This window comes from Ischnura elegans, chromosome 1 (genome assembly GCF_921293095.1).
Source record: "Ischnura elegans chromosome 1, ioIscEleg1.1, whole genome shotgun sequence".
In the NCBI taxonomy this organism is placed as follows: domain Eukaryota; kingdom Metazoa; phylum Arthropoda; class Insecta; order Odonata; family Coenagrionidae; genus Ischnura; species Ischnura elegans.
The window spans coordinates 139038625-139326982 of NC_060246.1; the positions used below are offsets into that span (position 1 = coordinate 139038625).

Here is a 288358-nt window from a genome sequence, read left to right on the forward strand (position 1 = left end):
TGGTTCAGATTTATTATCATAAATATTACAAAGATGAAAATAAAGATAAATGCCTCGTGAGCAAAATGTTCATCAGGGATGTTACCCCAAGTTCACATGAAATATTTAAACTGATATATTCCTCAAACATGTTTACACATAGTCAAATAATATAAAAACCATACCACTTTATGATTTTGAGACATAATCTAGTCACGAAATAATGTAAAAAGTCAATAATTACCGACATGAAGATGTTCACCAAAAATGTTAACCCAAACGTTCTGAAACCAAAATACCTCCCAGTGCTTAGGTTTGCATCAAACAAGCGTTCTACTTGCGATATAACAAGAAATGTTAACCTGCTTATTATTCAAAATTGAATTTTTTCCCTACAATGTTGAAAATCTAGATGACTGCCTTGTAAGGTTGGTTCAACAGAAATGTTACCCCAAGTTCACATAAAATATTTACACTGACATATTCCTCAAACATGTTTACACATAGTTAGGTAATATAAAAAACAAACCACTGTATGATTTAGAGACACATTCTATTCACGAAATAATGTAAAAGGTCAAAAATACCGGCATGAAGATGTTCATCAAAAATGTTAACCTAAACTTTCTGAAACCAAAATAACTCCCATTGCTTTAATTTGCATCAAATAAGCGTTCTAGTTGTATAATAACACGATATGTTTACCTATTTATTATTCACTATTGAATTTTTACTCCACAACGATGAAATTAAGGATAAATGCCGCATGAAAAAATTGTTCATCAGAAATGTTACCCCAAGTTCACATCGAATATTTACACTGAGAAGTTGCTCAAATATGTTTGCCCATAGTTAGATGACATCAAAACCAAACCACGTTATCATTTTCGTACATATTCTAGTCATTAAATGATGTCAAATGCCAATAAATACCGACATGAGGATGTACACCAAAAATGTTAACCCAAACTTTATGAAACCAAAATAACTGCCATTGCTTTAATTTACATCAAATCAGCGTTCTAGTTGAAATGTAACAAGAAATGTTTACGTATTTATTATTCACTATTGAATTTTTACCCCACAATGATGAAAATAGAGATAAATGCCTCGTAAGCAAAATGTTCATCAGAAATGTTACCCTAAGTTCTCATCAAATATTTATGCTGATATATTCCTCAATCATGTTTACACATCGTTAGATGACATCAAAACTAAGCCACTTTATCATTACGAGACACATTCTAGCCATTTAATGATGTAAAATGCCAATAAATACCAACATGAGGATGTACACCAAAAATGTTAACCCAAACTTTCTGAAACCAAAATAACTGCCATTGCTTTAATTTACATCAAATCAGCGTTCTAGTTGAAATGTAACAAGAAATGTTTACGTATTTATTATTCACTATTGAATTTTTACCCCACAATGATGAAAATAGAGATAAATGCCTCGTAAGCAAAATGTTCATCAGAAATGTTACCCCAAGTTCTCATCAAATATTTACGCTGATATATTCCTCAATCATGTTTACACATCGTTAGATGACATCAAAACTAAGCCACTTTATCATTACGAGACACATTCTAGCCATTTAATGATGTAAAATGCCAATAAATACCGACATGAGGATGTACACCAAAAATGTTAACCCAAACTTTCTGAAACCAAAATAACTCCCATTGCTTTAATTTGCATCAAATAAGCGTTCTAGTTGTATAATAACACGACATGTTCACCTATTTATTATTCACTATTGAATTTTTACTCCACAACGATGAAAATAAGGATAAATGCCGCACAAGAAAATTGTTCATCGGAAATGTTACCCCAAGTACACATCGAATATTTACACTGATACATTACTCAAACATGATTGCCAATAGTTAGATGACATCAAAACAAAACGACTTAATGATTTAGAGACACATTCTATTCACGAAATAATTTAAAAGGTCAAAAAGCTTTTATTTGCATCAAATAAGCGTTCTAGGTGCATAATAACACGACATGTTTACCTACTTATTATTCACTATTGAATTTTTACTCCACAACGATGAAATTAAGGATAAATGCTGCATGAGAAAATTGTTCATCAGAAATGTTACCCCAAGTTCACATCGAATATTTACACTGATATATTCCTCAAACATGATTGCCCATAGATATATGACATCAAAACAAAACCACGTTATCATTTTCGTACATATTCTAGTCATTAAATGGAATTGCATAATAACACGACATGTTTACCTACTTATTATTCACTATTGAATTTTTACTCCACAACGATGAAATTAAGGATAAATGCTGCATGAGAAAATTGTTCATCAGAAATGTTACCCCAAGTTCACATCGAATATTTACACTGATATATTCCTCAAACATGATTGCCCATAGATATATGACATCAAAACAAAACCACGTTATCATTTTCGTACATATTCTAGTCATTAAATGGAATTGCATAATAACACGACATGTTTACCTACTTATTATTCACTATTGAATTTTTACTCCACAACGATGAAATTAAGGATAAATGCTGCATGAGAAAATTGTTCATCAGAAATGTTACCCCAAGTTCACATCGAATATTTACACTGATATATTCCTCAAACATGATTGCCCATAGATATATGACATCAAAACAAAACCACGTTATCATTTTCGTACATATTCTAGTCATTAAATGATGTCAAATGCCAATAAATACCGACATGAGGATGTACACCAAAAATGTTAACCCAAACTTTCTTACCGCTTGTAGTTACTCATTTGTTTTTTGATTCCAAATATCAGCATAGGGGCGGTGTCTCCGATGTACGTGAAAAATGTATACCATACCTCCGTTCTCTAAAATTCTAAACACTGACGAATGCTCCAACTGAATTGACAATAGGTAATAAAATCAAACAGAACTTAGAAGCGAACAAACGAATGAAAATTAATATACTTTCGATGTATCCTCTAAGTACAACTAGCTCAAATATGAAACATATCCTTCGCAATAGTTAGATACCTTAGATCGAAATGTATAGGGTTGATTGAACCAGCATGGAAGAAATAAATAATTTCGTCGAAGATGTTACATTCACAACACACTTCACTTGTCGCTTCACTCTTTACTTCATCGTCTATATGCAATCAATTCACTCAGGGGTACATTAAGGGCACAAATTTTGTTCACTTGCACTAGCGGCAAAATGAAAGTTCACTGCACGTAGGTAGTTTCCTTGCAAATGCAGCTATACAAAACTTTCAATTCCTGTCAACAATTACACTACATACGTTGCCTGCCTAACTTGAAGAATGGATTTTATGTCGCCTTGATCCATCCGGAAGCTTCATGCACAACATAGGCCATTTCAAAATAAGGAATAACCTTGGCAAATGTCCAGTCGGCATGCAGAGTGCTCAGGTTGCTCAGCTTGGCATCGAGAGTACAGGGAGTACAGGCCAGCCGTACAGGCTTGTTTCGTCATCACCTCTATTTCAAGATGGCCGACCGTTTTTGGCGGCGTTTAAAATTGTTCGAATTTTGATTGCTAATAATTCCATCATTACTTTTTCAACGCATCTGTCATTCATCCCAATCAAAATAAAATTACATCAGAAGTGATATACATTCGTTTTTTTAGACAGTTTTGATAGGCTTGAACAACCCTATTGGGATGGCAGTCACACATGAGACCAGCGCCCTGATTATGTAACTGTGAGAAGGGTGAGAGCGATGTCGTTGCCAGGGGCAACGCGATTCCCACGACGGAAGGTGATAGCAGCGATTATGAAACCGTGATCGCTCTCTTTATCACGCTGCGAGCGTCATCGGCCTATCACGTTCGAAACCCATGGTGACAAGCATATGCTGACATAAAAACGAGCACGAAATGCATATGTTAGCAAACAATTATTGTTTATTTAATTTAAAAATGCCCTATAACCGATTAAAAACCAATATAATTCTTAATTATTTCAACTGGAGTGCTCTGTTGACTTTATAGTTGCCCACGTTGTTCAATTGTTATATGCGCACGGTAGTGAATTCGATAGAGCTGCTTTATTTCCACACAGCAAATTGGAAAGTACTGCTAATTGAAGTACATCCGTGATTTAAACGTCAATTACTTTATATCGAAGTTTAATTATCAACATTTGCCAAGTACGTTCTCCAACATATCAACATCGTTAAACTCAACTGATTTGGGCGTTACCTGTTGGGACGATGAAATGTTCATGATGAAGCAAAACTCAGAACTATTCCACAAACTTTTATTTTAACAGACAGGTTAGTCTTGATAATGACGGTATAAACGTCGAAACTAGTAGACTGTTACAATAAAAGTTTGTGGAATAGTACTGAGTTTTGTTTCACCATGAACATCGTTAAACTCCTTTTCCATTTTTTAATCATCATAAATCAACTATATAACGAACAAAATATATGGAACAAGTAAAGAGAGATGTGAAAGAGAAGAAATACGTAGGAGTGAAAAGATTAGCTGCTAGGAGAACTGAGTGGAGAGCTGCGTCAAACCAATCCTAGGATTGTTGACCAGTGATGATGATGAAATCAACTATTAACTACTTGTATTCAAATCGCTAGCGCGATTACACTTCCATTATCATTTCAACATTAATTAGTTTCAATCCAAGATCACGACTTTTTGGCCATTCTCTACGATATAGTAAATATAATGACTGCAGCATCTCCCGGCGAGCATTAGCATAATGGATTACGTTATCACACATCGGAAAGTAATACAACACTTTCCCCATAACTTTACCATAATACGAGTACTTTATTATAATATTATCTATTGGCGAAGCGAAGTACTTAGCTTTGAACTGCATCCATTTTATGTTTTCGTTGTTTGTTATTGTTATTTCAAATACTCCGCAGACGACGCAATCTTGGACAGAGATGTGTCGAAGGATTTCATTGGCTCTTCAGATTTCTCAATGATACCAACCTCACGCGCTCGTACCTGTATGATACGCGCGATGACGGTGGCTTACATGATCGCGTGATACATCGGAACGTGATAGGAGAACGTGATGGTCATCTCTCGCCGTCGTCGCTGTCACATTTACATAATCAGGGCGCAGGAGATTCATGATGACATGCCTAAAGAGCAAAAATGGGCCCCTGTCAATGAGAAGTTCAGCATGTTAGCCATTGTGGTCCTTTTCGAATATCTATGGGACTGGCCCATTTGTGCAAGTTCAGAATTTTTGCAGCAGGTGGTGGGAATTTCGTCACTGAGGATGCGAGATGGGGAAAAAGATAGGTGTGCATCGGAATGTTTTCTTAAAAGACTTAGTGAATGGAGACAGAATAGTGTCTCAAAAACCCTCCTTCCACCAACCACCACGTGGCTCATTAGGAAGGGTGGGAAGCTCAGCTAGCTACACTTCAAACACATTCTTTTTTCCTTTCCATTCCTGACAATTTTCAATGATGACCAAGCTTAGAAAATCATTGATTTCCATTTAGATTCAAAATGGAAAGCCGTCCTATTCCTTCCCTGTCACCTTTTCTATCTGGTATTCTACACATGTGCAGAATACATCTCCGGATATTCATATTTATATATGAACTTCTGTCAGTAACAAAAATTTTTGACTCCGAAATGCCTCTGAGTTATGTGCAATTTAACAATTGACCTAATGGTATATGAGCCCTATGTTATCCTACTTGCTCTGCTGGAAAATTTCCTCACAACTATACATGGGAAGGAAAAAGGAATGGGTGAATACATAGAATTATGAAGCATGTGTGGTCACAACCCAGAGACAAACTCCACAAAGCCAAATTATCTGTAAAAGACTAGAGGTACTTCCTTAGGATAATTAAGGAATCAATAGAGATCATCAAAGCAAACAATTTTAAAAGAGAGGATAGTTATCACCTGTCAGGACCATTCAAGAGGATATATGGACCAAAATTTGGGCCAAACACAGTTTTAGGGGGAGAATAGACTCATGAAAACACTGCAGACACTTGAAGATTCTTGGAGGATACCCATAGAAACTGTTGTCCTCATACCACCATATATGCAGATGGAACCCAAAGGATGGTCAATCCTTCAATCAAGCTCAATGGAGGCCTATGCCACAAAATCATTGACTTTCATGGCCCCTACACATGAAATACATCGGTAAGAGGAACACATGATATGAATAGGTAGATGTGATCCCAATAACTGCTAAAACCTCCATCAATAAAATACATATGTATACACCTTCACTGTAAGGCTCTCATTTCAAGATTGGTGAAATATTGGCCCAAAATAACTAAGCATGTATGTACTTCAAAATCAAGATCTAATGAATATGATGCAGCTGGATCTCCATATCTTACAGTGAAACCAGATAGAATTAATTGGAAACTGCAAAGAGGGCAGAGAAAAACAGAATTTGTTAGTCTTCTTGTTTGATGTTAAATGGCAGTAATTTAAACCAACTAAAAATTGAATACTTCATGAGGCAACAAAAATTATTAGGCTAAGTAACAGTTGATACCTCCAAATTATTATCTCTTGGGTTAATGTGCAATAGGAAATGAAGATGAATTTTATTAGAAAAATATCCATTTGATCCAAACTGCTTGTACATGGAAGATAAAAAAACACGCATCATTGAAAAATAAACTGATAGCAAAATATGCAGGTACAGCATCATGAGTACAGTTAAAATCCACTTCACTGCATCTTTTACAAAAAAAATATAGATTAAATTCACACTCAAAATGACTCATGTAGCCAAAATGGAGAATTATAAATTAAGCATAGACAATATTTTGGCTAATAAGCTCAGTAGCTTCATAAAATTACTATATGAATAAATTTTTAAAGAAAAGATTAACAGAGCAGGGTGGTCATATGTAACTGCATTGCAAATGTAGTCCCCATCGCAGCACCATTGCAATCTACTGCGGCTCAAAAAGAACTATTAAAAAAAAACAAGTGTATTTTTGTGCAGAATTATAAATATTTTGACTGAGTGAATGCAGCAGCATGCATCAATGACTGTATATGCAATATGGCTTCAGTTTAACTAATGATTGGTCATTATGTACATTTATGGTATAAGAAACCAATTAATTGCAATACTATATTGTCAATCAACATTGGCAAGCATCACTCTAAGTGCTCCACTGGTGCTCAAGATTCATTTCTTGTAACCTGTAGTTTGTACATTAGCGCAATTATTTGAAAGATACTAAGGGACTAGATGCTGAACAATGTGAATTAATTGTAAGCCATTTTCAATGAGAAATATCACAAATGGAAAGTGTTACTTTTCCCCCTCTCTTTCTTGGGAACTGAAAAACAATACGTTTCCACAAGTTTAGAAGAATGGTTTTTCATTGAGTGATTATTTGTAAGAAAAAGCTGATTCTCTTTCACAAGTACAAAAATAAAACAAGTGAGATGGAAAACAACAATACTCAATAGCTAATGCATTACAAAATCCACAAGATATAAATTACTAACATAATAAATTGTATATTACAAGAATATCATTTTCAAGAGATGTGATTCCATTCTGCTCATATGCAGAGAGCCAAGTGACCAATAATGAAACCTTAAAAAACGTAAATGCAACTGATACATCCTTATCAAACACAGCATGCAGAAAATTATACCTTGGCATTGTTTATAACTGTTGAAGATTTTTAAAAAAGCAAAGTATAAACAGAGGGGCAGATACGTAAAAAAATTTAATTTTTCCACACTAAAGTGTAACTTCTGCTCCATCTTTAAACTATGATTTGCATTCTCATTTGCATCATTTTTAAAGCATACACAACTTTAAAACATTTCAAATTGTTTCTTCTGAAATAAGGATATTAAAAAAAGAGGTATTTCTTTAAGTGTACATGCCCATCAACATTAGCTTCACATGCCTTTGGTATGTAAAGACTTGTCAAATGAATTTTAACACTCATATCTTGAGCTGCTATCAGAAAAATGATTACTAAGAAAATTCACTTTTTACGCATGAAAGGGTGCATATGAAATAATTTTGCAGTCACCTCTCTCTTCACTGGTTGAACAAAATTTCCTTATGATTGTACACAAACTGTAGCTTTGCATGTCTCAAGTAATGAAGATCATGGTTGAGTTAGGAAAAGCAAAACTGGGTTACGAAATAGAGCACAGAATGCATGAGAGGCAGCATGAAGGCACGTGTGCACTACTGCCCTTATTCCATGCGTTCACTCTCACTGCCCTCTTGATAACAACGCATAACGAGGGAGGGAAGAGGGGAGGGAACTCTAAGGAGGATAACAGGGATGAGGGAAACTGGCAACACCGCTGCGCCACTTCCACAGGAACACATTCTTTCCGGATGAAATGTTCAAAGGCACAAGTTTCGCACCTGATAAGTTTTTTTGTTATTTACAAGTGAAAATGTATAAAAACAACTCAAACATTCAAATTTAAGGTGGTACCTAATTTTTTAGTGAATGACTCATTTTTTAAAAACTGGTAGAAAAATTGTCTAATAATGGTGATGCTCAATCAATTGGCTTCACCTGAGCCATCACTTTTCCTTCCCACAAAGGCAAAATTTCATTATCATCCATTATTTCCTCTTGAATCACTTTCATATCAAGGTCCTCACATTCCGTCTTGAAGAAATACCTGTAATTACAAAAAAGTACAGCTAGTAAAAATCTCATAGCCTTGAAGCATCTCAGCCAAACTGAAATGCTTAAAAAATAATGCTCTTCTTGCACACATAATGCATTAAAACTATGGTTTTTCTAAATAAATTCATTCAATTTTAAACAAAACCTAACAATTTCAAGGTATTTAGACCAATAGCAAATTTTTACAACCTTTATCCTTATAACCTCACTTACACCTAATTTCATCCTTAATCAGATGATGATGATGATATCAACCATATTGAAACTGATCGGTGATAAATTATTTTTGTGGGCATTTTCAAGTCTCTTGCATTAATATTTACCTACCTGATTTCAATAAATTTTGAACTTTATTTGGTCTAATTGCTATAATCTAAGATTTGAAACTGAATTTTTATGCCAATGCCATTTCTCCAAATTTGATTAAGGGGCATGTGACAATTTCACTGTACCAATAGTCATGCACTTTTTCCAAACTGTTCTTTGGCACCAGCTCTTAGTTACAGTGCGATTCATAGATGGCACTTTAGGCTAAAGTATACTTTAGCTGGGCAAAAGTCTGCTTTTTCCATTTCATAAACGCCACTTTAGAAGAAAAATGGCCGAATCGTCACTTTACTGTAAAGTGCCCAACGGGAGCTCACTTTATGGCTAAAGTGTCCTTAACGGATGAATAAATATGGCCGCAGCGGCCATTATTGAAGATGAAATATGAAGATATTTGGGTTACAGAAATGAATAGGAACTATTTTTTTTGAGAGAACACAGCAGCAGACTGGCACGTTTCAAGAAATAACCAGACATGTAATATATGTATTTTCCCTGAAAATATATCGAGTCGGTATTGATGGAGATGACCCACTACATACTTATATTTTGCTGTTGAACTCTATTGTTCGTTATACTACCTAGGAAATTTTTATGATTATGTGATAATTACAACACAGTAAGTGGTTGAACAAGTTGGCATAATTTATGTTGATTTTGAATAAAAGCTAATTTTTAAGTTCTTAGGTTATTTACGTGTTTATATTCTAGAATTTCCCTTGTTTACATTGGCGTCAATGGTCTTCGTCAGCAAACACTTGATTTTCATGTCGTTTGGCCAGCCAAATGCTAGTTTCTGTACGTTGCATTGCATTTCAAGCGTTTTCATTCCATAATTGCTTTCAGTACTCTTTCCGCATGCCTCCATATCACGTTTAACATGTTTCTGTCATTTTGAAACTAGAGAGTTTTTGTTTCGTTTTTCGACTACGCATTTGAATGTTAACAATGATGATATAGGATCTCGTCATGAAGTACAGCAATAAAAAAATAAAACATACTTTCCTTCGTAGTCATATTATCTGCAGCAAAGCAATATTTTCTCGAGGATGTAGGATTGATATGAAATTTTCCTTACACAGCATCATGGACTTCATTGAACTGTTTTACAACAAAATTCGTGAATGGATACTTGGTGTTAGGTATTCACAAAGGAATCATTTGGAGTAGACACAGGGATATTTATTGATATAAATCCATTCTCAAATTCAAAATGTTTCATTGCGTAGTCATGCACTCATTCGTTTGGTAATTCTAGAGAGTCCATTTCTTTTGTATACACAGCCCTGCACGTCAACATTTCAAGAATTAAAATATTGGTAAGCACAAAAGAATTCTTCTAAAATGCAATTGTTCCAATGTAACTATTCTCAGGTAAATCTTCAAATTAATTGGAACAGTTTCAAGTTAACGCGAGAGAATTTCACTATTTCACCCACCTTCAATGAACGTATACCATCAAACTTCGACTAGCATGTAGTCCAAACAACCGTATGCAGTTAAAAATACAAGATGATCGTAAAATGACATAAAAATATCAGCGTTTGAATCTTTACTCCGCTGGAAACATCGAACAGCATTTCCAATGCACGGAGCTAATTAAAAGTGAGCTTTTATTCAGCCAACTCAGTAATGAACACAGAAAAAAGTTAGTGGGGAAAAGCTTTCAATCATGCAGTATTCATTTACATTTGCACACAAAATGAGAGAACGAGAAAATGCATCTTGATAAAATCTTTGCACAATACAACATGGAAACCCGGTCACCAGAAACATGTAAACAAGTACGCAATTAATATCGTGTGTCAACTTTTTCTTCACTTTTTCGCAGCGTTCATTGCCAACACTCAAAATTTCAATGCCAGATCGAGACATTAGCAGCTAAAGGGCCACTTTATAAAGTGAGATCCTTGAAACGACTCTGCAACACACATTTGCTTAAGTCTCACTTTACTGTAAAGAGAGACTTTGTAAAGTGAGCGATTTCAATGTCGTCTATGAATCGCACCCTTAGCCAACCTTCTCTACTTTGAATTTTCCATCCCACAGCTTTCTTCAACAATTCTAAGAGACATTTTAGTTACAGATAAGATAGTAGGCTCTATTAACCATTATTCTATGATCAATGAATTAGAGGTCTCCAACTTGCTGAAATCTGAAGGAGAAATACTTGTGCTGTGTATGATTAATGCAAGAATTTTTGCAACCCCTTGGCATTAGTCATCAAACTTTTCCTGTGTAAATAAGAAAGAGCCTATTGAAATTTTCCATACATACGAAATATCAAAACTCCACTCCTCCCCATGAACCATTACCAAGTTTGGGGGAAGAGAGGATCTCTGAAAAATCTATGATACGTAACGAGGGGTAGGGTTCACTCAAAGTAATTTAGCTCTGGCAACTGGCATTGGCATTTATTTGGATAAGTTGACAGTACTGTTTGCAAATCAAAATTAAAATGAATGTTTTAACATATCGTTGGCTACTTTTGGACTGAAAACACAATGTTTTATAGTTATTTTAACAACAAATTGAACTTCAACTGATAGGTAAGCATACATATTTTTTCATTTAACCTTTTATGAGGGGTCTTAGATTGTCCAAAACTAATTAATTCCCTATACGTTCAATATTCTCCGATTCAAATTTTAACAATTTCTAACTGCTCGTGTGAAAATGCAACTAAATCCCTCAGTACAAAATCTTCTTTTTCTGGCCTCGTCAAATTCATAATGTGACAATTTCATTGTACCAACAGTCGTGTACTTTCTCCAAACTGTTCTTTGGCACAAACTCTTACTTAGCCAACCTTCTCTACTTTGAATTTGTCTCTCCACCAGCTGCTGCGATCACAAAGCAAAGGGAACACCATTGGGAGATAGAGAGAGCACTGGATAATTTTAAATGAAATTAAGGGATGTAGTTTGGTGAAAAAGAAATTAAGAGAAGTCTTACTTGGATCAAAATGAAGACATATAAAGGTATGAAAAAAAAATGCGGTGATTGCAGATAGAGGAATGAAGGGCATGCACATTGTGGTATTCATTGGAAAATTACTAAAAACAAGAATAACTCTCACCTATAGCTGCCCTTCTTTGGAAGGTACTCCTTGAAGTGCTTCAGAGTCAACTGCCGGCCAGGGATTTTTGTTCGGTAAGGAAATTGCTCATCACAAAATGAGAACACAACGGTGGTAAATTCTGGCCCAGCACTACCTTCTCCTGATGGTGGTGGGGGACCAACCCCTACTCCCGAGCCTCGACTTGTATTACGGCCTTTTCTTAAAGTAGATGGGTTGGAAACTGATGTAAGAGCTGTGCCAGCAGCACTTCCCATTACACCCTCAACATGACATCCTTTCCCAGACAAACTGAACCTGAAAAAAAAAAGAAAATATTTGTACACAATGTGTAAAACACACACCATTCATCAAAAATTTATATTCTAGGTGTACTTTGGTAATTTACTTATATGTTTAATTATTAATAAAATGCTTGATAAACCCTTTTCATAATGATTAGTGATTCTCAAAGCTGGGATTCCTTGCATTTCATTATTAATTAATAATAAAGCATCTAAAAGAGCATCTACAACAAAAATAAAATATTGACAATACAAAGTAATCCTGTACGTTGAACATTGATAATGTTTTAAAAAAATTATGAAAACCGATAGTTAACTTGTAAAACTAACTAACTAATGTAGAAAATGTGATTGGCATTTGTCAACAGCAAAACAATTTAAAATAATATCTATAACTGGAAGCTCAGTTTTCTAGGGACTTTACCCCTCTCTTTACTCAACAACAAAGAGTTCATTATGTCTTCTGACATTTTATACTAAAAGAGATCAGATGAAACAAGGTAGATTAATCTAGTCAGGTCAAAAGGCAACTATTCTTCATGTTTTTTAAACTTTGTGTGACAAAATTTAATGAAGTCTATTTTCAAAATATAATGTGTTACTATGTTGTTGTTAAAATTTAGGAGGTAACCATCTACTGTGTCAGCATAGGTATTATCGTTCATCTTCATAACACTTTTAGCCCTGACAATGAAACGAATTACGTTCCACATTGTTGACAAAAAGCTGATTTATGATTACCAATGGTACTTTAGAACATCCCTACTCCAATGCCCAATGACCAGAATATAAGCCATATTTTTCAAAAATTCAAACCAAATTTTGTTTCAGCCATATTTTTCTTGGATTGGATTTTCATTATGTGTATCTAACACTTTATCAAAGAGGGATAGATAAGAATTAAATAAAGCAGATAATATTTTACTGTAACAAAAAACATCTTCTGATAGCTCACCTCTGTCTCGTCAGTTGAACTTGAGAGGCAGAATTATTTCCACCAACACTGTTTCGAGGCCTAAAATCATCCTCCAGCCGCCTCCTTGCTTCTTCCAGCTGAGTGGGTGTGTGCGGAAGGGGTAGAGGAGGCATACAAGGATCTGCTACAAATGGTTGAGCAGGGCTGTGACCTCCACCCCATCCTCCACCTGAGACTCCTGATGAACAAATGCCTGCATTTTGGGTGCCAGTCCCACTTGCCCTCTCTAGCGAACCTGAGCGAGACGATGAATTGTACACAACCACTGACTTCTTCCCCCTCCTATAAAAAAAATTAAATATGATTTTTAATTAGCAGGAAAATGTTTAATTCAAAATTATCAATCCTAGAATAACTGAAAACAATGCCTTGGTCACATGAAATACTGACGTAACAGGAATACATGAGAGGGATATGCAGGTGTGATCCCAATAACTTCTGAGCCCTGCATTAGCAAAATGTAATGCCATTTAGACTGAAATTTATTTTTTAAATGATACTCATCCATTTAATCAACATCTCCGGGGAACACCATATACACTTCCTCTTCTGATATTCTAAACAAACATGAAAATTCAGGAATCAAATTATTTAAAAATTTGATTGAAATTATTAATAAAATTTATCTGTGTATGTCAACTAGTGCCGATCACCGATGATTGCCAGCTGGCCTTGGCTCCACCGCCGGGAAAAACCGGCCTGTGCACCAGGCCCTGCACACCTAAAAGGCACCAAGCTGGATGGAGAAGGGTAACCTCATAAAGTTTTGTTCAGGACATCCAATTTACGGCACTGACTTAATTGATGATTTTTTGAATAAAATGTTGTCACATGTAACAATTATTGTTGACAATGTGAAATAAACGGAAAGGTAGTATTGTAAAAAAAATAGTGCCATTAAGTTGTGTGTGCCCTCTCTCTCGATGTTTCGCTCTAATTACTTATTTATTGTGTTCATAAAGTGTGGGTAATTTGATTTGTGAAGTTACATTATGTGTTGTTGCTCTCGATTTTCTTCGTGTGTACTTTTCCTGGACAAATTTACTTGTAAAGTGTGTTAATTTGGTTTGTTGAATTGAAAGTGAACATTACACACCTCTTGACATTAATAAAGAAAAGTTTGTGCACTCATTACTTGTGATGCTAGTTATTGCTGAATAATCCTTTGCATCACCAGCGCAATCCGTCATTGTGGGTGACAAATATACTCGTACAACAGTTGATCGTATTTGTGTAGTTGCATATATATATATTAGAAATTACCGTAATATAATAAATATGTATTGTATTTTAACACCCAAAGATGTACGCGACATTCATTATGAGATCAAAATCACGAGTTATTTTAAATGGACGGAGAAGTAATATGCCAGTTCTATTGACCTTTGAGACATTCCCTTAAACTTTTACTCAACATTTTAGTAACAGCATAAGTTTTCACGTAATTTAACATAGTTTTCAATGGCTTGGAACTGCCATTACTTACACTAGCAGTAACTGAGTATGGATGTAGTTGACTGGAAGATGGCTTTGTTGTTTTGAGTTTTATTACGCAAATTCTGGATTTCACAGGCACAAAGCCGGTGATTACAAATTTATTAGGGCACTTGTATGTAAATATTAATGGTTTTCAAGGCAAGCCACGGTCAATACCAAAGTTAATAGTTGTTAGAATAGCAAAGCTGAAGCGGTTTCAGCATAGTAGTGTTGACAGTAGTTATTTTACGTAAAAAAAGTTTTTACGTAAGTACACAAGCATGGAAGCAATACATTACTACATCCCCAATTTGTTTTTCTTTAATTATAAGTGGTTTTCAAGGCATGACAGAACCCGTTCAGAAGTTAAAAGCAATTAAAACGGTGAAGCCAAAAAGGTTTCATCACGGTATTGTTGACAGTAATTATTGGTACTTATGTTACGTAAAATATTTACTCATTAGCATCAAATCTGGTTATTGAAGCATTCCTGTTTTTATATAATAAGAAATGGTCATCATGAGCTTATAGCCCTTTAATCATGAATAATTATTAATTATAAATGTAAGATGATAAGCAGACAAAATTGTCAGGCCATATTACTTGTAGCAAGTAGCATGGTATGGACCTCACAAGACTTTGCAGCAGGTGATCATAGCAGAGCTCGGCCGCTATAGCAGCTACGTCACCATCTGATCATGTATCCAGCAGTAGTGTGGTTTCTGGATACGGCCCTTAGACTCATTTTTAGCAATGAACACCATATTTAATACCAAACTCCCAATTAAATCATAAAATGGAGGATTCATTGACTTGCATCAACACAGCTCTCATGATGTAGCAGGTCATTATTAAGAATTTCACAACAGGTTACGCATATACACTTAGAGAATAATGCTTAATCATTAGTCCTAAGGCACTGATACGATAAACCTTTGGTTTTCAGCCACTGCCTCATTTCATTCAAATAAATTCCATGGGTAAAGCTAAGTTTTAAGCATTTAAACACAACTTTATACAAGAGAAGGTGATAAATAACGTCTCCAATGTATACCTTGATGATATTGGTGAAGTGGCGCATGTTGATGAGCGCATTCGATGCTTTGAGGAAGAATCTCTATCACTAACATGTGAGTGACTGCCCCCACCCCCTCCACTGCCCCCACAGCTGGATTGCTTCTCACTCTCCAGGAGCCAAGATAAAACCCTGATAAGTAAACATAAAAGACAATTGAATATATTTTCGCGAGGGATGAGAACCACAACTCACGCAATTTACACCAGTAATCAGAACCTTATCTAATTGTGTATGGTGCAATCACCTTACCTTTCTTTACTGTGTGCGCTTGTGCTAGGAGCATGTAATGTTGAGGTTGGTGTGTCAGAAACCACACTCACTCCACTATCCGTTAGTTCTGTCAAGGTCTTCTTACTACTGCTAGATCGCCGCCGATCAACTTCTTTTCCAGGTCTAGCGAACCTTCCATCATGCACACCTAAGATTAAATAATTTTATTAGATATTATAATTATATTATAATAAATATGCACAAACATGTGAAACCACTTTCAAAAGGTGACTCTGATAATATAAAAAAAAAGCTCCTTTCATGTCCTTGAAAATGTATCTTTACAACAATTCGCATTCCTTTCTTCAAGTCCTGATAATTTTCTAAGCCTTTTTAATGCAATCTTTCCAAAACACTTACCCTCATTCACAGTTACCACAATTTTTTAATGCTCTGCCACTCATAACACATAAATATAGAGAATACTGCACACTGAGTATTTATGTTAGTGAGACCATGGATTTTGGTTATTTTAGTATCAACAAGTCAGCCAATCGGTGAAGACCTTAGACGCCAGCTGGATTGGTGTTTGGTACAACAGGGACCCCATACTAAACAAACGTGGCATCTTCTGTTTACATCAGGTGATTGGTTCAACATTGATAACTTTTCTTTGACATATTGAGATTTTGTCAATATTTTGTTGATACATTCACCGAATTGCAGAGGATATCAACTTTGCGTAGTGCTGCTACCTTGACATGACAACTTTTAAATTTCGATTAACATCTACCACTGACACTAGCCTTTAGAAAGGGATTTCTATTCGCTCTCATGATTATTAAAAATAATTTTTTCACTTTATCCAGTGTGGTTGTTCTTTTATTAAAAATAAATATTGCTTGCTGTAACATGAATATCCTTTGCACTTGGATTTTCAATGCACTCACTTCCAATGAAATGAATATTATCATTAGTAGTCTCATCTAATAAGATTACGTATTCAATAGTTTTTGTAGACTTCATACAAATTATATTACACAATAATTTTTTAATAATAATAACATACAATTTTAATAACTGCATAGCACCATTGTGCAACCAGGGTGACACAGCATAGAAAATGTATACGTTGAAAACGGAAATTGTGCTTCATAGAAGAGATTTAAGTCGAAATAAAACAATACCTACATTGCTAATGTATTCTTCATAATATAGAAAATTTTATTTAATATATAAAAAATCAGTAACCATATTTCTGCGGTAAATAACCACTCATCAGAATTCATAAGTATCAGCAGTAGTACAAGCCTCTCATGATTGTTGTTAAAGATGATAACTCCCAACTAAGCATTTAATCATCATGCATTTTTCAGTGATAAATATTTTACAGAGAGTACAATTTACTGTACTGATTGTATTTTAGTTTTCAGTTATATTTTGTCCCTTTAACAGCTACAGGGCCAGGTGATGGGGGGTGCTCATCACAAAACTTTAATTGACAACAGTAATGAATACCATACTTTAAATAATATATTCAAAGAGCATGAAGTTACTAATGTACAAAATAAATGTACCTAAGTTTTTCAAAATCTGGTCTCACGATAATTCTAGCTTTCCAATCTGGGTGACAATGACTGTGAAGAATGATGCAATCAGGAAACAGAAAAAAAATTAGAAATACCTCACGAGATGTGCACAAATTCATTAAGAATATAATTTTAAATGTAGAATTCAGATAAGCTATAATGTAAATAAGATCTTTGCATTATTAACTAGCAGCTGAACATCCGAAAGACGTCACCCATAATTAAAGTGGGACTTTTTTAATGCGGTGCAGAAACAATTTTTTTTCCTAACTCAGCTGAAAATAAACCTTTTACTCTACCTCTCTTGGATCATTTGGCCTCGACTACAAAAGATGAGATGTTACAGTGGTGCCACCTTAACACGTTCCGTGCTCATGACGTAGCGTCTACGTCATGGCAGCCACTACCGAGTGGCTGATGACGTAGACGCTACGTCATGATTCCCTTTCGCGTTATATTCCGCCCTGAGCACCAGCCACCGGTGTTAGGGTATGGGAGAGGGTCAGTCACCACTCTTCGCCTGTTTGCCGTGCGGAAAGCTCCAAAAAATTTTTTTTCGATTTTTATCTGTGTTTTTCTATTTTACTCGGTTTTGCTCTGCAAGGACATCTTTGGGGGTGGGTTTTTACAATCTATTTCATTATTACTTTCATTTTATAATGCAGAAAACAGTAATATATTCTCAGAATTGTTCTTATACCTTAAAAAAAAACTTACAAATATTCAAAGCAAAATAAAAAAAAGATCCTTTTGCAGTTGACGAGGATAGGTAAGATACTATATTACAAGGTATTTTATCTTTATTTATGACTTTTCACGCAATGATTAAATTCTGCTTATTTAATTGGTTTTTACAAGAAGGAATACAAATATTTTTCCCTTGTTGTTATTTTTAATTTTTAGCGTCAATTAACGCTATCGTGGTAAATTGCTTAGCTGGTTGCCTAATTTCCGATTTACTCCAGGTATGTGTATTTTAATCCTTACGATAAATAATAAATCGTTCTTATAACTTTAAAGTTTCCGAGTGAATTTTATTTGCCATGATATCATCATGGCAAAATTTTTTGTTATCCCTATGTTTATTTGCTGCTACGCTTGAAATAATAACCATATTTGCAAAAAATTTTACAATAACTTCAGTGAAGTCCTGGTTCCACATTGCAATTTATTTTTACTATTTACATTTCATGCACAATATCTAGACTTCCCCATCCTTATGTTCACTATCATTTGAATTAGAGACTCATTACTTGATTTTTTCCATAATATTCTAAATACTTACAAGCATTTTATTTGGCATCCTCCCCAACAAAAAAATGCCTAAGAGAACAATTTACACTAACCCAGTCACATGCCGCCGAACTCGGAGAAACTGATCCGGTCCGAGGATATATACATCCGAGGATATAAAATGGGCAATGCGTGTCCTGAAGGAAATTTACTAGATGGAAATATTTAACCATAGAAGAATTTCCCCACTTTTTGGCCTTATTTTTCATGCAAGAATTATCAAAATTTCCCATACCTCCAATTATTGAAAAGCTCAATCTTAAATGACTCGCATTGCTTCAGGAGAGAGAAGTCACTTGATCAATTCATGTCAATTCTCCAAGCCCTTCAAATCAACGAGAACCTATCTACGTTCTCTGACACTAACACTCCTCTGACCGACTGATTATTCAAAATTAGCACCATATAGATGCATTCAAGGAAACAATGGACAAAGTAGTGACCCGCTCATGTAACCTATGTTTGGAAGAGTCTATGGTTCCATGGAGAGCTAGGCTGGGATATAGTTAATATATGAGGGGAAAGCGCTACAGGTACGCAATAAAGTTGTATATGTTGATGGAAGCAAAGGGTTTGGTACTGCAGGTCCTCCAACTCAGAAGTGTCTGGAAAAGGGCAAAAGAAAGGTGAGGTGGTGGAGGCCTTTCATGAGGATAAAATCTGTATCCTAAGGTGGAAGGATAAGAGGGAAGTACGGATGATCAGCGGTGGTTGAATATAGCATTTACAATTGTGGCATCGATCATTGGAATCAAATGATGTCCGACTTTCCCATTGAAAGGAAACCCATCAAATGGTACTAAAATTGGGAATCCACCTACTGAAATTACTGTTGCTGAACTGTCACTTTGTATTCAAAGAAAATTTTTGGAAAATTCCTCTCATCGACTTTCTAATTCCAATGATAGAATCTCTTATGACAATATCTGTACCTTCGACCCCTTTGAGGAGATAGTCATCCTAGCCCACCTCAACAAAACCAAGGGCTTATTAGGACATTTCCCCGATTATATGAAAAACAAGAAAGACAGAAAAGACGAAAAAAGAAGAGATGTAGGCAGTGCTTCAAGAAGTATGTCCGCCAGAACACATCATATTATAGCCCCACCTGCCTAGCTGATCCTCGATTGTGTCTTGACTGCTTCCAGAATTATCACAATAATTTGTGATGCAGAGAATTATTTACCCAACGGGAAAAACATATTTTTTAATGCATACCTTTTATATTTTCTATTTCAATGTTTATTTAAAAAAATTATATTATTTTATGCATAGTATTTAGTAACTGAAAAATTATTCTAATTATGCTGGTCAATGTCTGATTTGTAAAACAATATGTTTCATTACAAAAATTCTTCGTTTATACAAATTTTCCTTTTCATTTATAAACCAATCTATATCATTATAAAATCTTATCCAGAGGATATCATATCGTTCAGTATAATTTTTCCATCATAGGGAGCAACACTTTTGCTGGAAATATTGGTAATACTCGCAATATTTTCTTTAGAGCAATAAAACATTTAAAATCGTATTTAAATGTATCATTTCCAGATTAAAAAAATTATGTTAGCTGCATTACTATTTCCATTAGTTTTTTCCAGAAAGTTATAAAGTCTGAACGGGTTTTTGCTACAGTACTGACAAAGAGCAAAGAAATATGGGAAACATGTAGGTGTGTTGCGGGAAGGTATCACAAGTTTGACAGGATACTTAAAAATTTTAATTTCAAATTTTTAGCAAATGAAGGGTTATTTTTGGAAAAAAAGTGTGAAAACATGTACCAGGCATCACAAATCATAAGATCACGTCGTTAAAATAATAATAAAAAATACAAATTTTTGCCAAAAAGTCGGCCATAGGGCATTTTCTTCAAAAAACGGTCAGCACGGAATGTGTTAACAGAATGGTTCTGAACGAGGCTAAAACCACTTGTATTCTCTTTCACAACAAGTTCTCTCATGAGATTCCTACTCTGCCTCCTCATTCGGATTTCTCCACCTCTTCCACTGTGAAATTATTAGGTCTACAGCTTGATGACACTCTTGACTGATCAACTCATATTTTTGAAATTAATAAGAAACTTTCAGTAGGTATTTATATGATAAGGAAACTCTCTCCTCTTGTTTATATATACGTTCTAAAAGCTGTGTACTTTGCCAAAGTACACTCACTATTTTCATATGGTATCATGTTTTGGGGTAACTCCCCTACTGCAGCTAAAGCCTTCTCTTTACAGAAACAAGCCATTAAGGCCATCTGTAAAGTTCCAATCCAAACAAGTGGTCGGCCACTGTTTGTGCCCCTCAGGATCCTCACACTTCCATGTATTTACATTCTCTCATACGTGCCATGTTTGTGAAGTGTTATCCTTATTACTTTCGAGTTAATTCTGACTTTAACAGTCACAACACTAGATCAAAAAGTGACATTCACAGTTATGTGTATTCATTTAGCCAATGTCAGAAGGGACCATATCACTCTATTGCTGCAATCTACAATAGGCTACCCTCTGATTTGAAATCCCTTACCTCATCAAAGGTTTTTAAGAATAGATTGAGAAGCTTGCTATATAGCAAAGGTTATTATAGTGTTCAAGAATTTTTTAATGATAATTTTGTAAATGTTATTAGTGTTCAAGAAATTTTTAATGATATTTTGTAAATGTTATTATAGTGTTCAAGAATTTTTTTAAATTATACTTTGTAATCTGTGTTTTGTGATTCTTCTATGTCTCTCTGTATCTTGACGAAACCCATGGATAATTGTATCCCTACGGTATTAATAAAATATTATTATTATTAACAAAGAGTTAAAATTTCAAGAAAAACTCACCCTGTGCTGGTGAATATAAGAGATCCTGCCCTTTCTGTGCATCTCCATAATCTGGCATTGATTTTGACTTAGGCAGATAATGGTGGGGCTGAATAGAAGACTGCTGTTGTTGTCGCCCTATACCGGGCAATCCCAATGATAATTCACTTGGAGGGCCTATTGCACCAAGACTACCCCCTCCACCAGCATCCGAGGGAAAGTCATGGACATTACCAGAATCCGAAGAGAAAGTTGAAAAAACATCCTGAAAACATATATAAATAATTAATACACAAATATATACAGCTACAAATCAAAATATGTATAAATGTATGTGAATGTCACCTATTGTTACATTGTGTTCAATTGTTTAGTGTTACATCTAGTGTTCAGTATGTTACATTTTTATGATTCATTTAACATTCATGACGTGTCCTATATCTATGTTATGTGGCTCACTGTAATATATGATCTTCTGGACAAATAAGATTAATAAATAAAATAAAATACACTCACAGTAAAAGATTGAAAATACAGAATGGGCAGGATCCGGAACATGCAAGACCTACATTATTTCCTGTGCTTAGATTACTTTTCCTCCAGTGAACGATTTAACTAACCACTAAATGGCTGCATTTCCTAAGTGATAAATGGGCAAATATACCTTAAAACCTAAAATAGTCTCTCTGAATTTTGGCACATCTAGAAAGAACAACTTTTGTGAAACTGAAGCAAGAGTCAAATGAATGTACCATTTCAGGCTTTTTCACATAATTTAAATTTTTTAACAATGTAGGTGAAAATGCAGGCATTTTTAGTAGACATCCCACTGCTTTATATATGTAGGTTTAAAAATTATTTTTATCGGCCTTATGTTAGGCATGCCAACACCTGAATATAACAGTTTATAATTTCCAAAATAGACCTAAACTATTAAGGACAAAAATGCAGTTTTCCTCAGTCTTGATTGTACTTTTGATTATCACTACGGTGAGGATTGTTTCCTAGACAGTCGGGGATATATTGAATGGTGTAACTCCAAACTGAACCAAAATTAAGATTAATACCAACGAAACAACCATAAATAGAAAAAAGCATAGGAGAATTCTTTGGAATGGCATGGAGCATTATTTACTCATGTGCATTATAAAGCATTTAATTTAATTTTTTCCCGTTATTTGATTGCCAATCAGATCCATGCACCTTGAATCAATGTGAAGCCGAGCCTGTAAATTATGCAATGTAAAGCAAAGAATTCAATGTATAAACAGTCAAAAACATTAAATGCGATGCTTCTTCAATGTTTATCAAAAATATAGTGATATGAGATTTATAAAGTTATTTCTTTATTTTGTCCTGAGAATTTCATGTCAATTCTTCTCTTCTACGGCTAAGAAGAAATCCCAGCATTAGCTTTCAGCAACCTATTGCACTAGGGACATTCTTCGTCATAATTGAAAAACGTATGTCTCTCCTGACCGATCAGTCTTTTTGGGCAAAATTTTTAATAGTATAAATTAAACAAACAAAGTAACACCGATAATTAGTAGACTTAAATTTGAACTGCTATTTTGAGCTACAACATGATTCATACCTTATCTTTCCGAGAATGTCTAGGACAATATGATGGCCGAGCTTGATATGGATGTGGTGGAAGCAATGACCCACTGTTTGCAGGCAAATTGGTCACTGCAGCTGCACTACTATGAGACGAAACTGCAGCAGTGCCTAACAATGACCCTGGCATAGCACTCACTGTGCCTCTTTTCCTTCCACTGCCGTCAGGTGATCTTGGCCTTGGAGATGACAGGGCACCAGGTGATCTGGAGGGTGTGAGGTCTGACCACACTCTTGAGACATGTTGGTCTACAAGGGCCACGAAATAATAAATCATGAGATTAGAAAAGCATCTTCTCAATTCAACCACAACTCAAGACTCAGGAGGTCGTGGCAGATACCTACATTTTTACTTTAATTTTCAATTTACAGAAGATTAATTATTATTTACATGCAGGACCAGGAACATTCTGGATTTACCATGTTTTGCAGCACTTAAGATGCACATTGATTTTTTAGGTTAGATTCTATGGACCCAGGTATTGGAATAGCTTTTAACCAGTAATAATCTCTCCTCTTCACTTATAGGCATATAGTAAGAACATTTTTTTCAATTGTTTCATTTGTAGAATGAATGTACCAAATTATAGTTGTTTCCAATTGGATGGGCTACAAAATTCACCCGAATGAGGGGCCAAATAAGTATTGTGTGAATCAGCCGAGGAATTTGGTTATGATTAGGTGAGCGAGTGCTTTTTTGACAGTTTCCTTTCTTTCCCCCATCCCTCATTTCCCTCCCCACTGTTTAGACATGCTCTTTCCCCGTGGTGATACAAAGTGCTGGCAAAGAAACATGGTGATGTGTTCCCGAACTCACTCCTTCAAAACGATTCCCCAGTGAAGGAATTCGAGATAATTGTATCTAATGTTGAAATTTGAAGTTTTCTTTCCAATTTAGTTTTATTCAGTAAAAAAGCCGCATTTAATATTTAATGACCGCACATTGTTTTTTGTCTTATGTTTGATAGATGCTCAGCAAACGTTCAAAATATCATCTCATCAACATTAAACTGTACCCTATTTATTGGGATTGTTTTGTGTCACGATTGTTACGACCTCACACCATGGCCATGCCATTGTAACTTTCTTTCGTGAAGATCATGTGCTCGCACATCACTGTCAACCATCCATATCTGTCATATCCCAATCCTGTAAGTATCAAACTCATTGCTGATCGGAGCAACCCTTTCCCCAACTTTCCCCCTCCTTTTCAAGCACCATCTTTCGAGGCAAAAGACAACAGGCCTGGTGCTCAACAACCTATCCCCCAATTGTCCCTTCAAAGTGACTTCTTCTCCTCCCCTCCATTAAGGAAGGCAAAAGGGTTCCAATATACTTAGTGCCTCTTCATCGACATAATTCTTTGAATACAATGCATTGACTTTACATTCAGTCAGCAGCTTTATCTTCTTGCATTGGCTCTATCCCCATCTTGATCCCAACACTTATGTACAAATTCACTCAGGTACCATATCATTCATATATAAGATGAGACTATCCTCCTCATTCTCTTTGCTTGAATTTCACTTGAAAGCTGGCACAAGGTCTTCTTTGAGGGCAACTACTCTGATTGTTTGCTGAAGAGCCATAGATGACTAATACGCCGTAGTATTACCAACCCTCTATGGGCACTCTGTTGTTAGCCCAATATGTACTGAGTCCTCGACCTGCCATTTAAAAAAGGGAAAGGCCAATATTAATAGTGCGGTTCACTCCAAGGTTCTTTCTTTCATCTATTCAAAGGCAAGTCCAGGAAGAGGAACGCTGGAAGAGCTGGGTTAGCATTTCTTTCAAGATTTATTTAACCAGTGAATGAGTGTATTCTTTTGCTGAAGAACAACAAAAGTGACAGACGCTATGATGTATTTATTGTGAATTGCTACATCATGAAAATGATAGCTGTGATTTCGACAACTTAAATAATGTTCAGGAGACAATTCTTCCACTCAAGATGGAAAAAAACATTATCTTTTCATTTCCTTCTCAAGATGAAATAGATGAGTGTGGAGAACATTGAAAGTAGGACAGGTATGGACCAAATTTTACCAACAACTACCCACTACTTTGCTTGAGAAGACGTTTTCCTCTCATTAGAATTTAGATGATAGCCATAAAAGTTCCCTCACTATTTCATTTCACCAAAGATTCAATGAGACAGTTTGTAAGTTAGTACTGTTCAGACCACTGTGTGAACAATGCATGAGGGCTCAGGGGAGCCCTTCGAGGATACAACACACCGGGGCCGGGAACCAAGCCCATGGCTTATACGCCCGATCACCCGAGGAGGGGCTGGAGAGGAAGGGAAAAGGAAAGAGGCGCCGCCGCGATAGGAGCCCGTCGACGCCTCTGGGAAAGGAAAGGGAAGGAAGGGACGGGACGAGGGAAAGACACCTCAATGCTATAGAAGCGAAGATCCACTGTGTGAACAATGAAATTTCCTACATTTGCCAATCACAGAAATGGGGTAAGTTCATGGAATAATACAATGCTCACTATAGCAGCCACCATATTGAGCCACTAGCTAATTAATTTGCAAAAGAAATAAGACAGTCTCCTCTGGATGACTAAATAAGTCAAATGGTGAGAAGCGTAGGCCATGAGAGTTGGTAGAACTGCTCATATGACTATCATTTAGCTGGAATAGAAAAATAATCAAGCTGAAAAAATTCTAGAAATTCTTCCATCAAATTTCCTCCAAAAACATTCAGTTACCAGAGTTTTATTTTCCACAATAATAATTTATAGTTTTGTATGGTGCTAGTGTACATACGGAGACATTATACCATTGAGTAAGGTGCATAGGAAAGGTTCAGATTGGGAAGTTCAAAGGGCAAGATGAGGAGATGCATGAAAAGGATCACATAGAAATTATTATCCTTTACCAACTCCCTCATCATTACTATGACACAAAGTCAAATAAATGTTTTAAGATAGACCTAAATGATACCTATTACATTCTTGTAGGATTCAATTGATAAATAAAAGCTTACCTAATATTGCCTGATCACTATCATCTGTCGTAAGCTGCAACTTTTCCCTTATGGCATCAGCTAAAGTTCGAGGGCTAGCTACAGCCATTGTTCCACCACCAAAACTACTGATGCAAGCCATACCCTCCATGACTCCACAGGAGTCTTCAGCACCAGATGCACCTTCACCCTATGTAGCAAAAATTAGCTTTGTGAATAAAACTGCTCACAGTGATGAGTATCTCATTTGTGAAATCCATAAACATTTTTTGTTATACTCATCAACACACAAAATACAGTAGAGCTTGTAATTAACCAAGCCAAATTTGCTTTGTAATCAGAACATATTCAAATGGAAAGTAACCTTATTGTGCAGAGGGTTGCAAGCATGTGTACAGTTACAAGTAGGAGCTATTATCTTCAAAAATATTGCCCTACTCACTGTATATAGCCATTATTTTATTACAAACAAACATGGCCATTATTTGAAAAAGAAAAATCAGATTAAATTCTAACACACAGTGACAATTTTGCTCATAGAATGATAAATATTTCATATGTTGAAATGCAATATGCCCAATGAAACTTTTGCCACACTTTTCGTGACAGTCCAATGGGGCAGCTTTCTCCACTGTCTTTGACAACTGGAAAATTATTGGAATTGGTAAAATAGGATGAGGAAATATTCATAGAAACTGGCTGTGGATTTAGTCAATCAATAAATTATTGAATGAGCATAAAGAAGGTTTTTACATAGTTTGCCCACAAGGCACAATCGGTGTTGGGAGAATGGTTTGTAAGTTGATGTCCATTCAAAATGATGAGTTTCATAAATCAGACTCTACTTTATACAGAACATTAATTCATACATGGAATCCAAAATTAAAACAAACCTCCTGAAGTTTCCTATCAAGTTTTTCCTGAGCTTCCTGTTTTCTCTTCACAGATTCAAGTTTTTCAATTAATATTGCAGCAAACTCTTCAGGCTTCATGGGATGAACCTGAAATAAGGAAACTTGTTCATGTATGCAGAAAATCACAATTTTAGAAAGAGAAGGCTGAAATATTCAAAGAACCATGATGGCCATGCAGATGAAATAAATCAGTATGAAGGAATCACAGAGAAGTTACAATAATCCTGGTAAAATGATACAAACAACATATGGATGTGAACAACTTCAACACAATTTTAAATGAAATTATGTCTTATCAGTTATTTCTAGACAGCAAAACAACAAAATTAAATGATTCAAATATTACTGATCACATTTTAAGTACCTGCTCTTTCTGAATGCGTTGTGTACGAGGTATAACAGTGTGGTGCATGCAAGGATCACGGTTTAGGTTGGCACTCTCCTTTATTTGCTTACAGTGACGAATGTATTGCTTCTTAGACAGGCGATAGTGACCTCCTCCAATGGACATACCATCGCTATAAAAATACAAGAGAACATGTAACCATGAAAATACCAGTATAAAAAATATTTCATCATTTTTATGGCTTCAACATCCTGATTAAACAACAACTTTATATAGCCAGGACGAATATCAATAAATATCAAAACGTATGAAGAATTTTTGGTCTTAAAAATGAAAATAGGTAGACAATAAACTCAAATTACACCTAATATATTTATAACTATCATTTCATCTCAAATCAATAAACATTTGTCCCATAAGATCTCAGATTGCGATGAAAATATCTGTTAAGGTCCATATCCACCTCAAACTAAAAACCCCAAGACTAATTTGTAAATAATTGTGAGTTTCATGAGCATTTCAATTCTTTGCAATTTTGCAAAAAAAAAGCGTCTCAAATAATATACAGTTGACCCTCTTTAATACGAACAACCTTATTATGAAGTCCTCGTTATTATGAAGTAAATTGTTGGTCCCGACGAAAAGGCCTATCCAATCTACAGTACAAGAAACGTTATTACGAACCTCAGTTTCGGTCCCGGGGGTTACAAAGTGAACTTTATTACGAAGCTCCACGGATAAGCAACGGCATTTTATAAGACACAAATGGCATTTTTATACACTACGCAACGTCAAAATCATTGAGCTATTTTTAAGTTTTCCTCGTGCACTGTGCCCAAGAGCGTCAATTATAGTTCTTACCTCTGTCGGAGATACTTCGGTATCCAAGCAACATCATATCGTAAGTATCATTCCTGTGGAATGATGGTGACCCACTCATTACTGCTCGTAAATTGGACGTACAGTGAGTCCTCTTTCTACACACATTCAATTTACTAACTTTCAGAGATACGAAGATTCAAAAAATTCAAGTATGCCCGAAATTTCAAATTTGGCTCCTTTCGAGTTGGCCGATTCGACGCCGTGTGGCATTGAGGAACTTGCACTTAGGGCATAATCTGAACAAAGCATCATTGAATCCAGTATGTAGTCAGGAACTATTCAGCGTTTCGCTCACTATTCCTTCCCGTGCACAATGATTTTTATTGGTTCCGGCTGCGTCGCACGTCCAGCTAGATCAATTAGTCAAAATCACGAGTTAATGCACAATTGTCTTAAGCAGTATGACTTAATTTTCATGTATGCTCATGAACTATATAAAATCAAGGCCAAGTATAACTACAACAATGAAAAACTAAACATGATTACGTCCGAGTTGGTAGATGCATGAAAAATGTTGTTTTATAGTAGAAGAATGGAACTTTGAATTTTTCTGTTTCTTTTTCACCTTAAAAATATATCATACTTCAATCAATCCTGATGTACAATAATTTTGTGAAGTTTAAGACGCTTTGCAACTGAAACCTATATAATCAAAACCTAATATTAGAAAGGAAAAGGTTTCTGAAGAAATTGTAACCTATACTAAAAATTCTCACAACCCAGAGGCAAATGAAGAAATTCAAGATTCGAGAAGAAGAAAGAAAGATGTCAAGTATGTAATAAAGTCCATCAATATCTGATATCCTCTTATCATTTTTAAATGAAAGGAACGAAAAAAATTTATCTTATGAAAACTGAACGCATCCTTGCATACCCTTTGGGAACTCATGAATGAGGATTTCGATACGTAATACAGGAGCATCAAATGCTGCTTAGGGTAAGATTATATTCACAAAATTTATAAAATACGGTGGTTTCCTATTATTATTTAATTGCCTAAATTGAAAGATTACACAGGTCTGCGATATAAAAATAGTTTCAAATTTAATAAGTGATTTTTATAGTGTTTTCAACGCTGATTTCGGGAAAAATAAGGAAAAAATTCCATCACGCACAGTTAATTCACAAACTGCATTTCTGGTTTTAGCGGTTTTTGATATTTTTATAAATATTTCAGCACTCTCGTGAGTTTGAATTTCGGTTTTTAGGATTGCCACTAACTTTTATTTAGCAGTTTTCATACTAGATATACGTAAAATAAAGAGTTATTAGGAGAAACCAGCAGTATTTTCATGTCAGCACTTGTCCTTGCCGCCCCCCTGCCCCATGTACTTCCTGGCTCCCTTGCTGAAAAAGTAAACTTCGCCTACTTTGGTATAAAGTTAGGTGATCAAAATAACCCTTGGGCCCCACACAAATTTTGTGCAGTGAGTGTTGAAGAACTGGGACAGTGATTTCAACGTAAAAAGCGGTCCTTACGTTTTGGAATACCAATGGTTTGTAGGGAGCCCAAAAACCATAGCGAGGACTGCTATTTTAGTTCTCGCACGGTACTAAGTTTCAATTTGAAAAACAAAAAGGGTATTTCTTATCCTAACATTCAATCAGCCATTCGCCCTGTTCCTCATGGACCTGAGGTATCAATACCCTCTCCACTAGATTTTTTGGATGATATGCATGATGGTGACGAGCTATTGGCTGAGCTAGGTTACAGTGAAGAAGACATTGATTGCTAAGATCCTAGCACAACCGATCCCATTTCATTCTCACAATTTGAACTGAACGACTTAGTTAGAGAACCGGACTTATGACACGTTTCAAAATAGAATATGCTTCTGATGAGTGGAGACTTTATATTGATTCTTCGAAAAAAGCCTTTAAGCAGTACTTCTACACTATGGTAATATGTATGCTTCTATACCAGTTGGACACTTGGTTCACTTAAAAGAATGTTACGAAAACCTTGAACTGGTTTTAAGCAAACTCTGCTACTCAAACCACAAATGGGCACTATATGGTGATTTAAAAGTGATTTCAATGCTGCTTGGTCAACAAAGTGACCATACAAAGTTCCCTTGCTTTCTCTGTGAGTGGGACAGTAGAGACAAAAAGCAATGCCAAATACAAAAAGCTTGGCCCTTCCTTGAGAAAAAGGTTACAGGTATGGTTTGACAATATTGATATTAGAAAATATATATTAGAAAACTTAAGACAGATACCAACTTTGTGAACAAAGTGGAAAAAAAAGAAAAGGCAGCAGGGACATCTTTTAAATTAGTTGTTACAGATTTCCTAGGAAACAAGAGAGATTCAAGCTACAAGACAATCATTGCAGACATGCTCGACAACTTTAAGAAGCTGAGCTGGAACATGAGCATTAAAGTTCATTTTCTCTACTCACATCTTGGCTACTTCCCTGCAAACCTTGGTGATGTACATGGAGAGCAGGGCGTAAGATTCATCGAGATGTCAAAGAAATGGATAGAAGATATCAAGGAAGATTCAAAGTCACCATGAAAGCGGACTACTGCTGGATGATAAAAAGAGATGATCCTCAACTAATCCTCAACCTGACAAGAGGTAAAAGAAGTTTCGACAGGGAGCAAAAGAACTTTTATAAGGACTTATGAGGTTAAAGAAAAATTGAAGTGTAGTTTATAACATTATTTATAAATAAAATAGAATTTTATAGCTTTGGAAAAAATGTGAAAAATTGCCATATTTTGTTACTATACCCAAACATACTTCCTAATTTGTGAGAAAACCTGACGTGATAGACAAAAATGGATTAGATTTTTAAATTCAGCGCTGAAAAGTACATAAAAATCAGTTATCAAATTTCAAACAACTTTCAAAAAGTATTTTTTTGCAGGCCTGTGTTATTACTCCTGGAGTACGCATTTCATGCTTTTAGATTTTTAAATGAGGATATCTATTTTTTGCGATTAAATGAAAAGTGAAAATTTCCAAGAGCGCGAAAAGGTGATGGCTAAGTATGAATGCTAGGAAAAGCCAATGTGACATCATTCTGGTTCCCGCTGCTGCCGAGTGAGGCCAGCTTGGTGTGAGGCTATGAGCACCACTACCCCACTACGATGTAGGCTACTAGCAGGTAGCCCTTAGCTTAAATAAGGATTATTAATACCCTATTAAATGAAGGAAACTTTCCGATCATATTAAATTTTAATAAGTGATTATTAAGAGATGTATCCCTGAGCTCTGTGGCAAACTGTGAGCTCTCATCTAAACTGGGATTTCTAAAACCAAATAATTTGTCTAATTATGAATACTAATTTGTCTAATGATGGGCAATGAATCGCAATCAATGCCTTTCGTTTTCTTTGATGAAGGAAACTACCCTATTATTGGAAGCTATGGTAACTAGCAATATGATTACATATTTATCAGATAAGAAATTTTTTTGGGTCATTCCTTTTAAGAAAGTAGAATAACTTCCCTAAATCCAATGAAGTTCTAGATGGCTTTGAGTGGAAATTAAATCAAATTAATAATATAAATCCAACATGCAAAGTTTGATTGAAGCATTGACAAATACATTACTGGAAACTAAAGATTGGTTGGTTCTGGCACTTGGTTCTCAGTACTGCCAGTTCTTGGCCTGAGGAACAGGTATCAAAATCTGATCGCATAAAGTCAGTATTTTGGAACTGGCTCAGAACGGTGGCGTGGATTTGAATTTGGCACCCAAAACCGAAATGGCCAGCAGCATACTCAAAGCCAAATAATGAAAAAAATGCATGTATTAACTTTCGATTGCATAGCGTCCACGTATTTTTTTTCTTTTGAGAGTTGCTCGCTAACACATGCATTTAAGGGTTTGTCAGTTTGTCGCTCTTGCCAACATTGTAACATTTCCGTAGCTGCGCCCACTTAAGGCCCATTTCACATGGATGCAGACGGTCTGTACTAAGCACATGGATAAGGTTCCATTGACGTTAATGGAAGCATACACATGAGTGCCTACCGTCTTCATGGGGAGGAGCCATCCGTGTGGCCCCTCCGCCCTGCATATCATCAGCGCGCATACGGGCCAGAGAGACAGGTTTGCGCTTACACATGAGAGCCGATGACTAATGTGGACCAATCAGATTTGTCAGTAGAAATAGAGTGAGCCAGGATATAACAGTGCAAGTGCATCATTTCACCATGGATAGTGAATTTGACACCAAGAAAATAATTGAAAAAATTAGTTCATCAGCGCGTGGCTCAGTAAATATGGTCACTAAAGTGCCTTTTAATGTTCTTCGTACCACAATAGGGTGCACCCAAAACCTCCTTTAACGGGCATTTTTCTTCCGTTTTCTAACCTGGTATACAGCAATTACTTGAATTGCACTTGGCAGTATGTCGTTCTTCTACCTTGGCAAGCTACACACAGCTGACATTGCACAGGATGCGGACAGATTTCATCCGCCCCTATGTGAACAACGGTGGCAACTCTCTATGCCCCGCTTACGTAGCGCAGAACATCTGCATCCATGTTAAACGAGCACTTTCAAACGAGCTGACTTTTCGCCTGCCGACGTCCACGGTACTGTTCTTTCAACTTACCATATGCACAGTCTAAACATAACATAACATAACACAAACATGTTTACCCGTTTTACCCGTTGATGTGCGAAAAGCCCATCTAAGGCATGAAATACAGACAATGTTACATTGAGACTACTTTCAGACCAAATTTATTTTCGCCAGCCATCGTTCATGGGAAATTCACGCAGCTTTCAGATGAGACGAGAGACGATGAGATTTCTCTGCAACTCCGTGTGTGCCGAGAACGGAGGCCGACGGAAAATAGTTTCCTCTGAAAGTGGTCTTACGATTGAATCATGTACATATACAGTGATTCTTCGGCATACAAGCAATATACGTTCCGAAAAGTTGTTTGTAAGTTGATTAACCTATGTAAAGCATCGAAAAGTATGGTATCCTGCAAACTGCAACACTGCATTACATTTTTGCATTAGCTCACGGCCCCTGAGTTTATCCAAGGTGTTGCTGTACTGGCGTGTTGAGCAGTTTATTGTTAAGGCTATTTGAACTGTGACAGAGAACCATGCAAAGTTATCAATTAAAGTAACAATTTAAGCTACATTTCAGAATGCAGAACATATTTTGAACTGACTCACAAGTTACAACAAATTAACAGATGATGTCCTCAGATGTTGGGGGAGTTTCCCTATTAATACTGATGCTATGCAGTATGTAAACTGTGCTCCAAGCATAATTCGTACAACCCTTCAAAATCAACATCGACCACTACTGTTTTCAGTGAACGCCAGTTTAGTACTGCAGGCAATATTTCCGGCAAAAAAAGAACAGATTAGACCCACATAGGGTAAAAATGTTGAATTTAAAAAATCAAAACCTGGAGAAAGAACCTGACTGATGTAATGCAATCCATGCAAAGACGATCATGCATTCTTTAACAACATGTTATTTAAACTTTTTTGCTTAGAAAATAAAATTGTGGACACGATCTTAAGTTTTTTAAAAGAGGTTTCCTGCTAATTTACATCTTTAGTGAAATTATTTTCATTCAATCCTTGTCGTTAATCATTTAAATTTGCCATTAATTCAGAGTTCATTCTTGGAGCCGAAAATCAAGAACCAAGAACCGATGGGGGAGAACTAGACAGGTGCCGAGAACCGAAAAAAAGAATCAATTCATCCCTACTAGAAACCCTTGTCGAGATATATTCTGAACATGTATTATTTTTCCATTATATTCTTATTTTACTCACATTAATCAACCACAATTGATGATAAAATAATACGCCCCCTAAACTATTACTACATCTGCAAGATTTCAATACCCCCACAGAAAGAAATATAGTCCTCAATTCATGGTCGCTTATTTCTTCTCCAGTAATGAAGATTTCTCGGCGTGGAGTTGAGTAGCCGCAAAATTGAAATCTATATATATAAAAGAAAGTCGAAAATCGTGTTAGTTAGAACACTTATAACTCGAGAACGGCTGAACCGATTTTAGTGACATTAGGCTCTTTGGATTCGTCTCAGCCCCGGATAACATATACGGCATTAAAAAATAGGAAAAGTTCACAAAAAAAATTCAACTTTATCTTAGAGATATGTTTTTAGAAGTTGATTGTTATGACGGTCAAAAAAATAAGATTTTTTTCGTTTTTACTAATGTATTGACTGATCTTTTATAAAAATATTTTTAAAAATTTAAATGTTCTAACATGTTATAAATATTAAAGTAATATTAAAATAGTATTAAAATAATTGAATTAGAGGTAAGCTCAGCTCGAATTGAGTTGTCAACAAACACATAACTACTGTGTGTGTGAATAAATCTCCAAGCAATTGTTGATTATCAGTAATGTCCGTGTACTCTGCATGAATAAAATCTTTTAACTTTGTAATAAACGAAGATGAAGTCACCAACTATATATCTGAATATTTAAAGTCCTTGGACGCACCTGAATATATCTGAATATTTAAAGTCCTGGCTTACCACGGCACGATTTACAGCTAAAGGTAGGCTCTGTGTTCATGATCTTTCGAAACCTAAACCAACCAAAACTTTCCAACGGAACGTGTTTGGTTATTTAAAAAAAACTGATAATGAAAGTGATTCACGCCACTATACTCAAAGGAAAATTCAAAGATGAGGAAGTTCTCAATCCGAAGATTCCATAATCCCAACTTATATGCCCTTTTGAGCTTAAACGTATTCAATTTCCAATTCGTGTTGCATTCGTGATAACGATTAACAAATCGCATGGTCAGTCTTTCAGTTTATGTGATGTTTGTTCTCATGTGTCAGTGAAAACCCATGATTTTCTCATGGCAAACAATATGTGGTATTTTTACGAGTCGGTAAACCATCCGCTGTATTTCTTCCTTCGCTCCAAGGGTGCAGCTAGGAATTAAGGATAGGCGCAGCTAATACTGGCGGGTCTGTAGGGTATAGAAAACACGCCAAGGTAAGCGAGAGGTGTGGGGGCCCACCCCAGACATTTTTTAGGATAAAAGGTTCAAAATGGTAGGTTTTGCGGCTGTGTGAACAGTTAAATATTTTGTGACTCATCCGTCCCCCTAATATTAATAACCAAATGTTTTATAAAAAGATTCTCTGAGCTCTCGGAGGGGGGGGAGTTTAACCCCCAAAAACCCCCTTCGCTGCCTCCCTGCTTCGCTTCGCTAATTTTATTTAATTCGCTTTATTTTGCGCCTCATAAAAAAACAAAAACTGTTGTTTATCAGAGGGCGCTTGATGCAAGACATTAAACCCGAATGTGTAGGGCACACCGTGGTGCGTTTACGTAGTGCATTTTTTCCAAACAGAGATACTATAACTGGCGCGCCAGTCTTATGATACGAATGCTGCTTCATAGGGGCTTTTCTTACAATATTTTGAGCATCAGTCAAGCGTCGGTCTAGCGTTGCGTTAACCTGCCCCGTGAACGAGCCAAGTGTACGCTACGGACTTAGACCTAAAAACATTTTTTTACGGTTAATAACACAATTAGCCAACAACTGAATGTGTATAATTTTTATTTCATCAATATTTTCTCATTTAATTAATAATAAATCAAATATGATTAAAACCATACTGCCGCTCTTTATTTATAAATGGTGCAACTAAACTGTAAGTTCATTGAATGTTAGGCGGTACGAAGTTCGCCGGGTCAGCTAGTCTAACATAAATTAACAACCTCATCCGCTAGCACTCTAAAGCTTGGTTTGTATCTCATTTAACTTCTGTAATTTACACATTGCTTTATATGTGTACTTAGTCTAACATAAATTAACAACCTCATCCGCTAGCACTCTAAAGCTTGGTTTGTATCTCATTTAACTTCTGTAATTTACACATTGCTTTATATGTGTACTTAGGGCAATATTGGAATATGTGAAGTTAACGTTTAGGAGAAATACAACGGATCATATTTGATGCCGATTTACTTAGCATTCCTAAAGTCTGGAAGAGAGACATATGGTGATTGAGCAGTTGGATAGGTTCAACTGTTAATAAATTTGACCGTTTGCACTGTTGGGGCTAAGGTGACACCAGAACGAAGTATACTGTGGAAATCACCGTAGATATGGAGGATGAAAAAGTAATAAGAGTTGCAGAAAAGTTTCTCGGGTTTTCCACCGGCTGATGTCGTCCATGTCTCCCGACGTTTCGATCCGCGACTTGCTGATCATCCTCAGAAGATCCCCTGAGGATGATCAGCAAGTCGCGAATCGAAACGTCGGGAGACATGGACGACATCAGCCGGTGGAAAACCCGAGAAACTTTTCTGCAACTGATATGCTGGGAAAACCTAAGATCATACGTAATAAGAGCTATTTGTCAAGACAGTGCTGCATTTTCCAGTATGCATACATTCTTTAAACCTGTCAATTATTCAGGATAAATATTCAGGAGAAAGGAGTGCAGTAAATGGAACGAGAGTTTGTTGGATCCAACCTGGTCTAACCTCAGACAACGATAAAGTAAGATCGCAACTATCACCCCCCCAAAGCCCCCTCTTGTCTCCTGCCAAGTGTTAAGACAGACAGTCACGGAATGCACCCGTTACTCAGTGAAAGTGAAATTAATCAACAAAGTAAAATTAACATTCGCACCAAAATTAACATTCGTTGGGATGGACTTTCATTTACCTCCCCAGTCAAGAAATAATTGTAAGTGTATCATTATTTACGTGTTCACAACCGAACTTTATTTTGTTGTTATCATTTGCTATTCCGATTTTCATCTTGAAAATCAAGTTATATTGTTGTTTTTTTTTATCATTGATGTTTCATAAATTGCTCTCACCAATTCATACTTCATTAGTGTATAAGAGGGTTTCTTTTGTTTTTGTCATATGCAACCTTATTTGTTTGAATTATATTTTGTTTAGCTGAAAGTGTTGAGTAAGTGTTTTGTTTTAATTCCTTCATGGGTTATCTTAAGGAAAAATATCCCTCGCCCTTCCTTTCGTCCAGTTCGTTTTTCTTTCCGTGAATGCGTTGTGGAAGAGTGCATAAGTGCCCGAACTTCACCCATCAGGTTGAATCGGGAACCCCCCACCCGCAATTATTTCCAAAGAAGGGGAATATTTTTAATTTATGTGAATTGCACGAAGAGAGTGGCATAGTTTTGTCCCGTAGGTCCCATGCGGGAGGGATCCACGCGGATTTATATATTTTCTTTTGTTTTTGAGCGACATCTCCCCCCCGGTTCTATTTTGGTATCCGGGCGAGCCAGGGGTGGGATGCCACAATATAAAACAATTTTTTTCACAAAAATGTTTCAGGTTATTTTTTTATCATAATGTACATAACTAATAAAAATATTTTTATTAGTGTGGAGGAGGATATACGACCTGTACAGAAATTTCTATCGAAATCAGAGAACCTAAGGGACAAGAGAGTGTGGAATTAAAGGTGGAATGACCCATACGCAACTATCCAGGGATTAAACTGCTTTTATATTTTTGACAATTTTCACTCAATTTAAAGTTCAAATATTAATAAAAATATTACATATTTGGAAAAAAATCTACTGCCAATAACTTGCTCAATTATATAAGTAGATAGTTAATCAATGAAATTGCATTCAAATTCACACCCAAGCACAAATGATTTCTGTAATGTTAGTTAGATCAAATAACTCCTAGTCACAAGAGCCTAAGGTAGCACCCAATTGCTTAATATTAAAAAAATCTAAAACTGTCCTGAAAAACAAAATAACATCATAATATTTAATATTAAATATTTGCAGAGATAGCTTTTTTTCACGTGTAGAGACAAGAAAATTTAATACGTCCATGAATACGTAAAGTTCACAAATATCTCAAAACTTGTAAATCTTATCTGTTAAAATTATAATGAAGAAAAAATAACTAAGAAATAAGTTTAATGATGTCTTCTGTACTTACATTCAACAAGAAGGTAAAAATAAGGTGCACTAGTATTCTAAAAGCACCTTATAATATTTTGTTCAAGGTTTAACATACCATTTCATATTATAAAAACAATTTTGAGAGACAATGATTTTTTTGAAGATGAGTTTTTCTTCAACCTAAGCTAGAGGAGGAGAATTAATATTTTAGGAAATAAAGTTATGGGATTTGGGAAGATGAGGGGTCACTTGAGAATGGTTTACTTGATTATTCAGTTAATTTTCTTCCCTTCCGATATTGTTACAAGGACAGTAAGACAAACAAGTTTTAAGTAAACTGAAGACAGCTGATGAACAAAATTAATAGGTTTTCCTCTAAAATTGAAAGTAACATGGTGAATTCTTCCCCTTAAAATTCATTAATACAAACCTTTCTAGGCCAAAGAACTTATAATATTCCTTTAAGATCACTCTCAATCAGTAGTAATATACACAAATATGAATTCAGGGATCTTGAAAAAACAATGTACTACCAAGCCATCAATCAATTATTAGAAATGACATATATATTGAATTTATTTTCACTTTTCCTTTCCCCGTGATGTGATTCATTAGGGTTTCTGCTACTCTCCATTTAAATGAAGAGGTTGGGTCAATTGCATAACAGAACCACGCAACATCACACGGCCACCAGTTTATGTGCACTGGCCTGAATGCAACGACAATCAACTTGACCTGAGGATGTCTCCAAGACGGGACGAAACTGTTTGCACAAAAAGTCAAATGACTTGACATATACCTGGAAGATGGACGCTGACACATGGGGATAGTTGAATGACCTCTACAAGAAATCAACAAATGTGCATTTGCTCGGATTTTTCGAGTCCCCACTCTTGGCTCCACCCATGAATACAGTAAATTCCGGTTATTACGCGCCTCACTTTACCGCGGTTTCGGATATACCGCGGGTCTCACCATGTCCCCCGAGATGATTACATTGACCTTTTTTTTGAGGTAGGTAACTTTGTGGCGAATTTTATCTCGGCGTGACTACCGACGCGTCGCAACTTCAAGCGACTGTATTAACGCGGTTGGCGACGTATTCCATACATTGTTTCGTAGCCATAAAAAAAACTCGGTAATGCCTGATCGGTCATTGTGTCTTGCGAACTCGAGCTGAAAAGTGTGTTGCACGGCTGTAATAATTTTCGAGATTCTGGGAGATTGAGATAATTCTCATTCGTACGTTCGCACCGCGGCGCTCAAACCAAGGTAGGTACTCAATGCTCACAGGCTTCGAGCATTTAATAATGAAGGGGCTGTTTTACCTTTGTCTTAATATGAATATGAAAATTACTTTTTTACGAAAATTTTCATTGATTTTAGGGTTAAAACGATGTCTGCCAAAAGGAAAACTTACACAATAAAAGAAAAGTTGGGCATAATCGACAGAGTGAAACGCGGTGATTCAAAATCAAGTTTATTCAGGGAGTTTGGTGTTCCTGAAGGAACTATTCGTGGTTGGATGAAAGAAGAAGTTAAATTACGATCATTCGTTGATCAAGTGGATGACGAAATAGGACTTGATAGAAAAAAGGCCAGATTGAGTGCTGCTGGTGATGTGGATGAATGTTTGTTCACTTGGTTTGTTCAGAAGCGCAGTGAAGGTGTTCCATTATCTGGTCCACTTTTACAAGCACAGGCAATTAAATTAAATAAACAAATAGGTGGTGCTCATGATTTTGTTGCTTCTGCTGGCTGGCTATCGAGGTGGAAAATTCGCCACGGGGTAGCGCAAGTTAACATGCAAGGAGAATCTCGTTCCAGTGACAGTGAAACAGCTAGAGAATTCTGTGGGACTTTACGCAAGATGATTGATGAGGGTGAGTACACTGAAGAGCAATTGTATAACTGCGATGAAACCGCTCTCTACTACAGATTGCTTCCAACAAAATCACTTGATATTAAGAAGTCGGCAAATAAATCCGGAATAAAAATGAGCAAAGAAAGAGTGACTTTATTACTGTGCGCGAACAAATCAGGAAGTCACAAATTAAAACCTTTGTGTATTGGTAAAAATCGAAGTCCTCGGTGCTTCAAGCACGTTAATATGACAGCACTACCCATAAATTACAAAAACAGTCAGAATGCCTGGATGACTCGAGACATTTTTTTATCTTGGTTCAATGAAGATTTTGTTCCATCGGTTAAGAGCCACTTAAGATCAAAAAAGTTAGAAGAGAAGGCTCTACTTCTGTTAGATAACTGTCCGGCCCATCCGTCTTCTGAGCTCTTAATATCGAGGGATGGCAAAATAGTGGCTTCGTTTTTACCAAAAAATACGACAGCTCTTATTCAGCCCATGGATCAAGGGATAATTAGAGCATTTAAAGCCCATTATCGGCGGGAATTGCTCACTAGTGTCATAAATTCAGAACTGCAGGTACAAGAATATCTGAAAACAGTCACCCTGAAGAATATGGCTTATAATATTGGATTGGTATGGAAGAAAATAACTTCAGCTACAATCCTAAATTGCTGGTCAAAGTGCGAGTATACAGCGGGCGATAGCATGGAAGACGAAGACGAGTTTTTGGGTTTCACGGAAGAGGACGCACGTGAAGCTTCAGATGTTCTTTCTAATAAACTATTTGTGAGTGATCTCGAGGCCTGGGTTCGCGAAGACGAGGAAACTCCTGTATCTGCTTATAAGAGTGACGAAGAAATTGTGGCTGCAGTCCAGAGCCGCGCAAAAACAGCTGCATCATCGGAAGATGAGAGCGAGAATGAAGAAGACGAATGTGAGGTCGAGATGCCAAAAATTGGCCATTTATTACATAATATTAGTGAATTGATGAATTGGTTGGAGGGACAAAGTGATTGCGATAGTATTCATCTGTTGCACTTGCAAAGCATAAAAAATTACGTGACAAAGAAAAGCCATCAACTATCGCGGCAAAAGAAAATATCCGAGTATTTTAGTAACTCCCGTTAAAGTAGAGCGTCTAAATCATAAAATAAATATTTTAATAATGTATTACGCAAATAAATTGGCTATAAAAATTACCTTTAAGGGTTTTTTTATTGCTTCCCACGTATTTCCCGTTATAACGCGGTTGTCCGATAACGCGGGTGTAAACTATGTCCCCCTAGACCCGCGTTATAACCGAATTTTACTGTATTGCTTAAATGCAATTATGAAATTACAATGTCAGAGTGGTCACTAATTTTGAGATAGATGACAGCATTATCAGCAAATAAACAAATTTCACTGCTAGTTCCAGAGCAATGGTCATTTATGAATATATTGAACAAAAGGGGGCTGGTTACGCTTCCTTTTGGTTCTCCAGATGTCACTTTAACATCATCAGAGCTAATTCCGCCAAGAACTACTGTTAGCTTAGTATCCCTCAGAAAGTCAGGTATCCAGTTTACTACTGTTTCATTTAACCCCCATGATTTTAATTTGTATAATTTTTGTATTAACACGTACTTTAATATACCATCATATACAGTCGGATCCGGATTTAAGGTCTTCGCATTTAACGTTTTTCCGCATTTAGCGTTTATTTTTTGGGGTCCCGATTCATTCCCTATTAGGGCAATGTAAAAATTATCGGTATTTTGTGTTTCCGCATTTTGCGTTTTTCTGCGTTTTGTGGTCGTAAAAATTTTTCCTGCACAAGACTTTTTTGCCCGATTTAACGTTTTTTCATGACGGCTCATGCAAATGATTATCCAAATCTTCGAATTTCTGCTCATCAACAGCAAGAGTCTCATGAAAGTTTACCAAGAGTCAATAGAATCTACCGGGGAACGCTTCTTCAACTGCTTTTTTCCGAAAATGCAGCGCTGGGACCTTCAACTCGCAAGCTGGGTGATTTGTCCTCTCGTAATACTTCGCTCCCCTTCTGATCAAAACACCAGACACTTTTTGTATCAGATCCGATCTAATGGAGCTAAGTCATACCTTGATAACCTCTTAACTACCTTATCCTTCACTAAGTGAACTTCGACGATACGTGACGACGGATGACACGAGTTATACTCCGAGGGCCGCTACAATGATGGTTTCCTCGTAATGTTTTCAATTGACAGCTTATGCCCCTTTCAACTTTACTCTCTACGGGTAGTTCATTGTTAGCCCAATATTTTTCCAGTCTGCTACTTTCTCTTTTCAAAAGTGGCCCAATATCATTTGCGCAGTTCACTAGAAGATTCTTTCTATGATCCATTCCAAGGTCAGTTTCCACGGAGGAACAGCGAAAGAACCGAGGAAGTGTTTCCCTGTCATGATCGTGAGTGAAAGCATTCTTTCCTAACGGAACAACATTATTTTACATCGTGATTTAGATATCCCGGAGCCCATATACCGACATGCGGCTGGTTGACATCGCTGTCACTGTCGATTCAAAGATCTCGTGATATTTTATGTCAAAAGAGAATGACAATCAGAGTTTTGACGAACTATCACGGTCCATGACTCTAAATAAATCGCTCATGCTGCAAAAAAATCACCGCATAATCTCGGTAAAATAGATGGGCGCGGAAAAATATGAAATCTAGCAGGAATCCCTTGGTGGTTGACTGCGACATCATAACTCGGACGAAATTGCCAAACTCCAGAGGCACTGACAATTTTTCAGATGAAATCCAGTTCTATTGAAGATGAAACCTTTTCACTTAACAGAGTTTAGCTAATCATTATTCAAGGTCCAACCAAATTTTATTAAAAGCTGCCGAGAAACATGGTGAGTCGGAGTAAAGGTGATCAGCGCACCGCGTAAGTAACTTCTCCCGGCTCCATTCGACCTGCATGAGGCCGCGGATATACGACAGCGAATCTGGTGTTATCATCGAGTTGAATCACCATCGATTTGTAAGTATACTAGAAAAAAGATTTCCTTTTTTGGATGACCTCGAAATCCAAAATGTGCGCACAGGAGGCTCATAAATCGCTCGTTTCACCGAGGCAACAGAAAACGTTAAATTGGCAAAATTCCAGAAAACCTCCCTTTTCCTAGATATTCGGTAGTTTAGAATTCGGGATTAGCGATCTTCTGCTGTCCCTTCATTTCACTCATCTTTATTGATGCAATGACGTTTTTCGAGTACCTACTTACACCTTTTTTTATAATATTAGAAATGCTATAGTCACCTACATGGCACTTTTACAGAAAAAAATTTAAATTTTCTTCGAGGCAACTGAAAAATGCGTTAAATGGAATCACAAATTTCCATAATAATATTCCGTGTGGGAATGCTTTTAAGTTGATGAATATTATAATTATCTTAAAATATTTCATTAAAACAATTGTCATCCTCTCATTACTTATTTTTACTACCCATTTTTTTAGTTGATTCCTGAAAAGTATTATCCAACCTTAATTGGGCAAAGAACATTTAATCAATGAATTTGTTGCTGCATGCAGCACCTTTTAGTTACTTAAAATAATATTTTTTATTCATAAAAAGCCATTCCAATCATTACAGACCCTAAAAACTGAAAAAAATGGCAGGTCCTAATTAAGTGTTTTTCCGCATTTAGTGTTTTAAATTTTGTCCCCGCTGAAAAACCTTATATCAGGATTCTACTGTATTTGTGATAATTTGTACAGTAGTGTTCTTAAATTGCAGTGCCTAGGTTACTAAGGTCTAACTTAAATAATTTATCTTGGTGAAATAATAATAATAAACATTTTTTTATTTTAAAAGTATTAAAAAAAATAAATTGACAAGTTCCCTCCTCTTCATATTTATCACATCTTCAGAAAAACACCTACACACAGATATAGGATTATATTTTACCTTTTTCACATATAATTTATCCACAACAAGAGCTATGGTATCTAAACTATCTAGAGTTGTTTTACTCATTTGTTTCCCAAATAAATAGGGTACTGAAATTAGTCGAGCCTAGGGCAGAAATCAATTAGTTATCTTTCAAATAAGACTGACTGTTACACAAGTATTTTTTGGTAGACAGCCAGAGTATTAAAATGCTTTTAGAAAGATGAAAGGCAGTTAAATTTCTCACGTCGCTTGTCCACCACAGATAAGTGGTGCTCCAATGAATTTTCTGATGACAAGTAAAAATTTGTGTAACTTCAAAAAGCTCATTTCCTTAATACCCCAATTCTGGAAACGATCAAGAAATTACAACACTACATTTCTAATTGTGAAGGATGCACAGTTGGTAACATAATTGTGTCTATGTAAATAACAAATATTTAAGACAGCTTTGGGAGTATGAATTGAAATGGCACTTTTATATTAATACAAACACCTTTACAGCCAGCAGCCCACAGGTTCCGATTTATTCATATTCAGATATACCCTGGTCCCTCATTTGATGATAGTGACTTTTTAAAATTAAAAGCTGTATTTATCCCTATATCCAAAGCTGAAGTGCCATAGATTTATGAAGGTAAGGAGAATAAGGGGTGCATGTCTCCCTAAGTCTTGGATGTGATTGATTTAAAGTCTTCACTGAATTATTTATATGAACTTGCTGATGAAATAGCCAAAAAGTAGGGTGATATAAATCAACAGGAATTTTAATCTATAATTTCTGGTATACAAGAGCCCAGTAGGCCATGGATGACACAATAAATTAAAAAAAATTATTTAAACAAAAACTGAGACTAATTCAGCATGCCTACAGTATAGTAAATCTACCAAAATTTCTAACACGAAAATAGGATAAGTCAATCCATGGATGCTAGCTCAGGATGAATTTACTTGAACTGCCCGAAAAGCGAACAATTTTTAATCCAGTTTCCAAACATTAAACATCCACAGTGAATATTACTATCATTTATATAAAATTGCCCACAAATAATTTTCCAAACAGGTGAAAGAAAGAAATAAATATTTTTGACTGTTGTGACAAAAAAATCACTAGTCTATTTTACGCAAACCAATTAAAATCAAGCTTTATATAATATGATAATGATGCATTGAATTATATCCAATAATAACAAAATAATGGAGGTAATAAGTCAACATTCAACTAGCGCCACGACTAAATAAGCACACAATGACTGACATTTCAACTGCTCTACAAGAATGCAGTGAAAATTATACATAAATGACCATACCATAATATGAGAAGATTACCAGTGGTCCTGAAAATTTTTAGTCTGATTACAAAATATAAAATGGAAGCAATTCAAATAAAATGAAAAAAAAAAAATATATATGCACAGAGAGTTGAAGCAGAAACTTACACTGAGCTGTCAGTAAGTGACATGGTGTCATCTGTATGCGCATCAGATGAGAGGCTCTGCAGCTCGCTGTCCTGGCGTGACACTGGATTGTATGAGGAGTATTGGAGGTGGGGATGTGGGGTTGAGGATTGCAGCAGATGGGCAGGAATATGTGAAGCATGAGGATGGAGTCGGTGATGTCGGGAGTGATGTGATGGGGTGGGAGAGGGTGAAGCCAGATTCAGGTGATAGTAAGGACTGGGCAGCATGCCTTGCTGGCGCAAATACAACCTAGTTTCCGTGCATCACCGCCAACAAAACAAAAATGGAAAAAAAGGAAGCAAATAAATGACAACGTAATACTAGAAATAAAATCAAAGCAAATGACAAAATCTCAACATTTCATGATATTAGGTCTGGAGAAACTTCCTATCCACTCACCTTAATTTAAAAAACCACTGGACAAGCTGGATTAAACAGTCTCAATACCATCACCTAGTAAATGCCTTTGCTCAATGTTTTTCTTACAATTTTTTTGACACACATGCACACATACAATGAAAAGAAACTAGTTAGTCAAACAAGTAGATAGCACCATTTAGATGAGATGTTTTAGTGTCTTTTCTGATAATTAGTACAATTAGGCAATAGATTTAGCAAGATACTGCCTAAGAAAAAATACATGAATGCAATAAAACAATGCTTGGAATATTTTTATCCAGATAATGAGAAGAAAGTACCATGTCACAAAACTTGACTATTATTGCAATTTTATTGTAAACTGTTAATTCATTATTAACCAGAAATAGAGCTTGGAAAATAATATTTACTCAACACTACACTACATTCAAGTTAATGACATCAGACAAGACAGAAACAGCAGCTTTCCACAAAAAAAGCACTTTAACGGCTACATAGCTATCGCCTTAATCATCATTTTCACGTAACAGACTCTACATCTCAAAAATCACATATAAACGGAAAGAGGATAGTATATTAATAACTGTCAACAAAGACAACTTGACGAGCAAAAACAAATGGGTGCAAATGATACAAGATGCAAACTACTTTTCCAATATGTAAGGAAACTGTCAGGTTTCTCAACTAAGGAGGGCGATAGATGCAATAGATTTTTAAAAGATGGTGATAATACACTGATGGCCAAGAAAAACTCATGAAAATAGACTACAAATACGGTATTTATCTGAGAGAATCACAAATATAAATGAGGGATATGAATCTGAAAGTGAGATTTCTCAATTCAAGCTTCTGAACTCACTACAAAAAAAATTGTAACAAATGAAGACCTAAAATTTCCAACGTTCCGTAGTTAATGCTGGATAGTATTCAATATATAAGTCATGGTATGAACTGTCCATTGACTGCTTTCCTTACACCAAGTTTAAATAAAAATTCAAGTAGTATTAATTTTGCCTTTTCTCTAAATCCCAAATGAATGCCGCATGACCCTCACTTTATCCAAGGTAGCCACTAAAGACGTTTGGTCACTGCTGAATTGCTGAGATAACCAGGTCAAAATTAAAAAAAGTATCAATTGAATATTTCACCAATTTTACGAGCCTGAGATACCAATATCAATCTAATTTACAGAAAAAAAAGTTCATCAGGCATATGATTCATAACTGACCTCAAACAAAGACTTAGGGTGAGTTTAACTGAACGTGCTTTGCAAACCATATTGTGTGTAGCTTAGTGCTAACCATTGCACCATGTAAATCCTACTCGACGTTATTACTGTAGCTGTCCACACCAGGGGCTGTTTTTTGTGCATGGAGCCTCGTGATAGGATTAGCAAAGAAGCAGCAAACGAGCGGTATTTGTTTATCGCCTCACATGAAGGGACGCACATCATGGAGGATGCAGTCATTAATACAGTTATAGCTAGAGCAGAGATTTGGAATTACTTCTATTCCTACTAATTTCCCATCATACTCTAGGAATCTGCTCTGCAGAGGCACTAAATGAAGCACTAAACATAGTGAAAGCACAGCACATGACACAATGTGTGGAGCTCGCTTGGTGAGAATGAACCCTTCACCCAGTCTCCTTAGCTCATACAGGAGATTCACTCAAAATTAAATAGGCTCTTCACAGATCTTCATGGTTAAATAAAAAAAAAAAAAAAACACAGTACTATTCCACAACCTTATATTTTTGTAGTCAACAAAAATATAAGGTTGTGGAATAGTACTGTGTTTTTTATTTAACCATGAATATCTCATCGTTCCACCAAGTAACGCCTAAATCTGTTGATTATATTCTTCACAGACCATTTCCATATAACCTTCTCCCATCTTTTTTATTCACACAATGCTTAACGCATCAAAGAGATTGAAAATTGTTTTTGGCAGATATTGTGAAATAACTACGTGCAAAAATGCAACTCAAATTTTTCACTTTTTCCTTTTCACAGGTCATTAAATACATTGACTAGATTTTTCCCTTGATACAAATAAAAGGTTATTTAGTAGTTCCATGAGTTCTATCAATCCCAAATCCCAACTGCATACATTTCAACAATGAATTGTTGAATCTAATGCATAAAAAACATATTCATGCCACTAGGTCTCCTAATTATAAGCAATTTCACACAAATGAAATTATTTGGTTTTCTTGTGGAAACCACAAAAACTAGTGAAAGCATTCAGTGAGAGTCTGCAATAATGCAAAAATATGTGAATCTTACCTCATGCAACTTTAGTTAAATGACTTAATGGATGAAAAACCAACCACAAATGTACATTAACTTCAGAAGATGTTAAAGTCACATGAAAGAAAGGACTGAAATAAATGAATAAAAAAGATACTACTCTACTGTTTTCAATTAAAAGCATTTCATACAATAGTAAAAAGCCTCCATAAAGTCACAAAAATACCATAAGCACAAATAGCTCCAACATCATCATAAAAAAAGCAAAGACAAAAAATACATATGCCAGACTTAAGACTTGCATATAAGGCTATTAGCATGGTGAATGCAAACTTTGTCAATGCAGCAAATGGTATTATCTACACTAAAATATATGAACCGTCAACATTACAATGTGATTATTAACTTAGTTTCAAAAAGGTCAACTAGTATTTTCAGCACCTTCCAATTTTTCATTTTAAATTCACTAGAACACTATGTAAAAGAGCATCTCATCAAAATAGTTCTGATAAGCAATGTATAAGTTTGCTACAGAAAATAAAACTACAAACATGATAGAAAAGACCAAAACCAAAGGGCAGGGTCATGCACAAAATTATCCTGAAGCAATCACAAGCACCATCAAATACACCTACCCAGCATAGGCTTCTGGTTTAGGTCTGAGCTCCATTGCACGACTATTTTGAGTGACTAGTAACATGTCTCTAGTCAAAGGCAGCAGGGGATCAAGCTGCGATGATGGAGCTCCACCAGGAGCTGAACACTGCACACTGTCACCTCCAGTGACCAATTCTGAGTCTTCGTGCACTGTGGGAAGAGGTCCTGTGACAAGGGGCCCCCCGAGGGCACCCTCCTCACCGCCCCCGCAGCTGCCCCCACTACTGCTCCCACTGCCCCCACCACCCCCACCAGGTATAGTCCCTCCTGGGCCACCACTCCCAACCCCACTTTGCATGCACTGGACGTGGTTGAGATAAAGCTCAGACCGAAGGAAGTTTGGGTAAGTAGTCTCGTTGATATGGCGTTCAACCTCTCTCTGGACGGAGTCAAATACGTGACAATCTGGCCGATTGCTGGGGAGTGGGGCAAGAGGTGGGGTAACAACAGCTGCTGAGTCATCTGGGGGGGTTAATGGTGATGTGGCTAATGTGGCTGGAGCAGTGGCCGGAGTGGTGGATTCCCGAACACGCCTCGCCACTTCCCGCCTCATTTCTTCGGGCACGGCCAAAACAGCCCGGGGAAAAAACTTGCGGTGGATCAACTACAAAAAGGAATATATTTTTAAGTCATATTAGAATGATATACTTATTTAAGTGAAATGACTACCAATGAAAGTTACAAATGAGTTAATTCATTCCTTGCAATCATTAATAGTTCAATGTCTTCATTTCGGATACTTCTGTCCCAAGACATTTGACATGTTCTTTGAAGACCCAAGCATGAACACACTACGGATATGCTATCAATTTTTATCAAAGTCAATATATAAAAAGCAGAGACATTCAAAGACTATCTCAAAGTGACTTAGCTTTAGTGAATCTTAAAGAAACTAGTAATCTCTAACAAGTATGAATAAAAAAGGTAATTAGATAAGAAAGTTATCATTTAAAAATTTTAAAACGTGAAAAAATTAAATTTTCCCTCAGCATTAAAAAGCTACAATGATAACATTATCCTGAACATAGAGGTATTATTCTGAGGATTATATTGGAGGACTTTACAGAATTCAAAAATGCCCTACATAAATGCCATTATTCTCTCTGAAACTCACAAAAAAATAAATAATCCAGGTAGTTTGAAAGGAAAATAATACTTAAGAAATTAATGCCTTCACCATGAATGGAGTCGAAATTTTCATAAGGATAAATTAATATTCTGACACAATCTTGGTCTAGTTGACAATGATTCCTGCAAATTGTTAAATCCTGAATCACACCATCATATTTTTTTCAATCCCTTCGGAGAGAAAGCTCGGCAATGGCAAAAGAATTGACTTTTCATCATGATCATCTTCGCACTGATTAACAAGATGGGCTTAACCTGTCAACACCCATAGGTGCCATATGGCACCCAGTGCAGTGCCGAGGATATACTCCTGCAATGCATATAATACAGTGGAACTTGGTTAGTACGTTCCTCCTTAGTACGTTTTCCTCCTTAGTACGGCAATTTCCCTCGGTCCCGGTACCATCCGAACAAAATACAGGTAAAAGAATTTGGTTAGTACGTTTGAAAAAATTGCGCTTTCCTGGTTAGTACGCTCAATTGCTTGCCGTGACGCAACCCGCAATTCGTTCTTAAGTGTCTTCTTAAGGGTCGCAAACGTCTGAATTCATGATTTAATTTATTATTATTATTAGACATTAACATTCTTCCATTCATTCCACATCTCTTTCTTCTACCGTAATTTATCCAAATGCATTTCTGAATTCTTGTGACGTGCTGAATTATAAAATGCGGCCATTTTTCGGGAATGTCTGACTATGAAAAACTACAGCCAATAAGAAGCCCCAATTTTCCCCACCCCGAGCTCCTCACCTTCTGTTGCCTTTGGAGCGCTTGGGAGTGCCCACTGCTGCGCACAAAGTTCGTGAGTGGGCAATTGTTGCTATTGCACGAGTTATCATGATGAAGAAATGAGTCTTAACGGTATTAGACAATTCCCTCATTATCTAAAGCAGTACTGCTCCATAAACTCGACGTCGTGCGTATTTACTTGACTACTGTTGCGGGAGCAGACGATCCTCTGGATCTCCACGCGAAGCTTAGCTTAAAAATACTTGATCTCGGAACGAAAGCAGACGACATTAGACAAATTTTGAAAGTAAATTTCAACTGTTTAATATAAAATTTTCTTGTAATTACGTCGTAATCTAATAATCTTGCGTGTCATCAGTCGATATATCGATCGATTTTACAATGGAAATGGTATCATTCCAGAAGCGAATGTCTACGGCTGTTGCCGTAATTTGAAAGTCAATATAATTTTGCCCAATTTTTATGATGTTTAAAAAACCAGTTGACTTACTCCGGGTTGTTGTTATATTCTCCGAGTACGCTGTGAGAAAGAAAAATGACTTGTCTTCGCTTGTCTGAGCTTCACTCGTCCTCGTTCTGTAAATATATATAGGATAAATCACGGGAGATAGACGCCGTAATCATGAAATCGTCTCCGGGATGTCCATGAAAAATTGCGATTTTTATTCACATGGTATTGTTTTTCATGGTAGCGCTCATTTTCTTGATTTTAAATGTGAAAAGAGTTCAGGAAGGCGATCCTATGAGAACTACCGATAGTAATTGTAATTATGACGACTTTTTCACTGATTGCAATAACCCCGCCTGCTATTATTTACTTTCCTCGTTAGTACGTTTTCCTGGTTAGTACGTTCATTTTTCGTGGTCCCTTCAGAAACGTACTAACCAAGTTCCACTGTATGTGAATTTTAGCATACATTTCAGTGCACATACTTAGTTGAAGGTTTCCTCTATTATTCAGTCAGTTTGATTTGTGTTGTATTGTTGAACTCATGTATATCATATTTTATAAAAATGAAAGATGTGTGATTTCAAAAAAAACTTTGGGTGCTGACAGGTTAACATCCCTTTTCTTATCACTCAGCCCATCCCTTTTACTGCAGCTGAAACCATGGCACTGTCCTTCAACAAATAAAAATGCAAGGCCAACAGAGATTGTAACACCCAACTTGGCATTTGACTGAATGACAGTCGTAAAAAAGGACGGGGGAATAACCATGAGATTCAGCAAATATGGGTTGAGCTATCACTCTTTTGGTTCCTGAAAACCTATTGCTGGAGCAATGGCCCTGAGGGATGGAAAAAATGTATATGTGATTCAGGCTTAAGAATGCAGTTTACATAGTCTCATTGACAATCAGCAGAAGGTATGCACAGACATGCACTATTTAGGTTTATAATGTTTTACGAGTGGTTCAGAGAGAGGAGAAAGACATTTTTTACCAGGTCTTCGACAGTTTTAATGCATTGAATCTTAAGTATGAATATTCAAATTACATAAAATTCTTTGCATTTTGTTCACTGGGAGAACCTGGAGCTTGCCTCTAGGTAAAGTACATTTTTAGAGATCCTAATAGATATTTATCCTAAAAATTAGCAGTGAATTCATTATGTGAAATAGTAAAAATTGTATGCTAATATTCATATCTTAGAGAATGTGATAGCAGAATTTAAGGTAATTGCACTAACCATTAAAAAAACATTAGTCATTCCTCCGATTTTAAAAAATACCTAGGCATAATTCTTGGCATAAGTAAAAACAGTGAGTGAAATTTACCAACTGTATTTATTTGATTGTTCAGGTCAAAATATTTAACAGCAATCATTAAAGAAAGAAAGTAAGAATAACACATCAAAAATAGGAGACACTTACTTTAATTAATTGTGCTAAACGACCTGGATCATCATTAGGCTGTTTCTTCAGGCCTTCACAGGCAAACCAGAAGTTGAGCGTATCTGCACACCGCTCCCCTTCCAGGTACCTCCGAAACAGCTCAACTCCATCAGGATCTTCAAGTAAAGAGCGAAGATTTCGAGCCCATCGCAAGTAGGGTGGGGTTCCACTTGAGTCAGGCAAAGAATTTGAAGAGGAGGAGGCCGACCTGGGCCCACTGTTCTCAGGATCCAATGCCTGAGATGTCTCTGTAATCATAATGTAGATAACATTTCAGTTCCACAAGTTCCACCTAACATGGTATCATAAGGAAATAAAATTGATGGTTTGAGGCATAACTTAGTGAATTATGAAAAATGAAAAAGAAGAAACTTGATGATGACATCTTACGTTGAAACCATGGTCGTGTAAATGTGTGAATAAATATTTCATATGAAAGCACAAAGTTTCTTCTTTTTCATTTTTCATAAGGAACTAAGATAAACCATACTAAACAATAGCTTAATAGCTTTGGAATGGTCTATCCACTAAATCAAATCAACTTAACATGATTTGGGACTAATTATAGTAGGAACTGTTAATCATACACAGCAGTAAGTCCAACAGTTCAACAACGATACAAAAATAAAAACTTCCAAAAAGATGCCATAAAATTCAACGAGCAATAAGTGGTTAAGCAGAATGTATTCTTACTAGTGAACTTACAGTACATCCATGAATATTGGCTCAAATATTCACCAAAACATAAGAATTAGAAAAACCAATACCAGCATTCAACATCATTTCACCATATGCAGAAGGTTTTACCAAGGAGATAGTCAGGGTGCTTCACATTTACAACGAGGCGATGAGAAACAATTTAGCTGCCAAAATTCCTGCACTGCTATACTAACATAAGGACTGTCAACCCAAGGGCTAACAGCGTCACCATGGGATATAATGTATGTACAAAGTTCAATATAGGAAAAATAATTTCACTAATAAATGCTGCATAGTTAAAGACAAGACCATCAAACCAGTCTGCTATCACAGAGTTTGTGTGAAGCACGTCCTCCCAAAACTTTGATCTGGATGAGGCAAAAATAATTACTGAATAACGAGGAAAGCCATAGAAATGGTACAACCCAGGAAAACATCCAGGAGTATGAGGGTACTAATCAATGATTCATGGGTGAACAGCCAACTCCTGAACCACACCATTCTGAATGTTGCACCATATTAGTTGCCAATACATAAGATAATTGCATAAGAACTGAATGGGAGACTGGAAAATTCATGAAACTTGATTATTGATTGATCCTCAAGATTAACCAAAAGGGGAACAACACCTGAAAATCATGAGGGGCCCTTTGTTTCCCACACAATAGGGTGGTTTCCTATTATTTATTTATTGACTAAATCGAAAGATTATTACTCCTGGAGTACGTATTTCACGCTTTTAGATTTTTAAATGACGATATCTATTTTTTGCGATTAAATGAAAAGTGGAAATTTTCAAGTGCGCGAAAACGCGAAGGCTAAGTATGAATGCCAGGAAAATGCCGTGTGACGTCGTTCTGGTTCCCACTGCCACAAGTGAGGTGACCTTGGGGCGAGGTTCTGAGCACTGATATGACGCAAGATGCTAGCAGGTAGCAGAGTACCATGCTAGCTGGTAGCGCTTGGCTTAAACAAGGATTATTAATACCTTATCGAACGAAGTAAAATTTCCGACCTTAGGCAGTTTTAATAGGTGATTATTAAGAGACGTTTCCCTGAGCTCTGTGCCTCATGCATGCATTGGTAATCTCAGACGATGTAAAACTCCTATCTACTCGTATAGAAACTAGGTCCCTGTGACGTCACGTGGAGTGGCATCGCATGGGCGCCAATCTAGCCTTTTTTAAATGAGGATAAAATTGACCCTTGCCATTCGTCTAAACCGGTATTTCTAAAACCAAATAATTTGTATATTATTAATACACTAATGGTGGGTAACGAATCGCAATCAATGTCTTTCATTTTCTTTGATGAAGGAAACTACCCTATTGATGGGTGTTGCAGAGTGTTTCTTACATGAAGACAACAAACATACCATCATGATGAGTGGTAGAAGAATCGGTGGCAGCAGCTGCCAAGCGATGGGTGGGCATAAATGGAGATGAGGAAGATGCAAGGTGGCAGGGAGTGTGGCATGGGGAGCCAATTGCCAATCCACGACTGGACTTGGTATGCCTCGAAGCCCAATCTTTGGATGTTGGAGATTCATATCCCTCTCCAATGTCAATTGACTCCATCCCCAAGCACCTCGATTCATTTTCTTCACCTGAAATACAAATAACGTCATCTTGAATTTATAACACAAAATGTTACACATGACTTTAACCAACATGCCTTATTTAATAAAAGGAAGGGATAAAAAATTAAATTTAGACCTAATAGAGGACTTAAGATGAAGTTATGTAATGAAAAGCCAAAAAATATTCTAACTCCTTTTCCAAGAGAAAAACGTACATTGTAAATGGTCAATGAATCTTTTCAAAGTAATGAAACAATTTGTTATGTTATTGATGAGTTTTGCTTTATCCACATAATGAAGCTCAAGCATATCTTATTGGTGTTGCTAACCATTGTGCAATACGTCACATTGCTACAAATTACTTGTGCATTCCCGCTACCGCAGAAGAAAAAACAGAATTCATGGAATATTGAACAATTAAATTACTTCTGCATGCAGCAGAAGTGGTCCTAAGAAGTAAAATAGGGGCCACTTAGGTGATCACAGGTATAAAGGAACCTCAGAAGTATCACCAGTACGTGTTTGTTGCAATGAGGAATTAAAACAGAAAAAGCATTACATACATAGTAGGAGAGAACCCTTTTTTATATCATAAGATGGCATTGTCTAATATATATCGATACCTCCACTGCAAAATCACTCAAAAATGGCCAACCAAATCAAATCCGCTCATCTAGTAGCCCAACAATACGAATCCGCTCAGCTAGCAGTGTCCGGAGCATGAACACTCATCTCCTATTCTCCAAGCTTGGAGGTGAGCGTTTATGCTACAGACACTGACAGCTGAGCAGATTTGTATTGCTGGGCTACTAGATGAGCAGATTTGATTCGGTGGGCAATTGTTGAGCGCTTTAGCAGTGGAGGTATCGCTGTGTATAATCAGTTTAAATAAAACGTTCTTAACCTTTAAATGTGACTTAATTATTATTTTTTTTATTATGATAAAAGTTAAGGTGGCTCAATATATATCTTTTGCACCCCCCACCTCCGAGTTTTTTCTGTATCCGCCACTTTTATCACCCCCACCTCACTCTCACCACAGTTGTTCGTCAAAATAGACTTGGCCAGTCTCAGTATTTGCACTGGTTTCAGTAAATTGTGACAGAGAGGTCTTTAATGCATCATCAAAACCATTGGTAATCAATGAATTACAAAAAAATGCATCTTTGCAATGGTCCCATCAAAACATTGACAAACCTGGCACTGGAGGACGAGGTGAATTTCTGTGGAAGGTCTCATCATCTGCGTGTGCCACCATCCTTGTTCCATGCTCATCTCTATCTCTGAATTCAATGCTGCTGCTGCCACCTGTGCATGGTTCTCTTGGGGAGCGGATGTTGCTCATCCTGTAACCTTCTCCACTGCCTTGCTCTTATGCGCAAGACCACCACCTGCTTGATACTGATGCCGACTCCACTGTAGCTGCCGGTGCCACAAGCAACTGCCTAAACAATGCTCCCACAAGGGCCGAGACCCAGGAGGGAAGCTCATGGTGTGCAATGTTTAATACCTGAAGAAATATAACAGTGATAATGTTTTATTAGAAGTAGTAAAAATTTTCATTTCAAACAACTTTATCTCTAGGTTATTGCTTTCGTTATTTAACCCTTTCGCTATAACAGCAGTTGCAGTTTTTAATCCAAGAAAGAACAAGCCCAATCAAAAACGCATCAGGCTTTCTTGAATTTAGTGTTCTATAAAAAACTTGATTTTTATATACAATGCAGTAGAATAAATACCATTTCATCAGGAGTGATAAATATTTATATAATCTCCAGTATAAACGTGAAGCTCAAAATATTTTAAACAAAAATTTTTATTACACGCAGGATTAAACATGGGGCTGACAATTCCACACCTTCAGCATTTTAAAGTGAAAAACGATTCTAAATCTAATTTATCGGCAACTTGCGCATCTAAGAGTTAAACAATCCAGTCCCTGATGATGGGAAAATGAGTAGGCCAGCAAATTGAATCAAAATAAACAACTGAAATATATAATTTCATTTCAGTCGACACAAACTATTTCATGTAATTATTGCTGTTGGACTGACATTAAAATGGACATAATGGCCCCCATCACTCCCTAATTTCCATCTATACATTCTAACTTGCCCCTTCTTTCCATTGAGTTTGATTGAATGGGTTACATTGTGTTTCCAAGAAGATTAAATCACCGCTTCCCTCATTCTTCCATTCAAAGAGTAGAGGGTTCTCAAATGTGCCATATATTAAACTTTTGAGCCGACTATCCCTTGCCCACCCTCAGAAGAATCCTTCCTGGAGTGGCACAAGCCCACTCATCTGTGCGGCTGCCTGCGAAGGGAGCAAGCACCCTCCCTCCACCACTATTCATCATTGGACTTTAATGGCAACATCCCCCGATTTGAGGTCCCAAGTTCAAATTCCAGGATGATGATACGCTGTATCGAAACCGGTTGCAAATATATTTTATTTTGTTAAACAGCGAAGTCTTTTTCTTAACCTTTGTGCATCATGAAGGAGTTTCACCATGTTACGCCAACCACCATCGCATTTTCCAGGTGAAGCCTTTGGACACCCCAAATAAAAATCCCTGAAGTGCAAGGTAACTCATGGAAAGGAATTGGTCTGAATGTGGGAAATTCACTTGCCTATGACTTAGTATGGTATGTGGTATTGGAGGAGGCGACCGACAGCTTAGGTCATTTTCACCATGGGGGATAGGGTAGGTAAGGAAGGGTGGAGAGAAACCCGGCGTCGGCATTAGCCTGCTCTTAACGAAAGGCGCCAACGGGACCACGGCTTAACGTCCCATCCGATGGACATAGTGTTGCCCTTGAAATGTCCTCCACACAACATTCAAGCAAGGATCGGGCAGTCTCTGAAAATCTCTGCCACCGCCAGGATTTGAACCCGAGTCTGTCGGGGGGGAAGCCACCACACCAACCCGATACCCCTATGACTTAGTTTTTGGGTGAGCTCAAGCCTCACCTACCCGAACCAACCTTGGGGTTGAATCACTGAGTGAGTAGGAAAACGGCGGTTACAACAAAAATGAATATGAAAATTAAGTTACCAGCAAATTTTTAAATTTTTATTTTAATACCTATGATTCACACCTGTGATTAAGTTCACAAAGCTGAGTGTTAGAATTGATATTGATTGCCTGTGAGTAATATGCTCCCAAAAAATCATTTCTTTCACAGAAGTGCCCCATTTGACAAAAGAAAATGTAATAAGGCATGGTGTAAGTCTATCTGCTTAGCTTCTGAAAGTTGTGAATTTGGTCTCTTAAGTACCCCCACAGTAATTAGATTTTAATGATGGCTTTGATTATCTGTAAAATTACAATAACAATTACCTTTTGTTCCTCAAAATTTCTTTACATATTAGTGATATCTCACTAAATAAATTTTTGGCCTGTATAGCAAATTGGTCACATACCCCTCCATCCACTGAAATTGGACACATTCAATCAGGAGCATAGGCATTGATGTTCCTGTCAATCCTTAATCATTTGGTTTAATGTTTTTGCCACCTCTGTCAGGGACTCTTCATGGATTTTACAGAAATTTGGGAAGCAATTTGTCCAAGTAAGGAAAGAGCCTCACCTTAACTTAGTATGCTTGCATGGCCTCATAATTTTTTTTATAGCTATGTGAATATATAAGATTAAATATAGTAAGCAAAAGCATGATAGAGTTTGATTAACTAATAGAGAAATGAAATCCGGCTACTATTGGATTTCCAGCAAAAATTGCCAAATTCCTTTGAAAACTTCAACAGAGTATTTAAATTTGGAATAAAATTTATTATATAAAAATATTTCTTTTGACAATGGCTGTGTCAGTTAAACTTTTTTATCACTTCCAATTCTAGTTCAGATTCGGTAACTGTTTCTTAGGCCTAAGTTCTCGCTTTCCTTTTCTATTCGAGCCTTTTATTTTCATTGCTTGGTGTTCAAACTCTAACAATGACTTTTGTTTCGGTGTTATGAAAACTATCTAAAATAAATAATCAAGTCATCTGACTGGTGTCTGCATCCATTCCACTACTATATTTAAAATATATAACATACACATTTTGCAAACGAAAACTCTTAAAATTGGGTTTTGCCGAAACCTTCATCAATTAAAGTAGTATCATTCTGAATGTAATGCATATCAGCTACTCCCAGGGCAATTAGAATAACCATAAATACAACTAGACAGCAATCTATAGTACTGCACTGAACATCCAACTTTTTTAAAAGGCCCTCATAAGAACAAGAATTCCAGAAAAACAGAGAAACAGTTAATAATTATATATTTGGTAATACAAAACTTATCGGCAAAATGCTTATTTCCTGACTTGTAAAAGTTTATAAGAAACCATTGCACACAGTGACTATTTGATTTCTCCTTAAAGTATGACTCACAAGTGGAGCACTATGAGATGTTGATATTAAAATACATTAATTCACTCAGACTACATTCCAACTGTCACACACAATCTTTACAGCAATAGACATAATTTTAACTTAATTGATCTCTGACCTAGCATAATGTAGCTTCAACTTCACCAAATACCTATAACCAGTTATCTATGAACATTATCCATCAAATAAAATAAGATTCACCAATTAAGATATTCCTATAAATTTATTAAAAATATATTAATAATTAATACAAGGTCATGGAATAAAGTAAAATGGAGCATATTAAAAACTTTACAGAAACAAAAAAGATATCCTTAGTTTAACATTCTTTCCACAAGTGACTAACTATATTGCACAAGTAATGCAATAAAAATTCCATACATCAGGTGATTAAGCAACTGTAATTAGAACAATTAAGAACTTGGTTAATTTTTTTACATTTTTAAAAACTTTGTATTGATGAATAATATCATTATCTTCTTTAACAGTCATTAAAATTATTCAAACTTCAAAAAATTAATTAGAATATTCAATATTCTTAAAAAGAATTTCACATGGTATCCTGTAATAATTCTACCAAAAGTCCTAAATTATAATTCAATTGTCTAAAATCAAATGCTCTTGAAAGCCAAGACATTTATTCATTGTTATTTTCTTCTAAGTTATACTACTATAAACGAATCCTTTATCATAGCAAACTTCCTACACAAATAGATGCTCATAATTAATCTTTTAGTTATCCTGTAGCAAAACATTAAAATGAAGTTGAATGCAAACTTCAATTCATCCTCCAAATTTGCCTATTCTTGACAACCATATTCATCATAAATAAGAAAGATCCTATTCATATTCCAGATATACATATATATAAATATAATTTAATGTAGAAGAAGCCTTCCTCAAATCAATTTATAAACACACAAAAACAACTACGTACAAGGCTTCAGTGTCACCATGTGGAAATCAAAACTATAAGCTCTGCCATTCAACCACAGCGTCCTCCCCCTCCTCACCCCTTATCCCTCTCCCGACCAAACCGATCAATATTGGGCTTGGCTTGATCTAAACACTACGATACAATTCAAATAGAAGGGCAGTATATTTGATTTATATACTTGTCAAGCACACAAAAAGGATATGTAAAAATACTTCCTCTTGAAATAACATGTTATTCGACCCAAGATGTCACACACACACGCACATACTCACACAAACATACATATAAATCAACACATCGCTCTTGTTAGTCACACATTACAACAAAAGATGCCTCAGCGGCACTCACATCCCATGCAACCAGTGTTTTCAACCACACAACATAGCTGTCACCATTGGAGGAAATGCCAGAGGGGCCGTCTTCAGTTACCAAATCATATTGATATGACGAGGGGTCTTGAGTAAACCCAATAAAATTGGAATGAAATGAGGGATAATATGTCATTGTTTACTTTATCATTAGAAGGCCGCAAATAATAGCTGTCCTGACAGCATCACAAGAGGGACGCATACATACCGAGCCTGCTCATTGTGGTTTGTCGGAGGAAGGATGATCCCTTGCCCAAGAGGAGGGTTGGGCAGGACAGGTGAGAGACAGCTGGCTAGAGCTAGGTAGACGGGTGGTTTCACTCAAACTCACAGAGAGAGGAAGAAGTCAAAACTTTTCCACATTTAAGCCAGGCTTCTCGATCACAACTCTTGGCGTCACATTGAACTATTGACCAAGCTGGGGTAGTCTACAGCCGTGCGCAAAGAACATCAAAGACGACTGCGCAGTTGAGTTGCATTTGTGTCCGCTGACACTGCCCATGGCGTCGCTGCTCTTTCACTAATCGATCCCGTTCCAATCGCCATAATCGTAGGATGAATCACTCATATCCTTTGCATTGAAAGCAAGTCAAGCATAGAACACTCCTTGGATTATATGAGAGCAGCTCAGAAATACTATCCATTCATACTTCCCCCATAAAAAACCTGAACAAAGACCCGACCCTCAAATTCTATAGAAATATGAATATGGCCAGATTTCAGACTCCAAGGGTTTCCTACCTACCCCTAGCTTTGATTGACAGCTGAATACTTCATAAGGGCTCCATAAACAGGTATATGGGTTAGTTATTTGTTCACTGAGGATGAGTTCTCCTAATTTTTTTAACATGGCTTCAGAAGGAAACTAACCATCAAAATGGCAAAAAAATGAAACAAAAAAAGCATAAAATTGCAAAACTATGGTTTATTGAAAATTGTTTCAACAATAGATCAGTCAAACCACATATAAAAAATTTTCTTCTGCAATAAAAAAAGGTAAAAAATTTAAAAATTTCTGTTTAGAAAATGCAGAATAATGATCGAAATTTAAACTATAGCATCAAGAAAAGTGTTACTTCAGTTGCATAAGTTCAGACAAATAAAAGAGAATAAAAATTCAGACTTCACTAATGCAATCAATATCAGCAAATACAAAGAATCACGTTTACTAATTAGCCATAAAACATTAAACTGTAAATTGAGAAATATTTTAAGCCTGAGTCAATCATTTCTTCCGTCCCTCAGAGTTATTACTCCAGCGATAGCCTTTCAGGGACCAAAAAAATTATCGCTCAAACAGTCATTTTCTGAATCACACGGTATTTCCGCTATCCCTTATTCCTGAGCTTATTTAAAACAGCAATTCCATGAAAATCCGAACGCGATGTAACAATCGCTGTTAGCGGCCGTTTGTTCTGATTGGCTGAAAGACGGTACCAGCGATGGTTACATCGACGGTAAAAAGGACGTGCCTAATGATGACTTCCCATTCCTGAAAAATGATAGCGTGAATCGGTCATTTTTCCGTCATTATTGCAGCTATCGCTCGAAAGGGACGGAAATGTTTTTCGTGCCATTCAGGCTTAAGTAATTTGACTTTAACTAATTTATCAAACGTCAAATGAATTATTTCGCTTGTTTTCATTGCAACTGAGCAAAAATCCGTGAAAAAAGGTTTTACAGAGAGGATTAGAAAAACATGGGAGTAGATAATGACTCATACCAGGAGTACCAAAATTACTTGTTCACGTTTACCGTTGCATCAATAATGCTTTACTTATTATTAATTTGTAATGGGGACAACTGCAGATCCCAACGAGCGATTCGGCTCTATATACATAACGCCTACTGCTTCAAAACGGCTACCACTATAAGTTTAAGTCTCCCTTTCTTACCAACTGCACTGCATATTTTCGCGTGGATTTCAAGACAGAAGCTGCATATGTAGCCCACATGTCTGGCCTATTGTCATAGTCGTGTTTTTACCCATCCTGAACTAACAAGCGCTGTTGAAATCCATCTTGAAAACCCTCTTCAGTAATACTAGAATAGGGTCCTAAAATTTTACCGAGGATAATGTTAGCCGCGAGCCACAACAAGGCGGAAAAACGGGAACCTTCTGTCCTTTCGTGAGGGAACCAACTGCGCCCTGAAGAGGGTAAGCGGCCTTCCTCTGCTCACTTACGCATCGCAGGAGGTTCAGTATTAGCCTAGGGTGGTCATCGATTTCCAACATGAGATTTTACGAAATTCTCTTCGACGAGCAGGGTTACTCATCCAGATGGGAGTCACGTTTACAATGATGCCTGGAACCGCCGAGCGTATATACTTGATCGAAAAGCTGAAGGGTAAGGGGCTCAAATTTGCAGGAAGATTACGGTAATGATTTAGGAATACAAAGTTAATATGAAATTTGGGGGAAACATTACCAATTAAAATTGAGATGCAAAAGTAAAACTGCTAGTTTATACGCTTAAAAAGTTATTTGTCGATGTGATTGTTAATCCACGAGATCTATTGATCTATTCTTCCGCCATACGATATAAACAGTCGCCACGCAAAGGGATACCTTGATTCCTTTCACAGATATTCCTCTCTTACTTGCGATAGCAAATTCGGAAATTTCTGGTCGCAATCTAACCCTTCTCCTCTGTTCTCCGTTTTTCATGGGGACTTCTCTCACACTCGAAACACAATGTTACGCATTCGTGCTCTTCGATGAGTGATTAAATACCCGACTTGAAAGGCAACGCACCGCATTTTCAAAGGGGTGGGATAAAAAAATAGAAAAAAGTACACGCAAAAATGTAAGGGTAAATGTTATTGGCGCATGCCTAAATGCGAAAATGAAATAAAAAACACAAAATCGAGAACTCACATTTTAAAAAGCCTAAAAGGAAATAGAAAACATGATTAAGACGAAGACACAATTCACTTGAAAAAGAAAAAAAAACAGAGCATAAGAGGGAATGAAATATGACCTCGAGAAAAAGTATTCATGTTTATATCACAATAGAAACACGTTGAAATATTGCAATTCCTCAATATTAAACATATATTTCTTTTCCATTAACATGAGCCACTAACATCCACTAAACACGAGCACAAGAAATGGAATTCAGGATTACGCGAATAATGGTAACGTTATGCTGCTATACCCCCTTGGTATAAATCACGACTTGTATAAAGTTAATTTCCCAAGGCAAAACAATAAATTAGTAACTTTAGTGTAGATCTAGACTAAAGTTACTAATCATTGAAACTCGAGTTTCAATGATTCTAAGCCAAACCTCGGTAAAGACGAATTGTCATTCTTATTACTTTTACAGCATACTTAAAAGACAGAGCAGATTGAACTAAAAGCACAAGGAGCACAAATATTCGATGTAAATTAGTTTCCACAAGGCCTACGCTTTATTTCCAGATTTTCCGAGCCCAGAAATCATTTCGCTCACAACCTCCTCGACATTTTAACCTTCCATTGATATCTTTCGCGGGCACAAAAATTGCAATGACCCTATGATTTTCCCCAGGATACCAAACTCTAAAAAAGAAACAATCTCCGCGGACTCAAATGTGGAGGAGGGATGAAGGGAAGAAAAAAATGCTCGGGCCACCGCATTTTATTGGAGCGGCCCTCGCAATGATGCCTATTTCTGTAACTACACTATATACCACAAAACATACATGCGGTGCAAGGATTTTTCTCGCGTAAATTTTAAAATATTAAAAAAAAAAATAAGTATGATGAGTCATGTGGGAATGGTGAATATCCCCCTCGACCAAAGTAAATGTGGACGTTTGCAGGGGCATCAAAATATATTGGGGGACACCCGGATTCTATAATTTCAGTAGAATTTCGTACTTACTGTACTAACAAATATTTGACAACTAGAACTAATGAAGAGCAACCATCCTGCTATCATACGATTGTCTCCATCAACTGACATAAAAAAACAGGATGCCTCAGCAAAGACTTCTCCATCGACTGACTAGTAACCTATACCAATATGACCAGTAAGGAGAAACTACATCGGGTGGGCTAGTCGGTGGGTCTCATGATTTGGGGAGTTTATAACCGCCGAGTTTAAGTCCACTTAATGATCTTTTATTACATATTCCCCAGCATAATCACGGAACTTTATATTCATACATGAAACTAATTTACTACGGTAAAAATTACAACCACCGACGAAGAGATTTGGTGGTAGTAATGAGCCACCCGGTTACCAACAATGCAACACTTTGTAATAGCATTTTTTCTGCGTTAAAAAACACTAAATAATACAGAAAAATTGCATGAAAGTTAAAACTTGAGAACAGTGAATTAATGGCTCTGAGAAAAAACGTTAACTATTCGATCAACCAACGATTACTCGGATCAGAGCACTATGCATGACGCCGTTCGTGTATGGGGCTAGGGCTCCAACTGCAAAGACGATCGAGTAGGGACCTTTGAAATAAGCGGCTCCTTAAGAGCAATGCTGAAAGCTTTACCTCCAGTAATTTTTCAACGCTTGTTTGCCTAGGTTGGAGAAACTGACCAGGAAACTTCATTGGGGATGAAACTTCCTACTAGATGGCTAATGACTAAACGACAACAACACAGGAAGCGGCGATATCCATGTGGTATTTCAAGATCAATAGGGACAGTCTGGGTTGGCCGAAGATCATCAAGGGTCGATGAATAGAGAGCACTTGGAGGAAACACCAAGATGGTACCCAAAAGCCAGCTAGGCTCCATTCTCTAACAAAATAATTTTTGTCCAGCCGACGGACCTCGATAATGCCGGGCGGCATTTACCAGGAGTTCCAGGAAACTCTGACACTGTTTTACCGAGAGTGACAGGCCAACTGATAGATGAATAAGTCAACTTGCTTTAGTAGTACTCGCAATAACGAACGATCTACCCAATTAACGACATTATTTCCGTCAACACCAGTGGAGAATTATGAGCTACCCACGCTAATATATATCCTCACTCACATATAACAATACACCCACGCTAATGGTTTAAATCTTCATCTTAAAAATCTTAATGAATGAAGAAATGATGACTATGTAAAAGCCACTTGTCTAAGATCATCAGACGCTTTGTCGCTGAGAGGTACTGCATACAACCAAGGCGCCTCCGAAAGTAATGAACTATGGAAAGTGAAGAAACCCCCCCACTCACGCCCCGAAAAAAAACAACCTTAATCCGCTAGTATTCAACAAAGCCAATCATCATCTATAATACAAGACGAAACAGGTAAATTAAAAGCAGATAGCCACGGCCGGAGCAAGAAATTTTTTTCGAGGGTGGGTTCACTTGAGGAGATTGTACAATTATGGGAGGAGGCCCTTTTGGTCGGGATATAGGCGGTGTAACATATATTTCGAGGGTCAAATATAAAAAAGGTGTCCAAATGACACGTCAGGATATGAACCCGCGGCCCTACGTCTTACAGCTAAGCGCTCGCCCCACTAGGCTACGTCCAACCCACCCAAACATATTACCAATATTAGGATGATATAACGCATTAAGTCGCTGCTTCCATAATGGAGTAAATTTTTAAATAAACAATTTATGTAAAAAATTGGGAAAATTAAATTCGCCTCTTTTCGCCGTATGGCTAAACCTGCAACGATAACTGACAAAAAATGTGATTACATTTCTATGAATCATTACATACCACGGGATTTCAGATATTTTTAATATATAAACATCACTTTGTAAACATAGGCATGCATGTACTGAATATGACACGCAATGTGCTCAGAAAATCAATTTCTACTCATATAAAATCGTAAAATTCGTATTTTAAATTATATATGCTACGTGTAAACTTTCACGTAGAGAGAAAAGCTGATTTTAATTACCAAGTGAACTTATATCCACTTCCATAAACCAAATAGCGCGATTTGTAATCAACGCTTCAGGCATGTGAGTACGAAAGCTTTTAGACACCAGTGAAAGAGTACTTCCAACTTGAATATATATTTACGTATCGAGGGTGACAACAGCTGATAAATGTCCGAGACAACATGTACTCAATGACGAGTCTCCAAATTAATTCTCCTCGATGTGAATGAAAAGGTAACACAACCCCGACAGTATGGGTAATACTTTTGAAGTAAGCTTCCCCGGAGATTATGACGATAGAAGTGGACCTGAGGAAGCCAACTGGAACGATGGCGAAATATTGTCCAGTAATATGGATAAACGCGGAAGGAAACCCGGAAGAATCGCTGCCTGTGGGTAATACTTTATCGCTTGGGGCTTCCTTAACTGTACACCACCCAACAGAATACCGAAAAGTTATGGGCAGCAGAGAGGCTTGGCACATCAGAGAAGACTTCCACATAACTGAAAAGCTACGAAACTCCAGCAAAGTGCGAACATGACATATCATAATGACGCCTAGATGGTATTATAAATAAAAAAACTATCAACGATATTTGCCACCTCAACCTTAAAATAAAAACCAGGAATTCAATACTGACTTGAATAAGGCACGGCAGGAGTTGAACTAGATAGAGGCTTATTGGACAGAGGATTTAAAGCATTATGCAATTGGTTGTCTGTACGAGGAGCTCGCGACTAAATTGGTAGAAAAAATGTTTTCAGATATAAGGAATTGAAATAACAAAATTTCTTTGTATTATGGCAAACAATTTTCAAGCAAAAACTGTAAGTTGCAGTAGGTGATAGCAACAACATTAATGAAAAAGTGGTGATAGATACATACATAGGGATTAACCACTCCACGACATGAAACTTCCGCAAAAAGTAAATATTGGAGCATTAAATAAAACGAACACAATGTTCCGCACTTGCTCATGTGCCCGACATGAATTCCGTACGCCACCTCTGACTCCGACTGAAAACAACGAAGGGCATTTGACATGAATCGAAAGTGACATTGAGGGAAAAAAAACAATGCACATAAATTGTAAGGCCCATACGACTATGATAATGTGCACCGAGATGACCAAAATATAAACAAAAAAGGGATAAGAGAATGAAGTAACACGGGGAGCGCTCAAATATACTAGTGCATAGAGCAATAAAATGCACGAACGACTTCTCCGGCCGTCATCTCGATTACAGTGATATTAAAAATTTAAAAAATTCTTCCTCTAATATCATTTAAGAAGTCATCAATAACATTAACATTCAGGAATTCGAGAAGCGCTTCTTCACATTCAAGAGTACCCCAACTTACGGATAGTTAACGTGAATCCAAGTTTTCGAAATTCCATTAGAAAATTATACTCCAAAAATAATCACACACGTTGGATAAATGGTATTTTAATCAATTGCTTAATTGATATACGCATAGCATCTAAGGAATACATAGCGGCTGAGCGAGGATAAAGAGACTAAAACATAGTAAACGTCGAAGTACCGCTGATTGTAACACGATTAACGCCGCCTCTTTAGGTTAATAATTAGAAGTAATAATATTGTGTGTAAAAAGGTAACATTTTTAAAAGTTAAAATATAAACATCAAAGGAATAATATCGGGCAAGGATGCACGACATCATTCAAAGAGTTAAGTGAAAGAAATTCACTGGAGTAAAATGTCAAAATACGGGTCGATTAACTATTCGATTGTCATTGCACGAAAGATGAAAAAAAGATATTTCATGGCCGTTCTTCATCAAGAATTCTAACAATACTAACACATCGTTACCAAAGGGGTTGCAAAGTTGTCTGGGCAGTCTTTTCAGGTCGCCCTACGAAATCCACAAAGAAAAAATTATTACTCTACGTTACATACCTAGGAATCGTTTGGACGGAACGTTACACACACCATTATAAGTTGTACACAAAGGGATTTAAAAATACGTTATGCAGACATTGTGATTATGAGGGCTAAAATAACCATTTCAGTCGCAACGTATATGCGAGGTTATTGTCAATCCTCATCCCACAGAAATAGAAATAGAAGCATGGTACGAAGCACATAGGAACTTGATCTAATCCTCAATTTCTCAACGCAGGGAGACAATACGAGAAAAGACGCATCATATAAAAGTACTAGGCTACTTTTTTCGTAATCGATGCCGAAAGTGATGGTCTAGGTGAACATAATACATAATTTAAGACACTTTATAACCTACCTTACGAATGCCTTTGATGTTGATTCCTGAGGTCTCGTAAAACAAATCACGGTAACAACAAATCCAACAGTGGCACATTATTATAAAACTAATCCATCACGCGTGCGACCTTAACAACGTAATAAAGGCAAAATTCACGTTTAATTCTAACAAAATAGTACTGTCAACACTAACAAAAAGAAACTACTTGACGTACTTTCACGGATGGACATTTAACGAGTCCCTCTACCGGTGGTAATTAGTAACTAATTTGAAATACCCGTTCGTCAGGTCTTAATATTACGAAAAACAGGGAAAATATAGGAATTGATAGAAAAATATTTTGTATCAAACTGTAATTAGAATTTTTCTCATCATCTACATATAAAATATCATGTAGTACATCTAGATGTATTTGCCACATGAAATTGTTTGTTTATGCACAACAGATGAGAAGCGGTAACATGGGTATTTGGATGCTGTGGCGCGTGAATTAATTGGATTTCTAGGTAAATCACAACATAGCTCGATGACACGGCAGAATCGAATGGAAACTATTGTGCCATTTTCGAAACTCTTAAATAGCATTTATGAATATGCACTGTTAAGAAATCTTATTTGAAATTGCGTTCGTTTGGTGAGTTCTGAGCAGTCATGACGTCACGGGCGAATCAGGTGTACGTACACGTGAGGCAAGTGGATTAAAAAAATACGGCATTCCGATCAATAATTCATCGAAGACAGATGTATTTTCGATTTTATTGATGTCTGGAGTTGCATGCCCTTTCAAATTGTTAGTCTCGGTTGTATACTATTATTATGGTCCCTATTGCGGGTGAACAATAAAATATTTTGTCGAGGGATTGCAGTAGGCGGAAGATTGAAATGTCAGAGTTAGATTTTCCAAAGAAAACGGAGAGAGGATCAGCTTTAATATGGTTTCGACATGGTTTACGTTTGCATGACAACCCGGCGTTGCATGAGGCATTGAAAGATTGCTCTCAGTTTTATGCTGTATTCATATTCGATGGAGAGAGTGCAGGTAGTGATTGTTTTAGTGTGAAGTTATGTCATATATGTGTCAAATATTTTTTACTATGGAGCCTCTCTGGTGTCAGAGACACATGATTGTATACCACTAATCGTGATATTTGCGCAGGCACGAAACTAGTGGGATACAACAGAATGAAATTTTTGCTCGAGTCACTGGCAGACCTTAATGATCAGCTGGAACGTCGCGGTGGGAAACTGTACTTATTAAAGGGTACACCGTCCACTATTTTTAAGAGACTTCATGAAGAAGTGGGTCTAGCCAAAATTTGTTTCGAACAAGTATGTATGTTGAAGGTTATATCCGTCAATCATAATTTGTAACGCTTTGTGTCTTATGGTCTCATGTATGGATATTTATGGACGTTGTATTCTTTCTTATGTTCAGGATTGTGAACCTATCTGGAAAGAGCGAGACAATTCTGTTAAAACAACTTGCGAAGAACTTGGAATGAAATGTGTTGAGAAAGTGTCTCATACATTGTGGGACCCTAAGGAGATCATTCAGACAAATGGAGGCAAACCACCGTTGACATATCAGTTGTTCATTGTTAGTATCTCATGTATGCTATATTATACTGGTACAATTTTATGTGTAAGGGGTGTATATGTCCGTTGTTTACTTTGACTCATTATTAGTAGTGTCTTTGTTTAATTTTCTCACCCTGAAGGCCAGCTGTTATATGGTATATAAACCTGTACAAGTTAAAGTTTTAAATTTATAAATGCAAAAGTGCACCGTGTAACCACCCAACTTGTGTGATTGTAGGTACACAAAGTAAAGGCCTGGTTACACGGTACATTAACACGTACAAGTAATGTATGTTTGCGTGAATGATTTTGGTGCAACGGAACATTTACGAATGCATGAACCAAATTAGAACATATTCTATTTTCTGTGCATGTTTTCATACAAGTTGGGTGGTTACACGGTGCATTTTGGCATTTATTCTCGCAGTCATACATAGGCCTGTTTACACGGTACATTAACATGTAAGGGTTAATGTCTAAATGCATGAACGCCAAAATGCACTGTGTCACCACCCAACTTGTGCGAATGCATGCACAGAAAATAGAACCTGTTCTCATTTGGTTCATGCATTTGTACATGTTCCGTTCCGGTCCACAGAAATCATTCACGCAAACGTACATTAACTCGTACGTGTTAATGTATCGTGTAAACAGGCCTTTAGGCATTAACCCGTGCATGTTAATGTATCATGTAACCAGGCCTTATGACCAGTTATTTTAATTGTGCATTTTTTTATTCCAGCCCCCAGTACCATTTAGACAAACTCATATGGGTTTAATTACCACATAAATAGGTCATATCAACATATTACCTGTCATCAATGAATCTGTATTGATTCTCTTTCATAATTTTCCTCACAGTTAATATGTTAGCACCAGTATCCTTAAGGTTTCATTTAATTATACAGTACCTCAGTATGTTTATTGAAACTATTGGTTCAGGAACTGGAAGTCATAATTTCATTTTATCATTAAAATCTTTCTATATTGAATTTATGTTATTGATCCTACATTTGGGGTAAAAATGAATGTTATATTTAAGATTACGAACCAGACAATAGTAATTCATAGTGTGGTTTTTATCACACATCCAGGGAAGTGTCAGCCACAATTAGACATTTTGTGGTGGGCTTTAGCTCCTGTATAAAAAAAAAATTTGAGCAAGTTAGTCCAATTAAATGCCCTGCTTTTTTGATAAGGCACTTTAAAATAGCCATCTTCATTATTAGCACCATTAATAGCTCTGGTGTCCATTCCCACCAATATTAATATTGGGAACGATTCATAAAAAATAATTTGGCAGATAAAGGGAAAGGATGAGTTACTACAAATGGAAAAATCTTCCCCATTTCCTTTTAAGCTTAAAAGGAAGTGAAGAAGAAAGTTAGCAACCACTTTTCATGAATTGGTGATGTTGTTAGAGTTATAATTCGTTCAGCAAATGGATTTCCTCAAATGTGTCAGTGTAAAAAAGGATGAACGAGGCCCATGCATTTGGCTGAGGGATAGTGGAGAAGTGGCAACCCACCCATCATGAGTTAGCAACATCATCAGATTGCCTGCCAAAGGATAATGGCCTTAGAATTTTTGTTGCAAATTGTTCAAGAAGTTTCTGTTGTAGGAGAAATGGAAAAATATGAACCTCTTCATTTTCTAAACTGTAACACAATCGGAAATTAAATGAAACTAGTGAACAAGCGCATTGACAATCTAAGTACTTGCTTTGTGTTAAGCATGGTGAGGTTCAGTCCTTCAGGTTGAGCATAGGGCCAGCAACATTGGGACATCCAGGTGTAGGAAAAAGGAAATTACCTCTCCCTCAAGTACCAACATAAGTTTTTCTCTAATAATGCACTAAATAAGGGGTTAGGTGGAAGAGGGGACTTTCCAGTCTCAACCTCGCCCGAATAAAGGCATTTTATTATTATTATAATTCGACCATTTGAAACCAAGCACATTGATTACATAAAAATTTGTCCCTCACTTGACTGCCAAGTCTTTATTTAGCTCTTAATTTCTAGGTTTTATCTTCATTATCCTGCTCTATCCAGAATTTCTTATCGAAAATTGTATTTTTAAATATGCCTCTCTCCTCTGATAACTTAGGCACATTAATGGCTTGGGAAAGGATAAGTTCATCCATTTGATCATTCAATCCAATCATTTGGGTATTCAATACAGATCTAATGCCCACCATCAAAGTGAAATAGGAAGTCTTATGGAAAAAAAACCATATAGAAAATAGTCTATCTGGGACTGAAAGGTAATAAGATGGTCTTCAGGTGTTCTTGAGTCATTTTTTCAAGTATTGCAACATGTCTAAGGAAATATCAACTTCTGGAATATCAGTCGTCATTTAAGAAATGTTGCCTATTTGGTCCTGTTCAATTGGGAGATATTGTTTTAAATATATCAGATTATGTGGAGAATTACTCTATTTATTTGTACCCATTATCTTTTAACCCTGTCACTGCTGTTCAATCTCCGAAAAACTTGTCCTCATATGCAGCGAAAAGGTTAAAATGTGTTTCGTTGGGCATTGGAGCAGGTACTTACAGGATGGGCGTAGTATACCCTCCTTATGGTTGCAGATCCTGGACCCTTTCCTCAAGGAGCTCACCCTTGCTGGCCCATCTCTTGGACTCTCTGAGCGGGGGCCTCCCTCCCGAAAGTGACTGCTCTGACTACAATTTGAAAATCAATCCGATCATCAAAAAATTATAGTTTGCATCACACTCCTGCCAATCAAGTACATCTTTGAACCGTGTTTCTGCGATGAAAAATTATTTTATTTACAATTTTATTAACTTTGCTCAAACCATGGCTGCGGACCACCGGGAAATTGGCCATTTAACAAAGTTAACAAAATCATTATTTCTCATCGCAGAAACATGGTACAAAGATATACTTGATTGGCAGGAGTGCGATGCAAACAATAATTTTTTGATGATTGCATTGATTGATAGATTTTCAAAATGCAGTCAGAGCGGTCACGTTTGGGGAGGCAGTCATCCCACTCGGAGGGTTGAAGAGAGGGGCCAGGGAGGGTGAGCTTGTCGAGGAAAGGGTCCTGGATTAGGGACCCTTCAAAGTGCTTCGGCGAAACTTCATGGCAGGGAGGAAGAAAAGTACGTTCGCAGCAGCCTGCCGTGCGAATGTACGAGGTACGTTCATAGCAGTGAAAGGGTTAATTCTGGTAGTAATTTTTCATCACAAGTCTTATTAGCAGTACTGATTTAGTGATGTATTTTCTTTCTTTTTACTGAAATTTAAGGAATTATCAATGGGTGATATTGTTCACATTAAAGTCATTGTATCCACCTTCATTTAATAAATGCATCGTATGTTTTTTTTCAGGAAACTGTACCTTTGATTGGTGAGCCTCGAAGACCAGTACAAGATGTAGAGTGGACAAATATCAAGTTTGGAATTTTACCTGATCATTTGCTTGATGAATTTGAGGTTAGAGTCCATCATATCTAAGCAGTGGCGCCGACTTTTTGGGACCTGAGGAGGCCCTAGCCCCCTCAAAAATTTGATATTTGGGAGGAAAAGATGTGTCAGGCTTTTCGGTTTTCCCCATAGTGTCTAGTAATAGAGAGTCCAGTTTTCATGTTTCTGATGTTGATCATATGACTCTTCTAAAATGCTGAGAAAAAAAACTTTGTAACTCACTATTTATGAAATTTCCCAGGACAAGACCCCCATTAGGGGCCTCCAATATTTTTTTATTAGTCGGCACCCATGAATTTAAATAATGCTAAAGTAATACATGTAATCTATGCATGGCATATATGTAGCTCAGCTTGCAGTCTTGGAACTGAGGTTGACAATATTGAAGTAAATTTCTGTTTAAATTTTTTTCTCGGTCCAAATTGTAATACCATTAATTTTTCCAACCCTCTATGATATAACAGACGCATATTTTCTAATTCGACTTATATATTGTGGGAAATTTTTGCCTTACCATTTCAAAATTTCAACAAAGAATAACTAGATTGTTTTTTAAATTTTTGTTCAGAGGGACCATATTTTTGGGCAATGAGAAATCCATTATGATGAACACTGGTATAAAAGCCATGATCAAAAAACTTCATGCCAATTCTATCATAAGTTTTTTGATACTCCATTCTACTTTGGCATTTTGCTCTGATTATGATAATCTCTTAGATCTATTTATTTAATCCAGTCCAAAAACAGCACGAGGCCAATTACAGAGGACTCACAATAGCAGGAAAAACAATTTAATAATATTAAGCAACGTAACCAATAATGAACAAAAAATATTCAACAGTATTTACAAATAAATAACAAAGAATAGTAAATTTCATCAGGTGGTGTGAGGAATAGGGGGAAAATTATGATAAGTATGGTGCAAGATGGATGAGGGATGAAAAAAGGATGAAAATTTGGAACACATTTGGCATAAGAGTTAATGGAAGAAGGAAGTCTGAATAGAAAAGAACGTTTTGAGACAGAAAGGCGGGGGGTGAAATAATGAAATAGGTCACTCAACCTCAGCGTGCGCGAAGGAACACGAAGCGGGAAAAAAAGAAAGACGGTCAGATGATCAGTTTTTGCCATTAATGGTATTTAAGAAGAGTCTCCGGTCATTGAGGATACGACGATCAGTCATTTCCATTCTCTTCTCAATAAGCAGCCTAAGGGCCAATATTGCTTCTCATGCGTCTTCCCTTTTTCTGAATCCAAATTGGTTATAAATCATCCAGTTACTTCTCTGCTCTTTATTCTATTATTCTGTATTGGGAGATAGAAGAACAAAATTAGATGTTAAATTACAAAAAACCTTTTTGCTTAAAAAATGACAATTCATTTTTTTAATCATGAATTTTATCAACACTGCGTAAATCTCTCTCATATTCTCTGCTACCGATGAAGACCAGCTTTCTGGTATATAAATATGTGGCAGCTAGACTTAACCATTCTTTTTTATATAGTGCATCTTCATTTTTCAAGTACATAGACTAAAATTATGGTGTATTAAAGCATCCTCTCCTATATTTTTAAGTAGCTTAACAGAAACAATGAATTCCAAATGCCTTATTCCTCTGCAGTTCTCATATTGCTCCATCAGATTCGGATATTAAGATGTCTCTTATGTCATGCTTTACTAATTCACTTTCCAATTGATGATTATATTTCATGATGTCCCCCTTGATATGGTTCTTACAGGTACATATTCATTCATTCTTTCCATCTCTCTAGTATATTCTCTAGGCAGCATCTATGTTTCCATGTATGAAGTTTTCAATATCTTCTCATAGGTTGAAAATCCATATTTGCTAAATTTTTATATACTTGTTATGATTCATCATATTTAAACTGTGGCATTCTTCATGTGTGAGACAAAGGTACCAAAATGGACTTTTTTAAAATTTATTTATTTAAGGAGTTGCTCACATACAGCATTTCTGCCAATTTATAGTGACGCAGTAACAAGCATAAAATTTTAACATAAAAAATTTGAACAGAGAGCAGTGGCATAAGATAGTAAAGAACAAAATAGAAGGCACGAGGAAAGGGAGGTGGAGAGGGAGGTTTATTTATTAGCCGAGGAATGGGACATGGCAAGTTTGATAAATGAGTTTAAGGGCAGAAAAAACGGGTCAATATTGTCTGGTAATGAATTGAGCAAGGAGCAAAGGCGGTGTTGGAGTGAGCGCTAATCTAGGGATAGGCGTATGGAGTAAGGAATGTGTACGAGTGGGACGGCAAGGCACTCTGAAATTAATGGATGAAAGCAAATCAGGACAAAAAATGTGTGAATTTAGAATATTGTGAATAAGTTTTAAGTCTGTTTTAATCCTTTGTTGGGAGAAATCAGTCATTAATAGGGAAGATAAGAGTGAGCTGGTGAACATGTCACGTAAGTGGGGAACTCTGCGTCTTACGATTCTGGCGAAGAAGCTTGTTATACTGTCAAGAGAGGTGAGGTTAGAGGGGGCTGCGATGGACCATATGGGAGAGCAATATCCGGTGACTGGAAGGATAAATGCCGAGAAATATGATTTTAAAGCTGTGGGATCGGCTATTTCTGTGTAGCGGTAGAGGAGACCTAAAAGTGACATAGCTTTGCTCTTGATTAAATGAATGTGTTCCGAGAAGTTAAGTTTGGTGTCAGTAATGACGCCTAAATCCTTCACAGCCGAAACACGTTGAAGAGGCTCGGAATTAATTGAATATTGAAAAATAATAGGGGCTTTTTTAAGAGAAATCGAAAGGGAGTTGCATTTACTGAAATTTAAATTTAGGTTCCAAGTATTGCACCATTTTGCAGTCAGGTTTAAAGAATCTTGAAGGACTTTGCAGTCCGAGGGAGTTTGAATTTGCTTAAATAGCTCACAGTCGTCCGTGTAAAAAAGAGTATGTGTCTGGGATGGAGGCAAAAGTGTGGCTAGGTCATCAATGAATAGGCTAAATAAATATGGCCCCAGGACACTACCTTGAGGAACACCTGATGTTACCGGGGACCAGTAGGACGAGGTGCCAGAAAATATAACTCTTTGGAATCTATTAGTAAGGAAGGATTTGACGAGATTGAGAAAGGTTCCATGCACGTTGAATCGATGACTAAGCTTGTGAAAGAGGAGGGTATGGTCAAGTGAATCGAAGGCTCTGGAGAAATCAAGGAATATGGCGTCGAGTTGGGAATTTTTTGCTATTGAGTTGACGGCATGGTGATGGAATACAGATAGGTTAGTAAGACAGGAACGATTAGGAAGGAAACCATGCTGATTTTTCGAGAGGTTAGGGGATGTAAAGTAATGTAATCTGTTGAGTATAATCCTCTCAGCGACAGAGGATAGGATAGGAAGTAAGGAAATCGGGCGGTAATTAGCGACTTCACATTTAGGACCAGTTTTATGGATTGGTATAATGTTCGCCATTTTCCACTGATGCGGAAAGACACCGAGCGTGAAGCAGCGATTTAACAGAAGACTCATAGGAATCGCGAGGGAGGAGGCGCAGTTACGTATAAAGATAGGACTGAGGCCATCGGGGCCGGGTGAACGATGGAGGGGTATTTTGGAGAGAAAGTGAAAGACTTCCTGTGGATCGGTCTCAATGCGGGAAAGACAGTGCGTACAGCAAGCTGTGAGGGAGTGGTCAGGGAAAGAAGGGACATTGGATGCAGGCATTAGACGATCTGAAAAGAATTTAGCAAACAAGTTTGGTCTATTAGGGCCCTCAGCGTTACTGTTTTCATAACAAACATTGTCCGGAATTCGAGAATGATTGCGGCGGCGATTCACAAAAGACCAGAATTTTTTAGAGGTGGTGGTGATAGATGAGCGGACACTATGCGCATATTCCTTGTGGTCACGATGGATGAGAGCTTTAGAAAATCGACGAAGCTCTGTGTAAGAGCGACGAGTATGTTCGTTCGGAGTCGTCTTGTAGAGGTACCACGCTTGATTTTTGTTTCTGAGAGCATGCAGGGTGTCAGCTTTAAACCAGGAGGGGAATTTCTTAGATTTAGGTTGAACAATAGGCACAAAATCCTTAACGGCACTTTCAATGACGGCGTACAGGAAGTCCACTCCATCTTCGAGGGTAAAGGAGGAGAGCAGTGACCAGGGTATGAGGTCGAGGGAGCGGTTTACGACCTCCCAGCAAACCTTCGACCATGCAAGGAAAGGCTTCAGAGGGCAGGGTGGCACCCCGCTGTGTTTCTTCGAGCTGGAAAAGTTGTAAATGACGTCAAGGGACTCATGGTCTGAGTCGAAGATGTTTCTGCTGGGGGTTATTGCCTCGGGGGGAGTGGTGGAAAGAAGGAAGTCCAACATTGCCGCGTTTCATGTCCATTCATTACAGAACTGGGAAAGATGAAGGGCGTTGATGAAATTTTGTAGAAAGTACTCATCATGGGCGTCCACGGGAGACCCACTCGTTGGAGACTCCCAATGGATTGAGAGATTAAAGTCACCAAAAAGGATAATGGGACCAAGAGTAATGACACTCATCACAGAGTCCAGGCATTTTTCTAAAATGGAAAGATCACTGGCAGGAGGACGATAGAAACAGCCCACATAAGTTTTGATAGGTTTCGAATGTTTATTAGAGGGTATAGAGACTTCGGTCCACACGATTTCACAGTCAGTCTCTAGGTCCAAGCGGCGTTTAGAGGGAAATTTATTATTGATAGCAGCAAGCACTCCACCCCCTCTGGAGAGCCTATCTTTGCGATGTATGCCATGAGTGGCTGAGAATGATAATTCTCCGTCGCGAACACTAGGGTTCAGCCAAGTTTCCGTGAGCGCGATTATATCAAGTTTGGAAAGCTCATGGGCATGGGAGTCACAGGTTGATAATTTGTTCTTAATGCTTCTCACATTTTGGTAATAAAAATGCACAGAGGAAGGGCCTGGGTTTAGTTGCATGTCACCGGAAAGAAGGAAAAGAAGCAAGATAACGGCTTCAAGTTGAGGGCACGGTCTGTCGGTTGAGGATCGAGGGTGTCGCCGGGACCTCAGTGATTGAGCTGTGGGGCAATGGAGGCTGTTGAGGGATAGACCGCACAATGCAAACGAGGAAAAAAGAAATCTTTGTTCACTGAACACTTCAGAGGGAACCAGGTGCACAAATGATGTAGGGGGTGGACATGGTGAAATTGCACAAACACGGAGGGTAAAATTCACTGGGAATAGTACACAAACCACAACGAAAGCAAACTTTAACGGAGCGTGATATGCGAGTGTCCTCCCGCTAGCGGCCATCTTGTCATTGAAAAGTTGAAAATGGCGCATTTAAAAAAATGAATGTTATACATCTGGTGAATGAAGTGGTGGCAATGTACTCAACTTTACTGGCTGTGCAAGTCTCTCCCTTGTCTGGAATCTTTTTCGATGACCCTGACTATGCCCTTGAATGGCCAACCAACTCCTTCTATTCACCATGTTACCCTGCCTATTCTTTACAACAATATATGTATATGTAAGAATTGCTGCTCCTCACTCATACTGCTCTTGAGATTGGCATGTGAAGTTCCTTGAAATCAGACAAGGGCAATGATAAAAGTGATCATATCAAGTTCTTTGACGCTTGCCAGCTTAGAATTTTATGCTAGGCAAGCATGTATAAGATTATGGGTACATGTGAAGGTAATTTTTCTGCAATACTAGGGTATGAAAATTCTAAACCCCTCATGATTTCATTTGTGCATTTGCCGAAGAGCAAAAATATAGATGAAGTTGTTTTGCTAATCGAAGGAATTTATTAAGCTAACAAAAATGAATTTGCTCTTGAAGTGATTTACTTCGCTCTTTTTTTGAGGGAAAAGATTGCTTGAAGGCATTGATATTCACTGAAAAAGTTAAAACAATAAGAGAACTATTTGGGTGCATAAGTTATGCTTTGCCATATAGGCTTGGGATATATTCCATTCACATGATCACTAATGAGTTTGATTATTCAACTAAATGATTTTCACCATCATCATTAGTCAACAATCCTAAGATTGGTTTGACACAGCTCTCCATTTCTCTCTCCTATCCGCTAGCCTTTTCCTAGCAACGTATTTCTTCTCTTTTGCATCTTTTATAACCTGTCTTATGTAACTCATTCAGGGCTGTACCTTGCCCTTTTTCCCTTCCACTTGTCCTTCAACGATTGTCTTCATCAGGCCATCATGCCTCGAAATGTGGCAACTAAGTTGTCCCTCTTCTGCTTAAGGTTTTTAGGAGGCTTCTCTTTTCTCCCACTCTTCTTAGCACTTCCTCATTACTTACACGGTCAATCCATTTTATCTTCATCATTCTTCGGTAGCACCACATTTCGAATGCTTTCACTCTTGATTTCTCTGCTTCTCAACGTCCAAGCCTCGCTTCATTAGAGAAACATACTTAATATGTAGCATCTGATGAATTGTTTCCTTACTTCTATGCTTTTCTCAGTTGTAAGAAGATTCTTCTTTTTGTAGAAAGCCCTCTTCGCCTGTGCTATTCTACTGACTATTTCTTTCTTGCTTCGTCCATTGTTTGTGATTCGGCTTCCCAGGTTAGAAAACTCTTTCACCTCTTCAAGCTGATGCTTTCCTAGGTTAATGTTTGTCTTAGCCTCCTCTCTTTTGCTGCATACTAATATTTTACTCCTCTTTTTGTTGATTTTCAGCTGATATCTGGCCGTTGTCCTTTCCATATTCGTCAAAGTCTTCTTCAAATCCTTCTCTGTCTCGGCTATGACTGTTATGTTAACAGCAAATAAGTGCACAATAATTTTTTCTCCTTGGATATTGTCACCCGAAGCTTTCTCCTTGATTTCATTGATGGCTTTCTCTATGTAAACATTAAAAATTAAAGAGGAAAGTGAACACCCTTGTTTCACCTCTTTTCTTATTTTTGCTTCTGCACCATTGGGTCCACATTTTATCACAGCTGCTTGGTTTTTATACAAACTACGAACAATTCTACAATCATTGTAGAGCACTCTGATTCCTTTCAGAGTTCTACGCATTGAATTCCGTTCCGCGTTATCAAATGCCTTCTCTAAATCGACAAATGCTATGAAAGTCAGTTTGTTTTTCTCGATTCTCCTCTCTATGAGCAGCCTAAGTGCCAAAATTGCTTCTCTTATGCCCATGGTTTTCCTAAATCCGAATTGGTCCTCATCCAGGAATCCCTATGCTCTTTGTTCTATTCTCCTGTAAATGATTCCGGTCAGAATCTATGATGCATGTGTCATCAGGCTTATGGTCCTAAAGTCTTTGCACTTCTCTGCTCTCTTCTTTCTGGGTAAGGGAATGATGTTCTTCTCGAATTCACAAGGTAAATCTCCTGTTGAGTACATGTCGCAGATATTTTTATACAGTCGAGTTAAGACCTTTTCTCCTGCACTTTTTATTAGCTCTGCTGGAATGTCATCTATTCCTGGGGCCATATTCATTCGTAGGTCTCTTATTGCAGCCTCAAATTCGATCTTAATATGTAAATTAATAAAATATCTTACTATAATATTGCTTTTGTTGTATGATTCCTCCAGGTTTTTCCCTTATATTATTACATCTTGTGTTTCGTTCCTTGAAATGTTTCCTCACTATTCTATATGCTGCTTCCACTTTCCCTTTTACGAGGTTATTTTGCACCTCCTCGCATATCTTCCTCGTCCACACTTCTCTGGCTTTCCTCACTTTGTGGCAAATCTCATTCTTTATTCTCTTATAGCAAGCCTATAAGAATATGATTATTCTCTTGTTGTATCATCAGGCTTTCAGCTCCATTCCTTCTCCGGAAGCATTTGGTCTTGAACCAGAAGTGAAGGACAAGTCACCTGTAGTTCGTTGGATTGGTGGTGAGACACATGCTTTACATCAGCTTACTAAACGTCTTCAAGTTGAAGAAAATGCATTCAAGAATGGAGTCTACCTACCAAATCAAGCCAACCCAGATCTTATTGGTCCGCCTACATCTTTAAGTGCAGCTCTACGGTTTGGATGCCTCTCTGTGAGAAGGTAAGATGAATTTATCTCTTTCAGCTATGGTGTGAGGGTGTATCTTTCCTTTCATTCTTGTGTCCTTGTCCATTTCTTCTGTTGGTGAGTGGTGAGTTGCCTCAGTGCCATCTATTGGTTACTCTTGTGGGCCAAAGCAAAGGAAGTTTTATGTGTATGAACCTCCTCCAAAATCATGGTAAATCTAAGGGTCCTGGTGGCACAACTGGTAGAGCACCTGGCCGGCAACCGGGAGGTTCTGACTTTGAGTCCCAGTCAGGCCGCATTTTTACCCTATGATTTATGGCCTTTTCCATCTACCACAGCACCGTTGTCCTCGTCCTGTTTCTATTTTATGTTCCTACCCCTTTCTTTCCTTACCTGTGAATTTATTTGTATATATTGAGGAACAAATAGGGAGCAGGAAAGGTGTACATTGGACAAGGGAAAGGAGAGAGAGGGGGTTAGCAGGCAGTGTTCGACCAAGGGTAGCTATTGGCTCGCAGGATGCCAAATCCATGCCAATTCGAGGGTGTGGAGGTTGAGGTCAGAGTCAGTGGGGGGAGGGATACTTTGAAACATTCGTTAAAGAGGGAGTCGTGGAACAAAGAATGTATGAGTACTGAGAGAGATGTGTGGGGGGATGATGGACAACAGGAGGCACGATGATTATTTATTCTGAGGTTCAGGGGGGTGGTGCTAGGAAAGCAGGTAGTGAGCAGAGATGGGGGTAATTTTTATCTGCACGGGGTTTATTCGGAATACACATTTTTTCTTATTTTATTGTTTAAAAGTTTTTCGGGGTTCAATTGTCGGAGGGGATCACTAAGAAGCAAGAGGCAAGAAGGGAGAAAGAGTAACACTAGGTAATGACATGTTGCTCTTCCATGTTCATTCGTCAAAACACACCTTTGCTTTCATAGGTGCTTTTGTACTTAACCGTACACTTAACGTATTTACACTTGAGCTCTCTACCTTCGTAACCTTATTTGAGGTTTGCTCCTGGGGTGTGGGTGGATGAAGGGTGGTGATGAGAGTGTGAAGTGGAGGATAGCAAGGGCTGGGAGTGAGTCACATATCGTGGAGTATAATGAATTTTTTGAGAGCAGTATTTAGGAAAACACGAAAAAATCAAATGGCTATCAAGATATGGTCCCAATCTCTTGTTGAATCAAAGAAGATCATAGCACAACATAGGATGATACTGTCACTGAATGCAGGTATGATGTTAATATGTGAGCGAATTCACCAACAGGGTTGATAGGATTGACCCACCTATATTCATCATCAGAACTAGTTTTATTTCGTGCTTAACAATTAACAATGCAATGAGCTCTCTGAATATTCCCTTCTTTGTGACTTTACTTATGTGATCATTATTATTACGAACCACTGATAAAAAGAATATTACTTTTAAAAATAACTAATTTTTTTGCTGGAGTGGTGCTGTGTTCCAGACATAATGCAAAAATTTCGTAAAGATAAATCCTAATTGCTTCCTTCATCTTTTGATTCCAATTTAGTACACATGATAAAATAAAGCAAAAAGTTATGTCCATCCTGTCCTAATTCTGTGCATGAAGCACTATGCTGCTGGGAATTGGGTGTTGCTTGAATCCCATGAGAAGCTCCCTACCTCTGTCTATCTGCCGCACTCCATTGCTACATCTAGTGCACCACACATGTACTTTAATAATAATAATAATAAATCTTTATTTGCCCGGAGATCTGATACATTTGTATGCATAGAAATAAGGCACGTCATAATCAAATGCATATATTCGCATATTATATACTATTGATTATTTTAACATTAAGAGTCAATAGGATATTCATCGATTGAATAGCTTATTTTTTAAGTACCTTTTTAGATCGGATTAAAAATATTGATGCTTTTCATTACTTTTTAACATAATGGCAAATTATTATACAGTTTAATGCCCATTTCTTTGGGCCCCATTTTGGCAGCTCCTGTTCTTAGTTACATAATTCTGATGATTATCGTTTTTTGTTCTTGTGAGATGATGATGGAATGAACCATTTACTTCATAATTGACAATACTGCTCAGCAAACAGCGTTGTTACGAAGTTCTTGTTATTACAAAGCAAATCGTTGGTCCCGACGAATTGGCTTATCCAAGCTATAGTTAAAGAAACGATATTACGAATTTTTCGTTTTTACGAAATTGCGAAACCTCAGTCCCAGTCCCGGCAGTTTCAAAATGAACGTTATTACGAAGTTCCATGCATAAGCAACGACATTTAGGCGAATATTCGCTACATTTAGTTTTAATAATCGTGCCACGTTTAAGTTTTTCTCGTGTACTGTGTCCAAGGGCGTCAATTATAGTTCTTAATTCAGTATACACGCAAAATCATATAATAAGCTTCATTCCTGTGGAGTCATGGTGACCCGCTCAATACAGCTCGTAATTTGGACGTACAGTTAGTCCTCTTCCTATGCACATTCAATTTATAAATTTTCAGAGGTACGAGCATTCAAAATTTTCAAATTTCGAAATTGGTACCTTTCGATTTGGCTGATGCTATGCGGTGTGGCGTAGAGGAACTCTCACTTTGGGCACAATCTGGACAAAGTATCATTGAATCCGGTGTGAATTTAGGAACTGTTCAGCGTTTCGCCCGTTCTTTGCCATCACAGGGAGCACGCCCAGCTAGACCAGTTCGTCACAATCGTGAGTTGCATAAGTATAATGCAGTGTTGCATTCTTCAGGATAACCATGCTCCTTGATTCCTTGCATACAGTCCGGCCAGAGAGAGTTATCCTATGACGGCACAATAGGAGGGGGAAACAACCCTGCGCCAGCACGGTTTACAGCCAATTGCTGTCCCCCAAACGTATCACACACCCTCGCCTAGTCATGCAATGTTGTCACATGCATATGGAGCACCAAAATAAGCCTGATCCACCAAAACAAGCCCTTTCTTCGAATCACCGAAACAAGTGATTCTTCCTTTGGGTCCTTCACGCTCGTCGTCCCTTCTGGCTCCTTTATTCACAGAACCCTTTGTAGGCGTTTCCCTTTCTTACCTGGCAGCCTTGCTCCCTACCCCAACCTAGACCATTCTGCCTGTCATCGGACAACTCTCGGCAGCCTGACTGTAGGATTATCAACTTAGGAACAAGGTTTCGGAACGTATCTAGTTCGTATATCGGACTTACTGCATTCGGGAAGATATCAACCCTCGATTGCATCATACCGCGTTCTTCTGTTGTGAAACTGAAACAAATTTTCATGTTTATATATATTTCCACGTAATTTAATCGCGTTCGTTATAAACTTTTTTTTTTTGACAATAGGGTGGTTTTGTATTATTTTTTTATTGCCTAAATCGAAAGATTATTACACCTGGAGTACGTAATTCACGCATTTAGATTTTTAAATGACTATATCTATTTTTCGCGATTAAATGAAAAGTGAAAATTTTCAAGCGCGCGAAAACGCGACGCGTAAGTATGAATGCCGGGAAATCTCTCCGTGTGACTTATTTCTGGTTCCCGCTGCCCCCCTGTGAGGTGACCTTGAGGCGAGGTTTAGCGCTGATACGATGCAGGCTGCTAGCGGGTAGCTGAGTACCCTGCTGGCTGGTAGCGCTTGTCTTAAATAAGGATTATTAATACCTTATCAAATGAAGAAAACTTTCTGACCTTAGCCAGTTTTAATAAGTGATTATTAAGACATGTTTCCCTGAGCTCTTCGCCTCATGCATGCATTGGTAACCTCAGATGATGTATAACTCCTATCTTCTCGTATAGAAACTAGGTCCCTGTGACGTCACGTGGAGTGGCATCGCATGGGCGCCAATCTGGCCCTTTTCAAATGAGGATAAAAATGGACCATTGCCATTTTTCTAAACCGCTATTTCTAAAACGAAATAATTTGTATATTTTGAATACACTAATGGTGGGTAACGAATCGCAATCAATGCTTTTCGTTTTCTTTGATGAAGGAAACTACCCTATTCCTAAAAGAAACGTTCGTACGAACTTCGTTATTACGAACCTCCGGTTTTTCGGTCCCGTGAACTTCGTAATAATGAGAGTCTACTGTATACAAGGAATCGGACGGAGATTCAGGTCCTTGATTGGCTTACTGGGGGATCTATGAGGCTTTTGAGCGATGATTCTTACAGCTTTTTTCTGAATTTTGAATATTTTTAAAGATAAGTGGGTAGATCCCCTAAATATGATACTGTATGAAACATGTGGGTAAAATTGCCAAAATACAGGCTTAGTAAAATTTCCTGTGTTACTGTCTGACTAAGCTGTCTAAGGATGTAGCAGCTTGAACGAAGCTTACTGCTAAGGAAATTGATTTGCTCTGCGCAGGACATTTTATAATTGAGAAGTAAACTCAAGAACTTAACCGTTGTTGACTTGTTCGATTGAGTTTTGTTCCATTTTTATTAGCATACTTTCAGATGGCTGACTACTGGTTAAAAAGTGTATCATATTACTTTTTTTGGGGTTAACACATTGACCGCCATGCCGGTCATAATGACCGGAGTCGAGTGGCTCCTGTCACGCCACGCTGGCCATACTGACCGGCCTCCGATCGGCTGTTTCAAAGTGGATTTCTGACTCCGGAGTGACCAGAATCTCTTGCTAACGTATGGGCCATGATCGTTGTGGCATCAGAATATAAATACTTATTTTAAAGTAAAGTGCAAAATCACATTTAATGTTTTATGATCCGGGAATAGTGAACGGAATGAAAAACACTAATGGCGTCAGAGGACATATCTACTAAAAACATCATGGCGGTCAACGTGTTAACAATTAGAAAGTGATATTGAGCCCATTTACTAATTTTATTGGCAACTAATTGGGCTTTGTTGGATAAAGATTTACATGAAGTGGACGATACTAAAACTGTTGTGTCATCGGCATACAGAATAGGGGTAATGTTGTCAATACCTGATAAGGCAAGTGTTAAATCATTTATGTATATCAGGAAAAGAAGCGGGCCCAGTGTAGATCCCTGAGGTACACCGACATTAGAATTAAGAGGTAAAGATACATGCCTATAACCATCAACACTTAATGTTACAACCTGAGTTCTGTGGTTAAGATATGATTTCATCCACTGAAGAGCAATGCCTCTGATACCCAATTTTTCAAGCTTAAAAAAAAGATTATCATGATTTACCAGGTCAAAGGCCTTAATGAAATCAAAAAGTAGAGCAAGTGTTTCTTTTTTGTTATCAATAGAGAGTAATATTTTGTCATATGCCTGATACATGGCAGAAATGGTGGATTTTCCTCGTGTGAACCCATGCTGATCTCTAGAGAGAAGACTATACTTATCCAGAAAAGATACTGTACGATTATATACAATTCTCTCCAAAATTTTTGAAAATGAATTTTGCAGAGCAATTGGTCTGTAGTTGTTCAAATCATCTATACTCTGTTTGTTTTTATAAAGAGGAGCAATTTTGGACGTCTTCAGAGAAGCTGGAAAGACACCCATTCTCAGAGATTCATTCCCTAAATGAAGAAGTGGAATCTTAATCGTATCATAGCTACAGGATATTATCATTGCAGGGATTCCATCTGGACCTGAACTAGAACTCCTTTGGCTGAGTTTGGATATGACTGCCTTTAATTCCCTGTCATCACAAGGCCTCATAAAATAAGACATTGGATTAGCCATTGCAGTGTAGTGGAGTGAGGAACTGTAGAGTTTGATACTTAAACAAAATGCTCATTGAATACATCAGCAAGGTCGGAGTTGCAATTTAGAGTTCCACCGCGTAAAGTTTGGATATTGGACAAAGCCGACGTTTTATCTTTATGTTTAACGTTGTTTATAATTTTCCAGGCAGCCTTAGTTTTGTTATTTGCTTTAGACAAAATGTCATCATTAAAAGACCTTTTTGCTTTGGTAAGTAGTGATCTGTACTGAGTTTTTACACACTTGTAATGCTCTTTACTTTCCGCACTACCACATAGTTTCGCTTCATATGCTAGATTTTTGAGGAATGATAAATATGAACGAATTTCATCAGTGATCCAGGATTTTTTTCTTTTTGCATTCTGGGCTTTCCTTATCTCGAGAGGGAAAGCTACATTAAAATGGTGAAGGAAAATTGAACAAAAACTTTGAAAACTCTCCTCAAAGGATTCAGCATTGAAAACATCTGCCTAGTCTTGGAAGATGAGAGTTGTTCTGAAGTATGACATACATATTTAGATCCAAGAAGATTCTAGTTGAATATGTTTTAATTTTAGGTGGCACAAAAAAACTGCATGTAGATATGATAGGCAAGTGATCAGATATTTGTTCATTTAGTAAGAATATTGTCAATCAAAGTTTGAGTGGAATGAGTTACACGGGCGCAGCTAGGAATTAAGGCTGGGGGGGGGGGGGGTTTAGGCACAACTAATACTGGGGTGTCTGGGGGTGTGGAATACCTGCCAGGGTAAGTGGGAGGTGCGGGGGCACTCCTTTAGAAAATTCTCAAGATAAAGGGTTCAAAATGGTGAGTTTTATGGCTTTCAGAGGGATATTTTATTAATATTTATGCTATTCTGTAAGTAATATTAATCCAATTAAGAATAATGGATTAAACTTTTAAAAATTTCTGAGATCTGGGTGGGGGGGTTTATCCCTCAAACCCCCCCCCCCCTCGCTGTGCCACTGATGAGTTACACTGGTAGGCATAAAATTAGTTACATCAATGTTAAAAGCTGCAATAGTATTGAGGAAGTCAATTTTGTCATTTGTCCTTAAAGTAGATTGCAATTGAAATCACCAGTAATAATTATTTTGGAAAACCTCTTAACATTGATGTTTGTCTTCAATCAATCTGTAGAATTTATCGAAAACACCTGAAGATTAGTTCGAGGTGATCGTTATACCAACACAACAATGACATGTACATCACCTTTGATTATTTCCGTGACACAATATTCGAAAAGCCTGTCTTCTGCTCTTGGCAAACGCAAGCACTTTAGGGGAATATAATTATGAGATTCATGAGTAAATATCATAATTCCTCCATTCTTACAAGATGTATGGCAAAAAACATCTGCCATATGGTATCCTGGAAGGTTTATAAAACACATTTCGGCACTTTTTAACCAATGTTCGTTCAGACAAACAACGTCAGGTTTATGTTCATGAACAAGCACTTCCAATTGCAACAGTTTGTTTCGTAAGCATTGCACGTTAAGGTCTAGCGCATCCAACTTTGCTGGAGCTAACCGGGTGGGGACTTCTGGGTTGCCTTCCGAACGAAATACCTGTGTACCGACACATATTCAGGCCATGCACCCTGAATGAGAATATTGCCAATTTCGGGATTGACAGAAACCCGGAAGGAGGCATACTTATCATCCCCTACTTTTAGTTGCTCAATGTCCAAGTCATTACACTTTACCTAAGGCTTTTTTTCCATGATAAATTTTGTCAGGGAATCAACAGTCGTATCAGGACGAAACTTCCACACGTGTAGATGCATCCTGCGGGGAACACCCACTAAGTTGCGAACAAAGTACTGATGGCCATTCATCATCTTCTGTATCTTTTCTTCTCTGTCTTGATTTCACCTCGATGAAGTTTTCACCATCAGTGGATGAAAACGATTCACATATCCCACTTGTTTCCTCTCTGGTATTACATTGCCCATTGATCCAGCGATGGGGGGCTTAGTGAAGGTTACACATTTTGTAACATTATCGGACTTACAATTAGACACAATTTTTTTATGCCGCAGTAAGTTATAATCTACTCGAATCATTGTTGAATTTTTTGGTCCAGGCACAGACTGAGCTGCAGGTATGATGAAAGAGTCGGAAACTGGTTAGGGATTAATGCAGATGTGACCTTTGGGAATCACCAACTTACTTTCATGAGTATTGAGCTGTGAGGATACAGAGTAATGGATATGAGTAAAAGGAAATGATATAGAATGGAAAATAAGGGAATTTCATTAAGAAATATGTTTTTGTATGCAGCTGAAAATGTGAAAACATTATGAAGACGTGGAACCGATTGAAATACATAATTTGATTGAAAATTTTGAAATCGGTGTATGTTGTCAAATGCCAACTTATAACCAATAAATAGTTTATAATTATGAAAATTATATTATTAATACCATTATCATTGTTCATTCCTGTGAATAGTTACTCATAATTCACTATATGCAAGAAAAAATTCCAGACTGTTGGACAAAAATTTCAGGATGACCACATACCATTAAAAATCTTGAACTCTGAAAATTATTCTTAAATTTTCTGTGAAATTTCTATGAAGTTCTAGTTACAATTAAGAATTTTCAAAATTTACTTTAAAAGGTATCTCTAATTTAGAATTACAACAGTGTATGAAATGAGGCTTAGAATAAGGAATTGTTTTTCAGTCAGTAAACGAAACTCTATTTTTAGATGTTGTATTCTTTGCTTTATTGACTCCAATACTACAAACTAACTATGAAATTCCTACTTCTGGTTTCTATTCTCATTGTTTATAAAATTAAACATGGTAAATATTTTTCGTGGAAAATTCCCATCTTGCAAATTTGTATTTTTGCATGCCTCATATAAATCTATGAATTATTTGGTACCAAACTGTTCTTAGTTAATTCTGCCCACCGCATTCTATGTACATTCAGTTTTGGCTGTACAAATAGAGATAATAATTATAATATAGGAGAATAGGAGTCATATAACATGTCTATGTTCACAGGTTTTACTGGGAAATACATGATGTTTGGATGAAGATTCGTGGAAAGGATTGCCCTCCAAGCGACAGCATTACTGGTCAGCTGATTTGGCGGGAATATTTTTACACTATGTCTGTAGACAATCCATTTTATGCTGAAATGGAGCGCAACCCTATATGCTTAACTATTCCATGGGTTGATGATGATGAAAACTTACAAAAATGGGCTAAAGGAGAAACTGGATATCCATTTATTGATGCATCAATGAGGCAGCTTCTTCTGGTATGTTAATATTTATGAGAATCTGGTCAGAAAAAGCGGGGGATGAACTTATATATGGACCCTCTGAATACAAAATGCTCCGAACAATTACTTCTTTTACACAAAGGCTTAAAATATTCTTATTTCCCAATTAATTAAATTTAATTTGATTGGCTTAATACAGTGATCTCTGGTTTTTACGAAGTTCATGGGTCCAAAAAACTGGAGGTTTGTAATAACGATCTTTGTAAGAGCATTTCTTTTAGGAATCACAAAAAAAAAATAACTAGCCAAAATTCCATATCTCTTAAATCTCTCATACTTATAGTTGAACTGTGGAATAGCTTCAGAGTCATGTGTATGATATACGCAATTAAATTATACACAAATCCTGTAAGTCCTCGACGTGCGAACAAGATGTATTTCTGAGACCTTGTTCATAAGATGATAAACCTATGCGAGGCATCAAAAAGTGTGGTTATCCTGCAGAATACAAAGCTGCATTACAGTTTTGAATTAACTTGACATGATTGTCACGAACTGATCCAGCTGCAAGTCCAACGTGGCTGAAGCTGAAAAAAACTGGTTTTCATGGTTAGGAAGAACGGGCAATATGCTGAACAGTTCCTGACAACGAAACAAATTTATTGATACTTTGTTCTGACCGCAAGTGTGAGTTCCTTTATGCCACACCGTGTTACTTCGGCAAACTCCCTAGGCGACAAATTTGATTTATGTATTACATCACAAAATAGTGCCTCGCTATTACTGCCTCTTGCACAACTTCATTTATGCGACTATTTTGTGTGTCTTGAATATGCCATCTCACGGTGATTTGATGCATCTTACTTATCCTGGACAATTCCAGATCTATGATCACGTCATCATGCACCTCAATGCCATGGATGTGTGGCTTTTGGAAACAAGCACCAATAATTTTTTTATTGTGAGATTTCATTTGCAAAATTATATGCAAGCATGAAACTTGTGGGGAACTCAGATCTTATTCCTTGAGGAAAGCACTGATACAAAAAAAAATGGGGTGAGGATGTACATTTGAATTGAGGTGCTTAATCCTTAACCTTTGGATATAATGAGTGTTGCAATTAGTGTGAAATTTGCCAGGCATTGTTATCTCTCGCTATACTGAGCTTCCACTGTAACTACTTATTTTTATGGCATTAATGTCTGTGTTGGTTTTTTTATTCTTTCATGATATTTTGACATGTCTGGCGTAGAGCTTGTTAAACACATAAACAATACCCATAAGTCAGATGGATTCTATCAATTAATTAATTTTATCAATTCATCTTGTATTTAGTTTTCAGTTTTGGTCTATTATTGAATTAGGTATTTTGACTATTTATTAAAATTTCATTAAGTGAGCATCATCTACCTATTATAAAATGACATTTCAATCTCTCTTAGGAAGGATGGATTCCTCATGCTGCTCGTAATGCTGTGGCATGCTTTCTAACCAGAGGAGATTTGTGGATTTCCTGGGAAAAGGGTCTTTCAGTCTTCCTCTATCACCTTCTTGATGCTGATTGGTCTGTTTGTGCTGGGAATTGGATGTGGGTATCTTCATCTGCTTTTGAGAGACTTTTGGACTGCACAATGTGTGTATCTCCTGTCAGCTATGGACGAAGACTCGATCCTTGGGGCACATATATCAAGTAAGCAAATCTTTCGTTGTACAAATGAAGTATGTTATCTCAGCTGTAACTTAAGATTCTTTTTTGTCTTATTTTTTTAATTGCTATCCTTTTATAACCAGGAGGTATGTTCCAGAACTATCAGGGTTTCCACCTGAATACATTCATGAACCTTGGAAAGCCCCTATAGTGGTGCAAGAATCTGCTGGTTGCATCATTGGCCATGACTATCCTGAGCGTATTGTCGACCATGCTGTAGCTTCCAAGAGAAATCAAAAGGTGAGTTCTCATTTTATGTTATGAATGGAGTGGATGTTTATAAATCTATCACATGAAACTGTAGGCCCCGAAGAACTTCATTAGGATATTATGAGAGTACGACTTTCCTGAGATATTTTATATCCTAATGAGTCAGATCTTTTCTGAGACTAGTTTATTTTAACATTCTTACTAATATTCCCGATTGGTAACATTGATTGGATACTGTGAAACATGACTGTTGATCAGGTGTGCTCTTTTGCTTTATTATTATTGAGGTTTGCCTTTTTTTTCTTAAGATGCAAGCATGAAAGTAGAATCACAAGCTCAATTTATTTTTATCAGATCAATTTCACTTTTTGCACCCTCATCACCGATAGTTTGAATGCTACTGTCTGGGTCATCTTATTTGGAGTGAGTTTTTTATTTACTTTCCCATAAATACATCAGTTTTTTGTATGCTTTGCTTTTTTCTCGTAATTTAATTAACCATCTGTATTTTTTCTTGATGCATTGACAGTACATGGAAGCCATTAGAAATAGCCTGATGAGTGATTTTCCAGCACCACATTGCTGTCCATCAAATGAAGATGAAACTCGTCATTTTCTTATGATGGATGATGCCGAAATTGATCATGTTCATTGAAAAGGTCTTTTTGTATTATCATGTTAATTCTCATATTTTTTGTAACTTTCTGTAGTTATTATATTTGTTATCTCTTAAATCTATTCTAATGTTCAATGTTACTCCATGTTGCATATAAAATCAAATATTTATTATCTCACTTGTTGTGCATTCATGTTTTTCATTCTCTGTTTTTTAATGATTTTGTGTGATATTCTTGCTATACATACTTGTTATTGCTGAGATATTTATTTTTTATATAAACCTTTGAACCAAACAGCTTTTGCATAAGATTATAATTGATGTGGTGTAGACCTTTAATGGTTAAACATAATTTCTTTCACGTTGATTTCATGATGGAAACTTTATTTCAACTTAAATGATGGTCTTCTTATGATAAATTTGTGAATTTCTCTAAAATGCAACATTCAATTACTATCTTTATTTTTTATCACCCTGACTCTATGTAAAGAAAAGTATTTAAAAAGTGTGTGCGACCCATTAAATTAGTTTACCAACAAATTTTGTGCCACCACTATTGCTCTCTTGGAAATTGGTTGACCTTTTGATCGCCCATTATTCCCAGTTTTGGTTTGTTGTGTGAAATAAAATATGTATGTATACTACATATATCATCTTCATCCTTTTTTCTTTGAAAAAGTTGGTAAGGGAATATTTGCAATCGCTTGCCTCAAGCGCAGTCCCTACACTTCAACAGAATGCTTTCAAATTCTCTGGAACCATCATTACAAAAATTCTCCACAGTTTTTCCTTTTTCATCTTATTTTGGTAAGAACTAGATCTTTATTTTTAATTCAGGCAAGGACTGATAGGATTCAATTGTAGTCCACTTCTGCATCCATGCTCTTTATTCTTTGACAAAACAAAGAATTGAATGCTCTCTGGTAATATTTGGTATTGCAGCCATAAATTTAAGCAAAGTAAAGTAAAGGCCTCACCAAAGCATTTAAGCAAAGTAAACAAAGTAAAAGCCTCAACAATTCAGTGCATAAATTTAAGCTTTAGAAAGAATGAAGTTTAACCACCACCATGAAAAAGTATTATATGTATTTTAATTTGAGAAATACCTATCGCAAAAATATGTGTGATTCCGTAATTTTTACGGTTTTTCAATATGAAATACTAAATATAATGGGAAATTGTCTAACTTGAGTCATTAGAAATTTTAAACTGTATGACCCACAGCTCAATAAGTAATCAAATACATATTATGATACCTCCACTGCAAAAACGCTCAACAATCACCCACCGAATCAAATCCACTCATATTGTAGCCTAACAATACGAATCCGCTCAGCGGGCAGTGTCCGGAGCGTAACTGCTCATCTTCTATTCTCCAAGCTTGGAGGTGAGCGTTTATGCTCCGGACACTGCCAGCTGAGTGGATTCATATTGTTAGGCTACAATATGAGTGGATTTGATTCGGTGGCCGATTGTTGAGCGTTTTTGCAGTGGAGGTATCGATTAGTATTCCAATCTCTTCCCTCATCCTCATTGTAACCATCTATCTTTCCCTTTATTGTTATTATCTATCTTTCCCTGAAAAAATTCTTTTGTCGTACACAACTGACCTTAAAACATCTCCTTAATCCTTTATTCTCCATCCCCTAACTGGTAATTATGTAGATTAACACATTCACTATGGCTGACGCCAATAAGGGTCACACTGGTGTTGATCACTGAGCTGCCTGATGCCAATTGGCCTAATCCGAGTAAACGAAAAAAATAACTTCTCTCCTCACCAAACTTAAATAAATTGGTGCCGCTGTGAATGTGTTAAGGACTGAATCCACACCATTAAGGCCCTTATTAGACGAGGTAGCCCGGCGACATCGCCAGCGGCAGTAGCTGCCAACACACTGGCTACCAAATCTAGTAGTCAGTTCAGTGGCCAGAATTTTTTCCGTGTTGATAAAAATATTTTTCGTGCAATCTGACCGAGTGGCAATGGAGACTGGTGACCTAGTGTAATAAGCACCATATGCTACAATGTAGCGTTACCAGTATAGGTAGCCAGTGGCAACGGGTCTCGGTAGCCAGTCAGTAGTCAAAGTGTGGCTACGCTGGCTACCCTAGTATAATAACATCCACAAGAAGCAATTATAATTGCTTCTTGTGGATGTCTTGCGAGGGTATACCCATGACAAGCTGAGCAGCCAGTATCATCGCTGGTGACGTCGCCTGGCTACCTCGTCTAATAAGGGCCTAAGTGCCAGAACTCAGTCATGATTTTTTTTTTTGGTCTTATGTGGTTTGTAGAAGTTACAGAATTAAATCTTTCTACTCCTAACCATATATGTAGATTGTTGTAATTCTGGATTTATTATGACCAACCAAATTCATGTTTATACTTTATACATGTTATAACCCTCAACTGGGTGTGACTGGGAAGGGGAGGGTTTGTTTGGAGGGGGTTTTGTCAGAGTTGAACAGGTCGACATGGGTCTAGGGAAAGGGGAAGTGGGGGAAAGGAAGAGGGATTGAAAAAAAAAGGGCAAGTGGGTGTGGGGTTAGTTCCTTTTGCTACTTGATTTGGCATGCACGAAATAATGAAGGCTGGTAGTACACTTATTATGAATTCAACTAAACATTTAATGCATAAAAAACAAGGCAAGATACGCATAAAACATAAAATAACTAATATTCTTTTCTAATGAACATCAAACTGACCAGAGGTAGTAACCAAAATGATTGATTCAACAAGATGTGGCACCATAATAATAAAATAAAAACAATAAACTTCCTTTTCAATCAGTCTTTGGAAAAAAATGAATTTAAAACAACAAAAACGTGAACTTAGAACACAACTATTGATCAAAAATAACACTGTCCGAAATACTAAACCACATGCACTCATTCAGAAGGGGTAAAGGGGATAGAAATTTTATGGGATGAACGAAAAATATCCGGGGGGGGGGGGGGGCGACGGCTCTTTGGTACAGGGTTTCAACCATAAATAAATGTAAACTCTATGGTTTCAACAACACACGACTCAGAACATGGCCATATTAAAGGAGGCCATGCCTAGAACCTTACAATAGGGTTCTTGCAAGTCCTTTGAAAACAGCGGGTTGAGTTTTCAGTGCATACAACGTTGTAAAGATTATTATTATGTTGCAAGATAATTACTAACTGCTAGCACGGCCGGCACGCTACATTCAATGCTGAGTAATTGAAATCACCTTTAGAGATAATCATGTCTTAAGGAACACGTATGCTCTACCCGGATGACATTGGGCGTTAGAATCTTTTTTTAGAGTTTTGGTAGTTGGTTAATCTGTCCAGCGGATAACTTCAGCAAATAGGCTCCACGTGTGTTTTGATTAGGTTGACAGTTTGTTTTCTCAAAGTTTTCCTGTGTTTTATCGACTTAAAAGTAACCAAAGGACCCCCGCCTTTAATTGTAACCTTCTTGAAAAAGCTACAAAAATGAAACGGAAGAAGTTCTCGGAGAGCGTTGACGAATCTGGTGGAGAATTACAACCAGCAAAGAAGAGAAAACATTTCACTGGAATGATGTTCCGGCAAAAAATCTTGGGGGATGAATCTGTGGAAGGTATTATCGTATGAATTATCGAATAAAAGCGTATTTTCTGAGATTTTGCTACTTATGACATTCGTTACTACAGCTATGAAGTCATTTCTGGAGATTTATAGAGAGGGTTCTTCAAATCAAGATATTGTAATGGAATACCTGGAATCGGGTGGAAATGGCGAAGAAATATTACTCCTCTTGCCAAGCGAAAATAAGGATCCAGAAATTGCTGTCTACGTGTTTAGTGTTTTAGAATGTATATTTCTTCGGTAAGTGCGATTAGTTTTTACGTAGCAGTCTTGGAATTTTAATATGCACAACAGTCAGCTGAATTCAGTGAAGGGTCGGCAATTTAATGAATATTTGGTCATTGACGTGTACATTCAAACCCAGTCCACCACTTCTAATAGCCATCAATTAGTAAATAACCCCACGTCAAGGCTATGTAAGTGACTAATATCATAGAGTAAGTATAAACTTTCTCTATGCTAATATGAATGGGTCTAATGTGCACAGTAATAAACTTACTAAATATGTGCTTCGTGTTGATAGTTTAACTTTCATACAGTGTAGTTCATTGATCGTTCAATCAATTGAACTGAATTGAATCAGTTGAATTGAGGTGGCATATGTGTGATTTTTTAATGTTCTCGAAAGTGCTGATGTTTGCATGATCTATCCACTTAAATATGGAGACATCTGAACTCCCTCAGTGTATGATTCTTGCCAATCACCAACCAGCCAACCTATATTCAGACCGCCTCCATTGAGAGTATATGCCGGAAGAAGGACTGAACCCTTGTCCCCAATAAATGCTCATGTAAATAAGTGAGAAATCTTGAAGTCATGACATGAAAAATGTGCTTCATCCATGGTGATGTCGAATGTCTCAGACCGAATTATAATTCTATCATGGAAATATTTCCTCTCGATCAAAATTTACATTTACATTTACCTTTTGGCTTGCTGGAGATGGCATGAAAGTTTTCTCTTCCACATTTAATATTCAAAGGTATTCCTCTGTGAAAAATGGATCAAGAGCAAATTTTTAGGTACTCTATCTAATGAAAATCATGGAATCAGTGCTACTCTTCATGATGCCATAACCCTTGAGTTCAATACAATTAATAGCAAGTGTGTGAATAAATAAAATAAGTATTGTGAATCTGTCCACATTAAGAATGGCCAGTAAGTTTCCATTCAATACTAATTTCTTTTATCAAGGAATCCCTTTCTAGTTGCTTCAATGTTTCCCACAAAATGGATTTTTTTTAAAGCAGTGCATAAGCCCATAACATGAATGTGTTTACAAATATTCTTTCATGCAGGCTGGTTGGTTGTGCGTCAAGTTTCTCTATATAATGAACTTTTTGATGGGCGACCTTAGAAATGTATTAGCAGAGTGAGGAAGGAATGTTATGGTGTAAATTATTTTACATTCAGCCTCATGTTCTGCCGTGGTATTATTAAAGTGATACATATGTCATAAATTCAGACAGCATTATTGAAAAAATATTACAGGTCTGGCTGCATTAGATTCATTCTGATGGATCTAATGCAGATAAATCTCTTCATTTTATGAGACAAAAATCTCTATAAAAACTTAATATGGAGCACAAGGAGTAAGAGGGGTTAAACCTGTTTGTACTTTTAATCATTTTAACTGCAGTCTCTGAATGTAATGGTTTTCTTATCCATTTTCTTAACCATATTCTTAAGAAATTTAGAGTAGTGCATATTTTATGTTAGTTTTAGCCCACACAGCACAAAGTGAATAATATGCACATAATATTCAAATATTATGCGGATATTATGCCACCACAATGGTATAAAACGCGCATATTATGTACATAATATGTGCATATAAATGGTATAATGTCCTCATAAATTGCGGTATTATGCGCATAATATGCGGAATATATGCAGTGATGGAATGGCATAATATGCACATAATATTCAAATATTATGCGAATATTATGCCACCACAATGGTATAAAACGCGCATATTATGTACATAATATGTGCATATAAATGGTATAATGTCCTCATAAATTGCGGTATTATGCGCATAATATGCGGAATATATGCAGTGATGGAATGGCATAATATTTGCATATACATATACGGAATATATGCACCTTTTATGTACATAAAAGGTGCATATAAATGGTATAATGTCCTCATATATTCCGTATATATGCAAACATTATGCCATTCCATCAGTGCATATATTCCGCATATTATGCGCATAATATCGCAATTTATGAGGACATTATGCCATTTATATGCACATATTATGTACATAATATGCACAAGTTATACCATTGATGTGGCTATATATATGCACATATTATACTCATATATGCCATTTATATGCACCTTTTATGTACATATTATGCACAATTTATACCATGGATGTGGCCTAAAATATATGCGCATATTATGCCCATATATACCATTTATATGCTCCTTTTATGTACATATTATGCACGATTTATACCATTGATGTGGCTATATATATGCACATATTATACCCATATATATATGCACCTTTTATGTACATATTATGCACAATTTATACCATGGATGTGGCCTAAAAAATATATGCGCATATTATACCATTTATATGCTCCTTTTAGGCACGATTTATACCATTGATGTGGCTAAATATACGCACATATTATACCCATATATACCATTAGTATGCACCTTTAGGTACATGTTATGCACATTTTATACCATATCTACGAACCTTTTATGCATATTTTATACCGTTGATGCGTGATAACATGCAGTTGCATAATATTCGAAAATTACATGAATAAAAATTGATTTCTGGAAACGAGGAGAAATTTAATGAATCATTCATGTAGACACAGCATAGGTACATTGCACTAAAACAAGGCACAATCCTTCATCGTTGTATCACAAATATACAAATATTCAGTTAGGAGTCCTATATCATCGCAAATTTGGTTTAAATATCATGTGAATGACATCTAAAGACAAACATTCGCCCTTCCATAATCGTTACTCATGAAATTGCGATTAGAAAGTACAAAGTATGTCACACGAATTCACAATCACAACACTCGCGATGATTCCTTCCATGACATCCGCATGGTTGAACATCTACGGTCTTTTCTTAGCGAATGTATTAAAAATGGTCCAAAATGTGATTCCAAGCCACAAAGAGGTCTTCTAATCGCATAATTATCTCTGTGTTAGTCATAGAGTTGTGGCGAGCAATCACGCAAACGATGTAAGCAAGCCGTTCTTGAAAATGCACTCCGAAACAATAAAGATAATATTGTCATTAATAATCACAAACTAAAATAATTATATGCATATATGATCAAGTACGTGATATCTTCAGGGCGAAAGTGCAGCTCACAACCGGGTTCAGTACTTAAGTGCCAAAACTTCGTCTTTCCTTGGAATAGCCTCCCTTCACTTTTCAAGCTGGGACTCTGACTGAAAAAGTACCGTCATAAGATATACATTTAGGTAATTTAAAAAAATTAATTAAAGTACTGGGAATAACACTCAAAATTAGGAGCTGATAATTTCAGATTTGCTTTCTACCCTATGACAAACGACAACGACTCACGTACGTGTACTTACTTTGATTTTAAATAAAGTCCTGTTCTTCATACCATGAAGCTTATTATTCCTTATCGTATATGCGTTACCAGAATAGTACTGTGACATAAAATAGTTCCGTAAACCCATCTTTTCCTCTTTAATATTAGATTTTTCAATAGACGTTCAATTCTCCCAACTACGGCAATATGGCTACGGCAACAACTAACAACAATGAACAACAACACAATGGCCATGGACAACGGCAATATGGCTACCAAGCTGCGTACCTCGCCAGACCGGAATATGCCGGTGTGTAAAATAAAAAAATAATAATAATTGTGGAGTATTCTGCGAACGATACGAAATTGTTAGTGATATATTAAAACATAAGTTTTCACATTTTTTGATACAGAGGATGTATGATCATCGATTTTTACGGATACAATCACAGTTTACGGCGGCATAATATTTAAATATTATGTGCATATTATTCGCATATTATGTGCATAATCGACGGAATATTATTTGCATATTATGCCTATCCATTTATGCAACTTTTATACTGAATAGGATTTTTGAGTTTGCTGGGTGGCCGTTAATTAATGATTCTTATAAGAATCATAATTAATGATAAAATGTTACTAACAACGAAATAATATACATACAATGTCAATATTATTAATAGTTTACGGCGGCATAATATTTAAATATAATGTGCATATTATTCGCATATTATGTGCATAATCGACGGAATATTATTTGCATATTATGCCTATCCATTTATGCAACTTTTATACTGAATAGGATTTTTGAGTTTGCTGGGTGGCTGTTGATTTATGATTCTTATATGAATCATAATTAACGATGGGATGTTACTAACAATGTAATAATATACATATTATGTCAATATTATAGTAATAGTTTACGGCGGCATAATATTTAAATATTATGTGCATATTATTCGCATAATATGTGCATAATCGACGGAATATTATTTGCATATTATACCTATCCATTTATGCAACTTTTATACGGTATAAATTTTGAGTGTGCTGTGTGGGAGGCTTCTCTTTCAACTAAGGTCAGTGTCAATACATTTATATTAATTTTTTTTAGGGTAATGACAGATTTAAATTCTTACCTGCCTGAAGCAGAGGAAACTGCAAAGTGTATACTTCAGTCACATTTGCCTGCTGTGTATCTACTCCTCTCTGTCAAGAGTTCAATTGAGAGTAAGAAAGCTGTGCTACGATTATTGACTGGTTGGTTTTTATTTATCACTTCATTTCATCTTTCATTCATCAAACATTTATTTATATGAATAATTATTCATGAATTTGGTCTTTTTTCCAGCAATGAGCACATTGAGTGGGAGAGTTGCGAAGAATATATTGACATATTTGAAAATTAATAGCAGCATGTTGTATGGGCTGACTAGAAGTGACAGCCCAAGTAGGCCTTTGTTTATCAACTTTGTGCTTTCATTTATTGTGGAAGGAAATCCGCATGTAGTGAAGCTTTTGCTCGACAAGAAGGGTAAGCTAAATTTAATTTATCTATTTGATAGTGAGGGAGTGTTGTATTCCTCTGGGTATAGTGCTGAGCAACTGATTGAAGGGTTCTCAGTTCACGTCTGGGTGGGCCTGAGGACTAGGGCTGTGTGAGACTCTCGACCACCCAATAGTCTCGGTGGTTGAGACGAAACCCATTTCTCGGCCTTGTCGGGAGGAGACTCGAGAAGTCTCACCCCTTTGAGATTTCTCAACTCCTGTCGAGACCCCAGTGTCCTCGCAACAACTAAAACTTTCTATTTTAGACACTGAAAATAATTAAAAGAATTATTTAAAAAAATGGTATACCTTTCTAAAATCAAAAATAGTTGTAATAAAAGATGGAGATTGAAAATTTAAGCATTTCTTATTACTTAACTAAACAAAATGGACGGGTAACCATGAACTTAGTTACCATAAATAAACATTGCAAAAAGGTAAAAGGTAAAGTCGTCTTTTATTTATAACTGAATGTTTCTTTCTTATTATGTTACTGTAATTTTAATAAGTTGATGTAACCTTTTAATATGTCAATGATTCAAAATTTTATGCTCTTTTTCATTTTAAGCCCTAATAATGGTTTATAAATAAACCGAAACATTGGCAAAACTTTCATTTCAATTTAAAGACCTACTCTCCAAGACTCAAATTTAATATTAAATATAGAGGTAAGGAATAAATGAAAAACTTCTCTAAATATCTTTTTGGGAACTCTATTAGCATCATTTACACACATTTAAAAAGATGGATGTGGAGGGTAACTTAAAAAATTATTTTTATAGTGGGAATAAATCTGTAAAAGTCGTAAGGGATACCTTTTTTTTTAAACTCTATTATCGGCTGATTGTGGTATTCATCGGAAATTCCCCCCTAGCCCGGGAGTCTCGATGGGTGTGGAGAAGTCCCGAAGGGGCAAGACTTGTTGAGTCTCGTCCCGGCAATGCCAAGAAATGAAAGTCTCGTCTTGGCTGTTGAGACCAGGGACCTGGAGCACTCCTCCACCTCGCTATGCTCCAGCTCCATTGTCGGAGCGGAACAGTTCAATTCCTGCTGCTCTGCTCCGGAGCGTAGCTATGACAATGGGACCTAGGTGCTCCACTCCGGAGCGGAGCATTTCTTGCGAGAACTCCACTCCAGATCAGTACTCTCACCCCAATACTCTGCTCCTTAGCGGGCAGTCAACGTGGGCTCGCTTCTACGGCTGTGGGACGTAACGAATATTCCCTGTCGGTATTTCTATGTTGCGATTTTAAGCCATAATCCTATTTTAAGCCTATTTGTGGTATTAGCTCATGCCAGTACATTCCAGCATACAAATGGTAGTATGTATGCAAAAAAGACTTCTCATATGCGGAATCACAGTATGTGTTCTATTTAATTACTTAAGTTAAATATTTTTGAATAATAAATAATGTTAACAATAATCTGAAAGGTTATCACCGTATGATAGTCGATATTCATTACATAAGTTGTTACACAATATGACAGACATAGTAACATCTTTTACTAATTGCATAATCACAGCAGAAATTTTGATTTCAAGCAATATTAATAAAATAAAAATATTGTAGTTTACTATATAGACTATCATCAGCAAACTTCTTGAATGTCAACTCAGTAATATGCAATTTTGGTCAAAGTATGCTTCAAGTTTACTGATTTTGACTGTGCATCATGAAATATACGACTACTATCAGTGCAAAAATGGTAGAATGCTTAACTTTAAGCATTTGTATGAAATTCTGCCAAAGCTCCATAAAGCAATGTAATACCTTATTTTACTCATTGTTTATTTGACTATAACAATAGATCATTAAACATTGTTTAAACATAAAATTTTAGCTTCTACGGTCGAAAGAGTGGAGAAGAACACGCGAAAAACTGTGAGAACGGCAGAGCGGTCGTCCTCTTCATCTCACTATGGGCAAAATATTTGATTAGTGGACGTAATTGTTTTTTTTTTTATAGAGAGAACGACGTGTTCACATTACATATCAGCGTTTCTACGCGTCTCTGACAGACAGTTACACCTGGTTTTTGTTCATTTATTTCCCATTTGACTTAATTAAAATCAGTGTGAGAACTTTCTGGAGGTTTTCTCCCAAAGTAAGTTAGTGAAAGGATACCACCCTCTGACCCCAGCAGCACTAAAGATTTTATACTTTAAAGTCGCGTTTCTGACTGACATAAGTGAAAATCCATTTTGTGACATTATCACATTTGTTAGGATTGCTCTGAAATTCTGAAAGATTTAGAAAGACCAAGAATTATTTAAAAAAGAATGATGTAATGCCTAAACATGTACGAAACTGTGACTTTGCATAAGCAATGGTGTCCTCTCTTTGGTCATAACAACGGAGTATTACTGGCTGAGGGAAATTGCCATTGGAAATTGGAAATTGTCACTGACTGGTACATGTAATTTTATGCTTGTAAACTTTTGTTTCCATGGGATCAACATTAAAAAATACATATAAATGTATTGCACACAAAATTCATAGAAATGAAACATAAACACCTTGTATCCATTAGCAGTAATTTTACTTCTATTTTAATCCAAAGGCTCACTTAAAGTGGTGAGTACGCCTAATACTGTGATCTACAGTCAGAGAAGGCACTTTAATTATACTTCTACCTACTACCACCACATGGTGAACGGAGAGAGTCCTCCGTATGGGTTTAATGCTCCGCCACTGTTCGTCCAGCATATAGTTAGGAGCCAGAGATTTCGTCAACAGGAATCTCTGCAAATTTTATTCCCTTGCTGTTTTTAATATACACTTGCACAAGGCTAGTGGCACAAAAGACAGCATTAGCTGACTTAGAAGCTACCCAGGCTTTAGTTTTGGCTATGCCCCCAACTGCGTCAACATGCACCCTTGCTATGATATGATTTTTCAAAATTCCATTGCATGGAAATTCCAAATATTTCGGACTTATAGGTTACGGTAAATAGGGGATATTTAATTTTAAATAGGCCTGAGGAGTCATCTGAGTAAATCATTAACTATTCCATGCTGTGTTTTGCCACCATTGGCTTGTAGTAGATATTTTGATGCATAGTCAATATTGTATTTATCTTGATCAATTTTATGACATGCCACAGCGTAAGATATTTTTCGAGGGATTCTTTTTGTACCATAATACTTCTGTTATTATTAAAACTTTTTTATGACTCCAGTGAGCTCTGTGAATCTCATTCTGGTGCTGACACTCATCTCTGCTCCCGTCTTTGCCATCTTGACCAATCCTGACATATGTTACATGTTACGATCGCAGATATACATAAACAATCATTCCACTCCTATGTCCTGTTTTCACAACAAAAGTATTGATGCTACATTCTAACCCTACGTGCCTTCCAATGACAATGAAGGCAAAGTCAACAATTAATAAACAAAATACAATGCTCCACTGTGTAAACAAAAAATTTAGCAAGGAGAAAAAAACTGATATATGTATTATTATTCTAGGCATTTAGTGTGCCAGTCGGGAGCAGTGAAGTGCACGCTCTGAAATTTTAAACTTGAGGGAACTTGAGCGTTACGAAAAGTTAAAATTTCAGTGAGTGACAGCGCTTAGGAACAAAAACTGAGATACAGGGAATGTTTTATTTTGGATGTTTCATCATTGGGTTGAACTTGATTTGGATATGAAACGATTTATCTCCCGCATCCCTCGATTTCTGTCAACGGAACAAAATGTATGTCAATCGTAACGGACTGACATTAAAATGACACACTGTTGCATTACATCGCTTTGCGTGAACATGCGGCATCTAAGTATCGATTAAATGGATAGGTAAGGCACAGTCATGATTGAGGAGGACTTAACTGCAAATTTTCATAGAAAAAAACGTATCTTAGTGGCAAAACTGCAGTAACAGAATGGCTCTGTAAACGAAATCATTTGCACATATTAAACGAAAGCTCACTTCCGGAGCATTCTGTAAAAACTGGTGGGAGCATAGGTGGAAAAAAGTACGGAATATTTACTCCATATTAGGTCTTTTCTCAAATTAAATTCTTGAACCTTAGTATGACAGTTATGTAGAAACACTCATATAACTTTTTAAAATTAAATTTTACCCATTCTTTGATTTTTTAAATGGCCAAAAGGTAGATTTCAATTTTTGAGGTGTAAAATATTTCGTGAATAATGACATTACGTTTACTACTTAGAAAAAATATTTTCAAACTTTTCATGCCAGGAAATGTTGGTATTGTTCCTCTTACTTAAACAACAAAGTCGAAAATTGTCATTTTGGTAGTGAGCATTATTGGGGAATTGCCCATTGCCTTGAAAGTTCAGCGCACCTTTCAGTCCTTCCTTTTTTGTGTCGATAGTATAGGTACTAATCACGCTAATTGGTCGGAATTGCGTGTTTTTTAAATGATGCCATTTTGTATATTTCAAATGCTAAGGATATGGGCCTGGCCCATTCGTTGGGTGCCAGGAATATTTTTCATGGAATTTTACTATGTATAAGTAATTTGAAAAAAAATTATTCTATTGTAATGGTTATGGACATATTGACGAAAATCGGTACACTTTTAGAGGGTTATGCTAGGAATCCTATATTTCTTTATATTTTGTCATATTCCAAATTTAAACATAAAAACACTAAAAATATAAACACGAGGTGAATTGCAATTAAATCTTGCCTTACAAATACATGCCAGTAACCCTCCATTACATTTATATGCGATTAATTAAGGGTAATGACTCTTTCGAGTGACAATAGAATTTCTGGAACAAAGTTAACCTCATAGTAACTCCGAAATACCGGAGCGGAGCAGCATTATAGCAATTCACTCCGCTCCGGGGAGCTCCGACATGCCACTCCACCCGAGTGCTCTGCTCCGGCATTGCTCCGACCTGCTCGGCTCCACTCTGGCCATTGTAGCGGACCGGAGCACCCCAGAGCAACAATGAAAATTCGCTCCGCTCCTCTGCTGCTCCAGGTCCCTGGTTGAGACGAGACTCTCGCACAGCACTACCAAGGACACCCTCAAACTAAAATCCTTGCTCTGTGAGGTGAATCAAGGAAAGAAACTGGCCCTCTTACCCTGAATGTATGAAATCACATGCCTTTGTCTTAGTTTGGAGGAAGTGATGTTATAGTTATATGTAACTATGTACAGTCTTATGAGAATCAGTGTTAACAGAGGAATTTAATGTTCCTAAAATTTGCTTGCTGCCAGTAGGAGGGCAGTGTGTGGGGGTAGGGGGCGTGGGAGATAATTGAGGAGGATAGTCATACATATGGAGGTAGGAGAATTTGATGGCTAGCCACCTGGATTCCTGGGTTTTGGTTAATATTGTCGTATTTAAAAAAGAATCAAATCAGAGACTCTGAAATCAGGAGGCAGCATTGCCCCCCTAAGTAAATTCGATCCCCAAGAACGTCATTTTTTGGCTTACCGTAATGTACAGTCTTAGATAAAAAAATCTTTCCACCCAGGAGCATAAAATTTTCTAGGTTTTGAATTGATGATAACTTGGCAATATTGTTTAATCTCACATCCACTGCAAAGAACAGCAAACACTAGAGCAAGGGCCTTCTTCCCTGCTGGTCAGCAAGAGTTTTCAAGCTCTGGGACTTTAGTTCTCCCTTCATTAAAATGGTTATTCTGTGATCTACTATTCTAATGTATCAGTTTTTCGTGTAGATATTGTACTTCCATTTCTTCTTGCCATGTCATGTATGACTTGATTTTTTATTTCAGATTACTTAAGAAGCATTGCTCCTGGGCTCTTAAATGACCCTGAGGAAACTGTTGAAATGGTTCTTGCAATTCTTCAAAAGAATGTCTTGGAACATCCATTGATAAATAAGACCACTAAAATGCATGCTTTCAATTCAAATGTTCTGAAGTCATTCTTGGATCTTTTTAACTGGAGAGGGCCTCAGAAAATTCTGAAGAAAAAGAGGAAATCATTGGAGGTTTCACGGGAAGAGGTTTGTGCATTTTTAAGTAATTTTTTCTCTTTGAGAACTTCTTTCCCAGTTGTGCATGTTTTTATCCACTCAATTCAACCCTTTCCCTACAAAGCCAGTGTTTCCACGGCTTGAATTTTTCGACGCTTAAGGCCGTGATTTCACGGCATTGTGATCAAGCATGCCAAGTGGGTCCCAAGCGCCTTTAGAGTCCCTAAGCGCGAGAGTTCCGACCCTTTCTTATTGTCCGTGTGGGGATTATCTCGGCCCATTCAGGCACTTAATGTCCCACTCAAGGAAGGTGCTCACGGTCACTTATTTGTTTATAAGTTGGAATAACTAAAAATGTACATGTTGTATTTATTGGAAATCAATGCCAAGAATTACATTCTGTATGTTCTGCTGATCGGTTCCAAATTTTAAACGAAACCCTAGCGTTCATACTAACGGAGTTCATCATCACCTATAACAAATTTTGGAGACGCTAATGTTAGATGTTTCATTGTTATTTAAACCTTAAACCTTACTAGCGAATTTAAAGGAGCGATATTGTTATGATTTACATCTAAAGATATATGTAACTCTGTTAGCCACATTCTAAGTGTACATTTGCGGTGAAATTTGGTGAAATATCCAATTGAACTCCTATGAAAAAAATCCCTCATAATGTAAAAAAAATATGATTCTCTCAGTTCTTTGTCATGAGCCAAAATTACAGCGACTATTTTTAATAACCTCTTATCAACCTTTGAATACAAACGTATTATTAATGAATTTTTCTATAAATGCTAATTAATGCATATCCTAAATTTGTAAGATTAAACAAATTTGTAAGATTCAAGCAGTTTTATGAGAATTTTTCGGGAAAGTATTCTTCTAAAAAAAAATTCGAAATGTTTTATTCTCACGTTTTCTGAATGCTCGTGGAGAGCAGACGTGAATGAGGAGAGTGTGGATTTGGCATCGTGGATCTAAAATATGTTAATATCATAAATCGTAAATACCTAGAAGTATGCTGGGTGCATCGAAAGATTTTATTCCATTTAAAGTATTTGTTGGTTTATGATATAATGCCCTTTTGCTGAAAACCCTAAAAATAACCATAGAACTTCATTTAAAAGTTCTAGAGGCATTGCGAAATGAAAGGTATACATTGATGAACTGACATTTGCTGCTATTTGCTGAAGGAGCCTGGGGCGAAAGAGTCAAGGTGCTGTCACAACTGTACATTTCAAAACAAATTGTTTGAATGTCTGTTGATTGGAGAAAGTTTTACCATGATATGAGTAGATGACATCCGTTTATGTTGACTAGCAATATTATTCTACACACAGTGTGGACAGTTCAATGTTTGCGTTTTAAAAGTAATGTTTTTCAAGCTTTAAGAGCTGGCTCTAGCACCACATTGTCATAACATAATTCAGCATGCATTCGCTGTTAGCCCAGAAGAAGTCTAGTGATGAGACTAATATTTATTTGTATTCTGAATGCCATATTATAATGTATCTGATAACAGTTTTGTTGAAAAAGCATATGTAAATGTATCAGCATTTTTCCCATACTTAGACTATAATCCTCACCAATTCATGTATGAAACTGGGTTTGGAGATTTTCTTTCTAGATGATATGTCATGGTTAGCCTAATTTTTTAGTTGTCTTTGTGGAAGTTAAGTTATCTTTAATTGTTGATCCAGTCAATTTTACCCGGCATGACATTTTGTGCATGTATTTTTGCAGTCTATAATGTCTTTGTACTGAATAAAAGTACGTCTAAGTGACCTCTACGGAGGAAATAGTCTTCAGGATGATTATTGTTCCTTTAATTTTTGGCTATGAGCTTGTTTACCATTAATTCTGGTGGTTAAAATTTCCGCCAGAAATTTACTTGGTTCTTGGTTCTTCATCATCAGTTTGAAAGTTAATTTGCCTGTGTTGTGTTTTACCCCGCCTCTTTATTGCAGGTGAAATTAGTGTATTAAATATTATTAATCTCTTATTAATTTTGATTTTCAAACTTATTTCAGGTTGATCCTGTAAAAAAAGCTAATATTCAGGAAGCTTTGTATTCATTTCTTAGTGTTTTATGTGGGTCAACAAAATCAGGCGTTGTGTTCTTTGATCCAACTCTTGGTATTTCAGGAAAGAATCAGAATCTCCTTGTTCATAAAGTGCTGGAGGTATGTAATAATTTCATCTTGTGATATTTCTGTTTTACTGTCTACAATATCTCGGAGAATACTCAAAGATAACACAAGCATTGTGTTACACTTCCTGTATCATGCAATGTGGAATGGCCAAATCATATACGGTGGAACCTCGATCAATCGTTTTTCAGGGGGATGGACGAAAAAAACGATGAATGCGGGAAACCGATCGATGCGGGAATGTTTGGCTAGGTTGCCTATGCCCCAGGAAACGCATGATTTTGGCGCGCAATTGTGATATTCATTAAAGGATTCAAACAAGATTTTAGCCGATTACAGGAGTACTAGTACCTTATCGAGACACTTTCGTCATATTGTTGATTCGAATTAAATCTCTTTCAAATATCCTAAAGGAACATGCCACCTCGTGAAAAAATGTTTGCTCTCCACTCGGCATATACCCTGCTATTATGGATTTCTCTCTGATGTAAAAATCCATGAAATGCCATTTTCAGTACACGTGTTCAAGAGAGCAATATGCATGTTATGCCTTAAACAACCGCTTTCGCCGGTGCAGCGAGTGGTTGAGAAATGGATCATTTAGGCCAAAAATAGTCAATTATTTGTAATGTTCCTGTCTAATAAATATATTTTTCATGTAATTTAGGCCTAATGTGTAAAGAGTGAACAAGTTCCGGTAATCGTCAGCAGCACGCCCGCCTGAGCCTCGGCTTCATCCCACTTCTTGTTTTCACGAGGTAGCTCGCTCTACCCCAACCCCTACCGTCATGTGCTAGCGGTCAGCCCGAGGCGTTCTCCAATATTCACGCGCTTCTATCCCGGATGCTTTTCTCCATATTCAATTATTTTCAGTCCATCTTTTAAAGTACTCACTTGTTTCTTCGGAAGGGCGATGGTCCGAAGACGGATAAAAATAAAACTAATAAAAATGAAACCTTACTTTACTAACCCACACGGAAAACACTCGCTAGTTTGAAGTCAATCCACCCTGGAAAGTACACAACCACTCGTGTGAGGTGAAGTTCGGAACTGATGCTATCGCGTGCGTCTTACGCAGAACATACTGCAGAGGGTGAAGCATAAACATATGACTGCGCCATGAAAATTTTTTGTCCTAAAGAGAAGGCAACTTACACATTCTTTTCTAATTAGCAAAGCGCCAGATGAGTGGATGAATTCGGATTGTTAGTAGGGAGAAACAAAATATCCTGAGAAGATATCCCTTCCTCAGTAACTCTTACAACTGAGACTAATAATGTAACTCGTAAATTGATAATTGATAATAACCTGATATTCTGTTTTTGGAAAAATGCCACATTAACTGCCGAGAAGCTCAGGAAGATATGAGGATATCGAGTTTCACCAGAAATTACCATTGTATTTTTCCAAATATTTCCTTGTTTTAAATGCCTAAATAACGTTAGAAATACGTCATGTTTGGTCTCATTCTTTTTTGAATTACGTGCACTTTACAAATATTTCAATCTAAAAAAGCATAATGCCAATCGCCGAAATTTATTGTTAGACACTTTTGGGCTAATAGGTGATTCATGCAGCAACTGACCTCCAGAAAATGGGAACTTTGAAGCAGGTAGGCTGAAAAAGGTCAGTGGATGGCGAAACACGTTTCTATTGTTCTCGCGTAACTTAATAGTTTTTTTGAAGCTAAGGTCTTTCTAATACGATCCCTGCTCGAATTGGGACCTTTTTTTTATTTCGGAGAAGAGGAAAGCTTCAGAGGGGGGAAGGGGTGTGCTGAATGGAGGTGTATAGCGGATCTTAGGAAATGTAAGTATCCCACGGCACTCAGCTTTTCCCTATAGTAGTTCAACCTCCTGGGGTTTTCTGCCATTATTAGCCACAAATAACACTTTGTAAACACTTCCTCTCATTTTCGTCAAACGATGGATGCGGGAAAATTATACGACAGGACTGCGATCTTCAAAGGATCAATGCGGGAAAACGATACTCCGGGGAACGATGGATGCAGGAAAAAATTACATTGCCTTTATGGACTTAATTTGGGACCAGGAACTGCGAACGATGAATGCGGGAAAACGACCAATGAGGGAAAACGTCCATTGCGGGAGCGATAGATCGGGGTTCCACTGTATATTTTTCTTTGGCTTGGTGTTCATGTTTTTAGAAAATTCTCAATAATTATAATAAAATTTCATCAAATAAATCTGTCAATTTTGGTTTATAAGTATGCCATTTGAAGCCTGTTTCATGGTAAATAATCAGAATTTTCTCTCATAAAAAAGTTTCAATGTTGTTTCCTTTAACATCTCATGGCAAAAACACATTTTTGATAAGTCTTAAAACATGTATGCGAGGGAAAAGAAATCCCTTTGTAAAATATGCCTTGAAAAGACATAGAATAAATCTATTTGACTTAAATAATGGATAGAGCTGCAAAGTGTAGAACAGTCAAAGAGAAAGTAGGCAGTCCCCTATAGGGACCTTGGTGCTGGTGATGCTTTCCCCCAAACTCCTCTGGGGTTTCGTTCATCATCATAGTAAATTTCTTAAAAAAAGTAAGTAATCATAGTTCTTCTCATAGTAAATTTCTTGTATTTTCACTTGAGCTTTAAGGTTTAATATTAAATCAGCGATACACAAATACTATGTATGTAGTCCCCTCTTCTTTCCCTTTCATGCATTGCCCTCAGTTTCTACTTGCTCTAATATGCCAACATATGTACCAATATATAAAATACAGTTAAAAAATCTCTTATCACTATTTTGGTTCATAATGGAAGTGGTGTACATTGTGTAGATTCCAAATTGAAGGCAACACAATTTTATTACAATAAATGCTGAAAATAAAGCTATATAATCTCATTGTAGCTTAATATTTGATATGATTAATAAAAAAGCACGCAGAAAAAAGTGATTATGGGCTGGGACAAAAATATGAAAGTATTAATGACAAAATTTTACAAAGGAGAATAAAATATCTGTCCAGGGGGCCTATGCCTGAGTTTTCACTCGCATGCGAGTGAGTGGTAACTAAGGGGTCACGTGGCCTTTTCTCGAAGTACGCGTGAATTTGGTATGCTCGAGTCAGGGGAGTGAGCTCGTACGTACGAAATTTCTCTCCCTCACTGAAACCCGGTGAAAACCTTTTTCGAAGTACGAGAAATCAACAAACATGGCGATGGCAATATTGCGACTGCAAGTATTAGAAGATCTAGACGAGGAAGAGCAAACGATACGACGAGTTCCTCGTGAAATACGGGAACGTAAGTCGCCCTTTAATTTAGACAATTCCAAATTTATTAAATTATATCGTCTAACCAAAAAGATGACCACGGAACTTATCGCAAGTGTAACTTCGTATTTGAGAGCTCCTTCGCGATCGTCAGCTCTAACTATCGAAATAAAGGTTATGATCATTTATTAATGCTACTTTTGCCAAATTGACGGATTATGCTTAAATATTTGCTAGTAATAATACTAGTTTTGACAGCTAAATAGACAAATAAGTTAAGTGAATGTGATATAAACACCGCCATGAAGAAAGAAAATTTTTTTCCTAATAATTTACTATATTGGTCCTTGTAGTACCAGGGAAATGGGAATTAAGTGATATAGAATAAATGTTTTTCAAATTTTTTATTTTTCATTTGAGATAATATCTTTCAGCTACATTTATCAATCTCCCTCCAAGCCTTTCAATTTCTTCCACCTTAATCCTTTCCAACTACACCCTTTCCTCCTCCAACTCCATCTTCCTCCTTTTTATTGCCACTTTCTCTTCTTCAAAGACCCCTCTCTTCTGCCAACATCCTTCTCTCCTCCAGTACCATCTTCTCTCTCTCCACCTCGACCAACTGTCCGCTGCCATCTTCGTTGCTGCTTGCGTTCTTGAATCTGGGTTGTAAACAAATAGCAATTACTTCCATTGAATTGATAATTAACAACAGATAGCATGGTGATAAGTAAATCAGTTTCTTGTAATTTGAAAGTTAATTGCTACTGGTATTTTTCACAGATATTTTAGTGGGTACACATTGGTAAATTCAATCACCACAAATTATATATGATGTATTTCGACCAAAAGTCACATTTAGGGAAGGCAAATTAATGCATTATCCATGGTTTTTAATGATAAATGAAATTGGATACTGCTTTATGCACACTTCTTTTCAAGTTACACAATTGATCTGGGAGGATGATTAAACCAAGATGAATTTAAATTACAATAATTTTAAGGGGTCATCCAAATTTTGCTGTTGACTTACATGTTAAAAAGTAAATATAGTTGAACATATACCATCAAGTTTAAGTGTTCTCATGTAAACATTGTTGCTGAAAACAACAAAATCAGCTTCCAAATCCATCATCATACAGGTTTTCAAATAATTGTAATTACTTTGAAGTCATATACTCATTAAACTCACACTTCACTCATTTAGCATTAACACTGATTCTCAGTTTCATCAAAGTTTTGCTTCGGGAAATAATTATGCTACTTACGGCTACACAGAATAGATATAACGATCGGCCTTCTTAAGGTTTTTCGTTTATTTGTGATTGAACAAACCAATTTGTATTGCTTTCTACTTAGGCAATAATCGCATCAAAACTAGAAATGTCAACAATAATAACCGCATGCACACACCTCCCCCCACTACTTAAATTCGGTATTATAAATTCAGCATAACTGAAAATAAATAAAATTGATAGCTGTGACTGTGGACCTAATTCTTTTTAGATAATCATAAGCTCACCCCTAAGCGAAAGGTATTAATTACAGCTCATATGAAAACGCACGTATAAAACCTTAATGATACAAAATTACATCATCACACACTTAAGAAGATCGTCATACAATCCCACATCCTATACTACGAGCCGTTTGTTTACTTTGAGAATAATCGCGTTCAACTACAGATATCTACAACAAGAACGTCATGTACTCACCTTCCGTCACTCTTTCCACGATTTGCGTACTCCACACGCATTCAGCTTCATCGCTACTTCCTCCCACTGTCAGCAGCATCCTTGTGGGGTAGAAAACTTTCCCTTGGCAAGATCTTTATTCGCTGAAATAGGACATTGGAGACATTAATATCAACATTAATGCGGTAACTTATTTTCTAGGCAAGGCACACCATGTTAATTACCTTCAATGAACTCCAGTAGCATTTCCTTCTGCTCCTCATTAACTTTGGACATGGCTGGTTCACTTCCAAAATGCCCTTGGTGAATGTGTAAATGAATTTGGTGTACTCGTAAAGCGTCATTAGCAACGCAGTTGTTGAATTCCCGGGTAAAATCATTCATACAGAAAGGTGGGCGATGATTGGTTGCACGCTGTCCGGAAGCCCTATCCTGCCACCCCTACCATTACCCTCCCGGCGTTGCCACGTCTTGAAACAAGAATCTCCCCTCCCTCCCAGCTTGTTGACACGTTGCCATAAACAAATCATTTCTCCCTCGCACCACTCTCCTCGAAGATGATTCGGGCATACCGAATTCCGCCTTGAACGTTCGTAGTGCGAGATCGGTCGTGCGAGTGCATTCGCATACGAGATATTTCGAACGGACTCGGGCATAGGCCCCCAGGTCTCTATGACTGATGTATGTTATACATGTTGCTGTCATTAATAAAATTAAACAAACATAGTTGATAAATTCTGGAACATTTAAATGAATTTCCTGAAATGTGTAAAGGAAAAACTCATCTTAACATTTTTGCAAACAAATTCTCAGTCCATAGTCACATAAATTAAATTGAATATAATATGTGAACCTTTATGCAAATCAGGTATATTTTTTACTAATTATTTGTTTTTTCTTCTATGGACATTTTTCATTCTTGTTTGCTGGCCTTTAAATTTTTGTTGGCACTCAGGAAAAGTCAATGCTATTAGAGTTATTTCTAAATTATTGAAAAAAATTGCTAAGCACAAAGACAAAAACGGAACCTATAAAGGAGTTTCTGCTAACTTTTGCCCATGGTTGGCGAGGGGCACTTGGAGGAACCTCAGCTTCAGAAATTGAACTCTGTTCCTCTGCTGCCTCCTGCTGTTTCTGGAATGACAGCACTTGCTGTGTTGCACTTCGTATCAATTGACACCCATTGGTGGTCAGGTTTCCAAGGATTGGGAGTGTGAACGTGACGGTCACCCTTAGAAGAGTTATAACACAAATGATTTAGAGTTATTAGCTTGCATTATGACTGGTATCTAGATGAGAATGTAATCACCATTTTATTTTAAAAATTATAGCCAATCTTTTGCTTACCTGAGCATATTGGTGTTACCAGAGCAATAGAGCAAGAGGGTAGTATCCTTCATCAAAGAAAACAAAAGGCATTGATTGTGATTCGTTACCCACCATTAGTGTATTCATAATATACAAATTATTTGGTTTAAGAAATCTCAGTTTGGACGAATGTTAATGGTCAATTTTAACCTCATTTCAAAAAGGTCAGGCCCATACGGTGCCACTCCATGTGACGTCACAGGGACCTAGATGCTATATGAGTTTTCAGGAGTTTTACATCATCTGAGATGACCATTGCATGCATGAGGCACAGAGCTGAGGGAAACATCTCTTAATAGTCACCTATTAAAATTGCCTATGATCGGAAAGTTTCCTACGTTTGATAGGGTGTTAATAATCCTTACTTTAGCCAAGCTCTACCTGTTAGTTGGGTACTCTGCTACCTGCTAGCAGCCTGCATTGTAGCCTCGCACCAAGGTGGCCTCACACGGCGGCAGCTGGAACCAGAATGACGTCACCTGGGCTTTTCCCAGCATTCATACTTACAATTAGCCATCACATTTTTGCGTGCTTGAAAATTTTCCCTTTTCATTTAATCGCAAAAAATAGATATCGTCATTTAAAAATCTGAAAGCATGAAATACGTTCTCCAGGAGTATAATTTTTTGATTTGGGCAATAAAAAAATAATTGGAAACCACCCTACTATGTCAGGATTTTGCCTGATTAAATGCTTTAAATACTTTAGCAGTCAGTGTAATGTATGTGTAACTGAATAGGATGCCTCGTCAATGCCCTTTGCTGCTTTCTAAAGGCCGTTTTACACGGTACACGGAATTGCGCAGTCTGACGTACGTGTGAAGGCGCAATCAAAATTGCATCGTGTAAAGCGGTGAATTGCTAGAACACATGCGAGAATGCGTGGATGCGAGACGGCAAAATAGCCCCTGTTCTAATTTCGTTCATGCATTCACGCAATTTCACGCCATTTTAGAAATTAATGCAGCTCTAACCTGCGCAATTCCGTGTACCGTGAAAAACGGCCTTAACAGTATTTTTGCTGTAGAACATGCTGTTTTATGTACAGAATTATTACCTCCGCCATTTACCATTCCATGACCTGTCGTAAAAAAGACATTTATTGTGGAAAAATATAAATATTGCAGGCACAACAGCAATGATTTTTAGTGTTTGAATTTCAAACGGTGGAGGATTGACTTTCTTATGAAACCAACTCAAAAAATGTAATATATCATGTCTTTTTCAGCCATCCAAGTCAAAATTTGGTGATAAAAAAAAAACAAAAAATATTCCTTTTTCAGAAATTCGGATAAAGTTTATACTGTTGTTGCATCATCAATGTTTACTCAAATTTGGTGCCTCTAGTTTAAAGGATTACTTAATAAACTCCCTGCATATTAACACAATGTCTATCACTTCCTTATGACTTATGAACTTTGGGAAAATTGTGACAAATTTCCTTAGTTGTAACTGAAATTACTTTCTGTAGGCATCTTGTATTTCATGCTTTGAATGAATGATTGTCTTCAATTTATGAGAGCATTGGCTTTTTACCTTCTCAAAATATATTTACTTTTATATTATAATTGCCTTGCTTTCAAATCAATACATGTTTGGAATAAGAGTAATTTTTGATGTGCATGTATCCTTTAGGTACTCCGGTTTTTTAAGTATTTCCTACTCTACTCTTAGGAATTGGATAAGCCATGGGAGTCTCCTGTGGTTGCAAAGTTATTGGCCAATATTTTTGCTGCTTGTCCTGACCTAATCCCTTCTACAAGTCATCGAATTGTGCCTTTTCTGGAGCCACGTGCCTCCAAAAAGTGGTTTAATGCAATGGAATTTGTTGTCAAGGTAATTATATGATTCATATGTTCTGTCCATTTCATTCGTCTTTAAAAAAACATTTAGCATATAGCCTGTTGGGCATGCTTGCTCAGCAGGGGCATTTTCTTTCAGAAGTAAGAGGTATCTTGAGATGTGGAGAAAAGGAATCTGAGGCTTGCGGGAGTTACTCACTGGCTAAACTGCTTCATTCCTCTCCTCTTCTGCTCCTCCTCTTTTGTTAGCTATGTATTTCTTAGGCTTGATAATAAGCAATACTGAACTTATTTACTTAAATATGTAGCTATGAAGAGATTAGCGGATAGGAGAGAGAAATGGAGAGCTGCATCAAACCAATCTTAGGATTGTTGACTAATGATGATGATGATATACTTTAAGTGCCCTTGAGCAAGGGGTATCGTCTTTTAGAAGTGAAAGTGCAAGAAGAAGAAGGATGCATTCTCAGCTTCATTGCACCTCCCTTTTAGAGTACACTCATGCCTCGTATAGTGCAAGGGATGCATTCCTTGGGGTCTTTGCACTATACGAATTTGCGTTATACGAGAGCGTTTTAACATTGGGAAGATAGGGATGCGTTCCTGGTAGCATAGGTGTTGGGTATCGAATTTCCTCTAAACCATATATATTCCCACAAATTCCCTTAGAAAACCTTATTTATATAAATGTTTATATTTTAAAATATCTTTAAAGATAATAGGCACGCATGCAAAGACTTTTATTCATATTAAAAAAAAATTGTATGGGCTTTTGGAATATCCTCCTTTCGTGCGGGTGGGCTAACATCTGATAGCTCAGGGGTTCGTAATGAATTGCCGCCAGTTGACGATTTTTCAAACCAGTCTAAAACCAATCGTTTTGACACCCAGGCCCTTTTGTCGCTCATCGAAATGACAGGAAAATGTTACTTTGAATGCCATTTCATAGCTAGCAGAGTTTATGAATCATTTTAATTTATAATAAATCATTTTAGTTTGAAGTTCTCCGGGGCATTAGCAGCTGCGTGAAACAGTCTTTAAATGCCTTGAAACCTGACCCAGGTTTTCTTCCCCTGAAAATGAATGAACGAGATTGCATTCTTTTCCAAAACAATATCATCTCATGAACACTAAAAACTAGTTGAGGGGGAAAGGAGCCACTTTCAATCACAGCTTGGAGTTCATCAGAAAATGTTGCGGTGACTGCGCTATCAGCACTTGCAGATTCACCCGATATTGCTGCACTGAAAATACCTGCTTGCCGTTTAAAATTCTGGAACCAACCGGAGCTTTCACTAAATGTCTCGCAGCGATTAGCACCTCTTGGGCAGATTCACAATGAACTTTCCGTATGTGTGGACCACTTGGTTGAAGTTGGTGCGGCTGAGGTCACTGATGTTTTAACTTCGTCTTTATTCAGAATAAGGCATTGTGAGTTTAAACTTCCATGCATTATTTTCTTTGACGGTCTCCATTTTCAAAGCAATTGACCTCTTTCAATTTCTCTCCTAGGTTTATGGTTTTTCTTGATAAATTCTTGATTGTTCTACCCGCATTCCTATGTTTTGCCATTTTTCTCTTGGTTTTTACTCTGTATGGCTCTTTCGAAATCACCTTCTACTGCTGCACTGTATTCCTGAAATGCAGAGGGCCCACGATTTCCGGGAGGGAGTGAAGCCATTTTGTTTGAGACTCTATAAGCAGAACATTTTGTGTGTACAGTAGACTCTCGTTAATAGGAACAATGTTATTACGAAGTTCTCGTTTTTACGAAGCAAATCTTTGGTCCCGACGAAAAGACCTATCCAAGCTACAAGAAAAGAAACGTTATTACGAAATTTTCGTTATTACGAAATTACGAACTTCAGTCCCGGTCCCGGCGGTTACAAAATGAACTGTACTACGAAGTTCCACGTATAAGCTATGGCAATTACATGGATATTCACTACGCTAAGTTTTAATAATCCCGCCACGTTTAAGTTCTCCTCGTGTACTGTGACTAAGAGCGTCATTTATGGTTCCGTCTTCAGCATATGCGCAACGTCATATAATAAGCTTCATTCATGGGGAATCATAGTGACAGACTCATTACAGTCCGTAAATTTGATGTAGTTAGTTCTCTTCCTGCGCACATTCGATTTACAAACTTTCAGAGATGCCAGCAATAAAAAATTTCAAATTTCGAATTTGGCGCGTTTTGAATTGGCCGTTACTACGCGGTGCGGCGTAGAGGAAATCGTACTCCGGGCATAATCTGAACAAAATATCATTGAATCCGGTGTGAAGTTAGCAACTATTCAGCGTTTCGCCCGTTGGTCCTTGCCGCGGAGAGCGATTTTTTTCGGCTCCGGCTGCATTGCACGCACAGCTAGATCAGTTCGTCACAATCGTGAGTTAGCGCACAATTGTGATGAAGTGTTGCATTCTGCAGGATAACCGTACTCCTCGATGCCTTGCATACAGTCCGGCCAGCGAGAGTTATCCGATGACGGCACAATAGGAGGTGCGGATAACCATTCGCCAGCACGGTTTGCAGCCGATCGCTGTCCCCTAAACGCCCCTCACACCATCGCCTAGTCATACAAGGTTGTCAAGTGCATAAAGAGCAGCGAAATAAGCCTGATCCATTAAAACATGCCCTTTCTTCGAATCTCCAAAACAAGTGATTCTTCCACAGTGTCCTTCACGTTCGTCGTCCTTTCCATCTCGAATTTTCCTGTTTATATATATTTCCGCGTAATTTAATCGCGTTTATCACACATGGTTTTTTCGACAATTCCTATGAGACACGTTCATACGAACTTCGTTATTACGAAGTTCGTAATAACGAGGGTCTACTGTAATACTATTCATACGCAACTTGGCCACCGGTCCATTTCTCCCCTGTGAATACCAATAACCTTGAAGGCTTAAGCGAAGACCCTCTACCTAGAAGTCAATCGCCTGATAACTGATGATGGAAAAAATCACTCTCAAACCGTATTGCTAAAAAAAAACTCATTTACACTAGCTCCACGCTTAATTAATGATCTAAATTAACTATTGCCATTCTGTTAAGGAGACGAGATAAATTAATTTGGTAGGCCTGCTATCTGGACCCAATGACGAGTAATGCTTTAGGCCATTGCACAGCAATGAATTTCGATAAATATATAAATAAAAAAGAAGACTTGAGGCAAGCAATACTATTAAGATGCATAAAATGATAGCAATTTCGTGTGTACTTAGTGCAAGTTCATGTTTCATCATAAGAGTGTTAAAGTTTTTTGATTAGGCTACACTGTGTTGCGATGTTTTCCCGAGGAAAGAATTTGCACTATATCGAAATTGCGCTAATCAAAATTGCACTAATAGAAATTGCTCTATGCGAGGCATGGGTGTATATGGACTAAATACTTGGATCATTCAGCCAATTAATGAGATTTGCTAGGGGAAGAAGAAAAGTATCACCAGGGATGAAGAATGGAAAGGTATGGTTGAATGCCCTGTTGAGGTCTGGATATGGTGAAGGTAGATGAGGAGTAGTCGAATGAGAGGAGATGAAGAGATCCTTGAACTGGGGCAAAAGGATTTGACACCTGCATGGCAGATTTGGCACTTGGGCAATTGTTTCAGGAAGATGACACATTGTGCTATTCTGAAGAGCGCAAGGAAAGAAGTGATTACTTCTTTGGAGGAATATTGAATGTTAAAAATTAAGGTTTGGCGCTAATACAGGAATAAATTTGCAGTTTTAACTGGCTCATATGAGGTTCCAAGAGGGCTTGGTGCCTGTATTTTGGCTGGGAAAAGTTCAGTTTCTGTCATTGACATTAAGAGTGAAGTGCTGCTTCATAATATTTTCGAATCAGTATCAGAACATATAAATTTAAATTCCTCAATTTTAAAAGATTCAAATAGCAAAATTCATTGCACATAGAAGCAGTGTGGTCATAAAATTACCAGATTTTTCAAGTTCTTGTCATCGATAACAAATTTTCTGAATTATCGTACAATTTGCTGTGCATATGCAAGTGCAGACCCTGAAGCTTTGAAATCAGGCAGTGCAGGAGGAGCTGATTTTTTTAGGAAGGGTCACCATGTGACCAGAGGGAGTTAGGAGTTCCTCTCTCCTCGGTTGTGGTCATGATTACTGTTAATGTTCTATTATATGAAGTTTCCAATAATAAGTCACCAATGATCACACATGGTGCAAGAGATTATCAGTTTTAGGGTATTAAAGTAAATGATAGCCAAACGAAAAGGATTTGAAAACAAGGGTTTTATATACCATACAGACACATCACAAATGAACCTGTGGGAATTCTAAGTACAAATTCTATTTAAAATACTTCTGGCCATAGAATAATTATAAAAGTAATATTCAAGTGTGAAAAAAGACAGTTATTTTTATAACTGCTATTACGATTTCTTTGCTGAAGATTTCTCAAAATGTAAAAAAAATTGATGTTTAAATTGTCTGTCTGAACATAATATCACCTAATTTAATTTTATGTTCATTTTATTTGAATATACATATAACCAACTTCAATATATTACTTAAGTTGGTGATTAATATGATGAAAATGAAAACTTTTTATCACTCTTTCGTTTATAGTTACACTTGTATCCCTTCCTTGTGCTGCGATTTCTGTGATTATTCACAAAAATGTAACATTTTTATTTTAGGTTATTGAGTCTGCAGAACCTGGAATTTATCTTTCTAAGCCAAAGGCACTGCTTCCAGGACAACTTGTTAGTGCTTTAGAACGTATTTTAATTCCAAAATCAGTACTGCATCCAATAGTTGGTCCATCATCAAGTGAAGGAAATACTGGTGCTGCAATTTTTCATCCTGAGATGATTGTGCGGCATACTGCTGTTCACCTTCTAAACAGCATTATGAAGACAGCTTCAAAGTTTTTGGAGTATGATGGACTTGAACATTATTTTTTGTCTGCTTCTACTGCTGATCATTTCTGCCAGAGTTTTCTGAATCTCCTCGCAAAAGTAAGTGCTGTTTCTGCTGTGTGTTTGAACTTCATTCACAGGATATACTTCCAAGTAGTGAGAAAAATATAAATTATTGAACAATTTTAAGTTATGAATTTTAAATGGGAAGAAAATATTTGTAAATGTATGTTTGTTATTCATTTAAGCCTGTACTTGAGATTAATGACTTTAAAAGTCAATGGTGCAGATTAATTTTTATAACTGTTATTAAATATTTCTATTCACTTGGGCTACAACCTTGTCGTCTAACCCCTAGAGCAGTGCTGGTGGGATTATTTCACAATTATTCCCAGTAGGGCCACCCATGCCAGATAGGTTGAAGGGTAGGAGCCAGACGAAAAGTAGTCCATGTGATGGTGTCACATAAAAAACAATGTTGGAATGGAAGAGGGAAACCCTACCAGCTATCTCTTCCCTGAAAACATTTGTTTGATCGAACAAGTTTGATCGAAGACAAGTTTGATAGAACTAGCCTTGGATGGAATTGCAGGACCCAGACCTTAAGGGCAGGTGATATAGGTGGCAGCGAGGTCGGCAAGGTCCTCGGGGTCCGTATCATGCGAAATCCTTACAGAGACATATCATCATCATCTTTTTCAGCATCAGTAGCAGCATCCAAGGAGCAGGACAAGAAAACCAAGAGGATGGAGAAGAAGAAGGATTCGATGAATGTAGGGACGTGGAATGTGAGGACAATGATGAGGGCGGGTAAACTAGAAAATATAAAAAGGGCAATTCAGAAAGGGAGGATAGATATCATGGGTCTATCCGAAGTTGGGTGGAAGGACAGTGGGGATTACTGGAGTGATGGGTACAGGGTTATATAAAGCGGTGGAGAAGAAAGTCAACGTGGGGTGGCTTTAGTATTAAACGGGAAGATGGGTAAGCGTGTGGTCGGTATAAATCAAGTAAGCGATAGGATTCTTGTGGTAGAAATTGAGGCATGACCCACCAACCTTGTGGTGTTTCAAGTTTACATGCCCATAAGCAATCATAGGGAAGAAGAAGTAGATGAGTTGTATGAACAGCTCGAGGAAATAATTAGAGAAACTCCGGGTGAGAAAAATCTGGTAGTGATGGGGGACTGGAACGCTTCAGTTGGGGAAGGGAGGGATGGAAACGAAGTAGGAGAATTTGGATTAGGTATTCGGAAAGACTGGGGTGAGAAAGTAGCAGAATTTTTCTGGAGAAACAAGTTATTCATTACAAACAATTGATTTAATCATCACAAAGGGTGAAGGTACACATGGAAAAGTCCAGGGGACATTGGGAGTAGGCCTTATTGTGAATTGAAGAGGGAAGTGGTTGATGGGGAGGGAGGATCCTGGAATTATCCTTAAGCATTTCATGGAAATCTACCTTAATTGGTAAAATATTTTAATAATAATAATAGTTAAATATTTGATAAAACCATAGTTGTTGTGGAATTGTTTATATTTAGCTCTTATTCATTGAAAAGATACATTAAGTGATCAGAAATAACTTCAATTAGTTTTTTGAATTAAATTTTGGTGAAAATAGACTTGGTTGAATTTAGATACTTAGCTTGTTTTACTGACTATGGATGAGATACAGAAGTTTCTTTATTATCTAAGCATACTCAGCTATTTTCCATTAATAATGTGGACAATATAAGGAAAAAAAGGTGAGAGTGGAGATGATGTAATTACTGTAGAAACTTAATATTGCAAACATGGGAGGTAAAATTTTGCGATAACAATCTACATATTTTGCAAGTATATATATCCTGTAGTCCTGACAAAATATGGAAGTGATAGTGTAAGGAAGCCTCATGATTTTTGAATTTTCCAAGTACAAAAGATGGACCTCAGTCAGTTTTCCTGTAATTTGCAGTGTGTTCCATATGTCGTCCTACTTTTCTTCCTAAATGCAATCAAATTTTGCAATTGCATGGCTCAGAAAGTGCTTATTTGAGTAATGTTAACGTGTGTTAGAATAAAAATTAGAATGCAACTGTGGAATAAAGTTTAGCGTGCTTGTGATTTGAAGACCTTAGAACCTTATGGAAGTGAAGGGGTTAGAGAGAAATCATGATGCATGTTTTCCCCTCACTTCGCATTCATTTCATGTAAATAGCTGTTAAGAATACATGACTATCAAAATGCACAGAGCAGCTTGGCATCACCCTCTCTTTCAGCGTTGCGAGTGTTTCGCAATATTTGAGTATGGGTTAAATACATTTAGTAAAAACAGGTGTATGACAACATCAACTGTTGGGCATTCTTTGGTGTGCATTATTGGAGAATCATGAAATACGCTGGAATAAAATGATTGAGAGTGCATTGAATATTTTTAAAAATATACCTTAGGTATAGGAAATGGTTACATGTCACATAAAACCAATGTTGCTTAAAATTCATAGCATCTGGATTGTATAGTAAGTCCATGTAAAATGAGTTCTGATAAAGTGAGAGTTATTTCACCTGATTGCATCTTAAAAGTTTTTGCCAGGGATTGTCATTAACTTGGTTTAAATTTCATCTTTGTTGTTTCAGTCTTTACCAGATGTGGGCACAATTATCAGGATATGGAGACGTGCATTAGATGATATTTCTGGTGAAAAAGGAATAAATGTAGACCACAGCGGTTCATCAAATGAGCATACTTTCACAGCTGCCAGTCACCTTCAAGAACTCTTGGAACTATTATTGGTGTATGCCAAGTGGTGGCCTCCTCTTGAATTAGAAGCTGATTGTGATGATGTCGAAGATGGTTGGGGACTATTGAATCGCCAAAGTTTCCTGAAAGAAATTCAACAATTTGATGGGTTAGAATTGCTTGCACTGGAACTACTGTCTTCTATTGGTTGCCTGACACTCTCAGCTGATAAGGTGATGGTCTTCTCACTATTTATTCTTAGATTATTTTTTGTGGGGGCCTTTCCTGCCAGTTGAAAAGGAATTTGAAGCCCACAAGGAAGGGCATGAACTTGGCGTGCGAAAATACTTTAATTCGGGGGGACACTGTTCCCTCCTTTCCCCATCATCAGTCAAACAAACCATTCTTAAGCAGCTAAGGAAAGGAACTGTGGAAGGGAATTAGCCTGAAAAGCATTATTATCTAAAAACTGGTTTGCTGTTCACTTGCTACCCAAATGGTTTGCGTGGGATGTTAGAAGAAGGCCAACAATACTTCCAAGATTCCTAATTGGTAACATTTCTCTTCTCTAAAATAGTTTTGGGCTCAAAAATGGTTCATTTCAATGTATTTTGCCTTGCTAATCATAATAATCACTATGAAAAGTTGATGTATACTCTTGTTTACAAGATGCAGAACATAAATGGGTTACAATCAAAATTTAGCACCCACACGTAATATGGGGTTTCTCATTTGGTTAGGAGTTGTAGTTATCCCCACTCATTGGTTTTTACAGTTACTAATTCTCATCAGCTATCCTCTACTAGAAAGCTAGATTATTTTTATAGTTCTTATTTCCTGGGTAAGTGAGAGAGTCATCAGCACAAAGTAAACCTTATTTTGTGTTGTAAATAAAAAAATATGTTTGCATAATTTGTATGTTCACAGTTAAAGCAGCAAAAAATATGAAAATGGCTTGTTTTCTATCTCCAGTCTCTTGTGATCCGGAGGTGAACTTTTTGTCAGGGGAATAAATAAATTATAGAATAACATTCCACCCTTTTATATGGGAAATAGAATGAAATCTAAGTTTTTTTTAGTAACATTAAATGTATATCAGGTTAGCTTTTAGGGAATCTAATTTGTGAAATGTTTGATCATTCGTCAGCACGTCAGCAATGCCATTTGCATTCTACAATTTCACTCTGCCTTGGAATTTTTATTATTTTGCCACTTGATGCTATTCTTATGTTTTTTCATAAAACATGTGTTTTTTATGAAAACCCTCTATTTTCCAGAGCAATGCAGAAATCATTCAACATCTGCTTCATTCATATGCCAAAGAGGATGAAAAAAAATGTTATAACCCATGGAAGAACCTTATTTTGACCCTTTTCTTGAAAACAAACCTTTTTGAAGGGAATGAAGTTGAAGCTTTCATTTGGGTTCATTGTTTTAGGACTTGGTACCGGGAAAAATTAAAAAGTGCTGGAGGGGTGGCATTGAAATCTGAAGAAGTAAATGTCGTGGCTGATTTTATTGCTTCGTCTTTGAATAACCTCATGCACTCATCTGAAGAATATATGAAAGTTATTTCTGAACTATTTGCCAAAAAATGTTATCATAAAGGAGTTGAAGTTGAAGAATCAAAAATGAAGAGTAGCACTCAAGTATTCTATGGTAAAAATTTGTTTTAAGTAGTATAATTGTGTTCAATTTTTTTCGTTTGATCCTATATATTCTCTAGGTTTTAAATGTTTTTATGTTTTTTTTTAAATCTTTTTAGATATGATGAAAGATAATTATGATTCAGATGAGGCTTCGAAAAACATGGTTAATGAACAGAAAGGGAGAGAGCCGAGCTGTGACTTCACCATTAGCCCATTGCTGCCTGCAGCTCTGTCTCAGGCAGGAAAGTATTCATATGAGTCTGAGGAGATGCAAATTGTAAATGAATACTTGGAGATGGTTATTATTCACATTTTATATGGCCAAAGTACTCCTAAACCTCTTCTCCAGTTAATTAAAGGCAAAGTTTCATCATATTCCCCAGCTAAGTCTTTAGAAAAGTATATCAAGGTTGGTTATTTTTTTATTATACTTGCTAAAAATTTTGAATGAAATAATATCTAGTTGACAAATTAGTAGTGCTGGAAACGTTAATTTGATCCTAAACTTTTTCTTTCAATATTTGTATAATGTTGATACTTTATATATTATTCAATCATACTCGTATCTGGTTATGCACTTATATGGTGATGTTTTTTATGTAGATTTTAAAATAAGTAAATTATAAGTTTATTTGAATCTCTAACTATGCATTAGCTTACTGTACCTCAGAATGTGCATTTTTTTCAGAGTTGGTCCACTCAAACCCCACGTCATCTTGGCAACCTTCTTGATGAAGACTCAGTGTTTAGCCGTTATGGTGGATGCCTGCTAGAAGCTTCGAAATCTGGTCGAAAAGTACCACTGCCTGATCCTGTCAATTATGATATCACTTCTGATGGACTAGATATACTACTCCTTTTCAGAATGATAATATTTCATGTTGCTAGTATGGCCCAGGAAAGATGTCTGAATGAGGAGACCATTAGCATGGCAGAAAATATATTGGATCAGCTCATCGATCACCCAAATCTTTGTGAGACTGAGGGAAACTCATTTCTCAAAAACTCATCAGAAAAATTGAGAAATTTGTGCTGCCTTTGCTTTCAATCTCTCTTTCATAATCCTGTAGTACTAGAGATGTTTGAGCCTCTAGGAGGACATGGAGAATGCCAAAGACTGATGACTCATATGGTTGAACATTTTTTACGGCACAGAAGATATGTTGAAAGGAACGTGGGTGAATGTGATGACTTGTGCACCCAGTTTAAGGAAAAATTCTTGCTATGTTTCTCTGCTGCAATGGAGGATGCATGTCAGAAAAAGGTACTATAAATAAGTATTTAAATAATCTGTTATTGGCTGTACATGGAAATCTTTATCACCCCAAACTGAATGTCCAAGATATTCTCAACTTGACAGTTATCAGGATTAGGGATTCACTTTATATTGAAACAATGTTGATTATTTTGTGCAACTATGATATTATGTATTTGGTGGTAGTGCTATAATTTCATTACTTAAAAACAAAATTTATAAGTTTTTATGACCAAATCTGTATTTTCCAAGTAGCTATATACATATGTACTTAGCTTCCGCATACCGTTGTATTGGCTTGTGAGTATTTTGGAGGCATATGGATTGTTGTGCCATGAGTATTTTTTGTAATCTTCAGTCATCAGTACATATTGTGTAACAGCAGGATAATGCATATTCCCTGTATTAATCCTCTGTGTAGGGAAAATTTTCTCAAAATAATCCTAATTTTTGCAATGAAACATCTTGTATCTTGCGTTTCCAATGGTGACATTTGGCAGTGTATTAAGTTTGTTTTTCTCTTTGGTCCAATGTATTACTATCATTTTAGGGAAAATGACATTTTTTCTGCAAGTAATGTTGGTAGTTAGTAAATGATTCCTTAGGAAATACTTCCGAAACTCATTGACTATGCGTGATGACTTATTAGTGCCTGCTACAAGTCTTCCTCTTGTACCATCTGCTTAGCCTTAGATTTTACTGAAAAAATCTCTTTTAAAGTCCGCTCTCTGGTAAGTTATTAGGTTAAACTTGTGTATGGCTTGGAACAGAGATTCTTAGAATGTAGATTTTATTATTGAGATAATGTGACTTTTGACTACTTATATTCATTCCCTGTTCAGAAAATAGAAGTTGGAAGTTGCTTACTCTCTGTGAGGATTTTTTAAATTTGTAAACGTTTGGAAACTGAATGAAATCTTTGCTGAAATGTCTCCAACTGTGCAGAAACCAGCTAATGTTGTGCTGAACTCATGTTTTTCAAATAATGGTAAAAGTCAATTGTTTGAAATGTTTTTATGAGTTTGTGAAAAAATCTTTTTTGATCATGTGATGACATACATATTACAAAATTTATGCTCTTATATACATTTCTATATTCAGTTGCACTTGTTCAATTTGCCAAGGGATGTAAAGTGGAACCTCGATCTATTGTTTTTCAGTGGGATGGATGAAAAAAACGATGAATGCGGGAAAATGATCGGTGCAGGAATGTTAGACCAGGTTGCCTATGTCCCAGGAAACGCTGGATTTTTTTTGCGAATTATGATTTTTATTAATGGATTCAAACAAGATTTTAGCTGATTACAGGATTATTATTACTTTATCGAACCACTTAGGTCATATTATTGATTTGACTTATATCTCTTTCAAATAACGTAAAGGAACACGCCACCTTGCTAAAAAATGTTTGCACTCCACTCGGCATTTTTACTGCTATTATGGATTTCTGTCTAATTTAAATATTCTTAACCATCAAATGCCATTTCAAGTATATGTATTTACGAGAGCAATGTGCATGTTATGCCAAAAGCAGCCGCTTTCGCCGACGCAGTGATTGGTTGTGAGATGGATCAAAAAGGTCAAAAGTATTTTATTATTTGAAATGTTCCTTTCAAGCAATTAAATTTTTAATATGATTGAGGGAAATGTGCAAAGCGTTAACAATGATGCGTTAATCGTCAGCGTCGTCATACCGTTGTCAGCCCTTCATACCACTTTTATTTTCACCAGGTATCTTTCTCTACCCCCACCCCTGCCGTCATGTGCTAACGGACAACCCGAGGCGCTCTGCAATATTCACGTGCTTCTAGCCCGGATTCTTTTCTTTGCCTTCAATTATTTTCAGTCCATATTTTAAAGTTCTCACTTGTTTCTTCGGAAGGGCCATGGTCCGAAGACGAATAAAAATAAAACTAATAAAAATGAAACCGGACTTTATTGAACCCACATGAAAAACACTCGCTGGTTTTAAGCCAACTCACCCAAGAAAGTACGGAACCACTCGTACGAGATGAAGTTCGGCACTAATGCTATAGCGTACGGCATAAGCAGAGCTTACTGCAGAGGGTGAAGCATGACCATATGACTGCGCCATGAAATTTTTTGCTCTAAAGATATGGCAACTTACCCGTTCTTTTCTAATGAGCGTAGCGCCAGATGAGGTGATGAATTCGGATTGCTAGTAGGAATAAACAAAATATCCTGAGATGACATCGCTTCGTTAGCAACTCTGACAAGTGAGACTTATAGCATAACTCGTAAATTGTAACCTGATGCCCTGTTTTCGAAAAAAAAATGCCAACCAGCTCACAATCAGCTGCGAGGATATCGAGATTCGCCAGAAATCACCATCGTATTATTCTATTTCCTTGCTTAAAATGCTTAAATAACGTTATAAATATGTCTTGTTTGGTATCATTCTTTTTTGAATTACGTGCACATTTCAATCTAATAAAATTATAATACCAATTGCCGAAATTCATTGTTAGACACCTTTTGGGCTAGTAGGTGATTCATAGGCTGAAAAAATTCAGTGGGCGAGAATCTGAGAGGCGTGAAACACGATTCTATTGTTCTCGTGGAATTTTTTTCGAAGCTAATTGTAAGGTCTTCGTAATACGATCCCTGCACGAGTTGGGACCTTTTTTTTTTGTTTCGGAGAAGAGGAAAGCTTCAGAGGGGGGGAGGCGAGTGCTGAATGGAGGGGGATAGTGGATCTTGGGAAATGCACTAATGTAACTATCCCACGGCTCTCAGCTTCTCCATATAGTAGTATTTCAATCTCCTGGGAAAGATTCAAACTGTGTCTGTCATTATTAGCCACAAATAACACGTTGTAAACACTTCGTCTCATTTTCATCAGACAATGGATGCGGGAAAATTATACGACTGGACCGTGATCTTCAAACGATCAATGCAGGAAAATGATACTTTGGGGAACGATGGATGCAGGAAAAAATTACATTGTCTTTATGGAACTTAATTTGGGACCTGGAGCGGCGAACGATGAATGTGGGAAAACGATCAATGCGGGAATGATAGATCAGGGTTCCACTGTAATTTATTCTTTAAAATGTGACTGGTACATGATTATGTTGGTGTATAGCGGGTATAATGTTAAGTGATTTGGTTTTAAGGTTATTGGTATCTAATTGTTTATCTTTGTTTGTTGGCATTTTGCATTTTTTTCTTTTAGAGCAAGATGGAGGAGTGGGATCAAGGACTTCTGGATGCATTGTTTGCATCTGTGACCTTCAATTCTGGAGATGTGGTTGACATGCTTGGGAAAATGAAAAATGTACCAGCTACAACATTGGTGAACATTGATTCATGGAAAATTTCAGGACCTGGATTCGTGGTTGTGAAGTTCCTTAAACAGCTGTGCAAGCTGAAGATGACCACAGTGAAGTTGACATTAGATGCAGAGATATTCTCTACCTTAGCAGATCACTTGTCTTGCATTGAGGAAATATTTGAGTCATCTCCTACGAATGGAAGCAATGATGCATTGATTCTACTGGAAGAATGTTTATTGGAGATCTTGCAGATTTTTCCTCATCTTATCGACAACTTTCCAAAAAGTTAGTTACACTCATGAGCTATGAGGAAAGGATGCATTTGGATGGGGTTCAGAAGGTTTTTCCTTGCGCATTATCACACACAGATTTATTTTTTTCCAGAGATATGGTCTGTAATGCTGAGACAGTAATGTTGAAATATGGTAGTCAATATTTTTTGCACCTCTTGTCAATGGGGAGGTGGGGACCTATCATCTTTTCTCTAATGAATTAATGGAGATGCACATGTTAATCGATTGGGGAGAATTTAGTGAGTGTTGGGACACCAGCTATAGTCTGTTCGAGAACACAAATGAATTTTCCTGCACGTTGTGTAAGAGATTCCTGTGGCATACTTCATGTTTTTTTAGATGTTCCTGTGCTGTATTTGATCGTAGGATTAAAAATAGCCTTGAGGCTTTCCTAAGTTTTGCATGCTACTATGTGTTGATTATAGGATTTATGTTATATTGAGGGGTGTATTCCATGTAAGGGTTGATGTGGAATGGTATGATAGGAAACAAGGCTAATTAATCAGGCTCAAACGATAAGATTATTTCACCCATATTATTACCATTATTCATAAGATTCACCTAGAAGGCCTAGAAAACCAATTTCTGTGATCATGTTTTAGTAATGTGAGACAAGGAGGTGGAGACATGTAGTATCATTTCTGTATTGATTTGCTGGAATTGAGAGAGGCTATGCTTTTAAGAATGGACAGGCAGCTGTGGGGAAATGGAATAGTTTAAGAATTCTTTTATAGTTATTGATGGGCAAGGATAATGGAGTGGTGCATTCACTGGTGAGAGCATGTACCATGGTTGAGTACCATTCTTGAGTATCAGTTGGTTTCATATAAGAAGGTATTGGTTTTATCAATGGTTGGTGAGTAGTACTTAGGAAAGGGAAAACTTTGCAGAACTGAAGGTTGTAGGTGAAGAATCTATTTGGATTGGTAAAAAAGAGGTTGTTTAAGTTGATATCCTCTAATCTACTGATCCTCTTATTTTGATTGCCCATCCAAATTAATTCTTAGTCTTTCTGTCCATGTATCCCTTGTACATCATTTCTGTAGAATTTTTTCCCAATCAACAAAAAAGGCTGTATGCACATGTGCATTTCAGGCAGCTAATCGTGTGAGCATAAGTATATCCCTCAAGTCAACTTCTCATTTACCTTTCAGTCTCCTCTCCCTTTATTTTTACCCCATTCAATTGTTTCCCATCCTTATTGTTTTCGCTCGTGAGGCAGTTGCCTCTCCTTTTTGTACTAATTGTTGTATAACACATACCTTACCATTTCATGTTTTGTTGTTATATACCTGTGAAAATACTCTTTTTTGTCTACAAGTGTTTATTCTCTTCTTTTCTAGAACTGTTTATCAGCTTAATTTCATCAAAGTTATGTCGAAAGTCAGCCTGTAACTTAAGCCATTTCATGATAAGTCACAGTGAAGTCTTTGCTACCCTCTTTCTTGAACATTGTGACTCACACTGGAATGAAGTGTCAGAGCAGTTTGAAAGACTTATGTCACATTTACAATGCATTTTGGATGTGGGCAAACAAAGTATTACTGACTCAATTCTGACTCATATCTTGAAGACCAGCAGAGATATCCTAGTAATTGACAAGAACATTTTAATGGAGATTCCATCATGGATATCAGCCTACCCTCAGCTATTTAAGCTTGTAGTGATGAGAGTAATGGGTAAGCTCTTAATTATAGTTGAGATTGGTTTACATAAATCCTCAATCGCAACCCTGATGTTGACTATTATACACAAATTCTTTCAATTTTCATATCTTTTATCGCCAGTTGATAATTATAAAAAAATGTGTTTTGGAAGGGATAATACTTGATATTCATTAATGAAGCACAAGGGGTCTTCACTTTTTATTTTGTCTCTGTGTGAAGTACTCTTTGTGAATATGCATCAGTCATGATATCTTTGAATGACGATGAACCTCTATACTGTAGACCTTGTACATTTCATCTCCATTAAGATGGAACCCCAAATGAAGTATTGAAAGAAAAAGTTTATTCACTTTTATTTTATGAGGACTTTCTGTGTGTCATAAGTTTTAAAATTATCTGAGTCCTTAAACGGTATATTCACCTTTAAGTACACACATTTTATGTGACTAAATTCTGGGATTTGTTTGGTCAATGCAGCCAATCCATGGTCAACACATTGACACTTTCATCCTGCTAAATTAGTGGCAAGTTAGGTATGTTGATGCTATGTGGGATTGTGTATCGAAAAATTTTGAGTTCAAATTAGTTGCTTCAAAGGCCTGGAAAGAATGAGAGATTTCATAGTTTCCATTTTTAGGGTGGAAAGCCTATCATAGAGATTAACTTCAGGGACATTATACATTGTTTATGTTCTTTGTGGAGGCATTTGCAAGAATGATGAACATTAGCCAAATTTAGGACGAAAATTTTCTTTGTTTCATATTTCCTTGTTTTTATATGATTTTTATATTAATATGATTTGGATTCGTTATTTCAGACGATGAAACATGCTTTCACCTTTACAATCAAATGATTGCCAACCCTGAACATGGCTTGAAAGCTACAATATCGTCTTTAGAAGTTCTCCATCCTGTGTTTGAGAGAATTGAGAATGCCTCTTCACTGAAGTTGAAAGAGAAGCCAAGAGTTTCATTTTTGCAACTTATGCTTTCTTCTTTTATCAAAATTTTGAAGACTGCAGTGAAAAATGAGAGCTTTCTCAATAGCCGAGATGCACAAGTTGCTGTGAATAAGTTTTCACACATGACATCCAACTTGTTGAACTTAAATGAGAGTGATGACTCAAAAATTAAGTGGCGACGAATAAAAAAATGCACCATTTGGAAAGAATTTTTGCAGTTAGCTCTGAAGGTTGGGATAGGCCAGAGTAATGGCTTAATTTTGAAATGCCTTGAAAGAATTTGCTCCAAGGTTCTGTCCATAGATGACCCAGAGTCTAGTGTGCTTTACAAAATGACGATTTTGCATTCCAAATTTCTGGAGATCATGTTGGAGAACAAGAATGGCAAAGGTAAAATGTGCATTAAAAATTGTTGATCTAACATGAAATGTTAAGTCGAATGTTGAATGATGATTATCATACCTAAAAACTATTGTAGTATTTGCTGTTTAGCATATGTGTTGTATTTCTTTGATAAAAGCTATTTCATGGATTATTTTGTGCTATTTTCCACTGTGTCGATACTTTTATCAACTATAATATCTTTTGAGAGATCAAACTGAAAATCTTATTTATTTCATGCTTCATATTTATTTCAGTTGAACTTCTGGAGCTTATTTCGATGCTTCTTGAAAAGAATTCTTCTAACAAGTCATCATCATTAGTACCTACTTTACTAAGCTCGTATGGTTTATCATTGAACAAGTGTGATATTTTAATCCTTAAGGTGGGCTATAATTTTTATGGATTTTGGAATTTCAATTGGGTTTTTGTTTAATTTTATATCTTTGTATTATCCAGGTTTTGAAAATGTTGGATGATGGAGGTATGAATTACAATCAGTTTAGCCCATTCCTTTGGGGAAGTACAGCTGCTAGCTTTTTTTCTATAAAGAGGAAAGCACAGACAACTGCATTTTCAGCATTTTCTATTTTAAGGCAGCCAAAGGCTGACCAAGTTCTTGACCTCCTTGATGTTAATATGGTAAAGAGGACAATCGACAGCTTTCCTATGCACAGGAAACTTCAGGCTGAGGTAATCTAATTTGTGTTCTTTCGTTTATATGCTACATCATTTTCTGTGCTAAAAATATCTATCTATATTTTAAGGTTTCTTGGTTAGTTAACTGTTATTTATACCACTACTGTACTTAACCCTCCGGAACTCGCGCTGAGCCTGCTAGGCTCACATTGTTGATATTTTCTTAATAGTTTTTGACCAATTCTCAATAATGCGCTCAGATTTTCTCTACCTTTTCCTTACCCTTTGGGCTACGTTTTACATGCGCAGAATATCCCGATCAACCTATCATAAGGTTGGAAGATGATACTTTTGCCTTGTATGCATGTGGTCTGAGCCCCTCAGGCTCTACGCGAGTGCTCGCGTTACATTTTTGATTCACACTCTTAGCCTATTCCTTTTCTCTGATTGCCTGTATAGATACAATGTAGGCTGTTATGGGTAACCTCTAACACTATACTCCTAGTAAAGGTTCTTTTTCTGCCAAATCGACTTGATATTTTGAAAGTCAAAACTATTTACATGGGAGTATGTCTGAGAAGCCATTGTTGCTCTTCCTACTGTAATTACAAGCGCGCTATAGTTGACACTAAGTAAGCTACTTGTATTGATTTCACACAATATTATAAGCTACGGCTCGTTATAATTACACCTCTTCTCGAAAAGTGTATTCACTTCGCCACTCGGCGGCCATAAAATTCGGAGGACACGGTCATTCTGACAAGAGAGTGCACAGATATTGGAGGTTCTCTTCTCGCTGAAGTATCAACTGCACCAGTTTTCGCCACAAAACCGTGAGTATTTTGTTTCACCGTGCTGGCAGTGATTTTTTGCTTGCGAAAATTATAGAAAATACAACGAATAACAGCAAAGAAGACAAAAAAATGATAGGATAGCTGCAATTCATGAGATACAGGTATTGAAAAATGTGTGTATTGTAATGTGGTACCTGTATTTGAAAAATTTGACAGTCAATTGTAAAAGTTCTTACATTATTGGTGAATACACAACCATTTATGAGAAAATTGTGGATTTTCGAGGTCTATTCGCATTCCAGCAATAAATAATAAGTATGCCCAACAAATACTGGATAAAAAATTTTGCTTTGCTAGGTATATTCTAGAATATTTTATACTTAGAACTTAGAAGTGTATGCTGGTAAACAGCCTGATGGATCGTTTTCGGTCAACAACGTGATCCGATATCGTGAAGAGATTATGCTCCCCATCAGCAGTACTGGGAGAAATATTTCGATTGACAATTTATTTGCCAGTTTCTGTTTAGTAATTGAACTCTTGAAATTCCGACTTGCCATGATTTGAACAATTTGCAAAAATAAGCAGGAATTGCCTACTTTTTTTCGTTGAAACACAAAATAAAAAATCCAGTTTATTTGATTTCTGCAAGAACTGTTTTTTTGCGTCATATACTCCAAGAAAGAATAAATTTGTGTTTATGATATCAACCATGAACTATGACAAAAAAATGATGAATATAGTGGAGATGAAAGAAAGCCAGAAATGATACCTTTTTACGACATGATAAAATCGGGAGTAGATACACTAGATCAGTTATGCACGGCTTACAATGTATCAAGAAATGCACGGCATTGTCCTATGCCAAGAATTTACGTTATGCTAAATATTGCGGAGGTAAATTCCTACATTTTTAACCGCGGAAACAAAAACTTAAAAGTAAAATCTTGGAGAGCGTTATTTATGCAATTGTCAGCTGGGTTCGTAGATGAACACGCGTAAAAAAGGGGAACCATAAAATCGCTCCCCAAAGAGTTTGGGCTAATCATAAGACGAGCCTATCAAGACTAGCCGAATAGGTAACTAAAAAAACAGAGAACCCAAAGTGCACTGGAATTTGAAAAATGTGTGCAGACTGTGGATACACGAAAAATATATTTACCGGGTATATCTGCAAAAATAGCGGAAAGTGTATTTGTCTTGCGCATACTCATTTATTGTATGGTGCATGCTTGCAGAATAATGTTCATTGCTAATTTTGCCTTATAATGTTCTTTCTGTCCTAATATTAATACTGTGTAGTGGTTTTATGAGTCAGTCAATCAATAACAAGTAATGGTAATCTATTTTATATCACACTCGATATGAAGAAATAATTACATATTTTATCACACGTAAATGGACTTGATTTTCATAAAATGGACCATTTCAGCATTATTAGTTTGATTTAAACAAAAGAAGAGGAAAAATAATCGACTTGAATAAGTGAGGACTTGAAAAAGAAAATTGAGCCTGACAGGCTCAGCGCGAGCATTTGCGTTCTAAAAAGGGGCGCGAGTCCTGCAGGGTTAAGAAACCGTATAATAGAATACCACACAGTTAAGAATGAGTTAGTGAATTTTATCTATATTTTATATATTAATGAATGCATTGTTTTGTATTACAAAATTAATGCTATTGCACACAGAACAGAAAGCATGGCAGTCAGTAATTGAAGAGCTTTAAAATTAAGGTGTGCTCAAAGACTCAAGCTTTTTTCTGTCTAAAGTATTTCCCTTGTATTTTTTTTTAAATATTGAAGCATTTATCCCCATATCTGAAATATGTGGACTGACATTAATTTTGTTTTCTATGCTCATTTCAGTCCCATTAAGTAGAAGAAAGCAATCCATGTCTTTTAATTGCATTTTACATATTTTGTGTTTATTAGTGGTCTTGCTAGAGTGTGAGCTGCCCTCAGCTGCTGTTTTGAATTTGGCCCCCTTGGCCACACAGTGATGCACACCTACAGCTTGATTCCGTAAATGTCATAAGCTCGTCATTACTGGATTTATGATGCATCTGTCAATTTTATGGCGTTGGCGCAGTTGGAGCAATTCTGAAACTTTTCACCGACTTCAGTGACACTATCTGCCCGTCAATTCTATCACGTCTAAGAGAGCCGGTGAAAGCTAATTCTTGGCAGTGCACCTTGGTTTTTAACGATGAATTATGGTCATCAATGCGTGGTTTTAGTACTTTTTATATATTTAGTACTTATTTTATATGTTTTAAGAAATGAGGGGAAGATGGACAACATGAATTGCAGTGATTATTGCCTCTAGTGTTTAAAGGGGTAGTGCATTATCCCAAATAAAAGAATATGATAATAGGAAGATGCTTAGACATATGCATATTCATATGTCTATGCATTCAATAATATCTATGAAGAAGACTTTACGTGAGTGATGTCAAGAACGAAGATGAAACCTTTTTGTTTGAAAATAGACACTGTAGGAATATGTTTGAAGGGTTTTTTCTGTATATGCCCGGGGTTCGAAAGAAGAAAGCATTGTAAGAATTAAAAAAAACTCACGTCAGATTTAGTTGAAAATTTTCACTTATTCTTTCAAGGTCAGTTTACCCTAGTGGTAGTGTACAGCGTTCACAAATATCAGGGGTTGGAACTTGGAGAGAGTACATTTTTTCCATTCTACCACATTGTCCATTTTTGTAATCTGTTCCATGTTCATTAGTTTTATTGATTACAGAGATTATACATTTTTTTACTTGATGGCTTTTTGAGAATAAGCCCTAAATTAATATATGAAAAGTTTTCTGCTATCAATTTGTCTGCCATCGTTAGACGTCTCCCATCATAAGTTAGCCAAGTGACACTCGCTTGAATAATCGCTCGAAAGCTCCACCTGTCAATTCTCCCCTGTGAGAGATTGCACCCTACATAAGCATTTGGTATTTACAGAATCGAGCTACTGGTGATGGATGATGTGCAACTGAGTCAGTACAAATGCACCCTTCCTCATAATAAGCACAGCAGCCTTCCTGAATTCTGAATTAAAATCCAGAATAATGTTTATTTTGTAAAAATGCATTTATTCTCTTAAAATGATTGTGAATTGGCACTTCATCTGATGAGCCACCTCTGATTGCTCAGAGAAGAAAATTTTAAAAACTGTCTTTTAATGTAAATATTCTAAGAAAACATGAAATTTGATGTCATATTCATTACATACTCTAAATGATGTGTGAAAGTGTCCTTTTCTTTTTTTCCATATCATCATCAGTAAATTGCAAAGTATCATACTAACCTACCTCCAAGAAAACTTCTTCAGTCCGTCTTCTCACCTCTCATTTGGATTATTGTAATAACATCGCATGAAGTTGATGTGAAAACTGGGCTCAATTTTGCAATAATTAAGATTCTTAAACAATCATGCTTTTTAGTCCTTGTCTAGAATATTTTATGTCTCAAAGTATTGGTGTGAACTCATATATATAAAGCATTTGAATTTTATTTTCCCAGGATTCATTTGATGCTGTGTATGATGAAACAAATATATATGATCCATGTTTTTACCTACCAATTTTAAGCCATATACTAGCCCCAGAAAATCCCATTAAAATATATAAGGTGGTGCAGTCAGGGGCTTTAGCACTCACTGTGATTGCTCTTGGAAGTTCTGATGCTGGAGTGAGAAGTGCTGCAATGCATATTCTGGCAAGATTTTACTCCCATCTAGAGACTGGCAGGCAAGTAGCTTCTCAGTATTTTACAGTCATTGCTATTTATAGAGCAGAAAAAGTTTTTCTTATACATAAATTGTTCAATTCCTCTGGACAGTTTATGAAGGACACTGTTTCAATGCAACTGCTGCTCAATTTGAACAGTTTAACTATGATTCACTCTGTTGCCCTCATCAGCTTAAGACACAATGGTTGAGCAATTGGTGCTTGTATTGAGACCTAATTGAAAAGTTTCATTTTTTTGCAATCCACAATGCAGCCACTTTTTTTTATGGTTGTAACAGAATAAGAAACAAAAATTTTCACTGAACAGAACGCTGTGGTGCTCAATGGGGATAATAACAAAACTACTGTCCTCTCAAGAAGTTGAGATCCCGAATTTGAAGTGTTGTCACTCGTTAACTACTCAATCAGTTGCATTGAAATGAACTGGAAATAAAGAATATTCAAATCTATGTTTCCTCGATGTATATTATTAGAAACTAATCCCAGCATTAAAGATTTTTCCATCCAGCCTTCTATGAAAAAAGGTATACAGTGGAACCTCGATAAAACGACACCCCACGGTGCACTAATAAGCACTCGCTATAGCGAATTGTCGCTTTACCGGAGGTGGTGAAAATAATAGCCAATATACCTCATATTACTCCTTTATTTTTATTTTCTTGCTTAGACGTGTTTGGTGTTTTTTTTGCCATGGTGTGTTCCATCAAATGCTGTCTATTCATGCAACTCATGGACGTGCGGGTATGCTGACGACTGCTTTCTGCCGTCCGAGGAACAAAAGAAGATCAAGCATTCGCGAATGCTAATGGCACAATATTTTCACCAAAATTAACTACTTATTTATCGAACGACAGTTTACCACATAAATTTGAGACTGAGCACTCCATTAACTTCATTTCTAACACATCGCTAGCAATTACAGAGATTAAGGAGTCTTGGTGTAAGTTTTTCCGGCGGTGAAACCCTCGGTATGGTGAGAGCCAACACCAAAAGGGCCTCGTAAAAACGAAATTTTTAACATGCTTATTATAGGATCAATTGAAGGTGCACCGGCTATCTCTCGTAATAGCGGGGGTTTCGCTATAGCCCGTACTCGCTTTAACGAGGTTCCACTGAACATAGTTTTTGATGCTCGGAAAATGGTAGGTCCTCTTTGAACTCTATTTTCTCAAGAACTTGATGTATTGACATGAGGTTTTGTAAAGCGAAGGAACAGACTTTTATTAATGTGCTAATGTAGTTGCTTAAGAAAACTCTGCCATATTCATTATTTCAAGACTAACAGAAATTTTAAAAACACTGATGGTACTCAGTGTTGGTTTTTATAACCCCTCGTCACTTCATCTCCGGTTGCTAGCTTCTTGTTTATTATGTTTATGATATTTATCATTATATTATATTGCTGTTTGCAGTTTCTTCTCAGAAGTAAAAGAAAGAACATCTTTGTTCTTTACAAGCAGTCCATCGCCACACACAGCTGATTATATTTAGAGTGAAAACCTCAAAAATTTGTTATTGTTTTTGTTTTGACTAATATGTATTTGTTTTGCTTGCTTTGTTTGTGAAGAATATAAATATTTATCTTGCTACCAAGTTAATGCTTGATAGGAGTTACACCTTCGTGGTGGGTAGTCATCAGCCGTCAAAGTTGCCACCGTGCCTACCAATTCCCTTCTCATCTCTACCACAAATTGGACCTCTAAACCAGGGATAAACATACATCAAAATAAAAACAAGCAATTGTTGGTAATAATTTATATTTTAATATTTTTCCACTGTGAATTTACATGGTACTGATAGTGCTTTTGAATTTTCTCTAAGTCTTGAAATAATGATAATAATTAAGTTAGCCTATAAACCACTGAGAAAAGAAACCTCAGTAAATGAAATAAATACTGCAACATCATTCCAAGTAATGATATCCATTCCATAGTGATATGCCTTAATGGAATCAGGATGCCTCATTCAATGCTGGCCTCAAAAATATCTTTCTTCTTCTGGACACAATTTTGTAAGTCCGTATTTGTATGGCTTAAGTCATCCTCAAGCAACAGGTGTTCATCATGTGCATAGTATATTGGTAATTGAAAAAAAATACATTTCAAGGAAACCTAGGACACACACAAATCTTTAAGCCGACTGTGTGCAGTGACGGCTTGTGAGTCAAATGCTGGGAGGGGCGCACTCCACAGGGGAGTCAAAATTTTTGAATATTTTGTGTATTTCAGTGAGTTTTTCAGGCAATCTAGAGACCACTAATACAGAAAACAATCACTAACTCGATTAACTCAACTACAAATAGGACTATTTACATTAAAACAATTAACACATAATAAGTCAACTGGTCACCAAAACAAGGCACCAAAACTGGTCACCAAAACACTGCAAGATTATACTGCCTCGGGGCGGCGTGGGGATGTCAACTCACTAGATACGTCATTCTGCACATGATCGGGCGGCGTCCCAAGACACAAGCTTAGACGCGTCATAGCACCAGCAGCCCCCACCATTGCCACTCTTCATATAACTAACTGCATGGTGATGGATTGGGATGTTCTGGCCAGTGCCCCATGGCTACAAATGCAAACTTCTCGTGCTATTTTTGCGTGTTTTTCCTACATTTTCGATGTATGCGATTAAAAGAAACTCCTTGGTTAATAGATGTATAATTACAATTGAATGGGTATTTAATTTTTTTCCTTTTTCAAATCTTTGGGAGTGGTGGCATTTGAGAGTCCTTATGGCAAGCCGCCACTGACTGTGTGTTTAACAGTGTATTTGAAAGTAAAATGTTGTAAAACAAAGCGATTGAAAGGCCTAAATGAAATATGCTCTGCCTATGCACTTAATTCAAAGAATGTCCAGCACATGACTAGGTAATGTTGTCACTATGTGCTTAATGCTACTGTGTGGAAGTAAGAAGCATATTTATTGGTGGGGTACCTACATAAATGTGTCATGGGTAGAACTAGCTCTATTTTGTGTTACAGTATTTATCCAATAGTGTGGAATTTGGGCATTCCTTTCTCTCTTGTTTTAGAATGATGTATGTCAGTTTTTTCTATTTAAGAAGTTTGGAGAGTAGATTGGTGTGAGAAATTTTTTAAAAATCTGGTTGTTATAAGCTACTCTTGGTCATTTGACTATTTTCTGGTTTTTCTTTTCTTTATAGGCCAAGCAAAGAGAAGAAGTTATGGTTGAATTTTATTGATTCATTGAGGAATGGCTTTACTTTGTTGGCTAGCTCCAAAGATGCAAAGAATGTGTCAAGCCTTCAGTTACCATCTGTGGTGTCTGTATTTCTTGCTAGGTCATCTCTAGTCATGGCTGATCCTCAGCATATTATGTTTTTCCCATTGCACAACTACTTCCTTGCCAAGCCAGCATTGGACTTAGACATGGTGCCTGAATTTTTCAGACTCTTCAATAGCACGGAAGTGGAAAGTAGGTGAGTGTGTTAGCGATATTTTGTGCTCCCATAAATTGCGATAGCCAGTGAAAGCCAAGAATGGCAAAGCAGCTTCATTTATTTATACTATAGAAGGTATTTTGAACCCTTTATGGTATGCCCCCAAATTGCACAAAAGACTCCCCTTTACAACATTTTTTTAAATTAGACAAATGAAATAGAAGTATTTAAACATTCATAGTTAAATAAAAACACAGTACTATTCCACAACCTTATAATTTTGCAGTCTACTAGTTTCAACGTTTACAACGTAATTATCAAGACAAGTCTTGATAATTACGTTGTAAACGTTGAAACTAGTAGACTGCAAAAATATAAGGTTGTGGAATAGTACTGTGTTTTTATTTAACCATGAATATCTCATCGTTCCACCAAGTAACGCCTAAATCTGTTGATTTTATTCGTATTTAAACATGTCTAACCATAACCTTACTCTAACCATATTTTGAATAAATTGCAATGAATGATAGAAATGCAGTGGGTGTTAACACTAGAACCGCGGACGGGACTGTTTTGTCCCATTGCCCTTTGCAAATGTTTGCCATTCATGTACTTGTGGTTTGATCCCTTTGAAATTTATTGACTCTTACTTATTTTTTATGCTCTTTCAAATGGTTGTATCGAAAATATTGTACGATGTTTGGTTCGCGAGAAAAACGACGATTTACCTAGAACTGCGGGATGGGACTTTTTTGTCCCATATGGGGAAAACATACAATTTCAGTTTTTTTGTACACTTATATTGTATGTATTTATCATAATAACAGTTTATTACGAAGGGGATCGATGCACAGATACTGTTATTCTGCCAGTTATAAGCGTAGAAGGGAATAATCTGTGCACTGCGCCGGCTGCCTACTCACGCATTGCCGGCCGCGTCACCTCTGCCCGGCACGTCTGCAGGTCTGAGCTTGCTGTCAACAACACTTTTGCTGTCAAAATAAGTTTACTGTTTACCTAGCTATACTTAATAAAACGTTTTAAGCATTACCTAAACACGTGTTTTGTTCACACAAACCACAAAAAAACCGTCAATTATACTTAAACATGACAGGATCAACGTATTTTATCAATGGGACAAAAAAGTCCCATGCCGCGGTTTTGGTGGGGTTGGAAAGTTCAGCAGTTCTAGTGTTAAAATGCAGTGTCTATGTGTTAAAATCTTATTTCTTTGAACAGTGGGGTATACATACCCCTAGGGACTCATATTGTACTAACAGGCCATCCAGCGTTGCTCGGGAAGGGAAGTACCCAGAGAAGTGGGAAACTTGGAATTCATGCTCACATAGTTAGATTTTTATGTTTTCTCTTTGAGTGTCTCAAGAAGTGTGTTACCCAGCCGGCTGTCCAACAGCAGAAGTTGTATGATGTGATGTTACAAACAATAATGAGAAAATGACTCATAGGATGAGTCTGGCGCAACCAAAAGTAGCACTACGGAGTTTGATAGCCTGAGATGCTCCTATGTACTAACTTTGGTCACAATCCATGTAGTCATATGGAAGGAAGCGCATAGCGAACAGACAAACAGACATCCTCTTTTTTATTTATGGATGTACTTCAAAGCATAGAAAAATTCAAAGCTATACCTTTGCCTCTATTATAGGAAAAATGGTTAAATGATCATAGAAGACTACATACTTTCTGCAAAGGTGGTGATATAGGTCAATAGGTAATCAGTTTTAATATTGGTGTGATGCCTAAGGGCCCAAGGATATGAGGAAGGTTGTATTTTCAAATTATGATGTCTGTTGGTGGCAGAAACTCAGTTCCTTCATTTGAGTCGAGTCATCTCCATGCAATACCCACTAGGACGTGCCCCATCTTATACTCCCAAAACTCCCCAACTATTTCTTCTTTCCCAGCCTGCTTTGTGATTCTCCTCTTGCTGTGTCTACTTTCAAAAGCCTTGTCAATTGAAAATTTTGGAAATTGAGATTTTGGGAAGGAATTTGAACTGGTGGTGGCATAACTATCGGGGGAGGGGGGGGGGAGTAAACAGGGGGATAAATCCCCCCCAAAGCCTCAGAATGAGAAGCAAATTTTATAGTATACTGTTTATATATTACCGTATAAGCGTGTGTAAGAGGCGCACACGTGTAAGAGGTGCACCCCTATTTTGAGCATCGAAACCATGAAGAAAAAAATTTGCGGCATTTTTTTATACTATCGCGCGGTGTTGCAGACGTAGATTTGATAACTGTCGAAATTCAAAGGCGAATTCCAGTACGCCTGGAATTTCGACAGTTATCGAATTTTCCTCTTTCAATATTAATTGAAAGAGGAAATTTTGATAACTACGGTGGTAATAGCGACATAAGAGGGAGTAGAAAGAGTTCCGATCCTCTCTTCGCATACACCGTTGCTCTGCGATGCTTATCCTATTCACGAACAATTTAGTTTAAATGGTCTCGCAGGAGTATTGCAATAGAATTGCAGCCGTGGAAAATTTTAAGGCAATACACGACAGGCACATAGCATGAACCCTCCCAAGAGCTTGGACAACAATCGGGGCAATCTCAGCGCCGTAGGATAGTAACCTCGTCGTAGATTTAATGGTGCCACATTTGGCCCTCCATCAGCCAATGCCTCTGCCATTTTTTTTCCCTTTCCGAGACCCCACAGGAAAATAGGAAAACATCAAGTTACAGGGGAACAATGAAAACGTGTTTCATCCCTACCCCGTCTCACCAACAGACCTTGATCGATCTCCCAGTTTATGGAGGCCAAATGCTAGGTGAGTCATCTACTGAGCCCGAAGATATCTCGATAGCTTTCTATAATTGTATGACACGCACGAGGTTCAAAAAGGAAAGAGATCTAACGCGACGCATATCTGACAGAATGTAAGTTTTTTAAGCTCTAATCGTTTGACACAAAGATTTACAGTTACAACAAGGCTATTAATATTCAAAATAGTCCAAACAGGACAATTTCGGTAGAAACAAGCGTGGCATAAGCGCATTCAAACAAGACCAGACGGACTGGCAACTTGAGGCAACGCAAACTGCTTATATCACATTGCTGCGCCTTCGCCCCTTCGCTGTAAAGGCAACGACGTCACATGCAAGATCGGACTTGTTCTTCCCGTGCTACTTCGCTCATAGCCTCGTAGCTTGAAATATGGAGGGGAGGGATCTCTCTCCTTCCCCTCCGTATTTTGTTGCTTACTTCGAAGACGGAGGGATTGCGCTCCTTCCCCTGGACCTTTCCTTCTGCGCTCTTCACTTATAAGCATTTCTGATTTCTTCCATCCACAATTTAGTCCAACAATGAACACACTCGTTCGAATTTTTTAAAGCGCAGGTTTTGATACCAATATAATTTTCAGTTGCAATAATCCTCACATTAGCGTCTGAAGATGATTTTTGGAAAATCAGGTCCTCAGCGTAATGGAAATTACTCGGCAAGACAGATATTGACTATTAACCAGGTATGTCCTTCAAAACTACGCGTTTCTCTACGTTTGATAAGCGATTACTTTTTGCAGTATAAATGCTGCGGGATGCCCACTCGTGGCAGTAAATTTAGCGCGCCCTCGGGAGCGAAAAACCCTGCGCGACCTTCCATGTTCACCTCTGGGGTACTGACGTGACGGCGCGATGCTTACAAGAAAAGCAAACAGGAGCATTTTAAAAATACGTCACTAAGGGAAAAACTCCCCTGCCTGCCGCTTGTTTTTGACTTAGGATTACAGATAACTGACTCACACTGAAAACCATGGCCATTCAGTTCCCCTTGGACTTGCGATCGGTGAAGGGGAGGGGGGGAAGATAAGAAGTTTGTGTTAGAGGCGCACCATCATTTTCGGCTGCAATTTCTAGGAAAAAGGTGCGCCTCTTACACGCACTTATACGGTATATAGTATACTGTATAATGTTTCCCTGTTTTGATGATTTTTTGCGGAATATTGAGTGAAGTCCAAATTTAATGTGCCAAAATGATGTAAAATGTATTTCCAGGAATTTTATTTTTCAAAAATTTTCCCCTGACCACCAGTTGCCTGGGGGGCAGGGTCGCCCCCTCAGGCCTTCCTTCCCCCTCCCAAAGCGTATTCCTAGTTACACCACTTTGAACTTTTTTTCTCTTTCTCCAAATGGTGGCATGCCAGAGATGCACATATTCTTTTGTGTCCTGCTGTACATATTTCTATAAAGAGAGAAGCACTGCATAAGTATATTTAATATTAAAAAAAAAACAAATTTATGATTTGCCAGTACATTTTATTTTTAGAATACATTGTGGGTTAGATATTTTCTGATAATAAGATATAATTTTTTAAATTCTTTTCTGAATTACAAATTTCAAGCTTGTGTGATAGTGGATGATACTTTTGACTACTATGGTTAGGGATATATTTGAATTTCTTAATGTTGAACTAATGATCATTTATGCTATCAACAGGTCATACAGATACTGGATTCTTGAAGTCCTTCGAGATGGAATGAAGTCTGAATTGGATTTCTTAGTTTGCTTGAACAGTGGAGCATTAAAAGTACTATTGACTTCATTTTGCTGTGTTACTACTGATGAAAAGAGCAAGGTAAGTCTTCAATTTTGAACATGAGGAGATACTTGCTGTAATTTTGTTGGGGATTGTCCATTTATCAGGGGCTTATATCTCCTGCAATGTTTTTCATCTACTGTGACAAGTATATCTTGGTTGGACATTGTGTTTTGGTACTTATTTATATGATCTCTTTTAGATGCTCATATTGGAAATCTTAACTGCTGCGGTAAAAACTCCCTCTACTGCTTACTATCTAGTCAAAGGTCATGGCCTCATTCCATGGATCCAGGAAGTAATCATTGGCTCAGTAATTTCGCATAAGAAAGAGCCTAATATACTAATTGGTGTCATTCATCTACTGTCTAATATATGGTTTGCTGTTTCTAAGGATGCCACTCCCAAATCAAAATCTGGAAAAGAATCATCTTTTTGTACAATAACGTCAAATTTCATTCTGCAGTTGTTTCTGTATCTACTACCTAAACTCTTGAGTATTCAGATTCATCTTGCAGACTACTATGAATTTATGGATTCTTTCTTATCTGTGACTGAAATATGTTATACATACTCCAAAGGTCAGGTGATACTAGAGGAGGTGGTGAAAAATGCTATTGCTCTTGGGAAAAAAGTGCTAAATAGTGTAAACATTTGTGAAGATGCTCTAGAATATGGGCATTCAATTTTTCCAACTAGCCCAGAGTTGCATAGGTCATTTGATGACGTGTCAGTGAAAGCCCTAAAATGCTTGTTCAAATTTGTTGCACTATGGAAACTGCAAGAAAAAAAATTATGATGAAAAATGTTATTAATTTGTAATTTCAAGTGAAAATATAATTTTTTATATAATTTTGGTGTTTGAAATGTTATTTCTATCTTTTATTGTCGATAAAATGTATTTTTAAGCAAGGAAAGGTTTTGATTACCCCTTATATGTACATATCCCAGGGAGAACACTAAGGTCAAAAAGACGTCTTCTAGACGTCATTTAGATGGTCGAAATAACGTCTTAATCCCAGGTCAAAAAAACCTATTTCCTTCCCTCCACCATGACCTATCCACGACGTCTTGTGGTTCGTCAAAAAGACGTCTTCCAGACGTCATTTAGATGGTCAAAAAAACCTCTTAATCCCGGGTCAAAAAAACCTATTTCCTTCCCTCCACCATGACCTATCCACGACGTCTTGTGGTTCGTCAAAAAGACGTCTTCCAGACGTCATTTAGATGGTCAAAAAAACCTCTTAATCCCGGGTCAAAAAAACCTATTTCCTTCCCTCCACCATGACCTATCCACGACGTCTTGTGGTTCGTCAAAAAGACGTCTTCTAGACGTCATTTAGATGGTCAAAAAAACCTCTTAATCCCGGGTCAAAAAAACCTATTTCCTTCCCTCCACCATGACCTATCCACGACGTCTTGTGGTTCGTCAAAAAGACGTCTTCGGGACGTCATTTAGATGGTCAAAAAAACCTCTTAATCACAGGTCAAAAAAACCTATTTCCTTCCCTCCACCATGACCTATCCACGACGTCTTGTGGTTCGTCAAAAAGACGTCTTCTAGACGTCATTTGGATGGTCAAAAAAACCTCTTAATCACAGGTCAATAAAACCTATTTCCTTCCCTCCACCATGACCTATCCACGACGTCTTGTGGTTCGTCAAAAAGGCATCTTTAAGGCGTCATTTAGATGGTCAAAAAACCTCTCGATCCCGGGATAACAATACCTTTTTCCTTCCCTCCACCATGACCCAATCGCGACCTTTTCTTTTTGATCAAAAATACGACATTTTGATGGTTAACATATTTTGAAAAATGCAACAAGAAGACATATTTTCTTCCCTCCACCAAGATTCAAGGAAAACCTTTTGGGAGATAAAAATAGGAGATAAAACATGAAATGAATGAAGTAATTTTTTAATTATATAACCAACAGAAAACTAAACAAAGATTAATGTCCGAGAAACGGAAAGTATAACAAAATGTAGAAAACTCCCACAGAGCACAAATATTGACAAAATGTCTATGTAATATCTTATACGTCTTATGCTAATATGAATATATCTTTAATAACTTGAAGACACCTTCTAAACATAATGTAGATATCTTAGCTGTCTCAAAGGCATCTGCAGCATTATCAATGAATGCATTCATGTTGATTCAATGTCTTGCAGTATAGGCCTTGAAGTATTTTCAATGCAAGTTTTGCCAATGTATTTTAACACCTTCATCAGGGCTATGAATAAATATGAGTACATAATTATGAAACATAAAAGTTTATGACGATATTATTCATAATATTAAAATAAAAAAGAATTGTTGTTCATTAACAAAAAAGAAGAGACTAGAATTTTGATACATACCTGTTATTCCATTGAATTGGATTTGTTTATTGATGGTAACTAAGTTAATTCAGTACATAGTTACGTATCAATTTTGATTAAGTAAATGATTATAAATTTTGCTTAAATTGTTGATGACTGCTCTTTCCTTATAACTATTTTTGTTTTTCAAATATATATAATTTGTTTAAATAATCTTTTTGTCAAATTAATTACATAATCTAAAATATTGGTATTTTTGAAGTCCAATCAACAGCCATACTTTCATAAAATAGATATTCTATAGAATTTCTATTATTCTACTCTAGTATTCTCTAGAATATACATAGCTATATATTTAGTAAAGATATTTAAAGAACGAGTTTTCCCAACTTTAAATCGCTTTTATGAACATTTGCCAGAAAAGTTGCCTATGCATTTTGGTGCACGTGCGCACTATGACTTCATCTATCCATCCACCTTCAAAGGAAATAGGTATTATTGACCTGGGATTAATACTTTTTTTTGACCATCTAAAAGACGTCTTAAAAACGCCTTTTTGACAAACCAGAAGACGTCGTGATTAGGTCACGGTGGAGGGAAGGAAATAGGTTTTATTGACCTGGTATTAAGACGTTTTTTCGACCATCTAAATGACGTCTTAAAGACATCTTTTTGACCAACCAGAAGACGTCGTGATTAGGTCACGGTGGAGGGAAGGAAATAGGTTTTATTGACCTGGTATTAAGACGTTTTTTCGACCATCTAAATGACGCCTAGAAGTCGTCTTTTTGACCTTGGTGTTCTCCCTTGGATAGCGGCAGTGGTTAACAATATTTGATTTTGAAAAAAATGGCATATCAGGCCCTGATATAAGTTCGCAACTTTCCCTCACAGAGCAAATTTATAGGGAACTCGTATTATTAACCTGAGATCGAGAAGGTTTTTTCACCATCTAAATGACGTTTTTTTGACGTCTTTTTGACCTCTTTTGAAGACGTCTTATTCGACATTTTCTAGACCATTTCAAAACCAAACATAGACCACGTTAATGATGAAGTAAATAAATTTGGAATTAACGAGTAATCTTCATGAAAATGGATTCCAGAATGTCCTAGAACTGCTAAGCGAAGCATTTAAAAAACTTTTTCTCACAATTTTTACTGGTCATTTTTTTTTCTTTTCAATACCTAAGTAAAACCACTGTAGCGGCAGTGGTCAACAATATCTGATTTTGAAAAAAATAAGATCGGGACCCTGATATAAGCTGGCAAATTTCCCGCGAAGGGAAAATTTATAGGGAATATGCATTATTAATATGAGATCGAGAGGATTTTCTCACCATCTAAATGACGTTTTTTTGACGTCTTTTCGACCTCTTTTGAAGACGTCTTATTCGACGTTTTCCAGACCACTTCAAAACCAAACATAGACCACATTAATGATGAAGTAAATAAATTTGGAATTAACGAGTAATCTTCATGAAAATGGATTCCAGAATGTACTAGAACTGCTAAGCGACGCATTTAAAAACTTTTGCTCATCATTTTTGCTGGTCATTTTTTTTCTTTTCAAAACCAAAGTAAAACCATTGACCATATCATGACCTATAAGACGTCTTCTAGACGTCTTATAGGTCTTGGTGTTCTCCCTGGGATGGCCCTAAATAGATCTGCGTATTTAAGAATTTTACCTCGTTTGTATTTGTAATGAAATCATGTCAAGAAAAAATAATAATAAGGTTTTGATTCTGCATCACCCCTTTTATGTACATGGCCCTAAATAGATCAGCATATTTAAGAATTTTATCTCGATTGTATTCGTAATGAACTCATATCAGGAAAAACTAATCCCTTCCTTTACTAATTTCCTCCTCCGTTCTTAATTTATTATTTTGTACTTATTAAATTTCAATTGTTCATATTCAGGTGCTTTTACACGAGTTGGATATGTGAATCCAAAATTGGTTACTGCTGTTGAGGTTGATGATGAGTACAGCAAAAATACAAATGATGATGCCTCTAGTAAGGCATAATTGCTATCTTTTAGTCCTTCCATGTTAATGGAATTTTTCACTCACACTTGGAATCTCAATTCCTTTTAAGAATTCAGTCGATGGATTGGAAAGATAGAGACAAGAACGAAATCTCCTTCATTCACACATTCACGCAGAAGTTTAAAATATGAAAACACGAAAGTTGCTGCCCTTGTTTCATGAGGTGGTGTCATCATCAGATTTATATTTAATTAACTCATTCAGGGAGAGCCTTTGCTTGATGGAAGGAATTTACCTCAAGAATGAAAACAATGATAAACCATGCCCAAAGCCAAGGAATGGCTGATTGTGAGGTGCGGTGTCCCATTAAGCATGAGCCCACGACAGCATAACTTACCTGAGAAAAAAGGATAAAGCCGCCAAATTTTAGTTGCAAATAGCTCTAGAGGTAGGCAACCGTTAAGTGAATGGAAAAAAATATCTCTTTCTACCTTGGGGCAGATATGGATATCAATCATAATTTAGTGATTTTGGAATGTCACTTATATTTCCAGATAATACTGCTAGTAGAAAAACTGACTGAAGTTCAACTCCAGCTAGCATTTCAAGAAAAATGGGAGAATATAATAGATAATGATCTCATTGCTATATCAGTGCAAGATAACTGGCAAAACATCATGAATGGACTTCAGAAGGTCACGAAAGAAGTATTACATAAATTACGAAGTGAGGAAAGCTAGAGCAATGTGGATGAAGAATATCTGGAAATCTATGCATATAAAATTAAGTCCTAAATCATGTTAACTATACCATTTATTACTCCGGAAAGGCTGTACAGATTTTAATGATACATATTTGGTTTTTTGGATTTCTCTCAACCCTGAATAGTAGAATAACTATTGAAATTTAGTGAAAGTTCATAGAAAAATTAATCTTGACCTTAGGGGCATTTTTTTAGGACTTTGTAATACATATTTCAACAGCTGTCAAGTTGGTCAAAACTTGAATGATTTTTTTAATTTTTACCTATTTAATGACTTCATAAAAATATTAACAACTTTTCAATAGATTGAGAATGCAACTTAGTAAATTGTAGCTAAACCTTGCACAAGTTAACACGTCACTACAAAGCAAAGCAAGTGTTTTTAAACAAATCTCCAAGCAATTGTTGACTGTCGGTAATATGTAGCCATGTTCCTGTCGACGAATTGAGCGAATTGATTTAATTTCCTAGGAATTTTTGCAATTTCGTTTCATCGTAAGATGAGATCATCAACAAAGTGTTCCTAAACATGATTGATAACCACAAAAATCACAAATGGTTTAGTGAGAGAGCAAATTTGGCAGCTAAGAACGAAGATGTGGATGACTTAAACTTTGTAATTTGGAATCAAATCGTTGGTACTCTGAATTCATTCATATATATTGACTATATAACAAACAAAAATGAAGTCACTATCTATCCATCAGAATTCATTAACTGCTTGGATTTCCCTAGTTAACCACCAAAAAATTTACAGATGAAGGTTGGCTTGGTGCAATGCAATGGAACCCATTCGGTCATAAAAAAGACTGATGATCAGTGTGATTCATGCAACTATACTCAGAGGAAAATTCCAAGATGAGGTAGTTCTCATTTCGAGGATTCCCATGATCCCAACCAATATGTTCTTTGAGTTTAAATGAATTCAGTTTCCAATTTTTGTTGCATTCACGATGAGAAGTAGCTAATCAAAAGGACAACGGTTGAGTGTTTGTGATCTAAATTTAGAAAACCCATGCTTTCCTCATGGTCAATTACATCCCAAGCAGAGCCAAAGTGCATTTTATGTGCTTTTAATGTGCATTCATTACTGCATTAAATGCACATAGAAAATGCACATTTAAAGCGCATTTCAGTCCCCACCTTAAATGCACATTATATGTGCATTGTAAATGCACATTTTTGTCTGCGCATTTTAGGTACATTAAATGCACATTGTGAATGCACATTTTTGTCTGTGCATTTTAGGTACATTGAATGTGCATTGTGAATGCACTTTTTTTCCTACCCATTTTAGGTATATTGAATGTGCATTGTTAATGCACTCATTCCACTTCATTGGGATAGGTAAGTAGTGAATTTTAAGTTTTTAAGCATTTTAGAAGAGTCATATGATCAACATTAGAGCCCTGATCACTCGAATGTCGATATCTGGACACTCAGGGGAAAATCGACAAGCGTGGCACATTTTTTCCTCACATCTGAACGAATTTTTGGGGGGGCTCGGGCCCCCTCACGCCCCATGGAGTTGGCGCCACTGGAAAGCAGTACCACCAATAAATTGTTTTTTAGAGAAGAATCAAATAAAAAAATGTGCTATGAGAAGTACACCAAATATATTTCGAAAGAGATACATAGCTAACATCATAGTAAGATAATAGTAAGTAATTGTCCATAATTTATTTAAGGGTTGCAATAAACGCTGTAAAATATTATGAACAATACAAAACTATATATAATACAAAAAAACCAATATAATTGCGGTGCTGCAAGCGTGCAAGTTTGATGTGATCGTGGGTAACAAGTGCGACAGTATTCTGGAACTCTTTTCCTCCGGAATGGCTATTGGTCCGACATTCGTCCGAGACGTGAGGGAAACCGGCAAAACCCCACGTAGACCGCCGTGCATATGAAGCTGATGTTGTTGTTGGTCGATGAAGTGCTCGCGGTGATGTCTTTCGCTTTTATCCTGGTGTCCTTGCATTGCTGGTGTATCCGGTCTTGTGGTGATGCTTTGTTTGCAGTGATGGAATGTCAGAAATTGGAATTAATATACATTATATTACATTTTATAAGCACAAGTCATATTGAAGCCAACAAGCTTTGGTCACTGATGTTATATTTACATATTATGAAGTAGAGCAAACTTGCAGTCGTCATGTGGAATTTTCATCGTCATAGTTAAGAATTATTTACATAGCGCCCGTCATCAAAATAAATTACAGACTCAAGCATAAAAGTGCAGGATATTTACATATGAGGGATGAGTTTTTAAACTGTTTTAAGCAACATAATTTAGTGTGATTTTAATATTTAAATTTGCTTCAAGGGCAGAAAGATTTGCATAGTGGTATATTAATTTAATTTTGATTTTATTTAAATTTAAGTAAACGTTTATAGAAGGTAGGCATTACGATTCCACTTTATCATAGAGAGGGTAAAAGGACAATTCTAAGGAAATATAGCTGATTAAACTAAAGTGATTTTACTGATAATACTAAAATGGGAATTGAAGTGATGAGATGGGTATTTTAATTGAGGTAAAAGTTATTTCAGCGAAGAAAAGCTAAGAACAAATGATTTAATACATGATTGTAAAGTTATAAACACAGGTCAAGGATTTTAAGCAATTTAAAAATTTACAAACAAAGTTTTACCATATTGATTTAATGATTGTCTATTGAAATTAATTTTTTCATTCCCATTTTTATGAATTTACTTAATTTTTAGTGTAATGAAATTAGATCAAGGCTACGTTAAATTCAGATCGGTGCCGGAAGGGCTGGATTTGAGAAGGCTAGTTTTAAGAATTAGGAATTAGATAAGGTTTCTATGCTCATCCGTCTGCCTTCTCGATGGCTGCCAGCTGTTGGTTCCAGGAATATACTGTCTTAACGTAGTATCCCAGAACGTCACGAGCTGCGTTGTCCAGGATCCCTGCTACTGTTTGTCCTCTCCTTCGGGTGTAGATGGGCCAACAGCAGGCTGAGGAGTCATAGCAGGTCGTCTTTGGTCACCAGGGACTCGGCAGCTGGACCTGGAGAGGGAAGCACAGGACAAGGTATTAACGGCACTGTGTCAGCCACCCACTTGCCTCAAAGCCTCGGGGTATATATGTATACAGAATTCTGTGGGTGAGGGCAGTTCAGCATCTCCTAATTGGCTAATACAACTGGGGACTAAAGCCAATCAGGAGATACTGAACTGCCCTCATCCACAGAATTCTATACATATACCCCGAGGCTTTGAGGATTTGGAATTGGATTCCTGAATCCCTGATGATGCTGGGCGAGTTGTCCGTCGAAACGTTGGAAGGAGAAATGGAGGACCCGAGCCGGTGCGAAACCCATCAACCTATCTCTATTCTTGACCCAAATCATCATCTGAGCCAATGTTTCCAGTGTCTCCGAAGGCTCGTTTTTTGCTTGAGGGGAGGTTATTACGTAGCCAGGAGCTCACTGCCTTGGCTATGGCTTTTGAGCCGGAGCCTGGGTACTTAAAAAGTACTGCATCTGTAATGAAAGAAAATACATAATAATTTAAAGAAAGTGATCATGTCTATAGGCATAATCTGTGTTAAAGAAAAAATACACACCAGTCAGAACAGAAGCAGTTTTCGTGCTGCAAAGGCCTTTCTTCTGTTCTGTTCCCCTCCAGTTCAACTTCACCTTCAACTGCCTTGAAATTATGTATCGGCAAATATTCCTACTCATCTCCTCGTAACCCTTAGGGCTATAACATTTCAAAGAAATGTATTTTGTCTGCAGTTTAAAAAAATAGTTTCAGTTTACCTTGTGTATAACTTCAAATTACATTTTGTTCATTAACCATTATTAGACTGACTACGTACCACAAAATCAAAGTTTTCTTTCTTCCCCAGAAAAAACTCAAACTTTTCGAAGGCCTCATGATCTGTGAGAGGCATCGCAGAGGGCCACCCTTGGGGCTTTGTAAAATTCTCTGCGGATGACTCACTTCCTACATGAGCACATATATTTTCTAGTATGGCACTATGTGCTCTTAATGTTGTCTTTATCTCCTCCTGATTTTTCAATATTTTCTGAAGGCATCTTTTCATTCCTTCAAACCAAGATAAATACCAAAAGTTAACAAGAAGGAAAATTGAGTATTGAATTTGATAACAATGGGTGCAGATTTGTAGCTACTCACCTTCTGATGCCCCTGAGGACTGCATTGTGCTCTCTTGGTGCACATTCTCCAAGCTTCTGCCAGATGGTGGTTCTAAAAAAAGGAAAACAAATTACACTGTAAGACTAGAAAAAATGGTATTAAAGTAATAAAATTTCTAAATCGTAAAAATTACCTATGCATTTACGACTTTCCCTAGATGGCTTTGTCGAGGGATGATGCTGGTGACCTCTACAAGATGGTCCAGGTGATGTAAGCTCATCACTGCCCGTTTCTCCATCTGCTAAACAATCATTTGAAATTTTCATTTCACTAACATTTTTGAGCTATTGATGGAAAAGTACTTGTAGCACGACATAGAAATCCTAGTTCAATAAGTTTTACGAGTAGACCATTATAATCAAAATGATTCATACTTTGCCTCTGACTATTCGTGCTTTTAGGAACTGGTACACGAACAGGAATTTCAGGAGGAGAAGGTATTCCCTGATTCTCAGGTGCTTTTTTCATAAATTCCATCCTCACGTCTCCATTTTCTTTGGTAGTTTTAGGAGGGAATGCCATCTCCTTATCTTCTTCACTCTCCGTTGATGTAGGAGAATCAGGGCTAAACCGTGTTGGCTTCCTCCTCTTCCTTATAAGTGCTGCCTCATTCTCCGCAGCAGACTCAAAATTGTCAGTATCGCAGGCTTTTGACAATTTTAGCCTAGCTTTCGGATACGAATCTGCAAGAAAAGGTTGAATAAGTACACACAGAAGAAACCTGAGAGATTGAAACACATGAGAAATTACTTAGAAATTACCGTAGGTGCCTCTCACTTCTACATCATAAGTAGGCCATGACACGTCCGCTGGCCCTCTTAGCATACTCTCCCTGAAATCATGTGGCCAGTGGCATTTTTCATGATTTGGGAGAAGCCACCTTTCCGGCACAACCGCAGTCTCCCTCATGGGTTTTACTTTTGCTGTTCGGTCAGCATCATCGAACCAAAGTAAAAAGTCAATCACGCAAAATTTTCCCTGGAAGAGATAGGACTGATTAAAATGCATTTACAGCCTAATAAAATTCGCTATAAATACTGCCACGTACGAAAAAAAATTCACTCTCACTCTAAAATAAGCCGTTTTTGAGTGAAATACACACATACAGGTTAAGGGGACACTTTCTTTCCATTAGTCACCTGAAAATTATAACGATGCTAAAATACGGAAGTTATCTCATCTAGAAGGAATGAAGTAGAGGGAAAGCCACATGTTCTTCTCCATAGGGCATTAGAATTGCTTTATATAGTATGTCACTCAGTTCATACACTTTGGTTTCATGTGAGAGATTCGATACTTTATATATTCCTAGTTTCCCAGATGAAATAGGATACACATATATATTTATATAAGTCTGAAAATGATTGGAACTCCTGAGCAACAATCCTGATACCAGTTAAGAGACCACCATTGCAAGTTACGATATTTCTAATTAATCCATAACGCCCACTATTCAAATAAACACAGTTGTCAGGATGACGATCTTTTAGAATATAATGTACATCTTCATATGAGTGAAACTGGCCTGTCACATCCATTCCATCAGGTACTGGACCTTCTTCATGTTCACCAACAACTCCTCGTCTCCTACGATCGTTACTTTTATTTCCAAATATTTGCTTCTCACATAGCCTTTTAAATATTTGCTGGAGTGGCAGATGAGAGGACCGCACAAGTTTTTTAATGTGCCCTAACTTACTCTCAAAAGGGTATGCACTAAATCTTGCGAGAGGCCCATGATTTTTCACATCACCACATAGATGAAGCAGACTGTGAATATTGTATGACAAGAATTTGCTCCCTAAAATTTTTGCACTGTACGACACAAATAGTTTTAAAAATTCGTCTGCATCATCTACCAAGGATGAGATCAATTTCTCATTGCTCACAATAAAAATTCCAGAATGTAGTAGCAAGAAACATTTAAAGACATTGGCCTTCAACACACTGCTCAGAACAACTGGGCCTACATACAACAGAAACTGCCGACATTCACTTGCTTTCCATTTTGAAAAATAGTGCAGTGACCTTACTTTTCTAGTGAATTCACAAGGAAGAAACGGTGATACTTCCTCAATGTTGGCATCCAAAGTGCGCCTGTTGGCAGCTGACAGTCTGGCCACAACGTTACCTTCAAACAGAATATATTTCAAAAATCTCCTCAGAGTTCCAAGGTCCACTAAATGCATGGGATCAAGAGGTATATCAGAAATGAAATTGGTACCAATGTCTTTCAGAGGACTGTCTCCCTTATGATGAGAGAAGTCTTCTCCATTCAGGAAAGAATTGTTGGTCCTTAATGGGCCAACTACACTACTGTATATTGTGAAATGCCCTACACTTTCGCCCTCCTGCTCACACCTTTCACATCCATGAATAGAATTATGCCCCACAATACACTTGATATATGCTCGTGCGGGTGCATCACATATATATCTGAATTTTAATTGACACTGTCTTCCAAATGCAAAGGCATTATCATTCTTCAGGTCTCTTACCTCTTTCAGAAATTCAGAGAGATACTCCGTTAAAGGCTTAGGCTTACCTTCCCCATAAAATATTCCTAAAGGAAATGGCTCTCTAATACCAAGTTGATTACACCTGGCTAATATTGGCCAGCATTCAGTGGAAGCACTTTTGTAAATGGGAAATCCGTCAAAGCTAATATCAAATAAAACTGTCGCGTCTTCCAATTCCCGGACCTTACTAAATTTCTTGATCCCATTTATTAGCCCCAAATGCGCATAGCTGCCATTATCAAGCTTTTTGACGGGGACTTTGCGCTTCTTAGTCAAACGTAATGATTCGGCGGTTTTCGGTAGGTGAGGGTGAAGAGGCTTCAGAATTTTTAGTAAGGCAGAGGTTGCCTCCAAAGTTATCCCGTAATCCACACTCCACTGGGCTAACTGAGTGCGAAGAGATAATTCTCTTCTTTCGCCACAATTCTCTTCAGTTTGGTACACTGGATCTGAAGAACCATGACCTCCAAAAATCGAATCTTCATCCGACTCGGGGACACTTGGAGTAGCGCTAGGGGAGCTACAACCCTCGAAATCACTTTGGAGGGGACTGCAATTTTCCCCCTCCATGAACTGATTGGCATTCCCGTCCGACTCCAAATCGCTACGCTCTACTCTCCCAACATTTTCACATTGTTCACCAATTATTTCATATCCCATTCCAGTGTTTTCACTCTCTCCATCAAGATTTCTAAAAAAAGTATCAATCTGTCTCTTAGCTAATCTACTCGCGCGCTTTTTAATAGACCGCTGCAAAGGCATGAACTTTTTGGAAGCCATGCTCGCCGAAATTCACGTCAACAGTTCACGATATTCACTCTCTCACGTTTCTGTAAACTTGAGCACTTTTCTTCGTTAAAAATTTCGCGGGTACTCGTCGATGAATAAAAACTTTTGGGCTATGTCGCCGCGTCAATTCTTAAGATTCACAAGTCACAAGATGTGGTCACAACGTTTCCCGACCGAAGGTGGTCAACGCTGGTCGCTTTCTCAAGGGACTCTGAATAGAAAACTCAACATGACGAGTACCCGCGAAAGTTTTAACGTAGAAATTCTACACATACATTATAATTGTATTATATTTATATAAATTAATAGAAAGATATATTTTAATTTACTTACTTCCATTCTTCGAGATTCCGTTGTCTTCAGTAACTGACGAACACGAACGACTAATGAAAAAGCCGAACCGCCGAACTGAGAAGAACGCAACACCACTTAAACAGCGGGCCGAAGATGAAAGATCTATGGCCCTATGCGGCCCGATGGGCCGAAGCAGGCCGAACGCCGAAGTCTCCGTCACCATCTGGTTGCCATATGATGATGCCAGGCCCGAGGTCGTGCTATATGGCCGCCGCTTAAGCGTTCCCGCGAATATTAAAATCTCACTACCCAGCCTAAGTTGCACTTCACTTTCACCGGAGTTGTCACGTAACAACACGTACCTTTAAATAATTAAAAGCTTGTCATGGAAATAGTCGAATATCCCAAGAGAATAAACATATATATGTCGCCCTAATATGAGTAAAAAATTCTGCGTATTCGCCGAAATATTGATGAGACCGGAAAAGAAAAACCACAGCAGACAATTTTGCTCTCATAAATCTTGGATTATGTCGTATCTAAAGTCATTTCTACTGTTCCGGATGTATCTACGACCTGCATAGAAAGTGCATTGCGAATGCGCATTACCAATGCGGTATTTATGCGGATTAGCGACCAATGCGGTCGTACGCGCATTTAATGCACATATAATGCGCTTGGGCGCTGCTTGGGATGCGGCATGTTCGTTTGTTGGTAAGTTATATGCTTAAATTGTTCTTGCACCTAATAACAAAAAAAATCCATTTTATATCAGAAGGGGCTTTACTCATGAGAATAAACCCAAATGTGTATACCTACTGATTGAATTAGTAAATGTCTTTCTGAAAAACCATTGTAATACTTATAGTAGAGAAGTAGTGTTGTTGAATTTTTTCATATCAAAATAAATAGAATATTTCGTATAGTAATTGTATCTTTTTTTAAATCTCATGCATGAGAAGATCATTTGCCTGTAATACCCTTGCTTGCAATATAATTTTTCCCCCCCAGGAAAATCCTCGATCCGCCCTTGGGTGTGACTAAACTCTTCATTGATTGTAAAGCAGTGCAAATATTTTCTGGGTTAGCTGGTATGTAGGTAGTACAAAGCAACCCAGCTAGTGGATAAGTTGGTACTGCTCATAGGATGGTGAGGAACTATTTTATAGGAAAGATAAGAGAATGCCATTATGGAAAAAGAATAGCATCAGCTCTCAGGCTGCTCATAGAGAAAAGAATAGAGGAGGAAAAAATTGTCATTCATCATTTTTATTGAACTTAGAGAAGGGTTTTGATCATGTGGACTGGAGCATGTTGTTGTAATTCTGAAAGAAATTGTTCTACAATGATAAGAAAACTTGCCAATATTTATATAATAACCATGTTGCTGTGGTTTAATCTGGACCCATGTACAAAGAAACAAAAGTAAGAAAAATATTGAGACAAAGTTGTGCACTCTCGTAATTTCTATCGTTTTCATTGAGAAACCTATCAAAGGGAAGTAAATTTATAATTTATATAGTATTGTGAAAAAATATTACTATGTATTTAGTGAAGCGTTGAAACGCCAAGTTCTGTAGGCATTGTTTATAAAAATTTGGATGAGAAAAGAAAGGAAATTTTCATTTGCAACTACATTAAAAGAACACATTCAGACTTGCAAAAGAACACTCGTGGGAACCTTTAGTGAATATAGTATTGCTTCTGAACGTTAAAATTCGGTGTGGGTAAACTCCCGCCCTTACTTTAGCTCCTGAATTGTGTGCATATAGCAAGAAGGCCTGCAAACTACCTCTTTATCATTCTGGCCACGAATAGTAAATATTAATGCTGGCGGCGACGCTGGCTGCTGATGGCTTTTTAAATTGACCGCGGTTACCGCAGTGACGATCTCCTTTGTTATTTCAACAGAAGAATTTCGAGGTTCTCTTGTTGAGCGAGATTTGTAGGTCGGTGAGCCAAGATGGGTTTCGGTGATTATCCGGTCGAATATAATGCGAAAGTCCATGGGCCTTATGATCCTGCTCGGTTTTATGGGAAACGTAAGTGATATATGTTTTTACCTTGTCGAGTTTGTAACCTTGAATCCCACTATATACTGTGAAATACTTTACAGCGGATACCCCATTTGGCCAAGTGAAGGTTGGTGAGATAGGATCATGGCTGGCTAGAAGAAATAAGTCTCCCCAAGGTATTGCTGCAGCATGCAGTCGAGGTAAGCAACGCTTACATCTCCTACTGATTTCGAACAATGTGGATTGACATTCAACTTAACAAATTATAATTTCTAGCTTGGTGGCGGTGGCAGCATAAGTATGTGCAGCCGCGACGCGCTGGAATTGCCCCTTTCTTCCAAATCACTGCTGCTGCTATGACTTTCTTCTACGTTATCAACTATGGAAAAATGAGTAAGTCTTGATTTTTTGGTGACGAGTCGTTTGCTGCTATGATTCTGTACTTAACCATTCGTTTTAATTTTAGGGCGTCATAGGAACTACAAGTACCATTGGTGAGAGAACTACCCCAAACTGGAAAGGATCTGTGCGTCCGCCTTTTGTAGCATAGTAATTGTATATTGTTTTGGCTTAGCCAAAAAATAAAATGTAAACGTTCATTGGGATTTACATATTTGATTTAATACCTAAGAAAGGCAGTCGCCAGAGGGAAATTCAGTTAAAGCATTACTAAAATCGTATAACCTTTAATTCGATGTTTCCTTAAGTGAATGAGTGACCTAATTAGCATTTTGGGTGTTAGCCTCGAATGACCATGAGTAAGTGGAAGTGAACATTATGTTGGTCAGTTACGAATAATATTAGCGAATCCTTAGGTTATTTACTTGTTGCATTAGTCTTAATAGTAAACATATGATAGTACCTGCGGTAAATATTTCCCTGAGTTTCCAGCGGCTCTTCCCCTTTTTCGTATTCATTGCTTTAGGATTTGGCAGCCTGTACTCTCATCTGTTTGTATTATTGCAGTCATTGGTTGTTTGCACCACTGGGCTGTAATCAAGTGTGGAAAATTTTAGCAGTTTGTGTTTAATTTCAAAACCATCCCATGTGAAAAGGATTAAAGAAAGGAAAGATGTTGATAATTTAATTAAGTTTTTATTCTTTCTGTTAAGGCCGTAATATATTTCTGTGTTTGCATCACCATCCAAGCGTTATAAACTTCAGCATTGAAATGTGTCATGGAGATGAAATTTTTTGGTAAGATATAGGTGTATTGCTTCCAAGATATTATGTAATGGAAATAAAGTTATTCCTGAAAGATGGGGTTTAAAATACTCAGATGGGTAGAAAATCTATATCATAAGAGATGAAATCATTGAACTCACAATACTCCAAGTATTCGTTGTACAAGGTACCCGGGGAATGAGTACAGCATCAGGAGAAGGAAAATTATGATCAAAACAATGATAAGTAAAATAATTATTTTCGTCTTGTGCTGTTTCCATATTCCAAATTTGAAGCTAATGATTGGATTTCTTAGCCATGAGAAGGAAGTATCTGGACGCCTGAAATAACATGTCATGTATAAATTTTCGTTGTTGTTGGGTTTCATGCATTTCAATTTCTATTTAGATAACATCAATTATGATTAAGAAACATTTTTATAGTTAGCATTGGAATCCAGTTACAGTTAATTCATCTTCCTTATAGTGATGTCCTGAAGATTTTTGAGTGATTTGAGGCTATAAATCACTCAATTTTGCTCTTACTTGCTTAAATTTTTGCACTGTGGGCTGCCCAACACTACTACAACCAGGACCCATCTCACATGTTAGCTTCTGTATGATGACATACGGAACCACATGCACGTGGCATTTTAGGACTGATTGGATGGACCCGTGATGTCCAGCTAAAAGTTATTTTGATTGGCCCTTACTGTATTTATATTGCCGTAAATAACTCGTTTTTAAGGTGTGTCCCAGAGGTGGATCCAGGATAGGGACTAGGGGGGGTGATCTCCCAGCAGTATTGCGGGTCTGAACAAAATTACTATTCTATCTAATGTAAAATGGATAATCAGGCTCTAGATGGCTCAGGTAATGGGAGTTGTATAATGGCTCTAGCTCCCTTGGCTACCACCATAGATCCGCCACTGGTGTGTCCCATAGTTCCCTCCAAACTGAAGACCTGGTTACGTGATATATTAGCACTTACAAGTTAATGTCTAAATGAGTGAACAATTTTGGTGGAATGGAATGGAACATGTAGGAATGCGTGAGAAAATATGGAAAAATTTATTTTTGTCCAATCTTACTCAGAAGTTGGGTGTTTACATAGTGAATTTTTCGGTTCATTCATACATATAGGGTATGAACTTGTTGGTGTTAACACTGTCTAACCAGGCTATAACTAATTCTATTACTTGGTTGATGTTATCACCATAATGTTCTAGTTGAAGGCTGTGCAACTACAATCTGCCATGACCATGCTAATGTATGCTCATAGATCAATGTTCATTCATGCATGGGGCTTACTGCATTCATGTATTGGGCTACATGGCTGAAAATAAGTTTTATGGTGTTAAACTAATGTTTCAGTGGCACCAATACTAATCCGCTGGAATGTCTACATCTTCTGGTTAACCACTGGAGATATCACTACCTTTTGGTGAGGTAATGGGAGTTGTATAATGGAATACTTGATGCCATAGCATGTGTCTCTAAGTGGATTGAACTCCTTCTAAAGTCTGTTCATTTCTGTCCCATGAAGCTGAAATATTCTAATCAATCAGTAAAAAAAATGGTTTGACTGGTTTGAGACAGTGATAAAGGAAATTTTGTATTAAGTAATTCTTGATTGGAAAAAGTAAGTTATTTAGTAGCATTTGTCCATATAAAAATTCTAGATTAATCTAATGTTGATGTGCAAGAACTTACTTCAATTTTATAAGTGTGCACATAGAAATTTCCCCGGCTTGATTACAGAGGCAGTTGTTGACTGGCAGAAATTGAATTTTAATATTAATGGCATCTTTTACATTATTGGAATTCTTGAGGATATTCTTATTTGTATGGGGACTTTTGGATTTTAGTCCTTGGAGGCCAGTTGTTTTTTTTTTGCTGCAGATGAATTATTCAAGAATGGAAACTGATGAATACAGGTACATACACACTTGTTCTTTTGTTTCTGCCTAGTTCTTTCTGTTAAAGACAATAAATTTGCCAACATGCATGCTATGTATTCTGATTGGAAATATGTATACAGTACACTTCTTTCTGCCATTATCTCCTCGAAGTGGGATTCTTAGTCAAGAATATTTGGTAAATGGTGTGATTTGTGCTTATTTCCATCCACCTTTTAGGGTGTATAACTTTGGAACTACTTACATCTCAAGTTTCAATTCATAATGATCAGTTTTAGTTTGTGCATATGAGGAGTTATTCTATATCCCATCATTGCTGGTTATTATTTCTTTTTTATTATTATACTAGAAATGATTCAAATTTGGGTTTAAGCTAAAGTAATGGAACTCCTCTAGAAGTTTTATTCTTGTGTTTTGCAAACAGTTAGATATTTGTTTATTTTAATTTGTTTGATATCCAATTGTTTGAAGTACTTAGTGTGCAACTTAACACTTTTCTATTGTAACAGACAGAATATTTGAAATCCATACCAAGTGCCTAACACCATGGAGCAAGGAAAAAGAATTTTCATCAAAATCTGTATATGCCTTAGTATCTTATTCATTATGTTTTGAACATTATCAAGTGTGTAAATTTTTTTATTGGTTTTGCTGTCTGTATCTTTTATATAGAGCGTTCCACATTTAGTTGACAGTACGGGCCTTATGGATAACAGTGTTGCCAAGCTTCCGCTCCGCCGGCAGGCATCCTAGTAGCGTATGCAACCACACATAATAGAGCGCCAAAATTGTTTAGTTCAAAAAGGAGTTAGGGATTGCACGAAAGACGGCGTAAATTGAGGAATTTTTTAGCGTAAATTACAATACCTTTGCTGCAATATATAATGAAAAGTCTTTTGCTATTTTATTATGCACTTATTCCATGCACAAGCTGAATAATGAATTATCTGTAATGTAAAAAATAACAATAAATTGAAGGATAATAAAAATTATCGCCACTCCTGAATGAGACAAAATTTGTATTCCTTCCATATTATGCATTGTTTTTTTGGCTCTGGCTAGTATTACATGAGAGGCGATGTTGTATAAGACATCATCAATCTTTAATTTTTCAAAAATTTCCCGTACTTGGTTTATTGTAAATTAAAGATCTCTTTTCAAGCTAACATCTTCGAAGCTGATTCCCTTAATGTTCTCTTTCCTCCTCCTTGTAGTAGGCAAGGATTGCAATTTCCTTGAGTAATAAGAGGCATTATCTACCACTATAATTGATCCTTCGGTTAAGTTTGAAAGAAGTGAGTGCTCAAACCATCTCTTGTAACACTGGCCACCCACTTCTTCATGCTCATCCATTGAGTTCTTTTTGTACAGAAACACATGCGATGCTTCTTTTATGAACCCATTTATCGTTCCTGCGTGTATAATAGCAAACCGTCCTCCTCGGCAAGTGGAGGCCAAGCCCAGTACTTACAATTAGTCCAGCAAGGAAGCTTGACGCGGATTTTCTAATTGTTTGTTTCGCATACTAATGTTCACTACTTGTCCAACATTAATCCAACTTTCACCTGTGAATATACTCGTCCTGTGTTCGCGACGATATTTTTTTAGCTGCCTTAAATAATTAATTGTGCCACCAACGAATAATATCATCCCTTTCGATAAGGATGCTTCTTTTCCGCCTGCGTTCGTACACGAAGCCTATGTCCAAAAGAAGACGATATAGTGTTGTCCTTTTGAAATCTGGGAGAATACTATCCATATTTACCGAGTTTTAGATGGATTTTAAAGTCGGAGGAATATTTTTCACGAAGGATTCATGTACCTTCCTTCTAATTCCCGATCTCACAAAATCGTCGAAAATCACTGCTCTCGAATTTTTGTAAGGCTGTCTAATTTCTTTAGTTTTTGAAGGAGTTACCAATGGACCACGGGAGCTTTCCTTTCTCACTTTGTAAACAGTGGACTCCGAGCACCCAGTAGCCTTCGAAGCTTCTCGGCAGGCCTCACTAATGCTGAGAGATTTCCTTAAATACGAGAAGACTTTGAGCACCTACTGTCTTTCATGGATTATGAGCTTCTCACCTTTTCTCCTCTTCTTTGTATCGGACATATTGATTGGGCGTGTTACAGCAGAGATAAGTGTAAAACACACTTCACAATTCTCAAATTCAGCAGACTACACAACACTTGTTCACTCCAAAAAAAAATGCAATGACAAACTGAACGCCTTCGTAAATTCTTCCCCCGGCCCCTTCGGCTGGGGTCGATTTTGGTACAGGTTTTCTGGTACCCTATGAAAGGAACTCAGAAAAAAAACCCAAGCCCCCTTTTGTAAAAGGCGTGCACTGGATGAGAAAAAACCCAAGCCCCCTTTTGTAAAAGGCATGCACTGGAAGGCGTAGTGTTTCGCACAGATTATGAGATATTTTCTTTCTTGGCTTATGCAGTGGGACCGAAACACCCAAGGCGAAAGCGTCTTATTTCCAAGCCGCTTGCTTACTTTCGTGTATCAATGTATTCAGATAAAAACAATGCTTTTACGATGTATGAGTATTCTCTGTTTAGGATATCAAACAAATAGATAAATACATTTCATAGTATACATTAACAAAACACTCCTTTTCCGCCCGAGAATTTTCCCTCTGCGCGCAGGAAAAAGCAAGAAGCCCGCCCCGGCGGCGCCGTAATATTTTTTCTTAAGATCAAAACCTTGTAACTCGCTTCAGAATTGATGTAGGTTAATGATTTTTTCACCAAAAATAACTTTGTAGTTATTTTTACATTTGATACGCAGCATATAGGGACCTACGACGTAAGAAACGTAAGTTAGTAAGCGACTACTTTTTACCTTGCAAAAATCAAAATTTTCTTGTCCTAAAGGGTGTTACGTCGGCATAACAACATTTGAACACATAATTTGTACAATTAGTGAAGACCTTCAAAGAGAAAATAGTGTGAAGAATTTTGTGCAGAAGATTCAATTCAATACAGACAACGGTCAGGCAGAAATTGCGAGAAGAAGATGAAGTAAAAAAATACATGTTCCTGACGGAAATTTAAGGAAATGTTTTTTATAGCTTTTGTTATAATTTTTATCGAAAAACTATTGGCCCCAATGAATGCAGCATCTCTTTCTACATGAGAATGCAATTTTTAATCAGTGCATAACGCAACATTAATTTTTGTGCTGTTATTGACAACACCGCGCTCCTGGCCATGGGAAACGATTCTCCATAAGAGCCCATACTGTCAACTAAATGTGGAACGCTCTATAGCAATGGTCATACTGAATGCAGAACTGTTGAGAGTTTGTCTTATCAGCCATTTGAAACCCCCTCCAATCCTCTGGTCAAAGAGATGTCTCTATGAGAATCCCCATTTAGTATACCTCAAGCAGCCATCTTTGACTTACAGGGAGAGTTCTATGACATCCCAAGGCTAACTGTGAGAGGCAGTTTTTTCAGACTTACAGGGAACCTGTGCATTAAGTGGTTAAGTGGTCCCTATGGGTTTTAGAGGACTTATCCTCATTCTAACGACAGGTAGTGTTAGATATTCCCTCCCCTTCAGAAACCCTTGGAATTCGGCTGGCATAAGTTAAATTTCATGATTTTATGGTCATGATATTATTTTAACTAATTATATTGTTTTTTCCCTCTCAACTATTTTCAAGTTTATTTTATACAAAATTCAATTATTTTCATCTTACTTGTTGCAACAAATCACTGTGGCAACTCCAGTAATATGATCCTTACACTTTCATCTTTGCAAGTGTTTGGCTAAATTTCCTTGTGAATCAATGGCTATGAAAAATTATAGTTATGTAATTGAAAAAAGTGAATTTACTTGGGTTCAGGCATAGCATCTGGCCCCTCTCTTCCTCTTCCTGCTGGACTCGCATTGGCTTCACCATCAGTCATCATCTGTAGTTCTGCTTCAATTTTTCCCTACAAATGATGTTATGACTATGAACAATAGTTTGGATACTAAGGTCAGTGGTGAAAAGTAATATGGTCTTTAGATTTGAGATGAAAAATGATATGACCTGTGAGAAGGAGAGTATTATCCTTTTTACATTTTTTTTGTTCCCTATTATATAAATATGTTGTCCCAATATGTATGGTCCTTTACTCCAATTGAAAAGTATGGAATGATACATATTACAATTGGAATCTTATTTTAATGAAAAGATTGCCCATATGGTTCTCCCTTAGGGTGTTGACCAAAAAGAGAAGTAGATGTCTTTCGAAAACTTGTTTCATCCTCCATCCTTTCCTCTTAAGTTACCAAAACTCTTGGGGGGCAAATGCCAAGGTAGTTTAATAGGTTGACCACCTGGTGCAAATGTGTGGGATAGTTGAGTCCTGTTTGAGGCTAATGATTTTTCCTCAGTGAAATTTTCATGCTTTGCATCCCTTCTCCTCCACCACTCCTTTCCCACCCCCTTCTTCTCCAACTTTTGAGTACCATATTTTGTGAGTTGTGTGAATATGTGCTTCATTTATGTGTTTCTGTTGCAAAGTTACATTTGTTTGCAATCTTAGCTCTTGTTGTGCGACTAGTGAGGTCTGAAGAAACTGCAAATATTGAGGTATTCAAACAGTCAATTGTTAACAAAGACAAGTTAAGCTATGGAAAATAGTACCTTCATTAGGGATTATCAACATATCTCTTTTTATTGCACATATTTATGGAAGTGTTGGCAAGAATACATAAATTCTTCTTAATTATGTTGCTGTGATCATTGCAATTTGCCTTTCTGCTGTGATGATTATTTTCATTAATCAATAAAAATTATTAGCTTACTGTTAAAACAAATAGGCTGCTATCATTTTTTCCATTTTGGCCAGTTCTTACTTCTGATTTTCCTACAGGCCACCATCCTTTCAAATGACGTATTTTGAACAAGTCTACTTTCTTTCCGTCTTCCTCCAACATGGATGGTTTACATTCTTTAGCAGTCTTTGCTCCAATGGGGCAACTTGTGAGGTCTAAGGAAACTGCACCTATTGAGGCATTCAAAGTTTATTAAATTGTATGAATTCATAACGTTCATGGTGAAACAAAACTCAGTACTATTCCACCAACTCCTATTTTAACAGTCTACTAGTTTTGACGTTTATACCGTCATTATCAAGACTAACAGCAATAGCGTACAATGTCCATCCTTATATACCCAACAATAGTGTCAGGGAAGGAGGGGGGGGGGAACTAAAAGAGGAGGAGGGAGTGGTTGGGCATTGTTGGTTGAATTGGATGGTCAAAACACAAAGTATAAAACCTGGGGGGGGGGGGGGGGGGGGGAGTGGCAGATAGAAGGTCAGGTGGTAACGAGGTTAATTGGAAGGGAAGGAAGAGGATTGTCAAGGAAGAAGTCAGATTTTAAAACAGTAGATAAAAAATTAGAACATTTGAATACAGTCATATCATTTAAAATTTTGGTGTTACGTGCAAGAGTGCATTTGGTGATTTCTAAAATATCCAGTTTTACACTTTTGTCCTGTACATGTAAAATTTTAATATTGAAATCACTGTTGTGGCCGGATTCGGACTGGTGCTTAGAAAAATGGGATTTGGAGTCTTTCAAACGAGCACTTCTTTTGTGTTCATCTACACGAGTTTTAAATTTGCAGCCCGTTTGACCGACGTACACACCATTGCACTCATCACATGTCAGGACATAGACACCACTTTTTTCTTCAGGATGCACTTTGTCCTCAGAGTTAAAAATCACTTTACCTAGGGAGGTTGGGGAGTCTCAGCCTTGCCTCACTGAGGCATTCCCCTGCCCTACCCATTCCCCGACTGAGGCATTCCAGTCCCGCATAACTACCAGATTTTTCTTACCCGGGGTGTCTCTTATTATTTCCTCAAGCTGTTCATACACTTCATCTTTTTCTTCCTCCATATTATTGCTAGTGGGCATGTAAACTCGAATCACCATAAGGTTGGTGGGCCACGCCTCAATTTCTACCACCAGAATCCTATCGCTTACCTGTTCTATACCTACCATACGCTTACCCATCTTCCTGTTTAGTACCCCTTGCTGGCTTTCCTCCCCACCACAATATATAATTCTATAACCATCACTCCAATAGTCCCCCCATCCCTCCACCTCACCTTGCATAATCCTAAGATATCTATCCTCCCTTTATCCATTTCCCTTCTGATATTTTCTAACTTCCCTGCCCTCATCATTGTCCTCACATTCCACTTCCATATATTTATAGCTGACTTCTTCTTCTCCATCTTCTTGATCTCCTTTTCTTCTTTCTCCATTGTTGGTGATGATGATAAATCTTTGCTAGGATTTCCCATGTTGATGACCCCGAGGACCTTGGCAACCTCGCTGCCGTGACCACCACCAACCCTTTGTTGATGGGTCCCTGTAGATGAGATTCTGAGGCTCATTTGGTTGTACTCCACGTTTTCAGGGAAGAGGTAGTAGGTAGGGTTTCCCACGTCCATTCCAATAATATTTTTTTATGTGACAACATCACGTGGACTACCTTTCGCCCGTGGCCAAGCCTTTCTACCTCGACAAGGTTGTTGCCCAAGGGAAAGGACTTTTCATTAAATCGCAAAAAATAGATATCGTCATTTAAAAATCTAAAAGCATGAAACACGTATGTACTCCAGGAATAATAATCTTTTGATTTAGGAATCTAAAAAATAGGAAACCATCCTATTGTGATGCAACTAACCTGAAATTGCCAAAAACCATGGAGAGAATTGCATTTCTAACATTATTGTTCTGGCATAAGGCCATAAATTTGCTTCGTGGTGTGCGTGGGAGGTATGCAGGTTGCCTATACTGATAGGATATTTTGTTGTTATAAATTTCATTAGGTTGGCTAAATAATTCATCTGCATAAGGCTGACAGTTATATCCATCATTGATTATTGGAAGATACATACTATGAAATATACTATATTGAAAGATATAGTGCCAGATGATAGATGATCCTGGGCTAGTGGTCTCTCTAGCAGATGCGTGGTAGGTAGTTGATATAAAGGAAAACATTTTGAGGAGAGTAAACCACCGAAGTCTCCTCCCCCATGGCTGTGTGCGTAAAACTCAGGGTTTTTGAAATTTTCATGAATGTTTGGGGGGTCCAAAAGAAGTCTTATTTGGAAATTAGCTTGTAATGCTGAAGGGATTCCTGAGATATGAGCATTTTAATTCTCATTTTTACCTTACAGGATTGGTCAGGGGGTTTGATCTTAACGCATGGATAAACAAAAGCTGTGCATTAGGGCGGATCGGAAAAATTGATTTTTTCAAATCTATCAGGCCCAATGAAAAAAGTTGTGGGACTGTTCAAAAATAAGGCCTGTAAAATTTTAAGACCTCTAGGTGAACCCCTGACCCTCGCTCAAATGCCACTTAGGGGGGGAGGGTAAAAAAGTGGAAAATTAAACATTTTATGGCCATTCCCTAAAGATTTTGCTGGATTACATTTCTACAGGAAAAAATTTCAAGCATTTTGAAGTATCTCCGAGCGTCAAGACTCAAAATGCCAAATTTGAGTGTGCATCCGCAAAGAAAATATTCCAATTCCCACGCAGAATCGTGGATGGAAGAGCGGCAGGCTGCTCCTATCCCCTTCCCGCTTGCCTCTCCCCCTCCCACGCCCCTAATAGAGTAAAATTCATCCTGCATGTGCTTTAAGGAAGGCACTCATCTTTGATAATAATATAAATCGGCGGATGGTAGAAGGTAAAAAAGAATTCGTAGTGTGACGACTTGTCCCTTTTTTGGCGTCTCGTCGGCATTAAACTAATCGATGTTTATTTCACATGTTCTCTTTATTTATACGAATTTGTGATAATTTCATGTTGGCAATTGATGATTGATTTTAAGCATGGCTTGCTCATAAAATTTCTGGTTCCCTTCTGCTACTCTCATCGAATGATTATCCCAAAATTTCTTGAGCATTTATTATTTTTAAGAAACCTATGATAAACATGCATTGTAACAATTATACATGCATATATGGGTGGTAAAAATATATTCCTCCCTTTCTCTGGGATAAAGCCTTGTGTTGTGATAGGTTTCATCATCCACAGATCTAGTTTGGTCAAGCCTATTTTCAGGTGTAGCATGCAGGCCTAGAGGTGGCCCTGCAGAGGTAATCATTTAAGTGTCCACCTGATCTTCATAGTTCAAACACTGGATTGGACCAACAATTTGGGAGTAGTACTAGAATACCTCGCATACTGCAGAACGAAATAAAACTTATAACCTGTTACATGAGCTTCCGCTATTCATGACTTCGTGTTAGACTGGAAAACACATCACATTTTGAACAAATATTTAAATCATTAATTACTCAGGAACAATTAGGGCTTTCAAAGTATGTATTCCTCAAAAAATTCTTCTAGGATAATCTCTGAAGCCCCTTCCCTCTTGAGATTTCTTGACTTGAAGTCTTTGTGAAACTGTATTCCAATGATATCTAAGTACTCTCTTGGCAAATAATTATCCCACTTGGACCTTTGGTTGTTTGTGCCATCCACCACTTGTACAGCTTTCGTTGTGTGTTTCTTAAAAGCTCATGTTTTAGTAAAATTACATCTTTTCTTTTACATACCAATAAAATCATCAGCAGTGAAACTGTCTTCGTCCCAAATTTGAAGCTTTAGGTGGCATGGGAGTTTTTTTGCCTTTTCTTGACCTTCAGAGGTGGTAATGAGGGACTGGAAGAACTTAACAGCTTTTTCTGTGGTTGTTTCTTGCGCAATCATTACCATACTTTTCTCTGCTTGTAGGTATAAAAGAGGGAAAACGAATCTCCAGTTAAAGTTTCCTTCACCTGTCAATGATCTGTAGTGAACATCTGTAACTTGTCCATCCATGTGTGGGTCATACAGCCACCTAGAAGGAAGGAATGAATATTTTTGTGTAAGACCATGAGATTAATTGCTAAGCGAATTAGAGTTATTTAAATCAATTAGAGTTATCAAGAATCTTGACAAAGCTCTTATAATACTCAATGCACAATTTGAAATAGTTTTAATCATCAATTGAATGTATGCATGAATACTCATGAATCTGAAGACACTGGAACATAGTTGGTATTTATTGCTAAGTACATCAAAAAATTCTTCCAAGGAGTCATAATGAATTGTAATGTGACATTAAAAGGATTGTATCCACTGACTGGAATTAGAAAAAGAAGCTTCCAAGGGGATTTTTTTTTTCAAAAAGTGTACATACTTGTACGATTATCATGATTCATTTATAACCAACTGAAATAAATACTCGCAAAGTTGGAAAAGCCGTTAATGAAAGGGGTTTGATTTCTCTTTCATTGCTAGACATTTCTCATTCCAATTAAATACAAGGCCACAGTTCTCTTGGATCTTTAAAATTATAGCAGTTATTATTATACATTATCATTGAAAATCATTGGAGTGTTAGAGTCAACCATAATTGACTTTAAACTATGTCAGATTCATTCTCAAGGAAGTTTACTTGCCCTTTAACATATATGTCAGATGATTGCTCATTAAATATGCTTGTATCTTGAAGCTCTACACTTGAAGTATTCCATATTATCACTCTTAGTTCATACGCTTCAGGCTTTCGTGGAGTAATGTCGACAGATGGGCCCAGAAAATGGTCCTCTGACTCATTCTCTACCTTTTTGGGCAAATGAAACATGTCTACCCACATCTCCAGCTTCCCCTGTGAAAAGTCTCCAGTTTATTTATTTTATATAATTACAAGGTAGAAATTTGGAATACAAGAGTGGTAATATATTTAACTTTATAAACAAGTAGTCATCTTCATCAGCCTCCAATCCTCGAATTGATACAATGCAGGTCTTGAAAAAAGTATAGTTTAATATAATAAAATAAAAATGGAATGCAAAAATATAGCTCATCAAAGTATTGAGCAATCAAAATCTGGCAATAATGTGTTTAATTATGGCTGAAGAATAATTTAAAATTCTCAATGTTCTTATCAATTTTCCTATTCTTTCTTCACAACAGCACAGTATTTCCAGAGTGATACAAAATTTTCTTTGTAGGGTAAAAAGTAGCATTTCATATTCCAAAAAAGACAATATTCTAGGCTCATTTACACTTGTGTTATGTAATGAGATGCTTTAGAGCATACGGTAAAAACTGTTATACCTGTGATATTCTTTCCTTCTTTGGGTGGTAAAGGGATCTAGTTTCGATGTGCTCTGGGACCAATGACAGTCCAGGTTTTCCATCCTTGGTGGTTATTTTATTCCATTGCTTTAATACCTCTAATGCCAACTTTTCTGTGGGTGGAAGGAGTTTAGTGCAAAGCATATTTTAGTAGTATTGCCTCTTGCTTAATGTAAAATAATTGGTAAATTGCTTCTTTCCATTTCAAACAGGGCATAAAGTGAGCGGCGTTTCAATATTCAGTCTGATAAAATTATTATTTTCTGACCAAAGTGGTTGATATTCATGGTATATTTGATGCTTCATTAAAAGATGTGCAGTTTTTTAATATTGTTCAAAGAATGGCTATGACATTATTATGTGTAACATTTCTTATCCTGCCGTGTGAATGGCGGTGAAATATACAAGAATTGCTGTAAGAAAAAATTTCCCTGGACCGGGAATCGAACCACGGACCTTTGGCTTTCTGGGTCACTGCGCAAACCACTTCGTTATCCAAGTTCTTTAATTCCCATGGCAACTATACCGAGGCTCATGGTACTAAAAAGGGTTAAGAAGTGGAATATGGAAAGGGTGAAAGAAATACAGGAAACTATAGGTGGTAAGTTTTCACTAGCAATATCAGAAGGAAAAGTGCAGGATGAAAACAGCACTGTGACATGGGAAAGAATAAAGAACGGTATGTTGAAAACAGCAATAGAAGAAGTAGGATATTATGAAGGAAGAAGACCAAAGAAAACATGGGTGACAGAAGGAATGTTAGCTAAAATGAAAGAGAGGAGGACATATAAGAATAAGACCGGAGAGTATGCTTGTGCTATGTACAGTAAATTATACAATGAGCTGAAAAGGGAAACACAGAAGGTGAAGGAGAAATGGTTATCAAGCGAATGTGAAGTTTTGGAAGAATTGGAGAGAAAAGCCCAATATGATTTAGTGTATAAGAAGGTAAAGGATATTACGGGTGAGGTGAAGAGAGGAAAAGCAAGAATTAGAGAGGTTGAAGATAAGGAAGGTAAAGTGATATGCGAACAAGTGGAAGTAAGAGAAAGATGGAAAGAATATGTAGATGAGATATATGCAACTGATGAAAAACCTGAAGCATTGCCTAAATAAAGTGAATGGGAGGCAGAGGACGGGTATAAAGGGTCATCAATACTGAAGTGTGAAATGCGGAAGGCAATAAAGAAAATGAAATATAGGAAGGCTACTGGAGTGGATGAGCTTCCAATAGAATGTTTCAAATGTTTAACAGAAGAGGGATTGAATGATATAGTGGATTTGTGCTACAAAGTACATATATAATACTGGGAAATGGCCAGAAGACATCTTAAAGATTGTGACGATACCAATTCCAAAAAAGGCTGGACAAAAAAATGTACTGCATATAGAACGATCAGCTTTATTTCACATGCTGCTAAAATCCTGTTAAGAGTGCTAAATCGAAGGTTAAAAAGTATAATGGAAGAAAATGCTGGCGAGGAGCAGTTTGGATTCAGCTAGGAAGACGACTGAGAGATGCCATAGGACTACTGAGGATGGTTGGTGAGAGATATATGGAAAGAGGAAAAGGAATAAGTCTGTGTTTTATAGACTTGGAAAAGGCTTTCAATAGGATAAATTGGAAGAAACTGATGGAAATTATGAAGATGAAGAAAGCAGACTGGAAGGAAAGAAGACTACTAATTGTAAGTGAATTGTATTTGGGACAAAAGGCAGCAGTGAAAGTGAATAAAAACATGACTGAATGGTTGGAGCTAGGTAGAGGGGTTAGGCAAGGATGTTGTTTGTCACCAACTCTGTTCAATATGTATGTTGAAGACATGATAAGTGTGACATTGGATGAAAGAGAAGAGGGAATAAGTATTGGTGGAATAAAAATAAGATGCATTAGATTTGCTGATGATATGGTGGTTTTAGCCGAGGACACAGAGTCATTGCAGATATTGGTACATAACAGGGTTGGAGGAAGGAATGGAAACATATGGATTGAAAATAAACGTTAAGAAGACTAAAGTGATAAAAGTGAGAAATTTAGATGGTATGAGGGTGAAGACAAAAGAAGGTGAAGTACAGAATGTGAGAACCTACAGCTACTTGGGAACTTTGATAACTGGGGACTGGAAAAGTATAGGAGAAACAAAAATAAGGATAGGAATGGCGAAAGACGTTTTCAAGAAGAAAAAAATGTGTAACAAGGCACTGGAATTAAAATTGAGGAAGAGATAGATGAAATTATATGGAGTGGAGTGTGTTTATGTATGGATCTGAGATTTGGAAGATGGGGAAGAGAGACAGGGACAGGATTGAGGCGTTTGAGATGTGGATTTGGAGGAAGATGGAGGGAATACAGTGAACAGATCGAGTTAGGAACGAGCAAGTGTTAAATAGGATAGATGAGAAAAGAACGTTGATGGACAAAATAAATCAAAGGAAGGGTAACTGGCTGGGACATTTGATGAGAGAGTATGGAATTTTGAAAGTAGCTTTGGAGAGAACGGTGGAAGGGACCAGAAGAAGGGGAAGGAGAAGGCTGAAGTTTATTGAAACAAAAATTGGAAGATATGGAGACTTCAAGGAGATGGCTGGAGACAGGAGAGAATGGACACAGTATTGGCACGGGGGACCTGCCGATGGGCAGAACACCACAGGATAATGATGACATGGTACTAGGTGTTAGTCCCTCACGGTTCATCAAGGATGGCAATGTGAAGGAGAAAGGACTTCCAAGAAGCAACAACTGGTTGAGAGCCTCAAATCTGCATTAAAGCCACGCAAAGCGGTACGTGTAATATTTCTAATCCTGCCGCGTGAACGGCAGTGAAATATACAAGAATTGCCATGAGAAAAATTTCCCCTGGACCGGGGATCAAACCACGGACCTTTGGCTATCCGAGCCACTGCGCAGACCACTACGCTATCCAGATTCTTCAATTCCCTACTATTACGTTGTTTATGAGATTATTATGTTGTTATGAGGAAAAGTGATAATCTTTATAAGGTATAACTTTTGAGAGCTTTAGCATTCTTGTTGACCCAATCATATTACATATATGTATCTACTATGAAGTACAGAGCACCCATTATGGAGAATTTTAGGTAAGAGACATGTTTTTATCAGCTACACATTTTAATTTTACACAAATTCAGAGTTGACTGTGTATGGTATAATAAATCTGCTGTAGGAAGTCTATTGCTTATTATGTACTCAAAGGGAGATGTTATCACCTTTCTGATGTCCTCTTGAGTCTGAAGAGTTAATATTATCGCTATAAAATATTGAATCTCCAATTTGGATATGATTACTTTTGTAGATTGGTGCAGGTAAAAGATAATGTTTGCAGAGGTTCTTTAAAATACTACTAGGCTTTTCTGAGTCTCTCCAAGCGTTGTAACCAGAACTGTAGAAAAATTATGGAATCAGTAAGGTGAAACATAATTTGGAATAATGGTAATTTTTAATCGTAAAATGAACAAATATAATGCTGTATTACTTAACTATTTAATGGTATGGTACAAACAGATGATTTAAAATATTCTACACTGAAAGGAAATTGCATGGAGTTCTTTTGTAGGACAATTGTTTGGATAATGTAGTAGTCTGCTGACAACAGTTTTAATGGTGAAAATTCAACTACATACACTAAATTTTAAGTGTGGCATATTATGCAACCAGATTTAGGGTATACTTTTTATTTACAATAGGGTGGTTTCCTATTATTTTTTTATTGCCTTAATCGAAAGATTATTACTCCTGGAGTACGTATTTCGCGCTTTTAGATTTTTAAATGACAACATCTATTTTTCGCGATTAAATGAAAAGTGAAAATTTTCAAGCGCGCGAAAACGCGACGCTTAAGTATGAATGTCGGGAAATGTCTCCGTACGTCGTATTTCTGGTTCCCCCTCCTGCCCGGTGAGGTGACCTTGAGGCGAGGCTTAGCTCTGATACGTCGCAGGATGCTAGCGGATAGCTGAGTACCTTGCTGAACGGTAGCGCTTGGCTTAAAAAAGGTTTATTAATACCTTATCAAACGAAGAAAACTTTCCGACATTAGCCAGTTTTAATAGGTGATTATTAAGACATGTTTCCCTGAGCTCTGTGCCTCATGCTTGCATTGGTAACCTCAGACGATGCATAACTCCTATCCTCTCGTGTAGAAACTAGGTCCCTGTGACGTCATGCGGAGTGGAATCGCATGGGCGCCAATCTGGCCTTTTTCAAATGAGGATAAAATTTGACCCTTGCCATTCGTCTAAACCGGTATTTCAAAAACCAAATAATTTGTGTATTATGAATACACTAATGGTGGGTAACGAATCGCAATCAATGCCTTTCGTTTTCTTTGATGAAGGAAACTACCCTATTGCTCTAGAACATAACATAATGAGGACGATGAAAAGCAATGTTAAATATTTTTTTAGAGTGAGTATCTTTACATGACCACTAGCAATTATAGGGAGGAAGAAGTAGATGAGGTGTATGAACAGTTCGAGGAAATAGTTAGAGACACACCGGGCAAGAAAAATCTGGTTGTGAGGGGAGACTGGAACGCTTCAGTCGGGGAAGGGAGGGATGGAAACGAAACAGGAGAATTTGGATTAGGAACTCGGAATGACAGGGGAGAAAGCAGCAGAATTTTGCAAGAGAAACAAGTTATTCATCACAAACACGTGGTTTAATCATCACAAAGGGCGAAGGTACACTTGGAAAAGTGCAGAGGATGTGGGGAGATATCAAATAGACTACATTATGGTATGACAGAGGTATAGGAATAGTGTTAAAAACTTGTGCAGCTTCCCAGCAGCAGATGCGGATTCAGACCACAACCTAGTACTTATGAAATGCGATGTAAGATTCAAAAGATTCATGAAAGGCAGGAGGGTGAGGAAATCGAATGTAGAAGCGCTGAAGGGGACTATGAGGAGAAAATATCAGGAACTTGTGGACATTGGTATATGGGAGATTGAAAGTACGAAGACTGTCAAAGAAAGATGAGATAATATTGAAACTGGAATAGCCAATGCGGCGGTTAAGTCAATTGGCTACGTTGGCAGCAGAAGGATAAAGAAGCCTTGGGTTACGGAGGCAATGGTAAAAGAAATGGAGGAAATAAGGAAGTGGAAGAACGTGGACACAGAGCAGGGCAAAAGAATGTATAGGGAACTAAATAATCGATTACGACGTGAAACTAAGAGGGTAAGGGAGGCTTGGTGGAAAAGACAGTGTGAGGAAATGGAAAAGTTCCAGAAGGATGGAGAAGTAGGCGTGTTGTACACCAAAGTTAAGTCGCTATAGGGCGGCAAAAGAGGACAAGCCATGCCTAAAATTAAGGCTAAAGATGAGAGGATGCAAACCGAGCGAGAAGAGGTACAGAGTAGATGGAAGGAATACGTGTAGGATCTGTATGACGGAAGAAACAGGACAGAGAGATTGAGCTTAGAGGAGGAAAGTTCAGTGGAGGAGGATAATCTTGGGCTGGGGATATTAGATTCGGAAATAGAGAGAGCACTTTGTGATATGAAGGCTAGGAAAGCAGTAGGCGTGGACAATATCTCGTGTGAGCTTCTGAAGAATCTAGGGAAGGATAGTAAGAAAAGGTTCTTCGAACTAGTGTGCAGGATGTATGAGGAGGGAATTTGGCCGAAGGATTTCGTGAAGACGGTTTTAATTCCGCTTCCAAAAAAGAAGAAAGCTGTGGAATGCGGAGATTATAGAACTATCAGCCTAATATCGCATGGGGCGAAAGTGGTGCTGAGGATATTGAACAGACGAATGGAGGCAAGGGCAAACGAGTATTTGGGTGAAGATCAATTTGGTTTCAGAAAAGGGAAGTCAACTCGTGATGCAATAGCAATATTGAGGTCCCTCATTTAGAGGAACCTAGAATATGACCAGGACGTATATGCCTGTTTCATGGATTTCGAGAGAGCATTTGATAGGGTGAACTGGGTTAAGTTAATGGATATTCTCAAGAAAATAGGTGTAGATTAGAGGGATAGACGACTGATTTGTAATCTTTATATGGCCCAGACTGTGCAAGTGAGGGTAGCGGACGGAGAATCTGGGTGGACAAGCATTGGCCGAGGTGTGAGGCAAGGCTGTCCTCTATAGCCGCTGCTGTTTAACTTATATGCTGAGGAGATGGAAAGAGAAGCGTGGGACGAGTTGGAAGCTGGAGTGAAAGTGGGAGGAATGATGTTGAAATCAGTAAGGTTCGCGGATGTTCAGGTGCTGATTAGCCAGTCAGCGAGGGGACTACAGGCTCTAGTGGATGCATTAGACGAATGGTGCAAGGAGTATGGGATGAGGATTAATCACAAGAAGACTAAGGTAATACTGTTTTGTAAAGTATCGCGAGCGAGGAATGTGAGACTCAAGATAAAAGTAGGTGGGGAAAAACTTGAACAGGTAGAGCAGTTTAACTATTTGGGCAGCACATTACAAGGAAAACGGACACAAAAGCAAGTAAATCTGGAAGTGAATTGCACTAGCAAAGGAGGCATTCATGAATAGGAAGGAGCTTCTGAGAGGATCGTTATGTAATAGTTTAAAGAATAGGTTAGTGAAGAGTTTGATCTGGAGTGTAGCTCTATACGGTGCGGAAACGTGGACACTGAGGAAAGAAGACGAGAGAAGATTGGAGGCATTCGAGTTGTGGGTATGGAGAAGAATGGAGAGGGTGAAATGGACGGAGAGGAAAAGGAACGACGAAGTGCTGGACATGGTGGGTGAGGAGAGGCAGCTTTTAGATGAGATACGGAGGAGACAGAAGGTATGGATGGAGTTAGTGCTTAGCGGTGAGGGGATGTTGAAAATGGTGTTAGAGGGTAGAATGTTAGGGAAACGAGGGAGGGGAAGGAAAAGAATAGGATTTTTAGATAGATTGAAAGGGGTTAGGCCTTACAATGAATTAAAGAAGGCAGTGCTGGGAGGAAAGGGAGGCTTCCAGATCACTTCTTGAACACTCCATGGAAACCTACCTTAATCGGTAGAAAACTATAATAATAATAATCATACTTTGTGTATCTCGTTCTATAAAGAAGAGCCTTTCAAAGGGCTACTTTTCATTTCTCTCTTACTAGGTAGGTGGACTATAGTTAAATAGAGTGAGAAAATATCCATGCTTGGACAACTAGACTATCTACTGCAGCTCATTTATGCACCATATTTGGTTATGAAGGCGTAACTATAATTTATATACGATTTTACATACATGCTTCAAATTATTTTCAGCTGTGATGTGGGTACATTAAATCAGTGAAAATTCAAAGCAACTTATCCCCAAAATACAAAAATATCAGCCTAAAATTCTGAACTATTATCAATTATGCTATAATTTAATAGCTATTGATTTTTCACTGCATATTTTTAAGTCCTAGATAGTTCAAAGACTTCTTAAGGTTATTTGCTGTACACAAAGCTCAAATATGTTCTACTTAAAATTTTAAAAATCACATTTAATCATCATGGATAAACTGCAAAAATTCTTAGAAGGAAAAATCTCTTGTCGTGACTCAAACCAGGTTCCTCTAATGATCAAAATAATTACTAGTTTTTTATAAGTACTTCTCATAAGATGATGAAATTCCGCAGGTGGCTCTGTGCTTGGTAAAAAATCGATTTTCAATGTCTATTGTTGTCTCTCCAATTAGGTCATCATAGCCACCAAGATCCCAATCCCATACACTTATTGTAATCTCATTATCTCGAGGCAAAGTTGCTTCTACTGTGTAACATCTGTGAAGAGAACATAGAATATATTAATTATACGGTTTAAGCTCTTGAAATATTTCAAACTGTTTTTTACGCTTTGCGATAATCCATCACTATCCCTCCTTCTTGCAGCTGATAGATATACGGCATAGAAAAGCCTCGCCATAACAGTTCGATTGATGCCTCTCGTGAAACAGTAGCGTTATGATGATGGCGGCAAGCAGTCAGATATTAATATTTCGTACCTTGGAGCACATTTTCAGTTATCCTGAAAGTTAGATGTAACACTATGATATTTTGATGCTCGGGTTGCATAGTCTACAGGCGAAAAGTTCTTCGTTATCGCGCCTTATTAGCCTTATGTAATACAATGTCATAGCTAATTTTACAGATTGCCCTTCTTTATTGCTCGTTATTTTTTCACTCTAAAACCTGAAAATTACATATACTCTGTGCCTTTCATGCAGAGACCAGGATTCATTCATCAACAGGGGAATGTATCACCTTCGACACGTAATTTTGAATCTTCAGCTGATCTAACGCATAAGTCTAGTGTCTTTCACTGGAAAAATGGAGTAGAGACATAACAAAATCAAGTTAAAAGTCAAAAGATGTTTTACGAAGTTTCTTCCGTCAAAATTTAATTGACTTTATTTTATATTAGTGTTTTTCATTGAAAATGCTTAATTTAAAAACAATTCACGTCTGTCCTACTTCACTCCCACCGCAGCCACTGAATTTGTAGTATACTCCACTTTTCCTCATGGGTTTGCGCATTTCTTATAGTTCACTGCTCATAGTATGTGGATGTTTACATTTCCCTTTATTACGGACTCATGAAAAAAATTAATCCGCTTGAGAATTTCCCTCAGTAAGCGCTTGAGCGACAATCTCAAAAAGAGTGTTTAGTTTTGGTACATAAGCAAGCGACGGCACCTTCTTCCTTTTCTGTTTGTAGGTGAAGGCATATAGTCGTGGTCACTGCAGTCTGTGTGACGGTGCAGGTTTTCTTTACAACTAAATTAAAAGTCGTTTTTGGGGATAGTAAAAAAATGGAAATTAATGGCGTGGAGCGCAGAAAATATTTGCGGGTTTTTGCGTAAAAAATATGTAAATATAACATTACTGGTTTCGATGGGCTTGAAGGAAAACGGGAAATGATATTTCCTTCCTTATAGGAATATTGTATTGTTTATGAAATCATGATTATCATGTTTTTAAATCGAAATTTGGCGCGAACTAAGAATCCTAAGAATGGTGAAGATACAATGTATCAACAGATTGGGTAATGATTAAATCTTAAGAACAGGAGAAAAAATATGAATATATTGAGCAAATAACGTGTAACGTAATCGACCACATCATGCAAAACGATGGTCCGCTGAAGGTAATCGTCAAAGGATGTACGAAATGAGGAAATATGAGGAGCATAATAAATTTACTTGGATAGAAAAAAATAAGGTAAGCGATTCTGAGCTTGTGCTCAGAGAGAATGAATATAATAGTACGCCACTTTGAATGGTACTACCAGGAGCAATACCAATGATCATACTAGACCTCTCCCGGTTATGGATAGTAGTGACCTTTGGATGGTGAGTAGGTATTTGAAGGAGGGGCCCGACAGCTTTGAGTATTTGAGGCCTTGGAAAGGAAGGGTATAGCGAAATCCGGCAACACTATTGGCCTAATCCGAGAGGATCACTCCTTAGCCGACGGACCTAATGCTGCATTTGTTATGCTCCCCTCACAGTTCATAAGTAGAGATTGAGCATTTTCTGTAAAATCTTCGCCACCGCCCGGATTTAAACGCGGACCCATGGGCCGAAAAGCCAAAACTCGAGCCATAACACCAACCCCATCCCGGGACTTTGCCCCGGGGCTCAAGCCATGCCCAGCAGATTATGGTAATCCATGTATATCAACAACTTAAATTTTGGGGGAAACTATGCCCACTCCGAATCCATATGGAACTCCGGAGTATTCCTGTAGAAGTGCTCACCTTCCAAAAATTGGGTTGAGGTCCTGGTGTAAATACTGCGTCCTGTCGCCGGAAACTCTTCGCCCAAATTTTGACTGCCTCTTGATATCGGCCCATTTGGATATTCTTTGCCCGACCGACACGACAACGTACGGATCAGAGCTCCCTGATAGGTCCTTGGGTGGTAACGAGAATGCCCGCACCACGTATACACGGACCAGGACCTCATAAGTAGGGATTAAGAGAGGGGTTGCAAGCACAACTGAACTGTTGGAGGAATTTGTTGAGGTTTTGTTCGTGGGATGATGTGCCGTATCCGGTGATGCTTCAAGTGGATCGTCGCTGCCTTCTGCTTGGGTCAAATCGCGTTTATTTAGCTCGACTGAACCCTTATAATGAAAGAAGAATCAGTTAAAACATGAAAGGAACATGCGCATTGTACTCGAATGAAACTACTCCATCCAGATCACTCCAAAAGCTAACACTATCTCTACTAATCTTTGGGATGGGAATAAAAAATATTTTGACTTAGAACACAGCTGTGGGGGGGAATAGATTATTTTCTCCCTCGAAGCATACTTTCTTTACCTTGAACTTTCCCACTATTCGCCTTTCTTGAAATTCGGATCTTCTTTTTTTTCCGTGTAGTAAAATGAAACTGTTCACCCAATCTTCAAAGCGATTGAATTCCGGTTGTTCCTCCAATTCACTGCGGTATATGGTGAATGATGATACAGAATTAATTTCCTTAGACGAGTTTTGATCATTGCTTATTTCATCACTGTTTTTTCTTGGTGTTTTTTTCGTGAATTTATCCTCTCTTCTCATAGTCATCTTTATTACATCGCTAACTTTTCTCAAGATTGGATTCAAAATGCTCTTTTTCTTATTTTCGTTTTCCCTACCTTCCCCTTCATTTACTTCGGCTTCCAACTCCGGACCATTTTGCTGGGTGTGATCAATCCCCTCTCCAGTTTCGAGTGAAAAATCTTCGCATTTGGCAAAGCAGGGCTTTTTACCAGCACATTTTTTCCGGGATTTTAATGCTTCCAACTGTCATGAAGCAAGATATTTTGCGTGAGCATTAATGCGTAATTAATTTTATATGAATAAAATATCTTCCATTTGGGTGCTTATTTATTTACTAAATTAATATGATAATTTTGTAAAATTTAATTTATAAGTAAGGAAATGAAAAACTAACAAGTAATTTTATGCTTCTGTAGCGATAAAGCAAATTTTTTTCGACTAAATTGTGGTAACATAAATATGTTATATTATTTAAATATTAAAATTGTATTTTAATTTAAACAAGGGGTTTTAATTGCGTCATAGTCTTAGGAAGAGAGGATTAGTTCATCGGTATCTATGAATGAGTTAATATCACTGTATATTATTTACATTATTCGTTTTTCATTTTACCATGAAGGATATAATTTTTTTTTACTTTTTATTTATAAAGTAGATATATTTTTGGTATTTCAAACGATTATTTCAAAAATGTTAAGGTAGTTTCACTTGATTTTTCCTCCTACTTATATACTTGAAAATTTTATTCTTTAAATTTAAGAGTGAACCCAATCTTAACGTCATTTGTACTTCTGAGGTTTAATACGATTAATGGTAATTTTGAGATATGTATGGGTTTAAAATTGTAATAAGATGCTTAAGTCAAGTTAAATCATATGTACTAGTTCCATATGTAACCCGCCAGTATATATTCTACCTATTTGTAAACCGCTCAGATTATCTGTTATTCCATTTTTACGAGCATGATACTGAAAGAATGTATTAGTTCGTAATTTTCCTCTCTCATTTTTATTTTCCTCTACCAGGGTCAACGATAAAGCTGTCATCAAGAGACTACATACAATCGATTATTCTTGTAACTGTCATGAAGCGTAAGCATTAATAAATATTTAATTTTTTTATGATTAAATTATCTTTCATTTGGCTGCCTATTTATTTCCTACGAATTAATTTGCGTGTATGTTGTAGAAATTTAGCTGAAATTAGATTATGTAGTAAAAGAAATGGAGGGGTGGGAATTAGGCGTAAAATTCTGTGGATAACAGTCTAACAGTCTTCTACGAACGACCAGTCTTTACATGGGTATGAGGAATGGGTTAGAGATGTTAGAGGTATTGATGGAATGGGCCGAGCAACTCCGCTAAATATCTACTGCCTCACTTCTTTCAAAGTTTTGTTAAATATTTCATTTTTATTGCTTTCATTATTTAAAAATGTTATTGCGTTACCCTTTTCCATCGTGTGGAAAACAATTAATGCACACACAAAATTTAAAATGAGAGGCACATATGCTAGAAATCTGATAAATGCTTATTATTGTCCTTTTTCATAAGGTGTAAGAATAAAAAGGTCTGCCAGGAAAAATAAAAAGGTCTGCTCTAAAAAAAAAAAAAAAAAAAAACTGGTCTAACTTCTGATTACAACTGGCCCGATCAATTTTTACATTATTTAGATATTGCGCGCACAATTATCCCAAGTAAAACTTTTTGGTCATGAAAACCGAAGCCAATAAATTTGATCAATTACAGTCATTTCATTAAACGACCATTGATGTGATCCTATATAACGTGCATCCAAATCTTTTAGCTACTTTTAAGACAGGTAGAAGATTTAATTATAATGCGATTAATATAAAACCGGTATCAAAACCAACTATAAAGGCCTGCTTACACGATACATTAACCCATACGAGTTAATGTCTGAATGGAAAAACGTGTGGATAAACGCAAAAATACATCGTATAACCACCGAACTTGTGCGAATGCATTTACAGAAAATATAACCTGTTCTAATTTGGTTCATGCATTCGTACATGATCCGCTCCGATTCACCAAAATCGTTCATGCAAACGCACATGAACTAATACGTGATAATTTAAAACGTAACCAGGCTTATATAGCTGGGATCATATACATACCGCTACCGACTCGTAGTATTTTGTCCACCAGTCGTAATGCTGAGTGTCATCCAAAATGATGATTTTACGCGTATTTGCTCGATCACGAGGCAGCAGTCGATCCAAGTTCAGCTATTTTAATAAATAAAAAAGATGGTTATTAGCATTCAGAGAAAGATATTCAGAGAATTCTTTCCAAATAAACGTATTTTATCAATTAAAATATATGTAAAGGATAGAGAATAATATTTTCAAGTATTTCAGTACGAATACAGTGACAAGAACATTTTATGACGATGAATTTCATGGGATGATGAGGCTGATCGAATTTCACTGATAATTTCTTTGTTCGCCCTGCTTTAAAATAATTTGTGAAAGGGTAACCGAGGAAGGTTAAGACTATGGTTTTATTAGACCGGATGCTTCTTTCGAGGGGGTTTATGACGAAATTGGTGAAGGGTAACCAATAACGGATACAGAAAAATAAAGGGGGGGCATAGCCAGTAACCAATAACGGATACAGAAAAATCAATGGAAATGAATTTAAGGTTCGTGTAAAATTGTTTTCATTAATGTACTACCTATATGATTTATTTGACTCACAATTCTCGCTACTACTCTTTAAAGTGAAATGTTACTTCCATTTCCTTCTTCCTCGACCGTAACTTGTTTATAGATTATTTTTACTCATCATAAATATAATGAAATAATGATTTACTGATTTTTGTGATGTTTGAGCGATATTGTAATTTTTCATTTACATGAAATGCATACCTACGTATTTTTGAAAATAATCATCCCCTTAATGGAAACAAGAAAACATATATTAATAATGTAAATAGTAATAATTATAGAAAATAATATTTGGAGGAGAAAAATCTCATTACCGAAAGACATTTAATTTATTAAAAAAATACAATATATTTTTAGCAATAAGTAGTGAGAATTATTTGGACATGTATTCAAATAGTGTTAAGAACTTGGTTGTAAGTCATCCCCGCATTCCTTATTGCATATTAAATGTATACTTATGGCGCTTAGGATAGGCTTGCTACAAGAGAATAAGGAACGAGATTTGCCGCCAAGCGAGGAAAGCGAGAGAAGCGTGGATGAGAAACATATGTGAGGACGTACAAAATAACCTCGTAAAAGGGAAAGTGGAAGCGGCCTATAGAATAGTGAGGAACCATTTCAAGGAACGAAACACAAAATGTAATACCATAAAGGACAGGAATGGAAACATTCTAATTGAAAACGAAGACAAAGCTGAGAGATGGAAGGAATACCTGGAGGAATTATACAACGGGAGCAAACTTAGCTCAAAAGTTCTCGAAGAGGAAAGTGAAGTTGAAAAGGATGACATTGGAGCAAGCATCTTAAGATCGCAATTTGACGCTGCAGTAAGAGACCTGCGAAAGAATAAGGCTCCAGGAATAGATGACATTCCAGCAGAGTTAATAAAAAATGCAGGAGAAAAGGTCTTAACTCAACTGTATAAAACTATCTGCGATATATACTCAACAGGAGATTTACCTAGTGACTTCGAGAAGAACATCATCATTCCCATACCCAAAAAGAAGAGAGCTGAGAAGTGCGAAGAATTTAGGACCATAAGCCTGACGACACATGCTTCGAAGATTCTGACAAGAATCATTTACAGGAGAGTTGAACGAAGAGCAGAAGAATTCCTGGATGAGGACCAATTCGGATTTAGGAAAAGCAGGGGCACAAGGGAAGCAATTTTGGCTCTTAGGATGATCATAGAGAAGAAAATGGAGAAAAACAAACCAACCTTCATAGCATTTGTCGATTTAGAGAAGGCCTTTGATAACGTGGAATGGAATTCAATGCTTAGAATTTTGAAAGAAATCGGCGTACTCTACGTAGTAGAGTAATCGTAGTAGAGTAATCGTAGAATTATTCATAGTTTGTATAAAAACCAAGTAGCTGTGATCAAATGTGGACCAAACGGTGCAGAAGCGAGAATAAGAAAAGGGGTGAGACAAGGTTGTGCGCTTTCCCCCTTAATTTTTAAAGTTTACATAGAGAAAGACATCAACGAAATCGAGCAGAAAGCTTCGGGTGTCAATATCCACGGAGAAAAAATTAGTATGCTGCGATTTGCTGACGACATAGCAGTCATAGCCGAGGCAGAGAAGGATTTGAAGAAGACGTTGACAAACATGGAAATGACAATGGCCAGATATCAGCTGAAAATCAACAAAAAGAAGACTAAGATATTAGTTTGCAGCAAAAGAGAGGAGGCTAAAACAAACATCAACCTAGGAAAGTATAAGCTTGAAGAGGTGAACGAGTTGTCTTACCTGGGAAGCCGAATTACCAGCGATGGACGGAGCAAGAAAGAAATACACAGTAGAATAGCTCAGGCGAAGAGGGCTTTCTACAAAAAGAAGAATCTTCTTACAGCTGAAAATACCAGCATAGAAGTAAGGAAAAAATTCATCGGATGCTACATATGGAGTATGTTTCTCTATGGAAGCGAGGCTTGGACGTTGACAGCAGCAGAGAAGTCAAGAGTGGAAGCATTCGAAATGTGGTGCTACCGAAGAATGATGAAGATAAAATAGATTGACCGTGTGAGTAACCAGGCAGTGCTAAGGAGAGTAGGAGAAAAGAGAAGCCTCCTAAAAACTTTAAGCAGAAGAAGGGACAACTTAGTTGGCCACATTTTGAGGCACGATGGTCTGATGAAGACAATCGTTGAAGGACAAGTGGAAGGGAAAAAGGGCAAGGGACGGCCCCGAATGAGTTATATAGGTCAGGTTATAAAGGATGTAAAAGAGAATAAATACGTAGCTATGAAGAGGTTAGCGGATAGGAGAGAGATATGGAGAGCTGCGTCAAACCAATCTTAGGATTGTTGACTGATGATGACGACTTATGGCGCTCATTCGGGTTCTATCTGTACTTATCAATTACTATAATAATTAAGCACGATGAATAAAAATTACTTACATTTCCTAATCTTGGCTTCTGAACTTTGAGAAGAGGCTGCTTGACGTTATTTTCATCGTCATCGGAGGATTCATCAGTGCTTTCTTCAGAAAATTCTGGTAAAAGTCATTACTATGATGTAAATATAAACATACGATCAATGAATGTATGGGATTTGCACCCTACCCACCAGTATGGATGGGGCCTATGAGGGGCAAGGACATCATCTGGCAGAATTTTCTATGACCATTTCAATAGTATTTCATCTAGACTCTTTGACACTCACTTACTTTCCTGGTCTCTGACCGCCCACCTATATGTTTTTATCCATTTATGCAAGTAACATATTTTTTCGTGTGACAGGGAAGGACTATTTTATTGTATATGCTTCAGCTGCAGTATCATCTTTTGAATATCAGGTTTGATTATTTAACGGTATACTTCTCATTGTCAGGGCCGGATTTACCCAAAGTTACGCTATAGGCACCTCTGCAGTAAGCACCCCTCCTCACTTGAGCCCCCCCCCTCCCCGATTTTTATGATACGGCACAGCCACTCGCATGAGGTAAGGTTCGGAAAAAAAGGACTGAACAGATAGTATATGGCTGACAGCATACGTTTATGCTTGAAATTTTACGTAGGGAAAATGTAGACAATTCAGTTTAAAAAACAGTTTAGAGTAAAAGTATGAGAAACAGTTTAACTTTTATGCAACTAAAACACTTTATGAATACCCTTTCCAAAAATAATGTTTGGTCTTCATACAACACAAAAGAAGAGTAACTTCAAAAATGAAACATTGCGTACTGCTGTAACTGAATGAACTACGGTAGCACAAAATATAGTATAAATTAACTAATGTTAAAACGCATGAAGAGCAGAGGTACGGACGACATTTTCAATTGAAGAAAGCCTCTACAGTGTAAATACGGCGAACTGCATATCTTCCTGCAATATCTTCAAGAGAAATATGAAGTACAGATTAAAAACATGAATGAAGACATAACGGGATCTGCCTCAAGCACAACGAGAACTACTTCAAAAGTTCCCTTCATGTCTTCTTTTCGGCAAATTAATTAATTATGGCATCGCAGTTCAAGTTCTGCCATAATACTAACTTAGCACACTTAAAGCCCTAGCAAAGAGGGCTCCTGCAGGTAGACGGAACCCACACAATAAGCGTGCTCACGGTGGTGCACTTCGAGGCGACTCCAGTACAGATCGTTGCTGGTAGCCTAACAGAAGGCGCCCCTTGGACTGCGACGCCCCTTGGTACGTATTATTTTGCCTTACGGTAAATCCGGCCCTGCTCATCGTTAATTTCATTGGCCATAATTTTTAAGTGTCATACATACCTTCTAAAGGATCGACTTTATTAGCAATTGGTACTGGCCATGTGGAATAGGCATACTCCCTTTTGATAATACATTCCACACAATTAATTATGTGACTTCCCACAAGGACAAGCCTTCCGAAGCTCCGTTTCTCCCAAACTTTAATGGTGATTGGTGGGCAGTAATTGAAATCTTCTGGGAGTTCCTTTGTCAATCAAATTAACATATATGTGAAAAATGAGCTCAAAAACGTGGAGCAATAAATAAACAATTAATACATAAGCCATTACAGATTATATTTGATCAGTGATACTACGTATATTCTCGGCCAGCAGTAAGACGAAGATTGTATGTTCCTCGGCGAGGTAAATAACGTAAAAAACCCTAGGATGGGCAGTGTCACAGAACACAAGATAAAGATTAAAAACTCACACTCACTTAATAACTTAATTTTCGGTGGTATTACCACCTTCCTCGGAGTTAAGTAAAAGACTAGGTAAAGGGTAAAGGATAGCTGAGGGAAGGGGAAATGGAGGGGAGGTAGTGTCCATAAGTTACATATGGCTATTCAAAGCATTTCTTCCTCCCGGCTTAAACATCCACCGATAATCCCTTAATTGCCTCTGCTCACTCTTTTCCCCCCTCTTTGGACACTACCTCCCCTCCATATCCCCTTCCCTCAGCTGTATAGCCAAAATTATATTATAAGTATAATTTTTGCTACTTCATTGGAATTCAACTGTGAGGCCGGTTAAACACTAGAACTTCAATAATATTGTGCTCTCAAAATGTTCGAGACTTTGATCTGTCACTTCAGCTAATATTCACTACTAGAAAATTTACAATGTCTTTTTCTCCATTAACTTCAATAAACATTGTGGAGCTATTTATTTATGGATGAAGCAAGAGTTATGAAAGGAGTAAAAAAAAGATATTCATTAACAATTTTTCCTGTATGTACACAATTACTTTTACCACATTTTTATATATAAGAGCGCGACCCGGGTTTCAAAGAATAATCATCATCATCAGGCGCTAATTATGATTTGGATTAGTGAAAGATATTTATTGCCATGAAGCCAACCAAACTCAACTCAGTTTTCTGCCTATTTATGTTTTTATTTCTTCAATAGCCACTTACCACATCCGTTGCAGCCAGAGAAGAGGTGAAGTTTCCATCTCTTTGGTCCTTCGAACACGATTTTATGAGCTTGCATCCCACTTCAATTGTAACCAGTGGATTGGCTTCTAATTTGAGGTGAGCCATGCCGTGGCGCCTAAGGCCCCAGAAAAGTACCTTCAAGCTAAAAAAAAGAAACAGCTATCGATTTGGACAATTACTTTTTGTGCAATTAATGACGAAATATAGTATATACGAATTGTGTCCGAAAAGTATCCGACTTGAGTTCGTATTCGCCCCCGAGCGCTGGAGCTACCTCTGCAAGATATGAGCGTATCCAGGAACTCCCTGAATTCCGGACGCCAGGGTCGCGCGCAGCGTGTGTTTATGTCCAATGTGTTTTTTCTTTTGTCGCATGTGTTTACCGTTGAAAATGACAAAAAGAACAGATCAACGAATTTGCATCAAGTTTTGCTTCTATCTCCGCAAAATTTGTGCGGAGAAGATTGAAATGATATAGAAGGCCTTTGGGGTCGAAAGTATGGCACTACACAGATGAAGGAGTGGTACAGGAGGTTTAAAAATGGCTGCTCATCAGTTAACAATAACCCGCGTTCAGGCCGACCTTGGCCACGTTTGGCTGACAACGAGACCGGAAAATTTCGAGCGTGTGCGACTTGCAATTGAAGGTGATCGTCGATTGACTGTTTGTGAACTAGTAAATCATCTCGGAATACCAATGACTACTGTTTGAGAAATTTTTTACAAGATTTTGGGAATGAATCGCGTGTGTGCGATACTCATTCCGAAATTGCTCACTACCGAGCAAAAAGGCCTTTGGTCTGTAATCCTTCAAGACAACTTGGAAGTGATTAGTGATGATGAAAATATCATTAAGAAGCTTAATAGTTGTGATGAATCATGGGTGTATGGCTACGATTCTGAAAATAAACTACAATCTTCCCAGTGGAAGCATTTAGACAAGCCACTACGGAAAAAAGCACTTCAAAGTCGCAGCAATGTCAAGACAATGCCGATTATTTTTTTCCATTGTGAGGGTGTTGTGCACTACGAATTTGCTACAAGAGACCAAACGATCAACAGCAAATATTAAGTTGAAATTATGAAAAGATTGCGTGATGCCGTGAGAAGAAATCGACCGCATGTCTGGTCAAGCAGTGACTGACATCTTCACTACGATAACGCGCCAGCGCATTCGTCGCACATTTTGGAGCAATGGTGGTGGTCGTCTTCTTTCCTCAGTGTCCACGTTTCCGCACCTTAGAGAACTACACTCCAGATCAAACTCTTCACTAACCTTTTCTTTAAACTGTTACATACGACTTCTTAGAAAAATTAAAATGGCTCTCAAAGAAAGCGGTTCGACGACATCGAGACCATTCAGAGTAATGTGACGCGCGTGCTGAAGGCCATTCCAAAGTCTGCGTTCGAGGATTGCTTTCAGATGTGGAAGAACCGCTGGGATCGTGTGGCTCAATCAAATGGGGACTACTTCGAAGGATGCTACGGCCCGGATGACGTAGTATAGCACCAACACGGAGACATGAACGCAGGTCGGATAATTTTCGGACACACCTCGTATACATGCTAGTAATATGCATTTTACAATTTTTGACGAAATATAATTAAGACTCACGCTGAAAATCTAGTGTTGACTTACGTGTGACATTCGTAGTTGGATATATATAAAGAAGTTGAATTGGACTATGTCAATAAACTTTGGCGCATTTAGCTTACCTATACAGAATCAGATGTGGCCGGATATAAGGAGGAATGTGGCGAAAATCATGTTTTCTCGAGCTCTCCTTAGTGAGAGGCAGGGCTTCTTTTTCGTGCATTAACTGGAAGGAAAAGAATGGCAGCTTATCTCTAAAAGGGGTTATTTTCAGTCGAAATAAAGGTACACCATAGTGGATAGTAGCTTTTGCAAGACAATTACAATGCAAAATATTTTAATTTTTTCACCTCAATGCAGGCCCGCTTTGAAATTACCAAAATTAAGTTTATAGAGAATTTGCAATGAACTATTAAAATTAATCGATGTATTTTTATTTTTATCGATTTTGAAGTTATTAATTAAAAAAAAATGACAAGTTGATTTAGTTCTTACTAACTTTATACCCCAATGAATTTGCTAACTCATATGTCCTGTGCCTAAAAGGTGACTGTGCCTACGTGACGACGGACATGTGAAGAGCTTATCCACGACGAATCACCAAAACAGAGATCATGATGACGTAATGTTAAAGCTGCTGATGATGAAACAGGCTATATTTAAGTTAATGCTCGGATATTTGGGCTTCAGATTATATTTGAATACGTGAATAGGTAAATATAATTGTGGAACATTATTTTTAATATTTCGACTATGTTTAGCTATCGGGAGCGAAAAGATGCACTCAATATTTATATTAGAAAATCATTGAATTTTAAGTAAGTTTCAACCAACCTCAATCATTTCAAATGCAGATAGCACATCCCCGGCATGTTCTCCAGCATTGAATAGTTCTACCCATTCCAGCCGCAATTTCTTTTCATTTAGCTTTATCCTCTCGCCGACTAGTTTCATTGTCAGCTTAGCTACACCTCTTCCTATGTATTCTTCTTTTCCCTGTTTAAAAATAATTTATATTTTTTTATTAAAACTCCGAAAAATATTAAATCACGTTAATTTCACTAACCGAGGATGAAATTCCAAAAAAAGGAATTTTGAGGAGTTGTTTGCAATCCATCTCATCTTTAAAATGTTAAATATCAGGTGGCCATCGCATATTATCAGATGGGTCGGTTACGTAAATACCATGGGCATGATAAGCGTCAATCGTCAAATGGGGTTACTGTGATTCCAACAGTAAATAGGCATTTTATTTCATAGCCGCGTCGTTAAAACGATAGATTTGATGACTAAGACATTTAGATATTCGACTCCCTGGGATAAGGCAGTAATATTTAAGCTGAAAATTTATTTATCATGAGCCCTTTCGGCCAAGTATATTTTCTGCGTCAGTTCAATTTAAAACGCGTTTTTCTAGGCGGATGCACGTCTCTAAATTTTTTTCAGGTTGATTTTTGCCATTAATTTGTTTTAATGTGTATGGTGTTCATTTGTCGCATAAAATGTTTATGTAGGAAAGAAAAAATGAAATCACTTAAAATAACTGAATGTGCAGGATAAGTTCTGAAGACGGTTTATCTTTTGATAACAGAATGCCAGAAGTGCCTCTTACTTGTGCTAAATGAGAATTTGAAGTGAAATAAAAAAAATGGGCCATTTTTATCGTAATCGGTGTTTACTATTAGTTTAAATTTTCTTTTAGTGTTTACTTAAATTTATATTACCAATAATTTTTATCTACCAATAATGATTCGATAAACGAATAACAAAGGATAATACTTCGAATGCCAAAAATAGAATCTTTTGCAAAAAGAAATTTTTTTTGCAACGGTTGATTCCAAGGCGAAATAATTTCTGCTAGTGTGGGCGTACTTGCTGACAGTCCTGTACCTCTCAGTATTCTGGTGCCCGCTTTTTGCTCTGAAAAATTTGACAGCCTCACTTGTATTTCTGTTTTGGTAAAAAGGACTTCAGCTTGTTCCTAAGCACATTGATACCGAAAATAGGTCCGTTTTCCCAAAGCATTTGTACTCAATATTTTCACAGTAATGACGGAGCAGAATATTACGGTAAACCAGACATTATTTGAGTTTAGGCGATCAGTTTTTCTCGAATAAATGGTCACCCTAGCAAATGTAATATGAGAAATTTACATCATTATGTACTCACACAACTATCTTTATCCATTGCTTCGATGAATAAGGTCGGAGGTACAGTATTCAAATCTTGCGGGGTTCCGAACATAGTTATAATTTTTGATAGAAGCATTTGATCCCAAACAGGATTTAATGTTTGATGAAGCACCTGGAAGGAATAATAGATTAGATAGTTTGCGCAAAATATAATAGTTTTTTATATCGGAGAAATTTACTCGCCTGGGTTTGTAGAGTGTTGTTGCAAATGTGTAACTTGATATACGGATCGCAAAGTCCCGTTGTATCCGCACCAGGAACGAGCCGTCCTTGGAATATATGTGCTCTCAGTTGATACGTCTGCAAGTATGCATTTTCCAAGATCGAAATTAAAAAAATGAACAAAGCCATAAAGATAAATATTTTTGTGGCACTGGAGAAAATTAAATTATATTTACCTTCTTTTCATGATAACGGAGCTCTTTAGCCGGGCTAGCGGAATTTTCAATTTCCGAGTTTTTCCCTCCTTCGTCGTCATCAAAGCCACCGGGAAGACCTTCAAGATATATCTTCGAGCTCTCCCAAGATAATCCTGCCCATAACAAGAATTCTGCCGCCATCAATATCGGATAATCACTTGTGGATCTAGATTCCCCTTTGTGTTGCATTTCCTGATTCCCAGGGCATTCCCAAGAGGGGGAAATTATTCAGTGAGTAAAAATTAACCATCGAATAAGTCGATAATATGCTAAGTTTATAGTTCCACCTGATTGATATGCGTGAGGAAAATTGTTTTTATGGGGGAATTATCGAATTAAATTAAGTAAATCCTAAATGAGAGAGTTTCGGCCCAGGTAAGGTTATTTTCAATGGAAACATATAGGATATGCATTTTTGGGCGTTCTCAGCATTGAGACAAATTTTTAATTTAATGAGAGATATGAATGAGAGTTAAAAATCATCAGACAAAAAGAACCAAAAAACACGATGAAACAAATGCGATAGCTAATAATGAAACCATCATTTATTCCAGCCTTGTACCGCTTAGTTTTTCAGTGACGGAATGAATATCATCGGGCAAGGAAATTTAATCGTGTTAAAAAAATTCTTCGACTCGAAATTGATGCATATTCAGTACAAATGAGTGACCCAAGCAAAAGAATTGCAATAGTGAAATTTAATTTCCACATGCTATTTAGGATCATAGGCTACTAGCATCATAGGATCGGATCATGGCTCAATATAGGACGAAAAAGTTATTGCTAAAGACTTTTAATCCACAGCTGTAATCGAGGGCTTCTAATTAATAGCGTGACGACAAGTTTGAATTTAGAATAGGAGAGCCAACTCGACATGCAATAGCGGTGATCCTAGTAGAAAATTGAAGCAACAATGAGGAAAGAAAAGGAAGATGTTGGAAGAAAGAAGAGGAGAAGGGGAAAATTGTCTAACAATAAGTGTGAAGGATTTCCAAAGAACAGGCGTCGCTGAATTGATAAATAGTAGGTTTCCACAGAACGCCATATGAAAACTGAGATTTACCATTCAAAGGGATGACAATTGGGTAAACAGCGAAGGGTTATGAATAGAACAGGCGTAAAGGATGCGATTAAGGAAGATAGATAGTATTTTTTAAATTAAGAGAATTAAATTTGAAATATGTGGCCTTCAGCGCGCTGTGATTAAATGTTGTATCTAATAAGTCGACGCAAAAGTACCCCAAATGTTAGATTTATTTTAACCTTACATTTTGAAAGCTATACGAAATTAGGAAATGCCAATAGAAATGACGTTTTTTGTAATGGTATGTGCTAAATTGGAAACCCTGCTTCTGCTTGCGACGGAGTGAATTCTGGGAGAGTAATTACGTCCATACATCGTCAGCAGTAGTATACGACTTCTCGTTTTGGCGTGCAAATTTAATTGTCAATTAATTTCACATATAAATTGTGCGACTTAGAATAACTATTATCCCGCAAATAATTTGTTTTCGTATTTTTTAAAATTATAAAATAGAGAGATTTAGATGGACGTGAAGAGTGGAAGTTTACGCAAGTAGCTCTATCGCATAATTTGAAAAAAAAAAAAAATCTTGATACCTTGAAAAATATGATCCTCTTCACTCCACAATATTCACCCTTTGTCTCAAGCTCTTGGGAATGCATAATTTCCTCGATCCTAATCCTAACTTGGGATAGCCTTTTTTCATTGGATGTCAGCGAAAGTAATATTTCTGGGTATGGTGCTTGAGGCTAGAAAAGGAAATTTGGTTGGTCAGAAAGACTTCTTAAAACTTACGATCGAAAAGACGACTTAAAATGCAATCATTAATCAGGTAAACTATTGAAGATTTAAGAGCGATTCAGTAATTAGTAATCCTCTCTGTTTGTCCACATATTTATATTAAGGGAGTTACAAAGAGTTTTTGTGCTCACCTCTTCCATCAGTTGATAAATCTTTTGTATAAAAACTTCCAATGCCCGCTTGGCATCTGATACAGAGTTTTCATCTGGTTTCGTTTTCAGTTCCGTTGCAGCACAAGTAATAAATTCCTAAAACAAAATTTTAATAAGATAACATATAAGCTATAGGTTAAATTTAAATAGTGGTTGAGGTCATAATGTACAAAATATAAATAAATACAAATAAAAATGATGCATTTCTAATCGTAGATAGAATTTTAGTTGATATGATATGGCTGATTGTGATTTCCTTAGTTAAAATAGTGTTTAGAGTTAACTGCACAGTAAATCGCTCACATGACACTAATGAAGGTACTAAAGAAACATATTTCGTAAAGTTTTTTGGATACTCTGCAGTTAAGTGCAAAATTGAGTTTTAATCACCATTTCTCTTCTTAGAATGCGTAGTCTTTCCCAATCTAAGGTGGTTCTAGTTCCATCTATTGACGGTTTCGCTCCCAATAAAGTGAAACCCCTTTTACATTTCTGTATTAGTTGGTGGAGTAGCTCCTCTAGTAATTTTCTGGCTTCCATGTTATCTTTTCTCTCAAGCTCATCGGATATAAGTAATATTTTTTCTTCCTGTTAGTTAACAAATAAATGTTTAGTTATGAATGGTTCTCAGAGTTTGCTTACCTCAGCTATATTAGTTTTATATTAGATAACAAATCGCAAATACCACGAAATGAGCTATCCTTGCCATGATGTTGTGTTGATGGACTCGATACATAATATTCTTGGACTGTGAGGAATTGACCCAGAGGCAAGGTTTAGTTGGCCCATTAATGCGGGAGCATAAATCAGAGTGTCTTGCCTTTTCCTTGCATATTTTTTTCTTCATTTTGGCAGTGGTATCTGGCAGCAGAGCACAATATGTCATAGGAGATGGATTAGAGACTAGAACTTATTCTCTAAAGATTTTGACTATTTTTAATCAAAATATTTTAATAAACTTAAAATAACGTTCTGGTCAATGGAAATTCATGTTATCAGTTCATTTTTTCTCATTCAGAAATTGTTGGTAAGATTGGATATAGAATAAACTCAATGAGAAATTAAATGACGGAAAATTTTCTGGTATGACAAGTCATGCATCTTTCTGTGTTCCAAGTTCAAACACCAAAATTTGCTTGCTTCATTGAGAAGAATGATATTCAGTTTAACGAAAAGCTTATGCCTGCTTATCTGTCGATGGCCTGGTAGAGAACACTTTGACTGGTGACCAAACTAAATTTGGAAGACTCCTTACAAGCTCTCTTCGAAACCTACTCCCCAGGTAAATATTCTTCGAGGGGAAAATTTCGAGGTTCCAAATATGTTGGATAGGAGGAAACTGCCTCCTTCAAAGACTGCCCAGATATTTTTCTATTTTGTGGGTCGCGGGTGAAGTGGGGTTAAGTTCTCGCCTGCTGGACAGGAGGCTGCGAGTATTAATAGGGTAGTTTCCTTCATCAAAGAAAACGAAAGGCATTGATTGCGATTCGTTACCCACCATTACTGTATTCATAATATACAAATTATTTCGTTTTAGAAATACCGGTTTAGACGAATGGCTATGGCCCATTTTTATCCTCATTTGAAAAGGGCCAGATTGGCGCCCATGCGATGCCACTCCCCGTGACGTCACAGGGACCTAGTTTCTATACGAGAAGATAGGAGTTATACATCGTCTGAGGTTACCAATGCATGCATGAGGCACAGAGCTCAGGGAAACATGTCTTAATAATCACTTATTAAAACTGGCTAAGGTCGGAAAGTTTTCTTCATTTGATAAGGTATTAATAATCCTTATTTAAGCCAAGCGCTACCAGCCAGCAGGGTACTCAGCTACCCGCTAGCAGCCTGCGTCGTATCAGTGCTCAACTCGCCTCAAGGTCACCTCACAGGGCGGCAGCGGGAACCAGAAGTACGGCACACGAATAGATTTCCCGGCATTCATACTTACGCGTCGCGTTTTCGCGCGCTTGAAAATTTTCACTTTTCGTTTAATCGCGAAAAATAGATATCGTCATTTAAAAATCTAAAATCGTGAAATACGTACTGCAGGAGTAATAATCTTTCGATTTAGGCAATAAAAAAATAATCGGAAACCACCCTATTCCACCTTAGTAGGTTTTTACCGCCGGGGTATCGATGCTTATGGTTGTACCGCAGTCAATTATTATTTTGGTTTTAATATCCTTAAGTCCACGAAAGTAATCGACGATTTAATTAATGTTATCATAGGATTACCGCAACGCACGTTTCGTGCACGGTCTCAGGTTTGGAGGATAATAAGATTAGCGAGCAGGCTCAAGTCTCGTCCCGCTGGGAGCTGGGGTTGACTTCTCGGCGATAGAGAAATGTCTAAAGGCAAATTGACCCCTAATCAGAAAATTTGATGAGTTATGCTCAGCACGGTTCTCTATCCATTGAATAGGACGTCATATAACATACATGAGATAGCATACGTCCGTAAGAGTACACTCATCACCGCGGACTTCCCCCCTTCATTACTATATATCATTTACTCATATCCTTAAGACGTTCATTTCAAATTGAAGCGCTAAGTCTTGCAGGATAGGCATGGTATTCATTGATTACTCCTCTTCTATCCCCCATTCTACTAAATATATGCTATCAATACTTTTTGTCACCAGGCATATCGTTGGGTATTAATCATAATTAGTTGTATTTTTGTCCAAGATGATAAATGCCCAGGGAAAAAATCAAAATTATTTGTTATACCTTCAAATTTCAAAATTTCAAAATCAAAAAAAAATTGGGATTCTTTCCTTGTTTTACTTGAAAAGCTATGTATAAAAAAAGAAGTTGCTGGGGTCATTTTAACAGAAGTGAACATCACAACTGATGAAACTTTCTTATACAAAATAAATGGTTTTAATGTCTACTCCTCACTAAGGGAAGGTAGAAGAGGTGGAGGTATTCTACTGTACATAAAACAAGATTTTAAGTTCACTGATGAAAACTTTAAGATGATAAATTCGGAATCAATTATAGGAACCCTAAATATAAAAGGTAAAACTATAAAAATAATGGCTATATATAGGCCTCCTGATCAAAATGTTTTGCATTTCCTACAGGAGCTAGAAAACATTGTCAATATGTCCAAAAACAAGAAGTCCATCATCATAGGTGACATAAACATAAACCTTAAAAATAAGCACTGTGCAAATACTGTAAAATATAAAGAACTTCTTTTGTCACATGGGTACCTGTCATTAATTAATGCATATACAAGGGAAGAGATCAAAGACGGTCATCTGGTTCAATCATGTATAGATCATATACATTTTAATGGACATTCTAACTTAGTTAACAGTTTTATGATAAGACATCGACTTTCAGATCACTACTTAATCGGTGTGTCCTTCATAGACCAAAAGAAAAAAACAAGTCTGGGTCAGTCAGCTGATTGTAAAAATTATAGACATAGGGAAATAGAATATATTGACAATAGAAGGGTGGACCTACAAATAAATGATTATAAATGGAGCACTGTAGTGGAGGAGAACAACCCAAATATTATGTTTGCAAAACTTAGTCTGATATTCAATGACATTTATGAAAAATCAAAGGTAACCTTCAAGCCTATAGGGCGAAGGAAAGAAAATAAATGGATGAATGAAACTATCTACAAATTAATATTAGAAAGAGATAAGGCCTTTAAAAAATGGAAAAATAGCCCCAGAAATAATTTTCTCAAAGAAAATTATAAAACCATAAGAAATAAAACTGTGAAACATATTAGGAAAGCAAAAATTGATCACTTGAATACAAAGGTATCAAATATACAAGATAATAGGACACTTTGGAATGAAATTAATAGAATGACAGATAGGAATATTAGCAGATGTAATGATGATACAATATTTAGCCACTTAGCTAATGATTTTAATGAGCAAGAAATATGTAATAAGTTTTTGAAACAATTTTTAATAAGAAGTGAAGAGACTAAATGTACTTGTGGACAGAAATTTTATGATGACATTCATTTCCATAACTTATGTAGTATTTATTTACCGGAACCCACAGAAGATATCATTAAAAAAATTATAAAAGAGCTTAAAAATAAGGGACCTGGTCAAGATAGAATCAGAATCAGAGATATCAAGGCAAACCCTATACTTCTTCCTATTATAACTACTCTTGTAAAAAGAAGCATTACCCAAGGTATAGTGCCTGATGGGCTAAAAATTGCATTGGTTAGACCTATTTATAAAGGTGGATCCTACAAAGATTTTGCGAATTACAGACCTATCTCCCTGCTACCAACTATCAATAAGATTATGGAGAAATACGTGGCACAGTATCTAACAAATTTCTTGAAAAAACATAAAATAATCTCAGACTACCAATATGGATTTGTGGAAGGTAGAGGAGCTAAAGATGCACTTGAAAATTTTGCCGACATAATAAATACCAACCTTGATAAGAATAATAAAGTAGTAGTCACATATGTGGATTATAAAAAAGCTTTTGACTCTGTCAATTTGCCCACATTGCTGCATATACTGCAGGATATTGGAATTAGAGGGTATATCCTGAAATGGTTTAGAAGCTATCTCCTGCAGAGGAGTATCAGGGTGAAATTTAAAAACTGTATTGGAAACCAAGGAAATGTAGAATATGGTGTACCTCAAGGTTCTATTTTAGGACCAATCCTTTTTACTGTGTATATTAATAGTATATTTAAATGTATTTTAAATTGTAATATTTTACTTTATGCTGATGATGTTGTATTGATATCTGCTCATAGAGATTTAAATACTGCCATTGCCTACATGCAAAATGATGTAAATAACTTAACAAAATGGTCACATGACCATGACCTCTCCATCAACATGAAGAAGTCCAAAGTTATGTCCATAGCCAATAATGCAGCTAACGTTCAACAGATTCACATAACAATACATGATTATAAATGCCTGCATACTGAAATAACCAAGTCTGTGTGTAAATGCAACAAATTATAACAAGTAATACAATATACGTATCTCGGTATCATAATAGATCAGACATTCAAATTTAGGGAACACTGTGAGAAGATATGTAGTAAATTACGAAAGGTTAGTTATCAAATGTATCATATTAGAGATTTTTTGCATATTAAAGTTAAAAAGATGTTGTATTTCGCAACTGCTGAATCAATATTAAGATATGGCGTTACTATTTGGGGTAAAACCTGTAGGGTACATAAATTAAAACTATACAGTACACAAAACCGGATCATCAAAGCGATTGCATACCACAAAAAAAATGATAATAATTTGTCAGCTAACTCAGACTCTCACGATACAAATAATTTCTATAAAACACTAAGAATACTACCACTCGAAAAACTTCTAACCTATATTTTAGTAATAGATAATTATTTTTCCAATAAATACAAAACACTGAAAGACAATTTTCATAAAATGGAAAAGAGGAATCTATACCAATATAAAATCCCCAAATGCTTCAATCAATACGGTGAAAACAAAATGGTGGTTAGTGTTCCTAAATTGTTTAACAAATTACCTAAAGAAATGCATGGTTTAACCACATATTCGGATGTCAAAAGTAAACTTTTAAATTATCTACTTGAGGACTTTAATTTTTAATTTTAAGACATAAGTTTTTTATCGTTTCTTTCATTGTTTTTCGATGTTTTTAACTTCTTGTAAATGAATTATGGAGAACCTGCTGATGAGCCTGTTTTGGCTCAGAAGGTCTCCTAATTGTAAAAATATTTTTTTATTCTTAAAATATTGTAATATCAGGGTTTTTCTCTTTTATCTTTTCTTGCCCAATAAGTCAGAATATGTGTTGGTTATATAGTGAAAAGCGTGTTAAGAATTTGTAAAGGGAATGTTTTTAATGTATTATATATTTTTTAATATTTGAGATATGTATTTTTGATGTATTGTAATGTGTTTATAAACAAATAAAAATATGAAATATGGAAAAAATTTAAAAAAAAAAAAAAAAAAAAAAAAAAGGTCTAAACTCAAAATAAAATGAAATCATAATGATAAGTTAGAATTACAAAGGATATGGATATCATCATTAATTACCGTCGGCAGTGGAAGCAGTCTGTACACCGAAGTTGAGCTCTATTTGTATTTTGCAAGGATCCAATTTCTTACTCAGATGCACCAAATGGAAAGCGTTGCAAAACACTAGCATATTTTCAAGGTCTTCTTCTTGGCTCTGTTAAATTGGAGAAAATATTACTTGGTTATTTGGTTCAAGTACCTTTTCTTCGAAAATGTCTATGCCTCACTGCCTCAGTTTTGAAATTTAAATGATAACATATTGAATTTATTGGGGATCGAATGAAGCATCACCGGAAGGAACTATAGATTTTATAATATGTTATGATGATCAGAAAAAAACATTGGATCTGATTCTAGTGAACGTGAAGAAAGTTTGATTACACTTTTGTTCTATTGCACCACGTCTTTCAACAAGCGTGTTTTTCGGCGACGTCATGCGCCTAAATTCGATATAATGGGAGATGAAATGTGCGTATGCGTATCTTATAACAGCAATAAAACCACATAAAATGCCATGAGAAAAAATTCTCCGGGAATCGAACGCTGGACCTTTAGCTTCCCGGGCCGCTGCGCGGGCCACTATGCTGTCCAGTTTCCTGAATTCCGATGGTAATTTTAATGTAGTTGTAATGTCCCGGAAATTTTAGGGAATTTAGAAATCTGGATAATGTAGTGGTTTACGAAGTGTCTCGTAAAGCCAAAGGTCTATCATTCGATTCCTAGTCCAGGAGATTTTTTCCTCATGGCAATTTATGTGAATTTCACCGCCGTTCACGTGGCAGGATCGTAATATTTAATGATAAAAGCAGTTTTACTATACTAAACCCCCTATTTCTGGAAAATATATGCGATAAGTTATTCGTAAAAAGGAGCCAAAGTTATTGCTACTATTTAAGTATGCATAATGTAGTTTATATATGAAAGTATTCTGCGGATAAGTGGATTCCGAGAATAGAGGCGGAAGTAGAAAAAGAGTAGGGGAGAGGGGGGTAATAGCGTAAACTTCAGCATTTTTATTTCATATATTTCAATTGAAAACTTCAACGAAAGAGGCAATCATATTATTTGAAGGAAATTCGATTTCCTACCAATTCTTGGCTTCTTATTTGAAAAATTTAACTTATTTTGTGTGTTAAACCTATTTTACAAAACCCTTACACTGCACGGTATTATCCCGAGTGCCGGGGCAATACCGCACACCAGTTGGGGCAATACCGCAACTATATTCCATCGTCGAAATAAGTAAAACATAGCATATTAGCTGACATTAAAATTAACATATCATACCAACCCCGTTATCTTAGGTTTAATGAAAGTGAGCTAACATAAAACTTAAATTAAAGAAATTTTTTTCTAGTTATGATTAAATGTTTTATTTATAGCATTAAAATATGAAAATCCACAATTAGTTCAGACAAACTGTCGACACGACGGATGAAGGTCGTTCGGATTATTGAGGTGTTCCGACTAGGAGGTTCGCCTGTACTTGAGAGGATTGGCAAATCGCACATTCAAAGGTCCTTCATAATTCACATAAGCATTTTAGTGTCAAAGTTGCTCAGAAAAGTTGTAATACAATATGGGGCATTATCGTTCAACACGGGGCAATACCGTACACCTTGCGCCTTGCGCGGAATTGCCCCATGAAAGGTGTACGGAAGTGCCCCAAAACGACATGACGCATTATTTTCAACCCTAACCTAAAATAAGAACAATATAGTACTTGTGTTTGGTACTAAAAAATAGCCCATGATATGGGCTATTCAAAACCACTAATTTGAATACAGTCACTAATAACGTTTCCCTTACCTCAATTCGAGTTAGTCTCTAAATTTGATAAGAATAGTTGACAAAACAGAAAAACTTTCGTCACATTCACGCGCGCAAAGGCAGAAGCTCCCAGATTGTCTTCATCGGTTTCGCTTTCCTTCCGCTATGCAGCAGTACTTCCCAGCGCTCACTACATACTCCAGCGGATCTAAAATCATAATGCACGGTATAGTCCCGCCGCGGCGCGCCGTACGGTATTACCCCGCTCTCCCTTAAGTTAGGTTCGAGTATACATATCGAGTTTTTCAACTATACCGCTGATAAATATTCTGATGCCTAAATTACCTTTGCTTTAAGCAAACACATAAATGTTCACGGTACCTTCTCTGGCTGCATTACAGGACCAATTTCGATGAGACTTTTCTTCGTGACTTCAATACGCTGGGAAGATGGGCGCAAAACAGTCTCCAGTGAGAAAAGTAATTTGACGATGTACATTCTGTATCCGTTACCTTCTTGTGCGTACATATGAATGTATGCTGGACCAAAACTCGGAGAGAAGCCTAAAATGATTTAATTTCCTTTGCTCAACGTTATTGCTCAAAAAATATTGTGTATTAAAGTATTAAAATTCAGTAAAATACTTATCAGCCTTGTTATCAATGTTATTGATTAATTACCTTCTTTCTTATCACTTGAAACTGCATTCATTTTCAGAGCATGCTCTGCGATATAATGACAGCTTTTAGTGGAATGCTCGTCTTTTAGCCGAATTACAATTTTCTGGAAAAGGGGTGGGAACCTGCCCACGAAAGCGACTTGCTCATTCCATTCAACTAATCCCCGAACGTCATGTTTTAAGCTGGTAGACCCCTGTAAAATCAAGGGACACATTAATGAGTTTGATGTATAAGGTAATGAAATCTGTAACGAAACGAAATGACCCTCCTCAATACCAGCACCATAATTATTTTTAATGAGACGCCTATTCAATTTCGGTAAAGAGTCGGCGGAATTTCACCTTAGCCTTTGGTTAGATAATTTTGACAGGGAAATATTGGAAATGATTCAAAAAGAGAATTTATTGTAGCTTCAATAAATCTAGTACTATTTTAATATTTTTTTCAAGGCATCCATGTGTGATCAAGGTTTTGCTAACTTGCTATAACGTTCATTTATCTATTTGGAGTATTCCTGATAAATTTCGCTGAAAATTTCAGTTTTCAACGTTTTGCTTTTGAAGTGTTATTGTTTAGGCCAAATGGAACCTTAAATTTTTCTATATTTAGAGTGCACAATTAAAACTTCTCTCTTTGAGAAAACCGGATATGAAAAGGAATATAAAATAAGAGTGAATGCTTACTATTTTCAGTAAGAATTGCATGCATCATTACAATTGCATTTCCCGGCATTTACTGGGATATCAAGCGTTCATGATTATGAGAGAATGGGATCACTGACCTAATTTTTAGGAATGATATCTATATCATAATCGTGTTATGCCAAAATCATAGTATGCATTTCAATATCTTGACCAGACCAACAGCTTTAGATACTTTCGCTATGGCTCTCAAGGAATCATATTCAAAAGGTATTTTTACTTCTGCCCATTTTGCGTCTGGTGCTATGACTTGCTACTAAGATGTACTTTCAAACCTGCTTGGTGATGATTGTGCCTTATATCATAAAATCGGAAATTCCAAATTTCAACCGGTACATTGCTAAGGGCTAAAATTTGATGGCTTATCCTACGAAAAGCTTACCATTCTAAACTTAGCAAAAATTCAACTACTTATCATTTAAACCTTCCAATACATTCCATAATGCATGTATAAATTTAGTCTGAAATAAAATTTTAGGATTGTTTTAAATAATTATACTTAACAGTGAGATTACCGAACTTCAGTTCCACATATACTTTTGAATTCAGTTCTTTATGTTTCGTTGTACTCTTCTGACCACAGCATGAGCATGTTAACTTACTAGGATCATGCAATTCTAAATTACCCTGCGCTTTATAAACGCGGCAAACGTATCTTGCTACTTGACTTTCGTTGAGAATATTCCTGGAAGAAGAACAAGAAAAATATGCCCAAATTGGATTTTAAAAGAGGTAATTACCATCCGTTTGAACCTCGACCAGGTAGTGGGTATTAAAAAAAACATAAGATATCCTTGCATGTGCATTTAAGCCTTTTCATTTGCTTCTTTTCACATACTTTTTAAAGGCAGAGAACAAGAACAATAAAAATATGGACCGATAGCATCTCATGGACCTCATTTTATAACGCAAGAGTATTTAAATGACCTAGTGCGCGATTTAAATTTGTCCAAAAAGCAGAGAGTTCTTAGGATCAAGATTAAACGGTTGGAAATTGCGGGATCCAAATACGAAAATAGGGTAGTCTCCTTCATCAAAGAAAACGAAAGGCACTGATTGCGATTCGTTACCCAACATTAGTGTATTCATAATATTGAAATTATTTGGTTTTAGAAATCCCAGTTTAGACGAATTTTAATGGTCAATTTTAACCTCATTTGAAAAAGGCCAGATTGGCGCCCATGCGATGTCACTCCGCGTGACGTCTGAGAGACCTAGATTGATTCTATATGAGTAGATAGGATTTTTACATTGCCTGAGATTACCAATGTATGCATAAGGCACAGAGCTCAGGGAAACATTTCTTAATAATCATCTATTAAAATTGCCTATGGTCGTAAAGTTTCCTTCCGTTCATAAGGTATTAATAATCCTTACTTACGCCAAGCGCTGTCTGCTAGCAGGGTACTCTGCTAGCGGCCTGCATCGTATTGGCGCTCATAGCCTCGCATCAAGGTGGCCTCATACGGCGGCAGCTGGAACCAGAATGACGTCAAACGGGCTTTTCCCAGCATTCATACTTATCTGTACTATCTATACTTATCTATACTGTCGTTGTGTTTTCGCGCGCTTGAAAATTTTCACTTTTCATTTAATCGCGAAAAATAGATATCGTCATTTTGAAAATCTAAAAGCGTGAAATGCGTACTCCAGAAGTAATAATCTTTCGATTTAGGCAATTAAAAAAATAGGAAACCACCCTTTTTCTATGTATCGATCTCGCCATGACGAATTTAAATGAATTTTTCCTCAAGAAAACAACTTTAATTTTTGCGATGATGTTATGGATATTCAATTCAGATTATTTTCGCGTGTCCATTGATTCCTTCAAGGTTTTTTAATGGCTGTTCTCTTACATAATGGCAGTGAGCTACCCTCAGTACTGTTAGCTCATGGAACTGATATGAAAGAATTTTACGACAATATGCAGTTACTTTTCGAAAAAATCACTAAAAAAATATAAGTGGAAAATTTGTGGCGTCTTAAAAGTAATTGCAATTATAGTAGGCTTACAGCTTGGCTCCACGAAATATTGTTGCTTCGTCCACGAGTGGGGTAGCAGAGACAGGAAAAATAATTACTTGAAAAAAAATTGGTCGTGATGTAAAGCACTTGTTCCTTGATCGAAAAATGTCCTTTTTCAGCCGATGATTGATCCGAAAAATATTCTTTTGCGAAAAATGGTTCTGGTTCTACTTATTTTAAACAAAAATTCCCTAAAATCAGTGAGGTTATGATCACATAAGGACTTTGTTTTTGGCTACAGATAAGGGAAGTGCTGAAGGGTTCGGAATTTCAACAGCAGTTGAGTTTAACGGAAAAAAGAGTGTGGAACATGTTCAAAAATGTTTTGAACATTTTTTAGGAAATATCATGGCTTAAAATTATCGCGAATATGAATTTATAAATTCACTTTCTCGACTAACACCTTGACCTTTTTCCACCAAAACTCGGCGCTGTTAGTGATGAATACAGTAAGCGTATCCACCAGGATATTTCACGAATGGAAAAATAGCACCGTAAAGGTTTTTTGACCAGTGTTATCGAATTCAGAATGTTTGGTTCCAATGTCCTGCTTGATCTCTTTGCTGCGCCGTCTCATAACTGGCTGCTAAACTTCATACCATTGGGTGATATTTCTAAGCACCCGGAAGAAGAAATAAATAAACATCCATAATACTTAAGAAAGCATTTTTTAAAAATACATGCGACTATGATTTTTTTCATCGTGTTATCCTGATTTAACCGTAATCGAGATGACCAATCACCGGACTTTTGGGACAGTTTACACATTTCGGGTTGCATTGTAGCATTCGAATTTTTCTCATTTCCTACTATAATATGTGTCGAGTTCTTTTCTAATAATGCCGACCGATTTTTACTTGGTTGTGAGGCATACGGCGATCATCATTCCTTAGTATGCAGTAGTCACGATATGTTCGATTTGCGGCTTCTCACGTATTTATCAGCGCAACTCCATACAAGATTTACATAAGGAACTTGGGTTATGATGACAGGCAAGCATGAAATCCCTCAAAGCTGTTTCCCTACAGCAAAGGCGGACGAACCTAGTTCTCAACATTCATCTCCCGTGCCATTAGCGTGAGATTAGGAAATGGATCAGCGGTATTTCTAGAAGCATACAACGAGGGGAGGTACCACGTCTGAATATGTATTAACTGGTGTATGTGAATGTCTAAAGGTGTATGTTACACCTATAATTGGATCAACTCCTGAAATGATAGGGATGACGGGTGAAAGCAGCATCGGCGATTGTAAGTTAATGCAGAGGAGAAGGGCAAAATCACTGGGTAATGTTTCGACAGGGTCAATTGTAAGGTACCAGGGTTAACTGAACCCCGTAAAGGTGGGGTGCTGCTGTCCTGTCGCATCCAATCTATTCAAGTTTTATAACGGAGGGCGTCTAGGAAAAGTCCACTTTTCCCTGAGAAAGTAAAAGTTACATAGACCTCGACCAACTCCTTGTTACCGCTGCTAATCTTAAGGCCACCAATATTTCCCATGATGCCGTCATCTCGAGATAGTCATCGAGGGATGGGGTCTGATGAACCAGGAATGGGGTCGCTGCTTTGGAATGTTTTGAATTCTGTAATGATTCCTGATTTTTATCACTGCTGCCTGATATAGGAATCGTACTAGGCAAGCGGTTCATGAGTTTCTTCTCGGGGACCTTGAAAATGCCTACAAAGTGGGTGACACTCGAGTTGGTAGATTAAATTCCCTTGTACGGAGAACACCAATTATTTTTATTTCAATTTAGGTATGAATACAATTCCACCAACTTTACCCTGAATCCATTGAGTTTATTTTTAATTGTGCCACGTTGGAGAAACTGGCTACGAAAATTCAGGTATTAACCCCTTCAGTGGTGTTTAAATTTTCCCCAAGTTGTACCCCCAGGGCGGGTTTTTATAATGTTTAGCTTAAAAATGGATTGAAAAAGTAAATACGTCTTACAAAAATATATTTAATATAGTATTAAGCACATTACAGGTATTTAAAGTATGATCATACTGTGCCCCATGATGTAAATAAATATAAGCATACCCAATTTAAACAAATAATGTTATTGCTATTTCAAACAAAATCTAATACTTTCTTTTTGTGTGATACATTTCAAAGCAGTGTTCGGGATGCAATGGAATATTCCCGCACTGTTTGCATTCCCACCTAGTTTCTTTCCTTCCGGGACAAACTCGGCATACTCTACTGGGAAACTTCTTCTTTTCTGTGGCTGGTATATGCGTGGGGAAATGTCTTTCAGTAAGACGAACAGGTGGGTCAGTTTTCGAGGGTCTTCTTCCTTTGGCCACTTTTCTTTCCATGGCATACTTCTCTAGAAGTCCATGAATGACTTTATGCCTAAACTGTAGGAGAGTGCATTTTTCTCTGCCACTTTTTCCATGCACAATATGAGCATTTACAATGCTTATGTCCATCAAATGAAAGAATAGCTTCCTGTACCATCGGAGACTTTTTCTGAGGCACTCGTACGGTTTTATTTTTTGGTCCAATCGATCCACTCCTCCCATATTAGCATTATACTCTATCACGGCGTCTGGTTTCTTCACTGCTTCTTTGGTTTTCCTGTCTACTTTTCCTGTCTCACATATTTTTCCCCTGTGATACGTGGATAACATTGTCACATCTTTTTTGTCACGCCATTTTATTGCAGAATAAACTCCTGATGTGTAACATAGTACGTCACCTTTCTTCAATTTTGCTGTCTGCAGTTCTTTCGGCATTTCCTTTCTTCGCAAGTCAACTGTTCCACAGGCTCCGAAACCATGAGATTGCAGCTCTTGGAATAGATTTGGACTTGAGAACCACCGGTCCATGAATATAACATATCCTTTCGCAGTAAGTTGGGGACACATCACAAGTTTAGTAACAGAAGCATGGCTTATTAGTTTCCGCGAAGCACTTTCATCACCCCGCCTTTCCTCCCCTTGACCAGTGTAAATGAAAAAGTCCCAGGCATATCCTGATTGAGATTCACAAATGAAAAATATTTTTATACCAAACCTTGATCTCTTTAGAGGAATATATTGTTTCATCAGTGACCTTCCTTTGAATAGCATAAGGCTTTCATCTACCGAAATATTTTGTTCCGGCAAATAGGTTTTTCTGAAAGATAATTGAAGCATTTCCAGCAGTGGCCTAATTTTCCTGAGGCGATCAGTGTTGCCCGTATCTTCATCATTGACAAAGTGCAGGTAACGCAGAATCAACTGAAACCTTTTCAGAGAAAATGTTTCGTAAAAAATAGGAGTCTGAAGTATGTAGTCTCTGGTCCAATATAGCTTCAATTCGGGCTTGCTAATAATACCCATTGCCAAAATCAATGCAATAAAAAGTCTAATTTCATTCTCACATGTATCATTCCACAACCTTATCCTCGCATTGGAACCAACGCCTGAATTTAGAGCATCCTCGCGGCACTTATTGGCATATCTATTTGTCTCGACTACAACATGGTGCACGAACTCATCAGTGAAGAAAAGTTCGAAGCATTGCAGAGGAGAAACATCTGAACTAAGTGGAACACACACACCTGCAACACCAGCAAATATTGGTTTCCCATACCCATCTTCTGCTTGGTCAATGTCATATTGAGTCCACTGGAAATTACGTTCTTGTGTACCTGGGGAAACATTTTGCGGCAAAATGTCTGGACTCTCCGCGTCAGATAGTTCCTCATATGACTCGTAATCATCGCTGCTACTACACTCTAGGTCAGATTCACTTTCAGATGGGCTATATTCACTTTCTGAGTCATCTTCTCTTTCTAAGAAAGAACAAATTTCATCAAGGCGAAGTTTCTTTTCTTTGCTTTTTGCCATCGTTCAGGGTTACACTGCACAGTGCACACCATACTATACATATCACTAAACAATACCCAAAAACACCGCTAGGTGGTATAAGCTTCCTAATAAGAGTGAGACATCTAATGGGCAACATATAAACTACTAGCATAATAGTACCATTGCCCCGGAAAGGTTTCGGGAGTGAACGAACTAGATTCTAAGTTTACCACGGAAATCTTCCGGGGTAGAACGTTTTGGGCAGTGGGGCAAGGCCCGGAACTTTTCCGGGCGTACCACTGAAGAGGTTAAGGGAATCGAGGCAAACCTTCGGAATTTGCTTGCCATGGGATCTTCAGCAAATGATTGTTCGCACCGAGTCAGTTGGCACAATAGATCATCCTGACTTAGCACGCCACACGAGCTGAATTCAGGTTTTAAGTCTTCCGATTTATTTCCTGAATACTTAACTGAAAAAATGAAATTGGTGTTACCTCTCGACGTAATCCCCCTGCAGACATACATATTTTTCACAATGTCGACGCCATGATTCCTTGGCCGCAGCGAAGGCGTCTTTAAAGGCCGTTTTACACGGTACACGGAATTGCGCAGTCTGACGTACGTGTGAAGGCGCATTCAAAATTGCGTCGTGTAAAGCGGTGAATTGCTAGAACACATGCGAGAATGCGTGGATGCGGGACGGCAAAATTTTCTAATTTCGTTCATGCATTCGCGCAATTCCACGCCATTTTAGAAATTAATGCAGCTCTAACCTGCGCAATTCCGTGTACCGTGTAAAACGGCCTTAAGAGTCTGTTTTGACCACTGGAAAATCGCAGAGGCATAAACCTGGTGAATTTGCGGCCGCGGACAGTGTTTTTCACTCTTTGAAACAGCCGTAAGTTACTAGGACCCAAGTCAGGTGAGTAGGGAGCATGCGAAATCACTTCAAAGTTGTTTTCACGAAGAAACTCTTGCGTAACCTTAGCTCGATATGCGGCTGCGTTGTCTTGATGAAACAGCTTGTGCGCAGCCTTTTCCGGCCGATTTCGTTGCAGTGCATTTTCAGGTCGTCATGCAGGATTGTGTGCACAGAACCCAAGGAAATACCAACGCTGAGGGCAATCTATTCCACAGTCATTCGGCGATCCCCCAAAAGAACTCTCTCCACTCGGTCGAGCCTGACGTCAGATCCGTTTGTGGGTGTCCAGATTTTTATGTTTTGTTGTCACACATTATTCTGCCTTCATTAAACCGTGGCACCCACGAACGCACTTTTGACTATCTCCATCACCAGACGTCTCCTTCAAATGTCGATGAATTTCAATTGGTGCCACACCACGCAAACGCAGAAAACCAATGATTGCACGCTGTTCGTGTATGGAAAAAGTTGTAATTTCAAGTACATATCTAAAACAGTTGTCATTATAGACGCTGCCGAAGGAGTTCTATCTGTCCAATAGTCCAGCCATCTCTGTCATATATTGATAAAGAGTGCGAGCTCATTTAACGTATATTTCTATTTGTTTCCGGTATGGAGAAAAAATCGGAGTCCTTAGAACTTGAATGTACCTCATACTGAGGATTTTTTTCGCGGAAATGTCCTTGAGAACGACTCATTTTCAATTTAAGACCTTTATTTTCGAGAATTATCGAAAAAGGGGTGAATTCTAGTGATGAAAGGGAAAGGGGCTATTAATTTAAAGGAATCTCGGGATATAATGCCGCTTATAATTCAAATTAACTGTTTAAATAAGTTAATATTTAATCACCCTGCATAGGCAAGATAATTCAACATTAACTATCCATTGGAAGTAAACATATTAGGCCCCGCTATATCGCTTCATATTAGGCCATGCGAATGAGGTAATTCGCGTAAAGGCCGCTACACACGGTGAACGATCATGCAAATGAAATAATTCGCGAATGAACCGTCACGCGCATGATCATTCAGTGAAAATAAGAACATGTTCTATTATTCTCGCAATATCCTGTGAATGATAACGGCCATGTAGTGGCCTCAATAAATAACTGAATTTTCCTCTAAATGAGTGGAAGAATGAAGTGATTCCAAAATACTTATTTTCATTTTTTATGGAAAATAAACTCGTCAACCCTTAGGTAAGACTGAGCGTAGTTATTTTTTTTAAATCAGTAACGACACTAATACGGTTCTTTAAGGAAAAAAGAGGACGAGCTTCGAAGAGGGAGATTCCCATCCTCTTGCAATTAAATGTTTTATGATCAAGTTTGAATAGCAAAACTTAAATGTGAAATGAACCTTTTGAGATTTTCCTAAAATATTACTTACGTTTTACTTTCTTCTATCGCGTCGCCTTCTACTGAAGGAGTTTTCAAGATGTCCCATTGCCCTAAAATAGCTACAGTGCATTTTATATATCCTTTGTTGATAGAAAACACATCCTCATGGCTCAGTAATACTGCCCACTCTTGAAAAAATTGATGATCTGTAAATGAAATTAGTGCTTTGATTCCATGCCAACTAATCGATATCTTAAACGACCAAATGTTGTGGATAGAATACGGCGATAAAAAAGGAATCAGGGTTGATAAATCCTTTCCGTTGGGTTAAGTGTCCAAAATGATTAAATAAGAGAGACATTATTACCATTAGCTACGCACGAGAGATTTTTTGAGCTCTTTCTTTTAGATTCCTCACCTTGTTGAGCATAAACTGTGGCAACATCCATTGTAATTGAGCCCAATGCTCTTTTTGCACAAAATAAGGAAGATGATGAATGAACCTGTGGATGATGCAATAATTCAAAGTCTTTGCATGGCATTTAGAGGTAAATTTCTTTATAATTACAAATTTTATACTTCCTGTCAATGATATAAGTACATCCATTAGTGATTCTTCTGTAGAATGGAATTCGAAAACGAAATACTGAAAAAGTAAGACATTTATTTAGAATAGAAATATATCTCAGGTTTTAAAATAAATTTAAATGTGTTTAAATCAGTCCGTACTTCGTCAAAATATGGGGAATTAGTATCCTCCTTTCTCTTCGTATGCTTTTTGTGATTGCCCACTTCGATAGCTACGTATGAATTCATCGTGGGCCATGCTAAATGTTTACACTCTATAACATGTACACATATTTGATAATGATCTATTTTCGTGCTGCAATTTTCCTCGTTGTTAACTAATTGTCTCCTGGAAATGAATTCATTCGTTACCTATGCATCACATTTTAGAAACGGTTATATTAGAATTAGATGAACACTTACCTCATAAATTTTTCCATCCTTAAGAAATTGACGCTAATTCAGGATTTCTTATCCACAGGAATCACCTTAACTTCAGCCGTTGCTCGCCAATACTCTCGTTCACCTCTCCTTATACTTCCCTCACTTTACGCTTTTAGGCGTTCGTTGCTGCGCGACTGGTCAACAACATCAGCTGACGTAAGCATCAGCTGATATGATAGTCGACGGCAACTCAAGTATTTACTTTTTCAAGTTGAGATTTCACACTACATGGATTATATCATCTGATAACTATGACGCATCTTTGTTTTAGACTGAATCTTGGGGATTTTCTCCTTATGTAAGTATTAGTATTTCAGCGGTAATGCTCTACATCCTGTGCAGTGGTTGTTGCTGAAATAGATACCATTCTTCCTTCCAAGTAAGAGGTGTATAAAAGTTGCCTTTTCATTGAGGGATGGAGAATGTAATGAATTTGAATTCAAAACAAAAAAAGCGATACTCAGATATTAATCGTTTTCATATGTTAATAGTCATATCATAACCATCGTTTCACTCCCGCCCATTCACGCATTTGATTCTAATTGCACATATCGTATTGCACAATTGCTTTACTTTTGTACTAAAATTAGGGTGCAACAAATTCGGGCGAGATCGCTGCCGCGTTTGCTCACATGAATAATAAATGCTGTTGTGTGGTTAATGCAGAGGCAATTTTGCGCTTTTCCTTCGCCATCTTGAGGGTTTTCCGCGTCGATACATATAGCTTTTGATGAAATGTGAACTCATCATCATTAGTCAATAAACCTAAGATTGGTTTGACGCAGCTCTCCATTTCTCTCTCCTATCCGCTAACCTTTTTATAGCGACGTGTTTCTTCTCTTTTACATTCTTTATAACCTGTCCTATGTAACTCATTCGGGGCAGTCCCTTGCCCCTTTTCCCTTCCACTTGTCCTTCAACGATTGTCTTCATCAGACCATCGTGCCTCAAAATGTGGCCAACTAAGTTGTCCCTTCTTCTGCTTAAAGTTTTTAGGAGGCTTCTCTTTTCTCCTACTCTCCTTAGCACTGCCTGGTTACTCACACGGTCAATCTATTTTATCTTCATCATTCTTCGGTAGCACCACATTTCGAATGCTTCCACTCTTGACTTCTCTGCCAGTGGCGTAGCCAGGAATTTCGTTCGGGGGGTAGTCCAAAACCAGGGGGGAAAATTTTTGAAAAATCGGGCACTAAGTAATGAGTTTTAGACTAATTTTAACACTTTTCATAATCGAAAAAACTTAATTTGTTAAAGAAACATTTTGTAAATTCCTGATTTTTCAATATTTTGTTTTCTTTTATGAAGGACAATAATTGCGTTTTTATATTTCGGGGGGGGATCCGGACCCCACTACTCCGCTACGCCACTGTTCTCTGCTGCTGTCAACGTCCGAACCAATTCCATAGGGAAACATACTTCATATGTAGCATCTGATAAATTGTTTACTTACTTCTATGATTGTTTTCTCAGCTGTAAGAAGATTCTTCTTTTTGTAGAAAGCCCTCTTCGCCTACGCTATTCTACTATGTCTTTCTTGCTTCGTCCATCGTTGGTAATTCGGCTTCCCAGTAAGAAAACTCTCTCCCCCTATGAAAAAATTGTATAAACCTGTTTCAAAATTTTATACAATTTATACAATTGCCATGGTAATTGTATAAATTGTATAAAATTTTGAAACAGGTTTATACAATTTTTTCATAGGGGTCACCTCTTCAAGCTTATGCTTTTTCTAGGTTAATCTCTGTCTTATACTCCTCTTTTTTGCTGCATACTAATATCTTAGTCTTCTTTTTGTTGATTTTCAGCTGATATCTAGCTATTGTCCTTTCCGTATTTGTCAAAGTTTTCCTCAAATCTTTCTCTGTATCGGCTATGACTGCTATGTCGTCAGCAAATCGCAGCATACTAATTTTTTCTCCGTGGATAATGACACCCGAAGCTTTCTCCGTGATTTCATTGGTGGCTTTCTCTATGTAAACATTAAAAATTAAGGGGGAAATTGCACAACCCTATCTCACTCCTTTTCTTATTCTTGCTTCTGCACCGTTGGGTCCACATTTGCTCACATCTACTTGGTTTTTATACAAACTAAAAAAATTTTTACGATCGTTGTAGAGCACTCCAATTTCTTTCAAAATTGTAAGCATTGAATTCCATTCCACGTCATCAAATGCCTTCTCTAAATCGACAAATGCTATGAAAGTCGGTTTGTTTTTATCCATTCTCTACTCTATGAGCAGCCTAAGTGCCAAAATTGCTTCTCTTGTGCCCTTGCTTTTCCTAAATCCGGATTGGTCCTCCTCCAGGAATTCTTCTGCTCTTCGTTCTATTTTTCTCTAGATGATTCTTGTCAGAATCTTCGACGCATGTGTCGTCAGGTCCTAAAATCTTCGCACTTCTCTCCTCTCTTCTTTTTGGGTGGTGTCGCGGTGATGTTCTTCTTGAAGTTACTACTAGTAGGTAAATCTCCTGTTGAGTACATATCGTAAATATGAAGTTTTGTACAGTTGAGTTAAGACCTTTTCTCCTGCAAATTTGATCAGCTCTGATAGAATATCATCTATTCCTCGGGCCTTATCGGTGGCGGCGCGTGCATATACGCATGTTAGCAAGTGCACACCCAAAGATGAATTAAAGATAACTATTCCCTTGCAACGAGAAGGATAAAAATCCTTTCTACTTCTGGATGTGTTATGAAGGTCCAAATGCCACAGCTATCTTCTTGGCGAATTCACCACTCTGCAAGTGTGCGATCCCGTGGCATTGCGCCGGTCGCAAATTCGGTCTATGCGATCGCTTGAGGGTGCTCGGGCGGGACGAGGTAAGCGGGGGGCATGTACTGTACTAATGGGTGTTTGGACAGACTCAAAACGACGCGAGTGCGCACGTGGATGTTTGGTGAGTAACTCGCAGGTAGTGCAGCAGTCGCCTAAACTATCAATGCAACAAAAAGCATATGAAAGAGAATTTATTTCTACCTTGTATCATTTACTTAAAAAAAATCGCGCCATAGTAGTTCCTGCACTTCATTTTTTCTAAAAAAAGTACCCGTTTTTTTGCGCGTAAAATCAAGTTGCCCAGCTTTGAGCGCTTTGTATTCTCGTCGTTTTTGTTTCAATAACTTGGAATTTTGATTCATGAAAGCCTGATCTATTAATAACAGTTTTCAGAACACAAGTTGTTTACACAACGAAAATTGACGGGTTTGTTTTAAACAACGCAAATCTCTGCTAACTTCGAAACCAATGGGTCAATTGAAAATTGAGCTTGAAAACTGAGCTTGAAATAATTTACATGCACGAGGACTTCCGGAAAGTCTCCAGTGTCGTTGCCCTTCTAGGATTCATCGTTGACAATAACATTCAAAACACATCAGTGAAACAACTAAACTACTGAAAGTTCTTGCGACAATTCCGATGACAACTAGTGAAGCAGACGATATTCCCAATTTCAAAGTCTATCTGCGTGATCGCTCGAACCGTGGCGGTGGAGTGTTGATCGCAGTAAAATCCACCATCAAACATTAAGCACTGCCTTCGCATGCCTTTAGCACATTAGAAACCATTGGTATTTCTATTCCTACTCCAACGGGCAATTTATATATGTCTTCTGTTTACCAATCCGCGGCTAAACCTCTCCTGCGTGACGAAGTTCGTTTCTTGTTATCCGCCGACCGTAAAATCATCGCTGCCGGTGACTGGAATGCAAAGCATGTAGATTGGGGCTGTCAACGCACTAACGCGCGTGGGACAATTCTTAACAGTTTTGTCTCTGATGGCGTGTGTAATGTCGAAGTGCCGCTCTCGGCGACGCATGTTGATTCCGTGGGCAACATGGATATTCTTGATCTCTGTGTGACAAAAAATATCCACCGACTTTCTACTCCCAGAGTAATTGACGATCTTTCTAGCGACCACTTTCCGATCCAAATGCATGTTTGGTGTTCGCCGGAAGAGTTCATTCCGTCACCTTCAGTGAAAACGAATTAGCAATTTATGTCAATCACTCCAATGATTCCTTTTCCCAAATTCCCATCCCAACCATAGCCACCCCCGATGCAATTGACGAGCATGTAGAGTTAATTACATCAAAACTCCTAGATGCCCATGCCCTTGCTTCCCTTCCATATTTCCGGCCACCGGCCGATCCAAATATCCTTCCTGACCATATCCTTGAACTCATGAAGGAACGAAACCGAGTGCGTAGACGATGGATTCGGAGACATGATGTTACTGACAGAAGACTATACAATTTTCTTGCCGCTCGAGTGAAGCAAGAAATTGGCCGACATCGTAGGGAATTATGGATGAACAAGATTAATTCTCTTTCTGTTGACGGCAACTCCATTTGGAAGTTGGCGCGTTCCCTGACAAAAAAGGGCCTTCTCAGGTTCCTTTGCGACAAAATGACATGTTCATCCATGACGCTGAAGACATAGCAGAGATTTTAGCTGACGCCCTTCAGGCCATAATGACGCTGAAAGCTGATTGGTCGATGACTGACGACGACCAAGAAGCAGAAATAGAGTATACCGCACTTGCGAATAGGTACTCCTTCTCCTCCATTCATTCCTGCGACAGAGACGGAATTGAGATTACTCGTCAAGTATCTCAATCCAAGAAAAGCGTCTGGACTCGACGAGGTGTCGAACAGACAATTGATGAATGCACCAAGACCTGTCATTCTCTATCTCCTAGCGCTGCTTAATAACTGCATGGCCGCCAGTTATTTTCCATCTGCATGGAAAACAGCGCGCTTAGTCCTCATTCCTAAACCTGGAAAAGATCCTACCATTCCCCTCAACCGCCGTCCAATATCCTTGCTTTCGAACATCTAAAAAATGTTCGAAAAAATCATCAAAAAACGTCTCGACATTTACTTACGGTCAAATGACGTTATCCGCCCGGAGCAAATGGGATTCCGCCAAGGAATCTCAACATTGCACCTAGTTGAATTCGTTGCCCAAGGGTTTCAACGCCGTATGTATACGGCAGCGGTTTTCCTCGACGTCGCCAAGGCATTCGATCAAGTGTGGCACAAGAGCCTAAATCTTAAGCTTTGCAGGGCAAACATTCCGCCCAATCTCTCGAAACTCATTCAGAGTTTTCTACACGAGAGGAAATTCCAGGTAGCCGAAGGCGGTGAATTGTCGCAAGCGAGAGAAACGAACTGTGGCGTTCCCCAGGGCGCCATTTTGTCACCTACAATCTTCAACCTCTATGTCAATGACCTTCCTTCTTCTCCACAAACTCAAACTTTCATGTTTGCCGATGATACCGCAATAGCGGCTCAATCCTGGAGCGGCACTTACGCTTTGCGTAAAATCCAAACCCATCTTTCTCTTCTTGAAAAGTGGACTGTTTCGTCGAAGACGACAATCAACGCTGCCAAAAGCAGTCTTGTCGTCTTTCAACGGCGAAAAAAACCTATCTCCAACTCCCTTACCTTCAATTCCTGTAAAGTACCAATGGTTTCAATACACAAATTCTTAGGGTTACATTTCGATTCCAAATTACTCTGGTCCGCGCACGTAAAGCAAGCCATGATATCATCTGTTGCAGCTAGGATAGCTCTTAGCTGCATGCTAAATTCGCGGTCTGCGATCGCTAGAAAGGACAAGGTGACGCTGTACAAATCCTTTATTCGACCTCGGCTGCTTTACGGGTGCGAAGTGTTCGGCAGCACTTCCCTTACGAATATCAAACGCTTAGAAACATTCCAGAATCGTACTATGCGCTACATCACAAACCAACGCAGACTCATTCCAATAGGGTGGTTTCATATTAATTTTTTATTTCCTATATCGGAAGATTATTACTCCTGGAGTACGTATTTCACGCTTTTAGATTTTTAAATGACGATATCTATTTTTCGCGATTAAATGAAAAGTGAAAAATTTCAAGCGCGCGAAAACTTGCACTTTCCCTGAGCTCTGCGCCTCATGCATGCATTGGTAATCTCAGACGATGTATAACTCCTATCTTCTCCTATAGAAACTAGGTCCCTGTGACGTCACGTGGAGTGGCATCGCATGGGCGCCAATCTGACCCTTTTCAAATGAGGATAAAAATGGACCATTGCCATTCGTCTAAACCGGTATTTCTAAAACGAAATAATTTGTACATTATGAATACAGTAATTGTGGGTAACAAATCGCAATCAATGCCTTTCGGTTTCTTTGATGAAGGAAACTACCCTATTGCTGAAATAAGACGCGCTCACAAGGTACCCAAAATACACGAGTTCATCAAGTCACAAGCTGTGAGACTCCAGAACTCCCTTCCACGTAACACTCTTACAAAAACATTATGGGATTACCCTATACATTTTAAACGATTCAAAAGCTACAGACTTCCAAAAGAAATGTTAATTCTCTAATACCGAATTCTTTCCTGTCTTTTCTTTCAAATAATTAATATTATTGTCATTGTAAATATTATTTTGTGGTTTGAAAAGAAAAAAAAATGAAAATTCTTAAAACAAAAAATATATAAAAATTGTTCAAAATCAAGAAAAAAAAATGATAAAACAATTTTGGGGCCAATAGGGTGGTTTCCTTTTATTTTTTTATTGCCTTAATCGAAAGATTATTACTCCTGGAGTACTTATTTCACGCTTTTAGATTTTTAAATGACAATATCTATCTTTCGCGATTAAATGAAAAGTGAAAATTTTCAAGCGACGTATGAATGCCGGGAAATATCTCCGTACGTCGTATTTCTGGTTCCCCCTCCCGCCCGGTGAGGTGACCTTGAGGCGAGGCCATATAAGGACCATGGGCGAGGCTTAGCGCTGATACGTCGCAGGCTGCTAGCGGGTAGCTGAGTACCTTGCTGGATGGTAGCGCTTGGCTTAAAAAAGGTTTATTAATACCTTATCAAACGAAGAAAACTTTCCGACCTTAGCCAGTTTTAATAGGTGATTATTAAGACATGTTTCCCTGAGCTCTGCGCCTCATGCATGCATTGGTAACCTCAGACGATATATAACTCCTATCCTCTCGTGTAGAAACTAGGTCCCTGTGACGTCATGTGGAGTGGAATCGCATGGGCGCCAATCTGGCCTTTTTCAAATGAGGATAAAATTTGACCCTTGCCATTCGTCTAAACCGATATTTCTAAAACCAAATAATTTCAATATTATGAATACACTAATGGTAGGTAACGAATCGCAATCAATGCCTTTCGTTTTCTTTGATGAAGGAAACTACCCTATTAGGGCCGTTCCCGGCTTCCGACGCCGTTAGTTTGTAGTCTTCTTAATTTTAGAGTGCCTTTGCACGTGCTCACTAGAAGCCTGTCTTTCTAATTCTCCTTCACTAACACTGGAAATATTACACTGGTCCCCATACACTTGTATCGTCATTTTTCCCCTGCTTACGCACTTCGCGTAAAATCATCGCCGCCGAAGAGGTGGTATATATACACACCGGAGGCTGGACGAACTTCGAGTATATAAGCCCGTCAATTTTTGAGGATCGTCGTCGTCGTCGTCGAGGATTTTTTTACCCTTAAACGTGTTAAAACATTCTTGCGTAGCCATATGGACGAGGACAGGCTCACTGCTTTGGCGATGTTGTCAATTGAAAAAAATTCTTGGATGGTATCGAAGGTTTCCATGACATGGTGATAGACAAGATTGCTCGGAAGAAGGAAAGGAGAATGAATTTCACCCACCGTCACTTGTAAAGGTGTGGTTAGAATATTTGTTTTCATTAGCATGCTTATATTATTTCTGTTCCTGAAGTTTTAAGGGTAGAATGTACCAGTGGTATGTCTTGCATGCTATGTATTCTATTTCGACGAAATATGATGCTCATGGATTAGAATTAACATAATGTAAAAAAATCATTCTGTATCTGCTCTAATGCACACCGTGGATAAATTACCACCAGCCGTCACTGGGCCTTATTCTTTCGCAGGTCTCTTATTGCAGCATCAAATTCCGATCTTAAGATGCTCGCTCCATGTCATCCTTTTCAACTTTACTTTCCTTTTCGATAATAGGGTGGTTTCCTATAATTTTTTTATTGCCTAAATCTCTGCCTAAATGGTTATTACTCCTGGAGTTCGCATTTCACGCTCTTAGATTTTCGAATGACGATATCTATTTTTCGCGGTTTGTACAGAGAAAAATTTTTTTTTTGAAGATGAACGGGCTCCAATGCAGGCGAAGATGGTGAAATAGATCAGGTCGTGGTGGTCATGCTAACGATAATTTGGGATCTATGCGTAATAATCCGAAAAGATTACTGAGAGGGAAAAACGATAACAGGAGAGTATTATGCATCGTCATTGGATCGGTTGATGGCAGAAATTAAGAAAAGCATTTGAAAGAATTTGTTAGTCCTACAAGTAGACAATGCACAGTTACACACCTGTTCTGTTGCAGTAGTCAAAATTACGGAATTTAAGTTTCAACTATTACAAAATACACCGTATATACTAGAATTGGCCTCCAGTGACTTTTTCTTATTTCAAAACCCGAGGAAATGGCTTGCCGAACATAAGTTTACGTCTAAGGAGGAAGTCATTACCCTACGCCTATTTTGAGGATATTTTAAATTCTACTTAAAGCCGCTGAAAATGCTTGAAAAAATCCTTTCAAAAATTTATAGAGCTGAAAGGGGACTATAATGAGAAACAAAAAAAATTGAATCGATATAATTTGTTTTCATACCTTTTTTCTAAAGACTTCTTGAACGACCCTCGTAGTTGTAGTGAATTAAAGCAGGCACTACCATAAAAAGTTGGTTTTTCAGGAATAATTCAAACAATTCTTCTACAGTTAAAACGGCTTCTGCCAAAATTACTGAATATTTGGAACTCTCAGTTCAATATTAATGATAATCAGGGAATATTTGTTCTACATGTATTTCAAAAGTCAGTCAGACAGATACATAGGAATCAAGATTTAAAATTCACACCATACGGAATAACAATGTAAGTTGTACTAGAATAATGGCCGCGATTGGGAAGATTCCAGGAATTCGCAATCGTAGCAGAAATTCTCTCGTTTACATAATTACTGTCCTTATTTTCTTGTAATAATTCTTTCTCCGAGGTTCAACCAGAATTTATATGGTCGCCAATTCGAAAATAACTTGATCATTTTCCTGCGCTGGACCAGCGCTGAAATTTAACCTTGAAATTTTCTTCAACTTTCCCAGACAGCACACATGCTACTGTATACATGCGTATACAGTAGAAGATACACGTATACTGTATACGTATAAAAACCTTCTACCCACCATCTACCAAATGTATATAACGCAGCAAATGTCCTCCTACCACGCATATACAGTATACGTATACAGTATACAAGACATATATATATACAGTATACAAGACGTATATATGTATGAAAGCAGAAAATTCCTGCAGAATTCCAGGTTTTCTAGGGAAATTTTACTAAATTCCAGGTCAATCTTACGAGATAAAAGCTATGTATACGAATTTTACAACACTACATTTACTTAATACTTTTAATTAATTCTATAATTATGTATTATCCTAATTAAAATTCTTACATTTTTAAAAGAAATTATTCACTTATTTTATGAATGCAACACTTGGAATATCAACAAATTTGTCAAAATTGTAAAAGTTATCTAAACAGTGTTTGCACTCATAAAGTGCAATATAAAATGCAAACAATGCATTTTGAAGCATGCATGTAAGTATATAAAATAGGCCTGAAAATTGGCCTTGCACTGACAAATTTCATGTGAAACGAGTTTGAAATAAAAGATTTTAAATGCAAAGCAGGAGCAAAAATTCATGGATATTTTTAGTGACAAAAAATCATGCATATTTCCAGATTCCCAATCACTAAACACCCTGAGTATATTTTTCTTCATTGAGCAAAATCCTGAATGCAGCTGTTGACATACACTGCCGTATTAAAACTGAAATTAAAGTAGCAAAACGAAAACTAAATCTCTGTTCTGGTGCCAGTGTGAATTTAGTGCAAGCGTGGAAGTACTAGTACATTCATTTTGTCATTTAGTGTGAGTGACATCTCCAGCATTTCAGAGTGTTTCCGTACATTTGAGAACATCCTGTCTAAGCAGCAGAGAGCGTTCATAAACATAATGTAACATGCTAGTGTGTTTTGCATTGTTCTGTGGGAACACTTACCAGTTTGTTTGAGACTTCTTGCTGACAATAAAGTGAATAGAGAAAAAAATCTGTGAGATTCAGGTCTTACAGGGTCTACAGAGGAAATGGAAAACACATGTGTGCTGTTAAAACAAAATAATTATATTTAACTAAATATTACACATTTTTACTAATATACCACACAATCTCAGAAATACATAAGATATTGAATTCATTAGACACAATAAAGGGGCCAAGCCCGGATGGTAAACCACATTTTGTGCTTAATTATCGTCAAGAGGTTTTAGTGGATCCTCTCACAGTATTATTTAATCAGTCTATTCATCCAATGTAAAAAAACATCTTATCGTATGAGTAAATTCACTAAGTATAGTAAGTTAAAAGTCAATTTAAGAAGTAGTAAGAATTTAGATGTCAAATATAACTAGACAAATATTTTCTGAATATTTTGATGAGTGTTGATAAATAACAAATACCGTTAGAAATGCCTTTATTCAATGTAAACGAAAATAAAGACCAATAGGATCAATATCAATGTTTTTGCATGATTATCCTTCCTTAAGGTCACAAGAATCCATGAAGAACAAGCTCACTTTTCCTCGTATTTCTTCATCATTGGCAATTTGGAAAATTCTTCCTTACTATACACCTGTAAATAATATCACATAAACTTTATTCGAATCTATTAGTGATACATCTAATTTGTCTAGTTAAAGTAAGTCATTTTGTTAAAAAGTAATCTATATTCATGTGATTTTCCCTTAAGCTATATAAATACCAACTATCAACAAAGGATATTTCGAAAAAATTCCCCATCAGTTCTATATGTAAAAAACGATAAGTTATTCACCTTGAATAATCGAAGTACTAAATTGATTTGAGAATTTAATTCTTAATAATTTAAAACCGATTTGTCTAAACCTAAAGAGTGAAATACCCTCTGATCTCCAACAAATATGATTACATTTTAAAGGAAGCAACACTAATGGCACAACAGCCAATTAAAAAAATGTAGATAACTTTAAATGACTTAATAAATAGTAAAGTCGAGAAATGTTTGTTCACATTCCTCCCACACTACGGTGATTAAATGCGTCAAGCACATAAATAAATTAAAGTTTACGCAAATGCAAAGTTTTTCAATCAATAGAAGATGGATCCCTCAGTCTCAGAAAGTGTGAGAAGGTTGAAAATATTAAGAATTTGCGTCATTTAAGAAAGAAAAATGTGGCAATGGCAACACTACTACTTACCCAGATTGTGATGAAGGAAGCAAAAGTAGCACTTGAGCGGTTGATAAACTTTCATTGGACAAGTTTCGCAAACAGCAAACACAACACTACAAAGTTAAGTTATAACGGTAATAGATTGCCTAGGTGCAGGTGAAACAAGTAAATGAAGAACTTAAGAGGCTGATAAACTTCGGCAGGATCAATTTCGCAAACGACGAACACAACACAGTGAACGCAACATTATTCGCGTGGTCTTTGATTGTGAAAGCGGTTATGGACGCATTTACGTTTGCATATGTTTGTATCTGTGGAAATCGACAACTGGTGGAATCGACTATCGACGGAATCCACTATCGATAGGTCGAAATCACGGGCGGGAGTCCAAATCTTGGCATTCAAAAAAATTAAGTTTCGCGTTATGACGCGATTCCACTGAAAAATATCTTTTTTGTTTCATCGCCTCAGTAGATAAAGCACGATTGAAATCACATTTCGAAGAGCATTTTTCTTTATGAAAAGAGGGACTTTTCATGGCAGGATTTTTTACATCTTAAGGCAGTTCATTGATTTTTTAAATTAATCTGGATTTCTTAATAACCCAGGCGGACGGCGTTCTTGGGTGTTCCGAACAGAAATGATAAAACACTCTCCAGTACCGTTATCAGCCTCCTTCTTTTTTGCCAGGGCTGCCTGAAGCCTACCGGGGAAAATAAATTCACTGATGAATCAGTTTAAAGATATTAAATGAGACGACGTCTTTATCCAATGAAACCAGAAGGAGAATAAGAAGAGAGTAGCGGCTCGAGCCGATACCTTTACAAAGAATGAAGATACATGTACAAACGTAATTATTTGCTTTGCCAACCTCGCTGCCGTGAATGACACCTGCCCTTTGCGAACAGGTCCCACTCCATGTTTTCAGGGAAGAGTTAGCTGGTAAGGTTTTCCAACTAAATTCCAACAGTGTTTTTCACGTGACACCATCACGTGGACTACCATTCGTCTGGCTCCTACCCTTCCACATAGTTGGCGTGAGTGGCCCTTCCTGAGGTAATTTAGATTTATTCCTGTCAGTGTAGCTCTTGGGGTCATAGGAGCACGCAAGTAACGGAAAGGTTTTAGCCCATTGGAAAGGACGCTGTGTATACTGAAGGCTACATATGGAAATAGTATACGGACAGAGTAACCTTTAAAGGACACTAATTGTTTACTAATGGCTACACAGTAGCGGATACAGAAAAAACTCTAGAGGGGGGCGTAAAAGATATCTTGACCAACCTTTACTTTTATCCTAAAAAAATAATCAAGTCACATGCAAAGTTTAAGAAAGTGTTATTTGAACTGATTATACGCACATGAAATACAAAGCCATCTTATGACATAAAAAAGTTAAAATTGTAGTCCTGCAATGTTTGGTTATGCGGGCGGCCAGGAAAGGGTTGGGGGGCGCGCCTCCCATATGCATCCGCCACTGAGATTACATATGGAAACAGTATATGAAAGGTATACATATACCTCTCAGATACTGTTTCCATATGTAGCACATACGTATACAGTATATGAAAGGTATACAGATACCTTTCGTATACTGTATACGTATACGCTTCAGGATACTGTTTATGTATACCTAGAATCTAAAACATGTATACAGATTCTCAAGGAAACAGTATACACCTGGTATACTTACGGTATACGTATACCGTTACCAGTGTGCTGTCTGGGTTAATACTTATTCGTAACCTTCTCTAATATTTTTCTCTCAAAGAGATAAGAAATATTCCACCTCTCTTCTGAATTTTTATGGTCCCGCTTACTTTTTTGCCTGCAAGTAATTTTATTCTTATTATTATTCTAATTAATCGCTTAAAATCAGATATTTTATTTCTTTCAAATTCTTTTTCTGAAGTTTAATTAACAAGAAAAGTAAAAAGTTCATAAAATTTACGGGCGAAAGACCGGAAATTAAGGGATTTTCATAGTTTTCCAGCCGGATTAAAATGTCAATGTGAATCAATGTTTCAATATGGCACGTCGTATGCCATCATCGTCATTCACCATGATGACGATGGCTGACTTACCACTGGTTAGAAATCCTGATATCGATTTGACGCAGCCCTCCACTCAGTTATGTTTTGAGCTAAAATTTTCGAAATTATTTAATTCTACATGCCATATTATGTTGTCCCCGATAAACACCTTTATCAGGATATAGCATCGCGAAAACTACTAAATCTCAGTCAATGGCTTTCGTGAAAGTTTTCAATGCCATTTATTTAGTGGAAGTTCCTCACTCTTTTTTTCCTAAAATTACACCTAAATACAAATTTTTTAATGCATTTATACGTTAAATGTATTAGAAAAATCTTTTTTTTTCACAAAAGCATAAAAACAAATCCGTGTTTGCTGAAATTTAGTTCGAAGCTTGCGGGCTTTTGTTCTGATCCGCCGGTCCCTCGTTCCAGTCCGGTTGGTCCAGTGTGGTCCAGTGGGTCCAGTCCTTGTTGTTCCCGGTTCATTTCAGTCCTTGTGTCAGAAGGCCGGCATGGAAGTAACAAGAAGAAGTCAGTGTTAAAGATTTGCTATATTTCTGCGAAATATGTATCTAATGGCATACGAAATGACAATGATAATAATATTTACTTTACAGACTTTAGACAACTGCTGCCTGAAATCCAAGATGCGATACGGGCATCTTCGTTTATTAGTATTGATGGAGAGTTTACCGGATTGCTGGATAACAATGTTATAAGTGCGTTTGACTACCCTTGGGAGTATTATTCTAAAGTCAGGAAAGGCGGGATGAGCTTTTTACTAATCCAATTTGGCCTCTGTGCCTTCGAGTACGACAGTGTGAATGAGAGGTAAGGATTTAAGTTACATGCCGTCTCCGCTGTCTGCTGTATCTCTTCAAATTTGCAAATTTCTTGTGGAACCCAGTGATTTTATTTCCTTATAGGTATACGCACAGAGCATACAACTTTTATGTGTATCCGTACACGAGTGGTCGGAGATCTCTAGATTCTAGTTTTTTATGTCAAAGTTCGTGTATGGAATTTTTAGCAGAAAATGGCTTTGACTTCAATAAATTGTTCAAGGAAGGTTAGCTAAATTTTTCCTTCATATGGAAAGTGTTTATATTATGATATTAGGTAGAGAATAATGATCAATTTTTGCTCTTGGACAGGCATTCCTTATGTGAATTTTTTGGGCGAGCAAAAGCTGAAAGAAGACTTTGAAAATCAAAAGAAAATACGTGAACTTAGACGAGCTGAGAAGTGTACTTCCAGTACGGATGCAGGAATCACAGTTCCTGAAAAATATATGATGTACCTGAAGGAAATCTGGTAAGTAACCGGCATTTATACTAGTGATGGATACCGTTGCACTGACAATGAGATTCGTTTGCTTGCGGACGGTATAATTTTTGACATTCCTCATCTCTTAAACCTGAATAAATTGAGGAGAAAGGTCTTGAGAAACAACTGCGGATTAGTCAGAGGTTAAACTTTACAAGTGTATCCAGTGCCAGATCACCAAAATGGCATATTTTGCTGTTGTCTATGGGTCCTCGAGGCTTAAGTTTTTTCCTATGTATTTTCTTGCCCCCCATATTACCTCCGTTCCAGTGTCCAAGTTATTAGCGCTGCCTACAGCCTACTATCGTGGTAATATAAAGCTTGAAGTCAGCCGTAGAAGTCAAGAGTTCTATTTTTGACGATATCACTTTTGTGTTCAAACTAATGTACAACATAATTGTAAATTTAAGCATGAGGTATGGGGCTATTTCATTTCATTAGAATACCAAAATTCCATACTGAAACTCATCTTGCATCACAGAACGTAAGTGTTATGAAAAATTCAAGTTTATATGAAATCGACTGTATTTTGAGAGGGAAATATGATTGAAATATTGAATGTGCCTTCGAGTGAGATACAAGCCACCTATTTGAGTAGGGTAAGAAAAAGTCCGCTTTGGAAGCCATCATGTGCACTTAAGAGTAAGGCCCATGCTAATTTAGTGAAGGTATGTGGAAAAAAAGTCATGCAATTGCTAATCACTAAGAAAACAGTATTTTATTTGGCAGTAAGGACTCCAATGTTTCTCAGTGACAATTCTTTTCTAGCTAAAGGTGGCCCTCTTGAAGGCTTGGTAAATATTAAGTGACTAGACCTCATTTAAGTCTCAGTGTTACAACTAGTCAATATATACAGTTGAGCCGGTCTGAGTTGTGTCATGAGAGGTGTAGGAAAGATTATTTGGGGGATAGGCTGCTAGGTCATGCACAAAAACTGCCTGTGGTTAAGTCTTGGTTTCACATTCCTTTAACTCATAAAGGTTTGTGTAATATAATTATGTCACTGGGCCCTCAGTAAATGTGTTTTCGATATAACATGAGAATCAAAATATTGAAATTATGCATTTCTATTGTATTTATTTCCAATGCTGCTTATCTCTGGGCATGTATATGTGTGTTTGTCCAACTTTTGACTATTCAAGTTTTATTAATTAAACAAAAAGGTCATTAACCTTTATGGACATACTTGTTATACTTATTACCAATGTAAATTTGCTGACAATGGAGCTGTATTGTATTGAGATAGACAATACTCACTTGGCTATTTTTGACAATGCCAGAAGAAATGTTTTTACCATTTTCATGTAATTAAGTGGGAAGTGACGAGTCAAAGTTTATTTTGTGAATTCATAAAATATCTAATTTTTTAAATTTGCTAACAAATTATTGATTGATGATTAATAATGGTCATTAATCTACTATTTTAATTTCTGTTTCAGTGATAAAGTTCATGAATTTATAAAGGGACCAGAAAAAAGGTTGGAATTAGGAGATAAAACAAATGGTTTTGTAAGAAAGCTGATATTTGAAACCCTTCAAAAGAACTTCAATCAAGAAGGTCTGTTTGTTGAGAGTGGTATCAAGGAAGGAGGGGGGCGTATGGATCGTGTTGTTATTTTGACTAAAGAAGAAGGAAGCCGGGAGGAGATTTTAGAGCGACGGGAAGAAGAGTGGCGCAAGGCAATGATGGAAGAATTAGATATGGCTGTTGGATTCTCAACTGTAATACGTGCAATAACTGAGTCGGTGAGGCCTGTTTATTTCTCTTATTATCTAGTCTCAGTTAGCTTTATGCTTACATTGCGACTTGAAAAATATTCCTCTTCTTGCAGCTAGATGCCATTGCTGGAGAAGTTCTTTGTGGTTCTTAACAACATATTCATTATTTTAACTTGATGACATGGAATAATTCAGAGTTGATTTATTTAAGTTGAAAAACAATTCATGTCATTCCTTCTTGACCCATGAATCAAACTACATGATCTATGAATTATCCTGTCCACTTTCAGATAGCTTTCTGGTTGAAGTAGTATTGTTAAGAAATGCTCTCTTAGTGAAGCAATAAAAAACACTAAACTCACCCCTTGTCAAGAATAATTTTGAATATTACAAATTCAGTGTAGTCCAATATTTGCATCCCTGGGTTAAATTCCAAATACTCCCATGCCAAATTACTTCCTTCCCCTACCTTAGGTCAAAACAATAAGGCACTCAAAAGATCTCTCATTTTTGTGACATTTTTTAACATTAATATTTATATGAATATTTGTTAAAAGTGAAATCGTGTGAATAATAATTGTAAATTGTCATGCTGTCTGTGTAGCTGACTTTGGCCATGTTATTTTTTCTCCTTTATATTGGTAAATGAAAGTAAAATCCTTATGTAGTGATGGGAATGATTTTTGTTGAAGTGAATGAGCTGTAACTGTGTGCCTTGTGACTCATATTCTTCTTATGGTTTTCAATGGACCTCTTTTCTCCCAGTTCTTGGGACTTCCGATTCTTCCATTGCTTTATGCATTTCATTTTCATCATTTTTCTGTGGCTCCACATTAGAATGCTTTGACTTTTCTGCTGCTGTCTATATCCATGCCACACTGCCATAAGGAGAAATACCCAGGTTGTAAATTTATCAACATTTGAATCAAAATGTATTTGTGGCGGCCGCACCTCCTGCCTCGCCGCCACACCGCTTGCCCGGAGGCAACATAAACCGCGCTCTCTCATCGCTTCCCCTCAAATGCCGTCTAGCCCAGCGGTAGCACGGTCGCCTCCCAAGCGGGCGGCCCGGGTTCAATTCCCCGTGCCGGAGAGCAAAATTATTTATTGATTTTTCTTGCTTTCTAGAATTTTCTTTCATGTTCGAGAACGGTAACATGGAATATTCTGGAAGTGATCCAACAGAATAAATACTGTGGCCTTTCGGCCGGCAAGTCAGTCTTGTATTCGGAACGGATCATTAAATATCGCCCCAAACTACTACATTGACTTCTCATTGCTAGCAGACAACCCCGACGCCTGCTACATATTTATAATATTTCGAGATATAAGTGCTTAATTGATTTTAATAAATTATCATTACCAGATAAGGTGAATGTGTATGTTTTGCTGTTTTTTTCTGTAATGTTTCCAGTTTAATAATGTGGAAAATATTTTATGCTTTTCAGAATAAGTTAGTTGTTGGACATAACATGCTATTGGATGTATGTCATTGCCTTCACCAGTTTTGTGCAATTCTTCCTGAAGATTACGCAGAATTCAAAGAATTGGCTCATTGTGCTTTTCCAAGGTAACTTAATCTTGCCTATCTTGCTTGATTAAATAATATGGTGATTTGGTTTAGTCATGACTACTCGTAGGGACCTTCTTGTACCTGCTGTATTAAAATTTGTCTGCATTATTGTCACCTATGCAACCAATCATCTGTCAGATGGCTGGACAGGCAGTTGCCCCTGGAAAGCATTGCATGCATACTGACTTCATCGTTGAATGCATATTTTTCCAGTTTCTTATATTTTTTACAAGTTAATCAGATACCTCATGCTTCTTAATACTTTGCCTTGGTATTTTAGTAATTTTATTATGACTTCCATGCCCAAGTAATTTTACACTTTCCATTACCTTGATGGATATTTACACCTCAATGAATTTTTCAAAGCTTGTACACTGTGGAAAAAATTATGACCGAATTATTATAATTCCTTGATATTACTATATTTGTTTGATCAACAATCATGTGATTGAAGAACATGCTGAATTTTACTGCATTATGTTCATTAAGTAATTGAATGCACAGCTCAACTATTGAAACGCTGATTAACATGTATCAAAATCTAGAAGACATGTTAACTCTTCTGGAAAAATTTATTATTTGTGAGACTATGCAAGCCACCTGAATGTAAGGTGGAAATAATTTGCATTATGTATTCCTCTTTTTGAGGGAGAAGCAACTGTGAAGAACTTTTTATTTTTATTTACGAGGTTCTGGCTTGATGAGTAGGAATATGTAATTTACCTACTGGAAATATATTGTTTACTTAGATTTACAAATACATGATCAAAATTACTAGTTTTGGTCAAGGAATACATATAATCCAATTTCACAGTTAAATGAGATAAAATGGTCTTGTATTGTCAAATTTTGAATACATTAATTTCTATGTTACCTATATTGCATTTTCTGCTAAATGAATGCTTGAAGTGACCCAAATAAAATTACATGACACCTGACATGCGATTATACATGGCAAACCAGGCGCTTGCCAAAACTGCTGACAAAGATGATGCCTCTTTGCAACTTTTGCTGCTCATAGTAAAATTTTAACCTCACCTCTATCACCACCTATTTTAGTTTACATGAAAATGACACCATGAAAATTTGATTAAAAAATTATTTTTTAGTGTTATCACCTCAGCCTTTTCCCCTTTCCCGTATCTACCCTCCAATGGATCAGGTTGCTTTGGGCAAAATCACATTGGTTTATCCAAGGAACAACATTATCAAATTTCATGCTTGCTTTATAAAATAAGACATTTTTTGTTGCATTGCCATGATCAGTTGAGTATTGACAATAAGCGAGTGTCGATGCTGCCATCTAGCAGTTTATTTTGCCCACAGCGAAAATAAAGGGGACATTAATTTTCATGAGTGTACTGTCGTCCTTATCTGAGTCAACAGTCATGATACTGAAGTGAATTTTTTTAAATTATTCATAAGCTTCTCTCACTTGGAAACCGTGTCCATGAATACGAGGCATAGTGCATAATTATATTTATGAATAGATCAATTTGGTTTTTCAGTTCTCTGTTTCACCAGTGCTTGAGGGTAGAAAGTAGACCCTTAACCTAAAAGAATCAGCTCTGAAATAATTAGTGCAGAATAAACTGTGAAAATCTTTCACAATGTGTAAATAATTAAAGATATTCAAAATATGTAGTTGTTTACGGTGTGGTGATGTCTAGCTATGCTATTGTGAATGAGTCATTTCAACGTGGAATTTGCTAATCTCATTAATTCATAGTTGTGGCCACACATAAAATACCCTTTTAAAAAAATTACCACTTTTGAGGCTTCATTTTTAGCCACATGTATCCGTACAAAGTTATATATATATTATAATTATTATTGCCTCAACAAAATGACTTCTATGTATGTTAATTTTTTTAGGTTGGTGGATACCAAGCTAATGACAAACATGTATCCATTTAAAGACAAATTCATGAACACCACTCTGCTACAACTAATGGAGCGGTTATCAGAAGAGCCATTTAAACTTCCAGAAGTTGGTAATATTTGAATGAAAGGATACCTTAACTTTAATGATATTGACTATGAAATTTGAGACATTGATTTTTCTGCATTCTTAAATCAATAATTTTGTAATATTTCAGAGCCAGCTGAGGGTTATCCGGGATATTCATGTAAAGATAACAAGGCTCATGAGGCAGGTTTTGATGCCTTTGTAACAGGAGTATGTTTCATTGGTCTGTCTAATTACCTTGGTAAGTTAAGAATTCAGTGTCAACTCACATTTATTTTGGTGTTAGTTGTTGATCTTATCTTAAATATGATAGTACTTATATTACTTGATACTAATAAGTGTTTTAAATAAGGATGAGTCAGTTCTTAAATTTTTCAGCTCTTGGTACTGGTTCTCCCCCATCGGTTCTTGGTACTCAGTTCCAAGGATGACCTCATATTATATAAATTATTGGCAAATTTAAATGAGCAACCACAGGAAATGAAAGAAAATAATTTCACTAAAGATATAAATTAGTGAGACATCTCTGTAAAAAAAACTTAAGATGGTCTTCATAATTTTATTTGCCAAGCAAAAAAGTTAAAATAATACCTTGTTAAAGAATGCCCAATCGACCAAAAAGATCGACCAATATGTCGCATTACATCAGTCAGGCACTGGTTCTTTTCTCCGGGTTTTGAGTTTAAAAATTAACATTTTTACCCTATCTGGGTCTAATCTATTTTTTTGGCAGAAATATTGCTTGTAGTACTGAAAAGGCGTCCTCTGAAAACAGTAGTGGTCTATGTTGATTTTGAAGGGCCACACGAAATATTCTTGGAGCACAGTTTACATGTACTGCATACCATCAGGATCAATAATGAAACTCCCCCAACATCAGACAACATCATCTGTTAATTTGTTGTAACTTCTGAGTCGGTTCAAAATATATTGTATTCTGCGATGTAGCTTGAATTGTTACTTTAATTGACAACTTATTTGCATGCTTCACTGTCATAGTTCTTATAACCTCAACAAATAACTGCTAAACATCCCGGTACAGCGACAACATGGATAAACTGAGTGGCTGTGAGCTAACGCAAAATTGTAATGCAGTGTTGAATTAGGCAGGATAACAACACTTTTTTAGTTTTATGTATCTATTTAGGAACAAGTTCTCGGAACGTATCTTGCTTGTATGTCAAAGAATTAGTGTATATGTACATGATTCAATCGTAAGACCACTTTCACACGCAACAATTCAGGCAGTTCACGGCACGGCACATGGTGTTGTAGAGAGTTGTCCCACCTGAAAGCCACCTGAATTTCACGTGAATGGCAGCCGGCGAAAAGGCATTGTTGTTGGAAAGTGGTCTCAATGTAGCATTGAATGTATGTCACGCCGTAGATGGCCCATTGCTGGGCTGGATTCGACTCGTTTGAAGACATTCATAGTGACCAATGGTAAGATGAAAGAACAGCACTGTGCCGTGGACAGCGGCCGGCAAAAAGTGAGCTCGTTTGAAAGCAGCCATGGCTATGGAAATGTCACATTGTTGGCGAGAGCGACAAACTGACGAACCCTTAAATGCACGTGTTAGCCAGCAACTATCAAAAGAAAAAAATGTGAATGCCATGCAATTGATAAGTAAATTATGAGTTATAAATTCTTTTTTTTACTTTTTGGCCTTGAATATGCTGCAGACCATTTCGGCTTTGGTCGCCAAATTAAAATCTTTGCGACTGTTCCGAGCCGGTTCCAAAGTAGGTACTGACTTAATGCGATCAGTTCTTGATACGGGTTCCACCGGTCGAGAACTGGGTACCAGAACCTACCCATCTCTAATTTTAAATAATTTTCACCATATAACTGCTGAGAATTTTATTTGTTGTCTATGCATACATTTCAATGAAAATGTGAATAAGTTTTTAGTTTTTATTATGTCATACATTTTTGTAGGGTCTTTGGCTCATGGAACTAAAAATGGTGCAGCAACGGACCCACCATTATTGAAACCCTTTGAAAACAAGTGAGTATAATTTTAAAATATTGTTCATAGCAGTCATGGAAACCAAATTCTTAAGTAAAATTAAGTTTTTCTAGTTTTTGTTAGAACGATGTAGTGAACTAAATACTAACTAATGGTTATTAGCAAACTTCGATCAAAAAGCATCAGCAATCTGTTGCATTTAGGGTCCTTAAGCCTTCCTCTTTCCTCTGTGTTTTACATAAATGATATTCATCTTGGCCCACTTCTGCTGAATGCTGAGCTGCAGCTCATGGAAAAGTGCAGCTACTGCGGCTTTATTATAATTCTTGTAATTCCTCCACTCTCTGGATTTGCATTACATGCATAATTTTGTTGGCTTTGGTGGTGGTAGGATGAAGTTCTCCTGTGCCAAACCAAAGGTCTGGGGTTTAAGTCCTGCGGGGGTAAATCGTAAATATCCAGAGAATGAAAGCTTATTATTAATGAGTGTTTTTTGCTAGCTTGCCACAAGTCCCGATGTGAAAGGCCAGTGTAGTTCTATGGTCAGTGCTTAATAAGTATGAAGTTTCCTTAGAATAAAATTATCTAGAAATAGAAATGAAACCACAGTCTTTGGCTTTCTTGGTAATTATTCACACTTTTTCTCCTATGAGGGTTCTGTTAGTTCAATTTTTGCCATCAGAATTTAGTTCACTAAACAAGGGTATAAGGCATTGCATTTCTCATGGCAGGTAGCACGTTACTTGCAACAGATTTTTAGTTGAATTCAGTGGGGTAGCCTGGAGTTTTGTTTGGGGGGGTCCAAAACCATGGGGGAAAATTTTTGAAAAACAGGATACTTACTAATTAGAGGGATGTAAACTATTATTAGCACTTTTCACTATCGAAAAAACTTCATTTATCTAAGAAATCTTTTGTAAATCCATGAGTTTTCATTATTTTGTTTAATTTCTGAAACAAAGTACATAATCATGTTTGTATTTTTCGGGGGAGGGGATGGTGGGGTGTGGAAGTCTGGACTCCCCCCTGGCTATGCCACTGGTTGAATTCACCCACAGTGCCAAAGTGTTTTTATTTTTCCTTTCACCTCAATATTTGGATCCTTTTCATTTGAATGTATTTAGAGAAGGCTGTTTACCTAAAAATTATTAGTTAATGACTTTTGGTCATAACAACCAATGCAGCGTGGAATGGCTGCTTTCAGCAGCTTTGATCATTCCATGCCATATCAGTCTTTTTTTTAGGTCGTCATGCTCTGGTGTTGTAATATAAAATATAATACTGTGGAGGCTGGCTTGAGAAACCAAAAGGCTGAATCAGGTGGATTTCATGCATGGAAGAGTTAGCTGCCATGCATTATATAGTCTCTCACTTTGAAAACGTCGCTACTCAGGCATTTCAAATTGCAAGTAACTGTTTTGATACAACTTTGTAGTTTATTCTAGTGAGGGGCATGATGTTTAATTAGTGGCGATGTGTGGTCTATTCCCTGTGGGCAGCAACAAAAATTTGAGGAATATTGTGGATATATCGAATTAATCCAGGGGGCAAGCCTGGTGATTTTTATGTGGCTATCGTTGATAATGCCATTTTCAACATGATCACTGATGAAACAGACCTTCATGCAATATGACAAGCACTGCGGAAGCCAAATGTCTAAGCACCATCATGGCTACATGAAAGGAAGCCCTCAAATTTGTAAAAAATAAAGCATTTAGATAGTGTTAATGCTTAGATGGGTTCAATAAAGATGCCACTTATAATTGACTACCGGTTGAGGGACACTTAATTCAAAAATGAATTTGCTCTCTTAATCATGTACCGGAATAGGTTAGGAATTAAATTGAGAATAAAAGACCACTACAAGGCTGAATCATGAGTGGGCCAGTCGGATCAGGTGTAGTGGCAGATACTTATACAATTGTAACTTCGTTAATATCATAAGATGTCATTGTATTGTATATGTGTATTAACAATTTAAATTAAACTTTATAAAAATTATGTGACTTGGATATTTATCATTACTACAAAAGTAAAGGTAGCTCAAGATGTCTTTTGCGTCCACCCCTTGAGTTGTTTCTGCATCTGCTACTGATCAGGTGAAATCTTATTTTTCACTGCAAAAAAAAAAACAGTAGAGTGATACAGAAAGTGGGCTGTGGAGTTGATGTTATCAATATCCATGGTAAATGACTATAAAACTACACAAAGAATGTACAGGAAATAAAATGGGTATATGTCGTTGATTTCTACAAAGAACTAAGTTTTACGATAAATGCTTGGTGCATTTGTGAAATACGTGTATTTTTTCATACTACTGTTCCATTTATATCCAATTTTACCATAGCAATTTGACATAATTTGCCTCGACCAAGTCCACAATGACGCACGGTTGAGTCCAAGTTGATGTCTCGAGTCCAAATTGTGGACTTGAGACGTCAACACCTTGTTTGGTAAAACTCTGCCTCAGATTTGCTGCAGAAGAAGATGTCTTGGTGGTGTAACTGATAGCATACCTGACTGGCAATCAGGAGATTTGGGTTCGAATCCTGGCTGAGCCAAATATTTTTTCGTGGCAATTTCATCCTTGATATATATATTGTTTCAATATGCTGAATTTCTCTTTTATATTTGTAAACTTATGGGTTGTCAACACAAGCTGATTGAATCACTTATTGGCTTCTACATACATAGTATGTTCTTCTGTATTCCTTATTTTTCTGCCATAAATATAAATATGTATTAGCATTTTGTGATGATGATGAATAAAACAGGAATTTATTCATGTGTTCATACATATTACATGTTGAGCTAAAGATGACTAGAAAAATATGAAATGCAGATGTGATTTTGGTGCAGGAAATCAAGGGGTAGATAATATAAGATTTCAGGCATAATTCTGGTATTTTTTAAGCTTCAGTGTCCTAATTATTTATTTGAAATTTAATTGTCTTTTAGTTACTGGACTTCATTTCAGTATTATTATTCAGTTAATTCATTTCAGTATTATCTTAATATACAGTTGAAGATAAGGTAAATTAAATTCATGTGAATTAAATCTAATGCTTTTATCTCTATCATGTACTTGAAGTAAGTTTTAATTAAATTTTCATTTATTTTTCTAGGTTGTACCTGATGCAAGTGCAAGATATTCCTTACATTGATTTAGTTGGACCCGATGGTTAGTTGTCAAGTTATTTAAAGTGTAGTTGTATATGCATTCTTAATTCAGTTGAAATCAATTGAAGTCTGAAATAAACATACACGTACAGTCTCCCTCTTAATGTTAAAATTTAGAATAATTTTGTTGTAGTATTAAATTAGATGTTCATTTTATGATTTAGTACACTATTGTTTTTTTATATTTTATTTAGATAATAGAAATAATGCTATTTATTCTGTCTTTTTTATGTCTCCTCTGTATCTTAAGCACTATATAACCCGTTTCATTTTTAGCTTTGCCTCCTCGGGACCATGTTTTCTATGTTACATTCCCTTCTACATGGAATATGCTGAATTTGAGATCTCTCTTTGGGTCTTTTGGTGAGTGAGCATTGCTCAAGTAATGCATTAGATTGTTTTCCATTCATATGTGGTAATTTTGACGGTTGAACAGCCATCGATTTTGAATTGGGGTCATCTGCACTGAATAAAAATCAGCATGTATTAAAAAATAGGAATAAAGTACATAGTGGCAATCATTTTTTTCAATATCCTCTAAGTCTGGAATTGTGGATAATTATATACAAGGTCATTTTTTGACATACATATGCCTCTTTTAGTGATGGATTTATGTGACTCTTTTCATACTCTTATTCCATCTACATATTTAGAATCAGCAGTATTTCAATCAAAAGATATATTTTTGCTCTATTATGTATCATAAATGAAGTTCAATTTACTTCACTATTTTATAGTATTTTTTTTCTTTTTATAGGATCTATATATGTTTCATGGTTAAATGATACTTCGGCATTTGTGGCCCTTGAAGAACGTGATAAAGCCTCCCTTGTGTGCAAAACCCTGAGTTCTATTGTGGGTTCTGAGCCTTGCACTGTTGTACCTTTTTTGGAATATGTCAATCAAAAGAATAATAAAGTTGCAGCCCAAGGGAAATTTTCATCGCCACTCCTTAGGAAAGAGGACCATGCAGTGAACCTTTGTAGGAATTCCAGTAATGCTGAAACCAGTGCTGTCATTCCTAGTGGAGTGAAGAGGAGACGCAGCTCTGGAGAGTAAGAGTCACCTTTTTCCTTTAATTTGAAAGTGGAATTGGATGTCAATTAATAAGTTATTCAACTTGTTTGATTTGTTCAAGAGCCAGTAATTTTTTTGTTGTCAATCGTTCAAAACTGTGGTGGACTTGGAAAAATTTCCTCTTTCCTAAGACACAAGAGAGCACATATGAAGAAATGTGGTCGATTATAAGAGTATTCAGCTATTAATGCTCTAAATGGACTATGTAACGACATTAGATGAATAGGAGTTCTATGAATGATATATATAGTGACTCACACATATGTTTATTTTTTCCTTCAGATCCAGCTTTTCCAAGAGGAATATTGAGCCAATCCCAGAAGAACGGGAAGATGAAATTGACAAACCATGTAAGTTCCTGTCTTATTAAGTCATCATTTGGTCGTAATCCATGGTGCTTCATTTGAAGAGATAACGTCTGGGATTTTTTTTAATTGCAAATACTATGATATTTTATGACCTTATTATGGCTAATCACTGATGGCTCATGTAATGAAAAGACACATCATTGAAGTCCAGCCGTTCAATCATGTGTCTTTTCAATCCTTATTCATGAAAATTTAGCATGCATATGTTATTACGATAGCATTACGATATACCCTCACGATAACATTCTGCATTCAGCTTTTTTGAGTGCTTTCACTTTCATTTTTAGCTGTTGCAGAACCTGAAGGAAATTTGGCGGCGGGTAGTCTACCAGAAAAAAAGGACAAAAAGGGTCAGTGGATTGTGTCCCATTCTGATTCTTCAACTCCCGACTGTGTTCGAGCCAAGAGGGCAAAACTTAAGGCATTCGATGAAAATGATTCCTGGGATTGAATATGGATTTTCAGTTGCTTTTTGCACAATATTTTTTACCACTGTGCATTATTGTAACCAAAATGAGAGCTGTGAAAGTGCTTGGAGGACTGGAGATACATTTGAATTGTAAGATAATGTATTGTTAGAGCCTGCTCTCATACATACACCAACCAAATGCTCAGCATTCTTATTGAAGTCTTTTTTTAATATATGACAGTGCATATTCTTAATTTTTCCCTGATTTATTTCATGCTACAATTATAAGTATCCACATGTGTATGTGAGAAATGTGACAATTAGTTTGTATCGGTGATATACTTTGGATTTTTCCTCTGCCGTATTTTAGTGCAAATGAGTGCTCCATGTGAAGTTCTTCGCTGTATTGTTTGGAATTCATATCCATTGACATTGTTGTCGCAGAGATTCTCTTAGATTTGCTTGAGAAAATTTCTGATCTAAGATAAGTGAAAAGTTCTCTCCTACAAAGTTCATTCTTAGTCTTAAAAATTTAACTTGTGTGCCTGTACATATCAATGTTATGAGTGGCATCAATGTTCTTTTTCCATTGGATGATAAGAATTGATAAAGAAGAGTAAGGATACCAGAGCCAATGAACAACAGATTTGCCTCTTTTTATAGTGTTTATTTCTTGGGTGCCTCCTATAATTTTTTAAATATGGAATTTACTAAGACTTCTGGTGTGCTTATTAGTTTCTATATATCACTTATTTTGGTTGTTTCAGTAGATTGACTTTCATTATGTCTTTTACATTTTGTGCTTGGCTAAGCAAACCAGTATTTTTTCCATCATATTTCCTTGTTGCATTTTCTAGAAGACCTAAAAAGTGCAAAATTATTGCCAATGGAAAATGCCAAAAGGAGCTACTTTTGATGATTCTTGAAGGCAAAGTATTGTTCTTAAGGTGGAATATGTAGACACTGGGGACATGGAAACTAGGAACTTCAGTAAAATGTAATTTCCTACACAAATTTTACAAGACTTGCTTTTGTAAATAAGTTATTACAGTGGTCTAGGAAGCATGGTTTACGGCATTGCATTTGCATTTGAGCAGCAGCATTTGTGGCAACAGGTGGCAATGCAGTGAAAAAATACTAGTTAGGTGCTGGGATTTTGCTATCTTTATTTTTTATAATCTACTACAAAGGAACTATCGATTTATTCTTGGGGTTTCCCCCCCCCCCCCCCCAAAGAGGCTTGCTAGCTCCAGTGCAACCAAAGTATTTTCTGTTTCCAAAATATACACACAGCTAACCTTTATTCAGAGATAACTCAAGTCTAATTCACGCAGTCATTTTGGTTTTGCCCTGCCCGCTTGTTCATATATTGCAATAAATGATTATGACACAATAATTTGGACTATGTTCCATAGCTCATCGTATACTCTTCACTCTGTATGGAGACTGATTTGTAGTGATGTGTAGTGAATACCTATTCCCTTTGTTCAACCATTTGATTAATAGGCATCAAAATTACATGTAGCTCCTTATATGGTCTCCTTTTATTTACTTGTATTCTCACTTATGATCTTATCAACATATTCTTTTCTTGGCCTACTTCATGCTGCATGGCTAGTACCTTTTCTTCCATAAAGGTTGTATTCAGTGCCCAAAAATCTAAGGGAATATGTAGGTGCATTTTTTTAGAAATAGAATTTATCATTGCTTCCTCCTCCAAAATTGTTTACTTCAAGATTGGTAACTATCTTTGTCCAAGGTATTTTTTTATAATCTCGTAATCTCACATCTATGCACCACATGTCAAAGAAGCTTTTTATTTCTTATACTGTTTATCTTGAAAGAGTCCTATGTTTCTGATTCATAAGTGCTCCTACTTCAAATGAGTTTTAAATTTATTTTCGGGTTGATTGAGAAACATAATTCCATGCCAGGAGAGTTTTCTGTTTTAAAAATGCTAATTTTGCCTTTGCTATCCAGTTTTTCACATTCTCAGTGTTTTTTTTTAATTCTTCCATACGAAATACTATTTTTAATTTAATACAAAGAATAAAAATACCTGGAAAACTTGGAGAAGTCTGAAATTCCCTGTTCTGAATTTGGATTTTATACATGGTAAATTTATGCTTTCAATTTTTAAGTTTGATCTTAGGAACCTTATTTAGCTTGGATTGCACCCAGGGAGCGTCAACATTTTTCACATTTCTCAGCCGAGAATGAAGAATATAACCTTTTATTGGCATTCCTTAGAATTTTCAAGACAATGATGTCAAAATCATGTCATATTGTGACTCGAAAAATTTCCAACGTTGGGATGGGTTTATAAATGGGGATAAATAATGAAAGCAATAAGTAATTATTGGCTTATTTTTATTTGTGTCAGTTACATTCATCATCAGCTGCATTTCAATCCTTCTATGTTTCAAAAAAATATGCCTTAATAGATATTAAATTGGCATAGAAAATATTTGATTTCCATAGTTTCCAATTTTATTAGTATTAAAATTCTTATTTCAGTTTTTTTTACTATTCATTGTTGCTTTTTACCATTAAATTCTTAGTAAAAGCATGAAGTTTTTTCAAATGTTTTTTTCTGGGTGTCAACTGATCATATTAATTCACTAATGATGAAGTTCTCCATGAAACAATATTTGACTTATCCGGGATTCGAACCCGGATCTTCCAATCGCCGGTCAGGCGTGATAGCCAGATACGCCACCTAGCCATTTTCTCAGAGCAGACTTTGATCGTCATGTGTTTTGTGGCTCATTTTTTGCAAGATATCAGTTAGTGAGTTGTTATAACTAAATTAAGGCAGCATGTTTCCATTCTTCTGCTAAAATCTACATTCTTAGGGTGACAAGGATAATTTTCTAATGTGGCGAAAGCCCTATGAATTACAACATTGGGGTTATTTGACTATCTTGAGCCTCACTTTCCTTCCAGCACTGCCATCATCAATTCCCTGTAAGACCTAATCCCTTTTAATCTATCAAAAAATCCTATTCTCTTCCTTCCCCTCCCTCGTTTACCTAACATTCTACCCTCTAACACCGTTTTCAACATCCCCTCCCGCTTAGTACTCCTTCCATCCAAACCTTCTCTCTCCTCCGTATCTCATCTAAAAGCTGCCTCTCCTCACCCACCATGTCCAGCACTTCGTCGTTCCTCTCCACTGTGTCCATTTCACCTTCTCCATACCCATATCTAGAATGCCTCCAATCTTCTCTCGTACTCCCTAAGTATCCACGTTTCCGCACCATAGAGAGCTGCACTCCAGACTCTTCACTAACCTTTTCTTCAAACTCTTATATAGCGATCCTCTCAGAAGCTCCTTCCTTTTCATGAACGCCTCCTTTGCTGATGCAATTCGCTTCTTCCTTACTACTGTATCCGTTTTCCTCTAATTTGCTGCCTAAATAATTGAATTGCTCCACCTGGTCAAGTTTTTCCCCACCTGCTTTTATCTTGAGTCTCACCATAGAGTAAGTATATACTGCCTCTATGGTCTCACACTCCTCGCTCGCGATGCTTTCCAAAACCGCATTACCTTGGTCTTCTTGTGATTAATCCTCATCCTGCACTCCTCGACCGCTCGTCTAACGCATCAACTAGAGCCTGCAGTCCCCTAGCTGACTGGCTAACGAGAGCCTGATCATCCGCGAACTTTGCCGATTTAAACAACATTGCTCTCACTTTCATTCCAGCTTCCAACTCGTCCCACGCTTCTCTTACCATCTCATTAGCGCATACGTCAAAAAGCTGCGACGATAAAGGACAACTTTGTCTCACCCCTCGGCCAATGCTTGCCCACCCAGATTCTCCGGCCGCTACCCTCACTTGTACAGTCTGGGCCATGTACAGATTACGAATCAGTCGCCTATCCTTCCAATCTACACCTATTCTCTTGAGAATATCCATTAACTTTACCCAGTTCTCCCTATCAAATGCCTTTTCAAAGTCCACAAAACAGGCAAACACGTCCTAGTCATATTCTCCACGAGGGACCTCATTATTGCTATTGCGTCACGAGTTGTCTTCCCTTTTCTAAAATCAAACTGATCATCGCCCAAAAACTCGTTTGCCCTCGCCTCTATTCGCCTGTTAACCCTTTCGCGCCGGGCTCCTTCACGGAAAGTTGGTTTTGGCTGTACGAAGGCTTTGAGCATATCTTTTTCGCCCTGTACGGAGTTGTTTCGGCAAAGAATTGTCCAGGTAGTGGCTTCCTCCACTTAAAGACCTTGCCTAGCGGGGTGCCGGACCCTTTCCTCGACAACTGGGCAAATATAAATCCTCGACCCTTTTCCCAAAGGCAGCCCATCACGGCGTACTTTTGCGGACAGTTTATTGTTACTAGTGCGATTTTAATTTTTTTAATTGTTACTATTTCAGCAAATGTCAGTTTATCAATGTATTCCTTTCAATTTGCAATGCCTTTAGAACTTTTAAACGAAGTTCTATGGTTATTTTTAGGGTTTTCAGCAATAGGGCATTTTTATACTAGGTGATAATGAAGAGAAATTATGAGATCTTCAGTGCCACTTTCGCCGCGTGCGATATTGGGCTAACAGTCCTATAATCTCCGCATTCCATAGCTTTCTTCTTTTTCGGTAGCGGAATTAGAACCGTCTTCACGAAATCCTCCGGCCAACACCCCTCCTCATAGATCCTGCGAACTAGCTCGAAAAACCTCATCAAGCTCACATGGGATATTGTCCACGCTCACTGCTTTCCTGGTTTTCATATCACGAAGGGCTCTCTCGATTTCTGAATCTAAGATCTCAGCCCAAGTTGTCATCCTCCGCTGCACTTTTCTCCTCTAAAGTCAATCACTCCTGCCAGTTCCTTCCGTCATGCAGATCCTCCACGTATTCCTTCCATGTACTGTGTACTTCTTCTCGCTCGGTTAGCATCCTCCCATCTTTAGCCTTAATTTTAGACATGGCTTGTCCTCTTTTGCCGCCCGATAGCGATTTAACTATGGCGTACAACTTGCCTACTTCTCCATGCTCCTGAAACTTTCCATTTCCTCACACTGCCTTTTCCACAAAGCCTCCCTTGCAGTGGCGCAGCGAGGGGGGGTTTTGGGGGTTAAACCCCCCCCCCCCCCAGAGGTAAGAGAAATTTTTAAGTTTAATTCATTTTACTTAATGGATTAGTATTACTTGTGGAATAGTGTTAGGATTTATCAAATATCTCTCAAAAACCGGTAAATCTAGTCATTTGGAACCATCAATTTTAAAAATTTCTGGAAGAGCGCCCCTACAACTCCCGCTTACCCTGGCGGGTATGCAATACCCCCACACCCCCAAAGTATTAGTTGCGCCTAAAACCCCCTAGTCTTAATTCTTAGCTGTGCCTCTGCTCCCTTGCCCTCTTAGTTTCACGTTATAATCGATTATTTATCTCCCTATGCATTCTTTTTCCCTGGTCTGTGTCCAAGTTCTTCAACTTCCTTCTGTCATCCATTTCATTTACCATTGCCGCCGTCACCCATGGCTTATTTATCCTTCTTAGCCAATTGACTTCTCCGCCGCTTTGATTATTCCCGTTTTAATACAATCCCACTCTTCCTCTACAGTCTGTGTACTTCCACTCTCCCGGATACTAATGTCCACTAGTTCCTGATATTCTCTCCTCATAGTCCCCTTCAGCGCTTCTACATTGTATTTACTCGCCTTCCTAACTTTCATAAGTCTTTTGAATCTTACGTTGCATTTCATGAACACTAGGTTGTGGTCTGCATCCGCTGCAGTGAAGCTGCGCGAGCTTTTCACTTTATTCCTAAACCTCTGTCTTACCACAATGAATTCTATCTGATATCTCTCCTCATCCCCTGGACTTTTTCATGGGTACCTTCGCCCTTTATGATGATAGAACCACGCGTTTTTAATGAATAATTTGTTTCTACTTCAAAATTCTACTGCTTTCTCTCACCTGTCGTTCCGCATTCCCAGTCCAATTCTCCTATTTCGTGTCCATCCCTCCCCTCCCCGACTGAGGCGTTTCTGTCCCCCACCTCGACTAGATTTTTCTTACCAGGTGTTTCTCTGGTTATTTCAACGAGCTGTTCACAAACCTTATCTACTTCTTCCTACCTTTGATTACTAGTGGGCATGTGAACTTCAACCACTACGAGGTTGGTGGGACGCGCCTCAATTTCTACCACCAGACCCAGTGAGAAATGGATCATCGAATCTACGTCGATTCGACGTCGAAGTACTCATCGATAAAACGTCGATGGTAACACATCGATCGATGTCTATATGGTCCGAAAATCGACGTGTTTTCGACGTCGAAGCCATCGACGTGTTTTCGACGTCGACACCATCGACGAGTTTTCTATGTCGACGAGATATCGTCTTTTTACCTGCGATTCCTACTAATAATTGCGGAAATATACATCTTTTCGGCTAATAAAGAGCATGTATTGCTGCGCCAACGACGTATTTCAATCGAGCACGTAAAGTCTAAACAAATGAAGGCTGAAATAAATTTATAATGGTGATTTGTAATCTTAAGTCCTTCGTATTCATCTTCAATAATAATCAGAAATCCTTGAGAAAAAATGTGAGTTGTTGACATCTATGACGCGAGTATAAAGGTATCGAAATGAGGTAAACGTAGTCACAAAGCCAAGCTTGTGCATATCACATACCACGCAGGAAAGAAGTAAGAACTTGGACGCAAATAGAAGGTCCGGCGTACGTGGCAAATGTGTGAAAATGGAAATCTTGAACACATTAAATAGGGGAAGCTAATCCTACCTGTCATACAGCGGTCCAAAAGCAGATCGATTCCGAAGTATGGAAGACCTAGTGAAGCAATTGTCTTTACTATGCGACGGAATGCCTTTTTCGATGATTAACAAATCCAAAAGCTCATTAAGTTTCAGAAGGATTTTAAATACCAATAACAGGATTTAGAGCTAGCAAAGTTTGTCGCGCAAAATAAATGCGACAATAAATTTTCTATACGGCGCCGAATGTCTCTGTTCCGAGTTTACTGCGAAGAACTAACAGCATGACGACTAACAGCTCAACTGATACACGCAATCGAACTTCAACGGTCAAGTTACAGAATTAAAAGGAATCAAAGATTGTTCTCGGAGATTAAAACTAATGTTTATGGATAAATAAAATAATTATTTAATTTTATATTTCTTATTTAAGACACATATGTTGTAATAGCGTCTCACCGTTATTTTTAAGACATTAAAACTACATCACTAAGTTCTCCCCTCAGCCAATCAACACGCTGACCCCGCTGGCCAATGAGAATAACACGTCGAAAAAACGTCGATTGAACAAATAAAATCGACGTCGACCACATATCGATCTATAGTCGTCGAATCGACGAAGATTCGACGTAGATTCGATGATCCATTTCTCACTGGGAGAATCCTATTGCTTACCTGGTCTATGCCTACCACACGCTTACCTATCTTCCCCTTTAATACTAAAGATACCCCTCGCTGGCTTTCCTCCCCACCACTATATATGAATCAATAACAATCACTCCAATAATTCGCCCATCCTTACAGCTCTCTTAGCATAATCCTTAGATATCTATCCTTACTTTATCCATTTCCCTTTTGATATTTTCTAACTTCCCCGCCATCATAATTGTCCTTGCATTCCACGCCCCTACATTTATAGCCGACTTGTTCTTCTCAATCTTCTTTTCTTATTTCTTCATTGTTTCTGCTTATGATGAGAAGTCTCTGCAAGGATTTCGCATGTTGACGACCCCGAGGATCTTGCCGAGATCGATGCCGTGAGTGACACCCGCCCTTTGCGGACGGGTCCCGTTCGATGAGATTCCAAGGATCATTTGTTTGTACTCCATGTTTTCAGGGAGAGATAGTTGGTAGGGTTTCCCACTTCCATTCCAACTGTTTTACATGTGACACCATCACGTCAACTACCTTTCGTCTGGCTCCTACCCTTCGACCTATCTGGAATGGGAGGCCCTACCGGGAATGATTCAGAATTAATCCCGCCAGTGCAGCTCTATTGGTTATAGGAACTCGCAAGTCTTTCCACCGCGACAAGGTTGTAGCCCAAGGGAAAGGGATACATGTAATAGAAAATATAAAGAAATTCATAATGTTTTTGTTAACTAATCCCTCTACCACCAATGAGTCTCCGATGAGTTGTTTTCGATATCCAGCCATAATCGCCAAAGGTTGCTTCCGTATTGCTGACGTTAATTTGGAATCGCAAGTTCCAGCGTTATAATTATCTCATCACCAATCCTGGATTCCAAAGTAGTATTTACTTTATTGGAAAGTTAATGGTGAAAGACGTGGCCAAAGGGAATCATATGGAGATGAATTTTAGGGAAATGAAGGAAAAGCACGCAGATAAGATCTGAGTGGGCGGTTATGTATGAAACCCTAATTCTGGATGTGAAAACCGAGCCGTATATATACTGCGAGATATATTCTATGTCACCAGTACTGCATTCATACGCCACCAGCTCTCGTTTCTCTTCGTACACTATTTGTAGCGGACATTGCACGCAGGGGCGGATCCAGGACTTTTTTCTGGGGAGGGAGAGCACAAGAGTCTGACAGGTCTTCTCATATTTGAGAATAAAAACAAATACATCAATTACTGTAGAAAATACTCTCTTTATTTTGATATGGAAGTTATAAATATTAAATTAAACGATTGAAGCTCCGTAATAGGTACACAAAATAAAACGAACGTAATCATAACCGCATTAAAATCTCTATTTTGTAAACGTCTGGGGGGAGGGGCACGTACCCCCGTTCCTCCCCCCCTTATATCCGCCTACGATTGCATGTGTTAGGATCTAACGAAAATACAAATAGCAGTCAATGGATGGTATCTGATGAAGAAGAGTGACAATGCGATACGGTGTACCGTTTGGCATTGGATGCCCTCTATTTACGAAGTGGATACAATGAAGTCTGGGACGGCGGTAGGACAGCGTCACGTGTTCATTCAGAACATTTTTTCTTTCTGTAATGAAATATTGCCTCCACAATTTTTTAAAACTTGCAAATGGTGATTTTTATTCACAAAAAATCAAAAAAGAGGAATATCGAAGGAGTAACTACGTCTTAAAATATCGATTTGAAAATTTTAAATCGTTTCAAAGCCGTAAAATAATCCACTAATTATTTTTCATAATTAATGATCTACAAAATGAGCCATTTTATGCTTTGTATCTTCATTGTACCCCGATATATAACGTGTAATGGGAAGACGCTTTGTAAAATTTCATTTTAATAACATTACAATATATTGTGAACTACTGCCAGTTTTACAAAAAGACTAAGTTTTTCGTTTTCTCATAAAAAAAACGATTTGCCAAACATGGTGTAAATCGGTGGCGCAAGGGAAAATAACCTGGTTGAAATTGGTTGGAAGGGCCGATATCTTTTGGTGACATTTTATTACTCTGCTTAGGGGCGGATCCAGGATTTCTTTCTGAGGGGGGGGGGGGCACAATCAAGGCCGTGCCCAGGATTTTGTTATGGGGGGGGGGGGGGCACAAGAATACGTCGTTATACAAAACGAGCACAATGATAATGGTACCGTATTAAAAATCTCTCTTATTTTTTAAGGGTCGGGGGGCAGGGGGGGCACGTGCCTCCGTGCCCTCCTCCCCCCTAGATCCGCCTATGACTCTGCTCAAGCATACCATTTCTCCAGATCCATTACTTAACTATGGATAATATTTTTTTCACATACCTTGATTTTAACTTGAGTCCGGTCTCATCTTGCTGTCTCTCTGTGATGGAATCATCGCCATTGAGTGGAAACAATTCTTCTTTTCAGTGGTGAGATGACTGTCTCGTGGCATAACTTGGGACTTAGCAGGCCAGTAGAAACTTAAAAATTTGAGGGAACCCCTGCCCCGGTGAACCACCTTGTGATGACCACCGGTTGTAAGAAGCCCAACAATGCACCCACTGAACTGAAAAGGCCCAAGCCTGCTTTTGAGATAATAGTCGCAAGCAATCAGAAGGCCCGAAGTCCATTCAGATGTTGGAATTCTTAAAGATGATAGATAGTTTCTTGATCAGCTATTAAATGGTCTTGCTGGGTTAAACTTATTTTTCTCGTAGGCTATCTGTTACCCTCTGATTGAACCACTGGAGGTATCCTACCATTTATTCTATAAAATCACACCAAAGGATGAAGTCGCCATGAAAAATATTTGACTTAGCCGGTATTTACACCATCCTATGAAGTCGACCATTCTTTTCTATATTTGATAATGCTGTTTAATATTATTTCGTTCATTATTGTTTGCGTTTTGCCTACTAATAGTTAATTGCTTTGTTTGTTATTGTGAGGCCTCTGTAATTGCCCTCGTTCTGTTTCTGGACTGCAGTAAATAAATAAATAAATAAATTCGAACCCGGATCTCACGGTCAGAACAGTCGATTCGCGGGTTATGTGTGGAGTGCACTTGGGGCCAGTCTCCCAGACCGGCAATTGGAAGATCCGGGTTCGAATCCCGGCTATGTCAAATATTTTTTTATTACGAACTTCATCCTTTGTTTGGTGTATTTAACTTTGCTCTCGTGCGCGTGACTGCGCACAAAGTCACTTGTTTCATGCATAGCTTATTCCATAAAAACCTATTTTATTCCTCGATTGCACGGAGGATAATGACCAGGCGGCATAAAAGGATGAATCGTCCTAATGTTAGGAGGCCGGCGAAGGGATGCACCCCCTTACAATTGCCCCCGATTCCACGCAAAGGAATGCATTATTTTCATCAAGTTCAGAACTCCAGAAAAATTTTAAAATGTGGAAAAACTATTGCAAAAAAATAAAAAAGAACTAAACGCATAACAATGCAACAAAAAAATTTAAAAAAATTGCGAAAATCCAAGAAAAATTGATAATTGAAAATTTCGAATGTTTTGGGCCATTCCCGACGTCCGATGTGGGCTAGGTTTAGTTCTTCTATTTTTAGTGTACATTTGCACGCGCTCACTAGAAGCCTGAATTTCTCACTCTCCTTCACTAACACTGGAAAAATTATACAGGTCCCCTGTACACTTGAATCGTCATATTTTCCCTGCGTGAGCACTCTGCTCACATTCATCGCCGCTGAAGAGGTGGTATATATACGCACGCCAGATGGCCATTTTCCGGCGATATAACCCAAGTGAATTTTGAGGGGGACGGACCGATGAGAAGTCATGATTACAATACTGGGAATTAACGTATTATTGTCGTTATGAGGAACATCCTTGCTAGTGGTGGACGAACAGTGCAGCTTTCATTAATATTAAATGTACATTCTCATTAAATTTTCATTTAATGAGAAGATATACGTTAAAGAACTCAGGGATGTCATCATATCCTTCATTTCCAGATAGGGAATCCCCAAATAGTTGCGGCGTTTGGTAAAAACATGGAGAGAACAGCATGTAATTGAAGTGAATTATTTCAGTGTAAATAAAATTCAACATCCGGTGCTTCCTTGCATTCCGATTTTCGCTTAAATTTTGAAGGAAAATACTTTTAAAAATAGTTAATTTTTTAAGGAAATAGATTGTGAAGACGATGTTGCGTCCTCACTAGGGGAAGGTGCGTGCATCTGCTGGATTTTTCAAATCATGAGTACTGTGCCTGTCTCTCGGATTTGGTTATAATTTAGTTGTTGAATCAATATCCTAAGAGAGGTGCCAGGTGTAAGCGTTGTAGAGCAGTATTCTACATATGTGATGGTTCCTCTTACTCCAAATTCTTATGTATGCTAAAGTTGATTTCGGATTGATCCATCTATGGCAGACAATGATGCTATTAATAGCGGTCCACTCCAAGTCTCAATGCGTTTTAGATACGACCTAAGCTATCTTTTTATTTATTAGTCTCCCTCCCTTAGAAAAACAACTCCGTTCCTCTTCCAAAAGCCCACGGTTGATTAGAACGTAATCCGATTGTAATTAAGCGATAAATAAAATAAATATTGGTTGGAGTGATTTCAACGGTTTATGGAGACTTCAACGGCAGGTTTATTCTGGAATCTAAGAGATTTCGTGACATAAAAATCACGTCAATTCATCAGTTTCTAACATGTGATAAATTAAATTCCTTTCACCGTTCGCCGGCCTTAGAATATTACCTTAAAAAAATGAATTCTAACATTTGCTTAGAGTTCCTCGAACTTCGTGAAGCATCAGCAATCGGTTTCAACAAAGGATTAGAACTTTGTGTTTTCTGTATTAGATTCAATACCTGCAAGCTATTTTAACATCCGTAAGGTTCAAGGTCATTGCATGTAAAATAGGACAAAAAATATCATGCATTTTCAAGCTATTCACAACTGAGGATAGTTTTCAAAAGAAGTAAAAATTCAGTGAATCACATGACTTTATGCGTTTCATCACAATACCAAACGCTAGCTATGCTCAAATAATGCCCAAAAATAATATAATTTTACTTTTCGCCTTATTATGCATCTCTTTTAATGAACTTACTTATTCCTTGAATATACTGATGCCATAGATGAGTCTGTGACGAAGAGCTTCATCTCCATTACTTTATTAGGTTTCATCCTTAATTAAACGTCTGTGCTGTGGGGACTGAAACCTTTGGTATTCATAGCAACTATTAACATTTTTTAAATGATTTTAATCGTACGTATAGTAGGCGCGGTCACTTGGATTATTCAGGACATTGGAAAATATTCCTGACTTTTCAGTTTCCTAGGATTATGCCTAATGACCGACACCTTTTAAAAAAATCCGTGTGATTTTCTATATTTATTTAAGAAAACTATGCATTACATGCGTGGGGTACATTTGAGCGGTTAGAATCTCTTACGATGTATTGTACTGGTCTTCTCGACATTGTAGCATTAGTATAGAAAAATAGCAATGACACTTCAACCATTAGACGACTGGATGAATATGGATCATTGGTTCACCATAAAGTGCACTAAGTGCCTTCATAATAGCTCTACGATTTCTGTACATAGAGAAAATCACATTTTTTATAAAAGTAAAACAGTTTTTCAAGTATGATTTATTTATAAGCATGTGCACGTTTCCATGAAAATTTTAAAATCCTTGATCGAAAAATAGATTTGACTACAAATTTGGAAAGCATTGAAACTTTCAAAAACAAGACGTCAGGTCTCTGAGAAGGAAATAAATACCGTGGGAGATACTGAATTGACATTTCGAGAAAAACACGACACAGTTTGAGAAAAGCACGACAGTAATCGATCACTCTCAGTTTTGATGTTGTCAACAGTGATAGCACCTATTATTATCAATTACAAGTTCCGAATATCTGGAAATGATTAGCGTCAAATGAGTCTCACCTGCGCTCCATTCATCTTTTCCGATTGGAGAAAAAGAGTGAAGAAGGTTAGCGTTTTAAAGTCTTCAGATACACACGAAAACATTGAAAGCAGGTAAAATTGTGCACTGTGCCGAGTACTTTTATGGACTGCTCACACTGTAGCGAAGTTTATTCAACGTCTGATTGACCTAGGTGCCCGCTTTTTGTCGAAGACTCGAGTTTATTGAGTTTCGATCACTGTATCGTATGGAATAGCGGCGGATCAATTCCGACCGCTGCCTCCTTTGCCGCAGAATTTGACCTCGCATCGTCATCCATGAGTGAAGAAAGACCGCGGTGAGCGTTCACGACCTGAGCGATTGCCTCAGGAAGAACGTGAGAAAAGCATTTAGACGATTCTGACCCATGACACTGAACGGCATCCATTCGTGACCTAGGAAGATTGGTTGCACATCGCGAAATGCTATCCTTATGACATTTCCGCTGACTCTCCATCTCTCCCAGTCGTTTTTTGTGGGAGGAAGTTCCGGACTCGCCTCATGAATAGCACGGTCTACGGATCGACTACCGATGGATCTATAATGATCTCGAACTCTCTGACTACATTGGATCATAATCACTGTGAATGATAGGTTATTAACGATTGGAACATACTTCTCAACAGTGGGATATCGCCACTGTGATGCAAGCTACTGGAATTTTGATCGCGAACTATAATCACACGGCATTTTTCTCTAGAAATATAAAATGGGTAGTCCGATTGTACTGAACTCATGTCACTACCCTATGTCATCCCAGCCTCCGTGACTCACTACCACAAACATGTGGTTCACTGGCGGAAACTCTCATCGCGACTGGTTCCAGCCGCGCGGACGTAATACTGCCACGATGCCCCACTCTGACGCTCGGATGACCCTGAGCCGAGGCGACTGCAGGGTTGACACTGCTCGGGAGGTGATCGGAGGTCACGAATCACGGGAGCCACAATTGAGTCCCGGCGACGGTGCGGTGAGGTGAGGTGACCGCAGTGACTTTTCGCGTCCACGTCACGATAGGCGACTCTGCCCGTAGGTAGGTGTCCCGCAGACCGGATCTCGGGCCATCCGCCTCTGCTCTTCTCCCTTCGTGTCGACACCCACCCTGACGTGCTCTCTTCCCCTCCTGCCCTCCCCTCCGCTGCAGAATCGGTTCGCGGAGAAGGAACAGCGACGCCGCCGCCCCGCCGTTACCGCTCCTCGCCCGCGAGAGATCGCACGGATGCTGCCGGGGGGCCAGCGTCGCTTCGCTATTGCCCGTCGCTCCTCGCAGCCGGCGGACGAGGGAGGAGAGCGGCGGCTCTTGCTCCCCTTTTCCTCCGGTGCCCTTGGACGCTGGCGCCCGCCAATGGCGCGAGCTGGCACTGCGACGCGAGGGCCAATGGCGCTGTGCGAGAGGAACGGTGCACGGGAGGAGGCGAAATAAAGGGGGATGTGCGGGGGATTTGAACGGGGGAGGGGGTTGGAGAGTGGGTGGAAGAGGAATGTACGCATGATGAGGGCGTAATTGTGGGAGTAGTTGTGGGGCGAGGGTGGATGAAGTACGAGGGTGATGTGGGAGGCTCGGGGGAGTGGATGAGGAGCTGGAACTGCTTCGGGTCGATTTGCGTGGTGGGTGAAGGCTGAGATGGACTGCAAAGGAGTTGGAGAAGGCACTTCCAGTCGATAAAATATCTGGATATATTCTGACAGGGTTGATTAGAGTTTTTTTATTGTAGGAGGAGCAGCGGAATTGCTGGAGCGATTCGAGTTCAACCATTTTGTCTCTCGTTCAAGCCATGCATTACCGTTAGTTTTTGCGAGTATTTTTTGTTTGTTATTTTAAGTTATTTACAAGTGGCTTGAGAGTCATTTAATCAAATACTTACGTAGATCTTATCCCGAGGGATTTTTACTTAATTTGTTCGTGGGGAGGTAAATGCAATTTACGCGCTGATTGCAATCGGCTATTAAATGTTTGATGCCAAATCGGAGCAGGTTATAGAATGAAGGATTTCAAACATGAGGTTCCTAATAGGCTCACAAGACGTTGGAGTATGAAGAGATCAAATGGAGGTATTAATCAAATTAAAAACTCTCGACCAAGTATTTTTGGAGTGCGTTCATCATATGAGGGGGTTGAAAGCTTTGGTTTTCGTATTACGATTTCCATTGGTTGAAGTCTGGCTGAGAGGAAATAAACCTTTTGGGAGTGGCTTCCTGGAAGAATTAAATTTAGGATCTCGAATTTTCGATATTGTTGGTAAGTAGGTGCTTTTATTTATTGCCCAATATTTAGTCGTTTTTTATGCTTGTAGAAGATATTCAGCAATACCTTCAGGGCCATAGACAGTATTATTGGCCAGTGGAGGCAGACATGTTGTCAGGTTAGGCAACATGTGTACGTCACTGGGGGGTTTAATACATACAATATTGTAAAACTCTCGACCAAGTATTTTTGGAGTGCGTTCATCATATGAGGGGGTTGAAAGCTTTGGTTTTCGTATTACGATTTTCATTGGTTGAAGTCTGGCTGAGAGGAAATAAACCTTTCGAGTTCTCCATGCTGGAAGTCGCCCGACCTTCCCTTCTCTGGCTACAGCTCTGGTCACCCTATATCCAGTGCTATGAATGGGTTTTATAATTTAGTATTTATGAATACACCTTACACACACCCTATACACCTTAAAATGGAAATGCTTTCTTTTCCCTTATGTCCTTTATTTCCTGACTTCATACGATATTTACGCTTGAAAATTTGAAAAATTAGTCCTTACTTTGGGAAATACCCGGTGGAACACCCAGGAACTTTGGCGACATAATAGCACTGCGCTACATCCTTTGAAATATCTAATCCTTCAACAAGAAATTATTATGCTTGGAGCCACCATCGCGATGCATCGTGTCGTTTTTGTGACAACGAAATTCACTAAATCTTGATTTACTTTGTGGTATTTCATTATAAGTTTTTCTGGATATCAGGCAATTACTTAATAAATAATAATAATATTAATAATCGATAGAATTGGGATGCTTCTAAAATATAGGTATAATATAAATATATAATAATAATAATAAACTAATATATAATAATAAACTATGAATTTTTAGTGAAAAATTCTTTAGGTCTCAAAGATAAAAACAAATGCCGCAGCTCCTGAGATACCTACGTGTTTCCCTATTGACTTATTTGCAGGTTAACTATCGCACCACCCGACGATTTCCATTTGAATATCTCCCTGATTGTTTGAACGTTACTCATTGGTAAAAATTGACGCTGATTCCTTGTTTTGTATCCTTGTAGATACGAAAGCGTGAAAATTGTGCAAGTTACTAGCATATATGATTACACAATTACTCTCCTTATGTTGAATCACGTATGTTGCTCATGGTTCACCGGAGACAAATATTTTACAGTTTTCAATTTATACATCGTGGCTTAAAGAATATTTTTATTTTATCGTTTTCTGTAAATTAATTTAATTTTTGTTCTAAAGATGGACGCACCCGTAAAATAGGCTAGTTTTCTAAAAAAACCTTAAACTCTGATTGTAAAAAAATCATGGAATATGCTAAACATGCTTACTAATAGAAGCAAGCAACAACAGAAGTAACGTCTTCTAAATAGAGGACTTTTTTTACTTTTCTTACTAAGTTTCATCATCATTACTGGTTATCCTAAGATTGGTTTGATGCAGCTCTCCATCGAAAATTGTGTTAACATTTTCAAATTATATCAGTTTTCATTTTATGTTTGTATAATCGGTAGGAATTGAGTGGATAGCCTACTAAGTATACAAATATAAAATTAAAACTGATATAATGTGAAATATTTCAATACAATTTTCGATTTTAGGACAATCTAGTGAATAGCAGTTACTGGCTGTATTTTAATTGAGTGGTTTGTTATGCACACTTTTCTATTCTGCAAGTCCCCAGTCTGATGATTTTTTCCATATTAGTACCCAAACAGTAGTAAATAACATGGGGTTTTGAGTCAGTTGTCAGCGTATTTTCATAGCTATATTATTTCATTAGGTCGGGAATCTAAGCTGTGATAATGAGATATCTATGAAAATTAATGAGAACGGAATTCATAATTGCATAATTCAGTAGCCTAGCTAAAACACGACTGTAGGGAAGGGAGCGGGAGAGCTGGAGAAATGAGTTCTGTCATGGTTAGAGAAGGGACGTTTTTGACTCGTATTTTTACGTACACCTTTGTAAATGCTTTCATTTACCCTTTTCAAAACTACTATATTTTTAATTACCCCATATCTCTATGCTTAAGATTAATTTAAATGTTTATTTGACTGAAATTCAAACTAACATTGTCTGTAATGCTTAACAAGCACTGAACTATATTTAAAATTTGAAAATTTTATTATAAAATGAAATGCCCTTTAAACCCAGACCGTTACATTATACTTCCGTCAGTTATCATGACAATCAATTTTTATGCATTGGTCAAGCTTAGCATTAAGAAGAATTGATTTAGTTCTTGAGAATTTTTTAAATCAACAATTTTAGCAAGTATTAAAAATGTGAGGAACGGTAATGTAAATTCAAGGCGTTCAAAAGTATGTTTTACGGGCAGTATCCTTTCAGATTTTCCAGTCGGGCGCATAGCAGATAGTATAGTGTCATGGTATGAAGCATTATGAGTAATGGGCTGTCCAGAGTTTGATAAAAATCCTTAAACTTCTACTTTTTCAGCATGGTGGTATGAATTGAATTAAACCGGAAATTACAGGAACTAGTAGTTGGTAGCTATAATTGTGGTTAATGCTGAATTTGGGATTCCCGTCCGATTCGGTGGCATTCACCGAGCTGATATTAAATTTACTTTGTACCACATTTCTTTGTGTCAAAAATGTCTCATACTCACCTGAGATTAGTGACTCATTCGTCTATTTTAAGTCTATCGTATTCCCTTTCATTCGCAACAGTCATGTAAAATGACTTTAATTAGCAAAAATCGACCATTTCATGATTTAAACCTAAATTTTCTGACTCTTGTCAAATTTGATGCCTTTAATCATCACCAGTGTGCTACATAGAGAACCGAGTTTTATAAAGTATATAAGAAGTGTTTTATAAATTATATTATGTTCATAAATCAATGCCGGCCATATTATATTTAGAGCATAATAATGACCACGCATGAACCGGATAGTGCGGTCGTAGCGGAGCATCCATGAAGATATTGGAATTCGAGGTCAATATTAGAAAATGAAATATATGTGAGATAGAGAATTCATGGAAATCGATTAGTGGAATCGATATAGAAAAAAATATAGTTTTCAGTGGGCTCTACAGCCTTAGGTGCTGACCTAGAGTAGAACTGAGAAAGAAAATAGGCGGAATTTCAGCTTGAGATGGATGAAATATGACCGCGTCCTTGTGAAGAACCAAATCTATTTTTTTTCTACGTGCGTAAGAGCCGGATCCAATTTTTGGAGGCATGGGTTGGAGCCGTCGACCACATTGAAAACTCCTTAGAATACGGCGTTTTGCATAAAGCTTTACTGAAACGATGAAGACATAGAATTATAGTAGCTCGACGTGCATCACCACGTATAGTGCATCGTTATCTTTCCACGTCAGCTCCCAATTCCCGAATAAAATGATACTTTGATGGTAAAAAACTCTCTTTTGCACTTGATGTTTTTCGGAAGCACCCAAAACTTTTTAGTTTTTCCGTTCCGCGTGTATAAATTGAATCCAAGTAGTCAGAGAAATTTTTAAATAAATTTATTTGGATTGGGGCTTAAAGAAAAAATATGCTCTCGATTATACCATTTAGTGCAGCCTTTTGCATTATATTGTTTATCGGAAGTTTTTCAAACTAAAGCGCATCGCCTTTCATGTTATGAAGAACGCGCATTTATTCGACGTACTATTCTTGTATTCATCTTGGCTTTCTCGCTTGTTGTGATATGATGAAAATGCTCTAATAAAATGAATGTGCGAAGAAAACACTCTCATGGATTTCCATGCTAAATGGAAATGTCACATGCATAATGTGCCTGTTACTTGTACTGGTGACTAATGTTGTCCCTGAGCCATGTCCTGTCCTTGTCACTCCCTTTGCCGAAGTCTCACTTGCTTATAAATTCTTCGGTGTTACTTATAAGGAACTTAGTTGGCGATTGCTCTGACAATGACCTCCATACACAAAGGCGGATTAAATTCTGAATAATATGAGCGCATACACAGTGTGAAAATCAATGACACAATACTTTTTACCCCAGTTGGTAATTATTCACCGAAAGATTATCGCATTTGAGCTTAATGACTATTTCTCCGCAGACAACCTCGAGGATGCTTGGCGGGAGTGAGTTTTTCCTGGCATGCTCTGAGTTTATTACCAAATTGCTTTATATATCGCTAGAGCAATTTGAGGATTATACGTTTTTAAGCTTCAATAAGTGCAGCATTATTCAGTCACTTTCATGCATTGACTTGACTTTGTGCAAACTCATCTGGTAATCACAATTAACTAACAACTAACTACTTTGCCGGCATCGGATGCGTTGAGATACAGTCTTCGTCTGCGAAACTGAAAGTCGCGGGTTCGAGTCTCGTCTGGGTAGGTTACACCTATCGAGGGCGTGGGTGTTTTTTATCGTACGTTGATATTCGTTGTAGCCCTCGATGTAGAAGCCACATAGTCCTGTTTTTGGGATGAAAAATATAATTAAAAAAATAAATAATAGCTGTTCACACATAGAGTAAGGGTTGAGACAAGTTACTGGGAAGTTGTTGAAATGTAATTAAATCGAAATTGAAAGCTATGGCATGATGGAAGGGCTCTATAATAGCAATTAAGAGACTTTATGACTTCACAATTTATGTAGTACAGAACGATCGGTTACTCCTAGTAGGCCACCTTTCAATGTTTTTTTTTCCTGTTCAAGGTTTTTTAATGTACCTGAAGACTACTTGACAGCCGAAACCGGTCATCCTATGTCAAATAAACTGTGGAAGCCACAAAATCTCTTGATTGCTATTATTGTTGGAATGCATTTGTAATTACTCTAACAATAAGTTAAATACATCAAGTTGCTATTTTTCCCTTGTGTAGTTTTTAATGGCTGTAATGGCGTAGCAAGTTACGTACTTTGATGGAAGAGAGGAAAATATAATTTTAGTCTCAAGACGAGGTACTGCGTTCTCGAGGTATGAGTTTTTGTTTACGTTATGGAATCGCATGTTCTCCCTCGAAGGTCCTCTGAGCTCAATGAGGTGTGGTTCAGTTCGAATCTTCCTCCCGAGCGAGTCCACCCGGCTTCCCAGGTCCGCTTTGAGGATGTGGATCGCACGACCGCAGGGTGTGGCCCGCCCACCCCCATCAATACCCTCCCTCCCGTCATCCTCCCGGGCCAACGCAACTACGTACTCACTCACACACGCGCGCGCGCACACACCATACTATATACGTGCTAAGACGCACTTGCTACCTCACGCGAGGGTCGAAAGCGGAGGGAGGATGAGCGAGCGGAGGCACCGCGGCCGGCCACCAACTTGCAAACGCCTGCTTTAAACCGATTCCACAGCCTCTCTCTTTACTCGAGCGCTCGGGGGGGAGACTCCAGCGTCGGGGACGGACGGATTGATATCTGGAATCGAGGGGAAACGCCCTTTAACAAAGGACTCTACGCTCGACCTCATCTTGATTTCGTGTCTCTGGCTCTCGCTCCGATATTTCACGGTGCGAGAGTGCTCGGATACTTAGATGCGAGAGTTTGGATATTACTTCGATTCGCTATTATATTATTAAATTATTCGAGTAAAGGTATTGAAGCATTCGACCGATTAAGACCGTGGAGTAGGTACGTAAGAAGTATTTTAGCAGTCTCCCTTCTTGGACTTTCGTCTTAAATTCACCATAAGGTCTATTCCCTTTTATTCTATTTAAAAATCCTATTCTCTTCTTTCCTCTCCGTCTTATACCCAACAACACTGTTTTCAACATCCCCTACTCGCTCAGAGAAAAGGACCAAGCATTAATCTGAGATCAATTCATCTAATTTGATATTGATTGTTATTTTGTTAAACTTTGGGGTTCTCTAAAGGGTTATGATATGACATTTGGAGGAAACGACTGATAGCCAAGGTCATTTGCGCCATGAGGGAAGGGCAGGGAAAGAAGGGCGGAGAAAAACCCGGCGTCGGAATAATCTTGCTCCTAAAGGCTTGTTTAAACAATTAATTAGCACTTATGAGTTAATGTATATTTAAATGAACGATTTTTGTTGATTGTTTGTGGGTGGTTACATGGTGCATTTTCGTGTTCATTTACGCGTTCATGCATTTGTTCGTTAAGTCGTACGTGTTAATGTACCGTGTGAACAGGCCTTAACGGAAGGCGCCAAGAGGACCACGACGACTCATCTAATAGACAAAGTGCTGCACTTGCCCTCCACGAAGCTCTCAATCCGGGATCGAGAAGTATCTGAAAAATCCCCTCTACTGCCAGAATTTGAACCCACACCCGTAGGGTGGGAAGTCGGCACTCAATCCACCCCTTGAACTCGATCTCCATACTCTAATGTGTATTAGCTATAAAACCATTGGTTAAATTACTACATGTATCATTATTTTAAAAATTTATGTTTCAACGCCAGAGTATCATGATCCTCTCAACATTGGGTCTACGCAGTGACCCGTAAAGCAAAATATGCCATTTTTCTTATGTTATTGTGAATTTCACCGCCGTTCTTGGGGAAGAGTTGATATATTCAACACCACATAATGTGGAATCCAGTCTTTAATAAAAATACATCATTGTATAAGTCTTTTCCCTTCTATGTACCTAAGTAAAATGTAGCAATAATGCCTTATAGTATATCATTGATATTGTCATATTTTTTGTATTTAATAAATGAGACGTTCACTTAAGAGAATATTGGAATTTTCTGCTCACATTTAGGTTCGCAAGTATGATCAGCGCATCTAAAATACCATGAGACATGTTATGACTGCCTAAACAACTGTAGCAGCCTTCGTGGAGAAGGCTGCATATCTAACAGGAAACTTATGGACAACGAATCAACTGGGACAACAGTGGTGGCCTAACCTATAGTTATAATACGATAAGAATAGAACCTTGCCTATATTTATCCTGTTGCGACGGCATATGCACCTATGGGAACTGAGAAAATAGTTTTACTAATTTTCTCGTTAATAGCAACATCATCTAAAAGTTTTTCTCCATCACATTCCAATATTAGTTCTGCTAGCTCTATTTTATTTAGATTCTCATTAAATTATGCGATCATTAATTAAAATTAAATTATCTTCGAAATTTCCCTCATTATTAACATATGCGCATGATAATATGACAAAAAATCACTAATCACAGTGAAAATCACAAAGAGAATATTTCAATAAAATCGTCACAAAATCGGTGGGTCAGATCAGACTTAGGATCGGCGGTGTGGACTATGTCAGCTTTAACTGAATGATAATTATGAAATGATAATAATTTTAGGCAGGAGTTACTGAAAAATGACTTATGATAAAAAACGGAATTATAATTTATTCACAAACTCGAGAATATGATGATATTTTGAAATCCCTCGTAATTGGCATTGTTAAGCCATGTAGAGCACATGAATGAGGAAAGGATTCCAACCGTTGGGTCGTACGAAATATATGCAGGGGGAAAAGAGAATTGGAAGGTCGGGTAAAACATGAATACAGACTTCGGTTTCGGGGTTGAAGTCCATTCATGTAAAATGGAATGCGGGAAATTTAAAAAAAGAGATGAGTGTACCGGCGTCTCCAGGACGGAGGAAGCCCTATCTGGGCTATAGCGCTGAGAACGATAGGTACCTATATTGAAAACCGTATGGAGTAAGCGAAGCCATAGAAAACTAGCTTGGTATGGAGCCACGGCTCTTGGAAAAAATAATTGAACATAGAGCAGGATTTTTTAAAATGTGTCTCAGAATTGCTCTAGAGAAGTGATTGTCTTGGTATTTGTTGAATGTAGAACTTTCTGATTTTTTAAAAACTATATAAGTGATAGAGGACAACAAAACTTCCAAAATGCAAAAAATTGAGGGCTAGGTATCGCTGCGATGAACATTTTCAAAGTTATTGAAATTCCAACGTCGCGAAAAATGGCCTTTGAAAGGGGTCGTGGTCAATCCGGGTCGGTCTGACGTCACGAGGAGGAATCCTGAGCGCATATCGCAAGAAACTGTAGGTTTCGTATGCCATCGCTTAAATCAAAAGTAATCACTTTACACTTCCCCTATCTCGTAAATAACAGAATTTACTCAGCATAATGCTTAAAAATTTACACTTTCAGCTGATATGTAATAGTAGCAGCTCATAAAGTACTCCATCGCATGGCAAGATGGTCAACTTCAGGCAGATTATCTGAGTCAGCACGAACAGGATACCCACCATCAATGACGATAAGTCAGTCGGTAATAATTTTAACTAATATTAATTTCCTACTTGAAACTCCTCGGGCATACTTTCATAAATGAAATGAGGCGAACCACATATCAAAACTACGGGAAGGGCTACGGAGGGCTCAAAGAATTCCCGTACCACCCACTGAACGCGTCGCAAACAACGGAACCCAACGGCAATGTCGTAGCCCAATTGCAACGACGTCACGCACCCGTCTCTCAAAATGTCGCGCGGAAAGTTGCGTTTGAAATCATGCCGAGAATTGATTCAACTCAGCGTAGTATATATAGGTGGCTTGTGCGAAAGAAAAGTATATTAGTCGGTCGAAATGGCTGTAGGAAAACCTTGCGAGTTCTCCATTGTTATGTGCACGAATTTAGCCATCTAGCAACTACTAAGGAGCGCGTTGAGGCACCGCCCAATCACCTTAAAAATTTCTCAGCATCTCATGGGTTAACAGAGTCAAACATAACATTTTTTTTTGTTTTTAAATTTTTTGCTGACACTTCTCTTAGAGTTCTCTCGACCGCTCGTGATGAAAATGTTACCCTCCAGAAACAACATTTTTCCTCTCATATTACTTGTCCTGATTTCAAAGTGGCTCATATTTTAAAATGAAAGTAACCAGAAGGCTAAATAATACTTTCTGACTAATAGAAGTGAATTAATTAATCTCAATGAAGTTACCGGCAGTAAAACGACTAAGTTTTTTTGTCATGCGTCGCGGGGAATGTAAATGCAAAGGGAAGTGACCAGTCATGTCTAACTCTCATGAATTAGTGTCGCTAACTGTATTCGTGATTCTTTTTTCTTGTTTCCTCCCATATAACTGCGTAGGAGAACAAAAAATTTTATACCTTATATTCAAGTCGAAATTAGAGTCATAAGAGCAGGTTACCTTTCACTCTCTGTCTTTATCAACCGTCTACCATATTTTCTTGTAGCCGAGTCTGCACATATTTTTCCTTCATATAAGGAAATGACATGTTTATCGGACATTTTACTAATATGTTTTAAAAGCAATTAGTTGTTCACAATTTTTATGAAGCTTGGAAATGGTTGGAAATTTTCTTATGTTGCCACAAAATCAGAAAAAGGCCTGTTTTATCTGATCACATCACGTTCACTTTGTTAATATAACATTATTCTGTTTAGATGCGGATATATTTACTGCCATTCTCGTCAATGGATGTGTTCATATTTTCATCACAAAGGATTCATATTTTTACTTTTTGTGTTACATTTCCTGTGATAAATAATTTATTTTACAGTGCTTGTTTGTAAAAGGTCGACTTTTTTGAATTTCCTTCATTTTATGTTCTATGAGTGGATAATTTTTCAATCCAGGACAATAATGATACACAAAGGTTTGGAGGAATGAAAACAAATTATATATAAAAATAACAATCCTAAACTACAATATGCAAAAATATGTTTGCGGCTTTGCGTCCTGTTTTCCATTTGCTGCAATGCGTACATTACGCAAAAAATTACTGTTATGTGACTAGTAAAGTTCATTGGAGACGCGAAACTTTTTTTCAAATACTCACTCTAGCTATTATAGTGGAGATATTCAGTTTTTTTCAGTGTTTTTTTTCTGAGATTAGTCTTTCGCTGATCATAAACTTAAATTAATCGGAACAGATGCATTTATGTTGTATCATTAGTATTGGGCCTTGTAAACGAAAAGCCTTACTCCTCCCGTTTTGGAAAGAAATGTTTTTGTTTATGGCTTTTTATTTGGAATCTTCCGTTTTATTGAAATGGATTCAATTTTTCGGAAACAATTAATAGTAAAAAATTACAATTTCGGGAGTTTCCGTGGAGATTTTGCATACTCTTCATGAAGGACATCATTGGCATTATTTTACCTTTTCCTGCGGCATGGCCTATGAAATAATAGACCTAACAAAGGAGGTATTTTAGTCTCTTACAAACGATTGTAAGCCTCCAAATAAAATTACTCACAGTTTCTCTTATTCTCCCCGATATATTGCCAAAATTCTGTCAATCATCCCTAAATTTATGATAAAAATAGGCAAAGAAAATCATAATATTTTTTTCTCAAACGGTACGTTATTTCCGAACAATTTTTGACTGTTCGAGTAAATCGTCAAGTTTTTATTCGAAAATTAAAGGCTTTGCGAACCGAGTGCAGATTTTTACTGATACTGTTTTTTTAGCTATCTCTCGAGCAAGCTTTACTTTGTAGACTGGCTGTTGAACGGAACGAATGTGTTTTCAACCGGATGGAAGGACGTTTTGAAACAGAGTCAAGTACAACCTTAAAGGAAGGAAGTATCGTTTATTTACCAAAAAATCCCGTAATCATCGTCGATCCAGGGAGGGAAGTAGCGGCACGGAATTTAGTTTCACAGTCACCCACGAGATGACTCTGGCACGGCGACGGTCACCGTATCTTGATATATTTCGCTGCCCACTGAACGTGGCGAAACAGGTCCTTCCTTCCATTCGCTGCATTCTTGCGGAATGAAAATACTATCGAAAAGGGCGAGAAGGTCATCGATGGCAACACGACGAAGCCCAATTTCCCCTCCTTTTTGTTTCTCATACTTATATCTCAGAAAGTAGGGCAAGCTCTTTTTTGCCTTCATTGGATTCGGATTCAGGTTTAATGATCCCGAATTGGCGCCGCTGAGTAGGCATATCCTCTGCGTAGACATTAATTTTTTACACTTCCGTCAATATAATGGCTGCTACTCAAAAGTAATCATTTGTATGAAAGGGACTCTCATTCGATTCTCTGGGAGATTACAATTCGAGCATTCTATGCTATGTTTATTAACCATTCAAGTTCTGAATAAATTCATTTAGAAGTTTTTATAAGTCAGTGGCCTAAATTCTACGCATATTCATATGGTTATGATCAGTACTTAGGGACTTAAAGGAAAAGTGTCTTGTACGAAAAAGCGTTATTCCAATACAGGAATTAATTTTCACTTTTGGTATAGTTATGTATCTCGGGCCGAAAACAATATAAATTTCATTTTATTTCACTTTCCGCACTCAGAAACAGTGTTCTCAAGAATTAAGATGGTCCAAATGGTGGAAGATAAATATATTGTATACGTATACGTAAATTTTGGTGCTATGGTGGCTTAAATTTTAGAGCTCTGGACCTCAGGCCAAAGGGATATTTTTCAATAAATTATTCCCTGGTCGTTTTAGTTAGTGAATAGATATGGAATGTTTTCTTCGTTAACATGCGCCACTGAAATGATGAAAATATTCGGATCGCTGAAAGTTTGAGATGTACCTGTGCAAATAAAAGGTAACCTTGATTTGTAATTTTGGAAAACTGTTCTGTATTCAATTCTTCATACAACTGCTCTTGGAATTTCTAAAATACTGAATCAGGTCAGGGATGGTAGTTAAGTGGAATGAAAATTTACAGATGAGATAGCTATAACGGTTTAAATTTCACTTATATAAAGTGTCATATTTTCATATAATTCTCCAAAAAATGATGATATTCATTAATTTTAATGTATTTCATTTAATGTAGAAATAGAAACGAAAGAATCATTTCACTAAGATATGACCACAAGCGAAAGTAGGGTTTCTGAATATTAAGTTTCTTATTTTTCCCCTAGATTTACTAAACCTGAATTTAATGTAAACGCCATTGTGTAATTCTCTGCGGATATTTAATTTATCAACCGCATTCCCATTACGTTGAGGTTGCGGTGAATTTCTCCTTGGGTTGAATTGAAGCCCTCTCACCCTTTCGGACACTTGACATTTCGCTTACCATTTAGCGGCTTCAGTTTCTTGTGTTGTTTTCTTTCTACCATCAAGGCTTCTACGATGCCATACTGGATAAGAACGGAAGCGCGAAACGAAAGGGGCCAAAACCTAGATTTGACATGCTACAGTTTGATGATTGAGACGGAGTGGTTTGGAACTTCATGTTCCTTTTTTCGACTCAGGTTGTGAAGTGCGGTTGGGCGCCCAATCATCGGTGAGAACAGTCTCTATCAAAGAGAGAGAGAGGAATAGTATTTTTCGTTTAAGTTTCACCTTATGGTGAAACAACACTATTTCATTATGGTAGCTGTGGACGTTTATTTGATAAATAAAGGAAAAATAAACATTAGTAGTAAATATTAAAACTAGTAAATGAAAAATTATGGCAAATAATTATCGTTTAAAATATAATAGAAACATAGGTATATATTACTATTGCATAACGAATGAAAGATTCTCTGTAGTCCGTATTGTTTTTGAGGAATGAGGGCAAAAAACGGTGCATCTTTGTTTTTCTAAACAAATACTGCGTATTATACCGTTTAATTCTACTCCTGATTTTTTTCAGGTCAATCATTATAATCATGTACCTACATGAGAAAGGATAACTAGTGATGCTGAAATGTAATAAATCAGAATATTCACTTCGTTATATTCACTGAGGCTCACTACAGCGTAAGAAATAGATAGGTAGCTTTTTTTGTAGAAAATAAGTAATTTTAATTGAAATAACGTGAAATTATAATACTTTTTGGCTTCAATAATTTCCTCTTTCATTCGGGTGTCGTTATTAATAAAATATCGCATCGTTTTTCTCAGCCGGAGACTTCATCAGGCGCTGAGCCATTCTTCTGTCGATGTCGCCATCGGGGGATATGAACATATATGAACATTTTTTTCTAACTTGAAGAACCAGTGGAGTAGTCAAAGATTCCTTAATTTTACAAGTATCAGATCATCTGTAGGCATTGGGTTTAGGAGCAAATGAAACCTAAGATGAAAGGAACCATTCGTTAAACTTTTTTTCCTTTCTGTCAATGAAGTACTTGAGGCACTAATATTTCATAAGAGTGAACATCATTTTAAAAAATTTGAATGGTAACATTTCATTATTAATATCACTAAAATAATATCAGTACCCCTATGGCTATGAATATTCGGAATAAAGCTGAAGCGAGCACCGTGAATAACTGATTCACTTGCCAAATATGGCGCAATTGCAGTTCCTGAAATGAATAAGGTAAAATTTACCTAACAGTCCTATCGTAGTCGTGACTAATTTCTCTAAGAAGAAGAATATATTAGAGACGAGAATAGCGGAAGAAATGGTACATAATTTGCTCCTCAGACCATCTATTCTGGGTCCTAAAGTGCATATATAGAGTCGAGGAAGAAATGATTGACATTCAAGTTAATCACATAAATCGAGTATGTACTTAGAAGTTCTGGTAAGTTAAAGCTATACATTTTTATATAGAAATGAAAAAGAGTATTCTGGTTTGGCGAGAGGAGGAGCGTGTTTGCCGCGGTTGATGCTCCTGGGAATAATGAAATAGCGGCAGCTTCAAAAGAAACAGGGAGACAGGAATATAAAAATACCCGTTATCTATATTTTAAAATAATTTATTAAATTAACCAATTATTTCAATAAACGTACCATAAGTTATTTCTCCGTTAGCATCTGAAGACGTAAAATGATTGGCATCATTAAAATCAATCGTATTGTAATCCTAGATGGCGCATTTAGGGTTTTGTGAAGACAGTCGGTATTCGTGACTGAGATACGAGTCTGGTACACATGATGTTGCATCCAGAATCATTAATAAATAAAGAAATATGAGTAAGGTGCATCATAGGCATAACGTTCATGGTTATTCCTGGATGATTGCATTCGCAGATAAGAGCTATCCCTGACGGAAACTCAAAGTTTTAGACATTAATTAGGGCATAGAAAATATTTTTCAAGTATAAATTTATTACGGCATGACGGCAAGTATTATGATGAAAATATGATGATTACTTTTGCCTAATTGGTCCTAAAGCTAACAAGCAGTACCATGAGTTCATATACTCAAAATAAGAAATCTAGTTACACGCCGATTAAAAATTTATAGCACTCTAAATGTAAGACTCGAACCTTCATTCATTCATTTTAAATTACCTATGTGTGTCTTAATAAACCTAATTGATGTTACCAATGAACTAATGAAGAAAATTTAGCGTTAACCAAAATATCATCGTATGCAGCTCGCGTCTTTGATGCGATCACTCTCAGCCGTTATGACATTGCAATCTTCGTGTGTTTAGCGAAAGGAAAGTCATTGGATACAAAATAAATAAAAGGTTTTTAAATGGCAGTTTATGGGTCAATCCGGTTCCGGACGGCTGTCGGGGTAGTCACAGCGCCTTTTAGGGAGGGAACGGTGAATATTTTGAGAAGTCCAGTCAAGGGGTCAGTTGACTTGAGTATCAGGAGGAAAGGTCACGTGAGAATTTCTCGCTCGATAAACACGTTGCTGAAACGAGAATGGGCCCATTAGGCTGCCAGCTAGGATGGAGTGTCTCGAGGTCTGTGTGCTTTTGAAAATGAAAGAGATTGGATGCCAATGTGCGATATCCAGCAATAAAATAAATCATAAAATCAGGCATCTCACATATAACTGTCAATAATTTTGTATAGAAGGAAGTAGATCAGCGGAGACCAGCATCAGAGCAAATTTTATTGTTTTATGGACTCTTTATTCCTGCAATTTTGTGAATCACTTGGAATTTTCATTATAATTTTGTTCATAATATATGAAGAACCTAGGTCAGGCAAGATTCTGTATTCCTGTAGCAGGAAGTTTTAGACCATCCCCACCCGTTTGCTTTTTCAATGTTTTCTTCCTATGAAAATTTCTTCCTCAGTCATTGATATATGCAACTGTAAAAAATGTTATCTTTAAAAATAAAAGATTAGAACATTTTGCATGCAAAGGTTGAAAAACCAATTCCCGAAAATTTCAATTATTTTAATTGTATTTCAGAAGATGCGAAATTAATTTTGTGTCGTCCATTTGATGGATTTCAAAGCAGTATTTTTAGTATTTTCTTGAGGGAAATTTCTCTATTATTCCATTGACATTCATCGGTCATACGATGACGATTTTTAGGCATTAGAATCGGGCTAATTTCCACATAGACCCATACGCATAGACTCCTTGAATCGACTGCGTCAATTGGGTTCTTAATGAAGCTGGGCCTGGCAGAACCCATACGATGACTGTAAGTTAGCCTGAGTCACAATTTACAGAGAGAGAACACATGTGTCTTTTTTCATTCTTAATTAATTCAACCTTTATAATTCGAACAACTACATATGGTGTATCTTTGTGATGATTGGGGGAACTATCTCTTGACTTTTCACTGTCTACTAGTAAATTTATGATAGCTTACAAGCCAAATGGCATTTCGACGCCTGAATGTCAACTTCAGTACTGCTGTCAATAACTGCTACCAACTGGCGTTTAACCTAATGTAGCGCTCAGCCGCGAAACGGATAGTTAAGTCAAAATAAATTGTTTTGCAAGCAATACACCATCTTCACATATTTAAGTGAACAATATTTTCTGATAGAGACAAAAAGGCCTCCTACCTTATGAAGTAAAATTTTGAGAAAAGTATGAAAACCTTCTCATTATTTGACGCAAATTTACGTATCGGGTTGCGCTGTGGATGAGATTTAGATTTCATTATTTCAATTTTAAAAATCACTTCACTTGTCCTGTTCTCCGATGGCAGTCATTCAACTGCTTACGAGTTTTATCAGTAAATATCATTCTGTAAAATGAGTGGTAACCCTTATGGAAAAGTAACATATTTCATCGAACTAACGAGACTTGGATTAAAATATGATTCGAGCAACGGAAATCATCGGAGAAAGCGTCAATTTCCGTTAAAAACGAGCGCAAAAAAGTATCCATCCGATTGATTTTATGCTAGAATGAAATCACAAAAATTGAATCACGGTCATTATAAGATGCTGAGATTAGCTGTGCCGCAACTTGTTTACGATGAATACGCTTCACTACTGAAGGAAGTGCTTTCACCGGCTGTGGTATTAACCGTGACAAATTTAGCTAACTCGCAGATAGCTCACACTAAACGTATATGAAAATTAGTGTTCCAAGCGATTGGAGATGGGAATTTTCATCCCACACCTCCCAAAAATAAACGGTAACGGTGTACATATTGATTGAGTAGCTCTTGTATTAATATTCAAGCGATTAATTTTTTTGGCCAATAATACCCTTCAACGTTCATTATTGACTTCTTTACAAGTTTTCCATAATCGATTGTACTACGTGTAATAGCGGTTGTATCATTTTAAGCATTTTAATAATAGACAAGATTTAAAGGAAAAGATATATTTCATATACGCTATGGAAAAAGATATGCACAAGATGGAAATATGTGGGAAAAGTAAACTTCGTTGGATAGTCCTCGTTCGTTTTTTTTCAGATTTGCTATTTTTCGCGAGAAATTTTCCAAATGTTCTTGACAGAAGGTGTGAAATCAGGAGGAAATCCGTTGTAGCTCCACTAGCAAATGATGATGCGAGATTATTCCATCCCAAATCTTCCGAATGTATTTGAACGCGGGGAATTCGTCAAGCACCCATTTCCTTTGTCCGCGAGACTCCTTTTCCCTTAATCGTTCCCAAAATGTAGTCCCCTCTGAGAAAGCAGGGTGAAAAAGCCAATGAATTTTAGATCTGGAATCTAAAGTGAATCCCAATGATGTCAGAAGATATCGATTCCACTGCCGATTAACGTTGTATTTACATACTTACATATTTTTCTTCCATCCCTCAATGGATGAGATATGTTAATAGGACTAGGCGACATACACGCCGTATTTACATGTTTTTTTTACTGGTCTAGTCGCTGAAGAGGGCTGGTAGCGAATGGTCCTTCACAATGCCCAGCCCATCTTATTTCACGTACATGTCTTCCTCTCTTTTCGCCTGCATATCCCCGTCCCAAAGATTAGTCCAGCGTTTTAATCTCCAATTCTTCAGGACTTGCCGACGGCCTTCGATGCAAAACGCTCAAGTTTCCTTGTGAAGAAAATTTCATCTCACGTCTCGAACGAAGAGAAGGGGAGGTTCTTCATGCTGCTAGAGAAGTTACATAGTATGTCAAACCTACCCAGGCGTTTAACATACATGCCGCGATTGCGCTTCAGTGGCGGAGGTATTGTGAATATGCCGGTCGTTTAAGTAGGCGGTCCAGTGATGGTATAGGTTAACTCATTTAAACGAAGGATACCCAATGGAATTTTAGATTTAAATAGGAATATACGAATAAAAAAATACATGCATAGTGCATAAAAAATACATACTGCATGCCGCTGTCATTCCATCGTTCATGATTCGTTAAACGAATTCAGACTGCGTTCGCAGCAGGGTATATTTCCGTTCGCGTTTTCATTTTGGATTCGACGTGACGCGACGTTTCTGAGAACCTGAACGTTGCGGAAACTTACATAAGGCTATGTTCCTCGTTTTTTCATCATTTTCGTGGGCGGGGGGACGGACTCCCTTAGTATCCATATTATATTCACTGCTAGTGGTGGGAGTGTAGCAATCTTATCCTGTTCTCGTGACCTTGAAGTCGTGGTACGAGTTACAGACTGAAAAAAGTAACTGTTCCATATCTGGAAAACCTGTAGACGATCGGATGGTGATAAATGCTGCACCTTGCTCACCTGATCGTGGGGGAGTGCTGGAAGTGGGTGTCTCTCTTTGCCATCTCGACCCCCGTATCATACGCCTTTCGTCACGTGAATACCGTTCTTGATCTCTTTTCCTCTCGAAGATCCTTGCCATTAAATTCCCATCGCTCTAGGATTCGCCGATGCCATCATTGGGATCCTGTCCGTCCCCTTCTCTTTCCGCAGTAGGGGCCGTTTCTTCCGCGGACCATCGAAGCCCACGTGTCCGCCGGGAGGGTGAAAGCGCGTGGGCGACTGGCCCATTTATTTCTGCGAGCAGCGGCGGTGGATGGGGAAAAACATTGACCCCCGGCTGATAACTCCATCACTCCGTTCGATGGCCTCCGAACGGCAATAAGGAGAGTCGTGCAACCACCCACTCCCCAACTTGCGAGCTTCCTTGTATAGCTCAGGAATGGAGAAAACGACGCAAGACAGAAGAGGAATGGATGCGGAAAAAATGCACATCGGTTTACTGAACACTTCCGTCTATTCAGATTTTTCGTCTCTTCTTTCGTCTATTTAGTAACTCTCCAAAAATTTTTTCGATGAAGGTGTGGAATATTTTCCCTCCAAATATATTTCCCTAGAAGATGTGTAATTAGCAACAAATACTAGGGTTGCGCTGGTGCCAGTGGCGGATACGAGATTAAATTGATTTGAAAAAGATATGGATTTTCTATATGTATATTCATACCTCGATCTGTCGGTTGCCGACTCCTATATACATATCTCATGCGGAAGGGGAGAAAAAAAGGAGCTAACTTGAAAAATGAGTAAAGAAACTAATCTGTCAGTTACGTTGAAAATGCTATTACCTATACTATTATTTATCATCGCTACTCCCACTTTGCTTTATACTTATCCTATTTCCTCATCCTTCGTACTGGATTACTAACAGATTGTATTTTATTTGGATTCTAGCTTCTTTTTATTTTGAAAATGACCTTAGTCTTACATGTCAGCGTTAATAATTTTCAAACATAGTTTGGATAAGATCTCTGTACAAACGATATACACCTACGTTTAAAAATCTTATATATTTTGCTTTTGGGGAGTTAACCAGCTTTTTCCCAAAATAAATATAAAATTAATAAAATGGCATAATGGAAAATCTACTTCGTAATTTTAAGAGTCGTAATGATTCAAAACCTGAGAAGACATACTCTAACTGATTCATGTCATACACCATTACATACTAAACTATTTATCCTGATGGATGTGCAGAAGGGGTGCGGAAAGAAAATAAAATTACAGCCAGAACGGTTCAGGGGATTAGTAAGAGTTTTTCATACATTAAGGCCATGCATTTACTCTAAGAATTGCCCACTTTTGAGTGTATTCCCTTGAAAGCTAAAAGGAATGAGACTTGAGAAAAAGACTTCAGGGTTACGCTCAATTACATTCAGAGAATCTGTATTAATGCTAGGATGTTCACATAGAAGTGGAATAATTCGGTCCCAATCAAAGTGCATGTACAGTCGGATTCAAAAGTATTGCAACAAATGGAGCGGCGCCACTTTCCCCCAGTTTTGAAATCGAGTTTCGGTATTTTCTATTGCACCAGTGGGAGGGAAATTTGAACAATACGTGGCTCCGTAGCCGAGTGGGTCTATACTGTGCGCTGTAACTTCATGAAAATCTTGCGAGGGATCAAGTCCGAAGTAATCAATTTTTTCTCTATCTCTCTCTCATATCTCTCTGAATTTGTCGTTTCTGTCGGACCCGGAAATGTAGTGGCATTCTAATATCATGTTCTTCATCCAACATCTATTGAGTGTAAGGCAAGGGTATACCCTTCCTTGGCACTCCTTCCCCTGCCATCTGACTGCCCTTCCTCTACACTCAATCAACGGTAAGGCAAGTTTAGGACTATCCTTCGTCCATCCTTCCTTGGAACCTCTTCTCTGTAAAAGAACATAAGCAGCCTTTGATAGCAAAGCTAGACGGGATGCAGAACAAATATTTAAAAGTCCTCTAAGGAAAAGTAGTTGCTATAATTGTGTGAAAAGGACCTAATGTTTCTATGTGGCTGTCAAGGAGACATGGCGAGAGTGATGTTCGGGATTTGAATGCCGATGTTATTTTCTGAAACAAATAAATATATAGTAGGTAAGGTTACCTTGGTAGCCGTGGGTCTCACGGTGTGTGGGTCCCGGATTCAAGTCCACATGAAGGGTATTTTTTTCTGTCTTCTAATTTTAGAAATCACTGTTACAACTCATCCCCATTCGTTTAATTTAGTTGCGATTGTAATAGCTTAGTTGCGATAATTATGTTGCGATTTTTTTATTTTCATATTATTTTATGGATATTTTGTTTTCATATTAGTCCTACCCTTTCTTTACCCTTCATTGAGAATGGCCCAACCCTTCATCTGCCTTTACCCTACACTCCAGGAAGGATAGGGCCTACCCGCCAATGTTCTAAAATACGCTCCGTCTATCCTTACTTAAGGGTATAGGAAGGGTAGTTTTAAGAATCAGAAATAAAAAGATAGCTGAGAGAGATTTATATGTAGTGAGCCAGATATAATTGCAACAATAAAAAGCAATTTTTTAAGATGGATATCATCATCATCATCTGGAGTTTTGCCTGTTGGTAGGTCCCTTGCGTCAAAGCTGTCTCCATTATTTCCTGTTTCTGGCCATTTCTTTTTAATCGCTATATTTTCCCATCTTTAAATTGTCAACTAACAGCCGGTATGTTAAACGGCATGTTAACTGTAGACCAATTGATAAGACAAATGATTGACCAAGACTGCGTTTGAGAGACAAAGTGCCAAAGGATGTAAAGAGATATGGACTGGAAATATAAATGACAGAAGAGTGAATGCGGTTCGTTTGCGAGGCCAAAAACCATCATGGGTTCACATGGCCACACGAGTAAGTAAGTTAGGTGGGAATCCATAGGCTCCTCAGGCCAGCATGGGAGGGAGAGATGGAACAAGAAAGAAAAATAACAATTACATAAATACTTGTCAAAAGTAAGAAAAGCTTACTTTTTTGTTTTGCCTATTTACTGCATCTTACACTCCCAACAGATATGAGGCTAGAAATTTTCTCCTGGGGAGCTTAGCAATTCCTACACTAGAAAATCGTACATATCATTAAACCAGCTACACATATTTTTCATTGGAATCTTACTGAAAGTTAAATTCGAAGTTTTTTTTGCAGACATTAGATATGGAATATAACTAATGAGGCGATGGCAAAACTACACATAGGCCTAAGGTCTACCGATTGTGACAAACGGCAATGACTGAGTTTATGCCTAATAGCAAGTAGGCCAAAGTATCGGAATTCTATAGAGAGTTTAATTTCACTCATTTAATTTTCTTTATTTCGCTTGTTCTAAATTAATGACTTTCAATACTGTACAGTTATTGACTTTAAATAAAATATTGAATATTGTATGGATTTTGTTGTTTTATTGTGTACTATACTTTAAAATGTGCACATGAAAGAATTATTATACTGTGCTTAGCACCTAAATATTAAAGAAAATAACTATACTGTAAATAAAAAAGTCAATTTCTTCGAAAATATTTTGTCTTAGAGCTGTTTGCATTAAGCAGATGTTTGGGTTGCATGTGTCTGTATTAGCTGGACTCCAATGTATTTGGAAAAATGGAGTATTCGAGGATGGATTGCCCTGGGCTAGTGGTCTCCTCAACATATGTATCAACGGCAGTTGCCATAAAGAAAAAAATTTTGGTGGAGAGTGAAACCTCCAATGCTCTTCCCTCGCCTGACATTCAGTTGCAAGAGTTAAGGCTACTCCATCTTCATCGCAAACTTCTCCAAAAAAATCACCTCATGTTAGAGAGCTCATGTTCATTTCCTATGAGGTCCTTCAGTCAGACCCAATATTACAATTCTACCAGAGAATTCTGTAAGTGGATGGAAAAGATAAGTTATGACAAAAAAGGTATTTCTCATTCAGTCATTTTCTCATAGCTTCTAAGTGAAAAAATGTAAAATGTACCACCTATTTTTCATGAGTTAGTGATGATGTTAAGTTCTAGTTCATTAATTCATTTAGATAAAGAGGTAGATTTCACTGTTCATTTTCATCCTTTCCAGTAAAAAGAGCAATTCTTGATGAACCTTCCCAGCATATTACAGTTGAGGACCTCAAATCCGGAATCCAGAAATCCAGAACATTTGAATATTCCTCTGCGTAGTGTTTTGACTTGCCACTCCAAGTGGCTTCACTTTATGACCATAAAATGATTCTAATATTAATGACGTGGGTTTCAATACCACCTTCATCAAATTATCACTTTTACAATGTGTCAGTATTCTGTATTCTGTAAGGCAGAACATTCAATTGAGCTCCGGTATCTAGTTTAAATTTGACGTTAACACCATTAACATTAATAATCTCAGACCAGACGTTAGAATCATCTGTATACTCAAACTGCTCACAACACTTTCAATTACAAAATCATTAAGATCGTGTTCAACACTTACGTCTTGGGCAGATAAGTCAACTGATTTTACTTTAGCATTATTATACAATTTTCTAACTTTAAATGCATTTGCAAAATGATTTTGCTTTCCACAATTATTGAAAATTTTACCAAATGCTAGACATTCTCCTTTTTTATGCTTATAATTGCACGTTTTACACAAATTCACTTCTGCCTTAGGTAGGTACTTATCAGTATGCCTCACTGAATCCTTCGATGCTTTAGCTCTCGTTCTTTTCCTGCTGACTGCGTCCACGGGTTTGGTTCCTTGCAGGGTCTCAGCCTGATGATTCCCCATCTCAGCTGCCTTGCAGATCTCTTTTATGCACCCTGAAAATTCGAAGTTGGTACATGAGTTTTAAGCTAGTAATCCGTCACAAAAAAGACCGATTGAGCTCGAGGTATGCGTCCTCTTAAAAACTAACACTAAATATCAGCTCTGATGTTGGGCACTACGTGATAGTTATTGTATGAGCACAATTTTTTCGCATGATAAATCGAAGCGGTTAACTAGGGCTGGCAACTGATAAGCAACGGAGCTGTGGCAAGGCGACGTCAGTGAAAATGAGTTCTAAGAGGTGTGTAAGGAGTTGTAGAAGACCGTAGCTGCTTTGCAAGAGTTAGGCAATGAAAACAAACCTGTCTAGAGACAAAATAAAAACCAAAGCTTAAAATATAGGAGTTATTCGAAGATAAGATCCTAGCTTAGGCTGAGAAGTTCATTCCTTGTCCTGGTTGGTTTGCGCAGGCCGAAGCAAGGACAAGAGGCGGGAGCTTAAAGGTTAGGAGGTAGAATGGTATGTATTGTTATATGGGCACTTTACTCGAGCAGAGAGGTTCATATCCAGTTGAGTCTACAGGCCTTGACTCGCCCCAAAAAGAGGTAATGCGAAGTTGGGCCTAACCGGTCATATCAACGCGTGGAAAATAGACTGATTTTGAGTGGTAAATAGGTCTAACGCCTCAACAGATGAAAGTTAATAGGAAATAAGTTACATTTATGCAAACCGAAGGTTTTTATTGAAGAAAATTGGCCACACCATTCCCTGCAGTTAATTTCATGCCCTAGAGAAATATTTCCGCCCCTCAGCATTTACGGAAATGGCAATTAATATACCATGAATTTTTCTCGGACTTCCGACATACTGTTAGTGAGACGCGTCCATCGAAACGTTGGCAGAAATTGGGGAGCCTACCCGAACGGAAACCCAGAGAGAAAACGCCATCGCTGCAGCTCAACGGGAAAGCAGCAGCAGAATAAAATACTTCTCAGGCACTATAAATTTCATCGTTTAGCCCAACTTGTTGAAATCGTTGCGGTCTCGAAAATATTCACGCAAATGGCAGAAAATAATCATCAAGATGGACAGAGAATTTTGAATGATTTTTGGAATGTTATGTGAATTGGCATAGAAAATAGAATAATTCGACACTTGAATAAACACTTGAACAGGCATCGCATTGGTGTTAGCCATGTGTGAGAGAGTTACTATATTATCTTTACCGTTATTCAAATCAAGGCCGCAGTCGTAACGTAGTGGGGATAGAACCACCCACGTAATTTCTGGGAAAATTGAAAATATTGCAATTGCTTTTAGATGGCTTACCAATGAAAATTTTCGTTTGAACAGATGAATGAACAATGTTTAACAATAATTCATGAAAACCACAAAGGCACTCGTACACATATATCAGGCTTCATAGGTAATATCACTGACAAGTATTGTACAACAAGGCGGTATGGAAGTTTATGAACCCCCTAAACAACGATGTACAACGACTGCTCATGCCATACACATAAAATGTCCGGGTAGGAGGGGTTCATTATGAGGGATTTCGCATATGATCATTCTCTCTAGAATTTCGATAGGAAGAGGAATTGAAATCGCCCTGACTCCCCCACCGCTACCACGCCAATGACCTCAAGCTATTACCATTATTACATTGAAAAAACATTACGAAAATAAATGCTCGCAAATGCGGATGAGTTGATCTTTACCATTAAGTTCTTAATGTACTATGTGGAACTACCGAAACCGTAAATATATGGAAAGTTATAAGCAACACATAAACAGCAATCCGATTGAATATTAACGTACAACTCAACCACCCACTTAAAAGTGCAGCAAATTATTTCATTTAAATAATAATAATTTTAATGCTTTCAACAGTGTCATGGAGATCGGTTAGCGACCGATTTTTGCGTCCTTTAATTACACTGCTATTTTGACGAAAAAATCACATCTCAAATAGCGAGATTTTACAAATGCCTATTACTTGTTTTCGATTCTTCCCACCCTCCAGATACAACCAGTAAAATAATTACGAACATTATCGTAAAAAGCCCGCATGACTTTTTCAAAGTAAGTTTATCCTATGAATTGTTCTGCCGCCAGTAAAACATTTTCGTACTCACGTAAATGGCCATCCGAAGAGTTTTTATGTTTCTTTCGTAGTCTCCTTCGCACTGTCTTCTTTCCGTAACTGCTGAGGAAGTGGGTGATCTTGACGAAGAGGGTTGGCTGGTTTATCAGCTGTCTAATCAAGAAATAAGTTGCTTGAAATTACACCAAGGTTCGTGACGATTAGACTAGAGGGGGGTTAGACTTGATAGGAGGCGGGGTAGGGCAGTTACTGAGGCCGTCGAATTAAGGCAGGCTTGACATCAAATAGCCATGCCTACTGCCCAATTTTACGTCGCGGAGCAGACTGTTACGAGAGGCAATGGAATAATGCAATACTTTCGTGAAATGATGATAATCTTGCGGATGACGTCTTTGAATGACCTTTGAAGCAGATTTTCCCCCTCCCACAGGATTTTTCTAGAAGGTCTATGCGCGAAAAAGGTTGGAAAAATTGCATCGTGACCCTCGCGTAAGGATACTGTTTTCCGCTAAAGTTATTCCGCGAAGACTTAAAATTAAATTCGTTCTTCCGCGTAACGAATCAATTTTCTAATCGCACCTAAACGTATTATTAAATTAATAAGCAACATCAAATATTAAAATAAATAGATTTAAATATTTTAAAAGTTATTCATGTTATGCTGTCGCTTGCTTTTTACTGTTTTTTTTAATTTATCGGAACTATTTATTGTGGTGGCTAGTTGTCACGTGACACTCGAAGAGGCCCACAATGCTTCTCCTGAAAATCTTTCATCAGTCTGGCGGCAACTTGCATTGAGTTAAGAGGTGAGTACGGGAGTGTTCCCAAAAAGTTAACAGCTTCCATATTCTACATTCCTCTCCGGTGTTGATGGTGTGTGATTTCGACTTTAGGCATGTGAAATAATTGTTGTAGCGAGTGACTATGGAACCCGTAAAGTAAATTAATTTTACGGAAAATGGTGTTCAACGAAGTGCTGAGAACCAGTGACCGCGTATAGTCTTCAAGCTTATCAAGAGTAATCCTCATATTCTATTCGATGTTTGAGGCTACGTAATGTAATCGTTATCGATATGATGGTCGTGAATATATTTTTCGGAGGGAAGTTTCCATCGTTCGTTTACATGAACTGTTCTCGTTTTTTCATGTTTTGGGACTTGCAAAATACTTGCAACGTATGAAATATCCATTTTTGTGTGTGGTGAATTTCTCTTGCCTCTCAAATTTTAAATTCACTATTTCTCGGCAAGCGTGAACCAAGGTCGTAAGACGTGCTCCAGAAATTTTTTGACCGGGGTTTCAATGTAGGCTTTTGAATCGGCGATTCTCGGGACCGTACATTGCTCTAAACCGTCATAATCAGTTGGTACTGACATTGTCTTTTCAAGTTTTCACCGGTGTGTTATATTGGTTGCGTCAAAAATTGTTAATCAAAGTATTCGTATATTCCATAACTATGTAGTGATGTGAATCAGAATCTGTAACATCATATCTTTTGCCAATCTTCGTTGGTATATTCCACCTTGCAGCCACTTATTCCACGGATTGGTCTAGGAAATAAGTACATTGATACATAATATGAAACGCTTCTTTGAAACTAAGGTTGGGCCATATTTCTGAGGAAGTTGGAAATAAGAATTAGAAATTAGACGACAAGAAGTTATAAATTCTTTCCCTGTATGATTTGTACCACCTGAACGGTTAAATTTACCGGAGCTGTAATGACGTCATCAACTCGTGAAATGTGGGCGTTACCTTCGCGTGTTTTTCATTTTAAACTGAGAATGGCTGAGTTATGAAGATTATTTTCCTCGTAACTTAATAATCTTCGGACCTTCCTCGTAACTAGTACAATGTCCCCACTTCCATCTACCGAATATGTATAATGAATTGTGGTTTCGGGTCTGAAAAATCTACCCTACTGTGGCATTTTGCCTCCTAAGCACTGTAGCGTGGGTGACTACTGGTGACTACTAGTAGCGCTTGGTTCACTATTAGGCGCGAAATTTTAAAAAATTCTCAGTCGGTAGGGATCGAATTCCAATACACTTCTTTAATTTCGTTTATTTCTACTTGAGAAATGTATCAAAATGGCTCACTCAGATATTCTCGCATATTTTAATTCTTTCTAGTGATAATA

At 37.3% G+C, this 288358-nt stretch overlaps 8 protein-coding genes and 2 long non-coding RNA genes across 12 annotated transcripts; 4 read left to right on the forward strand and 6 right to left on the reverse strand.

Annotated features, from left to right (window-relative positions):
* Positions 1–1927: 1927 nt before the first annotated feature.
* On the reverse strand, positions 1928–2306 carry LOC124153634. Its single transcript, XR_006863710.1, has 2 exons — positions 2237–2306; positions 1928–2001 (listed from the first exon to the last, which is right to left on the reverse strand). It is a non-coding gene; the product is annotated as an uncharacterized LOC124153634 (long non-coding RNA).
* Positions 2307–6530: 4224 nt separating this feature from the next.
* LOC124170938 (axin) lies at positions 6531–69012 on the reverse strand. Of its 3 annotated transcripts, none has more exons than XM_046550012.1 (16): positions 68790–69011; positions 56172–56484; positions 54771–55001; positions 52676–52944; positions 48900–49525; positions 45615–45884; positions 27636–27789; positions 27251–27358; positions 26379–26547; positions 23366–23637; positions 21793–22036; positions 16115–16283; positions 15842–15994; positions 13291–13593; positions 12052–12348; positions 6531–8637 (listed from the first exon to the last, which is right to left on the reverse strand). In XM_046550012.1, exons 2-16 carry the CDS (start codon positions 56317–56319, stop codon positions 8511–8513), a joined length of 3540 nt encoding a protein of 1179 aa, XP_046405968.1. In that variant the 5' UTR covers positions 56320–56484; positions 68790–69011; the 3' UTR covers positions 6531–8510. The 3 variants fall into 3 exon arrangements, with proteins under 3 accessions (XP_046405968.1, XP_046405977.1, XP_046405985.1); XM_046550021.1 differs by lacking the exon at positions 68790–69011 and adding an exon at positions 60887–61104; XM_046550029.1 differs by lacking the exon at positions 45615–45884 and having other exon boundaries at positions 68790–69012.
* A 222-nt stretch (positions 69013–69234) lies between these two features.
* LOC124170953 (cryptochrome-1) lies at positions 69235–93916 on the forward strand. Its single transcript, XM_046550042.1, has 9 exons — positions 69235–69810; positions 69928–70100; positions 70207–70368; positions 73707–73811; positions 81572–81816; positions 90511–90769; positions 92177–92424; positions 92526–92682; positions 93182–93916. The coding sequence occupies exons 1-9, from the start codon at positions 69654–69656 to the stop codon at positions 93305–93307; spliced, it is 1632 nt and encodes a 543-aa protein (XP_046405998.1). The 5' UTR covers positions 69235–69653; the 3' UTR covers positions 93308–93916.
* A 2532-nt stretch (positions 93917–96448) lies between these two features.
* Positions 96449–149281, forward strand: LOC124170963. Its single transcript, XM_046550053.1, has 21 exons — positions 96449–96863; positions 96937–97111; positions 101544–101689; positions 101781–101963; positions 107707–107939; positions 109943–110095; positions 118033–118194; positions 122829–123149; positions 125669–126004; positions 127049–127430; positions 127537–127829; positions 128109–128684; positions 131872–132256; positions 133608–133943; positions 134749–135282; positions 135531–135658; positions 135733–135966; positions 140230–140456; positions 143629–143904; positions 148330–148468; positions 148632–149281. The coding sequence occupies exons 1-21, from the start codon at positions 96737–96739 to the stop codon at positions 149226–149228; spliced, it is 5943 nt and encodes a 1980-aa protein (XP_046406009.1). The 5' UTR covers positions 96449–96736; the 3' UTR covers positions 149229–149281.
* Positions 113805–115300, reverse strand: LOC124170972. The gene is made up of 3 exons (XR_006867618.1): positions 115216–115300; positions 115013–115134; positions 113805–113959 (listed from the first exon to the last, which is right to left on the reverse strand). It is a non-coding gene; the product is annotated as an uncharacterized LOC124170972 (long non-coding RNA).
* Positions 149282–155107: 5826 nt separating the features above from the next.
* LOC124165348 lies at positions 155108–161000 on the reverse strand. The gene is made up of 9 exons (XM_046542746.1): positions 159926–161000; positions 159735–159832; positions 158463–158679; positions 158076–158384; positions 157835–157942; positions 157681–157752; positions 157361–157590; positions 157106–157271; positions 155108–157022 (listed from the first exon to the last, which is right to left on the reverse strand). Exons 1-9 carry the CDS (start codon positions 160998–161000, stop codon positions 156871–156873), a joined length of 2427 nt encoding a protein of 808 aa, XP_046398702.1. The 3' UTR covers positions 155108–156870.
* Positions 161001–163201: 2201 nt separating this feature from the next.
* LOC124170979 (putative ATP synthase subunit f, mitochondrial) lies at positions 163202–163923 on the forward strand. The gene is made up of 4 exons (XM_046550090.1): positions 163202–163345; positions 163420–163518; positions 163595–163711; positions 163785–163923. The coding sequence occupies exons 1-4, from the start codon at positions 163267–163269 to the stop codon at positions 163814–163816; spliced, it is 327 nt and encodes a 108-aa protein (XP_046406046.1). The 5' UTR covers positions 163202–163266; the 3' UTR covers positions 163817–163923.
* Positions 163869–198532, reverse strand: LOC124170976 (otoferlin-like). Its single transcript, XM_046550075.1, has 17 exons — positions 198400–198532; positions 197065–197226; positions 196353–196456; positions 194616–194778; positions 193496–193679; positions 192162–192256; positions 189207–189317; positions 186848–187312; positions 186281–186648; positions 184135–184305; positions 179793–179965; positions 176544–176677; positions 175883–176091; positions 174995–175278; positions 171207–171406; positions 170247–170347; positions 163869–164823 (listed from the first exon to the last, which is right to left on the reverse strand). The coding sequence occupies exons 1-17, from the start codon at positions 198496–198498 to the stop codon at positions 164640–164642; spliced, it is 3207 nt and encodes a 1068-aa protein (XP_046406031.1). The 5' UTR covers positions 198499–198532; the 3' UTR covers positions 163869–164639.
* A 19-nt stretch (positions 198533–198551) lies between these two features.
* On the reverse strand, positions 198552–219181 carry LOC124165421 (otoferlin-like). Its single transcript, XM_046542869.1, has 14 exons — positions 219091–219181; positions 218830–219016; positions 218519–218746; positions 218150–218306; positions 210518–210698; positions 209313–209505; positions 209014–209195; positions 206881–207016; positions 201504–201679; positions 201209–201406; positions 200798–200914; positions 200462–200614; positions 198821–199033; positions 198552–198722 (listed from the first exon to the last, which is right to left on the reverse strand). The coding sequence occupies exons 3-14, from the start codon at positions 218640–218642 to the stop codon at positions 198552–198554; spliced, it is 2001 nt and encodes a 666-aa protein (XP_046398825.1). The 5' UTR covers positions 218643–218746; positions 218830–219016; positions 219091–219181.
* A 13746-nt stretch (positions 219182–232927) lies between these two features.
* Positions 232928–246748, forward strand: LOC124170986 (poly(A)-specific ribonuclease PARN-like). The gene is made up of 14 exons (XM_046550099.1): positions 232928–233028; positions 233115–233328; positions 233424–233566; positions 233652–233811; positions 235263–235569; positions 236991–237112; positions 238991–239109; positions 239215–239325; positions 241024–241093; positions 244180–244235; positions 244511–244597; positions 244992–245289; positions 245594–245661; positions 245967–246748. Exons 1-14 carry the CDS (start codon positions 233010–233012, stop codon positions 246128–246130), a joined length of 1938 nt encoding a protein of 645 aa, XP_046406055.1. The 5' UTR covers positions 232928–233009; the 3' UTR covers positions 246131–246748.
* The last annotated feature ends 41610 nt before the right edge of the window (positions 246749–288358 follow it).

What these genes read in the sequence shown, in the direction of transcription:
- LOC124170938 (XM_046550012.1), bottom strand. Translation starts at nt 56,319, where the DNA reads ATGAGCAACATCCGCTCCCCAAGAGAACCATGCACAGGTGGCAGCAGC. An exon ending in TTGATAGGAAACTTCAGGAG is followed by an intron (nt 26,548 to 27,250) that starts GTTTGTTTTAAT and finishes TTTGCTACATAG; the next exon opens with GGTGAAGGTGCATCTGGTGC. An exon ending in CTTATATTCACCAGCACAGG is followed by an intron (nt 16,284 to 21,792) that starts GTGAGTTTTTCT and finishes ATTTAATCTTAG; the next exon opens with GTGTGCATGATGGAAGGTTC.
- LOC124170953 (XM_046550042.1), top strand. Translation starts at nt 69,654, where the DNA reads ATGTCAGAGTTAGATTTTCCAAAGAAAACGGAGAGAGGATCAGCTTTA. An exon ending in ATTCGATGGAGAGAGTGCAG is followed by an intron (nt 69,811 to 69,927) that starts GTAGTGATTGTT and finishes ATATTTGCGCAG; the next exon opens with GCACGAAACTAGTGGGATAC. An exon ending in CCAAAATTTGTTTCGAACAA is followed by an intron (nt 70,101 to 70,206) that starts GTATGTATGTTG and finishes TCTTATGTTCAG; the next exon opens with GATTGTGAACCTATCTGGAA.
- LOC124170963 (XM_046550053.1), top strand. Translation starts at nt 96,737, where the DNA reads ATGAAACGGAAGAAGTTCTCGGAGAGCGTTGACGAATCTGGTGGAGAA. An exon ending in TATCGACAACTTTCCAAAAA is followed by an intron (nt 132,257 to 133,607) that starts GTTAGTTACACT and finishes CTTCTTTTCTAG; the next exon opens with AACTGTTTATCAGCTTAATT. An exon ending in TGTAGTGATGAGAGTAATGG is followed by an intron (nt 133,944 to 134,748) that starts GTAAGCTCTTAA and finishes TCGTTATTTCAG; the next exon opens with ACGATGAAACATGCTTTCAC.
- LOC124165348 (XM_046542746.1), bottom strand. Translation starts at nt 161,000, where the DNA reads ATGGCTTCCAAAAAGTTCATGCCTTTGCAGCGGTCTATTAAAAAGCGC. An exon ending in CAGTCCTCTGAAAGACATTG is followed by an intron (nt 159,833 to 159,925) that starts GTACCAATTTCA and finishes TTCTGTTTGAAG; the next exon opens with GTAACGTTGTGGCCAGACTG. An exon ending in AAGAAAACTTTGATTTTGTG is followed by an intron (nt 157,272 to 157,360) that starts GTACGTAGTCAG and finishes TTTAAACTGCAG; the next exon opens with ACAAAATACATTTCTTTGAA.
- LOC124170979 (XM_046550090.1), top strand. Translation starts at nt 163,267, where the DNA reads ATGGGTTTCGGTGATTATCCGGTCGAATATAATGCGAAAGTCCATGGG. An exon ending in TGCTCGGTTTTATGGGAAAC is followed by an intron (nt 163,346 to 163,419) that starts GTAAGTGATATA and finishes AATACTTTACAG; the next exon opens with CGGATACCCCATTTGGCCAA. An exon ending in TATCAACTATGGAAAAATGA is followed by an intron (nt 163,712 to 163,784) that starts GTAAGTCTTGAT and finishes TTTTAATTTTAG; the next exon opens with GGCGTCATAGGAACTACAAG.
- LOC124170976 (XM_046550075.1), bottom strand. Translation starts at nt 198,498, where the DNA reads ATGCTTCTATCAAAAATTATAACTATGTTCGGAACCCCGCAAGATTTG. An exon ending in GAATAGTGGGAAAGTTCAAG is followed by an intron (nt 186,649 to 186,847) that starts GTAAAGAAAGTA and finishes TTTCATTATAAG; the next exon opens with GGTTCAGTCGAGCTAAATAA. An exon ending in GATGCTATGCCTGAACCCAA is followed by an intron (nt 164,824 to 170,246) that starts GTAAATTCACTT and finishes ATGTTATTTCAG; the next exon opens with GCGTCCAGATACTTCCTTCT.
- LOC124165421 (XM_046542869.1), bottom strand. Translation starts at nt 218,642, where the DNA reads ATGCCATGCAAAGACTTTGAATTATTGCATCATCCACAGGTTCATTCA. An exon ending in GCGATAGAAGAAAGTAAAAC is followed by an intron (nt 210,699 to 218,149) that starts GTAAGTAATATT and finishes TTCTTCTTCCAG; the next exon opens with GAATATTCTCAACGAAAGTC. An exon ending in GCATTCTAAGAAGAGAAATG is followed by an intron (nt 200,915 to 201,208) that starts GTGATTAAAACT and finishes ATTTTGTTTTAG; the next exon opens with GAATTTATTACTTGTGCTGC.
- LOC124170986 (XM_046550099.1), top strand. An exon ending in ATTTAAACTTCCAGAAGTTG is followed by an intron (nt 239,110 to 239,214) that starts GTAATATTTGAA and finishes GTAATATTTCAG; the next exon opens with AGCCAGCTGAGGGTTATCCG. An exon ending in TGATTTAGTTGGACCCGATG is followed by an intron (nt 244,236 to 244,510) that starts GTTAGTTGTCAA and finishes TTTCATTTTTAG; the next exon opens with CTTTGCCTCCTCGGGACCAT.